Below are 243,793 nucleotides of genomic sequence, written 5' to 3' on the forward strand. Positions count from 1 at the left end.
CGAGCCGAGTTTAGACCAAAAAGTTCCATTTTGGTCTCATCCGACCACATGACCTTCTCCCATTGCTCCTCTGGATCATCCAGATGGTCAGTGGCAAACTTCAGACGTCTCTGGACATGCACTGGCTTCAGCAGCGGGACCTTGCGTGCGCTGTAGGATTTTAATCCATGACGGCGTAATGTGTCTCCGATGGTTTTCTTCGAGACTGTGGTTCCAGCTCTCTTCAGGTCATTGACCAGGTCCTGCCGTGTAGTTCTGGGCTGATCCCTCACCTTCCTCATGATCAGTGATGCCCCACGAGGTGAGATCTTGCATGGAGCCCCAGAACGAGGCAGATTGACCGTCAACTTGAACTTCTTCCATTTTCTAATAATCGCTCCAACAGTTGTTACCTTCTCGCGAAGCTGCTTGCTTATTTTTCTGTAGCCCATCCCAGCCTTGTGCAGGTCTATTATTTTATCCCTGATGTCCTTACACAGCTCTTTGGTCTTGGCCATTGTGGAGAGGTTGGAGTTTGTTTGTTTGAGCATGTGAACAGGTGTCTTTTTATACAGGTAACAAGTTCAAACAGGTGCAGTTACTTCCGGTAATGAGTGGAGAACAGGCGGGGTTCTTAAAAAAGAACTAAGAGCTGAAATATTTACTGGTTGGTAATGTATCGAATACTTATTTCATGCAGTTAAATACAAATGTATTATTTAAAAAATTATACAATGTGATTTTTTGGATTTTTGTATTAGACTCTGTCCCTCACAGTTGAAGAGAACTTATGATACAAATTACAGACCTCTACATGGCTTGCAAGTGGGAAAACCAGCAAAATCTCTCCCCACTGTATGTGCTTTATGTTAAAAGGACATAATCGCTAAATGCTGAAGGAATGCAATTAAATCAGGTGCAAATTCTTTCCATAATGTTTTTTATGCCAGTTCAACATCCTATTTTTTTAGTATAGTTATTGTGCTGAGCAAATTGAACTTGGATTCATTGGATGTAACAATAGTACTTTAGTGTAACATTAAGGTATCGCATACATTCAACGTTAAAATGTTTTGTCAATTGAACATGACTGCAGTTATTTACCGGTAGGTAGAAGAAAAAACTATATTAGCTTTAATCAATCAAAAATAACATGTGACCTCGGGGAACATGCTTTTTTATTTTTTTATTTTTTTTTGGGGGGGGGGGGGCGTAGTGCTGTAGAATAAAGTGTACTTGCACATCCCCTCAGTGGGTGGCAGTGGCGCTCTCATTTTAAGAGTGCTTGCAGTATTTTTTACCTAAGCAAGAGTCAGCACACAGAAAAGAGATACAGTGGGGAGAACAAGTATTTGATACACTGCCAACCCCAATGTATGACGAGCTGTGCGCCCTGCGCCGTTTTCCGGCCGGATTCACGCAGCTACCCACTGTTTTCTCCAGTTCTCACGTGTCCGCCAGAGAAGTGCCATTTTCGGCTTGGGATCGTCACGACGACTGCCCTCACCTAAAGTTCCTCCCTCGGCCGCCGAGAATGTGCTTTTTTTCCCGGGTCGTTTGTCTTTTGGTTTTGACTTTTGATACAGTGGGAGATGAGGAAAGACCACTGTTTACTGTGTCTAAAAATGACTATAGCGGACAGCCGGAAGCCAAATCAATTAAGACGCCACTTAAAGACATTCGACCTCAATCTAATTGATAAACCGCTTGATTGTTTTTCAGTGAAAGTGTGCCGAACATTGTCAACAATCGTCCCGCTTTGTCAGTGTTATTTCAGTAATCCAGTGAGCACTGTTGGCATGCTCGGTGAATATAACCCCACACCATTGAAAAGGAAGTGAAACTGGGCAACGAAAATAAAAACTGTCCTTCTGTCCAAAGACACTTTTTTTTTTTTTTCTTCTTCTTCTATTCAGTTTTGTTTTTTTCGGTCAAATATTTTCCTGCTGTTGTGATATTGATGCTAATGATGCTAACGGCGCGCACGCACGAGGTGCAGTGCATCGGAAAAATTCTACGCGTCTTCGTTATGGATTTAAAAAAACAAAAACAAAAAAAAACTTTGTCACGGATATAATTTAGGTTGCACTGAGATGTTCTTGAAAATTAAAACCACGGTGAAAAAAATTCCAGACTTACCACAGCTAATTTAATACTTTTAATACCTTTAATAATGGAAAACTAAATTCAATGCCTTTTTAATACTTTTAATAACCCGCAAGTACCCTGCACATAGTTTGGGGGGGCCAAACATTTACTTCTTCCTTGGGGGGGCGTATCAGAAAATGAGAAGCACTGCTTTAGTGTAGCATTAACGTATTGCATACATTCAACGTTAAAATGCTTTGTCAATTGTACATACCATATTTTTCGGGCTATAAGTCGCACCTGAGTATAAGTCGCACCAGCCATAAAATGCCCAACGAAGTGGAAAAAAAACATATAAAGGCGCACCGGAGTATAATTTTTCATTTTGGGGGGAAATTTACTTGATAAAATCCAACACATAGAAAAGATATGTCATCTTGAAAGGCAATTTAAAATTAAAATGCAATAGAGAACAGCATGCTGAATAAGCATGCAGTATGATAATGTTACATGATGAATGAACAACGAAATGCAAACGTGGCCGGCATAAAGAACATGCTAACAAGTTTATCAAACCATCAGTGTCACTCCAACTCATCAAAATAACATGTTAAATTTTATATTAATGTGTTAATAATTTCACACATAAGTCACTTCAGAGAATAAGTCGCACCCCCAGCCAAACGATGAAAAAAAACAAAAACTGCAACTTATAGTCCAGAAAACACAGTAACTGCAGTTAAGTAGGTACAATAAACTTTATTACTTAGCTTTAATCAATCACACATGACAATCATATGTCAGTGTAACATTAAGGTATTGCATACATTCAATGTTAAAATGTTTTGTCAATTGGATATAACTGCAGTTAATTATCGGTAGGTACAAAAACTATATTAGCTTTAATCAATCAAAAATAACAATAGTTTAACATTAAGGTATTGCATACATTCAACGTTAAAATGTTTTGTCAATTGAACATACCGTATTTTTGGGGCTATAAGTCGCACCTGAGTATAAGTCGCACCAGCCATAAAATGCCCAACGGAGTGGAAAAAAACATATATAGGCGCACCGGAGTTTAAGTCGCATTTTGGGGGGAAATTTACTTGATGAAATCCAACACAGAACAGTTATGTCATCTTGAAAGGCAATTGAAAATAAAATGCAATAGAGAACAACATGCTGAATAAGTGAACAGTATGATAATGTTACATGATGCATGAATAACTAAAAGCAAACGTGGCCGGTATGTTAACATAACCTAGCTATTAAGAGTTATTCAGATAACTATAGCATCAAATTTATGCTAACAAGTTTACCAAACCATCAGTGTCACTCCAAAACACCAAAAGAACATGTGAAATGATATAGTTCGTGTTAATAATTTCACACGTAAGTCGCTCTGCAGTTAATTAGGTACAAAAAACTATATTACTTAGCTTTAATCAATCAAACATAACAATTATACTTTAGTGTAACATTAACCCTTGAGAGTCGAAGGACGCGCCGGCGCGTCCTCAGCGCATGTCGTCTTTGAAGCGCCCTCACGTTTTAAATACGTCACCCACATGCCGTTGGTTGGTCTCGTTTTAAAGTGCGGAAGTTGCGGTTTACTCTCGTTATTATTTGAAGTCAATCGACCAATTAAAACGTGAGATATTGTCATTTTAGTTTTATAGTTTTATTGTCCTCTCAAAAAAACATTAAAACGCTGCATGGATCATTTGTTTGTGTCTATATTTCCATCATTTCTTGTCCTTTTTCAAAACGGAAGCTCCATGAAAAAACCACAAATCAAACGAACCCTTTCGAAGTCACAGTGGACGCACTAAATGCGTTTTTTAAATAAATATAACTGCCATGCGAGGTTCCACCGAACGAGAGGGAGGAGTGTTCTGAAGCAGCGAGGTGGCGAGCCGACGGCCGTTTGGATCGAGCAGCGACTTTGTGTGACTTTGAGAATGAACGGAAAACTAAATTTAGCGCAAGCAATTGTACTATTTGATCAACTTGAGGAAGAGGATGGTCCAAATTCGTCATCATCGTCTTCTTTGGAAGAGTCCTCGAGTGAAGATAGTGACGTATTTGAACACGTGGGTGACGCCATCGACGAGCAGAGGTAAGCAAACTTTTTTTTTTTTTTTTTTTTTAGGCTGGAAAAAGTTTCTTTTGAAAGTTTCTTTTGATATTGCAAGACAAAGTTAATTTTGATGCAATATAAGTGTGTGTTTGTGTATATAATAATAAACTGTGCATATCAGATCAAAGTCGTTCGTGAACTGTGTGTATCCAAGGCAGGAATTTATAATTGTGGTGATCTTCTTTCTATATGAAGATTAGGGATGTAGCACATATTCAGCTATGGTATTCTTTCTATTGTCATACATATAGATTTCCAATATTATTTATTGCTGTATATATTTTTATTTTATACTTTATTATTTTCATAAATACTGACTTTTTTTCATGTACATTTATAGTGACAATGAAAGTAAAGTGAAATGAAAATGGAAGGGTGGAAAGAGGACCAACACCCCATGGAAGTGTGGGCTGTGTGATGTCGCCCTGTTTCGAATTCCAGGACGAAACTGCTTTTCGGAGTGGCATGCCTGAAAAAAATTTAACTTGTTAATTGTAAATATTTTTGAAAATACTTTTCCCCCCCCCCAATGTTATATATATATATATATATATATATATATATATATATATATATATATATATATATATATATATATATATATATATACATTTTTTCCCACAATCAGTCTTCTCAATTTGTGTATATAAATGTGTGTTCAAGAAGCTTGATTGTGTGTACATAGTTTTCATCAGGTGATGGGCCGCAATACCTAAACTCATAAAGAGATGGCCTCTAAACACTTTTTGTGTTAGATGGTATATATTTTTTCACTGTTCTGTCTGCTGTATATAACCTGTTTTGACTAGAGCATGTATAAAGGCAAAAAACGCCTATGCTATACCTGTTGTTTATGTTGAATTGTCAAATATAAGACTATTTATTCTAAATTTTTTTGGTTGAATGTTCATCCTAACATGTTGAATAAATATTACAAAGTTTCAAAACGGTTCGTTACGCATGTTTGGTTGTCAATTGGACATCAAAATTAAAAATTTTGACAAAACGATTGTGGAATTTTTGGTCTTTTTGGTCCCAAAATGATGATTTATAATTGGTCAGTGACGGAAACAACAGTTTGGACATGAAGTTCAAGGTGTCACAAAAAAAGGGACCAAACCAGGCCATCGTAAACAATTCTTTCTTTGAAATATAAAGGCAACTTCAAAGGCATGCAAAATCAGACAAAATAGGCCCAGACCTTATAGGGTTAAGGTATTGCATACATTCAATGTTAACATGTTTTGTAAATTGAACATAACTGCAGTTAATTATGCACAAAAACAATATTAGCTTTAATCTATAAAAAGTAACAATAATACTTTAATGTAACATTAAGGTGATGCATACATTCAATGTTACAATGTTTAGTCAATTGAACATAACTGCAGTTAGTTAGGTACAAATAACTTCATTACATGGCTTTAATTTAAGAATATGACATAAGTACAAATTAATAAGAGTTTTGTGGAACGTTTTGACTTAAGTCAATTAGGGTCAATTAAAAACATGGCTGCAATCTAAGTATAGTGATATACCCCTGACAGAAGAAAATTTTTTATTTGGTGTTAATCTAAAGAATACAAATTTTGAATTTGTTTTAAATGTAATATTGCTTATGAGGATTTTTTTTGTTCATAAGTGCAGGTTTTTTAAAATCAAACAGTGTATGGCTCATTGGAGAAATGTTTTCTCTATATATTGCAAAGTCTTGAATGTGATCAATGGGAAGGCCTGTCATTTGTTTTCTTTATTCAAACAATTTAAGTTGGTTTAGTAAGTCCTCTCTCAAAAGAAAAAAGTTGATTTTTTTTTTTTTTTTTTTTTTTTTGGTTTACTTTTGTGTTTGTTGTGGTGGTTGTTGTTGTCGTTGCTATTGGTTGCTCGATTATGGTCCATTTGTATATTGTATTTAATGTAGATACTTGAGTTCTTTGTTTTGTGTGTATATTGTTCAATAAAAAAAAAGTAGACCAGCCAGCGGCATGTGGGTGACTTAATTACAGCGTGACGGTATGCGTAAACATGTCGGACACGTTCGGTGTTAAAGGGTTAACAGATTTATTGTAAGAAAAACGCTTTTATTTATTTATTTTTTTATATTAAATATACACTTTCAACTTTCATTTCAAGAACAGATATTGTTGAAAGCATTACTTGAAAGCATTTTTTTTCTTGGTTTAGGTGAAAAATTACCAACATTTACATGTATGGGCTTAATAAGAACTAGAGATGTCCCGAGCCGATATTTGGATCGGATCGGACGCCGATATGGGCAAAAAAAAGCGGATCGGATCGGCAGACACGGAAAAATTCCGATCCAGAATTCCATTCCAGTTTGTTTTTTTTCAAAGTCCGTTCCGGGTTTTTCAGCGCTCCGATTTACATAATCCATTCCAGTTTTTGCTTCGGGTTCCCTAAAATCCGGTCCGCATTTTACGGCACACCTTCAACACACTACATTACCGTCTCCCAATTTACCGAGAGACTTTATCGGTAAAAATGTCAGCTGTGTGGGATCATTTCACCTTAAAGGACGACAAAGACGAAGAGGCAGAGTGCAACATATGCCACAACAATAAAGTCAAGCGTGGTGGTAAAGCTGTAAGAAGTTTTGATCCAACCAACCTAATCGAGCACTTAGCGAAATACCACCACTAACAGTTGCCACGTTTACATGGAGCCAAATATTCCAATTACAATCGGAATATTTGTTCAAACCGAATAAATGTGTTCCATATAAACACCTCATTCGGAATGAACAGGCCCAAACCGAATGGAATTTCATTCCGATTCACAGGGGTGGAATATTCCTTTTCCCAAACCGATTAGAAGTAAAATTATATCATGTAAACACGGAAGCAGAATGGTGTCTGCTTGCATTCTTTCTGCACATGCTCCGTACTGACGTGGTGATGTCACTTGGTGACGTAAGTAACGTCACATGCAACATGGCTTCCAAGCACACGCACAGCGCACCCACACAACTTTTTAAATGAACGGTGTGTCATTCTGAAGTTTTGTTTCCACTCGAAAAGTTAAAACAGCAGCTGATCTGACGATCGATCTCCATGTTTTGCAACGTGGCGCTTTGTTTTGATTAATCTGCGCACGTCAGACGGCAGTTGTCAAACGTCCTTTCGGAATAAAGGCAGACACATGTAAACGCTGGATCGGAATAGATGAAGTGACATGTAAACAGCTGATGTGAAATTTCCATTCGGAATGATTTGAATCGGTATGAATAAAAGTCAGCATGTAAACGTGGCCAATGAAAGGAGTATGTGAAGAAAACCGAAGACAAAAAGAAAGGTCCTACGCAACTAACACTGGCAGAAACTTTTGCTATGCGGGACAAACTGGCACAAGACAGTCCCAAAGCCCAGGGAATAACAAGAGTCATTGCCGAAGAATTCATTCTGGATGACGAGCCATTATCTCTCGTGAGTAAAGACGCACCATCTAACACTTAGAACCACAGTACAACATGCCCAGCCGACATTACATCCTAGAGCTATTCGGCCGTGGAAGATTCGAGAACGATACACAAACATCCAAATTCCGGTTATTGAAATATGTCAAGTAAAGCGGAACTAATGCACAGCGCGGTCTTCGGGACGCAATAAGAAACGGACCGCATTGCGTCCCGAGAGTAAACATCATGCAGACCCGGGTAATGCCAATGCTCAACTCACGGCTTTAGTTCAACTCATGCCGCTAGATAAAAAAACACAAGAACTGCTGAGAACAAGACTGCTGCTGACAGCCGCTACAAACTACGTCAACATCGTTTTACTGTAGATAACAGATATCATATGTATATAGAACTAGATGCAAAATGACAGACTGGATGGTGTTAGCAACATTGAAGTATTGAAACTAGATGCGTTAGTAAACAGCCGCCATCTTAAAGCAGAAGGCTCTGTTGTAGTGAACCGTCCAAGCGAACCTAATTAACTTTTTATCTAAAATACTCCTTAATCGGCAAAATCTTGACTTGAATCTATCTTCAAAACAGTTTTAAAACTTTCACATATCGAAAGTAGACAGAAGGGAAATAATGGAATAACGGGAGCAATTTTAACAACTTTAACAGTTGATTCGAAATATTAAATGGATGTAGTTTAAAGCTGCTGATACAGAATGGGGACTTTAGTATTTTATTTACTGTTTTAAAATGTTAACTTGATACTGAAATAGTCGTTTATTTAAACCTGAGAGGCTTTTGATACAATTATTGTAACTAATGCACGAAACATTAAAAGCATCTAATAGCTTGGGGGGTTTGTGGGATTTTCCACTGAGGTTGTTTGTGTTTTTTGCTTTTTTAAGACAGTTTACAATATTTGCACGTTTTACTGACTGACTATGCCATTTCTGTTTGTTATTTATAATGGTTTGTGTTTGTCACTGAATAAACAGGTCAGTTTCTTGTTACCAACCGTTGTTATTCAAACCCACTTAATTCAGCTGGCTAGTTGTTATCAAGAGTACTAAAACCCTTTTCAAAATGTGTCTGACAACTAAGTAAGGAGGTTAAATAACTTTAAACTTTAATACATGCTCAGATAGGCCAGCATCTGTATCGGATCGGAAGTGCAAAAGAATATCGGTATCGGATCGGAAGTGCAAAAACCTGGATCGGGACATCCCTAATAAGAACAAATGCTTTGGTAATATTTACTTAAAGTAAGTGCAACAATCTGACGCATTAATCTGTTAACTAGCCTTTAAGACTCAAAACAAGATTGAGAAAATTATTCGACTAGAATTAGGAAAAATTATCAGATTAAGACAGTTAAGTTCTCACGTGTCTGCTCGAGAAGTGCCATTTTCGGCTTGGGATCGTCACGACGACCGCCCTCACCTACGCTTCTCCCTTGGCCGCCGAGAATACGCTTTGTTCGTGCCATTTGCTTTTTGGCTTTGATTTTTAATACAGTGGGAGATGAGGAAAGATCACTGTTTACTGTGTCTAAAAACAATTATAGTGGACAGCCGGAAGCCAAATCAATTAAGACACCACTTAGACATTAGACGGCAATCTCATTGATAAGCCGCTTGATTGTTTTTCAGCGAAAACGTGCCGAATATTGCCAATAATCGTCCCGCTTTGTCAGTGTTATTACAGTTACAAATTACTTCTCCCAAAATTGAGTTAGTAACTCAGTTACCTAAATGGAAGAGTAATAAGTTACTTGGAAAGGTAACTGGCTTTACTTTTCATGTTTTGTTTTTTTTTCATTCAAAAAAAAAAAAAAAAACATAGGTTACTCTATGTGAAGTTCAAAGGTTTACCCAAAAATTAACTCTTAAAAGTGAAAGGACGCGCCCGCGCGTCCACAGGGCATGTACTCTTTGAAGCCCCCTTACGTTTTAATTCACCCATGTGCTGCTCGTCAGTGTCATTTGAAAGTGCGGAAGTGGAGGTTTACTCTAGTTTTTATTTGAAGTCAATCGACCAAGTAAAACGAGAGTTAATGCCATTTAAGTTTATAGTTTTATTGTCCTCTCGAATAAACAATAAAACGCTGCATGGATCATTTGTTTATGTCCATATTTCCATCATTTTTTGTCCTTTTTCAAAACCAAAAGCGCCACTTCTGACGTCACAATGGAAGCAGACAATGCGACCATTACAAATGCAGTTCCTTCTCAAAAAATTAGCATATTGCGGTAAAATTCATTTTCTGTAATGTACTGATAAACATTTGACTTTCATATATTTTAGTTTCATTACACACAACTGAAGTAGTTCAAGCTTTTTATTGTTTAAATATTGATGGCAAAATTTTGGCAAAAACGTCAAGAAAAAACAATCCCTAGACCAACCAAATCCAACCTAACCAAATCCCTATCTCAAAAAATACTGTGCTCAATTGACCTGCCAAATCTCCTGACCTGAACCCTATAGAGAATCTGTGGGATATTGTGAAGAGGAAGTTGAGAAACATCAGACCCAACACTGTGGATGCGCTTAAGGCCGCTATCGAAGAATCCTGGGCCTCCATAACACCTCAGCGGTGCCACAGGCTGATTGCCTCCACGCCACACCGCATTGAAACCGTCATTTCTGCAAAAGGATTCCCGAGCAAGTATTGAGTGCATAGCTGATATAATTAAATGAAGGTCGACTCTCTTGTATTAAAAAACACTTTTTTGTATTGGTCGGATGAATTATGCTCATTTTTTTAGATAGGGATTTTTTGTTTTTCTTGACTTTTTTTGCCAAAATCATCAATATTAAAACAATAAAGCCTTGAACTACTTCAGTTGTGTGTAATGAATCTAAAATATATGAAAGTCTAATGTTTATCAGTACATTACAGAAAATACCGTATTGGCCAGACGGCCCTGATTATAAGACGACCCCTTCTTTTTCAAGACTCAAGTTTGGAAAAAAAACTTTTTGAACACAAAATATATTTTTATACTGAGAGTAATTTCAGTACATCTGAAACAAATGATTATAACAATATATTTGAAAGCAAAAGCATGTTATTTTTCCTCATTCAAATTTTAATATCATTTAAATATGTAAACTAAAGTGCAATCACATTCGTAAATGAATGGCTTCTGGTTTTTGAAATGTAAATAAACCAATCTATTGTGATAAAACAACACAATTGCAATAACTGCATTAACCATCAAAGTGAAGTCTAACTAGTCTTGAAACAAATCTGAATAAGGAAAAACATTGCAATAAAATAATGCAAACTGGTTAAACTTGAGAGTAGCTGAGCCATCTGTTATGACAGAACATCGCTTCAGTGATATCTGGCGCCATCTAGCGTCATGAATGGGTATAACGTCTAGACGGCAAATATAAGACGACCCCCACTTTTTCAATCTTATTTCAATGCAAAAAACAGTGTCTTATATTCGGGCCAATACGGTAATGAACTTTATGAAAATATGCTAATTTTTTGAGAAGGACCTGTATAATGCCGGGCCCGATTGAGGATCCACCGGATGAGAGGGAGGGAGGGAGATTAGCAAACGGCGATCGACTTTGTGACGGAGAGAGGAGATTAGCCAGGTTGGGAGCAGCAAACGACTTTGTGAATGAATGGAAAACTAAATTTAGTGCAAGCATTTGTGCTTTTCTATCAACTAGAGGAAGAGGATGGACCAAATTTGTCATCGTCTTCTTCGGATGAGCTGCGAGTGAAGAGTGTGACGGATTTGAACACGTGGGTGACGCCATCGAAGAGCAGCGGTAAAACCACTTGCTTTACTTTTAATGCTGTAAGAAAAAAAATCTTCTGAAGCTGTAAGACAGTTACCTTTGATGCTATATAACTATGCGTGTTTGTATAGGTAATGAAAAAATGTGCACATTAGATCAGTCATTTGTGTAGTATATTGTATGTGTATCTCAAGCAGGCATTTACAGTTACAGTACAGTTATTGTTCATCTTTCTATATGAAGATTAGGGATGTAGCAGATATTCAGTTACTTTTTTATATATAGAGATTTCCATTATTATTATTATATATATCTCCATATATTTTGTTACTTTACTGAACACTTACACATTTTTCTTTTCATGTACTGCACATGCATAGTGACAATAAGCGAGCTACACTCACTGCCCCACTGGAAAGAGGAGAAGGGGTCAGCATTGAAGAGGGATTGGTTTTCAACGCAGATGATGCTGAAGAAGTTAGTGCGGCACAAGTTGGTCACCACTGGCTCAGCCTACATATTTTAATCCCCCCCCCCCCCACACACACACACACACTCAGTCTCCTCAATAAGAGTGTGACAATATCTCGATACAGCGATATATCGCGATATTTTGCAACCCGATTGTTTATCGATATGCTCCCGCCAAGTATCGATACTTTTATTTAACATATTGGGCATACAATGGAGTATGGATGCTGTAAACTCCTCAGTGTTTGTTGAGCAATTCCTTGGCGGTCCACTAGGGGCGCTCGGGAGTGGCGGTGAAGGTAAAGTGCGCACAAGTCGTCTAGAGAAGAAGAGAGAAGGCTCCAAGTGGGTTGAAAAAATAAAAAAGGTTCGTGAGAATGGTGGAGGAAAAAATAAGAAAATATTGCTACAAATCATACATGGGGACACACTTCAGATTTTACACCAACCAGGAAGGAAGTAAGGTGAACAAGGACTTTGCTGTATGCAAGAACTGTCTAACAAAAATAAGGTCCACTGGGAGCTGGTGACGAGTTGCACACCCGGATTTCCCCAAGAGAGTCTGGCTGCAGCCTCTCGATTTCTTCACTGCTTTGCTTTCATCACTTGAGGTAAGAAAGTTTTGCAATGTAATTGATTTTTAATTTTCATGTATTATTTTGATGACATTTGGTGTTGAATGATATAAAATAAACCAGGACCCTAAACTGGATGAAAATGAATATTGAGCAAGCCCGCGTGAATTTACTGATTTATTTGATATTATTTGAGAACCACTTTCCATCTAGTTTACTACACAAACTCCTATTACTGCCATTTTGATACAATAAGTTACAAAAATGGTTAGAATAACTTCCAAAATATATAAAGTGATGTGCTTGATAATTAATGTAGCCTACATATTAAAAATAGGTCATTATTGCATTTTTTATTTCTATAGATTCAATTAATATTTTTTGTAATTCACTCAATATTTACAACGCAAAATATATATATATATATATATATATATATATATATATATATATATATATATGGATTCCAACTCAAAAGCTATTAAGTTGCTCATATTTTTTGTTTTATTTTGTCATTTTTAAGGTGAGGAAGAATGTGACTGACCAAGTCTGACATCTCAAATGCTGAAGCAGATAGTGGAAATGCTCAAACCAACGCTTTTGGCAACAAAGGTCATATACGAAGAAAAGACCCACCAATTTTATCATTGCCCCTCTCCAAGCTCAACTGCTGACTGACACCTACAACACTGATGTTTTTTTTTTAAGATTTAAAACTTAAAGGAAATTAAGGGTGCCATTCATCATAATCTCTCCAAGAGATATCAGTGGTTGTGGTTTGTTTCCTCTCTATGTGTAGGTGCACAATTTGCAGTAGATTGATACTTTACAGCAATGCTGCACAGAAAAGGTGTCACTGTTTAATAAATGACTTAAACAGTATTTTTTCTATTTTGAAATATCTTTTTTTCCGTTTCAACAGTTGTATCGGAGAATATGATGTATCCAATTTCTGACCAAAATATCGATAATCGCTGTATCGTGAGATAATCGTTATCGTGAGCCTCGTATCACGAATCGTATCGTATCGTGAGGTGCCCTGAGGTTCCCACTCCTACTCCTCAATTTGTGTATAGAAACGTGTGTTCAAGAAGCTTGATTGTGCGTACATCGTTTTCATTAGGGGATCGGTGCAATACCTAAACTCAGAGATGTCCTCCAAACCTTTTTGTGTTAGAAGGTATATTTTTTTTTCACTCTTTTGCACTGTAGTCTACTGTACATAACCTGTTTTGACCAGACCATGCATACACGCCAAAAACGCCTATGACTACACCTGCTGTCTATGTTGAATTGTCAAATATAAAACTATTTTTTCAAATTTTTTTTGCGTTGAACGTTCATCCTAACATGTTGAATAAATATTATCAAGGTTCAAAACGGTTCGTTGTGCATGTTTGGTTGTCAACAGGACATCAATATTAGAAATTTTGACAAAAATGTTGGGAATTTTTTGTCTTTTTGGTTCCAAAAAGTTGATTAATAATTGTTAAGTGAAGAAAACAACAGTTTGGACATGAAGTTGAAGGTGTCCTGAAAAAAGGAACCAAACCAGGCCATTGTGAATTCTTTCTTTGAAATATAAAGGCAACATCAAAGGCATGCAAAATCAGACAAAAAAGGCCCGACCTTAAAGGGTTAATTAGACACAGGGTATTGTGGATATTGCGATAACTAGATAGTAACCTTTGCTATGTTTGGAAGTCATTTAATGTTGTGAATCAACCGTTAAAGTTGTTAAAATTGCACCCGTTATGGCAGACATGTCCAAAGTCCGGCCCGGGGGCCAAATGCGGCCCGTGGTCAAATTTTATCCGGCCCCCAGCCTCTGTCCTAAAATCAATAACGTCTGGCCCGAACAGAAACTTAATAAGTTGGTCAGCAGTAATGCTACCAGCATATGAAGTAGCTTACACACTAAATGCTACTCATCATTTATCCACTAAAAGGCAGCAGCACTCTAAGCAACATTACCCCATGTGACCCTTTACTCCCAATTTTCTAAAATGACGACAATCAACAACAACAACAAAAAAAGTTGACTGTGACGGCCAACGCTTCAAGGATAGGTGGAAATTGGACTATTTCTTCACTAAAATACGCAACAACTGTGTCTGCCTCATTTGCAAAGAGACATTCACTGTTTTTAAAGAGTTCAATGTGAGGTGATATTACCAAACAAGACACGCTGACATGTACGACAAGATTACAGGGAAGATACGTTGTGAGAAATTGAAGCAACTTGAAGGTAGTTTATTTCACAGTAGTATTTCGCAAGAGCCCGGGAGTCGAAAGAGAACGCCACAAAGGCTAGTTGTAAGATTGTTGAAATTATTAGTTAAATAATTAAAAATAATAATAAAGCAAATGTGACGCACAGAATGGCTTGCTAAAATTTGCTTAAATATATTGTTCTTAGGGCTGTCAAACGATTAAAATTTTTAATTAAGTTAATCACAGCTAAAAAATGTAATTAATCACAATTCAAACCATCTATAAAATATGCCATATTTTTCTGTAATTATTGTTGGAATGGAAAGACAAGACAGAGGACGGATATATACATTCAACGTACTGCACATAAGTACTGTATTTGTTTACTACAACAATAAATCAACAAGATGGCATTAACATTATTAACATTCTGTTAAAGCGATCCATGGAAAGAAAGACTTGAAGTTCTTAAAAGATAAATGTTAGTACAAGTAAAAAAAAAATTATATTAAAACCCCTCTCAATGTTTTCGTTTTAATAAAGTTTGTAAAATTTTCAATCAAAAAATAAACTAGTAGCTCGCCATTGTTGATGTAAATAACAATTATGGTGCTGAAGCCTGAAAATGCTGAAACCCATATAATCAGTCGCACCCAAGCGCCAGCAGAGGGTGGAGAAACACCAAAAAACACAAATAACAAGTGAAAATGACACTTTGCTGTCATTTTAATCTGTTTGAGTGGAGCATGTGCGATAAATGCGTCAAACATATTAACGTGATTAATTTAAAAAATTAAAAATGAACGCCCGTTAACGCGATGATTTTGACAGCCCTACTTGTTCTACGTAAAAAATGTCAGCCAAGGTTGGCCCCCCAAATTTTTACAACACCAAATCTGGCCCCCTTTGCAAAAAGTTTGGACACCCCTGCGTTATGGCATTAGTTCCCTTCTGTCTATGGAGGACCAGGAGTGCAAAAATTCAATAAATAAATACACAATTAAATAAATAATTAAAAGTGTCATTAAAATGCTTTTATTTCAATATTTATTTATTTATTTCAATATTTATTTATTTCAATTTTTATTTATTTCGATTTATATTTATTTATGTAGATTTTTAATTATTTATTTCAATTTATATTTATTTCCATTTTTAATTATTTCAATTTTTAATTATTTCAATTTATATTTATTTATTTCAAAATTTATTTCGATTTTTATTTATTTCAATTTTTATTCTTTTATTTCAATTTTTATTTATTTATTTCATCATTTATTTATTTCAGCATTTATTTATTTCACTTTTTATTTATTTCATTCTTGCACTCTTGTTCCCCGTGTGGCCACATGAAATAATTTTATCTGTCACTGGCTCATCAAACTCGGTGGGCGGGCGTGAACTAGGCGGGGTTTGAGTTGGTCGAGTAATAAGCGATTGCTTCGTCCTATTTCTTCCCAACATGGCGGCATTATCTGAGATTTTGCATGAGCTCTCTTGGGACATGTTAGATTTCTCAGAACAAATTAAAGCAGGACATTTGGACCCTGAGCACGTGTCCTACAAAACAGAGCAATTAATTAACGTTATTGGCATCATCTCGGCTCTGTCAGATCAAGATGTTGATCAAAGAGTTTTTGATAGTTTAGAACTGCGGTCAAACCAGCCTCCACTCGTAAAAACGAAGTCAAACCAGCCGCCCCTCATTTGGATTATTGTTTGCATTATGTGCATTACGGTAATGCAATGCGCTGGCTTCAGAATGCAATGACGTGGCTTCAGAGCGCAATTCCCTTTGTTAAATATATGGAGGGAAAAACGGTGATCTATTCGATAACGGCTCCACTTTAGAGAGACACTGGAGCACCCCTAGACCCAAACTAAATCATTATCATGTAAAAATGATGTCGGAGTTCAGAGTAAAACTACTTAGAAAACTGCTAGTTATTTCTGTCATTTAGTCTTATTTCAAAACTTGATTAAAAAATAAATAAAATCTGGTAAATATCCAAGGACCGTTCCACTTCTGAGTTATACTAGAGTTTCCCGTATGCAGACATCAGCCCGTTTAAAGGCGTTGGCCCGCGCGATGTAGAAGCCACAGACTGGACTCCGCCATGGGCTGCTGGTGGAGTTCTCCTCAGAGTGTCCTCGATTAAATTTGCTGCTTCTCTGAGCAGCTCCGGGCACATTTTGGACATATATATGTTTTGCTTGGACAACACGCGAAATGCGTCAAAGCCTACTACCGCTACACTGACCACGCTCGTGACGCTACTAATCTTCGTCGTCTTTGTGATTTTGAGGGAGCAATTATTTTTCTGATTGTACGGATCTACACTGCCACCTTATGTATCGGTTGTTGTCACCTACGTCATCACGACCACCTGAGCCGCCATCTTTCGTGCATCTCAGTGACCTGGACTACATCCGCCCCGGTCACGTTTGTTTTGTTGACAATTTTGCGGGTAAGCAGCCACGCGAATGTCACATCAAAATGGGGAAAAGCCAGAAAAATGACAAGACTCCTTATGTGGAGAAGCTTGAAAAGGAAGCGAGAGATCGGTATTTGTCAGTTATGACGTCAGTTATGGTGCCTCTGCTGTGGTCTGGAGACCAAAGATGACATGGTTGCGTGTAATAATTTATGAGATCTGCCCCTTTATTATTTAACCTGTGTTGGTCTACACCGCATGAAACAGATAAAGATGTGTTGGTTCTGCTCTCTGTGCTCCACTTAAGTTAGTGGTGGTTGGTAGTTTGTGATTTGTTTTAACTGACAATTTGGCAACATGAAAAGTACCTGGCCAAAGTAGTTAACTGTCGTCCTTTGTTTAAACATTATTATGCGTGTGTATATATATATATATATATAATACAGTATTGACACATGCTGTACTTACAAAGAATAGGATTCAAGATGACTTAATATGTTTTATTAAATACAATCAAGTCACAACAAAATACAAAATATCAATAACAGCTAAGTTTGAAAGGCTGAAACGGTTAGCATAGTAAATGGTATAACAGTACAAACTACACAACAGTTGGGCAAAGGTTTGTAAGGGCACCGCATACATAAACAATCTTATCCAACAATGTGCAATCTTTGCCGTCACATGGCAGAACCAAGTTAATAGGTATGCAGGGGTCGCGTTAACTGAATATTTTCCGTCGTTGACCGGTTTTTGCACTTAAGTCCATCTGTCATTTTGACAGGTTGCAATTCAAACCCCAGACCACAGGGTGGCGAGTGAGCATGTTAATTAGCAATTGTCTCTCTTGATGCATGACGTCGTTGGCCTTACTCGGAAAAATGTCAAGGCAACTGAGTGTTTGCCTGGCACGGCCAGACTGTTCTCCCTGTATTTTTCAAACACAGAGAAAAGTCTGGGACACAGCCTCTCGAGTAGGTACAAAATCAATCGACAAATCAGATTTGTTTATTTGCGTGACGTGTTCTTCACGAGCAACGTCACTCTTGCGCGCCGAAAGTCGTCTCTACAACAACACGGATGGCGGGAGAGCCGAGAATATGTTCAAATCCGCGGTAAATTCAGTTTTAAATGAGCTAAAACACATCGACACGAGGGAGTGACAACAGTCTGTCCCGCGCTAGCCATGTTGAATAAACTCCGTTCTCCTCGTATGTTCACTTCCGCGCGCAAGTCCCTCGTCCTGTCCTCGTCTCTTTGCTAACGGCACGTCTGCTCGTCGCTGATTGGTGCACTCCGCTGTCTGTCTGCCTGTTGTTAAGCTTGTTCGGACAGAATATTAATTAAAAATGAATGAAAACTAAATACTATTGAATATGTCGTTATTATCATTTTAAAAATCTAAGTGACGGGTAAAAATAGATTATGAATGGATTTTTATGACACTGTCAGTCAAAATGACAGACAACGAAAAAGTCTAGCACAACCTCTGAGGTATAGTTCCTGTTGGATCTTATACTTCTGGCAAAGATTACCAATTACCCGTTCAACATGGATCCTCAAATGTGCTATCTTCCTAGTCTCCTCCACATCTCTACCAGCTAACTGACAGCAGCGACCTTTTGTGAGTTTGACCTCTGCACATAACATACCCACATGTTCTTGAATATCAAAGCCTCTGTCAGTCAAGACAATGTCGCCATGCAAAAGGTTATTAAAAAAAGCACTGTTCAAGGTGATATGTTTGTCAGTTGTGCGACCACCCCAACCTTTTGACATCAAACAAATTCCCCCCTTTGGTGTGTTTCCAGTTAGGTATTTCATGGTGTAGTTATGCTTGTAACTAGAAAACATTTGCGCACGTGCCTTAAGATTTGATGGTTTCTCTGTAAAAATTTCCAAAAACTCAATAATCACTGCAACTCTGCGTCTGAAGGACTCAACAAACTCGTGAGGCATTGTTTTATAGAGTGTTTCTCTGTTGGGCCAAACAATTGCTCGTCTCAAGTTAGCATGTAAAAAGGGCACCATGCCACTGAACACTCAATACACAGTCTTACGGGAAACATGCAATATGTGTGCAATGTGTAGTGTAGGCAGGTCCAAACGCAGGCGCATGAAGGTCAGAAGGAGCATCTAAAGGGCGCTGACGGCTCCTCCTGTAGCTCACCAAGGTCTTCCTCCATCCTCAATTTCTCACGCCTACTTCGCCTAGAAGAGCGGTCCACGTTGGTGGGCTGACCACATGTGTGTCCCAGGCGTAAGGATGGTGCCCAGTCAGGGTCTGCCTCATTTATTTCATATGCTGGTTTTCCTGAAATTATAAAAGTCGTATCAGTCATACAACAGGTTAACATTAGTAACTTAAAATGAATTTTAAAGCTTTGTAGTGTGTCTAAACTGGTGGGACCTGACCTCATATGGCACTGATTTGTATGCAACAGACTTAAATTTTTTTTTTTTTTTTTTAAGTTTAACTGCTCATTAGGCATAACAAACAAGCAGAAGATTCTTCTGGTAATTTAGTTGATCTGTAGTCTCCTCCACAGAGTGCTTGGTCAAGCATATCAGTAGCCTAAGCGGGAGGTAAATATCGCATTTTTTTCTAACACATCTCCCATACTTATAATCATTCATTGTGTGCTGTTACATCTTCATTACTACCCTTACTTTGTTACCTTTGAACTGTTTTTTGTGTACTAGAACCATACGGTGAACGCCTGTTGCTTATGTACAGCTAGCCAGTAGGGCTACAGTTAGCCTCTCTTAGACACTAGCGTGGTTAGCCAAAGTAAACATCACGACCACACGCCATAAGTGTTTAAATGCAGTCAGTATCAGCATCCAAAGAACATTAACACTTCCAGTTACTTACCTTTATGGAAATGTAGGGAACAGACCGACATGTTGTCAGTTGATGAATAAAAAGTGATGGCCTTTCCTCTCACCGCTGCAACCATTTGAAGCCTCTTGGTCAACTCATCTGAGTTCCATATCTTCTCTTCCAGGCGGGAATGCTAAGAAAAAACCTATCCCATCCATTTTGCATTCGTTTCTATCATGGGACCTAGAATGGCAGTCTTTTACACAACACGAGTGTACCATTTTCAACGATTACCACGCAGAATGGATGCCTAGCAAAGGATCACGTCGCGGGCTTGTTGTCGTTCTGCAATACACGAAAACCCACAATGCATTGCGCTAGAAACGTCACGAGACAAGAACCGATCGGGTGTACATAAAAATTAGCCAATGTCTCAGGCGTCAATCTATTATCTGAGATCGACTAGTTAAGACTTGCTTTGCTGAGCAACCAATCAGACGTTAGAAACTTTGACGAGCAAACGTGACAGATAAAATTATTTCATGGTTGCACCTCCAGAGGAACAAGAGTGCAAGAATGAAATAAATAAAAAGTGCAATAAATAAAAGTTGAAATAAATAAATAAATGATGAAATAAATAAATAAAAATTGAAATAAATAAAAATTGAAATAAATGAATAAAAATTGAAAGAAAGAAATAAAAATCGAAATAAATTTTGAAATAAATACATGTAAATTGAAATAAATAAATATAAATCAAAATAAATATAAATTGAAATAAATAAATATCGAAATAAATATAAATTGAAATAAATAAATATAAATTGAAATAAATATAAATTGAAATAAATAAATAAATATTGAAATAAAAGCATTTTAATGACACTTTTAATTATTTATTTAATTGTGTATTTATTTATTGAATTTTTGCACTCCTGGTCCTCCATATCTGTCTACTTTCTACATGTGAAAGTTTTAAAACGGTTTCATTATTTAAAAATAGATTCAAGTCAAGATTTTGCCGATTTAGGAGTACACTAAAAAATGCTGGGTTATTTTTTCTACCCAACCAATGGGTTATGAGATATTTGACTCATTTTGGGTTATTTTTTGGTGATTTGGGTTAAGTGGGTTATTTGTTGTGCAACCCATGTGCTGGGTTAAAAATCATACAACCCAATACCCATCGGTTTACTCAGCATCTGGGTTGTTCTGCCTCGTACGTCATCACGTCAAAGGACGTCGCCCTCCACACACTCAGGAAGGCGCGGGCAGGCGCCATTGTCCAGAGTTCAGCTCAAGCACTTCTCATCGTGAGCACCTGTCGGATATCTTCGAGGCAACTTGATAATGAAAGGTTTGTGCACACTAACGCCTAGCTACATATCAAATTCATGTCGTTTGTTGTGTGACCTAATACTATCTTTACGTCGACGTTACTCAGTTGATTTGCCAAAAACGTAAAGCTAACTCAATTACCTTTTGGCTAGAAGTAGCAAGTGCGTTTTTTTCTTTGGGTTTGCTGCAATGCAGCTTGATGAAATTTAAATTAAAACCAGTCAGACTCTCACAGATAAGTCTGTTTGCCAGCCAATTTTATGGCTGACACAGTCGGAGGAAGGCATGTGCCCGCCCGCACACGTCCCTGTCGCACACATTAACAGCAAGCTAGCTAGCTGCTTGGCTAACCCTTTAGCCAACAAGTAGTGCGCCGACCTTATATCAACACTCATACAGCTTCTTTCTTCATGTCTAGGCCATTTATCGAATAAATTAAAATAGTTTGTATGTAGTAAGGTCGTCAGCTGGCAGCCATGGCTGCATTTGTACTCTGTGCGTTTTCACCACTGTAGCCACGGCCACTTCTGCTGCTCTCGTCGGGCTGCGAGGCAGTGTCCATGACCGAGCGCAGTCATGGACACTGGTTAGGCCCTTGCAGCCCGACTAGTGTCCATGACTGTGCTCTCCTACACGCGTCTCTCACTCTCCGACAGCCTGATCTGTGGTCAGGTCAGTAAATGGAGCTCACATCTCAGTTGCGCCTATGAGCTAACACGTGACTTATCCTACTTTGGCTTGGCCTAGCTAGCGTCACTAGCAGCAACATCCGTGCAGCCTGCGGCTCCATTGAGAAGAGCAGCTCTTAGTGAACGCTAGGGGCAGGTAACTTTTGCAACTGGACAAGCAGGATTGTTAGCCAGGTGAGCAGTGGAGCCACAACGATAACAAGAGCGGTTGTTACCAGCAGGTTGATTTTTGGCAGGACAATAAGTCGTTGGTTTCCTTTTATCCCAGCGACGACTTGACTTTTTACAAATGACGAAATGTAAAGTGCAAGACACGTTGTAAAACTAAGGCGCGACTGTGACACTTTGGATTATGAAACGCTTTAGGCAGGAAAAAAATGTAGCTGTGCTTTGTTTTCTGCTACTTCTACTTTTTCCGGCCATGTAAACATAGCCACTGCGATAAATGCGGTTAGCACTCCCGGCGATATTGCCGTGATTGCGATATTGCCCTAGCAGGTTAATTTCCTAGAAAGTCAAGTCAGTCTCCAGTTGTATTTAATGTCCAATAAGATTATCTATTGTTAATGAGCTCATGAAATAAACGCAAGCAGTTGAGTTTTTTTTTTTTTTTAACCTTTTCCCTAGAAACAAAAAGTCAGAAATGTCAATAATTATTTAATTTGTTTGCGCGCTTGTGGTTTCTGTCAGGAGTAAACACTTTAGAGACACTCTACAAACTAAAGTTAGCTTTGCGCTTTAGCCCCTTAACATCTGCAGATTTGTCATTGTTAATGTAAGTACCCTTTTGAAAACGTTTTGAGGCTTTTTGTCCTCCCTATTTGTTGGATTTTTTTACTTTAGTGCCTGTTTTGGTTGCATTTTTAGGACTTTTCAAGCATTTGTTTTTTGACACTTTATTTTGAGTTTTTTTTTTTGTGTGTGTGTGTGTGTGTGATTTCTTCTCTAATTCTTTGACATGTTTTGTTACTCGATTTGGTTGTTTTACTTTATTCATTTGTTAATTTCTGTTTTGTTTTTCATACTTTTAGAAGCCGTATTCAAGAAAGTTGATTAGTTCGTAGTCGAGAGTATGAGTTTTATTGCCTTTAAATTTTATAAAATTAGTATTTAATGTTATCGCAAACTGACAAGACTCGTGTAAGTCATCCTAATAGCAGTATTTAATGGATTTAAAAGTCAAAATTGAAAAGGCTCAAATTAAATAGAAATCACAATGTGTCTCCGATAAATCACAATTAGGTTTCTTTCAAAAAATCATGCAGTCCTACCTGTGAGTGAACAAATATTGGATTACATTCTGCAGTTAGTTTCCTTTTCATTCGACAATGTTTTCCCTGAATAATTATACAACAGTTATTTTATTTTTGCTTAAGCCCTTTTTGTGTTTGTTTCAGATCAATGGATTGCTTTGTCCCTACACCGTTGACAGAGTGGCAGCTGGCAGATGTGGTAGAAAGATTTAAAGGTATGAAAACATTTTCATCTTTTTTGAGTAGCTTCCAGTGGTATGTTATGACTAATATGGCACATTTTATAGTCTTTCAGTACTCTTTTCACCTTTAATAAATGTTGGGAGATTGTGCTTCTTACTATTGCTTCCATATAATTTTGCTTTCTGCTGAACTGATGTAATGTCTCTGTCTTCTGTTTTGTTTTTCAGAGGAGGGGATTGATGAGGAAACAATTAAGCAGTTAATTCCAAGAGCAGGCCCTAGACTCCAGTTTCTCAAGAAATTTAGAGAACTTGTACGTAGTTAAGTGACTAGTTGGAGGGTTCTCTTCTTTGTGTTTTTGCTTATTTTGAATATATTTTTTAAAAGATGACATTCAAATGCTTTAAGTGCAAAAAGCAAATTTCAGGGGGCATCAAGGGTCTTTTTTATTCATTTGTGTGGGGTACACCATGTACACTCAGCATCAACCGACTTCCAGTGTTGTGAAAGCGGTTGTGGTCGGACATTTTCTTATCTATGGTCTTTTAGACGACACTTAGAAGAAGAAAAAAAAAGTCCTTCAAAATACTCTTGATGACCCATTAGAAGGTCCAGCCCCACCCAGCCACAATGTTCAAATGATGAAATTGAGCCAGCCCTGGAAGAATGTGTCATTTTAAGAACTTTTTTTGATGTTTTTGAGGTTTTGTCACACTTGTTTGATCTCTGAAGATGATTCTGTCATTCTCAAATTACTTGTTTTTCTTGGGTGCTTTATTCACAATTTCCTTATCATATTAATCTATTTTTGTGCTATTTAGGAGATTATTCAAGGTTTTTAGATTTGTGTAAAGCAGCAAAAATGAGTCAAGAACAACAACCAAACTGAACAACAAAAACACCACCAAAACCAATCAAAAGAGTGACATAAAATCACCAAAACATTCCCAAAATGCAAAAAAATGACCAGAAATAAGCTAAATTCACTAAAAAGTGCAAGAAAAGTGACAAAAATACTCAAGCATCATTAAAAAAATGCAAATAAAATGTGACAAAAACCAACAAAGAAATGAGAACATGATAACATGAAGTTGAAAAGACAATGGTGTTTTTGAGGATTGAGAGGAAGGCGGGAGTTAAAGGGTCAAGCTTAAATCTCGCATGGTCAGTCCTATAAATGTGTTGGTCCTAAACTTCAATCATGATTTTTTTCCCTATGTTTGTCTGTTTTGCACAGTATTTTGCCAAGTTTGCCTTGACTTTTTTAATGTGTGATTCACTCATTTGCACTGAATGTTTTACAAACAAATATCACGGCAGAGTATTATAAAGATTGCTGTAGTAGTATTTATTGGTACCTCCTATCCATTATCAAATCACTTGGATTGTTATAGGTTGTGGTTGTACATTTTGGTTAATTTAAACCAAGCATTTGTATGGATTACTGAACTTGTTTAAAACAACCCAACATTTTAATTCATTTTGCCCCACATTTACAACTGATTTTACTCAACATTTGGTAAAGTTGATAAACAATACAGGTAGTTAAAACAACCCACAGTAACTCTTAATTAAACCCAACATTAAGTACAATTAATAAACTATATATATAGTTAAAACAACCCAAAATTGTAATTAATTTGACCCAGTTTTTGGGTACAATATATAACACATACATGAAGTTGAATTTACCTTGGTTTGTAGTTAATTTGACCCTGAATTTGAGTATTTTTTTTTTTAACTCATCTGTTGGGTTATAGTGATGAAACCCATCTTGCTGGGTCAAATTGACTACTGCTGGGTTGGTGCAATATTTAACCAGCGGTTGGGTTATTTTATAACCCAAATTGGGTTATTTTTAACTCAGCAGTTATATCTACTTACAAGTGCACTTACATTGTGTATTCATGAATGTTTTTCTTGCTAAAATTTCAAGTTAAACGCCCTTTTAGTCATCGTGGGGAAAACATACATTCGTCTGAAGCGTAGTTACAGAATAAAAAATAAGACAAACAGAAAGCGATGGATTGAAATGCTTCTACTTAAAAACGTATAGTCTGAACTACACTTTTTTTTTAAATAAATAAAACAGAGTAAATAGATAGGTCATCTAAAAATAATTACACAAATTAAATACGCATACCTGAAAAATCTACTTATATATTGTAACAAAGTATTTATACTTAATTTCTTTCCATCACTGAAAATAAGCCATTTACACATTGCCCTCAGTCTTAATTATTTAGATAAAAAGTTACTTAGGTCCGCTAGGAAGGTTCAAGTTTATTGTCCCCTAAGAAGGGGAAACTTATCTTATAGCAGGTAAGCATACACAGAACACGACAACAGATAACTCATACACTTAAAATGACAACGCTCTACAACAGAGCCTTTTTGAGAGGTCAACTGCCGCCGAGTCTGTCATTTCGCATCTAGTCACTCTCCTGCTGTTCTCTCTTCGTGTCTCTCAGACTGTAATTCAACCAACGTAGTAGCGCAGAGTAACGGTAACGGCGTTGCAAAGATGAGAAAACTAATTCATTAAATTACGCACTACTGGAGAAAAAAAAAATAGCGCCGTTAGTAACGCCGTTATACTCTAACGCCATTATTCACAACACTGCCTTTCAGTACAGGCTAAATATAAAATTGCTATTTAAAAATGACTCAGCAAAATCCACTGCCTTCGACCAAGAGGTTTTAAGGAAGATGCAGATTTCAGTTTAAGTAAGTTCCCGTTACGAACAACACTGCCTTTCAGTACAGGGTAAATATAAAATTGTTATTTCAAAATGACTCACCAAAATCCAATTTCGGGCCGGGTCAGACCCAAAATGTCAGTTACCTACGTTCTGACTGGGTTGGATCGGGTCGGGTCGCGCTGGTGTCGGTGTAGGAGTACTATTTTATTCCACCCGTTCGCGGGGACTGCGCTTGTCGCTATATGATTGGCCGAGGAGTCGAAAGGCTCCCCCATAATATGCCTGTTTAAAAATGAAACGTCGCTCACAACAACGCATGCACGAATTGCTGGGTTGTTTTTTCTACAACCATGGACGATTTAAATGAGGAAATTTTCCATTACTTAAAGACAGGAGAATACAGCATCAGGGCTCTTTCCTCAAAATGTGCCGCGGGCCGAAAGGCCCATATTCGTGCATCAGCAAAAAAAAAAAAAAAAAAAAACTCAATCAAAAGTAAGTTTAACCAACTGTAAGAATTTTAAGTCATTTTTTAAGGCACCTGTGTTTTTGAGATGCATGTTTTAACACGTGCACTTTAAGTTAATGTTGTGTTTTCGTGCTACATAGACGATAGGTTGTTTTACAACCATTAAGGCAGGGAACGCTCGGTGGTGTTAAAGGGGAAGTTCTGATTTTTTGACATCAGGCTTAATCTTCGAGTTGGGGGGGGGGGGGGGGTGTTAATTAGTCAGTGGAGTAGATTTCAAAATATTACGTAACGTTTGTTAGTCTTTTATTATTTTTCAGGGCTCCTGAATGATGATGCTAGTGCAAATCAATATGGCCAATTAGCATGCTGATAAAAAGCGATATTCACAGATCTAACACAGTCTAATAAATTGAAAACGCAGCTCAATGTACAAAAATCCCCAGCAGCCAAAAAAATGTCGCACCAAACTCCGTAATGTATCTAATTCTGCGGGATGGGACCAAGTCGGCGTGATGTCACAATGACGTCGCCTCGCATAGCAACGAGTCGCCATTTTGAAAAGGGGCCAAGCGCAGGTAAACATCCATAGGAAACCATTGTGTGTAAGTCATATATTTCAGCTGTATTTTGCCTTTTTTTTTTCCAGAAAAACGTATAAAACATGACGTTTTGTTATCAAGAATCACTACCGACAGACGCCAGGAGGCGATACAATTTAAAATTTGCCTGTATTGGCTTTGAAATCTGCCCATACAAAGTCACAGCTGATAGCTGGATGAGCAATCCTAAGGAATGGCCTGCAGTGGAGTATGGAAACATATATAACTACCTCATAAAGTCACCCAGTAAGTTGACCTTTATCAATTAGGCGTTTGTTTTTAAACAAATGAAATTAATGGGAAGGATATTTCATTTAGATGCAATCTGTTTTTCTCAGGGTTATTTAGCAGAGAAGCCATGGAAAACTACAAGTCCTTGGAGGCTCATTCATTTTTTACATCTGGTTATGTTCAGACTGTAGAACACATAAAGTCAACGAATGACACATCTTTAGAGCTTCTGTGCGACATTCATGGCGGGTAACAGATGAGCCTCATCATACCTGGGTGGCTGTGAAAAAAAGTGGGACAGTAGTCATAGCTCATTGCACATGCATGGCAGGTAAGTATCAGTGAAAAAAAAATCCACATCAAACTGTTATTTATATATACTTATATATATGCTACATATGGTGACCTTATCTATTGGTCACCAAAGTTCTGTGTAGTGAAACGTGTACATCGTAAAGAGAATTTCATTGCCAGCATGATAGACAGGGTTGGGGCTTTTTGGAGGAAGCACATCCACAGCAGACTCTTGGCCCCAGAAGAAAAAGAGAACGTTACGCCTGATACTTCCCAAAATGACCACTTTATTGTGTGTGCAAAACTAACCCAGAAGAAGGGCCTATGGTGGGATGTGACTCATGCAATAACTGGTTTCACCTGCCATGTTTGAAACTTAAAATGCTGCTAAAAGCAAAGAAATGGTATTGCCAAGACTGCCGTAAAAAGAAATGAGCATGTTTACATTTTGTTTTTGTTTACATATCATCTAAATAGTTTTATGGTGTTTGCACTTTATTTTTTATGCACTTGTGTTCTACCTCATCTTTGTGCAATAAAATCTATACTTTATATCTTGTTTTATGTACCATTTCATTTTCAAATAAGTAATAATAAGAACGGAGCTGTCATATACTGTTCAGAACTTTATTAATGTAAATTTACCAAAAAAAAAATATATATTAAAAAAATACAGAGTAAATTTGCTGCAACAGTCAAAACAGACACCAAACTAAAAGAATACATTTGAACAGTCAAAAATCTAGAAATTAAATTAGATTTTGAGTAAGAAACTAATAAAAATATTAAGAAAAAAAAAAGGTCTCAGCTTAATGTTCATCATACACATTGCTGGGGCACATGTTGCTCAAAATGGCACACACTCGCACAATCGTATCGCAGTTCGATAAAGTGCAGCCCAACGCTTCATCTTTCACATTCTGAACACAACAAATTGGCAGTGTACCTTTCAGAACATTAAATCTATTTTTCATGAGGCCAATAACATGTTCGACTTGTATCCTCACGGAGGAAATTAGTCGTTTTGGGAAGTCCTTTCAAAAATGCAATTAATTCAAATGACAAATTGTGCCTCAGTTTCACCAAAGTTAAGAAGAGTTGCTCTTGCAGTGGTATACTTGATTTGTTTGTGCTGTTGTTGCCCACAAACTGGCATAAAAACATGGAAGATTTTCATGAATGTGGCCCACTTGATTCCTGTCATCATTTGGCATTTTTCATCATTTCCTTCCACAGACTCTGAACACATATTTGTTTCTTTCAGGAGTTTTTCTAGGTAAGCAACTCGCTGAAGAGCATTGTCCCGTTCTGTTCGCAAATTCTGGATTTCCTCATACAACTGGGCTCACTCAGTGGTCGACATTGGCGCATCAGCTACCATCTCCTTTTCTTTATCAAAACTGTCATTTGTCGTTTCTACAATCTTCTCGCTTTCTTGGCTCACAGTGCCACTTGCACACTCCTGAGACACAGACTTACTAGTACAATCAAGAGAATTTTCAAGATTTATGTTATGGCAACTCTGGCAGGTGATGAATCCGTTTGATCTTGAGGAGCGACACTGGGAGTCGATTCCGTTTCATTCAAAGTAAAGATACACGATAATATCGGCTACCGATAATTACCGGCCGATAATGGCAATTATGACGTCACACAGATAATACAGATAATAAAAAAATCAACCGATAATTATATACTTGATTTAGCCTCCAAATGTGCGCAACCAAGCAGTTTTCTCCACTTCACTGCCGCCTGCTCAACCCCTCCCCTCTCTGAAGCCCCTGTGGGAGGAGGGGTTTAGGAGTATGGCATCATAGAGGAGGCGGTATTACACATCAGTGTTGAGGCGCTCTCACTAGCGTGCGTTGCTTTTACCGTGTGTGAAATGAAATAAACGACGCTCTCGCCATCTACAAAACAGTTGCTCAAGGCGTAAAGAAAGCGTCCTCATTGAACACCACAAGCACTAACCGAGCAGCCATTTAAAACTGCATCACAATGATTTTTGGAATGAATATAGGCTGCTGCTAGCACGAATGCTAAAGCTATTGTTTACACAAATAAACTATAAAGGAAGCTACGGGGCTTGTGACAACACAGAGACGCTGCGGTCCTCCCGGAGTCGGGTTGTTTGGGAAAGTGGGCCCAAAGCGGGTGGTAAACTCCCATCTATGGCTAAACACATCATGAGACCGATAGTCGACAAGTAGCTGTCTTCCAACGGAGTCCGACGGAGCACGCCGGTCCGGCAGGCCGCCGCCGCCTCACCCCAGGCAGGCAAAGCATGAGAGCAGAGCCGGCCGGGGCGGGCAGATACGGTACGAACTTAGCTGCCGCCGCCACTCCGGTTCAAGACAGAGGCCTGGCTGAAGGAAATTCCCGAAATGACCTGATAGCCAAACCCCTGGATGAAAAAATAATGCAGTTTATACGACCACGATTCTTCGTGAAAGACATGCCGATCACATCAGTTTTACCACGGACATTTACACAGTTGATGTCAACAAACCATGTTTATCATGACGGCACAGTGGTAAGTTGATAATTGTAACGTGCACTAAACCACTCAAAGAAGTCATCCAGTCAGTAATGCATTCAGTACGCTTTAAATTTATGACGTCTTAATCAGATCATTCTTCTTAAATCTAGTCAAATAATTTTCCCCATCTTGTTTGAGTGTTGAAGACTAGTTAACGGATGAATGCGCCAGATTATTCCGCTTACTTGAACTAAATATTGCAATTTGTTCTTATTAAGCCCAAACATCTAAAAAAAAAAAAGTCATTTTTCACCTAAATCAAGAAAAAAATGCTTACAAATAATGTTTTGAACCATACATATTCTTGAATAAAGAACATTTCTGACATTTTTTTTTTTTTTTTTTTTAGGATTATGTATAATAATTTATTGCTTAAAATAAGGCTCTTAAGCTTATTTTCAGCTGGCCATTTTTCTTCAAGAAATGTGAGTGAAATATACTTGAAGTGCTGGCAGTTAATTTAACTTATTTCCAATAAATTTACACTGAAAACAAGGGACTAGTCTTAAGGAGCTGTGTTTTTGCTGTGTAGTAATGTTATACTTTAGGAATGGCAGACTTTTAAAGCCATTTTTGTGCAACTTATGTATTTACTCTGTAAGTAATTGTTGCCAAAAGTTGACCATTACACAATGTCAGACAATCTGTCTTTATATAGATGTTGGCATTTACTACTTGTTCACATTTGATGTTGGAAAAAAAAGAGCAATCTTATTTTTGCACAGCAATATTTTCTCTTGTGTATACTTTAAAATTTTACATAAATCTTTTAATAAAATTATCGGCTTGACATTATCGGTTATCGGTTGGAACGAGAAGGAAATTATCGGTTATCCGTATCGGCTGAAAAATGCATTATCGTGCATCACTAATTCAAAGTGGTAGATGGGCAGGCTTTGAATGATGCTCTTTGGCAGTGCATCAAGGGCTGACATCCGCCAGGAACTGTAATGCATTAAGAAATAAAATAAAATCACGATCCCGTATTAACTTTAATGCAAAGGCTTGCCACCTGCCCCTTAAAATAAGGAAGAGTTATGAATTGGGAATTAAAATTTGCGTTCCGTATTGAACCAAGATGGAATATTTTTAAATAGATGCATTTCTATGCATTTTAGGAGTTTTTGGGATGTCCCTTTTTTTTCATGCCTGCACGGGTTTGGGCGTGAGGAGGGGCGTCCCTTATTTCTATTTCTGAAAGTTGGCAAGCCTATATGCATGATATAGTAATCGTGTACCTGTTTGAGATCTCCGTGATGCTCTCTCAGGAAGTAATTATTTCTGCTGTGACCGCTAATTCGCTCCAAGCGTTATTTAGCCGTGAACCGTTGTAGTAGAACTAAACGGGGTTGTCACGAGGCAAGAACGCAGTGCATCACGGCAAAATAACCAATTCCCACCAGGCCAATAACATACCGATTGACGTGGGGCAAACAAAATCGATTTAATTTTACTCACTAGTAATAAAATGCAGGCTGCAAACGTAAACGTGCCTGGATTTAGGTTGCCACAGGCAAGAATGGTCCACCAACCATCTTCTCTTACTGTTCCTCAATTAATGGTTTTCAACCATTTAGTCCTCCTTTTCTTCTCGCGAGGAAGAATAAAGAACTTTAAATGCGGCTCCGAACTCTTCCTTGTGTGACAACCCGCAACACAGCAACTTCTTCCCATTCTGACAAACAAAAAAGACCGCAAAAAAGAAGAAAGGCCAGCACGTTTGTATTAGAATGCATTACAGAGCACTCGTCTTTTGGCCCCTTTTCAATATGGCGACGCTATCTTTTGGCTGGTGACGTCATAAATCCCCGGATGTCCGACTTGGTCCTTTCAAGTCAGTCTGCTTTTCTAAAGGTTTACGAAACAACGTCAGCATGGTGAAATGTGCTTTTAGAAGTTGTGGAAACATACAGAAGAAATGGACAAAAGAAAGTGTCCACCGCTTCCCTGCGAAGAACGGGGAACTATATAAACTTTGGTTACTATGCTGGATATGACATTCACACACCGGTGGAAAAAGGACTGAAATGGCTCCCATGGCCATCTCAGTCCCCAGACCTTGTTTTGTTGGCAATAGGGGGTTGTACAAAGTATTAACACTAGGGGTGCTAATAATTGTGACACACATTATTTGATGTCAAATAATTATTTCTTTATGTGGGATTTTTTCCCCACTGAACAAATGCACTTGTATTGAAGGTTGGATTTTCTATTTTTTCCATTAAGGTCCCATATTATTTGAAAAAAAAATAAATTAGAAGCTAAAAAACACATCTCAACCTGGGGTGCCAATAATTATGAAGGACAATGTATGTAAATTTGATGTTGGTAGATTGTTTTCTTCTTGGAGATGAAATGCATGTGTGGCAGCTTAGCATTTTTTTTTTAAATAGTGTTTTGACAGTTGCCATCATATTTTCGGAGTCAAAGCACCATGTACAGGAACAGCATTCAGGCCCTGAATGTTTTACCGGAACTGCATTCCGGCCCTGAATCTTATACCTGAACTGCGTTCTGGCCCTGAATCTTATACCGGAACTGCGTTCCTGACCGTTCTGGCTCACTTTCACCCCTGCATCTAACATATTGGAGAAAATGCAACAGTGACAAAAAATAAATAAATTATGCGATAGTTATGAGGTAGATATCCGGGACATTTTTACAGACGCAATTTTTTTCATTGTGAAATAATTTGTAAAAAATAAGTTTAAAATATGTGAGTGAATAATTTTTTTAAATTGTTTTTTTTTTTTTTTTTTTTTTTAAAACGAAATATGAGGCATCAATTAATGATTCTAAACTAAATACGACAGACATTTTGAATAATAAATATAATTAATTACCTCCTTTATATGGCTGGGTTGAAACAAAGCGGTTGCGCGACGTCTGTAAACGAGGGTTTCCAGGGTAAAACGGACAAATTAAAAATAGTTTGGGGGTTCATGTGCGATGAATCTGCTATGGCAGCATATAGACCAGGGGTGTCCAAATTTTTTTGCAAAGGGGGCCAGATTTGGTGTGGTAAAAATGTGGAGGGGCCGATCTTGGCTGACGTCCTTTACGTAGAACAATATATTTAAGCAAATTTTAGCGAGCCATTCTGTGCGTCACATTTGCTTTACTATTTTTTTAAATTAACAATTTCAACAATCTCGCAACTAGCCTTTGTGGCGTTCTCTTTTGACTCTCGGGCTCTTGCAAAATACAACTGTGAAATTAAACTAGCTTCAAGTTGCTTCAATTTCTCACGACGTATCTTCCCTGTAATCTTCTCTCATGTCAGCGTGTCTTGTTTGGTAATATTGCCTCACATTGAACTTTTTGAAAACAGTGACTGTCTCTTTGCAGGTTAGGCGGACACAGTTGTTGCGTATTTTAGTGAAGAAATAGTCTACTTTCCACCTATCCTTGAAGCGTCAGCCATCCCAGTCAACTTTCTTTTTTGTTGATTGTCGCTATTTTAGAAAATTGGGAGTAAAGGGTCACACGGGTTAAAGTTGCTCAGAGTGCTGCTGCCTTTTAGTGGGTAAATGAAGAGTAGCATTTTGTGTGTAAGCTACTTCATATGCTGGTAGCAGTACTGCTGACCGAATTATTACTGTAATTTTCGGACTATAAGCCGCTACTTTTTTCCCCTCATTTTGGATCCTGCGGCTTATAGTCCAGTGCGGCTTATTTGTTGATTTATTTGGGTTAATACGTAACACTTTATTTGACAGTTGCGCATAAGACAGTCATAAAACCATCATAATTATGACATGACACTAACATGGGCATTACTGAATGCTTATGACAGATGTCATTCAGTGTTATTCAGCAAATTATGTCACTAACTCTATGTCCAACTCAGATCTTTCACATCCATTCAAAAGTGAGATAATTGGCTGGATGACACTAAATGACATCTGTTATAAGCATTCATTCATGCTCATGACAGTGTCATGTCATAAATATGATTGTCTTACGGCACCACTGTCAAATAAAGTGTTACCAAATACCATGACTAGCAATTAATGAAACCAGCAGAACAGTAACCGAAGAAATAATTAGCACATAACATAAATTTGATTGTTTTTACATCTGTAGCGCTGCAATGCATGCTACGAGGCATGTTGGACGACAAGAGTGTTGACAGCAGGAGGTTGACTGTCTCCCCCAAGGGAGCAGTGATGACCAAATGAACCTTTGCAGCAAATTGGTTCAAAGCTTAATGGTGGTTCATTTGGTCTGATGACAGTTTTATGATGCCGCTGTCAAATAAAGTGTTACCGGTTAATATGTTTTGGTGTAAATATCCGCTAATACAGTAAGGACAAGTGGGCTTATAGTCCCAGTGGGGCTTATTTATGAACAAATGCAATTTTTGTGTCGAATTTGGTAGGTAGCGGCTTTAAGACAGGTGCTCCTTATAGACCCCACTCACCAACGTCACACAATGACGTGTTGCTCTATCCGGCCACCATATTGTCCGTCATTGTTTATCCGTATTCTCAATGATTTCAATTTGTCGTGCAATTTATTGTGCAATTCATGGAAGCCCCGGTGCTTTCAGACGCTGAACACTCATTGGATGCGTTGCATAAAAGGAGTTATGTGGAAAAGCTTCAATTGATCCATTCGCCAGATCCATATTTGATGCCTAAATCGATATTTTTCGACCCGCTGTCTTCGCCCTCTCTGCCTGACATCTGCTACCCTGATATCTACAACTATCTTGTCCATAGAAACTCAGCCTTTTCTCATGAAACTTTGAAAAACTTTAAGAGCAGCACTCTAAGCAACATTACCCCGTGTGACCCTTTCAATTTTCTAAAATGGCGACAATCAATTTAAAAAAAAAGCTGACTGCGATGGCCGACGCTTCAAGGATAGGTGGATATTGGACTATTTCTTCAATACAATACGCAACAACTGTGTCTGCCTCATTTGCAAAGAGACAGTCGCTGTTTTCAATGAGTTCGATGTGACGCGATTTTACCAAACAAGACGCGCTGACATGTACGACAACATTACAAGGAAGATACGCAGCGAGAAATTATAGCAACTTGAAGTTAGTTTAATTTCACAGCAGCAGTATTTCACAAGAGCCCGAGTGTCAAAAGAGAACGCCACAAAGGCGAGATTGTTGAAATTATGAATCTAAAAAAAATAATAATAAAGTAAATGTGACACACAGAAGGGCAAGGCCGGCCCAGCCTATACGCATACTATGCAGCTGCTTAGGGCCCCTGACCACGAGGGGGCCCCCAATCTGGCAACCTCATTTTATACGTTGTTAATAGAACATCGTGAATAATGTGGCGCGCATTGCCGTTTATCTATGCACACATCCATTTTCTTGTCATTACAATCTGGCAACCTGGGGAGTGACGTTGAACCTGCTTTGCGATGATTGGTGCTCAAACTTGCTTGGAAAATAGATGCACGAATATGTCGAAGAGAATTTATCATTGAATTTTTTAGTTTTGATACTTGATTACAAGCTTAAAAAATTAAAAATCTTCCTTAACTTCTTTCTTTTCCTCTTCTAGAAAAAGGTTTGGCGCCATCTACTGTAAGTACTGACAATCATTTGGCGTGTTAAGTTTGAAGTATGCAGTGCAACAAGATCTGGTTAATATACAAAATATGGACGTATGGGTTGGATTGCATGTATGGGTTTCACAGTACAATGTGACGAAATCGTGGGCCAATAATATGGGCCCCTTGGCATTATTTTGCTTAGGGCCCCCAAATGGCCTGGGCCGGCCCTGCAGAAGGGCTTGCTAAAAATTGTTTAAATATATTGTTCTACTTAAATCAGCCAAGGTAGCCCCCCACATTTTTACCACACCAAATCTGGCCCCCTTTGCAAAAAGTTTGGACACCCCTGCATAACTGATGAACCGTAGACGAGGCCAGCTTCTTTCACTTGGTACCAGCTAAATATTATTAAAAAAATAAGGATGGCAGAAGAAATAAACATCTTGAATTTGAAACTGTATGTTGTCGGCGATTAGCCTCGCAATGATCTTAATTGTGGTTGCCAGCCCAAAACCCTCTAAATAAATATTAAATGCACTTTACCAGGTATAAAAGGACTACTACATAGTATGTGGTGATTTTTGGTGCCCATTTTTCTCGTCGAATTGCAGCAGTCCATCTCGCTCTCCTCTCCGGGTCTCTCGGAATACGGTAGAACTTCAGGTCTCTCCGTCTATGTTCTCTGTTACTGCAACCAACCGCCACACACGCTTTCACCGTTTTGATTATTAATGTTAACGAGCAGAAAAACACGCCCTAATAGGAAGAATTTACGTAGCGGTAATGCGTAAACACGACGAGCTGACGGACAATATGGCACGGAGGCATGGTTGTGACGTCATGTGAGTGGGGTCTATAGTCCGAAAATTACGGTAAGTCTGTGTGCGGGCCAGACGTTATTGATTTTAGGACAGAGGCTGGGGGCCGGATGAAATTTGACCACGGGCCGCATTTGGCCCCCAGGCCGGACTTTGGACATGTCTGATATAGACATATTGTTCTATCAAACGCAACAGTTGTTTTGGCTTACAATACAGCAGTTTCTTTTAAAGGGGATGTTGCGGCAAAGGGGGTGTGAGACATCAATAGAACCGTTATGCGCCAAGATAACAAATATTGATAAAGTTAACAAAAAAATCAATCACATTAATGAGCAATTATCGAAAATAGATCGAAAATGACGAACATTACCGAAAGTGTTCCGGAAACAGTCGAATGGGGCGGCGACGTCACGACAAGTGATTGAAAGTCGAGGCGGAGCTAGGTGCCATTGTTTTTCAACGACGAGAGAGTAGCGTTGGGGTTTGTTTGACCAAAACATCACAACAATGGTTCAAAACTGCTGTGCTATGTGGTGTACAAATAGTTATTTATCGGAATATTGTATCCATGAGTTCCTGAACGCGAAAAAAAAAGCTGGACGACACAGAAAATGGGTAAAGTTCGTCCGTGCAAAGAGGGCTAATTTTCTAGACACAGCCTCCGGCACGCTTTTCTGTGGTGCGCATTTTCCACCTGAAAGCTTCTCGAACTATGGACAAGTGAAATCGGATTTTGCTAAAAGATTGCTGCTCAAAGGAGATGCGGTGCCGACCATACACGCGCAGCCACTTAAATGTCCCGAGATACCATGAAAGAGGACGAGTAGTGGCAAAGGAGGCTAAGGCTAAGCAAAGGAGGGAGCAGCCAAGCTCGAAATGGCCAGAGTGAGTACTCTTTTATAATTCAAAAAAAATGTCACGCATTGGATACAGGACTGGACACATGTATACATTATCGTTCGTAAAATATATAGAACAAATCCTCTGATCCCATTCATATTTGTGTCTGTTGGCAGAGCGAAAAGCTATGATAGCGCAATAAATGATAATTATTCTATGCATTCCTTTATTTTGCAGTCACGGTGTATCAGCTTCACAAAAAGAAATGCAAAACAAATCATTGGTGTTTCCCACACGATCTGCTGCCGATGTTTCATCAGTGTCATTGCTCCCCTCAATGACCGTTTAATTACGCTGCATTGGCGTTCGTTTGGGCTCAAATTATAACACCGATTAAAGCTTTGTAACTCTCCTCGTCACCATTAGATGAACATTCGTTACGTCCTTCTACGTCGGATTCGTCGCTGAAACTAGAAACGAAATTGTCTGCCATCATCGCCGCCATTCAGTATTAAAGCACTGAGCCTTTTTCTTGTTGAAGAAACAGCCCTCACTGTCAATTCTGAATTCTCTTTTATTGACAACGAGCGGTGTTTCTTCATGAGGGAACCTGGAATATGTGCAGGACGAACACAATGCATCAGCATAAACAGCTCAAAACACCCCTAATTCTCCCCACACTAGAAGGAATAATATTGATGCAGACTGGCCTGTGGCACTCTCTTCACTTGTCGTGACGTCACGCACACAATCTGCCAGATCGCGGGCGCCGGTCGTTTTAGCTTGACAATCGAGCCAAATTTCTCTCATTTTCTTGTGTGTAATTACACGTAGTGGCATGATATGAATTCAAAAGGCATGCGTTTATGGATAAATGATGGAATATCAAAATTTTCCCAGGGCACTACATCCCCTTAAACGGGCGCTAATTGTTTACAAATTAATCACGTGAAAATATTTATCGCAATTAACGCATTCGGGGTACGACTCATTCACGCATTGCCACGCACAGCCTACAATGGCGCGGTTTTACTTATACACAGATATAAGAGGCAGAGTGGAGTAGATACAAGCATTCATTGGGGCCGTGCTTTTAATTGGCAAAAGCTTTGTCATCACGCCCACAATAGCTATAAATATTGTGGGAAGTGACGTGGGGAAAAATGACAGGAGTTGATCTTTTTCTTAACACCCTGTAAGAAAAAGATCAACGCAAAGAAGATATAGCATTTGCAGCCACCACACACAGTCATGGTTGCACCACTTCCCAACATGCATTTGGGCAGAACAGTTACGTCGCTACAGTATCATTAGCTGAAAGCTCAACAAATACACTAGATGGCAAAATTTAGTCACAATATGGAAACTCACATTTATCCTTTAAGAATTACAAGCCTTTCTATCCGTGGATCCCTTTCACAGAAAGAATGTTAATAATGTTAATGCCATCTTGTGGATTTATTGTTATAATAAACAAATACAGTACTTATGTACAGTATGTTGAATGTATATATCTGTCTTGTCTTATATTTCCATTCCAACGATAATTTACTGAAAAATATGGCATATTTTAGCGATGGTTTGAATTGCGATTAATTACTATTAATTAATTTTCAAGCTGTGATTAACTCGATAAACATTTTAATCGTTTGACAGCCCTAGTTAAATGTACACCTTATGCCTAATATATACAGAACACAATAAAACAATTGTTGTGGAACTCAAAATGTTGACTGGACAATTATGGACTATGCACATTAAATCATTAGTAACATCAAATGTTACACAATACACCAAAGTATATCAGTAGCTGTGTCCTTAAGTCTTTCTGATAGTTTTCCCCCTGACCTTTTTACTGTAATAATATAATGAAAACCTGAAATTATGGCTTTTCATTTTGGCCACCCCAAGATTTTAAGTGGCCCCCATCTGGCCACCCCTATGAAAAATTTCTGGAGGCGCCACTGGGCCAAAATGGGGCACGTTGAGGCAGCATGACGAGCGTGAACCCATCTGGCCGTTGGCGCGACCCATAATCGTTGTTTTTGAGCATGTTTGGATAAAAGTACAGTGATAAACCGTAAATGAACATGCAGAATGAAATCATTTTAATGAGAGCACCACTAAAACTTCCACCATGGAGGCTCCAGGCACTATTTTTGGGCACAAAGATGGAGGATTGGGGTGAAATCCACGTTCTCAGCCAAAACATAAGTTGGGCATTTTAACCAAAACATTGCACTCTGAGGTGGACTGATGAGCGTGAACTACCCCTAAATACACAGGCGTCTGAACTGTATAAGTGCATTGGGAGACAGCCGTTTTGGTGAGTTCAATTATTCTTTCAATCAATCATTCAATCTTTCACATTTAATTGCGGTAATTTTATGTCATGAAAACACTCATAAGTAATGATATATTAATTTTGTATTTATTTAAACTATATACAGCACGCCCCCAAAATTTTGAATATCAAGTAAAAGTTGTTTTATTTTGGTAGATTAAACCAACAAAATTGAGTATGTCAATTTGCATGTACCATAAACCCCCCAAAAAATGAATATGATGAAAAGCTTCAGTTTTGTACACACTTGCCACATGTGTAATTCAAAACACCTGCAAAAGGTTCCTCATTCTCTAAAAAGTCGGTCTAATAGAAGATAAAATTATAGCCCGTACCCCAAAAATAAAATGGTAACTTCACACAGAACCTGCGCTTGAGCCCTTGATCTCAGAACTGTCAGTAGACATGCTTTTTCTCTGTGCCTCCCTTTTTACAAGTTATTTGGGGAAAATTCATATTTGATTCATCTTTACAAGTGTAAAGGAAAACTCTTTTCTTGTTTCTAATGAGGCTTAAATTTGATGAACTCCTGTGCTAATAGGTGTATTTAGAAATTGAAATATATAATTTATGCATTTTAAAAAATCGCAAGTTTACTATTGACAGCATGCGATAAGTCGCGATTTTAAAAAAATCGCTAGACAGCACGATTATTATTACAATATTTTAATAAGGTAGGTCATGACCTAAAGAGGGCCGTTCTGTGGCACAAAACTTTTTGTTTTAATTGTATCTTCAATAAATGTGCATTCTTTTGTCAAACACACTTAGTAATTGAGGTTAAATTTGATGTTCAGTGCTTTATGTTTTTTAATATGATTAAATGTTATCTAAATAACGGGTGCGAGAAAAGTATAAATTTTCAGTTGAAATGGTATTAAAAAAGGTCTTAAAAGTCTTCAATTTAGATTTATCAATCCTGGGGGGACCCTGAAATAGTCCAATTTCCACCTATCCTTGAAGCGTTGGCCGTCACAGTCAACCAGGGCCGGCCCAGGCCATTTGGGGGCCCTAAGCAAAATAATGCAAAGGGGCCCATATTTTTGGCCCACCATTTCGTCACAGTGTACTGTGAAACACATACTTGCAATCCAACCCATACATCCATATTTGTATATTAATCAGATTTTGTTGCACTGAATACTTCAAATTTCTCACCCCAAATGATTGTCAGTGCTTACAGTAGATAGCGCCAAACCTTTTTCTAAAAGAGGAAAGAAAGAAGTTAAGGAAGAACTTTTATTTTTTTAAGCTTGTAATCAAGTCTCAAAACTCACAAAAGTCAAATAAAGCAAACTGTAGTAAAAAAAATAGAACACAAATTAAACAATTGCCAGATTGGGGGCCCCCTGGTGGTCAGGGGCCCTAAGCAGCTGCATAGTCTGCGTATAGGCTGGGCCGGCCCTGCAGTCAACTTACTTTTTGTTGTTGATTGTAAGTAGTGGGTCACACGGGTAATGTTGCTTCGCCCTTAAATACCTGCAACATGAAGCAATTATCAGAGAATCCCAAAATTGGAAAAAAAATTTTGACATCAAATTTTTTCAAATTTGTTAAAAGAAAAGTCAAAATGAGTATGTGTAATAAGCGCTCTAATATCTATAACCCATGCTAAATCATGTTTTTTTTTTTTTTTTTTCATGGAACCTGCAGATGCATATGTTGAATTGCATCATTTTTTTTTCAAGAAGAAATATCACAATTCTAAATTAGTCTCAAAATCATGAAATTTCAGGTATATCAAATGTGATATATTTGGCAATAAAGGGTTTTTGTGATTAAATGTGATTTTTACGTATAATTTTATTTCCGATTTTGATTGTCTTAGTTTTTACGTTGTATTGATTTAAATGTGATTTTTATCATCTTCATGTGATGTAAAGCACTTTGAATTGCCTTGTGTTGAATTGTGCAATATAAATAAATTTGCCTTGCCTTGCCTTTTGTGCGAGACCAAGATTGAGCTTTTTGGCAAAAAACACTAAGTGGGTCTGGCATGCCACGAAAGATGCGCATGCTGAAAATCACCTCATACCCACTGTGAAGTATGGGGGTGGGTCAGTGATGCTGTGGGGCTGTTTCGCTTCCAAAGGCCCTGGGAACCTTGTTAGGGTGCATGGCATCATGAATGCTTTGAATTACCAGGATATTTTAAATCAAAACCTGTTGCCCTCTGCCCGAAAGTTCAAGATGTGTCATCACTGGGTCCTTCAGCAAGACAATGACCCTAAACATATGGCCAAATCTACATACAGTGCCTTGCAAAAGTATTCGGCCCCCTTGAATCTTGCAACCTTTCGCCACATTTCAGGCTTCAAACATAAAGATGTGAAATTTAATTTTTTTGTCAAGAATCAACAACAAGTGGGACACAATCGTGAAGTGGAACAACATTTATTGGATAATTTAAACTTTTTTAACAAATAAAAAACTGAAAGGAGAATTTTTCAAAATTAAAAAAAAAATCAAAAAAAGAGAAAAATTTGCCATGTTTTTTCTTATTGATATAACCAGTAAATGATTATTGCTTGCTACACTAGGTTCTAGTATAATGTTTAAGTGTTATAAAGTGTTAAAGAGGGTCGGGGTGACAACTGCCTTGCTTCATGGCCGCAACATTGCGTAACTAGACCTTCTGGGACATCTTCAGCATCTTACGTCTAGACTTTCGAGGACATCTTCCATGGCCGCAGCGTTGCATAACTGAAGTGTCTGGGTCATTCTGACCACTTTACCTAAGTGCCTTTGCTTACACACGTGTATCTAGTTAGTTCCGCCTACATGCTCACACATAGCCAATCAAACTCACATGGGTGTCTCCAGCTTGCTTTCCCCCTCCCTTTAGGGTGGCACCTTTCTGTGTTAGGGCAAGCCCCTAATAAAAGAAAGAGCAAGGAGTTTAGTTTTAGATAAATTTTGGTGACTAAACAGCGTAATCCAGCATTTCACTGTCTAGTCCCTCCTTGCTCTCCTTGGCCAAGAAAACTGTCTTCTCTCCTTATTTTTGGGTAATTTTACAAATGTTTACCTAAGCATCTATTTTTGAACTTGACAGTCCAGTTCTATGCGACTTGTCTGTTCAGACCGCCAAGTTAATGGCTCACTCAAGTCAGAAAAACACGAAAAAATCGGATTCGTGCATTAAGACCTGTAGTATGAACGTAGCCCTAATATCCAAGTGAATTAACGTTCAACTTTCTTCTCATTTGACAGCATGTTTTTAAACAGGTCAAAATTTGAGTCCACGCTGCCCATAAGTCAGTTATACTCTACTATAGTTATCTGAATAACTCTTAATAGCTAAGTTGCGTTAACATATCGGCCACGTTCGCATTTTGTTGTTCATGCATCACATAACATTATCATACTGTAGACTTATTACCTGGTCTTTCCTTTGGAAAGATCAGGTAGTGAGATTCTCCAGCCTCCCCCTATATGTTATTCTGTTTTTTTTTTTTTTGAATGGGAATCCTTCGTCCCGCCGCGCAGCCCGAACCGCTTGACCGATCGGCACCATTGAAGTATCGACACGTCCGGAATTTTCGCGCGACACAGGGACTTTTTCAAAAGTCCCCGAAAAATTTTCCGTTTGCCCGTAAACGGCAATTTTCTGAAAAAAAAAAAGTAATTTTCAAAATGTATCCCTACAATTTTTTACCAAATTACATAATTCAGGTATCAAAAATTCCGGGACGGTGAGGGGCATAAAAGTTGTATACAGAATTTGGAAAAAAATTACGGTTCCCCAGAAATTTGACAAAAACTTGCCCATTCATTTTTAATGAGAAAAAAAAAGTTTCAAAATGTATCTAGTCCTACAATTTTTCACCAAATCACACAATTTGGGCATCAAAAATTCCAGGAGGGGGAGGGGAATAAAGGTTATTAACACAATTTGGAAAAAATATACGGTTCCCCGGAATTTTGCCAAAAACCTGCCCATTCATTTTTAATGGGAAAAAAAGACAAGTTTCAAACTGTTACTAGTCCGTCAATTTTTGACGAAAACACACAAGATGGGCGTCAAAAATTCCGGGATGTCGAGGGGCATAAAAAAAGACCGAAAATTTTTTTTTTGATAAAATGTACGGTTTCCTGGCAATTTGCCAAAAACTGGCCCATTCATTTTTGATGGGAAACGAAGAGTTTAAAAATGTATCTAGTCCTTCAATTTTTGACCAAATCACATAATTTGGGCATCAAAAATTCTGTGACAGTGATAGGCATAAAAGTTCTATACAGAATTTTGATAAAAATTACAGTCGCCCGGAAATTTTTCAAATACTGTCCCATTCAGTTCTAATGAGAACATTTCCCATTCACTTACAATGGGATTTCCAATTGAATTTTTTACATTGCATTGATGCCATTGACGGCCATGCATGTCGAATCTATTGATGCCAATGTACTTGGATTCAACTGACTTTTTGGATGTCGATGCCATTGACGGCCATGGACGTCCAAAATGTTTCCCATTCATTTTCAATGGGGAAAAAACAAAATTTCCCCAAATCAACAGATAATGACCAGATATCAATAGGACCTGTCCCCAAACATCCCTGACTCCATTGACGCTTATAGGGGGTGCTGCCATTGATGGCCATGGACGTCCAAATTTCCCATTCATTTTCTAATGGCATTTCAGCATGTTTTTACATTTTATTGATGCCAGTGTACTTGGATTCCATTGAAGCCGATGTAAGTTGATACCATTGACGTCCATGGACGTCCAAATTTTTTCCCATTCATTTTCAATGGGAATTTTTTTTCCCCCGAAAATCAACAGATAATGACCAGATATCAACAGGACTCGTCCCCCAAACTTCCCCAATTCCATTGACGCTTATTAAGGGTGCCGCCATTGGCGGCCATGGACGTCCAAATTTCCCATTCATTTCTAAAGGGATTGAATTCGTTTAATGCCATTGATAGGCATGTCTGTCCATTCTATTGATAGCCTTGGGCGGGGCTATGATCTGTATAGCCACACAGGAAAGACCAGGTGTAATTTCTCCAGAAATTGCAGTTTCTAGTTCAGCATGTTTTGCTTCCCATCAGGCAAAGTTTCAGCAAATGCACTCATATAATCTTTGACAATCGGTGCTTCGCTCACTTTTTGTTTTGACCCAATATCCACACTATTCTGAGGGAGCATTCATTTGCACGTTGCTGTGCAGTTAATACATCAACCATGAGCCTTAAGGTGCGATCATATTGAGCCCTTAATTCCGCAATTTTTTGAGAACGGATGGCAGAGTGCGCAACGCAGAGTGGAAACTTTGCAAAAAAGCTGCATGCTTCGTCTCAGTGTCTTTTCAAATTGTTGCTTTTTACAAGCGCTACCGTCTCTGAACAGATGAGGCATAGCGGTCTTGTGCTGCCGCCAGGTAAAATAAACAAAAATGCGTTGGTCCACTTCTCCTTAAACACTGTTTTCTGCATCAATCTTGCGTAGTTTGACAACGCCATTTGCCGTACCTTCTCGCCTTTTCCTCCAACTTCATCCGGCTCAGTTTTTGGCTGTCACTCCGCGTAGTCTGGAAAACGAGTTTGAGACATTCTGTTCTAAAAATAACTTTCAAGTGCTTCACTCCCATTGGGTGGCTCATGCGCGTCACGGCTAAGGTTTTTGTTTGTTGCTGTGACGTGGCTCTTGCTCTCAATGAATGGCAACCGTAGCAGTTTGACAGTTTTTCAGTGTTTTTGACGTTCCCAACAACTAGACAAGCAGTGTTCTGTGACCAGTGTTGGGAGTAACGCCGTTATAAATAACGTCGTTACGTAACGGCGTTATTTTTTCAGGAAGGGGGTAATCTAACTAATTACTTTTCCCGCCGTTACCGTTACTGACGGTCAAAAGCGGTGCGTTACTTGCTCTGAATAAATTGAAGAAACTACCAGCCGTGTCGAGTCGACTCTCTGCTCTGTTGATTTGTCATCCAAGACTTGGGGTGAGTTCAGGTTCGACAATAGCGCACGTACTTCTGACTCCAAGCTGTTTGTCCCTGCTCATTCAATTAGACAATGCTTTCCAAAGTTTGGTAACGTTTCTGTGTTTGCTACACCAGACGCTAGCCTCGTTCCTATGGGGTTATATTGCTGACACTATTCTGAGCGAGCAGTAATGGAAATTGAGCAAAAAGCTTCCATCTTGAGGACGGCAGACGCTTTGAAGGTGACGTGAATTGTCGGGAAACCAGCCTACCTGAATGCAGCCCCTCGAGAGATGCGATGGAAGTGATTTTGATTGGCTGAGGGTTATACCCCTTTCCCACTGGCCAAAAAACCCGTGTCAACCCACTAACAATCGGCTTTTGGCGGCAGTGGGAAAGGTGCAGCGAGCTGCCTCGACCCGTGTCAATCAACCCGCCAAGCAACCCGCGTTAAAATCATCTTGGCTCTCATCGTCATGCAGTGTGAAAGCAAAACCCCGGGTCAACAGCCAACACGCTAATCTTACGTGATGCGTCATAACAACATGCCAGTCGCCTCCCATTTAACACGCCCCACAACCGTAGTTACGTCGATGCAAACAACAAGGCTAGTAGAAGAAGAATTCACGTCGCCTACGTTGCCCCAGCACAAGCAGGGTTGATCCTTTGCCGCATTTTGACCATTTTGAGGGCAGCAAAAAGCATGAAAACAGAGAACACAAACGGAAAGGAGGCTTTCATAATGCTCTGCATTGTTTACTTCCTTGAACTGAATGAATTCGGTCGCACTTGTCGACATTGATCTTAGTGTGGTGACGACACGTAACCTTACGCACGGCTGAGGAGGGGTGGGGGATTAGACGGGTGAAAAAAAAAAAAAAGACACGGCTTTTTTTTTTGTCAATGGGAAAGGTGCCAAATGCCAATTGCTAGTGGGTTGCATCGGCTTGGAAAAAACGCGCGTTGACCCACTAGTTTCAGTGGGAAAGGGGCATTAGAGTCATGTGTCGTGGTAAGCCAATCAGAGTCGGTGATTTCACAAGCAAACCGGAACAGCGCGTGCGGCAAACACACGCACGCAAAACAGATGCACAGGGTCGGGATGGCAGAGCATTCAGAAGAAAAGTAGTCCTTTAAGAGGTGGAGATATAGACACTATTTCAAGTTTCTCGAAATTAAAGGAAAGAACCTGCATGTAATGTGTAATTTATGCAAAGCTTTTGTCGACATCTGTGGTAAGAAATTCAAATCTGCTGAAGCACCTAACAAGTTAACTAGCTGTCTGTTCTTCTCTATTCCACTGATTCGAATACTGCTCAGAAAATTTCAAATTCTTTGACATACAACAAGTTCTTTTTAAAGTAACGGAAATAGTTACTTTCCCTGGTAACTAGTTACTTTTACTATAGAGTAATTCAGTTACTAACTCAGTTACTTTTTGGAAGAAGTAGTGAGTAATGTCACTAATTACTTTTTTAAAGTAACGTGCCCAACACTGTCTGTGACAAAGTGCAAAAGTGATTATTTACAAAAGTTAAACCAAAACTCATATTTACAAAAATATTCATTGCATAACAAATAAAGTTACAAGGTCTGTTACCTGATCTGCACCACTGCATGACTCCCAATGACAGGTAGGTTAGGTAGGTCCTTATATTTCTCCTGGCCCCTCCCCTCAAACCAATTAACTCAAAAAGTTCAGTTATCTGTTTAACAACTCCAGTTTGTTCAATATTAGCTTCATAGTAAATTGAAGAAAAATACAATAAACAAAATACTGGTACTACTCCACCAAAATAACCTTTGGAAAGAAAAAATAACTTAGTTGGCCAAAAACTCAACCTGTACACAGACGTCACACGCTGATGTCCCGCTTGCGACGTCATAAAACCAGGAAGTAAATGCGCGCTCGGTTTTGACAGACTAGCATGTGAATGGAGGATGAATCCTAGTTAAAATGTTTGTTAAGCGCATTAATGGCATCACGATGTTGCAGAAGCAGCCTAGTGTGCACCCCAGACCCCCGCGATGCCCCACAAGTGGAACCGGCAAATAATTAACAGGTACGGTGTGAATGTACGCGCGTGTGTCAAATGAAAAGAATTGAAGACGCAGAGTTTCCCGTGTCTCATGCATTATATAGACCCTACCCACGTGACGTAACAACTCCTTCCTCCTGACTGGTGCCGCCCGATTGTCCGTCAACACATCATGTTTACCTGTTGCGGCTACGTACATTCCTCCTATTTACGACGTGTTTTTCTGCTCGTTAACATTAATAATCAAAATGGTGAAGGCGTGTGTGGCGGTCGGTTGCAATGACAAAGAAGATAAACCGAGAAGACGGAGAGACTTGAAGTTCCACCGGATTCCGAGAGACCCGGAGAGAAGAGAGCGAGATGGGCTGCTGCAATTCGACGAGAAAACTGGGCTCCAAACGATTACCACAGATTATGTATTAGTCATTTTATATCTGGTAAGATGCATTTAATATATATTTAGAGGGTTTTGGGCTGACAACCACAATTAAGATCATTGCTAGGCTAATCGCCGACAACATACACGTATGTATGTAGTTAGTGCTATCGCTAAACCATATAAACATTAAAAGCCCTAACTCCATTGACAAACGACATGAAATACATTAGACTTGACAGTGGATGTTAGCAATAACAAAAGATTTTGAATTGAAAATTTCGTAACTCACCTTTCCAAGCACAAGATAGATTCCTGCCGAATTTTCGTGGACGAGGACCTGTTTCACCCAACCAGCAACGAAGTATTTATAAGCCTCCAAGCTCTTACAAACTTTCGTGAGAATAGGCTGATTTTGTGTGGACAAGATAGTTGTACATATCAGGGTAGCTAGCAGATGTCAGGCAAATACGGCGGAGACAGCGGGTCGAAAAACATCGATTTAGGCATCAAATATGGATCTGGCGAATGGATAAACTGAAGCTTTTCCACATAACGCCTTTTATGCAACGCATCAAGTGAGTTTACGGCATCCGAAAGCACCGGGTCTTCCATGAAATGCATTATAAATTGCTCGATCAATTGAGACCATTGATAATACAGACACAAAATGACGGACAAGGGGGCGGAACCATACAGCGAGCACGTGATTTTGTGACGTCGGTGGGTAGGGTCTATTGAGGACGCAGTTTCCCCTGCGGGATCTGACGGGACTACTCCGTCACAGTTGCTCACCTCCACTCTGCAAACCCGCAGAAAAAAAAAAAAATTGTGTTTGCAACGGTATATTTACAAGTCTTGATAAAAAATCAGTCAGGAAGTTGGAGCTGGTACAGAATGCTGCAGCCAGAGTCCTCACAAATACAAGGAAGCTGGATCACATTACACCGGTTTTGAAATCGCTACACTGGCTTCCAGTAAGTCAAAGGATAGACTATAAAATACTACTGCTCGTCTACAAAACACTTAATGGCCTTGGACCAAAATACTTGCTTGACTTGTTAGAGTCCTATGAGACATCTAGACCCCTAAGGTCGTCTGGAACCGGTCTTCTGCATGTTCCAAGAACAAGAACCAAGCAGGGTGAGGCAGCATTTAGTTATTATGCTCCTCACCTCTGGAACAAGTTACCCGAACGTCTGAAGTATGCTCAAACTGTTAGCTCTTTTAAATCAGGGCTAAAAACGCTTTTGTTTAGCACTGCATATCTATAACTGTCTATACTGTATATTTCAATCTACCTGCTTTCTATTCCTCTTGTGCTTATCTCCATTGCTGATTTCAATTATTGTTAGTAGTAGTAGCTTTTGTTTTATTTTTCTTCATTCATTTTTATTCTGTGATTCAATGCAATCTTTTGTCTTCGTTTCTACGTTGTGTTGATTTAAATGTGATTTTTATAATCTTCATGTGATGTAAAGCACTTTGAATTGCCTTGTGTTGAATTGTGCTATATAAATAAATTTGCCTTGCCTTGCCTTGCAACATGTATTAGTCCGGACAGCTTGAGATCCGGTCCAGACAGCTTGGGGGTCCGGAACCGGACCGAGGTCAGCGGTTCCGTGACCTCTGATATAGATGTTAAATAAGAGTGGTCCAAGAATTGACCCTTGAGGGACTCCACATGTGAATTTGGTTCGTTCTGAATGATGGTTTCCGATTGACACAAAGAAATCCCTATCATGTAAAAAAGATATGAACCACTGAAGAACAGTGTCAGTAAGCCCTACCCACTGTTACAATCTGCTGAGTGCTGAGTAGTATGTTGTGATCAACCGTGTCGAATGTGGCGCTGAGATCCAATAGTAGCAGAACAGATGATAAGCACGGTCTCAGTGCTGTGTTGTGGCCGGAGTCTGGACAGAAATTAGTTAAAAAGATTGTTTTGCATCATAAAAACCCGAATCTGTTCTAACACAAACCCTTTCGATAATTTTCACCAGGAATGTCAGATTTGATATGAGCCTTTAATTACTAATGGTTGAGGCATCCAGATTAGGTTTTCTTTTTAGAAGGTTTAATTACGACCGTTTTTAAAGTCTATGGAGAAACTGCTGTTTGGAGAGAAGTATTTATAATAGAGATTTCCCGATCCAGGTTTTTGCACTTCCGATCCGATACCGATATTGTTTTGCACTTCCGATCCGATACCGATACTGGCCGATACCGATACCGGCCTCTCTGAGCATGTATTAAAGTTTAAAGTTATTTAACCTCCTTACTTAGTTGTCAGACTCATGCTGAAAAGGGTTTTAGTAGTCTTAATAACAACTTGCCAGCTGAATTAGGTGAGTTGGAATAACACATAATGGTTGGTAACAAGAAACTGACCTGTTTATTAAATGATAAACACAAAACATTATAAATAACAAACAGAAATTACATATTCAGACGGTAAAACATGCTAATAATATTGTAAACTGTCTTAAAAAAGCAAAACACACAAACAACCTCAAACTATTAACGATTAAACATTCCCTTTGATTTGCTTGCCCAGCCCGAAATAACCTAAAATTTTATGTTTTATTTGTAGGCACGAACCCGAAAAAAAACAACATTTTATGCTTTATTTGTGAGGACTCGGAAGCGATGCCTGGTTACGTTTTGTGTGATCACGTTTGGTGACGCCAGTGCATATATGCATAATGATAACAAATTATAGCCTGTCTTTTGTAACAAATTCTCCCAGTTAAACAAGACTGTAAGATGGATATTCAACAAACATTTATATATTTTATATTTGCATGTGTGTTCTAACGGGTGGATAGTGGATTTGACATTTTGTAACAAATTCTCCCAGTTAAACAAGACTGTAAGATGGATATTCAATAAACATTTATATATTTTATATTCGCATGTGTGTTCTTAACGGGTGGATAGTGGATTTGACATTTATTTTAATCTCCTTGAGTTGGCAGAAAAAAACCCGCAAGTTTTCTCAATGTTTAAATACTCTACATATTTTTATCATTCTAAATGCATTTACACAGCAAAATAACGCTGGAAAAGTACATACATACATACATTGTTTTAGTATAAATATATAAATATATATTTTTTGAAAAAAGTCTGCCCGATGCGTCTAAATCCCACTTTACTCACGAGAGATAATGGCTCGTCATCCAGAATGATTCCTTCAGCAATGACTCTTCCCTGGGCTTTGGGACTGTCAAGTACCAGTTTGTCACGCATAACAAGTTTCTGCCAGTGTTCGTTGCGCATGACCTTTCTTTCTGTCTTCGGTTTTCTCCTTTTACTCCTCATACTCCTTGTATTGTTTGTGGTTGTATTTCAATAAATGCTTGATTAGTTTGATTGTATTAACACTTCTTACAGCTTTACCACCACGCTTCACTTAATTGTGGCATATGTTGCACTTTACCTCTTCATCTTTGTCGTCCTTTAAAGTGAAATAATCCCACACAGCTGACATTTTTACCGATAGTCACTCAGTCATTTGAGAGACGGTAATGTAGAGTGTTGAAGGTGTGCGTAAAATGCGGACCGGATTTTAGGGAAACCGAAGCAAAAACTGAAATGGATTATGTAAGTCGGTGCACTGGAAAACCCGGACCGGACTTTAAAAAAACTGGACCGGAAGTCTGGATCGGAATTTTTCCGTGTCAGCCGATCCGATACCGATACGCATTTTTTTGCCCATATCGGCCTCCGATCTGATCCAGATATCGGATCGGGACATCTCTAATTTATAATCTGAAGTATGTCTGGGGCTATGCAATAAACAGTTTTGAAAAAGTCTGAAGGAAGGATGTCAAGGCAGCATGTTGTGGGCTTTAATTTTGACACACATTGAAACTTAAACGGAAAAGAACAAGACTGCAATGGGCATGCAATAAGGAGAGGTAATCGTGGACTGTGAATGACTGGATGAAGGTTAGTTTCAGTAGCGAGTCAAGAATCTGCATTGGACATGGTGGTGATGCTGGAACTTTTGTTTGGTGCCATTGCAGTGAGATTTACAAAGATCCTGAAGAAAACCTCAAAATTCCCTCAGTCCTTGATGATACGGGGCTGCATGTCAGGCAAATGCACCGGGGTTAAATCTTCAATAAATGCACAAGTTGACATTGAAATTTTAGACAGTTTTCTTATCCCTTCAATTGAAAATATGTTTGTCATTTTCCAAGATGACCATCATGCCACAGAGCTAAAACTGTTAAACGCAAAGAATGACGAACTGTCATGTCAGTAGGTAATGAAGTCTATGATACGCCGTAAATAAATGCTTCAGATGGATTAGCAACATGGAAAACGAATGAATGCATTAAATTGTTTGATTGCTGGCTATTTGTATTATTTTCTGCCCAAGAGATGATAATGACACCTTACTTTGCACACTGAGTTATAAGAGGACTGCCACGCACATTATTTGTACAAAAAAACGAGTGATCGTATGTGTATTGTTCATCGATCTGTTAGCTGCAATCACGAACAAGTCCTCAGACGGACACCAAAAAATCGGAACGTTTGACCAACTCATGAATTGCTCCATGCTTGACATGCATAATAAATAGAATGTCAACATGCCTTGTGTAGGAACTGGCATTAAATGCAACATATTGAAAGTCGAAGCTGTCAGTCATTTGGATTAAAATTGATTTTATTGATTGATTTTATTTTCGTCAATTACTCTAATCCCCATCTCCTGCCTCCAGGTGACGACGCGCACCAGGCGGAAAGTAGTTCCCCCTCCCCGGGGGCCGATTAATATCTCCCGCAGTCTGAAGAGGCTCACGAGCCTGGGCCAGGGCCCTGCACCGCCAGTTACACTCCTCTGTGGGGCACCGGGTCGTTGGTAACAACATGGCCGGGTGCCGGGTCGTTGTCGGGTCTGTTTTCAGAGGGAAAAGTGTTAGATTTCATCCCTACAAAAGTCTAGAATTGTTTTGAACAAGATAATTTCTTGTTTTTGAGATGAACACTGCAAAATCTTTAACCTAAACCCATAAAAATGGACAAAACACAAAATCGCATTGTGATAAATGGAATCAATTGATAACCCTGACACCAAGTGTGCCGGATCTGGCGAGCATAGCAATCACGCCTGCTGAATGTCTGGGTAGCTACCTGCACCGTAATTCTCACCAGAGAGCAGAAGTAGTTCTGGTGAGAAGAACGGCAGAGGAAGAAGCAGAGGAAGTAGCTTACATATATATGGCGGAAAACACTCAGGTGAATTTAAGTTCCGCTCTAAAACCCCCAATTTGTCCAAATTTCAAAATTGTCCGATTTGCACATGTGATATATCATTGGAAAGCTTAAAATCTCAAATTTCTGGGGGAAGACAAATTTTGAACAGGAGGGCTTTTTAAAAATATGTATGGGGAAAACAGACGAGTGAAAAAGCAGTTTCTGCTCTTGCAACCCTCTATGAAATAAACTGCTGCTTTTTAAGCCAAAAGAAGTTTTGTGTTTGATAGAACAATATTTCTGTATGCTGCCATAGCAGATTCATGGCCCATTAAGCCCCCGAACTATTTTTAATTTGACCGTTTTACCCTAGAAACCCCCCGTTTACAGACGTCACGCAACTGCTTTTGTTTCAACCCAGCCATAAAAAGAAGTAATTATATTTATTATTCAAAATGTCTGTAATTTTTAGCTTAGAATCATTATTCAATGTCCAATATTTTGTTTAATAAAAAAAAAAAAATCCATCCATCCATTATCTTCCGCTTGTTCCGGGGTCGGGTCGCGGGGGCAGCAGCTTTAACAGGGAAGCCCAGACTTCCCTCTCCCCAGCCACTTCAACCAGCTCCTCCGGCGGGATCCCAAGGCGTTCCCAGGCCAGCCGAGAGACATAGTCTCTCCAGCGTGTCCTGGGTCGTCCCCGGGGCCTCCCGCCGGTGGGACGTGCCCAGAACACCTCTCCAGGGAGGCGTCCAGGAGGCATCCAAACCAGATGCCCGAGCCACCTCAACTGGCTCCTCTCTCAAGGAGGAGTAGCGGCTCGACGCAGAGTCCCTCCCGGATGACCGAGCTTCTCACCCTATTTCTAAGGGAGAGCTCGGACACCCTGCGGAGGAAACTCATTTCGACTGCTTGTATCCGGGATCTTGTTCTTTCGGTCACGACCCAAAGCTCGTGACCATAGGTGAGGGTAGGAACGTAGATCGACTGGTAAATTGAGAGCTTTGCCTTTCGGCTCAGTTCTTCACCACTACGGACCGGTGCAGAGTCCGCATTACTGCAGATGCTGCACCGATTCGCCTGTCGATCTCCCGCTCCCTCCTACCGTCACTCGTGAACAAGACCCCGAGATACTTGAACTCCTCCACTTGGGGCAGGATCTCATCCCCGACCCGGCGAGGGCACTCCACCCTTTTCCGACTGACGACCATGGTCTCGGATTTGGAGGTGCTGATCTTCAGCCCAACCGCTTCACACTCAGCTGCAAACCGCTCCAGTGAGAGTTGGAGGTCACGGCTTGATGAAGCCAACAGCACTACATCATCTGCAAAAAGCAGAGATTCAATGCTGAGGTCACCAAACCGGACCCCCTCAACGCTTCGGCTGCGCCTAAAAAGTCTGTCCATAAATATTATGAACAAAATCGGTGACAAAGGGCAGCCTTGGCGGAGTCCAACCCTCACTGGGAACGAATTCGACTTACTGCCGGCAATGTGGACCGAACTCTGACACCGATCGTACAGGGACCGAACAGCCTTTACCAAGGGGCTCGGCACCCCGTACTCCCGGAGCAACCCCCACAGGACTCCCCGAGGCACACGGTCGAACGCCTTCTCCAGATCCACAAAACACATGTAGACTGGTTGGGCGAACTCCCATGCACCTTCGAGGACACTGTAGAGGGTGTAGAGCTGGTCCACTGTTCCACGGCCGGGACGAAAACCACACTGCTCTTCCTGAATCCGAGATTCGACTCTCCGACGGACCCTTCTCTCCAGCACTCCTGAATAGACTTTAACAGGTAGGCTGAGGAGTGTGATCCCTCTATAATTGGAACACACCCTCCGGTCCCCCTTCTTAAAAAGGGCAGCCACCACCCCGGTCTGCCAATCCAGAGGTACTGTCCCCGATGTCCACGCAATGTTGTAGAGACGTGTCAATCACGACACCCCCACAAAATCCAGAGCCTTTAGGAACTCCGGGCGGATCTCATCTACCCCCGGGGCCTTGCCACCGAGGAGCTTTCCAACCGCCTCAGTGACTTCTACCCCAGAGATCAAAGAGCCCACCCCGGAGTCCCCAGACTCTGCTGCCTCAAAGGAAGGCGTGTTGGTGGAATTGAGGAGGGTTTCAAAGTATTCTCCCCACCGGCTCACAACGTCCACAGTCGAGGTCAGCAGTACACCATCTTCACTATACACAGTGTTAATGATGCACTGCTTTCCTCTCCTCAGGCGCCGGATGGTGGACCAGAATTTCCTCGAAGCCGTCTAGAAGTCGTTTTCCATGGCCTTGCCGAACTCCTCCCATGTCTGAGTTTTTGCTTCGGCGACTGCCGAAGCTGCAGTCCGCTTGGCCAGCCGGTACCTGTCAGCTGCCCCCGGAGTCCCACAGGCCAAAAAGGCCCGATAGGCCTCCTTCTTCAGCTTGACGACATCCCTTACCGCTGTTGTCCACCAGCGGGTTCAGCGATTGCCGCCACTACAGGCACCAACCACCTTACGGCCACAGCTCTGATCGGCTGCCTCAACAATGGAGGTGCGGAACATGACCCACTCGGACTCAATGTCCCCCACCTCCCCCGGAACAAGGGAGAAGTTCTGCCGGAGGTGGGTGTTGAAACTCTTTTCTGACAGGGGATTCTGCCAGACGCTCCCAGCAGACCCTCACAATACGATTGGGCCTGCCAGGTCTGGCCAGCATCTTTCCCCGCCATCGGAGCCAACACACCACCAGGTGGTGATCAGTTGACAGTTCCACCCCTCTCTTTACCCAAGTGTCCAAAACATGCGGCCGCAAGTCTGATGACACGATTACGAAGTCGATCATCGAACTGCGGCCTAGGGTGTCCTGGTGCCAAGTGCACATATGGACACCCCTATGTTTGGACATGGTGTTCGTTATAGACAAACCGCGACGAGCACAGAAGTTCAATCACAGAACACCACTCGGGTTCTGATCGGGGGGGGGCCGTTCCTCCCAATCACGCCCCTCCAGGTCTCACTGTCATTGCCCACGTGAGCGTTGAAGTCCCCCAGGAGAACGAGGGAGTCCCCAGAGGGGGCTCTAGCACACCCTCCAAGGACTCTAAAAAGGGTGGGCATTCTGAGCTGCTGTTCGGTGCATAAGCGCAAACAACAGTTAGTTAGTTAGCCTCGTAACTATCGGTTAATTGTATTTTTTTTGTTACTTTCGGATTTTCCCCGATATGTTAGATGATAAATTATCGATCCAAACAAAGAAAGATTGAAAAAAAAAAAAGTTTAATAGGGTAAAATATGAAAAAGAACATCTCGACCACTCCTTGATGTCTGCGATTTCTGCATCGCGACCCTTGTTATATTAGCATGTTTCACCCATAAAATAAAAAAAAAATCCAGCCGTGGCCATTCACAGCTGTGCTACATGGAGTTTTTGGATCGAAACAAGGTAAGTACGCGATAATAATTCGTTAAATTCGTGGCGTCTGTAATTCTGCTCTCGCGTGCTCTCACCTCCAGATAGGGTTTTGCTGTTTGAAAAACATTTAAAAAAAAAAAAAAAAAAAAAGAAGCCCTCCTGCTCAAAATTTTTCTTCTCCCAGAAAATTGAGATTTTAAACTTTCCAATGATGTATCAGACATGCATATCGGACAATTTTTGAAAGTTGGCCAAATTAGGGGATTCAGAGTAGAACTTCACAAGTTACCAGAGTGTTTTCCGCCATATATTTTTTAAACCGCAAAACCTTAACTGGAGGTGAGAGCACGCGAGAGCAGAATTACAGACGCCACGAATTTAACCAATTATTATCGCGTACTTAACTTGTTTCGATCCAAAAACTCCGTATAGCATGTATCATCGAGTGTCAAGACACAGATGTGAATGGTCACAGATGGATTTTTTCGGGATTTTATGGGTGAAACATGGTAATATAACAAGGGTCGCGATGCAGAAATCGCAGACATCAAGGAGTGGTCGAGATTTTCATTTTCATATATTTACCCTCTTAAACATTTTTTTCAACTTTTCTTTGCTTGGATCGATTATTTATCATCTAAAATATTTGGGAAAATGCGACAGTAACGAAAAAAATACAACTAAGCCATAGTTATGAGGTAGATAGCCGTGACTTTTTTACAGACGCCAATTTTTTCATTGTGACGTAATTTGTTTAAAACTTTAAAATATGCGAGTAAATAATTTTTTTTAAGTAGTTTTTTTTAAACAAAATATTAAACATCAATTAATGAGTCTAAGCTATAAATTAGAGACATTTTGAATTATAAATATAACTAGGCCTGCAAGCAGGACTGAACGGGCCCTCGCAATCTAGCGCAACTCGGACGTCACTCAACTCGGACAGTGTGCAGGTCAGGGTGGTGGCAGATCCTCCTCTCTAATCATCTCATAAGAACCGACCATGCTCAAAAGTCGCCTCTTTACATTCACACACCTAGAGATAAGAACCCCTATTGGAGAGAGTACTACAAAAAAGGAGCCTCTACTGAGCTGTGCAGCCAAGCCCTTATTCAAAACCAAAATGAATCTTCTAACTGGGCCAATTCAACCAAGTGTGCCAAATTCTGTGGCTCTATAAGCTGCCTGAGTCTCTGAAAAAAAAAAAGCCTTTTAATGGCGAACAAAGGGTCGTCACGGCAACAGACAGAGACATGTGGACATGGGCCGAAAAATAAGTATTTCAAAAAGGTCTTGAAACTACAATGACCAACCTGAAAAGAACTGGACATGTATTGGAAAAACGAGTGATTTTCTATTGCCACTAGTTGGCGCTGTAGGGTTGATGCAAATGACCCCTACAGGACTGTTCAGAGTATGACTCAACAAGCACGAGATGTTTGGCGCAGATATGTTGTAGATCTTCCGAGTTATGACTGTTCAAAAATTATGGTGAGACGAAATGGCTTCAGTCATGTTCACTTCTCCTGTTGGACCCTTCTGCTTCAACCAAACCTCAGTATTTTTCATCAGTCACCTGAAAACATGTCTTATGGCTCCCCTGATGCAGGTTTGAGGTGAATAGATTTTTTTTTCCTTGGAGGAGAAGGCATTTCCTGTTCCCACTAGCGCTAGGCCTAATGGGTAATATTTCAATGCACTCGTGTTAAGGGTGGGATCCCGCACATACATACTCGATATGAAAAAGATTGAACGTTGCGTCAAGGACCTATTAGTCATTTACTGAATTTGTCATTTTGCCGAAAAAATGGCTGACTTTGGCACCACGCCCAGGTCAGACCCATGAATGAAAACGCACCATTTTAAAACCTTAAGATCTCATATGTCTCCTGAACAGTCTTACCAATTTTGAAGATGATCCAATTAACTCCTTCGGCGAAAAGGCCTCAAATGTGCACCCTGTAAATCGATAAAAAATTCATATTCGATCCAAAATAACCGATTTCCTGTTGGGTTTGGAATATGGGTGCCTATGCTTTTTTGGAGCGGTTTTGGACAAGATATAGACTCCCCAAATTTCATCGCTCTACGCTGACAGACCCTAATGTTATAGGCCAATTTAAAATTTCAAGGGGGTGCCACTGAGCCATTTTGTTACATTTTTTTTTCAACGTTGCAAAATTATCGAAATTTACAATTTTACGCACGTATGCGCAAATTTTGGTGACTTCGTGCATGTTCAGGCCTCCAAATTGGCCGTTTTCATTTGCCCTTAAAAAAAAAAAATAATAATAATAATCCTTTGCAAAACAATAGGGCCTTCGCACGCTTAGTGCTCGGGCCCTAATAATAATCCTTTGCAAAACAATAGGGTCTTCGCACGCCTAGTGCTCGGGCCCTAATTACTTACCTTCTTTTTATGGCTGGGTTGAAACAAAAGCGGTTGCGCGACGTCTGTAAACGGGGGTTTTCAAGGTAAAACAAACTTATTAAAAATAGTTGGGGGACCTAATACGCCATGAATCTGCTATGGCATTATATAGACATATTGTTCTTTCAGACACAACAGGTCTTTTGGCTTAAAATACAGCATTTTCTTTTATAGAGGGGTGCGAGATCAGAAACTGCTTTTTCAGCCTTGTCTGTGTTTTCTGCCACATATACAGTGGGGAGAACAAGTATTTGATACACAGTGTATCAAATACTTGTTCTCCCCACTGTCTATACACTCACCGGCCACTTTATTAGGTACACCTGTCCAACTGCTCGTTAAACCTTAATTTCTAATCAGCCAATCACATGGCGGCAACTCAGTGCATTTAGGCATGTAGACATGGTTTAAGACAATCTCCTGCAGTTCAAACCGAGCACCAGTATGGGGAAGAAAGGTGATTTGAGTGACTTTGAACGTGGCATGGTTGTTGGTGCCAGAAGGGCTGGTCTGAGTATTTCAGAAAATACCGATCTACTGGGATTTTCACACACAACCATCTTTAGGGTTTACAGAGAATGGTCCGAAAAAGAAAAAATATCCAGTGTGTGGCAGTTCTGTGGGCGGAAATGCCTTGTTGATGCCAGAGGTCAGAGAAGAATGGCCAGACTTGTTCGTGCTGATAGAAAGGCAACCGTGACTCAAATAACCACCCGTTACAACCAAGGTACGCAGAAGAGCATCTCTGAACGCACAGTACGTCGAACTTTGAGGCAGATGGGCTACAGCAGCGGAAGACCACGCCGGGTGCCACTCCTTTCAGCTAAGAACAGGAAACTGAGGCTACAATTTGCACGAGCTCATCGAAATTGGACAATAGAAGATAGAGTCTCGATTTCTGCAGCGACATTCGCATGGTATGGTCAGAATTTGGCGTCAACAACATGAAAGCATGGATCCATCCTGCCTTGTATCAACGGTTCAGTCTGGTGGTGGTGGTGTAATGGTGTGGGGAATATTTTCTTGGCACTCTTGGTACCAACTGAGCATCGTTGGAGCGCCATAGCCTACCCGAGTATTGTTGCTAACCATGTCCATCCCTTTATGACCACAATGTACCCAACTTCTGATGGCTACTTTCAGCAGGATAATGTGCCATGTCATAAAGCTGGAATCAACTCAGACTGGTTTCTTGAACAAGACAATGAGTTCACTGAACTCAAATGGCCTCCACAGTCACCAGATCTTAATCCAATAAAGCATCTTTGGGATGTGTTGGAACGCCGGTGAGTATATATATATATATATATACACATATATATACATTAGGGCTGTCAAAATTATTGCGTTAACGGGCGTTAATTTTATAATCACGTTAAAATATTTGACGCAATTAACGCAGATGTCCCGCTCCGACAGATTTAAATGACAGTACAGTGAAACGCTCACTTGTGTTTTATGGAGTTTTGCTGCCCTCTGCTGGCGCTTGGGTGCGACTGATTTTATAGGCTTCAGCACCCATGAGCATTGTGTAAGTAATTATTGACATCAACAAGGGCGGGCTACTAGTTTATTTTTTGATTGAAAATTTTACAAATATTATTAAAACGAAAACATTAAGAGGGGTTTTAATATAAAATTTCTATAACTTGTACTAACATTTTTCTTTTAACCCTTTAACCCTTTAACACCGAACGTATCGGCAGCGACGCGTTTACGCATATCGTCTTTGAAGCTTCGTCACGCTGTAATTACATCACCCACATGCTGCTGGTTGGTCTCGCTTGAAAGTGCGGAAGTTGATGTCCACGCCAGTTTTTATTTGAAGTCAATCGGCCATGAAAAACGGGAGATAATGTCATTTGAATTTTATAGTTTTATTGCACTCATAAATATACATTAAAACGCTGCATGGACCATGTATCCATCTTCATATTGTCATCATTTCTTGTCCTTTTTCAAAAGCGAAAGCTGCACAAAATGATACTTATCCCAAGAGTCGTTGTGATGTCAGGAAGGACGAACCGAATGTGATCATTTTTAATACATTTCCGAGCGAGGCGCCAACTATTGAAAGGGAGGCATGCGAAGCAAGCAGCGGCCGGTGTCGTGCCGAAAAATGCACAACACCGGTTGGTTTGAGCGAGCGACTTTGAAACGTGCAGAATGAATCTAAAACTACATTTAGCACAAGCAAATGCATTATTTCATTAACTCAAGGAAGAAGATGAGTCGTATTTGTTGTTGTTTTCCTCTGATGAATCGGCGTCTCGGCGAGTAGAAGTGACAGTAGAGCGCAAACGGCGAAAGAGTAGGCTGTGTGACGTTGTGTGTGACGCAGCTCCGTGACCTGTTCAAGAAGAAGCTTTATTGAGTGCGCAAAAAAAAAAAAAAAAAAGATTGGGTCGCATGCCTGAAAAATCCAAGAAATTGAACTACTTGTCAAGATTTTTTTAAAGACTTTTTTTCTATGTTATATATATTTTTTCTTCACTATAATCTTTTCAATTTTTATGTAGATGTGTGTGCGAGAAGCTTGATTGCATGTACGTATATACTTTTGATAAGGTGATGGGTACAACACCTAACTTCCCAAAGAGATATCTTCCTAAACCTTTTTGTGTTAGATGATATATACATTTTTTTCTCACTATTTTGCACACTATATAGCCTGTTTTGACCATAGTATGTGTAAAGGCCAAAAACGCCTATGACCATACCTGCTGTTTGTGTTGAATTGTCAAACATAAAACTATTCAATCTTATTTTTTCTATTGAATGTTTACCCTAACAAGTTGAATAAATATTATCAAGCTTCAAAACGGTTGGTCGAGCTTTTTGGTTGTCAATGGGACGTCAACTTTACAAATTTTGAAAAAAGATTTTGGGATTGATAAGATTGAATAGTTTTATGTTTGACAATTCAACACTAACAGCAAGTATGGTCATAGGCGTTTTTGGCCTTTACACATACTAAGGTCAAAACGGGTTATACACAGTGCAAAACAGTGAGAAAAAAAAAAAAAATCATCTAACACAAAAAGGGTTTGGAGGATATCTCTTTGTGAAGTTAGGTATTATACCCACCACCTTATCTAAAGTATATAGTACATGCAACCAAGCTTCTCGAACACTCATCTTTATAAAATTTGAAAAGATTATAGTGAAGAAAAAATATATATATCATTGAAAAAAAGTTTTTTCAAAAATATTGACAAATAGTTCAGTTCAATTCAAAACTTTTTGGCATACAACCCAATAAAGTTTTTTTTTCTTTTTTTTTGCAAACTCAATAAAGCTTCTGCATGAACCGGTCACGGAGCTGTGTCACACACAACGTCACACAGCCTACTCTTTCGCCGTTTGCGCGCTGCTGTCAGCCTGTCGCTTCTACTGGCCGAGACGCCGACTCATTCCAGGAAAACAACGACAAATACGGCTCATCTTCTTCCTTGAGTTAATGAAATAATGCATTAGCTTGCGCTAAATTTAGTTTTAGTTTCATTCTGCACGTTTCAAAGTCGCTCGCTCAAACTGGCCATTGCTTGCTTCAGCATGCCTCCTTTTCCTTAGTTGGCGCCTCGCTCGGAAATTTATTAAAAATGTCCACATTCGGTTCGCCCTTCTTGACATCACAACGGGTGTTGGTATATATGTAGTCTTTTGTGCTGCTTTCGGTTGTGAAAAAGGACAAGAAATGATGGAAATATGGAGATAGATACATGGTCCATGCAGCGTTTTAATGCATATTTATGAGTGCAATAAAACTATAAAACTCAAATGACATTATCTCCAGTTTTTCTTGGTCGATTGACTTCAAATAAAAACTGGTGTGGACATCTACTTCCGTACTTTCAAACGAGACCAACCAGCAGCACGTGGGTGACGTAATTACAGCGTGACGAAGCTTCAAAGACGACATGCGTAAACGCGTCGCTGTCGACACGTTCGGTGTTAAAGGGTTAAGAACTACAAGTCCCTCTATCCATGGATCGCTTTAACAGAATGTTAATAATGTTAATGCAATCTTGTTAATTTATTGTTATAATGAACAAATACAGTCCTTGTGTACCGTATGTTGAATGTATATATCCATCTTGTGCAGACCCGGGCATTTTACGGCCCGCGGGCCGCGAAAGGTTGCTTGGACTTAAGAAAATAAAACCTACTTTCAAAATTATGTGTAATGCGTGGACTAAAACAGCAGGGCTTTTACTTTGAAACCTGTTTACGGCATGCGTATGTCATTTACGTCCAGGTACTGAAACAAGTCTGAGTGCACGTGACTCGCAGCAACTCAATGGTAACCCTAAAATGTCTGCACACGCCAAAAAAAGAAAGGTGGACGCTGAATAGGGATGGGAATTGATAGGATTTTTACGATTCCGATTCCATTATCGATATTGCTTAACGATTCGATTCTTTATCGATTCTCTTATCGATTCTAATTTGGGGGGGGGGGGGGGGACACAAACATTTAGATTGGCATTGAGTTTGTTTAATCAGAAGTCACAACCTTAAAAACTCACAACAAGGTCAAAAGAGGCCCAAAGCCTCAATATTAACTGTGGCAAAAAGTGGCAAATGCACAAGAATGTTTAACATTTTACTGAAACATTTTTCTAATAGAAATAAAAAATATTGGTATATATTAGCATATAGGTAGTTGGTCTGCCGTCAGCAATATGTGTTAAACTTGCAGGGGTCCCCAAACTTTTTCCAGTGAGGGCTGCATAACTTTTCCCTTTTCTGAGGGGCCGGGGTCAGTTTGTAACAGAAAAAGTGTGACGATTGGAGGAGTGCCTGAATGTAAAACAATTATTGTTTTTCAGAAAGCCACAATCAAATAACCCTTTCTGGATATTTCACAGAACAAAAGTAAATAAAATAAAAATAATAATATAATAATAATTAATAATAATAGCACTATTAATCAAATAGATAATAACTAAATAACCCTCTCTGAGTTCTTCACAGAAAAAGGCCAGAAAATAAATAACACTATTGAGAAAAAAAAAAAAAAAAATGCTCTCTGGTATTGTTCAGGGGGCCGGACGGAATGTTGGGGCGGGCCGTATTCGGCCCGCGGGCCGTAGTTTGGGGACCCCTGTTAAAGTATTATTTACCAGTATATTGAAGTGCATGCCTTTTAGTTTTTATGGTGCTTTCACTCTCAAGTGGGGGCGGCCTTGCGCTTCCTCACGTGAAGAAGAACGCGAGAGAAAGCGTGAGAGAGTTAGTGAGAGAAGGAAGCACTGCTACGACCCTATGTTCTTTGTTAATGCTTGTAAAATATCTACAGAGGCAACGCCTGTATGTATCATCTTTTGTGTTATTGTTGTTGTGTGTTTCCACTCACGATCGGACACTTAAATCCAGTTGTGTAGTGGTTTGAACAATGTGCTAATGCTAGCGAACGCATGCTAACTGTTTTGTTATTACAGCTAATCAGCGCTGATTTACGTTGATGCAAACCTGTTTGTTACTGGGGACGAAATTATTTGTTTCATTTCTATTTTTAGTTTCACTCTTCAAGTGATGGTTGAATAAAGTCAGCAAATTATACCAACGTCTTCTGTATCGTCATTTCAGAGTTTAGCTAGCTGTATAGGTGTCTCGCTGAGGACAGTGCTGTCTATTCCCTCCCGATAAAGTTATCTCTACCTTCCCTCCCGATGTAGTTATCTCCACCATGCAATGATTGCAAGTCGTTTTGTTGTAATTTTTCCTCGTGAAGTGAAGACACACTTTCGATCGTTTGAATCTATGTGCTGTCATTGTTATGTTTACGGCTGCAATGCTCGTGCTAAACCATCGTAACCTTTCATTTTCACCCTCTTTCCTGGTGAAGTGTAGCCAAACTTTGGAGCGGGTGGTTCGTGGTGCCATGCTAGTTTGATGTGTTTGGACAACAAGACAGTCACGACGCAATATGCGTCTTCAGGACTCGTTAAAGGGATCGTTAAGGCTATTTCATTATGATGTCGAGGCCTCGAAACACTCGGAACCGGTTCCGAATTGGAATCGGATTTCGATTCCCATCCCTAACGCTGAAGGTCGTGGTTTCAAAAAAATATGGACAACTAAATATTTATTTACAGACGTCAGCGGTAAACCCGTGTGTTTACTTTGTGGTGAGCAGGTCGCCGTGTTTAAGGAATTCAACGTGACTCGGCATTACGAGACGAAGCATGCAGAAAAATACGGACATCTGACTGAGGCTGGAAGCGCGCGGTTATCTGAAGATTTGCTTGTGAAGCTAGAAAAACAACAAGGCTAATTTACCAAGCTATATGCAGTCCGGGATGCAGCAACCAAGACCAGCTTTGTGATATCTCATAAAGTCGCTAAAAACTGTAAGCCGTTTTCGGAGGGAGAGTCTGTGAAAGAGTGCTTGGTGGACTCTGCAGCGCTAATATGTCCGGAGAAAGAAAGAAGCATTCGAGAAAGTCCCGCTGTCCAGGCGAACGGTGACCAGAAGGGTGGAGGACATCGCGGAGAATCTCCGACTTCAGCTAAAAAGAGGAGTAGCAGGTTTTGACTTTTTCTCCTTGGCTTTGGACGAGAGCTGTGACGTCCGCGACACGGCGCAGTTACTCGTGTTTCTACGAGGAAGAACACAGGATTTCACGATTACGGAGGAGCTGGCAGCAGTGAGATCAATGAAAGGAACAACCGCGGGGAGTGATTTGTTCAAGGAGGTAAACGCATGCATGGACAAGCTTGAACTGAAATGGGAGAAACTGGTTGGAGTCACTACTGATGGTTGTCCCAATCTGACCTGTACAGTGAGTTTTCAAGACGATTTGAAGATTTTAAAAACACTGAGGATGAAATGCACCTGATTTCCTCTCCCTTTGCATGCAATGTGGATAATGCACCCACTGATGTCCAGCTGGAGCTCATAGACTTGCAGGGCAGAGCACTTTAAGTCAGCCTCACTGCTGGAGTTCTATTCATCTCTCAGGAAGGAGAATTTTCCAAACATGAGGAAACATGCTCAGACGATGTTGATTCTTTTTGGTTCTACCTATAGATGTTAGCAAACATTCTCAGTAATGAAGTTGACCAAATCCAGGTACAGGTCCTCTCTGACTGATGACCATCTGTCAGATGTGCTTCACATCTCCACCTCAAACATTCAACCTGACCTTGATGCTCTTGTTAAAGATCAACAGAGGCTAGATTTCTCTCACTGAAGAAAAAAATACTGAAACATGTTTGTTCTGCACTGTTTGGCAGTTTGATAAAAATGTTGAGTTATGTTACATTATTGTGGTATCTTTCAGACCTGTTAAGTTTCACGATTTGGTCGGGAGACTCCCGATTTTGACCCCAATGCTCACGCCTCACGATTAGAAAGCCAAATCTCCCGATTTTCCAAAAATGTCAATTTTTTATTTTTTTTTTAACGTTTTTGTTTGTCACCGTTTTGTAACGATACCATTCGGCCCGATTCGGAAAGTGACCAACAACGAATAGCCTGGCCGTCTCCGACTTCCCTGCCCTCCCTCCCCTTCAGAGCTGGAAAAGCCAAAAACAAACATCTGACAGGGAGGGAAGAGGCGACGCACCACCGACTTCCCAAGATGCTGGCACTAATAAACCGGCTTTTAGACTGGTTCAAGTCTTTATTTTGGAAGGAAGAGATGGAGCTGACCCTGGTCGGCCTCCAGTATTCGGAAAAAACGACGTTCGTCAACGTAATTGCCGTAAGTCTTACCTGCCAGCGATAGCTAACTAGCCTAATGCTGATAGCATTAGAGCTAATGATGGGAGAACGATGACGAGGAAGAAGTCGCTGCTTTACTCTGTGTTTTCGTGGATCAAACATCATGGAATATTAAACCACTGCGGTCCTACCCCCACAATATATGAATTTAAGTGAGAAAGCGTATCGTTACTTACTTGAAGTTTAATCATTTTGATTCGCTATTATGCTAAAGCTAAAGTGTATACTATACACTTTATTACATTATATCATTATTACTGTGCTGAAACAAAAAATATAAAGTTTCAATTCTAGGTTACAATTCAATTAAAAAACTGCCATGACAAAGATACTTTTAAAAACAAATATGATTAATTTTCTAAATGATGTAATTAATGTTTTTAATCTTGCTGATTTAGTCTGACGAAACCCTAATTGGAGTGATGGTTGATGAGATGAAGAGGCTGCTGAGGAAGCTGATGTCCAAATTTGTGCAAATGGATGTGATCAGGAAAGCTGAGGATATCCTAGATGTTGATTACAGGAACAAGGAGAACTGGCATGACACAGGCAATATAGCAGTATCACATGATGCCAGACAATACATGGAGCAAGTTGAAGACTATCTCTGATGCCACCAAAAAGAGGTTCTTTGACAGTGTAGTTAATTTTTACACAAGTGTTGTGACCAAAATGAACTTGAAAAAAAAATGGTTGCATTTTGTCTTAGCGATTGTCGCGCGCGCGCGCGTCATCAGGGTTGGCAAACAGAAATCTCCCTATTTGCAATTTCTACAACTTAACAGGTATGATCTTTATAGAAAGTTAAGTTAAAAATAAAGCATTGTGGTAATGTGACTGAAAAACAGTCAAAAATGTAGCAAACTTACCTCTGTTTTCACTGAATTAATTCAGTTTTTTTGTAAAACAACCTCACTCTCTCACTATTTAACAATAACACATACTCTTACCAGCTTCTGTAAACAATAAAATTTACTTATTTCAATGTAGAAATTAAATTAACAACGAGTAGATTTCAAACTTTTGGTCCGGCCCTCCACAATATTTTCTGCTTCTCATTTGGCCCCTGGGGAAAAATAATTGCCCACCCCTGATCTTGTGTCTTATCTTTCCATTCCAACAATAATTTACAGAAAAATATGGCATATTTTATAGAGGGTTTGAATTGCGATTAATTGCGATTAATTACGATTAATTTTTAAGATGTAATTAACTCGATTAAAAATTTTAATCGTTTGACAGCCCCAAAATATATATATATACATTTTTTTAAATAAATAGAGACAAAAGATGACTCAAAATCTCCAGGAAGTGATCCGAATTCGACAGGAAATGAACCGAAATGCTGCAAAGTTTATTTCTAAGCTGTCATTGACGTGCTATAGACGTCCAGTCCGTTTGAACTCGGATGGATGGCAGCAAATATTCATTCATTCGCTGCCACCCTCCCACTTCAAATGGATTGGATGTCTACTCGTGATTAACTTATTGAAATTCACTGGAGGAGAATGAAAAGAGCTTGTTTTTTTATTGTTGTAGAAATTCGTTAAATGATTTTCTGACCCATGTATTGGATGTGGCACACATTTTAATTTTTTATTTTTATTTTGATCAACTTTAAACTGGTGTATGTTCTCACCTCAAGTCTCGCTGCAGCATTTCGGTTTTGCACCTCAGGTTAGATATAACCACACCAGCGGACAAAACCACTGCTCCCAGGATCACGTCGATACTAGTCCCCAGGCGACGTTCCAGAAAACTGATGGCTCTCTGGACATAACTGCCTGACGGCACTGCTGCAACGAGAGCACAAACTTAGGCGGTGTTTGCACATTGTACTGATCATAAATCAAATGCGAATTAAAGTGAGCCGTCATTGATCAAGGACTCCCAAAAAATAAGCCGGTCTGTAGGTAATGATCTTCATCCCAACTGCTTCACACTCGACTGCGAACCGCTCCAGTGAGAGTTGGAAGTCACAGCTTGATGAAGTCAACAGCACCACATCATCTGAGGCCACCAAACCGGACCCCCTCAACGCTTCGGCTGCGGCTAGAAATTCTGTCCATAAAAATTAGGACCAGAATCAGTGACAAAGGGCAGCCTTGGCGGAGTCCAACCCTCACTGGGAATGAATTCGACTTACTGTCGGCAATGCGGACTAAAGTCTGGCACCGATGTCCAGCCAAAATGTCCTACATCGGCGAAACGTGCTACACGAGGCGAATTTGACACCCAAAGTACTACAGTGCGTTTTCAACTTGTTTCGTTTAGATGCATCCAGGCATAATGCACAAAAAAAATGAGGGTGTAGTACTGGTCCACGGTTCCACGGCCGGGACGAAAACTCCACTGCTCCTCCTGAATCCGAGATTCGACTTCCCAACGGACCAGTGTTGTCAGTAAAACGTTACTGTAATCTGATTACTTTCTTCAGTAACCAGTAATCTAACTTTCATTTTTCTACACCAGTAATCTAATTAAAGTTAGTTTCCTTAGTGTCTCTGTGTTACTATTTTTTCATTGCCTCATAACGTATGTAGAATGAAGAATATTGTAGTCATGTAAGAGGAGCATTTTGAATAGAAAATGCTAAAATAATCATGTAAATAAAAACAATCACAAATAAACAATGAGGTTAAATGCTGATAGCATTTACTAGTGCAAAAGAATGGAAAGTAAACAGATTCAGAACACTGACTTTGCCTTTCCAACATTATTCAAAACAATTCTTAAAAAAAAATTCTAGCATTATTATTGTAGTATGCTACTATGTACAGTTGTGGTCAAAAGTTTACATACACTTGTGAAAAACAATGTCATGGCTCTCTTGAGTTTCTAGTTATTTCTACTACTCTGACTTTTCTCTGACAGAGTGATTGGAACAGATACTTCTTTGTCACAAAAAAACATTCATGAAGTTTGGTTCTTTTATGACTTTATTATGGGTGAACAGAAAAAAGTGATCAAATCTGCTGGGTCAAAAATATACATACAGCAGCGCTAATATTTGGTAACATGTCCCTTGGCCATTTTCACTTCAATTAGGCGCTTTTGGTAGCCATCCACAAGCTTCTGGTTGAATCTTTGACCACTCCTCTTGACAGAATTGGTGCAGTTCAGTTAAATTTGATGGCTTTCTGACATGGACTTGTTTCTTCAGCATTGTCCACAAGTTCTCAATGGGATTTTGGGAAGGCCATTCGAAAACCTTAATTCTAGCCTGATTTAGCCATTCCATTACCACTTTTGATGTGTGTTTGGGGTCATTGTCCTGTTGGAACACCCAACTGTGCCCAAGATCCAATCTTCGGGCTGATGGCGTTAGGTTATCTTGAAGAATTTGAAGGTAATCCTCCTTCTTCATTATCCCATTTACTCTCTGTAAAGCACCAGTTCCATTGGCAGCAAAACAGCCCCACAGCATAATACTACCACCACCGTGCTTGACGGTAGGCATAGTGTACTTGGGGTTTAAGGCCTCACCTTTTCTCCTCCAAACATATTGCTGGGCATTGTGGCCAAACAGCTCGATTTTTGTTTTGTCTGACCACAGAACTTTCCTCCAGAAGGTCTTATCTTTGTCCATGTGATCAGCAGCAAACTTCAGTCGAGCCTTAAGATGCCGCTTTTTGGAGCAAGGGCTTCCTTCTTGCACGGCAGCCTCTCAGTCCATGGAGATGCAAAACACGCTTGACTGTGGACACTGACACCTGTGTTCCAGCAGCTTCTAATTCTTGGCAGATCTGCTTTTCGGTGATTCTCGGTTGAATCTTTACCCTCCTGACCAATTTTCTCTCAGCAGCAGGTGATAGCTTGCGTTTTCTTCCTGATCGTGGCAGTGACAAAACAGTGCCATGCACTTTATACTTGCACACAATTGTTTGCACTGTTGCTCTTGGGACCTGCAGCTGCTTTGAAATGGCTCCAAGTGACTTTCCTGACTTGTTCAAGTCAATGATTTGCTTTTTCAGATCCATGTATGTATATTTTTGACACAGCAGATTTGATCACTTCTTCTGTTAACCCATAATAAAGTCATAAAAGAACCAAACTTCATGAATATTTTTTGTGACATAGAAGTATCTGTTCCAATCACTCTATCAGAGAAAAATCAAGAGTTGTAGAAATAACTGGAAACTCAAGAGAGCCATGACATTATGTCCTTCACAAGTGTATGTAAACTTTTGACCACAGCTGTATAATAGTAGTATACTAATTATAATAATTATTCATTGCCAATCAACCACAACTGTATAATAGTAGTATACTAATTATAATAATTATTCATTGCCAATCATATTTGTCATAAAGAGTGTCATTTGAAAACTATTCTTAGTGTAGAATCTGTTTTCTGTAGTATTTACTCACCATATCATAATATTAATTCTGAAGTATGTGGGATTAACTCCAGAAATCGTTATTTATATGACGAACATGACATGCTTTTATTTTGAAATGTTCACCGGAGGTACATTCGCTAAACCGCTAACCGAAAGCTTCACACTCCGGAAAAAAACATTCTTCGTCATTGCTTGTGGTGTCACGAATAGATTTAAAAAATTTTTCGTTAGCAAATGCTGTTAACCAGCTGTTGAGTGTTATTGTATGACTGATTGGAACTGTACTGCATTGTTTCGCCACAGGGTGTGCTGTCATGTATTTTATGTTCGATGTGATGAAAAAGAAAGTTAAAATAGGCATTAGCGGCCTGTTTTCAACTTCTCCCTCACTGCACTTTGGCTCTCATGGAGAGCACGTTCGCTCATGTGTTCGAAATAAACGATAGCCGACGTGCAATGTAGCAAGTGAGCTGTAAAAATAGCGAGCTTAGTGGCGTGAAAAACGCGGGAGAGCTAAGTGAAGCTAATGAACAGCAAAGCGGAGCTAAGCGATGCTAAACGGAGCTAAGCGAAGCTAAACGGCGCTAAATGAAGCTAAGTGACTGATACTCAGTCCGTCGTCGTGGAACAGTCCATTGTAGTGCGTGTGTGTGTGGGGGAGAGACAATATAAATGCAGCATTCAAATGGCTGTCTTTTTTGTTTTGTTATTTGTTTGTTTGGTATGCTGACATAATTATACATGACAAATAGTTGGGGGTGCTGCTGGTTCCGGTGGCCCAAGCCCTTGCCCCAACGAGCAAGGGCTTGGGCCACCGGAACCAGCAGCAGTTGTTTGGGGCCTAAGGCGATCACCTACTTAGCCTGAATAGTAGATCCGCCTATGCTTTCCAGCACCCCTGAATAGACTTTACTAGGGAGGCTGAGGAGTGTGATCCCTCTATAATTAGAGCACACCCTCCGGTCTGCCAATCTAGAGGCACTGTCCTCGATGTCCACGTAATGTTGTACAGGCGTCAGCCATGACATCCCCACGACATTCAGAGCCTTTCGGAACTCCGTGTGAATCTCATCCACCCACCACCCCCGGGCGACTTGCCACCGAGGAGCTTTCCAAACACCTCAATGACTTCGACCCCAGAGATAGGACAGCCCACCTCGTAGCCCCCAGACTATGCTTCCTCAAAGGAAGGCGTGTCGGTGGAATTGAGGAGGTCTTCGAAGTATTCTCCCCACCGACTCACAACGTCCCGAGTCGAGGTCAGCAGCACCCCACTGCTTTCCTCTCCTGAGACGGCGGACGGTGGACCAGAATTTCCTCGAAGCTGTCCGGAGGTCTTTTTTTTTCTTTTCTTTAATATATTTGAATAAAAGAATAATACTGGGGACTCTGTCTTGTTAAAAAAAAGCCCAAGTCAATTTTTTATTGCAAAAGAGAAAAAGATCACTTACTTTTCATCTGCGATTTAGGATCAATGTTTTCTGGACATGTGGAAACGTTAGCATTTTCCACGATGGATGCTTGGTACACTGAAAAAAGAAAAACCTAGTGTGATTTACTTGACCAAATCTTTGTAACATTTTTCACAATCAATTAAATTTGACTTCGAACTGACCCTTCTCATGTACCAATGTACCGGCATATTGCATTAGACTCATGCATTACAAATCTTTCATCACAAAGACCCTTTAATATGTCACAAAGAACAACTGAGAACAGTATATAAGGCACGAACACAGCACCACCTCTCTGGTGGACGGGGGTCCTGTCTACACAGTTCGCCGCTTGCTCAAGTCACGCCGCCGGGGCAGGGGCCTCCAATACCTGGTGGACTGGGAAGGATATGGTCCTGAGGAGAGGATGTGGGTCCCAGCTGGGCGGATTGTTGATCGGACCCTCATATCAGACTTTCACCACCTCCATCCGGACCAACCGTCCGTCCGGCGGGATCTGCTTTGAGCGGCTTGCTCTCAGCCCGTGCCTGCATCTGACTCTGAACCCGACCCTGTGCCATCGGGAGTTGATTCCTCCACTGTCAAGGAGGAGATTGAGCCGAAGCCCCAGTGGATGAGGCCGTGGACTCTGGCGGGTCGTGGATTAGTAGCCTTTCGTGGGCTCAATTCTTGGACTTCTGGAGCCGTCCCTTGAGAGGGGGGTTCTGTCATGAACCAATGTAACAGCATATTGCACCACACTCATGCATAACAAAGACTGTGTACTAGGGATGTCCCGATCCAGGTTTTTGCACTTCCGATCCCATACCGATATTGTTTTGCACTTCCGATCCGATACCGATACCGGCCTATCTGAGCATGTATTAAAGTTTAAAGTTATTTATAGTGATGCACGATAATGCATTTTTCAGCCGATACCGATAACCGATAATTTCCTCCTCGTTCCAACCGATAACCGATAATGTCAAGCCAATAATTTTATTAAAGATTTATGTAAAATTTTAAAGTATACACAAGAGAAAATATTGCTGTGCAAAAATAATATTGCTCTTTTTTTTTCAACATCAAATGTGAACAAGTAGTAGTAGTAAATTCCAACATCTAAATAAAGACATTGTCTGACATTGTGTAATGGTAAAGTTTTGGCAACAATTACTTACAGAGTAAATACATAAATTGCACAAAAATGGCTTTAAAAGTATGCCATTCCTCAAGTATAACATTACTACACAGCAAAAACACAGCTCCTTAAGACTAGTTAAAGTCCCTTGTTTTCAGTGTAAACCTATTGGAAATAAGTTAAATTAACTGCCAGCACTTCAAGTATATTTCACTCAGATTTCTTGAAGAAAAATGGCCAGCTGAAAATAAGATTAACAGCCTTATTTTAAGCAATACATTATTATACATAATCCTAAAAAAAAAAAAAAAAAAATGTCAGAAATGTTCTCTATTCAAGAATATGTATGGTTCAAAACATTATTTGAAAGCAATTTTTTCTTGATTTAGGTGAAAAATGACCTTATTTTTTTTAGCTGTTTGGGCTTAATAAAAACAAATTGCAATATTTAGTTCAAGTAAGTGGAATAATCTGGCGCATTCAACTAGTCTTCAACACTCAAACAAGATGGGGAAAATTATTTGACTAGATTTAAGAAGAATGATCTGATTAAGACGTCATAAATTTAAAGCGTACTGAATGCATTACTGACTGGATGACTTCTTTGTGTCGTTTGGTGCATGTTACAATTATCAACTAACCACTGTGCCGTCATGATAAACATGGTTTGTTGACATCACCTGTGTAAATGTCCGTGGTAAAACTGATGTGATCGACATGTCTTTCACGAAGAATCGTAGTCGTATAAACTGCATTATTTTTTCATCCAGGGGTTTGGCTATCGGGTCATTTCGGGAATTTCCTCCCGCCTGTGCCCTTCAGTCCGCCCGGCTGCCAAATTAGCACCCGCGCCAGGCCTCTGTCTTGAACCGAAGTGGCGGCGGCAGCTAAGTTCGTACCGGATATCCGCCCGCCCCGGCCGGCTCGCTGCGGTGTCTCTACCCGCCTAGGGCGATGCGGCGGCCTGCCGGACCGGCGGGCTCCGTCGGAAGAGAGCTACTTGTCAACTATCGATCTCGTGAGGTGTTTAGCCATCGATGGGAGTTTACCACTCGCTTTGGGCTGCATTCCCAAACACCCCGACTCCGGGAGGACCGCAGCGTCTCTGTATCGTCACAAGCCCCGTAGCTTCCTTTATAGTTTATTTGTTAACAATAGCTTTCAGTGTTTCCCACAGGATTTTAGGAGACTGTGGTGGGAGGGTCTCTGACCATAGGATTTTTTGAAACTGTGGTGGTGGGCTGCATCGGAGTCGGACAGCCACACCATGTCATGCCACGGCGAATTTTTTTTTTTTTTTCATTATTTTTTTCCCCCCAAGAAGAACCATAACAACGATATATTTGAAATATTCCATTAGCTAGGCTAATGTTATAGCTCTCAGCTACGGTACATGTATGTAAAATGCGTTGCTGAGTACAGCTACGTTACCCTATGTAATAATGCGACTTTTTTTCTCGTAGCAATAGTACGACTTACATCTCGTAGTGACTCAGGGTTGGCAACCCAATCTGTTGAAAGAGCCATATTTGACCCCCCCCCCCCCCCCCCCCCCCCCAAAAAAAAAACCTGATACAGTATGTCTGGAGCAGCAAAAAATTAAAAGCCTTGTACAAGCCTTATAATTATCAATACTAGCTATATTAGCCTACTATAAAAATGACTAAGTTGGCTAGAAATACATAATTAGCCTTCATGATTAAATGTTTATTTTCCCTGCAGTGGATCCTATAGCGCACCACGTGACTACTCTGTTGTACGATGACACCACAAGTTTAACTTCATTACAATATTAATGAATTGAAAGAATGTTTGTATCATGTTTGTCCTCCTAGAAATCCTATTAAAACAAAAAATATACCCCCCCCCTCATCTTTTTCCATTTAAAAAAAAAAAAAAAAGCTCCGAAGCAGCACTAAAGAGCCGCGGGTTTCAGACCGCCGTCGTAGCCCTCCTTTTTTCTTTTTATTTGACCCTCATAAGTACTACATTACCACAACAATAACAGTCCTTCTGTCAACTGACCCATTTATAGGACAGGGGGAATTCTAATGGCCGTGTAAAGAGTTTTTCTTGATTCGGTGAGAAGGTGAAATAGTTTTTTCCCCGTTGTTCGTGAACTAAATTTCCACACAAACGCACATCGAGGTACCATTAACTTAGCAAGGAGAGGTAAGAGAGTCATTTTTCGAGTGTCCCAGAGCTCGCGAAATTGTGTGGGGGGGGCGCATTTATCCAACTTTCGTCAGCCATAATTGTCTGAAGTTGGCGCGTCGGTATTGTGCCGAAAAATAGCCACTCCACGCGAAATGTCCCCCCGACGGGAGCGCCCACACGTCACTCGTACAGCCTTTTCTTACCAATCGATGGACACGGAAACGACGTTCTTGTACCGTGAATATGTATCATTTTACTCTGCTTGAACTAATAAATACTTTACTGTGACCAACGCTCTGAAAATAGAGCAAGGCTTTATTTTGGGCCCCGCCTCTCCGCGCAAGTTCAATCAAAGTTTGCTTTCCGTTCAAGACGGCCGTCCACCGCTCACTTTCGCCGAAAAGTCCGATCCAAACTATTGTAATGCACCGGATATGGGGAAGAAGGAGAGAAGTCTGTATTTGCTTACCCACTCGATTGTGGTAACAATAATAAAGAAAAACAATAACAAAATAACAGCGGGCTGCTACGACATGCGACCCCTATCTCTCGCTATCTCGCTCGTTCTCCCATTCTTCCTACTCGTTCCCCTTGCGTCTCTTACATAAATAAATAAAACACTACTCTAAAATGCTGCTCTCGCTCGCGCGGGTAGTAGAGTGGAGTGGGCTACAGCTGTGTAATCGGCTGACTGACGCATCTGAGTATCTTTTTTTTTTCTTCGGAAGGGTGGTGGTGGGGGGGGGGGGGGCGCAAACGAGACTGTGGCGGGCCCAAACCATCCATCCATCCGTCCATTAGTGGGAAACACTGGCTTTAGCATTCGTGCTAGCAGCAGCATATTCGTTCCAAAAATCATTGTGATGCAGTTTTAAATGGCTGCTGGGTTAGTGCTAGTGGTGTTCAATGAGGACGCTTTCTTTAGGCCTTGAGGAACTGTTTTGTAGATGGCGAGAGCGTCGTTTATTTCATTTCACACACGGGAAAAGCAACGCACGCTAGTGAGAGCGCCTCAACACTGATGTGTAACACCGCCTCCTCTATGACGCTGTACTCCTAAACCCCTCCTCCCACAGGGGCTTCAGAGAGGGGAGGGGTTGAGCAGGCGGCAGTGAAGAAGTGGAGAAAACTGCTTGGTTGCGCACATTTGGAGGCTAAATCAAGTATATAATTATCGGATTGCATTATCGGTTGATTTTTTTAATATCTGTATTATCTGTGTGACGTCATAATTGCCATTATCGGCCGATAATTATCGGCAGCCGATATTATCATGTATCTTTAGTTATTTAGCCTCCTTACTTAGTTGTCAGACTCATATTGAAAAGGGTTTTAGTACTCTTGATAACAACTCGCCAGATGAATTAGGTGAGTTTGAATAACACAACGGTTGGCAACAAGAAACTGACCTGTTTATTTAGTGACAAACACAAAACATTATAAATGACAAACAGAAATGGCATAGTCAGTCAGTAAACCGTGCAAATAACATTGTAAACTATCAGTGGAAAATCCCACAAACCCCCCAAGCTATTAGATGCTTTTAATGTTTCGTGCATTAGTTACAAAAATTGTATATAAAGCCTCTCAGGTTTAAATAAACTACTATTTCAGTATCAAGTTAACATTTTAAAACAGTAAATAAAATATTCAAGTCCCCATTCTGTATCAGCAGCTTTTAACTACATTCAATTCATTTAATTTTGCGAATCAACTGTTTAAGTTGTTTGCCCCCTCCCTTTGGAACTCACTCCCAAAACCCATCCGTACCTGTTCAGACCTTCCCACATTCAAAAAATTGTTAAAAACTCACCTTTTTAAACTTGCTTTTAACTTAAAATTATTTTCTTTGTTTTGCTCTGTTCACGTTGTTTCCTGTTTTTGTTCCTACTGTAAAGCGTCTTTGAGCATTGGTAAAAGCGCTCTACAAATAAAATGTATTATTATTATTATTAAAATTGCTCCCGTTATTCTATAATTTCCCTTCTGTCTACTATTGACATGTGAAAGTTTTAAAACTGTTTTGAAGATAGATTCAAGTCGAGGTTTTGCCGATTTAGGAGTATTTTGGATAAAAAGTTAATTAGGTTTGCTTGGAAGGTTCACTACAACAGCCTACAAGGGAAGTCTCCTGCTTTAAGATAGCGGCTGTTTACTAACGCACCTAGTTTTCAATGCATGTGTATGTCGCTAAATGCTCGATTAGGTTGGTTGTATTAAAACTTCTTACAGCTTTACCACCACGCTTAACTTTATTGTGGCATATGTTGCGCTCTGCCTCGTCTTTGTCGTCCTTTAAGGTGAAATGATCCCACACAGCTGACATTTTTACAGATAAAGTCTCTCGGTAAATTGGGAGACGGTAATGTAGTGTGTTGAAGCTGTGCCGTAAAATGCGGACCGGATTTTAGGGAAACCAAAGCAAAAACTGGAATGGATTATGTATATCGGTGCGCTGGAAAACACGCACCGGATTAAAAAAAAAAAAACGATCGGAAGTCTGGATCGGAATTTTTCCGTGTCGGCCGATCCGACACCGATCCGCATTTTTTTGCCCATATCGGCGTCCGATCCAAATATCGGATCGGGACATCTCTACTGTGTACCCTTTAATATATCACAAAGAACAACTGAGAACAGTATATAAGGCACTAGACATGTGCCGGTTACCGGTTTCACGGTTTACCGTGGTGTGAAAACGTCGCTGTTTCTAAACCAAAATTTTCCTTAGTACTGTATTCGCTATTTTTCATGTGCCAACATGCAGCCGAAGTGGCTTGGCGCGGCAGCGCTCACCCTTCCCGTTTGTTGCCGTGAGTGTCAGTGACGCTATTCTGCTAAACAGCCAGCAAACCCAAAAACAAACCCTCCAAACACAAGGCGTACTTCTCATCAATTTATTGAGCTCTCAAATCGTGCTGAAATTTACAAATGAATATATTTAAAACGTTGTACAATTGTATTTTTCCACGTGTGATTAGGTTCAACAGGATAGCAGTAGCACCATTAAAAAGTTCGCCAACAACAAAACACACATTTTCCTTTCAAATTCAATATACAAACTAACTAAAACTTACAAAGACGAATGTTAGCCTAGGCTAAGCTGGGAGAGCAGCTTCGTCGAGGTTTTATGTCTCACAGCCGCTGAGTGAGAAACAAGTTTGAATGAAGGGGGGAAGAAAAAGGATCGCGTCAAAGATAGCTAATTGAGAAAGGAGGTCTCACTCCTCACTTTTTTTTTTTTTAGATGAAACCTTTCCTCAACAATATTCATTTTAACTAATTTATAAAACTAACGTATACATTTTTAACTAACTTATTAACTTATGAATTCTTTTTCATTTTAACACAAAGGCATGGCATCATGTAGACTAAAGTTGACACAGTGGCTGAAAATGGCAAAACTTCACTTGAGCCCCCCCCCCTCAAAAAAAGTCATACAGTATATATTTTGAATTTTATTTAGAAGTGTTTTTACTTTTTTTTTTATAGCAATTATTTTGTTCTTGCTCTAATATTGAGCAACTTGAGCTGTGGCTGTGGGTATAGTCTAGGTTCTATTTATTTGAATTTTATATAAAATATTTGTTATTTTTTGTTAATTTATTTATTTTCACATTATATTCATGTTCCAATTTGCAAATATGTTTTGAAAAAAAATCTTGTTCAATGGAAAAAAAAAATTATTTTCCTTTTTCTTTTAAAAAAACCCCCATACATCTCAAAATTTTGGAGCTATAATTGCAATACCGTGAAACCGCGGTATTTTTGCTCACGGTTATCGTACCGTCAAAATCTCATACCGGTACATGCCTAAAAGGCACGAACACACAGCATTCAGTATCAGGTCGTCAGCGTTCCAGCTAGACATGTGCCGGTTACCGGTTTCACGGTTTACCGTGGTGTGAAAACGTCGCGGTTTCAAAACCACTAAAATTTTCCGTCAGACCGTAGTACGGTATTCGCCATTTTTCATGTGTCAAAAATCCAGCCAGAAGTGGCCTGGCGCGGCAGCGCTCACCCCCTCCCGTTTGTTGCTGCGTGTGAAAGTGATTATCGGCTAAACAGCCAGAGAACCCTAAACAAATACTCCAAATATAAGGCGTTCTTTTCTTCAATTTATTGAGCTCTCAAATCGTGGTAAGTGAAATATACAGAATGAATACATTTAAAACGTTGTACAATTGTATTTTTCCATGTGTGAGTAGCTAAACAGATTAGCACTATGAGTTCGCCAAAAACAAAACACATATTTTCCTTTGAAATTCGATATACAAACTAACTAAAAGCTTATAAAAGACGAATGTTAGCCTTGGCTTAGCTGGGAGAGCAACTTCGTCGAGTGTTACAGCCGCAGAGTGAGAAAACAAGCATGATTCTCTTGAATGAAGGGGAAAAAAGGCATATCATCAAAGATCGTTAATTGAGGAAAGATGATCTTGCCCTAAGCACAAATCCACGTTCGCTGGATCAAGAAGAGGTCTCACTCCCAATTATTATTATTTTTTTTTTTAAAGATGAAACCTTTCCACAACAATATTTACATTTTAACTAACTTATACATTTTTAACTAACTTATTAACTTTTGAATTCTTTGTTCTTTCTAACACAAAGGCATGAGATCATGTAGACTAGAGTTGACACAGTGGCTGAAAATGGCGAAACTTCACTTGAGCTTTTCAATCCTCAAAAGAAATTATGCAAAAGAGTTTTTACTTTTTTTATAGAAATTATTTTGTTCTTGCTCTAAACTTGAGCAACTTGAGCTGTGGCTGTGGGTATAGTCTACGTTATATTTTAATTTTATTTAAAATGTTTTTTTTTAATTGATAGTTTATATATTTTAACAATACATTCATATTCCAATTTGCAACTATGTTCTAAAAAAAAAAAAAAAATCCTGTTCAATGGAAAGAAGCTTTTTTTTTTTTTTTAAACCCATACATCTCAAAATAACACATTTTGGAGCTATAATTGCAATACCGTGATACCGTGAAACCGCGGTATTTTTGCTCACGGTTATCGTACCGTCAAAATCTCATACCGGCACATGCCTAGTTCCAGCATACGCTAGCGTGTCAACTGTCCATTACTGCTTGACCTGATTGTTTCCTTTTCCTGCCTCCTTTTTGCGCCCGGGCCACTCTTTGCACCTGCAGGCTACACCCCGCCGCGCCAGCATACTCCACCGATTGAATGATCAACGATCATCCAATCTCATCTACGTCGTGCTGAATCCATATGTGGAGATTCAGTGGGTTCCTCTGGCTTGATTTCAGAGTTTTAACTTAGTCAACGCACTACTAACTTCAACCGCACCTCATGAGGTTTTTTTCCTAAACCAGAAGTTCGAGGCAGACATTGTCCAAGATAGAGCCGCGCATATTTCAAGCCAAAACTATGTGTTCACAATTGACTGAAAGACGGAAACTCCTTAACTCATTTGCTCCCAAAAACGTATAAATACATTCTGTTTTTTAATTGTTTCAGTGTCCCAAAGACGTATATATACGTCTTTTACGTTTTTGTTTTTTTTTTCCTCAAAAAGACATTTCTGGGTTCTGATTCAATTTAGCACAAAGCACAAAGCTGAAAATCCATTTTAAAGCAATAAAACTGGCCACTGGAGGGCAGCAGCGCATTTGGTAAGACCCGCAACCCAATTCAATGGTAAGGCAACAAATGGCCAGGCGGGAGACAACCGAGCAGATCACCGGTAGGACGCCCGGAATGCCAGGTGCTGGACGACCGAGCAGAACGACCGGGACCACTTGTGCAGCGGACGATGCCTTTGAGTCCGTGCTGCTCGCGAGCAGAGCCCGCAGAGACTCAAAAACATTCATCTTTATGAGACGGACGGCGATGAGGGAAAAGCTTAACCGGCTGTTGCGGCCAGAACGGCATCTTTCAGTTAGTTATGTGTAAATAAATTGTTACTTTCCTATCAAAAGCTCTATTTGTCTCGTTGTTTATCTTATTTTGTAAAAGGAAAACATTATTCAGATGTAACTAAAGCAAAAAATTGCTGTGTATAAGTCAAAGTTATATTTGAAATGTATGCTTTCACAAAAAGCTCAATTTCTCAGTTTTTTTTTTTTTTTAAATCAGAAATTGGAAAACTGCTCAAACTAAGCAATTTTCTAATGCTGATTTATAAAGAATGGAAAAAGATATGAACTACCTTTTTTTTCTGCTGAAAGAAGAGAGTCTTTGGTGGGTTCCATGTTCATATACAGTGGGGTAAATAAGTATTTAGTCAACCACTAATTGTGCAAGTTCTCCCACTTGAAAATTTGGAGAGGCCTGTAACTGTCAACATGTGTAAACCTCAACCATAAGAGATAGAATTTGGAAAAAAAAAAACAGAAAATCACAGTTTGATTTTTAAAGAATTTATTTGCAAATCATGGTGGAAAATAAGTATTTGGTCAAAACCTAAAGTTCATTTCAATACTTTGTTGTGTACCCTTTGTTGGCATTAACGGAGGCCAAACGTTTTCTGTAACTCTTCACAAGCTTTGCACACACTCTTGCTGGTATTTTGGCCCATTCCTCCGTGCAGATCTCCTCTAGAGCAGTGATGTTTTGGGGCTGTCGCTGGGCAACACCAACTCTCAACTCCCTCCACAGATTTTCTATGGGGTTGAGATCTGGAGACGGTCTAGGCCCCTCCAGGACCTTGAAATGCTTCTTACGAAGCCACTCCTTTGTTGCCCTGGCTGTGTGTTTGAGATCATTGTCATGCTGAAAGACCCAGCCACGTCACATCTTCAATGCCCTTGCTGATAGAAGGAGATTTTCACTCAAAATCTCTCAATATATGGCCCCTTTAAATCTTTCCTCCACAGATCAGTCGTCCTGGTCCCTTTGCAGAAAAACAGCCCCAAAGCATGATGTTTCCACTCCCATGCTTCACAGTGGGTATGGTGCAATTTAGTATTCTTTCTCCTCACAAACACGAGAACCTGTGTTTCTACCAAAAAGTTCAATTTTGGTTTCATCTGACATTAACACATTCTCCCAGTCCTCTTCTGGATCATCCAAATGCTGTCTAGCGAACCGCGGACGGGCCTGGACATGTACTGGCTTCAGCAGGGGGACACACCTGGCAGTGCAGGATTCGAGTCCCTAGCGGCGCATTGTGTTACTGATAGTAGCCTTTGTTACTGTGGTCCCAGCTCTCTTTAGGTCATTCACTAGGTCCCCCCATGTGGTTCTGGGATTTTTGCTCACCGTTCTTGTTATCATTTTGACGCCACGGGGTAAGGAGGGAGTTGAAAGTCCGTGTTGCTCAACGACACCTACGAAACATCACTGCTCTAGAGGAGATCTGCATGGAGGAATGGGCCAAAATACCAGCAAGAGTGTGTGAAAAGCTTGTGAAGAGTTACAGAAAACGTTTGGCCTCCGTTATTGCCAACAAAGGGTACATAACAAAGTATTGAGATGAACTTTTGGTATTGACCAAATACTTATTTTCCACCATGATTTTCAAATAAATTCTTTAATAGTCAAGCAATGTGATTTTCTGTTTTTTTCCACATTCTGTCCCTCATGGTTGAGGTTTACCCATGTTGACAATTACAGGCCTCTGTAATATTTTCAAGTGGGAGAATGTAGCAAAATAAGAGAATTTTCTGTGGGCCTTGCAAAATCAGTCAAAATCCAGTAATACGGCCGGGAGCAAAGGGCCTTGCTCCGGTGAAAATGGCTGGGAGTGAATGAGTTAAGTAAAATATGAAAAAGCGTATTTAATTCTAGGGGGAGATTATAATGACGCTTCAAATGATCTTATAGATCGAATAGCAGTAAGCAGTAAGAACTACTCAACAATCTAAATTTAGGAGTTCAGCATTTATCATTGAAAGACTTTCAGTTGTTGATGCATGACGGTTTTTGAACCCTGACAAAAGGGAATTCACATGGAGTAATGCTTAAAGGTCTTTGCAGTCAAGGATTGATTTATGTCTCATTTCACCATGAGGTTTACTGTACATTTCTGAGCCTTCTCACGTTCTAGCTCCTTTATCCGACCACAAATTGATTTCAATTCATTTAATTGGATCAACACTATAGAAAAGCAGTTCAAGAGGGTTTTGGAAATGAAATAATGACTTGTTACAAGACAAGTGATTTTGTGATATGCAGGGGAGAAAGTGAGCCGGAACAAGGCAGAACGGCGTACCGGGACGAATCTTTCAGGCGGATGGCAGTTACGGCATTTGCTGCTTTGATCCCGAAAATATGACAGCAATTGTCAAAACCCCATGTTTGAAAAAAAAACTGCCACGCTGCCACACAGGCATCTCTAATGAGAACAATCTACTAGAGCTGAAATGAATACTCGAGCAACTTGAGTAACTTGAGTTAAAAATCTGAACCGAGTAATTTTATTCAGCTCGAGGAATCGAATTTCCCACTCGTCCAGGTCAGAACTGTACAGTGCCTTGCAAAAGTATTCGGCCCCCTTGAACCTTGCAACCTCTCGCCACATTTCAGGCTTCAAACATAAAGATATGAAATTTAATTTTTTTGTCAAGAATCAAAAACAAGTGGGACACAATCGTCAAGTGGAACAACATTTATTGGATAATTTAAACTTTTTTAACAAATAAAAAACTGAAAAGTGGGGCGTGCAATATTATTCGGCCCCTTTACTTTCAGTGCAGCAAACTCACTCCAGAAGTTCAGTGAGGATCTCTGAATGATCCAATGTTGTCCTAAATGACCGATGATGATAAATAGAATCCACCTGTGTGTGATCAAGTCTCCGTATAAATGCACCTGCTCTGTAATAGTCTCAGGGTTCTGTTTAAAGTGCAGAGAGCATTATGAAAACCAAGGAACACACCAGGCAGGTCCGAGATACTGTTGTGGAGAAGTTTAAAGCCGGATTTGGATACAAAAAGATTTCCCCAGCTTTAAACATCTCAAGGAGCACTGTGCAAGCCATCATATTGAAATGGAAGGAGCATCAGACCACTGCAAATCCACCAAGACCCGGCCGTCCTTCCAAACTCTCTTCTCAAACAAGGAGAAAACTGATCAGAGATGCAGCCAAGAGGCCCATGATCACTCTGGATGAACTGCAGAGATCTACAGCTGAGGTGGGAGAGTCTGTCCATAGGACAACAATCAGTCGTACACTGCACAAATCTGGCCTTTATGGAAGAGTGGCAAGAAGAAAGCCATTTCTCAAAGATATCCATAAAAAGTCTTGTTTAAAGTTTGCCACAAGCCACCTGGGAGACACACCAAACATGTGGAAGAAGGTGCTCTGGTCAGATGAAACCAAAATGGAATTTTTTGGCCACAATGCAAAACGATATGTTTGGCGTAAAAGCAACACAGCTCATCACCCTGAACACACCATCCCCACTGTCAAACATGGTGGTGGCAGCATCATGGTTTGGGCCTGCTTTTCTTCAGCAGGGACAGGGAAGATGGTTAAAATTGATGGGAAGATGGATGCAACCAAATACAGGAACATTCTGGAAGAAAACCTGTTGGTATCTGCACAAGACCTGAGACTGGGACGGAGATTTATCTTCCAACAGGATAATGATCCAAAACAAAGCCAAATCTACAATGGAATGGTTAAAAAATAAACGTATCCTGGTGTTAGAATGGCCAAGTCAAAGTCCAGACCTGAATCCAATCGAGAATCTGTGGAAAGAGCTGAAGACTGCTGTTCACAAACACTCTCCATCCAACCTCACTGAGCTCGAGCTGTTTTGCAAGGTAGAATGGGCAAGAATGTCAGTCTCTCGATGTGCAAAACTGATAGAAACATACCCCAAGCGACTTGCAGCTGTAATTGGAGCAAAAGGTGGCGCTACAAAGTATTAAGGCAAGGGGGCCGAATAATATTGCACGCCCCACTTTTCAGTTTTTTATATGTTAAAAAAGTTTAAATTATCCAAGGAATTTTGTTCCACTTCATGATTGTGTCCCACTTGTTGTTGATGCTTGACAAAAAATTAAAATTTTATATCTTTATGTTTGAAGCCTGAAATGTGGCGAAAGGTTGCAAGGTTCAAGGGGGCCGAATGCTTTTGCAAGGCACTGTATATAAGTGCGAGTATATACAGTGGGGCAAATAAGTATTTAGTCAACCACTAATTGTGCAAGTTCTCCCACTTGAAAATATTAGGCCTGTAATTGTCAACATGGGTAAACCTCACCCATGAGAGACAGAATGTGGAGAAAAAAAAACAGAAAATCACAGTTTGATTTTTAAAGAATTTATCTGGAAATAATAGTGGAAAATAAGTATTTGGTCAATACCAAAAGTTCATCTCAGTACTTTGTTATGTCCCCTTTGTTGGCAATAACGGAGGCTAAATGTTTTCTGTAACTCTTCATGAACTTTTCACACACTGTTGCTGGTATTTTGGCCATGCAGATCTCTAGAGCAGTGAAGTTTTGGGGCTGTTGTTGGGCAACACAGACTTTCAACTCCCTCCTCACCCCGTGACGTCAAAATGATAACAAGGACGGTGAGCAAAAATCCCAGAACCACACGGGGGGACCTAGTGAATGACCTACAGAGAGCTGGAAGCACAGTAACAAAGGCTACTATCAGGAACACAATGCGCCGCCAGGGACTCAAATCCTGCACTGCCAGACGTGTCCCCCTGCTGAAGAAAGTACACGTCCAGGCCCGTCTGCTGTTCGCTAGAGAGCATTTGGATGATCCAGAAGAGGACTGGGAGAATGTGTTATGGTCAGATGAAACCAAAATAGAACTTTTTGGTAGAAACACAGGTTCTCGTGTTTGGAGGAAAAAGAATACTGAATTGCACCATACCCACTGTGAAGCATGGGAGTGGAAACATCATGCTTTGGGGCTGTTTTTCTGCAAAGGGACCAGGACGACTGATCTGTGTAAAGGAAAGAATGAATGGGGCCATGTATCGAGACATTTTGAGTGAAAATCTCCTTCCATCAGCAAGGGCATTGAAGATGAGACGTGGCTGGGTCTTTCAGCACGACAATGATCCCAAACACACAGTCAGGGCAACAAAGGAGTGGCTTCGTAGGAAGCATTTCAAGGTCCTGGAGTGGCCTAGCCAGTCTCCAGATCTCAACCCCATAGAAAATCTGTGGAGGGAGTTGAAAGTCCGTGTTAGCCAACAACAGCCCCAAAACATCACTGCTCTAGAGGAGACCTGCACGGAGGAATGGGCCAAAATACCAGCAACAGTGTGTGAAAAGCTTATGAAGAGTCACAGAAAACGTTTGGCCTCCGTTATTGCCAACAAAGGCAACATAACATAGTATTGAGATGAAATTTTGGTATTGCCCAAATACCTATTTTCCACCTTGATTTGCCAATAAATTCTTTAAAAATCAAACAATGTGATTTTCTGTTTTGTTTTTTTTCCACATTCCGTCTCTCATGGTTGAGGTTTACCCATGTTGACAATTACAGGCCTCTCTAATATTTTCAAGTGGGAGAACTTGCACAATTAGTGGTTGACTAAATACTTATTTGACCCACTGTACCTTGTTCAGGGAATAATTAAAAGTGTGTTCCTAATCATGTCTGTGTATTCCTGGTACACCAATAGCTTATAGCAGGGGTGTCCAAACTTTTTGCAAAGGGGGCCAGATATGGTGTGGTAAAAATGTGGGGGGCCGACATTGGCTGACGTCATTTACGCAGAACAATGTATTTAAGCAAATTTTAGCAAGCCATTCTGTGTGTCACATTTGCTTTATTATTCTTTTTTAAATCAATAATTTCAACAATCTCGCAACTAGCGTTCTCTTTCAACTCTCTGGCTCTTGTGAAATACTGCTGCTGTGAAATTAAACTAGCTTCAAAAGTTGCTTCAATTTCTCGCTGCGTATCTTCCCCATAATCTTGACGTACATGTCAGCGTATCTTGTTTGGTAATATCGCCTCACATTGAATTTTTTAAAAACAGCGACTCTCTCTTTGCAAATGAGGAAGACACAGTTGTTGCGTATTTTATTAAAGAATTAGTCCAATTTCCACCTATCCTTGAAGCGTCAGCCGTCTCAGTCAACTTTTTTAGTTGTTGTCGCCATTTAAGAAAATTGGAAGTCAAGGATCACATGGGGTAATGTTGCTCAGCGTGCTGCTGCCTTTTAGTGGGTATATGAGGAGCAGCATTTAGTGTGTAAGCTACTTCATATGCTGGTAGCAGTACTGCTTACCAATCTATTAAGTCTGTGTGCGGGCCAGACGTTATTGATCATATGACAGAGGCTGGGGGCCGGATGAAATTTGACCACGGGCCGCATTTGGCCCCCGGGCCGCACTTTGGACATGTCTGGCTTATAGTAATCACTACATGCTAAGCTGAACATCACTCCTGTCGTCTCAGCACAATATGAAGTACTTTGGCGGTATATTTTTGTGTTACTTTTGCATAGTGTAAATTAGGCCTGAACGATATTGGAAAAAACTATTGTTGCGATTTTTTTGAGGTGTGCAATATATTGCGATATTATATTGCAATAGTAATAAATTAAAAAAAAATATATATATATGTATATATGTATTTATTTTTTTTAAAGAAATGTTCACTAGATGACTTGAATAGCTGTTTGGAAATACTTTGCATGACACACCGTGACCACAGTGTATTCATATAATACCGTTTCATTAGTGAATGATTAAGATTGCTGTATGAAGGGATCCAGGAAGCCATGTCTGCTCAAAATAGATAATTTATTGAACACAATATTTGACACTTCAACAGCAGCAAATATATTACATGACAAATAAAAGAGCAGGTGCATTCGTCCCCCAAGTTTTTGACAAAATATAACAATAAATAAAAACGTCTGTAAAATAACAACAAAGTTGTAAACATATTTGAACAAAAATATTAAATATGACAAATAAGAGTTGTTCAAACTATAACATTAAATAAAAACCTTAGGAAAACAACAATAAAGTTGTCAACATATTTGAACTTAAATATTAAATCTGTCAAATAAAAGTGCAAGTGCATTAATCCCCTGAGTTGTTTGCAGAAAATATAACAATATAAAACTGTAAAACTGCAACAAAGTTGTAAAAATATTTAAACAAAAATATTCAGTATCAAAACTTTATGTGCAGCTGTCCTATATTTATTTGAAAAATACAATTTACAATTAATTTAAATATAAAAGAAACAGAAACTCAATTGAACTTGTAAATAATTGAACTGAATAACTGCAAATAACTGTGATGAATAACAGAACCATTTTAACTCCCAAATTTCCTGCCTTCCTGATAGCTGTCACATGAATAAAAAGAAGAAAAGACATTCCTGCAGCTGTGTTATGTATTTGTCTGCATATCGTCCACCTTCCTTGCTCAGCAATTCTCAACTGGGTCTCATAGGTTTTTGGCCAAGACTACTAGTTTATCCACCATTGCAGGCTTGAGACAAGAACGTTGGCACGTAACAATGTTCCCACCTGTACTAAAAAGCCTCTGATGGGAAGCTCGTAGCAGGAATGCATAGATACCTGCGTTTTAAATGGTCCCACATGTTCGACGGATTACTTCTTGTTGAGGCAACCACGGCGAGGCACTGTCGACAGGGCTGTTTTTTGTTCCTTATATTCTTGTCGATAGCCAAAATACTTCCAAAACTCCTTTTGGAGACAGTCTTCTAGAGCTGTCCCGACTAGTCGACATTGTCGACGTCATCGATGACGTAAATCCGTCGACGAGCGCAACATCCCGTCGACGGTTAATAAAGGGTTAAAAAAATATATGCGTGGAAAGTTCAGAATGTCGGACGCGCTCTGTATGCAAGCGGGGAAAGCGGCACAAAGCGAAAAAAAGCGCACCAGAGTGTCCAAAACATTGACTTATGTCAAAGAAACAAAGGAAGGTACAGTACACTCTTTCTGTCGTCTCTTCAATGCCAAGCTTGGCTGCACGTCGGCCGTGAATTAACACCTCAAGCGCCGTCGCCCAGTTTGTAAGTCCATCTAACTAACTAACGACATGTTTTATTGAAGATGCTAAGCCTGTCGCGATATGCAATGAGTCCATTTATCGCAAGGCAAATAAAAATGAGGGCGGTAATTTTCACGGCTGCTTTTTATCGCTGCGCGCGTGCGTGCGTGCGTGCGTGCATACATTGGTGTGTGCGTGCTGGTGGCATGTGAGACTCCTTTCTCTTATCAACACGCTGTAGAATTAAAGTTCAGACATATAAAATAAGAAAACACATCTATATTAAACACTGTAACGTTAGCATTGCTACACTGAGGTGAATGGGGGGAAAAAGGCAACCTACCGGTACTTTAGCCTGCTATGAAAAATTGGCAGTCGTCTCGTGAAAGCAAACTTGCGGTTAAAAGGTGACATTTCAAACATGAAAAATCGCTGGTTAACAGCATTTGCAAATGAAAAAAATGGCAAAAAAAATCTATTATTGACACATGCAATGACAAAAAGTGCTTTTTTTGCGGAGTGTAAAGCTGAAGTTAGCGGTTTAGCGAACGTACTTCCGGTGAACATTTCAAAATAAAAGCATCTCATGTTCGTCATATAAATAACGATTTCAGGAGTTAATCCCGCATACTTCAGAATTTAGATTCTACACTAAGAATACCTTTAAAATGACACCTTTATGAAAAACCTGATTGGCAATGAATAATTATTATAATTATTATAAAACTATTATATATAGTACTATATTATAATATTAAGGCTAAGTGTTTTTTTAAGAATTGTTTTGAATCATGTTGGAAAGGCGAAGTCAGTGTTCTGAATCTGTTTACATTCCATTGTTTAGCACTAGTTAATTCTACCAGCATTTGAACTCATTGTTTATTTGTGATTTATTATTGTTATTTACGTGTTTATTTGTACTTTAATAAATAATTTAAGTGTTCCAATATGTTTTTGTGAATTGATAAGCGTCCCCAAAAAATTTAATTGCTAAACTAGTAAAAAAAAAAAAAAAAACAATTTTTTTTAAATTTATTTTTTAAAAATAGATTAGTCGACTAATCGTAAAAATAGTCGGCTGACTAATCGGGAGAAAATTAGTCGTTTGGGACAGCCCTACAGTCTTCCCTAGCTTGCTTCAACGTGTTGCTTGCTTGCTTTCACTTTGAAAACGGCCCCTCCTCCCTCCGCTCTGCTGTTCGGCCCCTCCTCCCTCCACTCCGCTGTAGAAGGAGAGGGGGAGGAGCCGATGACTGCGAGCTGGAGGGAATGAGAGGCTGTGCGCTCTCCTTCCCGCTCCTTCCTCAAAACAAACGTTAGTGGATTAAAAAAAGTGAAATGAAAAAACTATCGCACCTCCTTGCGATGGGACTATTGCGCATGCGCACATCGCGATGGCGATGTTTAAACGATATATCGTTCAGCCCTAGTGTAAATGGTGTTATACTTATATAGCGCTTTTCCACCTTTTAAGCCGCTCAAAGCGCTTTACACTATTTCGCCAATCTTTGTTACTTGCAGGAATCAGAAAAAGTTCAACTCACCACGGTCAAGGTCCTCCGTCTGTCGAAACTCCCAAAACAAGTGTTGCATTCTTTCGACCTTGAATGAGAAGTGAATGATTTTTCAAAATATGTGCTGAACGCTTTTGAAGGGTTTTGGCCATTGGCCATTACAAGTCGCACCTGAGTAGAAGTCGCACCAGCCATAAAATGCCCAACGAAGAGAAAAAAAAAACATATACAAGTCGCACCGGAGTATAACCATAAGCGGAGTTTGCAGGGGGGCCGAGGGGGCCAGGCCCCCCTGGTGGCCGAAAAGTGTCAATGCATGTAATTGACATTCCAATATATGATTTTAGAATTTGAGTTTAAGTAAAAATTGTATATAAAAGTTGTAAAGCAATAAAAACAACAAAAATGAATTAAATGAACAAAAAAAGAATAATTAGTCAAAATTTGTATAAGCCATATACAGTGATACCTCAGCTCACGAACGCTTAAGCTCACGAACTTTTCGCCTCAAGAACATTAAAATCGTGAGCATATAGTCTCTGCTGACGAACTAGTTTTCGGCGGACGAACCAAACCACGCGGTCAAACAGCGCCACGAGAAGCTGACGCACGCTCACGGCGTCCCAGTTCGTCCCCTCCATTTCGTTGAGTGCGGACGTGGTTTGTGTTTGATAGACATTTTGGACCACATTGAGTGTACTTTTGCTATTATGGGACCGAAAAAGACCCCACCACAGGCTAGTGTTAAGCCCAAGAAGACATTAATTAAAGAAAATTACGATCGAGCAGAAGAAGATCATTGAAAAACACGAACGAGGTGTGCGTTCATGTGACTTAGCGTCCCAGTACCAGTACGCTAAGTCTACCATTGCTACCATCCACTACCATCACAAAGGTAAATAAAACGACTTTATTATACAGTACAGTTTATTTCTTTACTTACAATAGCACATTTATTATACATAAAATAAGGTATATTTTTGTGTAGTTTTAAGGCTTATTTAGTAGAAAATTATGTTTTATGGGGACCTGGGAACGGATTATTCTCATTTTAATGGTTTCTTATGGGAAATAAATGTTCAGAAGACGAACTTTTCGCCTTACACACACTTTCTGGGAACCAATTATGTTCGTGAGCTGAGGTATCACTGTACCTGATTTGTGTTGTTATTGTAATTTCACTCCTTGCCACAAGAGGCTGCCAAACGTTTCTTTCCACTGACCTGGGGTCAGCCCCGGTACAGTTAAAATGACAGCTAATGGGAAATGGTAAACAGTGTTATACTTGTATAGCGCTTTTCCACCTTTCATGACACAAGGTTTGGCAGTTAGGACGGCAAAACAGTTTTTGACCGTGGCTTAGTGCATTGTGCTCGAAAGCAGTGTACTCATTTTGTTTGTTCCGTTGTGATTACATTTTTGAGTCTTTTGGTTCGTTTTTATTCGGATAAAGAGCATTTGAGTTAAGTTACAAGACGCCGCCAAAATAAACTATTGGATAAGAGAAATGGACTCGCTGTGTATGCATCGCTTCTTCAGCTGCACTGGGCGCACATTTCACGAAATTATTTTTCGAACTGATAATGTAACTAGCACCTTAGACCAGAGGTTGCGCTAGACATTTTCGTTGTCTGTCATTTTGACTGACAGGGTCATAGAAATCCGGTCATAATCTATTTTTACCCGTCACTTAAATTTTTAAAATGATAATGATGACATATTCAATAGTATTTAGTTTTCATTCATTTTTAATTAATATTGTAACGCTTGCTTGGCGGCGAAAAATTAGACACGGAAGTCCCTCTTTTTACTCTGCTTACTGCCAACAACACCAACAAAACAAAAACTCCGCTCCCAAAGAAAAAGAGGCAACTATATAGACCCCAATCACCAACGTCACACAATGATCTTAATTGTGGTTGTCAGCCCAAAATCTTCTAAATATATATTAAATGCATCTTACCAGATATAAAATGACTACTACATAGTCTGTGGTGATCGTTTGGTGCCCAGATTTCTTGTCGAATTACAGCAGTCCATCTCGCTCTCATCTTCGTGTCTCTCAGAATACGGTAGAACTTCAAGTCTCTCCGTCTATCTTCTCTGTTACTGCAACCAACCGCCACACACGCCTTCACCATTTTGATTATTAATGTTAACGAGCAGAAAAACACGCTGTAATAGGAGGCATGTACGTAGCGGTAATGTGTAAACATGACTAGCTGACACACAATATGGCGGCTCCAGTCAGGGGGGCGGAGTTGTGACGTCATGTGATTGGGGTCTATACACAGGCGGCAATCTTGTCCACCAATTGGATGACGCGCTGGCACACCGGGTGCACCAATAAGAACCTCGCGTTGATGTGTCAATCACGGTGCCGCCGCCAGACCCCGGTGATGCTACAATATTCTGACAGAATAGCCAACGACGTCATGCATTAAGAGAGACAATAGCTAATTAATATGCTCACTCGTCACCCTGTGGTCTGGGGTGTGAATTGCAACCTGTCAAAATGATGGACGGACTTCAGTTTTTTCCGTCACCGTTTTAAAAAACCGGTTAACGACGGAAATTATCCGGTTAACGCGACTCCTGCCTTAGACGGTCATTTGCTTTGCCTAGCAAAAACCACACGAGGACCGAAGAGGCAACACGTTTTTTTTTTTTTTCAAACCTAAGCTTTCAAAAGCGACAACAACTATTGAGCAAGAACCAAGGATTGAAAATGTGGACCACAAACCGCCAGAGAGCACCGCCAAAACGGTGAGCGGAGTTTCAATTTGCCCCACTAAAGATTTTAATTGTACAACAGAGCAACCACCAGTTTCTTGGCACACACACACACACATTAGTTATGAGTTATGTCCACTTATAATTCAAGCCAGAAAAGAACCACAGTTATTGATTTTGGACATTGAAGTTTATTAAACTGGAGAAACTCCATACAGGACTTGAATTACAGTAGTAAAAGTTACAGTTCATCCTACGAGTAAAACAGTAAAACCTTGCCTTTTCTTTTTTACCTTTAGTGCTTATGTTATGTTATACAACAGAAGAAATTTTTTTTTTTTTCTTTGATGGCTGGGCCATGTTTTAAAACCTTGTAGATACAGTTGTGGTCAAAAGTTTACATACACTGGTGAAGAACATAATGTCATGGCTCTCTTGAGTTTCCAGTTATTTCTACAACAGATTTTTCTCTGATAGAGTGATTGGACAGATACTTCTTTGACACAAAAAACATTCATGAAGTTTGGTTCTTTTATGACTTTATTATGGGTTAACAGAAAAAGTTCTTCCAATTTTCTAAAATGGCGACAATCAATTAAAAAAAAAGTTGACTGCAATGGCCGACGCTTCAAGGATAGGTGAATATTGGACTATTTCTTCAATAAAACACGCAACAACTGTGTCTAACTTATTTGGAAAGAGACAGTCGCTGTTTTCAAAGAGTTCGATGTGACGCGATAATGATATTACCGAACAAGACACGCTGACATGTACGACATTACAGGGAAGATACGCAGCGAGAAATTTAAGCAACTTAAAGCTAATTTAATTTCACAGCAGCAGTATTTCGCAAGAGCCTGAGTGTCGAAAGAGAACGCCACAAAGACAAGACTGTTGAAATTAAGAATTAAAAAACAATAATAAAGCTAATGTGACACATAGAAGGGCTTGCTAAAATTTGTTTAAATATTGTGCTACGTAAATCAGCCACGGTAGCTGTTGAGATAATTATCGGGGTTTGATTTATTAAATGTTTGCCTGATTGGTTGATTGAATATTTGCTTATGTTCATATATACCATAAATAGTACATACTGCCATATTCTTACTTCTAATTACTTTATCTAATTACTAATTACTGTAAATAATATATTGCCATATTCTTCTTACTTCTGATTACTTTATCTAATTACTAATTACTGTAAATAATATATTGCCATATTTTTCATATTATTCATATATAACCAGTAAATGATTATTGCTTGCTATACCAGATTGTAGTACAAAGTGTAGAGGGTCGGAGTGGCTTCATGGCCGCGCCGTTGCATAACTAGACCTTCCAGGCATCCTAGCACCTGGGGTTTTGGACTTTCGCCTAGCCCCTCGAGGACGACTTTTCCATCCGAGGACATCTTCCAGGGCCACAGCGGTGCGCAACTGGAAGTGTTTGGACTATTCTGCTGATTGTTTAACGTTGCATAACTAAAAGTGTCTGCATTATTTTGACTGCTTATATATTATTTTGACTGTTTATATGATTGTTTTGATTGTTTGCATAAGCTCTTGCTCCACACACGTGTATCACTTAAGTTCCACCTACATGCACACACATAGCCAATAAAAAACCACATGGGTGTCGCTAGCTTGCTCTCCCCTCCCTCAGGGCGGCGCCCCTTTGTTCAGGGAAAACCCCTAAATAAAATACCAAGGAGGGTTTTTTTCCTTTAGATCAATCTTGGTGACGTACGAGTCACATGTTTGACCTCCTTGGCCAAGAAAACTGAGTGTCTTCTCTCCTTATTTTTGGGTAATTTTACAATGTCTACCTAAGGATCTAATTTTGAACTTGACATTTTTTGGTCAATCGAGCCGGATTGCGACATACCTGACGTTTCCTGGAGCGGAGAGGATATCCATTCAAAGCGTGCACGTACTCGGTTTGCGAGGGGACTGGGCTCAACTCCGCTTCTGGAGGCGAAGGGTTGAAGCAAAACCGAAAGGATTGAAGACATCTCACGGTAGGATCAGCCAAATTGGATGATTGTATGGGTGTAACAATTTTTGCGGCTGGTAAATTTTAAGGGCGACGGTGTCCTGTACGTACTTAAACTCCGTGAAAAGTAGACGCACCTAGAAAGGAGGCGATACAATATTTCGCGTCCTTTTTGGGTGCACGTTCCGTGTCTGCTTTGAGTGGACGCACCCAGAAGAGGTGCGATACGAGATTTCGCATCTTTTCTGGGTGCACGTTCCGTGTCCACGTTGATAGACGCACCTAGGAAGGAAGTAATTTCATTATTTTGCATTGAACTTTGAAGCTAAATCTGGTGCTTGAGGCTTTTCCGTGTGAGGGAAGGGTCTCGTATCGCGTAGTCGTGATATACTGTGTAACGCAGCGTGCTATTGGTTGAAGGGTTAAATGTTTCATTCGCGTCTTTTTTGAATGCACGTTCCGTGTCTATTGTAGTAAAAGTAGACGCATTCAAAAAGGAGGTGACACGATATCTTACGTCTTTCCTGGGTGCACGTTCCGTGTCTATCTTGGTAAAATCTTGAGAATACTAGTCCCCCTCAAGTCAGGCAGGTGTCTGTAAATCGGTAACAGGACAACGGGTCCTACGCGCGTCTATTAGGGCAACGGGTCCTAATAATAGTGATATGAATAATAATAATGATATTAATGATACAGATAATATAGAGAAGTAAATAATATTGCGATCAAACTTGGTTATTTGTTGCAAATAAGACGAATAATTCAGGAAAACGCTGAAATCTAAATACGTTCATAATTAGTGTGAAACGCTACTAAAAGGGATTTTTGGAGGTTTAACAACTTCTAGGAGACGAATAGAACACTCTAGCTTGAGTAATAAAAATATCTGAATTTTGAAGTGCATGTGACACAAAAAATTGGAACTTGAGAAAACGCGAAAAAACAATCTAAATGTTTACTAGAAACCCGTGCACGGCAAATAAGATTCAATAAAGCACGGAAAAGAGTAAAATTTAGTGGGAAACTCAATTCTTGGGGAGGAAAAATTAAAATACCATCAAAAAACTGCTGAGAAAATAATTTTTTAGCGAAGTTTAGATCGTATTAAGGAGGATCTTGTGGGAATTTAAGGCGAAAAACAACGTTTTGAATTTTGAAGGGACCCTCGGTCTGAAAGATTTTTTATTATCAGAAAAAACTCAAAGGTGTCTACTAAGCCTGTGCACGGCAGTTAAACGAACGGATAAGAATAACACATAGGATAAAGCCAGTACTGGTGTGTGAATGAGGTTTGTGTGAATGTGTGCTTTTTACTAACATAATACAAGTGGGGACTGCAAGTGGCAACTCACTTTGGATGGATAGCAAGAGTGGTCCGCCTATCAGTAATACTGAGAGATAGAAGCCTGACCACTACCACTGTGAGAAATTAATTGTCACCCCACTTTCAACTGACAATCGGCCCATAGGAACACCAGGTTCAGGGCCTGATCCAAATTTACATCCAAATGGGGAAAACTAACAGCAAACTCGATGTGGGGAAAGATCCTAAATTAGATCTCGCGTGTAAAGACTGGAAATTCATCGAGAGTCGATGTCCAACTAAAATAAGATTTTTAAATCTTTGGATCACCAAGTACGGATTTAATGGCCAACTTGATACCCAAAAAATCGTACACCTGCAGGACCAAATTAAAGTGAAACGGGAAAAACAATGCGGAAAAAATGGCTAAAGACGGATATGAAGATACCAAATTTTGGATGGTAATGGCTCAATGTCGTCGGAGAGACGCGGGAAAGATTAAACAGAAGATAAAGAGTGGAAAAGAACCAGAAGTCTTATTCCATAGGAAGGAAGACGATGAGACAGGTCCGGTAGGGACAATAAAAGAGATAAAAGAGGAAGTGAAAGAATCATCTAAAGAATTAACTTCTACTATGCCAACCATAGTGATAATTGTTGAATTGCGCTGCTGAAAGTTTGAGTAAGTTGTAATGAGGGCAGAGGTAACCATAAGCCTAGGTAAATGGGTTGCGAATGTGTTCGGTTGTTTGGTGGACGTCTGAAGTGGGAAAAAAGGGAGCTGAGAAAGTTCTGGGAGTGGGAGAGGAGCGTTGATAAGCGAGGGAATTGTTTGTAAATAGCTGACCGTCTATTGCGTAAATAGCCGACCGTTTAATGAGCAAAATCAGGAAAAAGGAGGAGTTCTTCAACATGAGGAGTGCGGCCCTTCGGTGGCCCCTATTTGCAACATGGGGTCCTCGACGGCATCCGCTGGGTTTTTGCCCAAACTAATTATGAGGGAAGGTTGTGATTCCAGCTGGGAATATTCCAGCCTTTCCCTTGTACTATTTAGGATATGAATTTTTGAAATGGAATCTCATTAGAGATAAAAATAGACTATTGAGCTCAATTGGAACTTATAGAATACTCTTAAAAGAAAATAAGAGAATGGCTAAAAGAGAAAGAAAATAGTTAATGTTTTGAAAAAGGGAAAGATCAACTGTTGATAAATAGCTATTTGAGACGTAAATTTAACAGATTCATTTTAAGCAATTTTATTTAAGCAAAGAGCTAGTATGTTTGATAAAAGAAAATTAGTTTGTTAGAAATGTTCTTTATTCATGAATAGATATTGTTCATAATATTATTTGAAAGTAAATTATTCTGAATTCAGGTGAAAAATGACCAACTTTTAGCTGTATCGGGCTAATAAGAACAAATAGTATTTACTCCAAGTAAGTAGAGTAATCTGACGTATTAATCGTCATTAATGGCCTTTAATCTTTGAATTAGTCTTTGACATTCAAATTAAGGTTGAGAAAATTATTCGGCTAGATTCCAGAGAGATGATGTTAGTGAGACGTTATAAAATTTACAATGAAGAAGGTGACTTAGAAATAGAAAAACGTACTCATTACTGGCAGATTTAAAGAGAAAAGGAATCACACATAATGACATAGTAAATAGATTGACTAAATTAGATTTTGAAGTACATGGCAAAATATACTCTTATAAAGGAGAGGTCCAAATGCTGATTAGCGAACTCCTGTTGAGGAGCAGTTTGGTATATGTCACAAGATAAATAACTACTAACAGCTGGTGGAAAAACCAGTTTTAGCAGACTTTAGAGCAATTTTAAACTTGCCACTTTCTGTGTGTGAATCTGTTCGTGAATAAATTATCAAATAAATGATTGTGCTGACAAATTATTTTAAAGGGGACAGTGAAAGTGATTAATCTTAGATACATTTTTGAGTGTATGGAAGTGGCGAATTAATAATATAGAATCACTGTCATGAGTTACTCTTAACATCATGAAAATTTGATTTAGATTTTTGGGGAATTGATAATGCTAAATATTGCTCAAGATAACTGGCTCACATGCTGATGGAATTTGGCTATCTTTGTTCAGCTGTGACCCAAATAGTTAAGACATTTTCATCAAATTCGGATTCTGGGATGAAAAGATAATTCTGAATTTTGTTGCTACGAAATTATAGTGGGAATAAGTGGCCGATTTTGTAGTGATAGGCCAAGGCAAAATTAGTTGATAAATTCCAAAAGACGGAACTGAAGAAGTTGGGGAGCGGAAGCATATATTGGCTTTTTGCCAAGTGGAGATAATTATGCTGGGAGAATTGTAATTTTAAAACCTTGGGTTAATTGCAAAGCATAACACTCTTTGATGCAATAATAATAATATGGGGTTTTGGGCATGGGTTGTTTACTTTTCATAACGCTCATTACAATTTTAATTTACAATGTATGATTACAATCCTCCCAATATAAGTCTAATTCTTTGTTTTGATTTGGAACTTTGAATGCATTACTTTTATGTTTGATATTTTTATTTTTAGCACTTTAATTGACCTGACCTTTGGTTTCTTTTGTGGTTATAATCGGGTAGGAGTTCATGTAAGTTTATTTAATTTAATTTGCTTCTATATATATATATTGTTTTGGGGAAAAGGGTGATGGTTCAGGCTGTTACATCGGATAATCTTATTTTAATTATGCAGCTTGAGATAAATTTAAAGACTAGGAACTCTGATTATAAACATACATTTGATGCATATGTTTTATAAATTTAATTAAAAGTTAAAACTGTGGGCGGAGAAAGTAAAATTCTTGGGGCATGATTTGAGCAAGGGTGGCAGGACGATCCTAAAAGACAGGGATACTGCCGTGTTGCAAGCCCCAAAACCGCTTACTAAGCGACAGATGATGTCCTTTATGGGCCTCACAAATTACTGTAGACCATGGATTCCTAATTACGCTGAAATTACAAACCCCCTTGCTAAAATCATGTATGACCCAGCATTAAAAATGTCTTCACCTTTGACATGGACAACAGAGGCAGAAAATGCTTTCTCTCAATTTAAACAAACTTTGTTATCTAGTACCGCTTTGGCTCTGCCTGATTATTCTAAACCTTTGGTCCAAATATTTGATTGCAAGGGTGAATACATGACCTTATGTCCGTTCGCGAATAAACTGCCAAAGGACACTTTCCTTATTGATATGTGACTGTAATGTCCAGTACAGGAACACACTTTATGGGTCAATCATGGAGCGACATTGCGCGGTGGGTCTATGTGTGCACGGAGGGGGGGGTCTCATGTCTTACCAGTGGGAATGGTTAGATTAGAAATGTGGTTTTCAAATGCATGGTCTGTGCTCAACCTAGTCCTCACGGCAATGTTCGCCCTAAACGGCACACACATTTAAATGGATTTTTCTTTCGTTTTAAATCGTTTTTTCTTGGAAAATGGGCACGCTGATATTTGGGATACTGTTATTTTTTGTTAATCAAATGGTAATTGGGCAGAAATATTTTAAAGTAAACAACGCATAACAATGTCGAGTATGTATTAATGGTAGCAAAAGGCATTGTGTAAAGACATCCCTAAGTGTGGCATACCTGAAACCATTTATAGCGATAATGGAACGCATTTTGTAAACAGAGTAATCGATAAGATTGGGAAATTGTTTTGCATTTCCTTAAAAAAAATCACTGTGAATGGCATCCTCAAAGCGCGGGTTTGGTTGAAAGAATGAACGGTACTATTAAAAATAGATTAAAGAAATGCATTGAGGAAACGAAAAGACCATGGACACAGTGTTTGGGTCTTGTAAAGTTACATATTAATATTAGTACGTCGGGATTAACACTTTTTGGGAGACTATATCGTTTACCGATTTTCTCCATTAAGTGGGAAATAGATGAAGAAGCTAATTTAGCCGATTATATGCGAAAGACATTGGAAGTGAGACAGGATTTGTGTTTGCCACAAGTTGTTTCTGACTCTTCCCAGCAGAATGACCTGGTGTTTACTGGAGAATGGCTCTTGATCCACAGCATCAAAAGGAAACACTGGCATTCGCCCAAGTGGGAAGGCCCATACCAGGTGCTCCTCACGACTCCTACAGCCGTGGAGGTCGCGGAGGGGAACCTGGATTCACCTTGCCCACTGCAAAAAGGTAATCTCAACCGAGTCCCAAGGTCGAGCAGCTATTTAACTGAAAGTCTGACTGAACGGTGGGGGTGGGCTTATAGTGCTCATAAATACTGCAGGTCAGTGAAGCCCAGGGCGCTCTTCCTGTTTAGGGGAACTCGGTCGACATGACACTGCCGAGGTGGGCAAGAAATCTCTTGATCACCTATGTAGTCATCTTTTCACGCTCGCGATGCACAAAGTTATGGTCAGAAATCTACTTGGTACATAACGGCTAGAAGGGGGGGCCTGGAGGGCGCTGGTGGCGGAGGACGGTCACAAATGGGCTGATTGGACCTCCGACACCTGTGCCACTTCCATTCGCCCTCAAATCAATTTAACTCGTTTAGAGCCGGAAATTCAAATACAAATTAGGTCCGGAAAATGGAATTGTGGTAATAAACCTTGTCTTTATTTTTTCCTCTCCCCATACGAAGGATGGACTGACCCAAGAGGAGATCCTTTTCATCTCCTAATCGTCTGTGTATCCTCCTTATTGGGAGACCCAGTGGAGGCCAGGCCCGTGAGTAAAAATGTAGAGACTAAGCCGTCTGGGTTGATAGTAAAGGCAACGAATAAAGTTACTGTCGATGATAGAATGGTAGCGGTTACTGGGGTTACACAACAAGCTAATAACTGGCTTTTGTTAGCGGAAGCTGCTGGAAGAATGGTTAATTCTAGCTGTGTTGTATGTATGGGTCCCAGACCCCTGTTGCGCGTAGTGCCAGCTCTCCTTCCGCCACATTGCCTTCTGGAAGTTATGACTAGAACCATATTGAGTAAGGCTTGCAAGAAATGGGATGGGGTGTATCCACTAACCAAAGCTGTGAAGGAAAAACCTATATTCCGACGAAGTTGCACTGGCTAACTTTTCCTGTATGGTGGTGGTGCGGTGGCAGCAGGCTCTACGACACCCTAAGGAACTCAGTGGGGGTATGTGCACTTGTGTCATTACTCTTACCGGTGTCTATTTATCCTGTTTCGGCTACAGATATCCTGGACGCAACATCAAAGTTTGACCCCTCTAAGTTGCATGTTAATAAACGTAGTGCCCAGTGGGCAGTTGAACCAACTTACATAGATGCGATCGGAGTTCCCCGTGGTGTGCCGAGTGAGTATAGGTTGGCTAACCCAATTGCCTCGGGTTTCAAATCTGTACTCCCTTGGATCACTGTTAATAAGAATGTTGAGAGGATCAACTACATCCATTTTAATCTCCAGAGACTTAATAACAATTCAGAGATTGCCTTTACAGCTTTAAAACACCAGCTGGATGCCACCTCTCTCATGGCGTTCCAAACCAGGGTGGCCGTGGACATGTTGCTAGCCGAAAAAGGCGGCGTTTGTGGTCACATCGGTGACGCTACCTCCTCTAATGAGGAGAACTTCCACAAGGCCCTCAGAGCAGTCAGCTCCCCTGGTAGAACGATGTAGGGTCACTCTGGGGAGTGGACCCCCGATGTGTCCAGTTGGTGGGAAGCAACGTTCGGTAAGTATAGGTCAAAGCTGTATACTATTCTAGTCTCTGTGACAGTGTTCCTGATGGCTCTGGGATTATGTGGTTGTTGTTGCATTCCCTGCATTCGTGTTGTACTTCACCGGTTTGTTTCCGCGGCTATAGATCCTCGTTTACAGGAATTATACCACCTTTTGGCCCTGGGAGAGGAGTATGACACAGGTGCCCATACGGAGTTTGTAGTTTGCGAAGTGGCTCTCAATGGTGACGATCTCCCTGACGACGGCGATGGCAATGATGGTTTCCCCATTCCGGAAACTTTCTTTCAGACCCCGCCACCGCCTCCAACTCCGGCTGGCGACAATATGCGTCGACATGTCTAATGATTCGATTGAATAAAGCCTTTTTTAGGAGGTTCTTTTTGATGATGTTTTTGTCGCAAATATTGAATAAACAGGCAGGAAATGTTGAGATAATTATCGGGGTTTGATTTATTAAATGTTTGCCTGATTGGTTGATTGAATATTTGCTTATGTTCATATATACCATAAATAGTACATACTGCCATATTCTTACTTCTAATTACTTTATCTAATTACTAATTACTGTAAATAATATATTGCCATATTCTTCTTACTTCTGATTACTTTATCTAATTACTAATTACTGTAAATAATATATTGCCATATTTTTCATATTATTCATATATAACCAGTAAATGATTATCTCTTGCTATACCAGATTGTAGTACAAAGTGTAGAGGGTCGGAGTGGCTTCATGGCCGCGCCGTTGCATAACTAGACCTTCCAGGCATCCTAGCACCTGGGGTTTTGGACTTTCGCCTAGCCCCTCGAGGACGACTTTTCCATCCGAGGACATCTTCCAGGGCCACAGCGGTGCGCAACTGGAAGTGTTTGGACTATTCTGCTGATTGTTTAACGTTGCATAACTAAAAGTGTCTGCATTATTTTGACTGCTTATATATTATTTTGACTGCTTATATATTATTTTGACTGTTTATATGATTGTTTTGATTGTTTGCATAAGCTCTTGCTCCACACACGTGTATCACTTAAGTTCCACCTACACGCACACACATAGCCAATAAAAAACCACATGGGTGTCGCTAGCTTGCTCTCCCCTCCCTCAGGGCGGCGCCCCTTTGTTCAGGGAAAACCCCTAAATAAAATACCAAGGAGGGTTTTTTTCCTTTAGATCAATCTTGGTGACGTACGAGTCACATGTTTGACCTCCTTGGCCAAGAAAACTGAGTGTCTTCTCTCCTTATTTTTGGGTAATTTTACAATGTCTACCTAAGGATCTAATTTTGAACTTGACAGTAGCCCCCCGCATTTTTACCACACCAAATCTGGCCCCCTTTGCAAAAAGTTTGGACACCCCTGTTTGACTGATGATCCGTAGATGAGGCTAGCTTCTTTCACTTGGTACCAGCTAAATATTATTCAAAATGTAATGATGGTGGGACAAATAAGCATCTTGAATTTGAAACTGTATGTTGTCGGCGATTAGCCTCGCAATGATCTTAATTGTGGTTGTCAGCCCAAAACCCTCTAAATATATACCCCTGTGGCATGCAGGTACATATTATGTACATTTTCATGTGTTTTGTATTTTCAATCAAAGAGAAAGCATTGAAAAGTAAACACTTGGAAGCTCAAATTTCCCCCAGGTTGTGAAAACATGTGAATCTTCGAAATGGCATTGTGCGGTGATTTATATGTTATTGCATTTGGGAGCCACCCACGTACTTGACACAAAGCATGCAATGTACATTATTTGGACGCATAGTCATCCATTATAATTCATAATCTTTTATATATCATAAACCTGGTGTATTTCAATGCATTTGCCGGGATTTTGGTATCTGTCTCTTCAGTGCCGTGCAGTCTATTGTATGTGAAGTAAAAATTTTTGTTGAGTGCTTAGACCACTACAACAGCAGGTGGCACCAAAGCCCAAATAATAATTTTGCCTGTCAACGTGCACCGTACACTGGATGCGCATGCACGCGCGCGTAGACGCGCATGCACGTGTGCTACAATTGTTTTGCATTGCTTTGCAGAAACTTCTGCAATGAAAAACAATTGTCGCGCACGTACCTTGCTGTTGCAAAATCGAGTGTCGTGAACTTGCTTGTGTGCCTCTTGGCAAGGCCAAAGCACTTGTGGGCGTGTTCACCCGGGCGCTGCTTCAAAGGTAACGAACTGAATGAACGCCGTGGGAAAAGTAGGTGACTGACCACTGTCGGAAAGGCGGATAATTCAAATAAAAACTTGTTCGACTCTCAACTATTATTGGTCGGCTGTTTGAATTGTAAAATCCGATTGGATCTGATCGTGACCTCTTAGGCTAAATGAATATAAAGGGCCAACTACCCAGCAACCATTTCCTACCAACCCTGACCTGTGCACGATGGAAAGGAAATTCTCAGCCGATGAAGCACGGCGTTTAGTTATGGAGGAAATATCCGAACCGGAGGATTTTTTTTCCTCCGACACCTCGGAGTATTCCGATGACGATTTTGTCCCTGATTGCTCGGCAGAAGTGGGACAAACAGAAGAGGATTCTGACGACGATGAACCGGGTGACGATGTAGAGGAAGAGGAAATGGAGGTGGAAGTGGGTGACGAGAATGTGGAATACGTGGGTGGACAAAACATCTGGCGATCTAAAAATAAAAAAATCACGTGGTCTAGATCACATGAAGTGGGCGGCCACTTTGTGCCTCCGGCACTACCCAACATCGGGCCAACTTCATAGCCATTGCCCGTATCAGTAGCCCCGTCGCCGCATTCAATTTATTTCTGACCGACGAAATTATTGACCACATAGTCGCAATGACTAATTTACAAGGGCAGAGAACAATTATGTGCTGGAATACGATCACCGCACAGCAACTGCGTGCATACTTAGGGCTTCTAATTTTAGCTGGAATGTTCAAATCCAAAGAAGAGTCTACAAAGAGCCTGTGGGACAAGGAACTGGGTCGTCCGATGTTCGCTGCAACGATGTCCGCCTTCAAGTTTGGCCTCATCAATAGAGCCCTGCGCTTTGATGACAAGTTGCACCGGCCACAACGTCATCATCGGAGCAAGCTCGCACCGATCGAGGATGTGTGGAGCAAGTGAAAAGCCGTTTGCCGATTATGTTTTACCCCGGCAGGGACATATGCGTGGATGAGCAGCTGGTCTTGTTCCGGGGCCGCTGCTCGTTCAAACAATACATCCCGAGCAAGCCTGCCAAGTACGGGCTGAAAGTGTGGGCAGCGTGTGATGTCGCTCCGACGCGCTGAACTTGGAGGTTTTTGAATTTGGGGTAAATAAATTAAAATCTACATATGTATGGATAGACCTGTTGCCACTGGACATTTTGAGTCACTGAAAGTAAAAAAAAATATTCATAAATGAATGAGTTATCACATTTCAAGTTCATGTCCAAATAATGTACACTTAACATGAATTATGTGAGGTTTTTGGGGAAAATGCTACCGTCAAAAAAATTGGCATGTATTTAAAAAAAAATTGTTACCACTTTTTGACTAATTCAAAGCTCTAATTAGGCCATATGAAATATTCACCTAGAAATTTTATGTATATGTATATACAGTTCAGTTAGTTTTCTTTATAGTCACTTTTAGGAACTGTACTGTCCTAAATGCCATGCGGAATAAATAAATAAATTTAAAACTATATATGTATGGATAGATCTAATGCCACCGAACATTTTGAATGCTTGGAAGTCAAAAAATATTAATAAATGGCTGAGTTATTACACTTCAAGTTCACGTCTAAATAATGTACACTGACATGAAATGTGCGAGGTTTTTGGGGAAACTGCTATTGTCAAAAAAAATGGCATGTATTAAAAAAAAAAATTGTAACCACTTTTTGACTAATTCAAAGCTCTGATTAGGCCATATGAAATATTCACCTAGAAATTCTATGTATATGTATATTCAGTTCGGTTAGTTTTCTTTATAGTCACTTTTAGGACTTCTACTGTCCTAAGGGGTGGGGAAAATAAATAAATTAATTAAAAACTATATATGTACGGATGGGTTGAATGCCACTGAACATTTTGAATGATTGGAAGTCAAAAAATATTCATAAATGGCTGAGTTATTACACTTCAAGTTCACGTCCAAATAATGTACATTGACATGAATTGTGCGAGGTTTTTGGGGAAACTGCTATTGTCAAAAAAATTGGCATGTATTGAAAAAAAAATTGTCATCACTTTTTGACTAATTCAAAGCTCTAATTAGGCCATATGAAATATTCACCTAGAAATTTTATGTATATGTATATACAGTTCAGTTAGTTTTCTTTATAGTCACTTTTAGGACTTGTACAGTCCTAATGGGTGGGAGGAATAAATAAATAAATTAAAAACTATATATGTATGGATAGGTCTAATGCCACTGAACATTTTGAATGCTTGGAAGTCAAAAAATATTCATAAATGGCTGAGTTATCACACTTTAAGTTCATGTCCAAATAATGTACACTGACATGCATTGTGTCACTTAAAAAAACGCATGCCACGAGGTTAATTAAATGCATCTTTCCAGATATAAAATGACTACTACATAATCTGTGGTAATCGTTTGGAGCCCAATTTTCTCGTCGAATTGCAGCAGTCCATCACACTCTCCTCTCCGGGTCTCTTGGAATACGGTAGAACTTCAAGTCTCTCCGTCTATCTTCCCTGTTATTGCAACCAACCGCCACACACGCCTTCACTATTTTGATGATTAATGTTAACGAGCAGAAAAACACGCCATAATAGGAGGAATTTACGTAGTGGTTATGCGTCAACACGACGAGCTGACGGACAATATGGCGCGGAGGCGTGATTGTGATGTCATGTGAGTAGGGTCTATAAAGACCTTCTAACTTCGACTCCACCGCCATTGACTTCAATGGTAAACAGGTGGAAACGGAAGTGGTAGGAAGACATAAGGAAGTAAACTGGAAGTGCCTCGGAAACTTGTCTATAAGTCGCATTTTTGGGGGAAATTTACCTGATAAAATCCAACACATAGAACAGACATGTCATCTTGAAAGGCAATTTAATATAAAAATATACAATAGAGAACAACATGCTGAATAAGTGTACTGTATGATGTTACATGATACATGAACAACGAAATAGGAATATACTGTCCTCACCAGGACGCTACGGCTCGGTCCTGGCTATTCAGCGGGCTAAACTCCCAAATGACGATGCTGGACGTCCGTATAATTTGCTGGATCAATTTCGTCCTCGATACCAAACAGGTTCGTATAGATGTAAATAAATGATAATTAGGTGCTTTTACAGCAATGACATGACAAAACGGTTAGCATGCGTTCGCTAGCATTAGCGCATCGTTCAAACAACCACACAACTGGCTCTAAGTGCCCGATCGCTGGTGGAAAACACACAACAACAACAGAAAAGATGCTCATACAGCCATTGCCTCTGTAGCGTTATTTTACAAGGATAAAAAATTACGTAGGTTCGCAGTCAAAGTACTTTTATTTTGAAATGACACATCAGAATTTTATCAGAGTACTTTAGTTCGAGTCTTGGGGTCGTCTAGTATACCTCAGAAGTGGAACCGTCCCGGGATATTTACTAGATTTTTTAAAATTAATATTTGAAATTAGGGTAATAGACAGAAATAACTAGAAATTTTCTAAGTAGTATTACTCTGAAATCCTAAATTATTTTCATATCATAATCAGGGTTTCCCCTAGGATTTTTTTAAGCTGCGGGGGTGGGCTGCATCGGAGTCGGACCGCCTCATTATGTCGTGCCACGGCAAAATTGCGTCATATCCAGAGGTTGCGCTAGACTTTTTCGTTGTCTGTCATTTTGACTGACAGGGTCATAAAAATCCGGTCATAATCTATTTTTACCTGTCACTTAAATTTTTAAAATGATAATAATGACATATTCACTAGTATTTAGTTTTCATTCATTTTTGAATAATATTCTGTCCGAACAAGCTTAACAGAGAATCCACACCGTGCCATCACACATCAAGCAGATGAATATGTAACTTTTTCTCCGCAGTGACAAAAACAGCTGACTGTGGCCCCAGTAGGTAGGCTAGGAGCCGACCTAAGCATAGCTTTAGCTTTTTTATCGACGCGACTGACAATGACATTCTCCTGTTTCAACAAGCTATCCTTTACCACCAGCCCTGTCTTTCTTATATATCCTCTGGTTGTGCTCTTACCGTTCTTCGGGGTAATTTAGTTAGCTTTGTGTAGCGATCGCAAATGCTACTCAGTGACAGCCAACGAACACTTGTAATTTTTTCATTGATAACATATATTAATCCTATAATTTTTTTACAATTCCCCCTTACTAAAGTTGTTTATATATATATTATATACATATATATATATATAACAGAAACGGTAACAGTGGCAGTCAAATACCATTGTAATCATTTTCAGAAGCAGTACGGCAAAACGTTACGCTAAAAAAATAAAGTAAAAATATAAAAATGGCTTACCTCTTTGTCCTCTGAAAGACCATGCCAACCCAACATAATGTTTACTGCATATGAAACGTGAATGGATTCGCCGAGCTGGTGTTAAAGTCCGCGCAAGTTGATTCGGTCTTCACATTTTTTCCTCCTTAGTTTTTGGTTCCAGAAACGTATGAAGAAAACATCCTTCATGTGTCGTAATGTCTAGAGTCGTTTCTACAAGTTCCAAAAAAGCAATGCGTGATCGGCATGTTCGTTTTTGAAAGATTACCGGAGAAAAGTAGCAATTTTTACGTTGGGTCTATGCGAGGGCGGGTCTATAATGTCCCACTCCGGCTTTACTTCCGCTTTACGATGCGATGTCACGGTCTAAAAATAGCCTGCGTGCGGTACGCCATTGCGTGCCTGCTTGTGCATAATTAAATGTCTCAAGTGGGATTGCTGCAGAGGCTGTCCTTCATCCTCCACTGCATCAGTCCCTCTTTTTTCACCTCTTTTATCAACACCATCGTCGTTTTGGGGCTTTTTGAAGAAACTTCGGACACTCGGTTGCCTTGACATTTTTCCGAGTAAGGACAACGACGTCATGCATCAAGAGAGACAATAGCTAATCAATATGCTCACTCGCCGCCCTGTGGTCTGGGGTGTGAATTGCAACCTGTCAAAATGACGGATGGACATCAGTTTTTTCCGTCACAGTTTTAAAAAACCGGTCAATGACGGAAAATATTCGGTTAACGCGACCCCTGGTCATATCATAACTTTTTTTTTTTTTTCCTACATTTTGTTACCCAAGCAGAGCCATACCAAAGATCTATTTGAAATATTGCATTAGCCAGGCTAATGTCGTAGCTCACAGCTAGGGTACTTGTACGTAAAATGCGTAGCTGATTACAGCTACATTACCCTATGTTGTAATGACTTTTTTTTTATTATTCTCGTAGCAATACTACTACTTACATCTCGTTTAACACAACAATACTAGTTCTGTTAATGGACCAATGGCGGAAGTTTGCATTGGGGACGTTAGGAACATAACACTAGGAACTTTTCAGGATGCTCAAATTGTCCACACCAACTTAATGCAACCTTATTTGCATTATATAGTGAATTCACTTCTTTAAAGTGGTAATGTTTAAAACATTTGAAATCATTTTCCCCCTTGATTTTGGTGAAAAATGACCAACCTTTAGATGTATGGGCTTAATAAGAACAAATGGTAATATTTACCTAAAGTAAATTTATTAATCTGAACCATTAATCTGTTAAATAGTCCTTAACACAAGATGGAAAAAAAATATTTGAATACATTTAAGAAAAATCCTCAGATTGAAACGTTCTAAATTTGCAGTGTGAAAGTTAGTACAAGTCAATACAGATTTATTTTTGCATTGATCATTTAGCCTATCAATTAATTTGGTTCATATTGGTGAGAAATTAAGCCCTGACCCCAGTTCACCTAATCAGTTTGGTTTTATTAATGTCGTGTTCCCAGTAAAAAGTGTACATGCAGGTTATGCTGTTATAGCGTCCCCACCTATATTGAGACCAAACCTACGTCCATGTAATAGAGCCATTTCAAGGTGTAGGGGGAAATTCTAACTGCCGTGTAAAGAGTTTTACTAGTTTCGGTGAGAAGTTTTTGTTGTTGTTGTTCGTGAACTACTTTTCCACACAAACGCACATCGAGGTACCATTTAGCTTAGCAAGAAGAGGTATGAGAGACATTTTTCGAGTGTCCCGGAGCTCGTGAAACGGGGGGAAAAAAGCTCATTTATCAATGTTTCGTCAGCCGTGATCGCATATATCCGTCCGCTGTAACAGCCATGCATTTTCTGCTATTGAATGCGTTGTTGACACATTAGCGCGGCGGCACTCTGACCTACCGCTCGGCGCAAATTCATTCAAACTTGCCTTTCCGTCCAAGACGGCCGTCGACCGCTCACTTTCGCCGAAAAGTCGGATCCAAAATACAGTCATGCCCAGGATGGGGGAAAGAAGGACAGGAGTCTGTATTAGCTTAGCCACTTTATTGTGGCAACAATAATAAAGGAAAAGAATAACAAAATAACGGCGTGCTTCCACAACATGCGACAGCTATCTCCTTCTCGCTTCCCTCTACGTCACAGCTTCCCGTCCAATCGTCACTTTTTAAGGTGGCTCCGTATAGTTACGGCCATTACAATACACAATGAATAGGTTGCCGCTGAACCCTTCACATTAGGCTGCCGTTAGTTTGAAACTGCCTTAAAAAAAATAAAAAAATAAAACAATTTTTTTTGCACGGCGTGGCGGCTTTTATTTTGTTGTGGCGGTGCGCCACAATACTTAATATGTAGGGGAAACCCTGATAATACTTTAGTTTGGGTCTAGGGGTGCTTGAGTGCCTCTCTCAAGTGGACCTGTTCTTGGACGGCTTCCCGTTTTTTATTTATTCATATTATTTTTTTCAATAAAGGGACTTGCGCTGTGAAGCCATCGCGTTCCATTATGAATCCAGCAAGTTGCACCATTAGGAAGCCAGCGCGTTGCGTTACCATAATGCACACAATGCAAACTATGATCCAAATGAGGGGCGGCAAGCTTGACTTCGTTTTAATGAGTGGAGGGTGGCTTGACCGCAGTACCAATACAATGTTGAGACCAAACCTACACCTTTGGTATCACGTAATCCAAATTTACATCCAAGTTAGTATAAACCCTACTCACATGACGTCACAACAACGCCTCTGCGCCATGTTGTCCGTCTACTTGTCGTGTATACGCATTACCGCTACGTGAATTCCTCCTATTATGGCGTGTTTTTCTGCTCGTTAACATTAATAATCATAATGGTGAAGGCGTGTGTGGCGGTTGGTTGCAGTAACAGAGAAGATAGGCGGAGAGACTTGAAGTTTTACCGTATTCCGAGAGACCAGGAGAGGAGAGTGAGATGGACTGCTGCAATTCGACGAGAAAACTGGGCTCCAAACGATCACCACGGATTATGTAGTGGTCATGTTATATCTGGTAAGATGCATTTAATATATATTTAGAGGGTTTTGGGCTGACAACCACAATTAAGATCATTGCGAGGCTAATCGCTGACAACATAGTTTCAAATTCAAGATGCTTATTTCTTCCACCATCATTACATTTTGAATAATATTTAGCTGGTACCAAGTGAAAGAAGTCGTCGTCGTCTACGGATCATCAGTTAAACAGGGGTGTCCAAACCTTTTGCAAAGGGGGCCAGATTTGGTGTGGTAAAAATGAGGGGGGCTACCTTGGCTGACTTACATAGAACAATACATTTAAACAAATTTTAGCAAGCCCCTCTGTGTGTCACATTTACTTTATTTTTTTTTTCATTAATTCATCATTTCAACAATCTCGCCTTTGTGGCGTTCTCTTTCGACACTTGGGCTCTTGCGAAATACTGCTGCTGTGAAATTAAACTAGCTTCTAGTTGCTATAATTTCTCACTGCGTATCTTCCCTGTAATGTTGTACATGTCAGTGTGTCTTGTTCGGTAATATTATCGCGTCACATCAAACTCTTTGAAAATAGCGACTGTCTCTTTGCAAATGAGGCAGACACAGTTGTTGCATGTTTTATTGAAGAAATAGTCCAATATCCACCTATCCTTGAAGCGTCGGCCATCGCAGTCAACTTTTTTTTGTTATTGATTGTCGCCATTTTAGAAAATTGGAAGTAAAGAGTCACACGAGGTAATGTTGCTTAGAGTGCTGCTCTTAAAGTTTTTCAAACTTTTGTGAGACTAGGCTGATTTTGTGTGGACAACATAGTTGTAGATATCAGGGTAGCAGATGTCAGGCAGAGACGGCTAAGAGAGCGGGTCGAAAAGCAAGGAATTAGTCTTTTTTTTTTTTTATTCTAGTTACATCTGAGATGCAATTGTTGGCTTTTTTCAACAATATACATCAAAAATAAAGACATTGAATGACTGAAAATGATGAAATGTCTTGTTTTCTCATGTACAGGACTGTCTCAGATCATTAGAATATTGTGATAAAGTTCTTTACTTTCTGTAATGCAATTAAAAAAACAAAAATGTCATACATTCTGGATTCATGACACATCAACTGAACTATTTCAAGCCTTTTATTATTTTAATATTGCTGAATTTGGCTTACAGCTTAAGAAACCTCAAAAATCCTATATCAAAAAATTAGAATACTTCCTCAGACCAAGTAAAAAAATAATTTTATAACAGCAAAACTAAATCAAACATTTGAAAATGTCCATTGATGCACTCAGTACTTGGTTGGGAATCCTTTTGCACGGATTACTGCATCAATCCGGCGTGGCATGGAGGCAATCAGCCTGTGGCATTGCTGAGGTGTTATTGATGCCCAGGATGCTTCGATAGCGGCCTTCAGCTCATTTGCATTTGTAGGTCTGGTGTCTTTCATCTTCTTCTTAACTATACCCCACAAATTCTCGATGGGGTTCAGGTCAGGGGAATTAGCAGGCCAATCAAGGACAGTGATGCCATGGTCAGTGCACCAGTTACTGGTGGTTTTGGCACTGTGGGCAGGTGCCAGATCATGCTGGAAAATGAAATCCTCATCTCCATAGAGCTTTTCAGCAGATGGAAGCATGTAGTGCTCTAAAATCTCTTGGTACACAGTTGCATTTACTCTGGACTTGATGAAACACAGTGGACCAACACCAGCAGCTGACATGGCTCCCCAAACCATTGCTGACTGTGGGAACTTCACACTGGATTTCAAGCAACTTGGATTTTGCTCCTCTCCAGCCTTTCTCCAGACTCTGGCGCCTTGACTTCCAAATGAAATGCAAAACTTGCTTTCGTCTGAAAAGAGGACTTTGGACCACTCTGCAACTGTCCAGTGCTTCTTCTCCATAGCCCAAGTCAGACGCTTCTTCCGTTGTCTTGAGTTCAGAAGTGGCTTGACCATGGGAATACGGCTACAGGTATGGAGATGAGGATTTCATTTTCCAGCATGATCTGGCACCTGCCCACAGTGCCAAAACCACCAGTAACTGGTGCACTGACCATGGCATCACTGTCCTTGATTGGCCTGCTAATTCCCCTGACCTGAACCCCATCGAGAATTTGTGGGGTATAGTTAAGAAGAAGATGAAAGACACCAGACCTACAAATGCAAATGAGCTGAAGGCCGCTATCGAAGCATCCTGGGCATCAATAACACCTCAGCAATGCCACAGGCTGATTGCCTCCATGCCACGCCGGATTGATGCAGTAATCCGTGCAAAAGGATTCCCAACCAAGTACTGAGTGCATCAATGGACATTTTCAAATGTTTGATTTAGTTTTGCTGTTATAAAATTATTTTTTTACTTGGTCTGAGGAAGTATTCTAATTTTTTGATATAGGATTTTTGAGGTTTCTTAAGCTGTAAGCCAAATTCAGCAATATTAAAATAATAAAAGGCTTGAAATAGTTCAGTTGATGTGTAATGAATCCAGAATGTATGACATTTTTGTTTTTTTAATTGCATTACAGAAAGTAAAGAACTTTATCACAATATTCTAATTATCTGAGACAGTCCTGTATATTTATAATTGCTCTTCACCTAAAAATATATTTGTTTTATCCGATTACTCGATAGAATTTTCAGTCGAGTACTCGATTACCAAAATATTCGATAGCTGCAGCCCTATTTATGTATATATATATATATATATATATATATATATATATATATATATATGTATGTAGTGAGAGTGCTATCGCTAAACCATATAAACATTAAAAGCCCTAGCTCCATTGACCAATGACATGAAATACATTAGACTTGACAGTGGATGTTAGCAAGAACAAAAGATTTTGAATTGAATATTTCGTAACTCACCTTCCCGAGCACAATATAGATTCCTGCCGAATTTTCGTGGACGAGGACCTGTTTCACCCAACCAGCAACAAAGTATTTATAAGCCTCCAAGCTCTTAAAGGTTTTCAAACTTTCGTGTTACTTAGGCTGATTTTGTGTGGACAAGATAGTTGTAAATATCAGGGTAGCAGATGTCAGGCGGAGACGGCGAAGACAGCAGGTCGAAAAATATCGATTTAGGCATCAAATATGGATCTGGCGAATGGCTAGACTGAAGCTTTTCCACATAACGCCTTTTATGCAACACATCCAATGAGTTTACAGCGTCTGAAAGCACTGGGGCTTCCATGAATTGCTCTATAAACTGAACGACTAATTGAAACCATTGAGAATAGGGCTAAACAGAGACGGACAATATGGCAGCCGGATACAGCGACACGTCATTCTGTGATGTCGGTGAGTAAGGTCTATAAGTCAATACAGATTCATTGTGCTTTGATCATTTCGCCTATCAATTAATTAGGTTCAAAAACTGCACATGCTGGTTATGTTGATATATCGTCCCAACCAATGCCGAGACCAAACCTACGCCCTTGGTGTTGGTAAAAGGTGTTATACTTCTATAGCGCTTTTCCACTTTTCAAGGCGCTCAAAGCGCTTTACACTATCACGCCATCCACCTACTGGTGACACAGCACCAGGAGCAACATGAGGTTCAGTATCTTGCTCAAGGACACTTAGGCAAGTTCATCAGGGCGGAGAATTGAACCCACAACCTCTGGGTTGGAGGACAACTACTCTACCACTGAGCCACGCCACCCTTGATAGATATGGACGTAAAACAGTCTCGAGTCTTGGTTAAAAGAAAAAAAAAACGTGCAGGTTAGCTTTTATTCACGTAAATATGTCGAATGCGCGGCTCGTCTTTTAAGTTTACTGTGACACCGCCTTACCACAACAAAGAGCTTTTTACGTCAAAATTCTCGTGAATAAATGCTTAAATCCCTGAATTCTTTATAGATATGGATGTAAAACAGTCTCGATTCTTAGTTAAAAGCATAAAAACGTGCAGGTAGCATTTATTTTACGTCAATATTGCCCACCATGATGCCAATGCCTTAGCGGCTGATTTCTCCATTTTTTCCCACAATGTTTGAAAGTGCATGCATTGTACGGAAAAACAATAATTACCTTAAATCCTCGAACTAATGACACCTGAGACAATCCTTCCTGTTTTCATGTGGAACAGAAATTCGCCGTTAGTTCACTGCGGTCAAGCCAGCCTCCACTCGTAGTAGTTCGTTCGCTGCGTGCGTGTTTGTATCAGAGACAGTCGGACATCCGGAATAAATGACGTCACCAGCCACACAAAGGCTCCCCGTATTGAAATGGGGCAGCAAGAAATGTACAAATAAACATATAAGGGAATCATTCTATAGTAAAAGGAGAATTGTACCTCGTGGGAAATTCTTTTGAAATGCATAGTTTGATAATATAAAATGGAGGGAGGCGTGGCTTGTTCCTTTTAAATTGTTTGTTTCCAACAAAGTACGGGAATTGCACTTGAAAATTTTACATAATATATTGCACTTGAAAATTTTACATAATATATACCCGACTAACGTGTACTTGTCTCGTTTTAAGGATATGACAACAAATGTACATTTTGTATGACTGAACCTGAAAGCGTGACTCATTTGTTTTATGGTTGCCCCATTAGTAGAGTTTTGGACGGATCTTCAGAAATATATTTTATGTCATACTAAACAAAACATTGACTTGACAGGAAAAGCGATCATTACTGTATTTGAATCCAAAGATAAAAAAATATTTACTATATTAAATCTTTATATATTGCTAGGGGAATTTCATATTCATAAATCTAAATTTCAAAAAGTAAATCCGAAATTTAAGATTTTTTTGGGTTGAATTTGAATCATATTTCACATCACTTAATATGATACAATATAATAAATGCAAGTCTACTATAGAAGCTCATGCAAAATGGTTTAGTACTTAATTTCCTCTTGAGTTATTATTTTTAATTATTTACTCTTTTTTTTTGTATGTTTTATGATGTAAATATATTGAGATGGTTATATTCTATGTGAACTAGTTGTTTTGTATTATTTGTTATTTGTATGTTTTGTAGTGTTCAATAAAATAAAAAAATAAATAAAAATATTGAAATGGGGCATAAGACGAGTCACAAGCAGCTGCTCTGTCGTGCATTGTAATACAAACGCGTTGAACTTTCGTCTTATTTGCGGTCTTTTTTCCGTCAGAATGACAAATAGTTGCTGTGTTGCGGGTTGTCAAACAAGGACGAGTTCGGAGCCGCATTTGAAGTTCTCCATTCTTCCTCGTGAGAAGAAAAGGAGAAACAAATGGCTGAAAGCAATTAATCGAGGAACAGGAAAAGAAGACGGTTCCGTGGACTATGCTCGCCTGTGGGAACCAAAATCCAAGCACATTTACGTTTGCAGCCGACATTTTATTACTGGTGAGTAAACTTTAATCGAATTTTTTTATTTTATTTCCCCAATTAGCTGCTAGGATTCAATAGACTAGGCAGTGGCTATTATTACAGAGCTGCCAACTTTTAGAAAAACCTTGGAGTGAGATTTTGTTGCGGGTGACCAAAATTTTGCCCCGTGAGAAATTGGATGTGTGTGCATGAGAAAACAGGCAATTGCGTGTGTCTCACGCTCATTTTGATAAAATGCTAATGATGGACTACGTTAGCCGATTTGGTTGACCAACGTTACTAACCGTTATGCACCTGACAAATTGGTGACTAATCTTACAACTTTCTATATAGCGTGCAATATGAAACAAAAATAAACTCAATTTTTCAAATAATATGAATTTATTTATAATATTCTAACTAGGGTTGTTCCGATCATGTAATTTTTTGCTCCCGATCCGATCCCGATCGTTTTAGTTTGAGTATCTGCCGATCCTGATATTTCCCGATCCGATTGCTTTTTTTTGGTCCCGATTCAATTCCAATCATTCCCAAAAAAATTTCCCGATCATATACATTTTGGCAATCCATTAAGAAAAAAAAATGAATAAAACTCAATTCAATTGCTCCAAGTATCTTTTTTTATTGTCCAACATGACAATGCTGACAATGTTCCAAGTTTTTTTCGGTGCCACACTTTGTGAGTGCGACAATAAATGGCAGGGGAGGATGTTTGTTGTTATTATGAACCAATCTTTAAACCAAAACTAAAGACTCTGGATGAGTGTAAGACATTTTGTCTGTAACATTAAATACAATTAGAAAACGATTTAATTAAAAAAATATTTGGGGGGTCAAACGATTAAAACTTTTAATCGAGTTAATTACAGCTTGAAAATTAATTAATCGTAATTAATCCCAATTCAAAACACCTATAAATATGCCATATTTTTCTGTAAATATCGATTTAGGCATCAAATATGGATCTGGCAAATGGATAGACTGAAGCTTTTCCACATAACGCCTTTTATGCAACGCAGCCAATGAGTTTACAGCGTCTGAAAGCACCGGGGCTTCCATGAATTGCACTATAAATTGCACGACAAATTGAAACTATTGAGAATACGGATAAACAATGACGGACAATATGGGGCACTTACAGCGACACTTCATTCTGTGAAGTTGGTGAGTAGGGTCTATAGGCTTCAGCGCCCATGAGCATTGTGTAAGTAATTATTGACATCAACATCAACAATGGCGGGCTACTAGTTTATTTTTTGATTTTACAAATTTTATTAAAACGAAAACATTAAGAGGGGTTTTAATATAAAATTTCTATAACTTGTACTGACGTTTATCTTTTAAGAACTACAAGTCTTTCTATCCAGGGATCGCTTTAACAGAATGTTAATAATGTTAATGCCATCTTGTTGATTTATTGTTATAATAAACAAATACAGTACTTATGTACCGTATGTTGAATGTGTATATCCATCTTGTGTCTTATCTTTCCAACTGGATTAAAAGTTTTAATCGTTTGACACCCCTAATATATATCCTACTGTGAAGTAAACTGCAAGACTGGTTACAATCTGCGTTGAGTCTGCCGGACCGAAAGTATATTGCCTACATGGCGGTGTATCCAAACAATGACGTAGTACGTTCCATTCCCTATACCAGTATTTTTCAACCTTTTCTGAGTCACAGCACTGTTTTACTTTGGAAAAAATCTCACGGCACATCACATACAAAAAAACATTCCAAAATTACCTTCTGTACAGTATATTTAATTGTAAAATAATTTCTTAATAGTTATACTTACTCAGTGTGAAACCCGAGCCTGTTTAGATGAACACAAAGCCGATATCCTGGCAGGAATCCTCGTCAACAGCGCTCAATTCTCTTTTTATTTTCATATAGCAGTTAGGCTTGAGAAGCTCAAAATTATCAGACAGGAGGACTTTAGCAATGTCTTTTACCTCATCATGGTCGAGCATCTTGCTGACAATGGGTTTGCGGGCAGCATAGGCGGGGTTTGACTTTTGGGGCAGGGGGGCACAACATCTTGATGAACCCGAAACGCAGTTTCAGCAATAAAATTAACTTCCAAGAATAAGTATAATAATAAGTTGAAAATAAGCGTTTTTTTGTTTTCCATCATTTTTGAGTGGAATTCTTAATCAGGCTACTTAGGACAGCTATGCTTTTTGCCAAGATCGCCATCCATTGAATATGGTACGCCCGCCGGTGTTAACAGGTGTTCTGTCAAATATCGCACACCATCAGAAATTGCAACTTTATGTTAAAAATGGACGCGAGTACAGCGGTTGCAAAGTAAACACTACAAAACTTCTTTAAACAAAAAACAAATATTTAGGTTTGATCATGGACGGACATGTAGAAAAGTTCTCCTCAGACACATATTGCCATGTTAGCTGCACACAACAACTGCACGCCGTTCTCTCACTGTTTACGTCTTCGCCGTGTCGTTAAGCATGAATTTACGCCATATTCGTGTGGAACATGTATGTTTTACGATGTTACTTGTTTATTTAACACCTGTGGATAACATTGAGAATCCAGTTGAATGTAAAAGAGGGCTTATTCACCGCCACAACAGCTTTGGGAACAAGATATTGTCAGGGTGCAAAATTTGTTGTACAATTAGCGTCTTTAGTGGTGCAAATTTTAAACTCCGCTCACCATTTAGGCAGTTCTCTCTGGCTTTTCATGGTCCACATTTTCAATCCTTGGTTCTTGCTCAGTAGTTGTTGTCGCTTTTGAAAGCCTAGGTTTGAAAAAATTACGAATAGCTATCCATCTTGCCTTTTCGTTCCTCAGGTGGTTTTGGCCAAGCAAAGTAAATGTCCGTCTAAGGTGCTAGTTGTGTTTCTTTGCATTTGTGGGTTTCTTCAATAAGACAACTTACTGAAAGGTTGATGTTTTTTACTGACAGATCTTTAGTTACAGAACAGAAGAGAGGCATCATCAACATTAACTGTCCACTGGCGGGCTTTTTATCAGCTGTCTTGAGCTCGCTGTGTATCTTTAACTTCCGTGTGCTGTGACGATCAGACATTACTAATCGAACATGCAGATATGATTTGCTCATATAATTACAATAGTCGCATGATCTGTTCGAAAAATGATTTTGACCCATTATAAAAAAAAAAAAAGTTAATTGTATTAATTTTTTTTGTTTGTTTTATTGCTATACAACTTTTATAGACAATATTTTACCAGAAAATTCTTTATTTTAAAATCATATACAGTGGTACCTCTACATACGATCACTTCGACACACGATCTTTTCGACATCCGACGTAAACTTTGAGCCGCCATTTGTTTCTACATCCGACGAGTTGCTCGAAATACGACGACATGACAGCACTGCAAACGAACGCACGGTGGATTTTCTTGTGTGAGAAATCAACACAGTTTTCAAAAAAAGTTGATACAGTTGGAGAAACAAGGAAAAAAGTGATGCTTACCTTTGAAATGAAGATGCAAGTTATAGAAAAATATGAGCTTGGGGTGCGCGTCCCTGAACTGGCTCAACAATACAGCTCCATGGTCCTCTTCCGACCACCGTTCGCCACTATTTATAAGTTAAGGTGACAATTATTATTGTGGTAACATTGCCAAGGAAATCGCCAGCTTCGTCACGTTTTTATCATTTATTTAAGAACTTATCCAACACAAAACGCCCATTGTCTTAAGCAGTTGACTGCTCTCAAGAAAACGAAAGTATTATCTCTACCGCACCGACCTATCTCACTGAGACGTCAGCTTCGCGGTGCGTTCAGGGACAGTAAAAAGTGTCCGCCATATTAGAATCCGATTCGTTACATTATTTTCAGGAATAATTATTAATTCTTCTTCTTCTTCTTATATTATTCTGAATTATTTATTTATAACTTATTTGTTTTTCTATGTTTAATTGCCATTTGTAACAGTGCCAGCAGTATTTATTAAGAATTTAGTGTATGTTTTTAGGCTTTGGAACGAATTAATGGAATTATAATGTATTCCTATGGGAAAATCCTGCTCGACATACGACCATTTCGACTTACAAACAAGGTCCTGGAACGAATTAAATTCGTATGTAGAGGTACCACTGTATAGGAAAGTCAATTACATGCAATGACTCTTTTCGCCCCCCCTTAAAATCCGCTTATGGCGGGCAGTTAGTATTAAGGTCTCTGCCACAGTGTGGGACTTTTTGGGTTTAGCAACAAGTTCAGTAACTGGTAACTTTGAGGGCTTTCTCATTTACCTTTCTAGTTTTTCTCTAAAAAGTTCCCCATTTCTCTCTGTTTACGCAAAGGCGAACAAAATAGTCCATTGAAACTTGTTTTGTTTTGAAGCGACGGGTGTTTCGTTCGGAGATAACGTTTAGCATAGCTGCTCGTCACGCGTTCAAGAACTGCTACGATTTCTAACTATCAGCCACCTTGCTGTCCTTGACAATGTGTTGGAATAAAACACGGGGGGATTGACGGTCATCATAAGGGGCACTGCCAGGGATTTTGGGCCCCATGAAAAGATATCACTTTGGGCCCCACCAAAAGTGCCGGGACACACACACACACATTTAGAGTATCAACTCCGTAATTTCCTGCATTCTGGTGAATCTTTACACACTAATTTGTGCATTTTCTGCATTAATTTAAGATGAAAATATATTTACCGTATTATTCGGACTATTAGTCGCAGTTTTTTTTCATAGTTTGGCTGGGGGTGCGACTTACAGTTGTGGTCAAAAGTTTACATACACTTGTGAAGAACATAATGTCATGGCTCTCTTGAGTTTCCAGTTATTTCTACAGCTCAGATTTTTCTCTGATAAAGTGATTGGAACAGATACTTCTTTGTCACAAAAAACATTCATGAAGTTTGGTTATTTTATGACTTTATTGTGGGTGAACAGAAAAAGTGATTAAATCTGCTGGGTCAAAAATATACATACAACAGCGCTAATATTTGGTAACATGTCCCTTGGCCATTTTCACTTCAATTAAGCGCTTTTGGTAGCCATCGACAAGCTTCTGGCAAGCTTCTGGTTGAATCTTTGACCACTCCTCTTGACAGAATTGGTGCAGTTCAGTTAAATTTGATGGCTTTCTGACATGAACTTGTCTCTTCAGCATTGTCCACAAGGGTTTGAGTCAGGAATTTGGGAGGGCCATTCAAAAACCTTAATTCTAGCCTGATTTAGCCATTCCACTACCACTTTGGATGTGTGTTTGGGGTCATTGTCCTGTTGGAACACCCAACTGCGCCCAAGACCCAATCTTCGGGCTGATGACGTTAGGTTATCTTGAAGAATTTGAAGGTAATCCTCCTTCTTCATTATCCCATTTACTCTCTGTAAAGCACCAGTTCCATTGGTAGCAAAACAGCCCCACAGCATAATACTACCACCACTGTGCTTGAAGTTAGGCATGGTGTACTTGGGGTTAAAGGCCTCACCTTTTCTCCTCCAAACATATTGCTGGGCATTGTGGCCAAACAGCTCGATTTTTGTTTCGTCTGACCACAGAACTTTCCTCCAGAAGGTCTTATCTTTGTCCATGTGATCAGCAGTAAACTTCAGTCGAGCCTTAAGGTGCCGCTTTTGGAGCAAGGGCTTCCTTCTTGCACGGCAGCCTCTCAGTCCATGGAGATGCAAAACACGCTTGACTTTGGACACTGACACCTGTGTTCCAGCAGCTTCTAATTCTTGGCAGATCTGCTTTTTGGTGATTCTCGGTTGAATCTTCACCCTCCTGACCAATTTTCTCTCAGCAGCAGGTGATAGCTTGCGTTTTCTTCCTGATCGTGGCAGTGGCAAAACAGTGCCATGCACTTTATACTTACAAACAATTGTTTGCACTGTTGCTCTTGGGACCTGCAGCTGCTTTGAAATGGCTCCAAGTGACTTTCCTGACTTTTTCAAGTCAATGATAGTTCAAGTCAATAATCACTCACAAGAAATTGCTAATTCGTGTTGCTGTATGTATATTTTTGACCCAGCAGATTTGATCACTTTTTCTGTTAACCCATAATAAAATCATAAAAGAACCAAACTTCATGAATGTTTTTTGTGACAAAGTATCTGTTCCAGTCACTATCGGAGAAAAATCAGAGTTGTAGAAATAACTGGAAACTCAAGAGAGCCATGACATTATGTTCTTCACAAGTGTATGTAAACTTTTGACCACAACTGTATACTCAGGAGCGACTTATTTGTGAAATTATTAACACCTTATGATATCATCTCGCCCTGCGATTGGATGGCAACCAGTTCAGGGTGTCCCCTGCCTACTGCCCGTAGTTAGCTGGGATGGGCTCCAGCACCTCCGCGACCCTCGTGAGGAAAAGCGGCATGGAAAATGAATGAATGAATGATATCATTTCACATGTTATTTTGGTGTTTTGGAGTGACATTGATGGTTTGGTAAACTTGTTAGCATGTTCTTTATGCTATAGTTATCGGAATAACTCTTAATAGCTATGGCCATGTTCGCGTTCTGTCTTTGGCAGTGTGTGTTCAATTGTATTTTTGACGTTTTTATATTGAAATGCATGCTTTGAGTTTGTGGCGCTTTCACGCCCACGTGGGGCGCACTCGCACGTGTTTACATGAAGAAGAGCGCTCACACGCCAGAAGAAGACTGACAGCTACGTAGCTCTGACTGAGTGAGTGGGCGAGTTAGCGAGAGAGAAAAACGGCTGCGAACCTACGTTCATTGTTTATGCTTTAAAATATCTCTACAGAGGCAACGCCTGTGTGTATCATCTTTTCAGTTGTTGTGTGTTTTCCACCCGCGATCAGACACTTAGAGCCAGTTGTGTGGTTGTTTGAACGATGTGCTAATGCTAGCGAACGCATGCTAACCGTATGTGTCATTGTTGTAAAAGCACCTAATTATCATTTATTTACATTGACGCGAACCTGTTTGGTATCGAGGACGGAATTGATTCAGCAAATTATACGGACGTCCAGCATCGTCATTTGGGAGTTTAGCCCGCTGAATTGCCAGAATCGAGCAGTAGCCGGACAGTATATTCGCATTTCGTTGTTCATGCACTGTACACTTATTCAGCATGTTGTTCTCTATTGTATTTTTATATTAAATTGCCTTTCAAGATGACATGTCTGTTCTATGTGTTGGATTTTATCAAGTAAATTTCCCTCAAAAATGCAACTTATACTCCGATGCGACTTATATGTTTTTTTTCTCTTCGTTGGGCATTTTATGGCTGGTGAGACTTATACTCAGGAGCGACTTGTAGTCCGAAAAATACGGTATGTAAACATACAGCGTATAGAGCAATAATGAATAGAGTGATATCAGAGTGATATAAGAAATGTACTGAAGGCCATCTTTTACAATCTAAATATATTTTTATTCGAAATATTCTCAAAGCAAATACCATAATGAATGACTTAGAATAAATGTTTTGTTTGAACTTAACTACTACAGTCAAGGGCGTAGGTTTGCTTAGGGACGGTTGGGACAAAACACTACCAACTTTTCAGGATGCTTAAATTGTCCCCACCAACTTTCAAGCAACCTTATTTGCATTATGTAATGACTTGAGCTATATAGGTTATTTATATTGTCTTCCCATATGTTTTAATTGTTGTAACTGACCCCACCATTATTAAGTGAATTATTTTTATTATGTTTGGATGTACACGTACATCTTTTCACTTGCTGAATGTGCCGGTCCATTTTTCCCCTCCTAAACGCACATTTGGTTGGCTGATGATTTAACCCTCACACACACCCACAATAGATATTAGAGCTATGAGAAGTTTTTTTTTTTCAGCCAGCAGCAGCCACTGTTAGAAATTAAAAAAGACATCATTGTTTTGGAAGTGGGGAACACACCATTAATTTTGCTACTGTAGGTCCAACCTGCATCAGTGTCAGCATAACATTAAACTGTGTGAACTTGCTAACCTGCAAAACTCAAGTAGGAAGCTGCTTTGAGAGAAGGGTCCTGAACTGGGAAAAAACACTTGTACCTTTTTTATGACCTTTCTTGTGATCTTGTGACCTTTTTGTTTGTGACCCGAATTGATCCATATACACATATAAACATAACTGTTTTTAACTGCGTCACAACTGTCTTTGAGAAGAGTAACTAACTGTGTGCTCTAGGTGCACACATTCTTTTGGACTGATAATGCAACTTCTTATCAGGTTATGCTCGCCACTCTGACTCGAGTTTTAGCTCATTGCTATAGTAACCAAGATATATGATGCTGCTCAAAAGTGCAACGAGTGGACCAATCATATTTGGAGACGAGACTCATCTCCTTAAGAGGTTGAGCAAAACATGTTAAATTTACCATGTTTGGGCAGGCAATATGTCTCCTGAGGGCAGGGGTCAGCCCCCTCTGTTCTCACGTGGCATATGCCTATAAAGAGCGGACTTTTTCCGGGCCAAACCTAGGGTCGGTCAGAGGATTTTACGCGTCAGTCGCTCGGCCGGAGTTCCTTGATTGCTCAAACCAGGAACGTTGTGTGGCCCTCCGTTCATTGTCGACAGGTAAGAGCTTGATTCATTGTCATCAGGGAACTCATTGCACTTTGGTGTGGGGATATTTTAGCTTCGACAACTAATTATCTAGCGCCATTGTTATGTGTGTTTGTGTGTTTTTAACTGCATCGTGGGGTTTTTTGACAATTCAGACCTAGCGTTGTAGTTATTCTGAGTTATGTTTGTTATTCTGAGTTATGCTTGATTTTTGCTTGCTTTTGTGGGATTGTAATCAATTAAACTTCATTTATTCATTTATTTGCAATTTCTAATCAATAAACATTGTCTATTAAGCAAAAGTGTGCCTGTTGCTTACTCACTGCGAACCTTGAAAATTTCGTAAAACAGGTCCTTCTCTTTGTGTTTTCTACTGTTAACATTAAATAAACTGAGAAATGTAGTAACCTCTGCTAGTAACTATGGAACTAGAAAAACGTTAGCAAAAAGCTGCTTAGAGAGAGAGAGGGGTGCTGCATAACCTCGTACGTAGCTCACACAACATCCACACAACAATCATAATTGATTATGTACATTAAAAAAAAAAGGATTTTGGGGGGGGTGCCACGAGCTACCCACACTAGCTTTGTGACTGACTGGTCGATCGTGATCAACGTCATGAGCACCCCTGATTTAGTATATCAATTGATGAGGTTGATATTGTTGAGAAATATAGCCCTGACCTCCGTTCACCCAATCTGTTTGGTATTACTAATGTCCCATCCTGAGCAAAAAGTGTACATGCAGGTTATGCTGAAATATCATCCCTACCAATGTTGAGACCAAACCTACGCCCTTGACTACAGTATACATTACAGTATACAACTGTTTTAATATGAAGAAATTGCTAAGGATTTTCTCCAGTTAAATGTGGAGAAGACAGAGGTGATCATTTTTGGGCCAAAAAAGGAAAGGTCAAAGATAAGCAGCCAACTTAGTACAATGTCACTTACAGCTACAAATCAAGTCAGAAACCTTGGTGTAATTATTGACTCAGACCTAAAATTTGATAGCCATCTAAAGTCTGACACTAAATCCGCTTATTACCACCTAAAAAATATAACCAGAATTAAGGGGCTTCTGACTCAACAAGACATGGAAAAACTTATGCATGCATTCATTTTCAGCAGATTGGACTATTGCAATGGTATATTTACAGGTCTTGATAAAAAATCAGTCAGGAAGCTGCAGTTAGTACAGAATGCTGCAGCCAGAGTCCTCACAAATACAAGGAAGCTGGACCACATCACACCTGTTTTGAAATCGCTACACTGGCTTCCAGTGAGTCAAAGGATAGACTATGAAATACTACTGCTCGTCTACAAAACACTTAATGGCCTTGGACCAAAATACATGCTTGACTTGTTAGATTCCTATGAGACATCTAGACCCCTAAGGTCGTCTGGAACCGGTCTTCTGCATGTTCCAAGAACAAGAACCAAGCAGGGTGAGGCAGCATTTAGTTATTATGCTCCTCACCTCTGGAACAAGTTACCCGAACGTCTGAAGTATGCTCAAACTGTTAGCTCTTTTAAATCAGGGCTAAAAACGCTTTTGTTTAGCACTGCATATCCATAACTGTCTATAAATTTCAATCTACTTGCTTTCTATTCCTCTTGTGCTAATCTCCATTGCTGATTTCAATTATTATTATTAATAGTAGTTTTTGTTTTATTTTTATTTTTGTTTTATATTTATTTATTTATTTTTATTCTGTGATTAAATGCGATCTTTTGTCTTGGTTTTTACGTTGTGTTGATTTAAATGGGATTTTTATGATCTTCATGTGATGTAAATCACTTTGAATTGCCTTGTGTTGAATTGTGCTATATAAACAGGGGTGCACATAATTTTTTTGCCCAGGTTCTCAGAGGAGGACCTGGAGATGTGACTTGGTCCTCATTGAGCTTGAGAGCCGACCCGCCTGATGTGATAAATTTATGACAAGCTTTACTTAGAGCCAATTAACTTTAATTAATTATATTAACAATTAATGCTTGATTAACATCAACTGGCACAACAAAATTGCCATTACTTTGAAGTGAAATGTAAAGAAATAAACATAAAAGCACCAATTCAAAATAAAGGGCATTAAGCGGCTCCCACATTAACTCCAAGCCTTTTTAAAAGTGGGATGTCCTCCTCATAAGACCTCATTGAACGTGCATGTTTAGCTTTGTAAAATGCGAGCAAAAACACGTTTGTCAGTGCATGTCGCTGTTCATTACCTTTATTCCGTCACATGTCCATAGGGCGAGTGGGGTCCTGTTTGACATCGATAATTTGCTTAATTGCCACATGCTCTGTTTTTTTTCGTGCTTTTCAAAGTTTGGATGGCTGAAATTCTTTGACCCTACATAAAATGCGCTGCTCTTATCGGCGACATTGGGATTCTCACGGCACATTTTGTACCGCATTTCCGTGCGAGCATCATTTGCTTCTAGCCATGGTACCTCTGGAAGCCACTTTTCAGCAAAAGTCCTTTTTTTCGGTAGCTCCGGTGACGTCTCTGTCGTCTGTCTGTCTTTTGACGGGGGTGGGGGAACACGGAAGTAATTACTCAGTGTGGCCTGCCTCTTCGACATTTTTAGAAGTTATTTTCCCGTGTCCGCCGCAAATACAGTGGTCAGCCATCGGTACGCAAAAGCATATGGAAGCCGTTGAGGGCCAGCGCGTTTGTCTACGTCCAGTATGCATGCGGACCACTTATGTGCACCCCTGTATATAAATAAATTTGCCTTGCCTTGCCTTGCTGTACTGATTAAAAGTAAGCTCAAAGTGGAGCAAACACTAGCTTGCAAACAATTACAGTATTTCATTATGGAGTAGACTTAGCCTCATCTGGAAACTCGCGATCTCCACTATAGAGTACACACCAATTTTCAACATCTGTAGGATACCAAAAAATGTCGTCATGATTTGGAATTCATGTTTTTGAATAGGTGCATTGGCCCGGGAAAATCCCGTATTACTTACGGAGTGAGCTGGCACCTCACTTCGGAGCTAAGATAACAGGTTAATTTTCAGCACTACACTGACACAAGACACCAACCTTCCTTTGTGAAGTACTTTGTCACATCCTGTTGGCCTTTTCCACCCATCTCCTGTTTTGCTTTCTTTCCTCTTTTGAAAACACGATTTTTGTTTTGAAAACATTTCTGCACTAACGCGCTCTGCGCGCTTCGAGTCATTGACTGGTGTAAGTGCGCAGCGCACCGCTGCTCGCGTTCTAATTGAAGGAAGGGCGGACGAAACAATTTAATGAAAATACAGGGGTGGCTGGCAATACATATGCTCTCTGGGTGTTTACTTTTTGCCAAAAACAAAACAAGAAAACAAAACCCTTCGTTTATTACTATTAAAATTATAATGATGAATATTTAAATTTGCAAACGATTAACCAGTGTTCTAATTTTCTTTTTGGGCCCCCATCAGGGCATGGGCTCTTAGAATCGTCTCACTTTTCCCCCCTATACGGTGCCCTTGATCATCATATATGGATAAAATGGAAAGGACACTTTCGTGTATATTGACACTTGACGAGTGTGATCAAATGATATACAGTAGACGTGCTGGGGTCCACATTGTCGCGGACAGCAAGGTGGCTGACGGCTACAAATCCGAGCAGTTCTTGAAAGCGACGTGCAATACCACTACCTACTCCTTCTTTCCTACAGAAACTCCACCCGACAAAGTAAAAACAAAACCAAAAAAATGCGATCTTGGATATTTTCTCACGGCACACTAGTGTACCTCGGCACCAGAGGTTGCGCTAGACTTTTTCGTTGTCTGTCATTTTGACTGACAGTGTCATAAAAATCCGGTCATAATCTATTTTTACCCGTCACTTACATTTTTAAAATGATAATAATGACATATTCAATAGTATTTACTTTTCATTCATTTTTAATTGTGCACCAATCAGCGACAGGCAGAAGTGCCGTTAGCAAAGCGACGAGGGCAGGACGAGGGACTTGCGCGCAGAAGTAAACATACGAGGAGAACGGAGTTTATTCAACATGGCTAGCGCGAGACAGACTGTTGTCAATGCCTCGTGTCGATGTGTTTTAGCTCATTTAAAACTGAATTTACCGCGGATTGGAACATATTCTCGGCTCTCCCGCCATCCGTGTTGTTGTAGAGACGACTTTCGGCGCGCAAGAGTGACGTTGCCCGGGAAGAACACGTCACGCAAATAAACAAATCTGATTTGTCGATTGATTTTGAACCTACTCGAGAGGCTGTGTCCCAGACTTTTCTCTCAGTGTTTGAAAAATACAGGGAGAACAGTCTGGCCGTGCCAGGCAAACACTCAGTTGCCTTGACATTTTTCCGAGTAAGGCCAACGACGTCATGCATCAAGAGAGACAATAGCTAATTAATATGCTCACTCGCCACCCTGTGGTCTGGGGTGTGAATTGCAACCTGTCAAAATGACGGATGGACTTCAGTTTTTTCCGTCACCGTTTTAAAAAACCGGTCAACGACGGAAAATATTCGGTTGACGCGACCCCTACTCGGCACACCGGTTGAAAAACACTGCCCTATACGAACGTGGCAAACATGTAGGAATTTGTTTATTAAAATATAATGTAGGGTTATTTGTGGTTTTCTTTTTAGAATGTTGCAAATGTGTAAGCCCATTTTTGTTTGTAAAATTGTATAAATGTGTTAATAAAAATAATAAAAAAATATATATATTCGTAGTCGTCCAAAAGAGAGTTGTATTTACATACCCACAAAAAAATCTGACGTCAGAATTTTGTGTTTACAGATACAAAGGCCTAATTATGAACACGAATCCGTAAATATGAATACGAATGTTTAAATAAGAACACAAATATTTTATACACGAACACGAATATGTAAATACGACAACAAATCTTTTTGTCCCATATCTCCCTCCATCATCTCATATCCCAGAGTTCCGCACAGCGTACGCTGCGCACACGATAAAGAAGACGACTGGCCCAGTGCTGCTGACTAGCTAGCCACACCACGGTTGCTCATCATGTCTGCCTCCAAGCCAATCGACCCGCAATCAGGCACCGGCGTCCCCCGTTGGCAGCTCGCTCTGCTGTTCGGCGCGCCCATAGTGCTCGGGGTGAGAGCCGTGTATCTATGGAACAGCATGGTAGGACTAAATGCTACACGTTTTGGCTGATTTTGAATGCCTTTGATGTTGCCTTTATATTTCAAAGAAAGAATTGTTCGCATTGGCCTGGTTTGGTTCCTTTTTTCAGGACACCTTGAACTTCATGTCCAAACTGTTGTTTTCTTCACTGACCAATTATAAATCAACATTTTGGGACCAAAAAGACGACAACAAAAAAAAATCCTAAATTTTTTTGTCAAAATTTGTAATATGATGTCCTATTGACAACCAAACATGGTCAACGAACTGTTTTGAACCTTTTTATTCAAATCAGATCTGCCAACTCTCACGCTTTGAGCGTGAGACACGCAATGGCGTACCGCAGGCAACACGTCACTTCCACTCATTAATATTCATGGCATTAGCTACGGTTGCTAAGCTGGGACAAAGCTAGGACAAGCCACCGTTTGTCCCTAATAGGAAATGAATGGAAATCGTGTACGAAGGAGATGTTTACAGCGCTAAACCTACCAATTCTCTCTGAAAATGATGTGCCTGGTGCCAAATTGACTGGCATAGATGTGGAAGAACATAAAAATGTTCAGTTAACGAGATGGTTTTAGTGTCGAAGGCTGAATAAGACGAAAAAAAACGAGCCGACCTAAGCATAGCTTTACCTTTTTTATCGACGCGACTGACAATGACATTCTCCTGTTTCAACAAGCTATCCTTTACCATCAGCCCTGTCTTTCTTATATATCCTCTGGTTGTCCTACGTCTCTTACCATTCTTGGGGGTAATTTAGTTAGCTTTGTGTAGCGGTCGCAAATGCTACTCAGTGACAGCCAACGAACACTTTTAATTTTTTCATTGATAACACATCTTAATCCTATAATTTATTTACACTTCCCCCTTTCTAAAGTTGTTTTTTTTTATATATATATACATATATATATAACAGAAACGGTAACAGTGGCAGTCAGATACCATTGTAATTCTTTTGAGGTCATTCATTGTCAGACAGAAGCAGTACGGCACAACGTTACTCTAAAAAAAGAAGTTAAAAATATAAAAATGGCTTACCTCTTTGTCCTCTGAAAGACCATGTCAACCCAACATAATGTTTACTGCATATGAAACGTGAATGGATTCGCTGAGCTGGTGTTAAAGTCCGCGCAAGTTGATTCGGTCTTCACATTTTTTCCTCCTGAGTTTTTGGTTTCCGGGAACGTATGAAGAAAACATTCTTCATGGTCGTAATGTCTAGAGTCGTTTCTACAAGTTCCCAAAAAGCAATGCGTGATCGGCATGTTTGTTTTTGAAAGATTACCGGAGAAAAGTAGCACTTTTTACGTTGAGTCTATACGAGGGCGGGTCTATAATGTCCCACTTCGGCTTTACCTCCGCTGTACGATGCGGCCGCACGGTCTAAAAATAGCCTTCGTGCGGTATGCCATTGCCTGTTTTGTCAAGCACACACGCCACACATCCAATTTCTCACCCAAAAAAACCAAAACAATCTGATTTTGTGCCGAGACTTGTTCGTTTCTTTTTCATACTCTCTGACAGTAGATGGCACTACTCGCCACTAGGGGTGTAACGGTACATAAAAATCTCGGTTCGGTACGTACCTCGGTTTTCACGTCACGGTTCGGTTCATTTTCTGTACACTAAGAAAACAAAATGCAAAATATAAATGTGCTAGTTGTTTATGACTTTTGTGCTTTCAACAATAGGAACATTAGCTTATACAAAGCGAGAATTCTGCTCAAAAATAGAAAATACAATATTCTGAAATGTTGATATTTTGAAAAACGAAATAAAAATAAATAACTTTAGCTAAGACTTTTTCTTTCAAAAAATATCTGATGTGCAAAATCGAACAGTTGCAACACTGAACAGTTTCAAGTTTCTCATATTAACTTTATGACCACAGCCTTGAAAAGTAAGGGTTATTTAGGGCTGTCAAACGATTACAATTTTTAATTGAGTTAATCACAGCTTAAAGATTAATTAATCGTAACTGATCGCAATTCAAACCATTTCTAAAATATGCCATATTTTTCTGTAAATTATTTTTGGAATGGAAAGAGACACAAGACGGCTATGTACATACTGTACATAAGTACTGTATTTGTTGATTATAACAATAAATCCACAAGATGGCATTAACATTAACATTCTTTCTGTTGAAGACATTTTTTTTTCTCTGCAAAAACAAACACACTACAGAGCCTTAGAACAGTTACTGAGACAGTATTTTTTATAATGTGTGCAAAGTGTGTGTAGTGTACACATAAATGTGGCCCTCTTTCCTACTCATCCTCTAGCCAATCGCTGAGGCAGACAAACTTATTTACATTTTCTGAGAGTTGTTCCATCTATATTCTTTTTTCATTTGAATTCCCCACCCAGAGGGCCAACCTGCTTCCATGTTTACATTTAACCGTTACCCACGCTGCTCACTGCACTTCTGAGTGGTGCGACGGCCCTGGCCGTTTAATTGTTATCTTTTTTGAGACTGTCAGTCATCTGATCGCCGCGTCCGCCAACTGGCTGCCTCCCCTCCCAAGGTGGCGTGCTCTGATTGACGCCGGACGGGCAGACGTCACAGCCGCTGATGGGCCACCCGAACTAGCCGCTGTCTGACAAGTATCCATTATGCAGCGCTTTGTTTACATTTACGGCAATAACGACACTTGATTTACAGCAGCTAATCCGAAACGCGGTTTTACTATTGGGCTGTTGTTTGTGCTTGCATACCCGCGTGTGTGTTGTATCGTGCCTGAGTCTTGTTAACCAAATAAAGGCAGCGTTAACAAAAGTCATTTGACCGCTCGTCATTTTAGAGTCAACATCCTGAGAGTTCGCAACTTCGCATTTGACAGCGTCCCTCGTTTTTCACGGTTAAAGGGGATGTTGCGGCAAAGGGGGTGTGAGACATCAATAGAACCGTTATGTGCAAAGATAACAAATATTGATAAAGTTAACAAAAAAATCAATCACATTAATGAGCAATTATCGAAAATAGATCGAAAATGACGAACATTACCGAAAGTGGTCCGGAAACAGCCGAATGGGGCGGCGACGTCACGACAAGTGATTGACAGTCGAGGCGGAGCCAGGTGCCATTGTTTTTTAACGACGAGAGAGTAGCGTTGGGGTTTGTTTGACGAAAACATCTCAAAAATGGTTAAAAACTGCTGTGCTATGTGGTGTACAAATAGTTATTTATCGGAATATAGTATCCATGAGTTCCCGAACGCGAAAAAAAAAAGCTGGACTACGCAGACGATGGGTAAAGTTCGTCCTGCAAAGAGGGCTAATTTTCTAGACACAGCCTCCGGCACGCTTTTCTGTGGTGCGCATTTTCCACCTGAAAGCTTCTCGAACTATGGACAAGTGAAATCGGATTTTGCTAAAAGATTGCTGCTCAAAGGAGATGCTGTGCCGACCATACACGCGCAGCGACCTAAATGTCCCGAGATATCAAGAAAAAGGATGATGACTAGCAAAGGAGGCTAAGGCTAAGGAAAGGAGGGGAGCAGCCAAGCTCGAAATGGCCAGAGTGAGTACTCTTTTATAATTAAAAAAATGTCACGCATTGAATACAGGACTGGACACATGTACACATTATCGTTCGTAAAATATATAGAACAAATCCTCTGATCCCATTCATATTCGTGTCTTTTGGCAGAGCGAAAAGCTATGATAGCGCAATAAATGATGATTATTCTATGCATTCCTTTATTTTGCAGTCACGGTGTATCAGCTTCACAAAAAGAAATGCAATAAAAATCATTGGTGTTTCCCACACGATCTGCTGCCGATGTTTCATCAGTGTCATTGCTCCCCTGAATGACCGTTTCATTAGCTGCATTGGCGTTGGTTTGGGCTCAAATTGGTCACCTAAAACATCGATTAAAGCTTCGTAACTCTCCTCGTCACTATTAGATGAACATTCGTTAAGTCCTTCTACGTCGGATTCGTCGCTGAAACTAGAAACGAAATTGTCTGCCATCATCGCCGCCATTCAGTATTAAAGCACTGAGCCTTTTTCTTGTTGAAGAAACAATTCTGAATTCTCTTTTATTGACAACGTGGGGTGTTTCTTCATGAGGGAACCTGGAATATGTGCAGGACGAACACAATGCATAAGCATAAACAGCTCAAAACACCCCTAATTCTCCCCTCACTAGAAGGAATTCTATTGATGCAGACAGGCGCTGCCCCCCTAGTGGTCGTGGGACTCTCTTCACTTGTCGTGACGTCACGCACACAATCTGCCAGATCTCGGGCGCCGGTCGTTTTAGCTTGACAATCGAGCTCATTTTCTTGTGTGTAATTACACGAAGTGGCATGATATGAATACAAAAGGCATGCGTTTATGGATAAATGATGGAATATTAAAATTTTCCCAGGGCACTACATCCCCTTTAATGGGGACCAGAACCCGCAGCGTTAAGTGAAAAACCACAAAGTTGCGCACCCCGCGCCCCAAATTTTATTTTTTTTGTGTGTGTGCTCAATGTATTTATTCAGATTTAGCATTGGAAAGAGATACATATAAGACATGTTTTTTTCTCACTTTTTACCCAAAGTATGATTTTAAAAAATGTGTATATACAGTGGGGAGAACAAGTATTTGATACACAGTCAATGGGAAAACCCATTGGCAGTGTATCAAATACTTGTTCTCCCCACTGTATATATATATATATATATATACATATATATACACATACGTATATATGTATATATATAATATATCAATGGATATAAATGGTTTTAAGCACTTCAGATATAATAATTATGATCAATTTTAAACATAACTGTCCAACCAAATCATTTTTGAACAAGAATAAAGTACTGTAGTAGAAAAATGCTTTGCTTTATTAAAGGGCAACTGAAGACCTTTCCGGATTTTGGTGTAATTTTATGAATATAAACTTTGGACGGGTTTGTCAAAACAACCATGACATTATCAGCACGTAATTGTAAGGATAATTTGCGTTTTTTTAGGGTTTTTTTCACTCCGTAAATGGTCCCTTCGCAAACCCGGAAGTGTGACATAGATTTCCCGACGCAACAGAGAAGACTATCCACAGCTAGCATAGCAGCAACAACGATGTCAGTGATATTTCCACCAAAGGTATCCATTCAGGATCGCTCTTTCGTGACGCTACCGATGGCAAAGGCTCCCAGGAAAGATGAACTACAATTAATCCCTACATGTTTGAACCTGAGGCATCAGATGATGGCGATTTACTTGACACAGCAGATGGCGTCATGACGCCATTTGACAGCTCGACACTTCACGAACGGGAGAGTGAGTGGTAAGCCTAAATCCAGCATCGTTATTTTTTTATTTGCGAGAATGCGATTACATGGTTGTATATTTTCCCATGCTCTCCACATAGCTAAAACTGGATATTAGGTAATGGGACAGCTCCTACTGATCTAAATATGGTAAAGCTAGCCCAAATGTGGCTAACTGAATGATAGGTTATTGATTTTTCAAAATAAATGACAAAACAATTTTATTTTCCAGGTGTTGCTGTAAACCGTCAAGTAATTACCCTTCCAAGAGTATGCCTGTGTCGTCAGGAGATCCCAGACGTGAGAGCCAAACTTGAGGAGGCTGAAGCACTGACAGGGGCATGAATTACATTAAAAAAATAAAACCATAAATTGTAAACAACATTGACACATTTTGTTGACTGTTTAATGCATTCTATTGGTATATAATATATTGTAATTATATTACATTCTGAAAAAATATTCAATAGGCCACAATAATAAATGATACCAGATTTAGTTGAATCAGCATCAGCTTTCGCTGTCAGATTGTGACACAACATTCATTCATTCATTCATTTTCCAACATATGAGCTAAGTTATACCAAGCACACAATGGCACACATCAAAGAACATAAATTTAGTAAGCAAAACAAAGTTAGGATAGCAACAGACTAGCGCAACATTGAAAAATGATAATGGCAGTGGGAAATATGTATTTATATGATAAATATGTATTATATATGAAGGTAACTAGATTTTTCTTTTAAAAAATGTGTACTGTATATATGACTGTGATTTCATGTCATCAAAATTTGCTACATTTATTTCTCCTAAGTAATCGTCATCTGATGTCGCAGACAGAAGAAATTCAGCATCTGGCAGGCCTCATAGGATCTCTTCAGTTGTCATCGCCGGACACCGCATCACTTGGGTCATTATATGACTCGACCCACTCTCTCTTGATTTTGGGAAACTGGGTGGCGACTTACTTGCAATGCTATTTTTCATCGTGTTGAGGGTTTCCGCCACTTAATTTTTTATGTTTGACTTCCTGGAGAAAAAAAAAATCACAGCAGCATGAAAATATTAGGTGAATCCTAATTTTAATTTAATAATTTCTTGGTGATCAAATAATAATGCCCCAGTCAAAGCAGCAACTATTTGATGCTATTGTTCCCTCTTCAAATAGGCAGACCTTGATGTTGAAGTATAACAAGTTATTGTTATATTGAGATGTATTTGATACATTAGGGCCTGACAGGTGGATTGTTTTGTTGTTATAGGCTTTATATCTACCCTGTGACAGGCCAAAAAACAACAAGCCAAGGACCTATTTAGTGCTGGGGACATTTGAATTTACATAATACCTATTGATATAGTAATAAAATCACATGAGTAGACGACATGTCAGCCAACCTATCTACTTATGACAGGCCAACAGCAACAACAACAAAATGTCGCACTTCAACAAACAGACAGTAGGAGTCCCCCTCGTTTATCAAAAAAGCCATTAATGTTCTACTTTCGTCTTTGTAAAACCAAGGTTGCATTGTTGTAGGTTTTCAAAGCTGTCGTGGCTGAAATGATGAAAACAATGAGCCGATTGTGGACCGGTATGCATGCAAACAAAAACGGTCCAAACCTTTGCAGGAGATGTTTTTTTTTGGACCACTCCTAGAGTCTCGAGTCTTCCTGTGAGTAATTTATCGATACACATCGAGGTGGCATGACGAATCCTGCGAGTAAAACCCAGAAAATGTTTTCAATATACGGCGAGGATAGAGTGGCTTCCTGGAAGTTACGTCATGAGGAAGCGGTCGGCAGGACGGCGCGTCCCTCGTTGCTATGGCCATAACTCAAAAACTACGCGGTCACTTATTATTATTTTTTTAAGTGACTTTTTGAGAGAGTGAATGATGCATTTAATACAATTCAACTGAGTAAAACACTTAAGAGCGAAATCTGAAAAGCTCTTCAGTTGCCCTTTAAATACCTCTGTTTATCTACCTTAGCTGTGGTGGACATGTAGAAAATACAAATTCCTCATGATCACTTCTGGCATTTAATTTATATGTCTCAAACGTCTACACACACACACACACACACACACACACGCCTACACACACACACACGTACACACACACACACACATTGATTTCAAAGTGGCTTCCTTGCAGAAACTGTTTAACAAGTTAAACGATGATTGACAGTTGCTGCGCTTTGATGTCCCCTTCTTTGACAAGATCAAAGATACCAGCATCGTTGACTTTAATAAGCAAGTGCGGCAGTGACTGTGAGGTTCAAAAAGCTTGGAGAGGGAGGGTGTGAGGATGTGCGCAGAGCAGAAAGCAGGGCGTATGTGGATTAAAAAAAAAAAACCTTCAAAACACTCCATGGCCTGGCCCCTCCCTACCTTTTCAATCTACTCCGTTTAAACAATCCAACCCGTCCACTTCGCCCTACCACTATTCTCCCCCTCTCCATCCCCCGTGTCCGCCTCTCCATCTTTGGTTCCAGAGCTTTTAGTCAGTTTGCCCCCCAGCTCTGGAACTCCCTACCCCCTGATCTCCGCAGCATATCTACCCTATCACTTTTCAAATCCAGACTGAAAACACACCTGTTCACTCTTTCTTATCCACCATAACCCCTAGCTCTGTTATATCTTTACTTCTCTTTATTGTGCTTTTAATCTTTTATCCTTTTAATACCTGTATATCGTACTGTGATTCCATGTCTTTTGTGAAGTGTCTTTGTGTGGTCTGAAAAGCGCTCTAGAAATAAAATGTATTATTATTATTAATATCTTATTAAAATCGTGGCGTCTTTAATTCTGCTCTCGCGTGCTCTCGCATCCAGTTAGGGTTTTGCTGTTAAAAAAATGTTTTTTTTTGTTTTGTTTTGCCCTCCTGTTCAAATTGTTTTCTTCCTCCAGAAAATTGATATTTCAAGCTTTCCAATGATGTATCACACATGCATAACGGACAATTTTGAAAGTTGGCCAAATTGGGGGTCTCAGAGCGGAACTTCAAGTCACCTGAGTGTTTTCCGCCATATTTATAATTGTCGCATTGTCTGCTTCCACTGTGACGTCAGAAGAGCTCCTTGGATATGTTTCGGTTTTGGAAAAGGACAAGAAATGATGGAAATATGGACATAAACAAACGATCAATGCAGCGTTTTAATGTTGATTTGAGTGGACAATAAAACTTAAATGGCATTATCTCACCTTTTACTTGGTCGATTGACTTCAAGTAAAAATAAGGGTGTCCAAAATTAGCGTGTTAACGGGCGGTCATTTTTTAAATTAATCACGTTAAAATATTTGACGCAATTAACGCATGTGCCCAGATTAAAATGACAGAACACTGTCATGGCCACTTGTTACTTGTGTTTTTTGTCTCCCTCTGCTGGCGCTTTGGTGCGACTGCTTTTATGGTGAGAATTGTGTAATTATTGACATCAACAATGGCAAGCTACTAGTTTCTTTTTTGATTGAAAATTTTACAAATTTTATTAAAACGAAAACATTAAGAGGGGTTTTAAAATAAAATTTCTATAATTTGTACTAACATTTATCTTTCAAGAACTACAAGTCTTTCTATCCATGGATCGCTTTAACATAATGTTAATGCCATTTTGTTGATTTATTGTTATAATAAACAAATACAGTACTTATGTACAGTATGTTGAATGTATATGTCCGTCTTGTGTCTTATATTTCCATTCCAACAATAATTTACAGAAAAATATGGCATATTTTACAGATGGTTTGAATTGCGATTAAATACGATTAATTAATTTTTAAGCTGTGATTAACTCGACTAAAAATTTTAATCGTTTGACAGCCCTAGTAAAAACGAGCGTAAACCTCAACTTCCCCACTTTCAAACGAGACGACCAGAGCCGTATAAAATGTGCTGCAGCTGTTGCAAGCGTTACATCACCTGACAAAGACCGATTGGATAATTTCTCACGGCACACTTGACGATCTCTCACGGCACTGCCGCGGCACACAGGTTGAAAAACACTGGCCTAATAGACATCTTTCTCCCCTTTTAGAGTCGTTTGGATCGTGCCCGAGAGGCAAATAAAAAAGGCAACAGATACTTTAAGGCGGCCAAGTACGAGAGCGCCATCCAGTGTTACACAGAGGCCATTGAACTCTGCCCCACTGTACAGAAGAGCTACCTGTCGGTGTTCTATAACAACCGAGCGAATGCGTATAAGAAGCAGGTTGGCACTTACTCTCCTAAATTAGCAAAGAGCGCTTTCTTGTGACTCTGCTGCATATGGGAGACTTTTCTGTTACCAACGGTTGCCTTTTACCATAGATGAAATGGACTGAGGTGTCGCAAGACAGCTCACAGGTACTAATGCTCTACCCAGTGAACTTCACAGCTTTCAGCAATAAGTGGCAAGCTCATGGGAAACTGGACAATAAGAAAGAATGCCTGGAAGGTGAGTAAAACTAGTCAAACATTGATCGGGCCTGACACTAAATTAATGGCTTCAAAATGTCTCCCCTTTCGGCGAAATTCGCTGTTTTGAGGTCAAAAAGGGTGACCTACGTGAATTGTGTGTGTGTGTGTGGGGGGGTTAAATTATTATATTCTTATTATTATCATGTGATTCTCGGTGCGTAAACGGACCACTTCAGAAATCGGTCCTTTGAAAAAAGTTTCACTTGGACAGTCAGCAAATCCTTCTGGCTATTTTTCTGATCAGAACCAATCATCGGCCCATACCTGTCAAGTTGTATGGTTTCGGCGTAATTTGTACTAGTGAGCACTGATTTTTAAATGTGTACGCCGTACGTTCAAAATCTGGACGTTTTTCGTGCATTATGTTTTTTTCTCCGTTCGGATTTTGTCACCGTTTCTGCAACGAGACAATGAGCCTTACTATGCATTACTACGTTGGTTGGATGACGTGAGAAAAGTCAGAGACACTGAGAGAGAAGAGTGTTTGTTGTGACGCTGTAGCAAATGCGATGCTAGGCTAGATGACTCTAATATTTCCTGACTGTAGCCGACAGCCTACAAGCTACGCCTACATATCACATGCATATAGCACTACATGCGAAATGACAGACTCTGCGGCGTTAGTAAACAGCCAACATCTTAAAGCAGTAGACTTCTCAGAAAGGCTCTGTTGCAGTGAACTTTCCTAGCGAACCTAAGTAACTTTTTATCTCTCAGCTCCGGTTCTGTCCCAGCTGCCTTCAAACAGGCTGTAGTCAGACTCCTTCTTACGGAAAAAAAATGTTGACTCCTCTGTGCCGTCCAATTTTAGACCCGTCTCCCACTTGTGTTTCCTTTCTAAAGTTTTAGAAAAAGTTGTTTTAATTCAATTGCAAACATTTTTAGAGGCAAACTCCACCCTTGACAAGTTCCAATCAGGCTTCAGGTCCAGACATAGCACTGTTAAAAGTGCGCAACGACATTGCCCTTTCTGTAGATAATGGAAATCCAGCAATCCTTGTTTGACTAGACCTCACAGCAGCATTTGATACAGTTGACCACACAGTCCTTGTATCTCGTTTAGAACAATTTATAGGTATCTGTGGTAACGCACTACAGTGGTTTAAATTGTACTTGGAACATAGGACCTTCTCGGTAATGATTGGGAAATGTTCCTCCTCACAAACTTCTGTCTTGTGGGGTGCCACAAGGCTCTATTTTAGGGCCTGTTCTCTTTGCACTTTATCTCCTACCTTTAGGATCAGTTATAAAAAAAATTATATAATAAAAATTATCGCGTTAACGGTCGTTAATTAATTTTTTAAATTAATCATGTTAAAATATTTGACGCAATTAACGCAGATGCCGCTCAGACAGATTTAAATGATAGTACAGTGAAACGCTCACTTGTTAATTGTGTTTTATGGAGTTTTGCCGCCCTCTGCTGGCGCTTGGGTGCGACTAATTTTATAGGCTTCAGCGCCCATGAGCCTAAAGTAATTATTGACATCAACAATGGCGGGCTACTAGTTTATTTTTTGATTGAAAATTTTACAAATTTAATTAAAACGAAAACATGAAGAGGGGTTTTAATACAAAATTTCTATAAATCGTACTAACATTTTTCTTTTAAGAACGACAAGTCTTTCTATCCATGGATCGCTTTAACAGAATCTTAATAATGTTAATGCCATCTTGTTGATTTATTGTTATAATAAACAAATACAGTCCTTATGTACCATATGTTGAATGTATATATAGATATAGATCGGCGTTCGATCCGATCCAAATATCGGATCGGAGCAACTCTAATTCCAAACTTTTACTGTTTGTTTTTAAAGTGCTTGTGACACGAAAAAGCGTGTTTATTTCATTATACACGCGGTATTTTATGCTCCGGAATGAAATGGACTAGAGCTGTCCCGACTAGTCGACGTCATCGATGACGTAAATGCGTCGACGGGCAAAACATACCATCGACGGGTAATGACGGGTTAAAAAAAATTACATGCGGATAAAGTTTAGAATGGCAGGCGCTCGCGATACAAGCGGTTGTTACTGGCACCCCCAAGGGGCCCGCTGTTATTTTAACGTGACCGGCGTTGTCAGATTGAGCAAAGAGGAAGAAAGTGGGCGAGCGAGCGAGAGAGAGTGAGCGAGATCGGCGAGTTGAGTTGAGTGGCTTCATGCCCCATGTTTTTGTTTTGGTCAATAAAAGTATCCATAAAGAGCCATCCGACGCCTCTCGGCGTTTTTATGCACGCCGCCGCCTTCCTGTGGAGGAAATCGGACGAACCCAGACGAACTGACGACAACGAGCCAAGTGAATCGCCGGTGAGGAGTTGAAAACACCGCCAATTTCCAAAAAGGGCAGAGATGGTAACACGTGAAAGCGGCATAAAGCCAAAAAAGTGGACCAGAATAACCAGAGCATGGAATAATTTCAAGGAAAATATGGAGGGTGCCACTTTGTGTACTCTTTGCTAAGCTGAACTCGCATACCACAGTAGCACGTCGGCTATGAACGAACACTTGAAGCGCCGTCACACAAGTGTAATTTTCGAAGACAACAAGAAACAACAAGCTAGCGGATTGTAAGTCCATACAACTTTCTAACGATTTTTTAAAATGGAAGTTGCCTTTATGTGCGTCGTATCAACGTGCATTTTTATTTAATAAAATAATTAATATAATTATATATATTTTTAAATCATTATTAAATTTATTAGGATCATGGACGCTCCCATTTGGGCAAAATATATACATATATCCTAATACATAATATAATAAAAATATAAACTCACCGGCCACTTTATTAGGTACACCGTGCTAGTAATGGGTTGGACCCCCTTTTGCCTTCAGAACTACCTCAATTCTTTGTGGCATAGATTCAACAAGGTGCTGGAAGCATTCCTCAGACAGTTTGGTCCATATTGACATAATGGCATCACACAGTTGGTGCAGATTTGTCGGCTGCACATCCATGATGCGAATCTCCCGTTCCAACACATCCCAAAGATGCTCTATTGGATTGAGATCTGGTGACTTTGGAGGCCATTTGAGTACAGTGAACTCATTGTCATGTTCAAGAAACCAGTCTGAGATGATTCCAGCTTTATGGCATGGCGCATTATCCTGCTGAAAGTAGCCATCAGAAGTTGGGAACATTGTGGTCATAAAGGGATGGACATGGTCAGCAACAATATTCAGATAGGCTGTGGCGTTTCAACGATGCTCAATTGGTACCAATGGGTACATGATCAATGAACAATGGTACAATGATACAAACCAGGATGGATCCATGCTTTCATGTTGTTGACGCCAAATTCTGACCCTACCATCCGAATGTCACAGCAGAATTCAAGACTCATCAGACCAGGCGACATTTTTCCAATCTTCTATTGTCCCATTTCGATGAGCTTGTGCAAATTGTAGCCTCAGTTTCCTGTTCCTAGCTGAAAGGAGTGGCACCCGGCGTGGTCTTCTGCTGCTGTAGCCCATCTGCCTCAAAGTTCGACGTACTGTGCGTTCAGAGATGCTCTTCTGCCTACCTTGGTTGTAACGGGTGGTTATTTGAGTCACTGTTGCCTTTCTATCAGCTCGAACCATACTGGCCATTCTCCTCTGACCTCTGGCATCAACAAGGCATTTCCGCCCACAGAACTGCTGCTCCTGGATATTTTTTCTTTTTCGGACCATTCTCTGTTGGGCAACAAAAGGGCAAAATCAGGGTACCTGGGGGTTATTAAAAGTATTAAAAAAGCATTGAATTTAGTTTTCCATTATTAAAGGTATGAAAAGTATTAAATTAGCTGTTGTAAGTCTGGAATTTTTTCATCGTGGTTTTAATTTTCAAGAACATCTCAGTGCAACCTAAATTATATCCGTGACGAAGTTTTTTTTTTTTTTTTTTTTAATCCATAACGAAGATGACGCGTACAATTTTTACGATGCACTGCACCTCGTGCGTGCGCGCCGTTAGCATCATTAGCAGGGGTCGTGTTAACCGAATATTTTCCGTCGTTGACCGTTTTTTTAAAACGGTGATGGAAAAAACTGAAGTCCAGGTGTAGCAAACACGGAAACGTTAGGAAGCTTTGGAGAGCATCGTGTAAGGCTATGTTCATTCTACAGGTCTTTATGCACGAATCCAATTTTTTCGTGTTTTTCCGACTCGAGTCAGGCATTAACTTGACGGTCTGAACGGGACAAGTCGCATAGAAGTTGACCATTTCAAATCCGATCTGGGTCATTTTTGTATGTGGTTCAAATCCGATCTGGGCCACATTTTTCCAGACTGTCACGGCGGTCTGTACCGTCCAGTGTCCCAAATCCGATTTCAGCTGTGCGTTATTAGCGCCTAGCTTGCAGTGAACACGGCTTTTGGGGAAGGGCCGGGCTTGACAACAGTCATAAAAAAATAAAAATGGGTTGAGGATAAGCATGAGAATGATCGGTTTTCTCTCTGCTCTATGTGAGCTATATTTCAACATTTCCTACACGGCCGAGAGTCGGGAGAGGGGTCTGGCTGCAGCCCGTCTTGGAGAGTCGGGGCAAACTGCCCGTATGCGAATGTGACATGCACGGACAGTGCGTGCATGCTATCGATCCATATAAACTGTGAATATAAGCCTAAAGGGGATTATTTATGTCTGTTATTTGTCTCCTCCTTTTGAAAAGCAAAATATGATATCCCTGGAATGACGGATGACTTGTCATTTGTTATGATGCTTCTGCGCACCGGCGCGTGTCGGACTGCGAATTAGAGAGCATGCGTAATACTTGAATGGTCTCAATGGACAAAAGCAGTCTGAACGGGCACGCCAAAAAAACGGATATGACAAAAAAATCGGATTTGTGCATTAAGACCTGTAGTATGAACGTAGCCTAATTGAATGAGCAGGGACAAACAGCTTGGAGTCAGAAGTACGTGCGCTATTCTCAAACCTGAACGCACCCCGAGTCTTGGATGACAAATCAACAGAGCAGAGAGTAGACACAACATGGCTGGTAGTTTCTTCAATTTATTCAGAGTTGAGTAAGTAACGCACCGCTTTTGACCAACACTGCAATTGAATATGTCATTATTATCATTTAAAAAATTTAAGTGATGGGTAAAAATAGATTATGACCGGATTTTTATGACCCTGTCAGTCAAAATGACAGACAACGAAAAAGTCTAGCGCAACCTCTGATTATTAGCATCAACATCACAACAGCAGGCAATCGCACAGTACTGTGTGATAATGCAAGGAACTGCTCAGATGCCTGAGTTGTTATGTTCGACGAAAGCCTCAACAAGACAACCAAGTCCAAACAGTTGGACCAGCATGTGAGGTATTGGATCGGCGACCAAGTCGCATCCAGACACTTTGGGTCGCAGTATATGGGTCATGCAAAGGCAGTGAACCTGCTTAACATTTCAAAGTAAGTTGCCAATTTCTCCAATTAAAATGTGTTAGATGCAATAATGTATTTCTGCACGGTTTGCCTTTCGAATGAAAGTGAATTTCGCAGTTTTAACTCAAGAGTTAGCCATGTTCAATGGGGTATTGGCAGGTGCACTAGCCTTAGCATGGATAAACCGGAGTCGTAGATCCACCATCACCCTCAGATATACAAGCACGGTTGAAACTATTATTGGAAAGAATGCAGGGTAACGTTGATCTGAATAACATGGCATGGTGATAGGCAAATTATAATGTAGGTGATATTAAAACACCTCCTGGTATATTTAAATGTTTTTCTTGATTGAATAAGAGTATGGATTTTCTTTATCTGATTAAAAGAAATGTCTTCAATTGCTAACAAAGGATAAACATGTGTTTTGTATACTTCTTGTAATGTGATTAGAAAAAAACGATTAATGGTCATGTGTAGCTTTTTTGTTTTGTGGTAATTAATGGTAAACTACTGCCATTTAGTGGCTGTTTTTTCAACTTTCACTGCCAATTGCAATCACTTTACAGTTAAGGTGACCAACTTGACAATCCCTTACCTACCACCTTGACTAGGTCCTCTTAAAAGGGAAACCTGTTGTATTGCAAATGTAATTTCTGAAGTTGCTTTACAATAATAGTGTAAAATCCATTTTATCCTGGGGGGAAAAAATTCTGAAAGATCTTATATTTAAATGTGTTTTAATTGTACCTTCAATAAATGTGCATTCTTTTGTCAAACACACTTAGTAATAGAGGTTAAATTTGATGTTCAGTGCTTTATTTTTTTAATATGATTCAATATTATCCAAATAATGGGTGCAAGAAAAGTATTAATTTTCAGTTGAAATGGCATTATAAAAGATCTTAAGTCTTGAATTTAGATTTATCAATCCTGGGGGGACCCTGAAAACAAAATCTCCGCTTTCGTCACTTTTCATTTTGCAGACTTCATCTATATGACCAATGTTGTTAATCTTACTTTTCAAAAGTAATTAATTACAGTTACAAATGACTTCTCCCAAAAAGTAATTGTTAGTAACTCAGTTACCTGAATGTAAGAGTAATTAGTTACTTGGCAAAGTAACTGGTGTTACGTTTCTTTTTTTTTTTTTTCTCATTTTTTCAAAAAACAAAAAACACAGTAACCTTTCCTATAGTTGGAAGTCTTTAATGTTGTGAATCAACTGTAAAAGTTGTTAAAATTGCTCCCGTTTTTGCATTAGTTCCCTTCTGTCTACTTTCGACATGTGAAAGTTTTAAAACTGTTTCATCATTTAAAGATAGATTCTAGTCAAGATTTTGCCGATTTAGGGGTATTTTAGATAAGAAGTTACTTAGGTTCGCTAGGAAGGTTCACTACAACAAAGCCTTCCTGAGAACTAACACCGCCGAGTCTGTCATTTCGCATGTAGGTCTATATGCATGTGATTTGTAGGCTGTTGGCTACAGTCAGGAACTATTGGAGCCATCTAGACTAGCATCGCGTTTGCTACAGTGTCACATCAAACACTCTACTCTCTCCGTGTCTCTGACTTTTCTCACGTCTTTCAACCAATGTAGTAACGCATAGTAACGCACATTGTCTCGCTGCCGAAACGGTGACAAAATCCGGAGGGAAAAAAAAACACGTAATGCAAGAAAAATGTACAGATTTTGAACGTACGGTGTACACATTTAAAAATCAGTGCTCACTTGTACAAATTACGCCGAAACCGTACAACTTGACAGGTATGTTAACGGTTGTTGCGTTACTTCTGTCAGATAGCATCGCTCAGTCTATCCCGGAGGACGAGCTGAACGAGGAGCGCATGAAGTTCCCTATGGGAAATAAGGTGTGTACTTTAGATATTAACGTCCACGTTGTTCTACAAAAACAAATAGTAAAACCTTTCTTTGGGTTCTAGAAACGAGGGTGGATGATGCCTTCTCCTCAGTACATCAAATCCTACTTTGGTTCTTTCACCGATGACATCATCTCGCAGCCGCTGCAGATGGGCAAGAAGAAAGATGAAGACAAGGACAATGAGGGCGAGGCCTCCGAGGTCACAGCTAGGTACTAGAGAACATTTTGCCACCATGGTGAATAGAGGTGGGAATCTTGGGGCACCTAACGATTCAATTATGATTCAGAGGCAAGAATTTGATTATAAATTGATTAATGATGCCCCCCCCCCCGCAGCTATTTGATGCTTTTAATGTTTCGTACATTAGTTCCAAAATTGTACAAAAATTCTCTCAGGCTTATCAAACAAATTACTATTTAAGTATCATGTTAACAGTTCAAAACATTAATAAAAAAAATCTCAAGTACCCAGTCTGTATTGGCAGCTTTAAACTATTTAATGATGTGAATCAACTGTTAGTTTTTAAAATTGCTCCCGTTATTCCATAATTTCCCTATTGTCTACTTTCGACATGTGAAAGTTTTAAAACTGCTTTATCATTTAAGGATAGATTCAAGTCAAGATTTTGCCAATTTAGGAGTATTTTAGACAGAGCCTTCCAGAGAAGTTTATGAACGCCGGCAAATCTGTCATTTCGCATCTAGTTCTCTATACAGTGCCTTGCAAAAGTATTCGGCCCCCTTGAACCTTGCAACCTTTCGCCTCATTTCAGGCTTCAAACATAAAGATATAAGATTTTAATTTTTTTGTCAAGAATCAACAACAAGTGGGATACAATCGTGAAGTGGAACAAAATTTATTGCCTAATTTAAACTTTTTTAACAAATAAAAAACTGAAAAGTGGGGCGTGCAATATTATTCGGCCCCCTTGCATTAATACTTTGCAGCGCCACCTTTTGCTCCAGTTACAGCTGCAAGTCGCTTGGGGTATGTTTCTATCAGTTTTGCACATCGAGAGACTGACATTCTTGCCCATTCTTCCTTGCAAAACAGCTCGAGCTCAGTGAGGTTGGATGGAGAGTGTTTGTGAACAGCAGTCTTCAGCTCTTTCCACAGATTCTCGATTGGATTCAGGTCTGGACTTTGACTTGGCCATTCTAACACCTGGATACGTTTATTTTTGAACCATTCCATTGTAGATTTGGCTTTATGTTTTGGATCATTGTCCTGTCGGAAGATAAATCTCCGTCCCAGTCTCAGGTCTTGTGCAGATATCAACAGGTTTTCTTCCAGAATGTTCCTGTATTTGGCTGCATCCATCTTCCCGTCAATTTTAACCATCTTCCCTGTCCTTGCTGAAGAAAAGCAGGCCCAAACCATGATGCTGCCACCACCATGTTTGACAGTGGGGATGGTGTGTTCAGGGTGATGAGCTGTGTTGCTTTTACGCCAAACATATCGTTTTGCATTGTGGCCAAAAAGTTCAATTTTGGTTTCATCTGACCAGAGCACCTTCTTCCACATGTTTGGTGTGTCTCCCAGGTGGCTTGTGGCAAACTTTAAACGAAACTTTTTATGGATATCTTTGAGAAATGGCTTTCTTCTTGCCACTCTTCCATAAAGGCCAGATTTGTGCAGTGTACGACTGATTGTTGTCCTATGGACACACTCTCCCACCTCAGCTGTAGATCTCTGCAGTTCATCCAGAGTGATCATGGGCCTCTTGGCTGCATCTCTGATCAGTTTTCTCCTTGTTTGAGAAGAAAGTTTGGAAGGACGGCCGGGTCTTGGTAGATTTGCAGTGATCTGATGCTCCTTCCATTTCAATATGATGGCTTGCACAGTGCTCCTTGAGATGTTTAAAGCTTGGGAAATCTTTTTGTATCCAAATCCGGCTTTAAACTTCTCCACAACAGTATCTCGGACCTGCCTGGTGTGTTCCTTGGTTTTCATAATGCTCTCTGCACTTTAAACAGAACCCTGAGACTATCACAGAGCAGGTGCATTTATACGGAGACTTGATTACACACAGGTGGATTCTATTTATCATCATCGGTCATTTAGGACAACATTGGATCATTCAGAGATCGTCACTGAACTTCTGGAGTGAGTTTGCTGCACTGAAAGTAAAGGGGCCGAATAATATTGCACGCCCCACTTTTCAGTTTTTTATTTGTTAAAAAAGTTTGAATTATCCAATAAATGTTGTTCCACTTCACAATTGTGTCCTACTTGTTGTTGATTCTTGACAAAAAAATTAAATTTCATATCTTTATGTTTGAAGCCTGAAATGTGGCGAAAGGTTGCAAGATTCAAGGGGGCCGAATACTTTTGCAAGGCACTGTAAATATGCTAATGCCGCCGAGTCTGTCATTTCGCATCTAGTTTTATATACAGTGGGGCAAATAAGTATTTAGTCAACCACCAATTGTGCAAGTTCTCCTACTTGAAAAGATTAGAGGCCTGTAATTGTCAACATGGGTAAACCTCAACCATGAGAGACAGAATATGGAAAAAATAAACAAGTAAATCACAATGTTTGATTTTTAAAGAATTTATTTGCAAATTAGAGTGGAAAATAAGTATATGGTCACCTACAAACAAGCAAGATTTCTGGCTGCCAAAGAGGTCTTTTTTCTAGTCTAACCTCAGTCAGTCACACTCCAAACTCCACTGTGGCCAAGACCAAAGAGCTGTCGAAGGACACCAGAAACAAAATTGTAGACCTGCAGCAAGCTGGGAAGACTGAATCTGCAATAGGTAAAACGCTTGGTGTTAAGAAATCAACTGTGGGAGCAGTTATTAGAAAATGGAAGACATACAAGACCACTGATAATCTCCCTCCATCTGGGGCTCCATGCAAGATCTCACCCCGTGGCGTCAAAATGATAACAAGAACTGTGAGCAAAAATCCCAGAACCACACGGGGGAACCTAGCGAATGACATACAGAGAGCTGGGACAACAGTAACAAAGGCTACTATCAGTAACACAATGCGCCGCCAGGGACTAAAATCCTGCACTGCCAGATGTGTCCCCCTGCTGAAGCCAGTAGACGTCCAGGCCCGTCTGCGGTTCGCTAGAGAGCATTTAGATGATCCAGAAGAGGACTGGTAGAATGTGTTATGGTCAGATGAAACCAAAATAGAACTTTTTGGTAGAAACACGGGTTCTCGTGTTTGGAGGAGAAAGAATACTGAATTGCATCCGAAGAACACCATACCCACTGTGAAGCATGGGGGTGGAAACATCATGCTTTGAGGCTGTTTTTCTGCAAAGGGACCAGGACGACTGATCTGTGTAAAGGAAGAATGAATGGGGCCATGTATCGCGAGATTTTGAGTGAAAATCTCCTTCCATCAGCAAGTGCATTGAAGATGAGACGTGGCTGGGTCTTTCAGCATGACAAATGATCCCAAACACACAGCCAGGATAACAAAGGAGTGGCTTCGTAAGAATTATTTCAAGGTCCTGGAGTGGCCTAGCCAGTCTCCAGATCTCAACCCGATAGAAAATCTGTGGAGGGAGTTGAAAGTCCGTGTTGCCCAACGACAGCCCCAAAACATCACTACTCTAGAAGAGATCTGCATGGAGGAATGGGCCAAAATACTAGCAACAGTGTGTGAAAAGCTTTTGAAGAGTTACAGAAAACGTTTGGCCTCTGTTATTGCCAACAAAGGGTAAATAACAAAGTATTGAGATGAACTTTTGGTATTGACCAAATATTTATTGTCCACCATGATTTGCAAATAAATTATTTTAAAAAATCAAACAATGTGATTTTCTGTTTTTTTTTCCCCACATTCTGTCCCTCGTGGTTGAGGTTTACCCATGTTGACAATTACAGGCCTGTCTAATATTTTCAAGTAGGAGAACTTGCACAATTGGTGGTTGACTAAATACTTATTTGCCCCACTGTATGTATTCCATCGGTGATCCTGAATATCTGAGTAAGAACACTGCACGTATGCCGTGCGATTCCGAGTGGGGTATGGAAAGGCTTGAAGTTGATTGTTGAAAATGCTATTCAGAAACCTGTCTGCTTCGCTGAATGTAAACGAATGTGGAGCTTCGCTCTCATACAGGAAATATATTTTAGGGCTGTCAAAGTTATCACGTTAACGGGCAGTAATTCATTTTTTCAATTAATCACGGTAAAATATTTGACGCATTTGACGCACATGCCCCGCTCAGACAGATTCAAATGACAGCACAGTGTCATGTCCATTTGTTACTTGTGTTTAGGGTTAGGGTTAGGTGTTGAAACCCTTAAAATCAGTCGCCCTCTGTTGGCGCTTGGGTGCGACTGATTTTAAGGGTTTCAGCACCATGAGCATTGTGTAATTATTGACATCAACAATGGCGAGTTACTAGTTTATTTTTTTGTTTGAGAATTTTACAAATTTTATTAAAACGAAAACATTAAGAGGGGTTTTAATATAACATTTCTATAAATTGTACTCACATTTTTCTTTTCAGAACTACAAGTCTTTCTATCCATGGATCGCTTTAACAGAATGTTAATACTGTTAATGCCATCTTGTTGATTTATTGTTATAATAAACAAATACAGTCCTTATGTACCGTATGGTGAATGTATATATACTGGACTGTCTCAGAAAATTAGAATATTGTGTATTCTAATTTTATGAGACAGTCCTGTATATATATATATATATTAGGGTGACCAAATGTCCTCTTTTGCCCGGTCAAGTCCTACTTTCCCGTAGTATCCTCGTGGTCCGGGCGGCTTTTATAAATTCATAAAAATGTCCGTTTTTTATGATTTTTCACAGGACCAATTTGAAGAGAATCCCTCCGGCCGCTGGGTAGCAGCAGCTGTTGACATGGCTCCTACTAGAAGGGAGGGAAGGAGTAGTTCTTGTTTTTGTTGGCAGTTTACCTCTATCATGAGGCATTACCGCCATCTACTGGGTTGACGATTTGGCCACAACGGCTGCCCAGTTGTTAAGTTTTTTTTACGATAAATACGTATTTAATGGCAACTGTTGACTTCTGTTGGAGCTTAGACTGTAAAATCCCGTTTGGTGTCGCATCGTTGCACTGACGATGATTTTAAACTTTTATAGCAAAGTTTGATTTTTGCCTCAGCTAACTATGAGTAAGCTAAACCACGCTAGGCATTATGGGAAATGTAGTTTTGAACTGCTACGTTTGGGTAAATGCTGGTTGAATAGTTTGTCAGTTTTTTTGGGTTATTGTTTGAGTGCAATCTAGAACATTGAATGGGAATATCAATTGAATGGGAATAACAATTTGTCAAGGACAATTGTCGCTATAGTAATTTATAAAATGTTTAGTTGGCACATAGCCTACTGTGTGTATGTTCTTTGACTGGACTACATTTCCATGGGTCTGAATTTTATTTTACATATGGCGTAAAACACAGACAAGACTAAAAAAGCAGTGTCTGCTCTTGCACTCCTCTTTAAAAGAAACTGTTGTATTTTAAGCTAAAACAACTGTTGTGCTTGATAGAACAATATGTCTATATGCCGCCATAGCAGATTCATGGGACATTAAGCCCCCAAACTATTTTTATTTGTCCGTTTTACCCTGAAAACCCCCATTTACAGACGTCGCGCAACCGCTTTTGTTTCAACCCAGCCATAAAACAAAGGTGATTATATTTATTATTCAAAATGTCTGTCGTTTTTAGCTTTGAATCATTCATTGATGTCTCATATTTCGTTTAAAAAAAGAAAACGAGTTTAAAAAATTATTCACTCACATATTTTAACTTTTAAACAAATTGTCACAATGAAAAAAATGGCGTCTGTAAAAAAGTCATGGATATCTACCTCATAACTATCGCTTAATTGTATTTTTTTTGTTATTGTCGCATTTTCTCCGATATGTTAGATGATAAATAATTGATCCAAACATTAAAAAGTTGAAAAAAAACGTTTAAAAGGGTAAATATATGAAAATGAAAATCTCGACCACTCCTTGATGTCTGCGATTTCTGCATCGCGACCCTTGTTATATCACCATGTTTCACCCATAAAATCCCTCAAAAATCCAGCTTTGGCCATTCACAGCTGTGTCTTGACACTCAGTGATACATGCTACATGCAGTTTTTGGATCGAAACAAAGTAGGTACGCAATAATATCTTGTCAAAGTCATGGCGTCTGTAATCCTGTTCTCGCGTGCTCTCACCTCCAGATAGGGTTTTGCTGTTTAAAAAATATATTTTTTAAAAAAATGCCCTCCTGCTCAATTTTTTTTTCTCTCAGAAAATTGAGATTTTAAGCTTTCCAATGATGTATTACACATGCATATCGGACAATTTTGAAAGTTGGCTAAATTGGGGGTCTCAGAGCGGAACTTCAAGTCACCTGAGTGTTTTCCGCCATATATACTGGACTGTCTCAGGAAATTAGAATATTGTGTATTCCAATTTTATGAGCCAGTCCTGTATGTTGGTGCTATCGTCAACTGGATGTACAGTATATATATATGTATATAAATATATATATATATATATATATATATATATATATATATATATATATATATATATATATATATATATATATATATATATATATATATATATTAAGAGTGTGACAATATCTCGATACAGCGATATATCGCGATATTTTGCAACCCGATGGGTTATCGATATGCTCCCGCCAAGAATCGATACTTTTATTTAACATATTGGCCATACAATGGAGTATGGATGCTGTAAACTGCTCAATGCTTGTTGAGCAATTCCTTGGCGGTCCACTAGGGGCGCTCGGGAGTGGCGGTGAGGGTAAAGTGCGCACAAGTTGTCTAGAGAAGAAGCTCCAAGTGGGTTGAAAAAATAAAAAAAGCTCCGTGAGAACGGTGGAGGAAAAAATGAGAAAAATATTGCTACAAATCACACATGGGGACACACTTTAGATTTTACACCAACAAGAAAGGAAGTAAGGTGAACAAGGACTTTGCTGTATGCAAGAATTGTCTAAGAAAAATAAGTTTCACTGGGAGCTGGTGACGTGGTAGACACCGGAGTTTGTGAGCTTCGCTTTCATCACTTGAGGTGAGAAAGTTTTGCAATGTAATTGACTTTTTAATTTACATGTATTATTTTGATGACATTTGGTGTTGAATGATATAAAATAAACCAGGACCCTAAACTGGATGAAAATGAATATCAAACAAGCCCACATGAATTTACCGATTTATTTGAGAACCAATTTCCATCTAGTTTACTACACTGTTATTACTGTCATTTTGATACAATAAGCTATAAAAATGGTTTGAATAGGTTCCAAGATATATAAAGTGATGTGCATGATAATTAATGTAGCCTACATATTAAAAATAGGTAATTATTGATGTAGCCTACATATTAAAAATAGGTAATTATTTAATTTTTCATTTCTATACATTCAATTCATATTTTTTTAAATTCAATACTTCCAACACAAAAAAAATCAGGATTTCAACTCAAACACTATGAAGTAGCTAATATTTAATATTTTGTTGTTTTTAAGGTGAGGAAGACTGACTGAGCAAGTCTGACATCTTAAATGCTGAAGCAGATAGCGGAAGTGCTCAAACCAAGCAACCAAGGTCATATACGAAGAAAAGACCCAACAATTTTATCATTGCCCCACTCCAAGCTCAACTGCTGACACCTACGGCACTTTTAATTTATTTATTTATTTATTTAAAGATTTAAAACTTTAAAGAAATTAAGGGTGCCATTCTTCATGATCTTTCCAAGCGATATCAGTGGTCGTGGTTGGTTTCCTCTATATGTGCAGGGGCACAATTTGCAGTAGATTTATATTTTACAGCAATGTTACACAGAAAAGGTGTCACTGTTTAATAAATGACTTAAACAGTATTTTTTCTATTTTTAAATACTTTTTTTTTTCTTTTTTCGTTTCAACAGTTGTATCGTAGAATGTCATGTATCCAATTTCTGACCAATATATAGATAATCGCTGTATCGTGATATAATCGTTATCGTGAGCCTTGTATCGCGAATCGTATCGTATCGTGAGGTGCCCTGAGGTTCCCACTCCTAATATATATATATACTGGACTGTCTCAGAAAATTAGAATACACAATATTCTAATTTTCTGAGACAGTCCTGTACATTAATCCACCATTTAAAGCAGGGGTGTCCAAACTTTTTGCAAAGGGGACCAGATTTGGCGTGGTAAAAATGTGGGGGGCCGACCTTGGCTGACGTCCTTTACATAGAACAATATACAGGACTGTCTCAGAAAATTAGAATATTGTGTATTCTAATTTTCTGAGACAGTCCAGTATATATATATATATATATATATATATATATATATATATATATATATATATATATATATATATATATATATATATATATATATATACTGTACATCCAGTTGACGATAGCACCAACATACAGGACTGGCTCATAAAATTGGAATACACAATATTCTAATTTCCTGAGACAGTCCATATATATATATATATATATATATATTTGTCATTATTTATTTATTTTTTTTCAAAATGCATTTTTCCATCCAGAGTGAGGGGGCACACTTTAAATATATTAAAGTGATATAGGCGTCTTTGAGTGAACTTCGAGTACAATTCAAGTATCTTGAGGCCGGGCTGAGTGTCCTCTTTTTGGAAATCAAAATATGGTCACCCTAATACATATATATATTATATAGTCACTCATTCACTTTTATGAATTATTAGACGGCATTCTTGGGGACAAGAGCAGCATCCTCCCACTATTTGCGTTTGACAACGCAGCACCTCAGCGCGGTCTTCGGGACGCAACGAGGAATGGACCGAGAGTAAATATCATGTGCAGCTAATGCCGCTAGGTAAAAAAACCTAGTGATGGGACGAAATGGGCCGAGGTTCCGAGGCTTGTGTCGAGTAATGGGAGGGGCGTTTCCACGAAGCTTGCAGCGAGGCGCGCGTCATTTCGGCAAAACCTGGAAATGATGACGTGGGAAGCCTCCCCGGCCGGCTGAATCTTGTGAGCGCTTCGGAAGTGATCCGACGTTTGGCGCGCATTGCAAAAACGGTACAGACTAAGTAAAAATTGGTCGCAAAATGCAATGGCGACCGCCTGTTATTTCACATTTTGTGGATTTCGGGCTCCTGTACTTGTTCCATCTATGCGCAACAGCGCAACCAGTGCAAGCTTTTTTCGAGCCTTGTCCTTTGCTTGCGATGGAACCTGCACGTAAAAAAGCGATCATCCCCTGTATGGGAACATTTTGATTTGATTGCTTTCAATAAGGAAAACTACTTTAATATAAATGTGAGTGTGTGTGTGTACCAATCTGAACCAAACATCAACAGAATGAAAAATCCATTAGTGTACTGGGAGGCATAAAGAATACCCACCCAAATTTATATAAACTGGCACTCACATTTCTCTGCACCCCAGCTTCATCTGTGCCTTGTGAAAGAATATTTTCTAAAGCTGGTGAAATATTGTCCAAAAAAAGAAACCGTTGAAAGCCTGTGGAAAAGCTATTATTTCTCAACGAAAATGAATAACAAATTAGCCTTACCACTTGTTGTATTTTGTTCACACACTGAATTACTAACATAAGCACATTCATATCTTTGTCATAATCAAATAACCATTGAATTCTTAACAATGTTGACCTCTTGGGCTTCTAGACCACTTGATGGCGCCATAGAGTAAATGAAGCACCATGAAGCTTTGCTACATGTGCAAACCAATTGGCTGCAAAGCTCCATTGCTTCATGAGGCTTCATTTGGCCATCACTAAAAAAAACAATAATACCTGGCTGCGGCCGTCAGCCGCTACAAACAGTGTCAAGTTGCTAGTTGCTGCAAACATACGGCTATGGTAGAGATCACATATATTTAGACTAGATTTGAAATGACAGACTTTCCCACACTAGTAAACAGGCGCCATCTTAAAGCAGACTTCACTAGAAGGCTCTGTTGTAGAGAACCTAATTACTTTTTATTTAAAATACCCCTAAATCGGCAAAATCTTGACTTGAATCTATCTTTAAATGATGAAACGGTTTTAAAACTTTCACATGTCGAAAGTAGACATGAGGGAAATTATGGAATAACGGGCGCAATTTTAACAACTTTAACAGTTGATTCACAAAATTAAATTACCGTAATTGAATGTAGTTTAAAGCATTAATGTGAAGTAATTTCTTCACATGCCAAATAGGGTCACAAGTAAAGTAATTAAACATTGTCCAACAAATTAAGCATGAAAAAATAATTTATATGTTGTATATTTGACAAAATAATCGCGTTTCCGAAGTTCGAACCTGAAAGGGGACGAACCCGGAAGTGATACGTCACACCGGGAACGCGATGGCACCTCCATAGATACGGCCGCCATACAAAGCCCTTCAAACAATGATTCAAACAGCGATATAAGCGATAGATCAAGGGCAAGGGAGGAGATCCAAGTTTTTGAAGAGTTGGAGGAAGAAGAGGAGATTGGAATTTCATGTTATTAGCCAGACGCTAATCATGATACAAACAATGTGCCTAGACTTCCTGACATGGAATGGATACAAGACCCATCGAGATTACAACATTGGTAAGATATAGGCTGCTATTATTTTCCTTATTTGAAGATGCAGATATTTGCTCATAATTTTATGTTTTTGTCTATCTGATGACATTGTTAAAAAAATAATAATCAGACTTCAAGTTCATTTTGGCAGATCCGGCAGCTCTCGTGCATATAAAATAATAATATAAAAACGTTGGGGGGAAAGAATACAAAAACACATCTAAATGACATGCGTACACTCTACTGGTGAACTCCCATATTACAACTAAATAAAATCCACTATATCACAGTCGCCACTTTATTGTGGGAACAATAAGAAAACAAAGTGGCGTCTAATGGCGTGCGGAAACGTAGTTTTTTCACACAAGCGAACAGATTACATAGCACCACTTCAGTGTTGTCCCGAGACTACATTTCCCATGATTCACTGCGTGGCCTGGGCGCTCGCTGATTCGCTGCCAGACATTAAAAGCAACACTTGTCACCTGTCAGCGGCTCTCGCGAAGCATGCCATAAACTAGAAGGCTTCAAAACGATCACCGTGAAAGAAACGGCGGAACCGTACAAATGTAATGCAATGCTTGAAGCATGAAGGTGGATATACATAATACAAATACAGATATATAAAAAAATAAACAAACTCACCAGCGGTGTATGTCTCTTACTGCAACGTGACCGTGAATTACCGCGACACCGACCCGCTTGAGTGCACATCCACACCCCTTTCCCGATTGACAGTGGATTAACCCTTTTTGGACAAGATCGTAGATGACGCACAATTTAAACACGCTTAACCTAGCGAACGCAACAACAGCTATGATCGGGGATAGCCTCGGCTAACGTCGCTAGCTTATACTGTTCATTCCACAACAGTTGGCAGCTCTGCTTTGACAAAGTCATCAGTCATCTATCCAAAAATCACACTTTTTGGCAAATCCTTGATCAAAGGGAGACCGGTTAAGGAAGCAGGCATCTTCCAAGTGTTTGCAGCAGAGAACACTACTCGATGATGGCATGAAATTCATTCGCTTCGTGCGAACGAAAGATGTCCATTTACGTGCCCTGCTATCCTTTGGCCACTCATACAACTTTTCGTTTGAGTGAAAACAAAACATCACCACACACCGCCGTGGCATCTTACCGAGAAGCAATGCAACAAACAATACTTTTCTATGGTGGACTTCCCTGGCATGTCTAGGTGTGACGTAATTTCCGAAGATTGCCGAAGAAAAGCATTTTCGTTGTCAAGGGCGTTGCTATGGGTTAAACAAAGAATCTGGAAGGGTTGCGTTAAAAAAAATAATGAAAATATGCTTATGATTGTTTAGCCATTGATATTATTCAAAAACATGGTTGGCCAACCTTAGTTCACATTTGGCCTTTAAAGCTGCTGACACAGAATGGGGACTTGAGTATTTTATTTACTGTTTTGAACTGTTAACTTGATACTGAAATAGTCCTTTTTTTATTCAAGCCTGAGAGGATTTTTGTTCAATTTTTGAAATAAATACACAAAACATTTTTAAAAAAAGAATGTGGGGAGGGGCATCAATAATCGATTTAAATCGGAGTCCCGTAATCGTAATCAAATCGTTAGTTGCCCAAAGATTCCCACCTCTAGTGATCACACAAATCGCAACCACGCATCGCATTACAGCATTTCCTTCTTCTCATAAGACCTCGCAAATATAACATGAAATTGCGGGAGGGTTTAGGGCTTGGGCCTGCAAATCAAGTTAATTGACCGGCACGGATCGGGTCGGGCTGGATTTTTTTAAGTCCGATCTAACCTCTGCTCTGAAGATGTTCAAAGGACATACATATTCATACAGTCAATGGGACTAAACATACAATCATCCTCCTTCATGTGGTAATGCACAATAAATTATTTCTTACAGTTAACGTACCAAATCTTATTTTACTGTCCTGACAGCAGGCTTTATTTCTTTTCATGGACATGAGTAAACTGGCATATTGACGCATTCACAAATCACGCGATCTGTAATTCGCTGTCAACAGACCATGAGTCGCGCTCTACTCGCTGAAGCGGTGTCGGATTTCGCAGTGAGGGTGGATTTTAATCCCTCATAACTCCGCATGATTATCGCGCATTCCTCCTCCGTGACGTAAGGTGCCAGTGCCATCGTCACAAGTAGTGTTTGACTCTGGTCTCCGCCCCCTTTTATGTGAACGCGAAGTAACTCTGACTGGGTTGACATAGGTTCGACTAATCAACCTCATAATCGGCGTCGTAGCACCGATTGACCACAAACTAGATAACCAGATTTTGTCAACTCCGGTTACCCGCTGGTAAGCAGGATTACTTCTGGGCAGGTTGAACTCCGTTCGCAGTATAGGCCACAGACCTTTTTAATTGTTTTGGAGACCTGTGGCCTATACTACGAAGCCGGTTTTCTGGCTTAGCAGGGTAACTTTGAGAGTAACTTTATCACGTGCGACGTAAGTTCGCGGCTATGCGAGACTACGAAAGGTGGATATGTTGGAACGGAGAAGTGTTGCCATGGCAACACAAGCCACACGCCAAACCTGGTCGTGTCAGAGTTAGATCTTGCTTAACATCAGGATTCCAATTAACCACGCTCTATTTAAACAGCACTCTTCCGCGGACGTGTCCTCCTGACAATGACAGTGTACTTGGACGACCCATACGACATTGGCGCGCGGATTGTGAGGGGCTCTCTCCGGAGGGCACGGGTATTTCGGGACCGCCAGAATCCGCTGGCGTACCCGGACGATGTACTCCACGAAAGATATAGATTTTCAGCTGAGGGACTACGTTACCTGTGCCAGCTGATCGAGTCGGACATAACTAATGTAACCCGCCGAAGTCAGGCCCTCACAACCGCGCAGATTGTGTGCCTGTCCGTGCGCTCTTTCGCCAGGGACAATATATGCATTCCATCGGTGATGCTGAATATCTATGTAAGAACACTGTATGCGGTGCGATTTGGAGTGGGGTATGGAAACGGTTCAAATTGATTGTTGAAATCGCTGAATGTAAACGAATGCGGAGCTTTGCTCTCATACAAGAAATATATTTCACGAATTTTTCCAGTGTTATTTCGTTGTGTAAATGCATTTATAATAATCATAGAAATATGTAGACTATTTAAACATTGAGAAAACTTGCGTTTTTTCTGCCAACTCGAAGAGATTAAAATGTCAAATCCACTGACAGGACAGACGCACAAATATAACAGATGTAAATGTTTATTGTATACAGGACTGTCTCAGATAATTAGAATATTGTGATAAAGTTCTTTACTTTCTGTAATGCAATTAAAAAAACAAAAATGTCATACATTCTGGATTCATTACACATCAACTGAACTATTTCAAGCCTTTTATTATTTTAATATTGCTGATTTTGGCTTACAGCTTAAGAAAACTAAAAAATCCTATCTCAAAATATTAGAATATCATGAAAAAGTATACAAGTAGGCTATTCAACTAATCACCTGAATCATCTAATTAACTCGAAACACCTGCGAGGGTTTCTTGAGCCTTAAAAACACTCAGCTTGGTTCAGTAAACTAAATCACAAGTATGGGGAAGACTGCTGATCTGACTGCTGTCCAGAGGACCATCATTGATACCCTCCATCAGGAGGGTAAGACACAAAAAGAAATTTCTCAAAGAGCAGGCTGTTCACAGAGTGCAGTTTCAAAGCATATCCACAAAAAGTCTGTTGGAAGGGAAAAATGTGGCCGGAAACGCTGCACAACCAAGAGAGATGACCGCAGCCTTAACAAAGTTGTGAAGAAGAGCCGCTTCCAGAATTTGGGGGAGCTTCAAAGACAGTGGGCTGAAGCTGGAGTCCAGGTATCAAAAGCCACAGTTCACAGACGTGTCCGGGAAATGGGCTACAATAGCCGTATTCCCATGGTCAAGCCACTTCTGAACTCAAGACAACGGAAGAAGCGTCTGACTTGGGCTATGGAGAAGAAGCACTGGACAGTTGCAGAGTGGTCCAAAGTCCTCTTTTCAGACGAAAGCAAGTTTTGCATTTCATTTGGAAGTCAAGGCGCCAGAGTCTGGAGAAAGGCTGGAGAGGAGCAAAATCCAAGTTGCTTGAAATCCAGTGTGAAGTTCCCACAGTCAGCAATGGTTTGGGGAGCCATGTCAGCTGCTGGTGTTGGTCCACTGTGTTTCATCAAGTCCAGAGTAAATGCAACTGTGTACCAAGAGATTTTAGAGCACTACATGCTTCCATCTGCTGAAAAGCTCTATGGAGATGAGGATTTCATTTTCCAGCATGATCTGGCACCTGCCCACAGTGCCAAAACCACCAGTAACTGGTGCACTGACCATGGCATCACTGTCCTTGATTGGCCTGCTAATTCCCCTGACCTGAACCCCATCGAGAATTTGTGGGGTATAGTTAAGAAGAAGATGAAAGACAGCATACCTACAAATACAAATGAGCTGAAGGCCGCTATCGAAGCATCCTGGGCATCAATAACACCTCAGCAATGCCACAGGCTGATTGCCTCCATGCCACGCCGGATTGATGCAGTAATCCGTGCAAAAGGATTCCCAACCAAGTACTGAGTGCATCAATGGACATTTTCAAATGTTTGATTTAGTTTTGCTGTTATAAAATTATTTTTTTACTTGGTCTGAGGAAGTATTCTAATTTTTTGATATAAGATTTTTGAGGTTTCTTAAGCTGTAAGCCAAATTCAGCAATATTAAAATAATAAAAGGCTTGAAATAGTTCAGTTGATGTGTAATGAATCCAGAATGTATGACATTTTTGTTTTTTTAATTGCATTACAGAAAGTAAAGAACTTTATCACAATATTCTAATTATCTGAGACAGTCCTGTATGCATCTTACAGTCTTGTTTAACTGTGAAAATTCGTTACAAAAGACAGGCTTTAGTTTACGCAACAACGCATGGCATCCCCGCAGGCTCGGGCTTGCAAATCAAATTAATTGATCGGGCCGGGTCGGGCTGCATTTTTCTAGACCCAAACTAAAATAAAAAGGACATACATATTCATACAGTCAATGGGACTAAACATACTATCATCCTGCTTCATGTGGTGATGCGCGATAAATTATTTCTTACAGTTTACGTACCAAATCTTATTTTATTGTCCTGACTGCAGGCTTTATTTCTTTTCATGGACATAAGTAAACTGGCATATTGACGCATTCACAAATCACACGATCTGTAAATTCGTTGCCAACAGACCCGTTGCGCTCTACTCGCCGAAGCGGTGTTGGATTTCGCGGTGAGGGTGGATTTTAATTCCTCATAACTCCGCATGATTATCGCGCATTCCTCCTCCGTGAAGTAAGGTGCCCGTGCCATCGTTACTAGTAGTCTTTGACTCTGGTCTCCGCCCCCTTTTATGTGAACGCGCAGTAACTCTGACTGGGTTGACACAGGTTCGACTAATCAACCTCATAATCAGCGTCGTAGCACCGATTGACCACAAACTGGACAACCAGGTTTTGTCAACTCCGGTTACCCGCTGGTAAAGGCTGGATTACTTCTGGGGATGTTGAACTCCGTTCGTAGTATAGGCCACTGTTTAGTGTGCGTGTGCTCAACTACATCCAAGTGAACTGGTGAGTCTGAATTTTTTCCATCCGTTGTTAGCGGATTAGCCACCATGCTAACTTACACTACCTTATGGGTTCATGCGATTTTTGTCTGTTGGTGCTTTATTATTGTATTTTGTTATGTTAGCATGCTAATGCTAACAAGTGAATACTATTGCATTTTCATGTCTTGGTGCTTTGTTATTGTGTATTTCAATGTTAGCATGATAATGCTAAAATGCTAATGCTAACATGCTAATGCTAATATGTGAATAGTATTGCTTTTTTGTAACTGGGTTGGTTGGTTCATGCAGGCCAGGTGGTCCTACCCTGCCTTGGGACCACTGCAACATACGGATGGCGAGCTAGAACTTGAGCCAGGAGCCTGACGATCCTTTTTCCTTGTCTTCAACACAAGACAGGGTCTCGTAGGAGGCTCTGCAGCCCGTTTTTCTCTCCCCACGACTCAAGTCAAGCACTTCAAATACCCATTCAACTTGTGATGATTCAAGCAGCGCTAATGGACACCCACCTTGTATCTCCATAAAACTGAAGGCATTCGTTCATGCTGTTTGTCACTTACGAACGTCGGGGTGGGGAAAGCAAAGTTTTTTTTCCCTCTCTCTCCGTTGATCAACTTTAAATTGTGTACACAGTCAGATTTCGGAAATATGTCTCTGTATCACATTTCTTTAATAAACTTTTCATTCAATCAAAAAAAAATTGTGATTATTCATTGCCGCTGCCATCCAGTAGCCGAACAGGATCTTCCTGATATGCCCACTATTTTGTCACCTCAGTGGTGCTCTTAACAACACGGCTCATACTTGTTACAAAAACATTTCTCCCAACAGTCACCACCTGAGTTCGGGCTACCTGAAAGCCAAGCACTATATGGATGAGGAGAACTACGATAAAATCATCAGCGAATGCACTAAGGAGGTGGACTCAGAGGGCCGCTACATGGCTGAGGCGCTGCTCCTGCGCGCCACCTTTCACCTGTTGACTCGCGACAACGAGGCCGCTGAGGGCGACTTGAACCGCATCATCAATATGCAGGAAGCCAACGTCAAGGTACACTTGCTAATAGCACCGGATCCCATGGATGGATGAATGGTTGTAATATCAGGAAACTTAAGGATGTTGGCATGTACAGGGTTGGGAGTGAGCTGGGTTGCCGTCAGCTTTCACTATCGATGCCCTGATTACCGTAAATTCGGCACTACAGAGCGCACCTAGAGCTTCACTATCCAAAATTTGAGAAAAAAAAATTGCACTAAGTTATAAGCCGCAGGTCTCCGTGTTTTAATATGAGGTTTTCTGTGTAGAAATACTGTTCACTGAAAGATTTCAATGACCAAAAATCTCTAATTCAAATTAAATCATGTCAAGTGGCATCCTTCTCCTTAATATGCTATGTTCTTGTCATTCATATGCAGCCAATTGGTGTCGTACTGTTTTTGTCCATACTGTTTTTTTTTTGTTTTTTTTTTATAGCCAGCCTGAAACCATGCAAGGCAAATTTTATTTATATAGCACAATTCAACACAAGGCAATTCAAAGTGCTTTACATCACATGAAGATCATAAAAATCACATTTACAGTGCCTGTGACACAAAAAAAGCATGTTTATTTCATAATACACGCGGTTATTTTATGCTCCTGAATAGGGATGTCCCGATCCAGATTTTTGCACTTCCGATCCGATACTGATACTGGCTGATACCAATACCGGCCAATCTGAGCACATATTAAAGTTATTTAGCCTCCTTAAGTAGTTGTCAGACTCATGTTGAAAACTGTTTTAGTACTCTTGATAACAACTACCCAGCTGAATTAGGCGAGTTTGAATAACACACAATGGTTGGTAACAAGAAGCTGACCTTTTTATTCAGTGATAAACACAAAACATTATAAATAACAAACAGAAATGGCATATTCAGTCAGTAAAACGTGCAAATAATATTGTAAACTGTCTCAAAAACGCAAAACACAGAAACAACCTCAGTGGAAAATAAACTGTTAACTCAGCATCAGTTCTCTGCTCTTGAACAACTGTACCAAGGCTTTTAAAAAATCAGTGCAAATAATACCATTTTAAACCAAAAATGGCTTCTACTCTCCAATCTTCTCCACACTTTGTTGCTCCATCTCCATCTATTCTTCACAGTCCCTTCAGCTGTTTGCCCTGGATGCAGTCCCAGCATGATGGGGAGATTTTTTTTTTGGACAAAGACAAGCATTTCAAGATGCTCAGGTGACAGCTGACATTTTTACCGGTTAACTTTAAATTTGCATTGCAGTCATAATGTAGGAGATGCCACGGAGGTAAATTGGGAGATGGTAATGCCTGTGTGCTGAAGGTGTGCCGTAAAATGCGGACCGGATTTTAGGGAAACCAAAGCAAAAAACTGGAATGGATTATGTAAATCGGTGCGCTGGGAAACCCGGACTGGAATTCACAAAAAAAACTGGATCAGGGGTCTGGATCGGAATATTTCCGTGTCGGCCGACCCGATACCGATGCGCATTTTTTTGCGCATATCGGCAGTCCATCCGAGCCAAATAACGGATCGAGACAACCCTAGTCCTGAATGAAATGGACCGCTTGGATGTGTGTGGAAGCGATCGCTATATTTATTTAGTTTTTTGAACCCCGCGCCACGAAAATGAGTGACTTCCGGCAACAGTCTCAAGTTGAGAAAGAGGGCGCTGTGACGTGTACGGTAGAAGGAGTCCTCTTCACTATACAGCCGTACTGTTGTATGAGAAGGACTAAGGATTCGGCTGATTTTGCGGATTAATACGTTTATTTTTCGCATCACGCCAGCCAAACGGCTGCAGAAAACTCTTGGTGTACGAGGGAGAAACGTGTGCGCCTTTTTGGGGTTTCAAAAGGTTCCCATTCATCGGTGGATATTGGCCAAAACAAGCCCTACTACTGTTGGACCATGGGACTTACAAGGAAGTGAGTAAAGATCGTTTTCTGTATTATGTCAAATACTGGGATCATTTTAATATGTAGGTGGCTTGCATTTTATCGGTTAGGCTATAGGCTACTCGGATTACTGCCCTCTTTATGTGCCCGGTGTTCTGTCAAATTTTCTGACCGATCAGAAATTGCAACTTTGTGTTAAAAATAGCCGCGAATACAAAGTAAACACTACAAACTTTCTTTAAATAAAGGACTACTTATGTTTGATCATTGCTAGGCATGTAAAAAGCTCTCCTCATGCACATTAGCTGCACGTTAGCCGCACAACAACTGCAGCCGCCCTCCTCCGGGGAACGAGCTTTAAATTGCTCTCCGCCGGGCGGTTGGCCGATCAGCGTTGACAATCGACATGCCAGTCGTCATGTCAAATGTTCCGGGCTAGTTATGTGTGATTTTCCACTTTGAAGACTTTGAAACATCACTCGGTTCGGGTTAGCATGTCGGCTAGCTGTCACGCCTGCCATTGTTTACATTCTCCGAAGCCGGGGAAGGGAAATGACAGAAGCACGATTTAGGTGTCATAAAATATCGTTCGGGAGGTGCGACAGTAAAGATGAAGTCGACAGTTTTGACCATTATGGAGTAATTTTGCCGTGTCGTCCTGAATAAGTGCATTTTTATTATTTCATATTCCATTTAGCACAAGACTGTTATTTGTCATGACCATGCCATTTATTTAGCAATTGGGGAAAAATACTTGGATAAAAAGAATATCCTGTAAAAATATTGAAGTAAAGAGACAGAAACAATGACATTTTGCAGCTCTCTTCGTCGAGTTTTCCTCATTGTGAATAATTCCCCCTCAACGGGCTGACTGGTCCTTCTCAAGCCATTTATTTAGCTATTGGGGAAAAATAATTGGATAAAAAGAATATCCTGTAAAAATATTGAAGTAGAGTGACTGAAGCAATGACATTTTGCGGCTCTTCGTCGCGTTTTCCTCGTTCTGAATAATTGCCCCTCAATGGGCTTAATAGTAAAACCCATGAGCCCTTTCTCCCGCTGACGTCATCCACCTGTTGTGGACGTTAGAGCCCTATAATGGTAGGCGTGGCTAACCGGCAGATTAAAAGACTAATTTCTTGTCATCTGCGCTTTGCCAAATTGTTGTATATAGTCAAATCGTCTCAAAATACGATTCAAATTAACATAATAATCCTATTTAAGACTTTTTTTCTCGTGTCGTATGCACTTTAAATCAATAGAATGTAAAAACAAAGACAATTAAAATTATAAAAATTATACATAAAAATCGCATTTAATCACAAATAGAATAAAAATAAAACAAAAACTACTACTATTTTTCGGACTACGAGTCACACCTGTGTATAAGTCGCACCAGCCATAAAATGCCCAATGAAGAGGAAAAAAATGTATAATTCGACCCGGAGTACAAGTCGCATTTTTGTAGGAAATTTACTCGATAAAATCCAACACAAAGAACAGATATGTCATCTTGAAAGGCAATTTAGTATAAAAATACAATAGAGAACAACATGCTGAATAAATGAACAGTGTACAGTGCATAAACAACGAAATGCGAATATACTGTCCTCACCAGGAAGCTACGGCTCGGTCCTGGCTATACAGCGAACTCCCAAATGACGATGCTGGACGTCCGTATAATTTGCTGAATCAATGTGGTGCTCGATACCAAATAGGTTTGCGTCAACGTAAATAAATGATAATTAGGTGCTCTTACAGCAACCGTTAGCATGCGTTCGCTAGCACTAGCACATCGTTCAAACAACCACACCACTGGCTCTAAGTGTGCGGGTGGAAAACACAACAACAACAACAGAAAAGATGATACACACAGGCGTTGCCTCTGTAGAGATATTTTAAAAGCATAAATGATGAACGTAGGTTCGCAGCAGTGTTTCTCTCTCGCTAACTCGCCCACTCACTCAAAGCTACGTAGCTGTCAGTCTTCTTCTGGCGTGTGAGCGCTCTTCTTCACGTGAACAAGTGCGAGTGCGCCCCCACGTGGGCGTGAAAGTGCCACAAACTAAAAACATGCATTTCAATATAAAATAGTCAATAATAAAATTGAACACACATTGCCAAAGGCAGAACGCGAACGCGGCCATAGCTATTAAGAGTTATTCAGATAACTATAGCATAAAAAACTTACATGTGACATGTGAAATGATATCATAATGTGTTAATAATTTCACACATAAGTCGCTCCTGAGTATAAGTTGCACCCCCAGCCAAAATATGAAAAAAAACAAAAAAACTTATAGTCCGAAGAATACGGTACTAATAATTTAAATCAGTAATGGAGATAAGCACAAGAGGAATAGAAAGCAAGTAGATGGAAATATGTAGACAGTTATGGATATGCAGTGCTAAACAAAGCATTTTTAGCCCTGATTTAAAGGAGCTAACAGTTTGAGCATACTTCAGACCTTCAGGTAACTTTTTCCAGAGGTAAGAAGCATAATAACTAAATGCTTTCTCACTCTGCTTGGTTCTTGTTCTTGGAACATGCAGGAGACCGGTTCCAGACGACCTTAGAGTGTAACGATTTCAAAACCGGTGTAATGTGGTCCATTTTCCTTGTATTTGTGAGCATTCTATACTAGCTGCAGCTTCCTGACTGATTTTTTAAATTTCTTTTATCAAGACCGATAAGTATACCGTTGCAATAGTCCAATCTGCTACAAAAGCACTTTTAAAAAAAACAACAACAAAAAAAACGGTTGCTACAAATATGAAGAAGACAAACTTTACCTTAACTCATTTGATTATAGCCATCAGTTGTCTGAAAGTGCGTATGACACCAAAAAGCATGTTTATTTCATACTTCACGTGGTGTTTTATGATTATGAATGAAATGGACTGCTAGGATGTGTGTGAAAGCGATCGAATATGTTCAATTTTTGAATCCCGCGCCATGAAAATGAGTTACTTCCGGCTCCAGTCTCGGGTTTAGGACGAATGCGAATGTGACGTCACTCGGGTCAGCATCTCACAATACAGCATTGCTTTACAGCATGCAGATGGACTGTGGATTCAGCTGATTTTGCAGTTTTTTTTATTTTTCGCATCACGCCAGCCAAATGGCTGCAGGCTTTTGTAACTACACCAGGGAGAGGTGTGTGAGCCTTTTTGGGTTTCAGAAAGTTCCCATACACCCCGAGATCAGCCAAAACAAATGTGCGACAACTGTGGGACCATTGGACTTACGAAGAAGTGAGTAAACATCGTGTTTTGTATTATGTCAAATACTGGGATCATGGCACACGTTTTAATACGGAGGTGGCTTGCATTTTGTGGCTGACATGCTCCTTGTCAACCGAGAATGGCACTCGGCCGACGACTGGTGGCTTGTCGCACCTCCCCCCGCCGGGAGAGCGCTACACTCGGCTTATTGCCCTCTTCGTGCGCCCTGTGTTTTGTCAAAATTTCCACCCGATCAGAAACTTTGTATGAATACAGCGATTACAAAGTAAACACTACAAACTTTCTTTAAATAAACTAATTACTTACGTTTGATCATGGATGGACATGTAGAAAGTTCTCCTCACAAACATCCTGCCATGTTAGCTGCACAACAACTGCTCTCTCACTGTTTACGTCTTCACCGTGTAGTTAAGCATTATTTTACGCCATATTCGTGTTGACAATATTGCAGCGACGCACTCCTCCGACATCGGCCGGTTTGTCCGGCAGAAATTGTCCAGCTGCTTCCCCGGCAAACATGCTCTCCTGCCCGCAGCAGGGGACAAGCTTTAACTTGCTCGCTGCCGGGCAGGTTGCCGATCGGCGAAGACAATCGACAACTCCGCCGCCGTGTAATATGATGCCGGGTAGTTTTGAGTGATTTTTTTTGCTTCGAAAGCCGAGAATAGACTTTGAAACATCACTCGGTTCGTGTTAGCATGTCGGCTAGCTGTCACGCCTCCTGGTTTGTATACGCTGTCCTAAGTCGGGGCAGGGAAATGACAAAAGCCGGACTACTTCCGGTGGCATAAAATATCGTTCGGGAGGTGCAACAGTAAAGGTGAAGTCGACAGTTTTGACCATGAATAATTTTGCCATGTCGTACTGAATAAATGCATTTTTAATATTTCATATTCCGTTTAGCACAAGACTGTTATTTGTCATGTCCATACCATTTATTTAGCCATTGGGGAAAAAATACTTGGATAAAAAGAATATCCTGTATAAATATTGAGGTAGAGAGACAGAAACAATGACGTTTCGCGACTCTCTTCGTCGCATTTTCCTCTTACTGAATAATTCCTCTTCTATGGGCTGAATTCTAAATCAGATGAAACCATGACCCCGCCGACGTCATTCTCTTGTTGTGGAAGCTAGAGCCCTTTAATGGTAGGCGTGGCTAAACGGCGGATTAAAAGACTTAATTCCTCGTCATTTGCGCTTTGCCAAGTTGTTGTATACAGTCGAATCGTCTCAAAATGATTCTAATTCACATAATAATGCTATTTAAAATTACTCCTGTTGTAGGCACTTTAAAATCTCCATACTAACTCGGAGTTAAAGGCTGTAAGTGCTAGCGCTACCATGGCAGCTTCGTTGTAACATAATGTGGATGTCCTTTCTTTTTAAATCTCTCAAACTACTCATGGCTAGCTTTAACTTGTTCTTCTGTCGTGGTAGAAATCATTAGTCTTCTTTAGCAATAAAATCCCGATAGTGCCTCACGAACACAGCAAGCAACTCGCTAGCATAGCAACTTCGTCAAAGCAAAATGTGGCTGTTTATTCATAACAAAAAAATGCTTGGCCTCAAAATTTTCTTCTGTATTATCATAAAACATCTTGTCAGCCTTTACTGGTGATTAGCTCGCCTTCTCACAAATGATGCCGTGGCAATGCTAGCACGATAATGGCAATCCATGATAAACGCGGACTGCTACACTTTATTCAAGAGTGTTGTTATATAGTAGCACACTTCTCCTAGTAGGCAGAGACACTAAATCTACCCAAAGCCAGAGGCGTAGCGTCCCATTAGGCATACGCAGGCAATTGCCTAGGGCCCCCAGTCAGGAGAGGCCCCCAGAGGATCAACAGATTTGGCACACAAAGATTTAGCACACTCAGCTTCACCACACTGTCGTAGCGACAAGTATTGGGAGTGATTCAATGCTATGGAATCATTTGGCAGATAACTAACAATTCTCTTATCAGTTCCAATGAGCATACATGTTTAACCCTTTAACACCTAAGCCTATTTTGGCCGAATTTGCATGAATTTGATGTTGCCTTTATATTTCAAAGAAACAATTGTTTACAATGGCCAAATTTGTGTCTTTTTTCAAGACACCTTGAACTTCATGTCTAAACTGTTGTTTTCTTCACTGACCAATTATAATCCACATTTTGGACCCAAAAAGACAAAAAAAATCCCAAAATCTTTTTTCAACATTTGTAATGTTGACGTCCCATTGACAACCAAACGTGCTCGACCAAACGTTTTGAAGTTTGATAATATTTATTCAACTTGTTAGGATAAACATTCAATAGAAAAACATAAGATTGAATTGTTTTATGTTTGACAATTCAACACAAACAGCAGGTATGGTAATAGGCGTTTTTGGCCTTTACACATACTATGGTCAAAACAGGTTATGTATTGTGCAAAATAGTGAGAAAAAAATGTATATATATCATTTAACACAAAAAGGGTTTGGAAGACATCTCTTTGTGAAGTTAGGTGTTGTACCCATCACCTCATCAAAAGTATATATGCAATCAAGCTTCTCGAACACACATCTACATTAAAATTGAAGATTATAGTGAAGAAAAAAAATATATAACATTGAAAAAAGGTTTTTCAAAAATATTGACAAGTAGTTCAATCCAAATTTTTCAGGCATGCCACCCAATAAATTTTTTTTTTTTTTTTTTTTTGCGCACTCAATAAAGCTTCTTGAACAGGTCACGGAGCTGCGTCACACACCTCACACAGCCTACTCTTTCGCCGTTTGCGCACTGCTGTCACTTCTACTCACCGAGACGCCGACTCATCCAAAGAAAACAACGACAAATACGGCTCATCTTCTTCCTTGAGTTAATGAAATAATGCATTAGCTCGTGCTAAATGTAGTTTTAGATTCATTCTGCACATTTCAAAGTCGCTCGCAACCCGCCGTTGCTTGCTTCGCATGCCTCCCTTTCAATAGTTGGCGCCTCGCTCGAAAATTTATTAAAAATGATCACATTCGGTTCGTCCTTCTTGACATCACGACTCTTGGGATAAGTAGTCTTTTGTGCTGCTTTCGGTTTTGAAAAAGGACAAGAAATGTTGGAGATGGATACATGGTCCATGCAGCATTTTAATGCATATTTATGAGTACAATAAAAGTATAAAACTCAAATGACATTATCTCCCGTTTTTCTTGGCCGATTGACTTCAAATAAAAACTGGTTTGGACATCAACTTCCGCACTTTCAAACGAGACCAACCAGCGGCACGTGAGTATTGTATTTACAGCGTAACAAAGCTTCACGGACGATATGCGTAAATGCGTCGCTGACGACTCGTTCAGTGTTCAAGGATTAAGCAAGCCCAAATAGTTTAGCACTGCATGTACATGCTAGGAGTGATTCATTAAAAACATAAAGAAAAGTCCTTGCGATTGTATTATATGTTGGTTTTCACAGGCCACCTCATTATTCATGTGACTACTTAAAGAAATGGTGATTTTTCCGAGAAAGTCTATTAATGGGTCTATCGTATTCCTCGTTGAATACTAAATAAGAAAAATATAACATATATGCATCTAAAATAATCCTAAACGATTTTATTAGCAATTTTAATGCTCCTTTTAGCAAGGTTCCATGGGTATGCGGTATGCCACTGCGTACGTTCCCATAGCAACTAGTCCTGTTATTGTACTACGTCACAAGCGCTGCATATTCTGAGAACGAGAATAGGCGTAAGGTGCGCATTACGAGCAGAGGACGGCCACCCCACCTGGTAGAGGATTAATCTGTGCATCCATGAACGAATGTAAGTATTTCCTCTTCATGCCATAAAGTTCTTATGATAAGTTAGAGCCGTTATCAGCGCAACCGTTTTGTGTTTTTCCTGTTACGTCGGCTGGTTGATCCCACTCATTCTCGCTGCGTAGAGGAGAGCGTTCTTTATATTATACTCGCATTGCACATTTGCTTTAAGAGGGAAGGTGTTAGTTTAGCATCTTAAAATGATGTTGTACATCCATATGAGTGTAAAGTGCTTAGTTTTCGCCACTGTTATGGCCAAGATGACCTCACGCAGCGCGCACTCAACCACTACCACCTTCGTGTTCATTTTACTGCGCAAATATGTACGTACAGTGCTGCTCAAAAGTTTGTGAACCCCCTCAACATTTTGGAATTTTCTATTATTTCAACCTGATTTCCTAATTTAATCAGAACTGTTATTTTTTATATGAAATAACAGGTATAGCTTAATCAATTCAGTAGTTTTTTTTTGTTTTTTTCCAAAATTGTCCAAAATTGAACTGTTTGGTCACAACCAAAACCGCCATGTCTGGCGAAAAGTCAACACTGCATACCACCAAAAGAACCTTCTCCCAACAGTGAAGCATGGAGGTGGGAATGTCAAGATCTGGGCTTGCTTTTCATCCTCAGGACCTGGACAACTCCACATAGTCCAGGGAATCATGAATTCTGAGGGATATTGTCAAATCCTAGAACATAACCTGACGCCATCTGTTTTGAAGTTAAAGCTTGGCAGAAGGTGGATCATGCAACATGATAATGATCCAAAGCATTCCAGCAATACAACCAAGGAATGGCTGAAAAAGAAGAAGATTCGTGTTCTGGACTGGCCCAATCAAAGTCCTCACCTAAATTCCATTGAAATGCTGTGGCGGGACCTGAAGCGAGCAGTTCATGCCAGACGCCCATCAAACCTCTCTCAACTGACTGCGTTCTGCAAGGAAGAATGGGCAAAAATCCCCCAAAGTAGATGTGAGAGGCTGATTAGTCACTACAGAAACCGTTTGGTTGAGGTAATCTCTGCAAAAGGAGGCGCAATATCCTATTAACTGAAGGGGTTCACATACTTTTGCACACATGATATCTGAGTTTTTCTTAAATCAACCACTTTTGTTAAATAAAGAATGACAATATAACTATTTCTTTTGTTTCAGTCCATTATTTGGAATGTCAGTATTGTGGATTTGGGTATAACTTAACATTTAATAAGGTTATTTTAGTTTTTTTTACAAAAAATCTGACCATCGCTGTGGGGTTCACAAACTTTCGAGCAGCACTGTATGTGTGTCATGTGACTCAGAGTGAGAGTGGGCGGCGATCGGGCCTTTTTTTAATTGGCAAAATCAAGAGAAGTTATCCGTCTGGGAATCGAAAAAAAGAAAAACTTTATATATACATTTTCATCTGGGAATTTTTTCAGAAAGTGTCAGTCTCCCTCAGGGCAGCTGTGGTTACAATAGAACGCTTACATCCACTGAGTGTGGAGTGAATGAATAATGCAATTGGGGGGGGGGGCACTTTGAGTGTCCTAAAAAGCGCTCTATGAGAGCGAGGCGTTATTAGACTTTTATTAAATATGCTATTGCTCCAGATCGATCGGGTCCGATCACGTCATTTTCAAAGTATCGGAATCGGCAAAAAAATATCGGCCATGCCTTTTTTTAATATATATATATATATATTTTAATTAGATCGTTTTCTAATTGTATTTAAAGTTACAGACAAAATATGCTACACTCATACAGAGTCTTTAGATAAGGCTTAACGTAGGGTTATCATAAATATCCTGATGGCGGTGGTAAGTAATGAATTGATAAATGTGTCATGTTTCAATATTTAAAAGCTATTAATATTTGAGTTGCATGCCCCTTTCACTCATTGTCATACTCAATCTGTTGTGACGCCGTTTTACCTACATAGAGAGCCAAAGGCAGTGCTAAATGAGTAGAGTGAATTTTGGCAGCCTTTCATACCGTCCTTCATTTGACTATAACCTTACAAATCCTCTCCCTCTAAGTAGGATTGTCATGGGAAGCAATGTGGTAATAGATTTTGTCTAAACACTAGGGCTGTCAAAATTATCGCGTTAACGCGCGGTAATTAATTTTTTAGATTAATCACGTTAAAATATTTGACGCAATTAACGCACATGTCCCGCTCAGACAGTATTCTGCCTTTTGGTAAGTTTTACAGCAAGGCTTTTTGTGCTGCAGCACAACAGCGAACTCTTGTGGTCGCTTTGCGACATGGTATATTTTTTTCTTGCCAGTTCATATGGCTGCACGACGTCTCGGGCTGAAGCCTACGTTGTAATGTTGTGCTTATATGATCCTTGGACAAGATTTGACTGTAAGTATGGTTGTTGTAAAGAATGTACATATTATGTTAGTAACCGAAATGTTCTGTTTTTTGTATGAGATGTTTTTTGTTTATGTTTAGTGAACCTGGATAGCGTGCTAAGCTAACGTTGTTGCTAATGCAATGCTTGTGTACTTTTTTTTTTTTTTTGTAGTTTTATGACGGTCTAAAGAGGACAATGGTTTGAGGCTATTTTATTAATAAATCAGATGAAAAAGGAAGAAGTCTGATTATTAAGGCGTCGTTCACTAGCTGTCTAGCTTTGGAAAAAGTAGACGCTTCGGAGTGAGGACAGCATAGACAGATTTAAATGACAGTAGAGTGAAATGCCCACTACAGTCCTTATGTACCGTATGTTGAATGTACAGTGGGGAGAACAAGTATTTGATATGCTGCCAATGGATTAAGTGTATCAAATACTTGTTCTCCCCACTTTATATATCGTTCTTGTGTCTTATTTTTCCATTCCAACAATTTATTTTACAGAATATATATAATTTACAGAAAAATATGGCATATTTTATAGATGGTTTGGATTGCGATTAGTTGCGACTAAATACGATTAATTAATTTTTAAGTTGTAATTAACTCGTTTCAAAATTTTAATCGTTTGACAGCCCTACTAAACACCTTAATTTTTTTCTCAACGCAGAGATGATATATGCATTGTCAGCACGACTCACAGTCATGGTTTTACTTCCCATCATGGTTCCACTTTCCCATCATGCCTTGGGGCATGCTGCAGTATAATTTACTGAAAGCTCAACAAATACACTAGATGTCAGTATTTAGTCACAATACACAAAGTCCCAAGTCTTTCTATCCGTGGAGCCCTCTCACAGAAAGAATGATAATAATGTAAATGCCATCTTGAGGATTTATTGCCATAATAAACAAATACAGTACTTATGTACTGTATGTTGAATGTATATATTCGTCCGAGTTTTATTCATTTTTTTCTTAATGCATTGCCAAAATGTATATGATCGGGAAAAATTATCGGGAATGATTGGAATTGAATCGGGAGCCAAAAAAAGCAATCGGATCGGGAAATATCGGGATCGTCAGATACCCAAACTAAAACGATCGGGATCGGATCGGGAGCAAAAAAACATGATCGGAACAACCCTAGCTCCAAGTCCAACTGTCCCCCTTACTTGCACATGCTCAAAGGGCCCCATGTTGCCTGGGGCCCCCGGGGACCCTTGCTACGCCTCTGCCCAAAGCCCCAACATCTAAGCATGGTGGCCTGCCAGCCTTATAAAGCACTGGGTCAAATCCTATTTGAAATGCTTCCTCATACACCTGCTGATTAATTTTCTTGTCCATGGTTGCCCGCAGCTGCGTGCCAACGCTCTCATCAAGCGTGGGATCCTGTACAGACAGGATATCCGACACTTGGCTGCCAAAAAGCACTTCAACATCGCAGCAAAGATCGACGCATGCAATCCCGATGTGTACCATCACAGCGGGCAGGTAGGAGTTACCATAGGGTGTCCATATTTTGATTTCCAAAAAAGAGGACACTCGGCCCGGCCTTGAAATACTTGAATTTTACTCGAAGATCACTCAAAGATGCCTATATCGCTTTATTGTATTTAAAGTGTGCCATAAAAAATACTGTATATGGCAGAAAACACAGACAAGGCTGAAAAAAAGCAGTTTCTGCTCTTGCACTCCTCTTTAAAAGAAACTGCTGTATTTTAAGCCAAAACAACTGTTGTTTGATAGAGCAATATGTCTATATGCTGCCATAGCAGATTCATGGCGCGAACTATTTTTAATTTGCCCGTTTTACCCTGGAAACCCCCGTTTAGACGTCGCGCAACCGTTTTTGTTTCAACCCAGCCATGACAACAAGGAAAGTATATTATTCAAAATGTCTGTCATTTTTAGCTTTGAATCATTCATTCATGTCTAATATTTTATTTACTCGCATATTTTAAACCTTTAAAGAAATTACAACACAGTGAAAAAAATGACGTCTGTATAAAAGTCAGGGATATCGACATCATAACTTTCGCTAAATTGTATTTTTTGTTTTTGTTTCGCATTTTCCCCGATATGTTAGATGATAAATAATCGATACAAATAAAGAACAATTGAGGGGGAAAAAAAGGTTTAAAAGGGTAAATATATGAAAATGAAAATCTCGATGTCTGCGATTTCTGCATCAAGACCCTTGTTATATTACCGTGTTTCACCCATAAGATCCAGCTGTGGCCATTCACAGCTGTGTCTTGACACTTAGTGATGTATGCGACATGGAGTTTTTGGATCGAAACAAGGTAAGTACACGATTATATCGCATTAAAGTCATAGGGTCTGTAATTCTGCTCTGGCGTGCTCTCACGTTCAGATAGGGTTTTGCTGTTTTAAAAAAAAAAAAAAGCCCTCCTGTCCAAAGTTTTTCTTCCTTTCCAATGATGCATCACACATGCATATCGGACAATTTTGAAATTTGGCCAAATTGGGGGTCTTGGAGAGAAACTTCAAGTCACCTGAGTCTTTTCCGCCTTAGTATATACAGTTGTGGTCAAAGGTTTACACACACTTGTGAAGAACATAATGTCATGGCTCTCTTGAGTTTCCAGTTATTTCTACAACTCTGATTTTTCTCCGATAGAGTGATTGGAACAGATACTACTTCTCACAAAAAACATTCATGAAGTTTGGTTCTTTTATGACTTTATTATGGGTTAACAGAAAAAGTGATCAAATCTGCTGGGTCAAAAATATACATACATGGATGTGAAAAAAAGAATCATTGACTTGAACAAGTCAGGAAAGTCACTTGGAGCCATTGCAAAGCAGCTGCAGGTCCCAAGAGCAACAGTGCAAACAGTTGTTTGTAAGTATAAAGTGCATGGCACTGTTTTGTCACTCCCACGATCAGGAAGAAAACGTGAGCTGTCACATGCTGCTGAGAGAAAATTGGTCAGGAGGGTGAAGATTCAACCGAGAATCGACAAAAAGCAGATCTGCCAAGAATTAGAAGCTGCTGGAACACAGGTGTCAATGTCCACAGTCAAGCGTGTTTTGCATCTCCATGGACTGAGAGGCTGCCGTGCAAGAAGGAAGCCCTTGCTCTAAAAGCCGCACCTTAAGGCTCGACTGAAGTTTGCTGCTGATCACATAAACAAAGATAAGACCTTCTGGAGGAAAGTTCTGTGGTCAGACGAAACAAAAATCGAGCTGTTTGGCCACAATGCCCAGCAATATGTTTGGAGGAGAAAAGGTGAGGCCTTTAACCCCAAGTACACCATGCCTACCGTCAAGCACGGTGGTGGTAGTATTATGCTGTGGGGCTGTTTTGCTTCCAATGGAACTGGTGCTTTACAGAGAGTAAATGGGCTAATGAAGAAGGAGGATTACTTTCAAATTCTTCAAGATAACCTAACGTCATCAGCCCGAAGATTGGGTCTTGGGCGCAGTTGGGTGTTCCAACAGGACACTGACCCCAAACACACATCAAAAGTGGTAATGGAATGGCTAAATCAGGCTAGAATGAAGGTTTTCGAATGGCCTTCCCAAAATCCCATTGAGAACTTGTGGACAATGCTGAAGAAACAAGTCCATGTCAGAAAGCCATCAAATTTAAGTGAACTGCACCAATTCTGTCAAGAGGAGTGGTCAAAGATTCAACCAGAAGCTTGTGGATGGCTACCAAAAGCGCCTAATTGAAGTGAAAATGGCCAAGGGACATGTTACCAAATATTAGCGCTGCTGTATGTATATTTTTGACCCAGCAGATTCGATCACTTTTTTCTGTTCACCCATAATAAAGTCATAAAAGAACCAAACGTTTTTTGTGACAAAGAAATATCTGTTCCAATCACTCTATCAGGGAAAAATCAGAGTTGTAGAAATAACTGGAAACTCAAGAGAGCCATGACATTATGTTCTTCACAAGTGTATGTAAACTTTTGACCACAACTGTATTGCCACATAGTATATATTATATACAGTGGGGCAAATAAGTATTTAGTCAACCACTAATTGTGCAAGTTCTCCTATTTGAAAAGGTTAGAGAGGCCTGTAATTGTCAACATGGGTAAACCTCAACCATGAGAGACAGAATGTGGAAAAAAAAAACAATGTCACATTGTTGGATTTTTAAAGAATTTATTTCCTAATTGGAGTGGAAAATAAGTATTCGGTCACCTACAAACAAGCAAGATTTCTGGCTGTCAAATAGGTCTAACTTCTTCTAACGAGGCTCCACTCGTTTCCTGTATTAATGGCACCTGTTTTAACTCATAAATAAAAAAATAAAAAAAAATACACTCACCGGCCACTTTATTAGGTACACCTGTCCAACTGCTCGTTAACACTTAATTTCTAATCAGCCCATCACATGGCAGCAACTCAGTGCAGTGCAGTGCATTTAGGCATGTAGACATGGTTTAAGACAATCTCCTGCAGTTCAAACCAAGCACCAGTATAGGGAAGAACGGTGATTTGAGTGACTTTGAACGTGGCATGGTTGTTGGCGCCAGAAGGGCTGGTCTGAGTATTTCAGAAACTGCTGATCTACTGGGATTTTCACGCACAACCATCTCTAGGGTTTACTGAGAATGGTCCGAAAAAGAAAAAATATCCTGTGAGCGGCAGTTCTGTGGGCGGAAATGCCTTGTTGATGCCAGAGGTCAGAGGAGAATAGCCAGACTGGTTCGAGCTGATAGAAAGGCAACAGTGACTCAAATAAACACTGTTTAAATTCGAAAACAGGTTGACAATTTATTTTGACAATTTATTCGTCGACAAAGGTAAAAACAAGGCAAAAACAGACGACAGAGGGACAATTCTGGATCCAAAACAAGGCTACATGTTTCCGAGCTGAAGAAATCTGTCTTATCTCAGTGTCCAGTCTTTTTAAAGGGGATGTTGCGGCAAAGGGGGTGTGAGACATCAATAGAACCATTATGCGCCAAGATAACAAATATTGATAAAGTTAACAAAAAAATCAATCACATTAATGAGCAATTATCGAAAATAGATCGAAAATGACAAACATTACCGAAAGTGTTACGGAAACAGCCGAATGGGGCGGCGACGTCACGACAAGTGATTGAAAGTCGAGGCGGAGCTAGGTGCCATTGTTTTTTTAACGACGAGAGAGTAGCGTTGGGGTTTGTTTGACCAAAACATCACAACAATGGTTCAAAACTGCTGTGCTATGTGGTGTACAAATAGTTATTTATCGGAATATAGTATCCATGAGTTCCTGAACGCGAAAAAAAAGCTGGACTACACAGAAAATGGGTAAAGTTCGTCCGTGCAAAGAGGGCTAATTTTCTAGACACAGCCTCCGGCACACTTTTCTGTGGTGCACATTTTCCAACTGAAAGCTTCTCGAACTATGGACAAGAGAAATCGGGTTTTGCTAAAAGATTGCTGCTCAAAGGAGATGCGGTGCCGACCATACAGGCACAGCCGCCTAAATGTCCCCAGATATCAAGAGAGAGACGATGACTGCTAAATGAGGCTAAAGCTAAGCAAAGGAGGGAGCAGGCAAGCTCGAAATGGCCAGAGTGAGTACTCTTTTATAATAATAATAAATAAAAAAATGTCACGCATTGGATACAGGACTCGACACATGTAAAAATTATCGTTCGTAAAATATATAGAACAAATCCTCTGATCCCGTTCATATGTGTGTCTGTTGGCAGAGCGAAAAGCTATGATAGCGCAATAAATGATAATTATTCTATGCATTCCTTTATTTTGCAGTCACGGTGTATCAGCTTCACAAAAAGAAATGCTAAACAAATCATTGGTGTTTCCCACACGATCTGCTGCCGATGTTTCATCAGTGTCATTGCTCCCCTCAATGACCGTTTCATTACGCTGCATTGGCGTTCGTTTGGGCTCAAATTGGTCACCTATAACACCGATTAAAGTTTTGTAACTCTCCTCGTCACCATTAGATGAACATTCGTTACATCCTTCTACGTCGGATTCGTCGCTGAAACTAGAAACGAAATTGTCTGCCATCATCGCCGCCATTCAGTATTAAAGCACTGAGCCTTTTTCTTGTTGAAGAAACACCCCTCACTGTCAATTCTGAATTCTTTTTTATTGACAACGAGGGGTGTTTCTTCATGAGGGAACCTGGAATATGTGCAGGACTAACACAATACATCAGCATAAACAGCTCAAAACACCCCTAATTCTCCCCACACTAGAAGGAATTATATTGATGCAGACAGGCGCTGCCCCTCTAGTGGACGGTGGCACTCTCTTCACTTGTCACTCGTGACGTCACGCACACAATCTGCCAGATCTCGGGCGCCGGTCGTTTTAGCTTGACAATCGAGCCAAATTTCTCTCATTTTCTTGTGTGTAATTACACGAAGTGGCATGATATGAATATAAAAGGCATGCGTTTATGGATAAATGATGGAATATCAAAATTTTCCCAGGGCACTACATCCCCTTTAAAGTCTTTGCTGACGCGGGTCATGTCGAAGGTGTGTCTGAAGGTGGGTCTGGGCGTTGCTTTTTGGTCTTCCCCTTGTTGGCCGGTTTGAGGCGGCTTAGGTTCGTGCGCGGATTGGGACGCCCGCTATCACTTTGCTGTCCGGGCTGGTTGTACTTGTTTTAGGACAAAGCGCTTTGTCCTTGGAGTTTGCTGGGAGAGCAGATTGCCAGAGTTGGTGCGTCACTCTTGTGATAAGACGGCATTGTGTATCTCTTCTATTTCTTCTCATTAAACTATGGTGTTCTATTTATTTTATATTAGTAGCGTAGTCCTACGGTAAATATGAAAATGATACTATTTCCTGATTAATTATATTACGTGTGTTAGAGTAATGCAAACAGTTAGATGGTGCCAACCTGTACCATATGTATGTGTTAGACTATATATGTGTTAGACTAATGCAGACAATTATATGGTGTGTACGATGATGATATCGTTTCTCCTTCAACACCCGTTACAACCAAGGTAGGCAGAAGAGCATCTCTGAACGCACAGTACGTCGAACTTTGAGGCAGATGGGCTACAGCAGCAGAAGACCACGCCGGGTGCCACTCCTTTCAGCTAAGAACAGGAAACTGAGGCTACAATTTGCACAAGCTCATCGAAATTGGACAATAGAAGATTGGAAAAACGTTGCCTGGTCTGATGAGTCTCGATTTCTGCTGCGATATTCGGATGGTAGGGTCAGAATTTGGTGTCAACAACATGAAAGCATGGATCCATCCTTTCTTGTATCAACGGTTCAGGTGTAATGATGTGTGGAATATTTTCTTGGCACTCTTTGGGCCCCTTGGTACCAATTGAGCATCATTGGAACACCACAGCCTACCTGAGTATTGTTGCTGACCATGTCCATCCCTTTATGACCACAATGTACCCAACTTCTGATGGCTACTTTCAGCAGGATAATGCGCCATGTCATAAAGCTGGAATCATTTCAGACCAGTTTCTTGAACATGACAATGTGATCACTGTACTCATATGGCCTCCACAGTCACCAGATCTCAATCCAATAGAGCATCTTTGGGATGTGGTGGAACGGGAGATTCGCATCATGGATGTGCAGCCGACAAAACTGCACCAACTGTGTGATGTCAATATGGACCAAACTCTGAGGAATGCTTCCAGCACCTTGTTGAATCTATGCCACGAAGAATTGAGGCAGTTCTGAAGGCAAAAGGGGGTCCAGCCCGTTGCTAGCATGGTGTACCTAATAAAGTGGCCGGTGAGTGTAATACATGTACCGTATTGGCCCGAATATAAGATGACCCTGATTATAAGACGACCCCCTCTTTTTCAAGACTCAAGTTTGAAAAAATACTTTTTGAACCCTAAATTATTTTTTATACAGAAAAAATAAAACGGTACATTCTAAACAAATTATTATAACAATATATTTGAGAGAAAAAGCATGTTATTTTGCTTCATTCAACTCTTAATATCTGAACATTTAAATATGTAAACTTAAGTGGAATCACATTTGTAAATGAATGACTTCGGGTTTTTGAAATGTAAATAAACAAATCTATTGTTATGAAACAACAAAATTGCAATAACTGCACTAACCATCATAGTGAAATATAACTGTAATGGTAGTCTTGAAACAAATCTGAATAAGGAAAAACATAGCAATAAAGTAATGCCAACTGGTTAAACTTGAGATATCTGAGATGTCATGACAGAAAATCACTTCAATGATATCTGGCGCCATCTAGCGTCGTGAATGGGTAAAATGTCTAGACCGCTGAGATCATGACAGAACATCGCTTTATTGATATCTGGCGCCATCTAGCATCGTGAATGGATATAACGTCTAGACCGAGATTATAAAACGACCCAGCTTCTTCAATCTGATTTCAATGCAAAAAAAACACCGTTTTATGTTCGGGCCAATACGGTATATATATGGTGGAAAACACTCAGGTGACTTGAAGTTCTGCTCTGAGACCCCCAATTAAGCCAACTTTCAAAATTGTCCGATTTGCATGTGTGATACATCATTGGAAAGCTTAAAATCTCCATTGGCAGTGTATCAAATACTTGTTCTCCCCACTGTATAAGCCAATATAGACCAGACACATGATCGACATTAAGAGATAAACTTGAAAGGGTTTATGGAGCACTATAAACTAAGCTTGAGAACGATAAACCGATATGACCGGATATCCGGTTTTACAGGTGAGAGATACAGCTGTATCGATTGTAAAGTTACCATTCGACAGTAATTTGCCATTAAATATTCAACGAACCGATAGTAGAGCTATAATTTGGCTATCGCGAGCACAAGAATCGGCTTCTAATGCCTAATTCAATGCATTGCTTAATGGAATGATAATTTAGCTTTTACTTCACTTGCTGCGCTAGTGTCAGTCACCACACAGCGCGCTTAGATTGAGACCGCACGCAAGCTATAATACGGACAAGCACAACTCATGGTATGGTTGCCTCTACTTCCCATGCATTTCGGCAGAACCGCTACTAGTCGCCGTCATTGCCCGATCGTCACGGGCGTGTCACAACGCGAGAGCTAACAAAACCACTGTAACGCACGCAGCGTAGCGTTTTCTTCACAGCCCAAAACGAAAACGAAACCGGTAGTGGCAACGAAGCAACATGCTAAAACAATGGGCAGTTTGAGCACTGACGCCAGCGACGTGCAGCGATTGATTTTCAACGCACCCAGGAAATACAAAAGTCGGACTTTGAAGTGAGGAAGGCAGCCAGATCTGTTCCCATGAGACAGAGCTAGTGTGAAGTGAGGAGCGGTACAGGGATCGTGAGTTTTTAACCCTGGAAAAATAACCCACTACAATGGTGGAAAGGGCAGCATGCTCCTTTGGAGAGTTTTTTCCCACGAAACGCAGTCTACTTAAACATTAACATGTGGATTAGTTGATCTTCCTCAAGAAAAAATCTACCCTTCAAAAAAGATATGGACAGTGATGAGGAATAAAAAAAAATGTGTAAGCACAGGCATAAGTGAAAGACTCTGCTGTGTATAAGGTAAAAGTAATGATTATTGACCTGTCTGTCTAAAATGCCATGTTTTTATTCCCCCAATTATACCAGTGGTAAAGCATAATTTATTTATGATAACATTGCGGGTTTAATTCTTTTTTTTTCTAGAGCTGCTGTATATAATTAATATTTTTTGTTGGTAAGATGTTTACGTTGAAAGTTGGCACTTAAATTGCTTACCTCTTGTGTTTGAAACACCAGGAAATACACTAATTGATTTACTGCACTTTATTGTTGTCTGTCACTGGAGTTTTATTTGATTATAAATCCCATCCAACAAAATGACGGTCATATAGTAAGCCTTATTTTTATTTTTTTCATAAAAAAATAAAACATAACATTGGTATGAAATTTTGTTGTTTAATTTTGCTATTAGAAATGTGGTCTTTTTTATATGTATTATATTATACAAATGTTTACTATCGTATTGTTTTCACTCTGTATCGAACCGTATCGTTCTTAAACCGTATCGAATCGGTCGGCCTTAAAAACGTATCGTTTTTTAATCGAATCGTAACCTGTGTATCTAGATACATATCGAATCGGCTTCATGCCAGAGATTCCCATCCCTACAATAAACTAGTGCTGTCAAAATTATCGAGTTAACAGGCGGTAATTAAAGTTTTTAATTAATCACGTTAAAATATTTGACGCATTTAACGCATGCGCAGAATGACCTGCTCATGCATTGCCTCAACCGCAATACAATGACGCTGTTTTTTGCGAGAGCTAAGAGGCAAAAAAAAAAAACCCAAAAGGCGAGTGGACACAGGCATTCATTGGACGGCGCCGTTTATTGGCATAAGCTTGGGCAACTCCTTCACAATAAACATAAGTATCATTTAGGGAAAGCACAACAAAAATAATATTCCCATCTCTCAAAAAAAATGTTCACAAAAAGAAAAGTGCTTCAATCTGTATTAATGAGGCCCTATTCTCACACAGTTAAACAAAAATGCAAAGAGAACTGGCATTCCCAATCAAAATAGCTATGCAAAATACTCATAAACCTTACTGGGACTTTGGTCAAACTCTATTCAAACATTTCGTTTAGCTCAACAAATACACTGGATGGCAATATTTTTTCACAATATACAAACTATCAGAGGTCTTGTTCGTTGTGAAGCCAGCACTCAAATGAATGTGAATCACAATAGACCCAGTCTAAAAAAAAAAAAAAAAAAACGGCTACAACGTCAGTCAAGGGACAAAACACACACATTGGCCTGCTTTCTTAGTAATTTAAAACTCACCATTGACACCTTGTGGTGTATTTCAGTCTTGCGTAGTTAAAGGCACTATGGAAGAACGGCTGTGACGTCACCGCTCGGCGACGTCAACAATGGCGAGCTACTAGATTATTTTTTTGATTGAAAATTTTACAAATTTTATTAAAACAAAAACAGAAGGGTTTTTATATAACATTACTGTAACTTGTACTAACATTTATCTTTTAAGAACTACAAATCTTTCTATCCATGGGTCCCTTTAACAGAAAGAATGTTAATAAAGTTAATGCCATCTTGTGGATTTATTGTTAGAATAAACAAATGCAGTACTTATGTACAGGGTGTTAAATGTATATATCCGTCTTGTGTCTTATCTTTCCATTCCAACAATGATTTACAAAAAATCTGGCATATTTCAGAGATTGTTTGAATTTTAATTGTTTGATAGCCCTACTATGAACGTCACAGAACTACTCCTTATTGTGGTCTCTAACTGCCTGATCTCTCGCCAAACCGTCAACCCAGTAGATGGCGGTAATCCCCCATGATGCAAGGCGTAAACTGGCAGCAAAAAACAAGTTGAAGACTTACTCCTTCTCCCGCTAATACTCGTAGGAGCCACGTCAACGCAGGCAAGTGCTGCCCCCCAGCGGCCAAAGGGATTCTCTTCAAATTGGTCCCGTGAAAAATCATAAAAAACAGATTTTTTCATGAATTTATAAAACCCGGCTGGACGGTTAAAATAGGGTATCAAAAGAGGACTTGTCCGAGCAAAAGAGGACGTTTGGTCACCCAAAGCAAGCAGCTTTTCATACAGCTGGAAATCTCTCCAAAAGGTGACATACTGCGGTTCTATTTACTCTCAGCTTAAAATGGACCTGCGCCTGGTGGATGAAGCTGTAGAAGACTTTGACAAAAGCATCCTGCTCAGACCTGACTTTGCTCTCACCCAGGCGCAGAGGTCCTTCGCTCTGGTGAGTTTTCATGACCATCCATCACGTTTGTTGAATATTTTGGGTTAAAAGCGACAATTGTGGTCTTCAGTACAAACAAGCATACACCGAGCTCTGCCCATCCAAGACACACGTTCAGAAAGCCATGGATGGATTCGAGGACGTTATCAAAAGGTTTCCCACTTGTGCAGAGGGCTACGCACTATACGCTCAGGTAGCAATGTGTATTCATTCTTACTGTGACATCTAAACTTTAACATTCTTTCGTTGTCTTTCCCAGGCTTTAACCAAGGAGGGACGCTTCAGAAAGGCAGACAAGATGTACGACAAGTGTATTGAAGTGGAACCAGACAACGCCAACTATTATGTTCACAAAGGGTAAGGGCGACGCTCTTAAGCAGTTGCCCCCTGGTGGCTTAAAAGTGTCGTTGCATGTAATTGACTTTCCTATAGAGCCTACCCACGTACGGTATGGTGTATGGTTCCGCCCACTAGTCCGTCATTTTGACTCTGTATTAGCATTGTTTTCAATTGATGGCGGAATTTAAAATGCATTTCATGGAAGACCCGGTGCTTTCTGATGCCGCAAACTCACTGGATCTGTTGCATAAAAGGCGTTATGAGGAAAAGCTTCGTTCTATACAGTCGCCAGATCCATATTTGATGCCTAAATCGATGATTTTTGACCGGCTGCCTTCGCCGTCTCTGCCTGACCCTGATATTTACAACTATCTTGTCCACACAAAATCAGCCTATTCTCTCGAAAGTTTGAAAAACTTTAAGAGCTTGGAGGCTTATAAATGCTACGTTGCTGGGTGAAACAGGTCCTCGTACACGAAAATTCGGCAGGAATCTTGTGCTCGGAAGGTGAGTTACGAAATTTTCAATTCAAAATCTTTTGTTCTTGCTAACATCCACTGTCAAGTCTAATGTATTTCATGTCGTTTGTCAATGGAGTTAAGGCTTTTAATGTTTATATGGTTTAGCGATAGAGCTCTCACTACATACATACGTGTATGTTGTCGGCGATTAGCCTAGCAATGATCTTAATTGTGGTTATTTGTCAGCCCCGTAGACGAGGTCAGTTTCTGTCACTTGGTACCAGCTAAATATTATTCAAAAAATAACGATGGTGGAAGAAAGGGAAGTCACAAACATCTTGAATTTGAAACTATGTCGTACTACGTCGTATGTTGTCGGCGATTAGCCTAGCAATGATCTTAATTGTGGTTGTCAGGCCAAAACTCTAAATATATATTAAATGCATCTTGCCGGATATAAAATGACTACTACATAGTCTGTGGTGATTTTTTTGGTGTCCAGTTTTCACGTCGAATTGCAGCCGTCCATTTCGCTCTGCTCTTTGGATCCCTCGGAATACGGTAAAACTTCAAGTCTCTCCTTCCATCTTCTCTGTTAGTGCAACCAACAGCTACACACGCCTTCACCATTTTGATTATTAATGTTAGGGAGCAGAAAAACACGCCGTAAATAGGAGAAATGTACGTAGCCGTAACAGGTTAACACTATGTTTTGACGGACAAGTGGGCGGTACCACGTGAGTTGTGACGTCACGTGGGTAGGCTCTATATATGTGTACCGGTATATGAAAATGGCGGACAGCACAGACAAGACTAAAAAAGCAGTTTCTGCTCTTGCACTCCTCTTTAAAAGAAATTGCAGTATTTTAAGACTAAACAACTGTTGTGTTTGATAGAACAATATGTGTATATGCTGCCATAGCAGATTCATGGCGCTTTAAGCCCGCAAACTATTTTAAATTGGTCCATTTTACCCTGAAAACCCCCATTCACAGACATCACGCAACCGCTTTTGTTTCAACCTAGCCACAAAAAGGTAAGTAATTATTGTTATTATTCAAAATGTCTGTCAGTTTTAGCTCAGAATTATTAATTGATGTTTAATATTTAGTTCCAAAAAGAAAAATGATTTTTAAAAAATGAAAAAACAAACAAAAAAAACATAAAAAAAAAAAAAAACTCGCAAATTTTAAATTTTTAAACAAATTACATCACAATGAAAAATTTGGCGTCTGTAAAAAAGTCACGGATATCTACCTCATCACTATCACTAAATTATATTTTTTTGTTACTGTCACATTTTTCCCGATATGTTAGATGAAAAATAATTGATCCAAACAAAGAAAAATGGAAAAATAACGTTTAAAAGGGTAACTATATGAAAAAGGAAAATCTCGACCACTCCTTGTTGTCTGCAATTTCTGCATCGCGACCCATGTTATATCACCATGTTTCACCCATAAAATGTCCAAAAAATCCGGCTGTGGGCATTCACAGCTGTGTCTTGACACTTGGTGATACATGCTACATGGAGTTTTTGGATCGAAACAAGGTAGATACGCGATAATATCTCTAAATAATAATATCTTAAAATCGTGGCGTCTTTAATTCTGCTCTCGCCTCCAGATAGGGTTTCGCTGTTTAAAGAATATATTTTTTTTTAAAATGCCCTCCTGTTCAAAATTTTTCTTACCCCAGAAAATTGAGATTTTAAGCTTTCCAATGATGTATCCCACATGCAATTTTGAAAGTTGGCCAAATTGGGGGTCCCAGAGCGGAACTTCAAGTCACCTGAGTGTTTTCCGCCATATACTGTATAGAAATGTTGTAAAGCAAGAAAACAAAAAAAGATATTTTTCAAATGGGTCAAAATTATTTTTCGAACAGATCATGTGACTTGCACTTTAGACGGTCATTTCCTTTGCATATTATTAAAATAAATAAATAAATAGGGGAGGGCAATTTTATTTTTCAAATGATTTTTTTCTTTGATTGATTTTTTTTGGTGGGGCGGGGGGGGGGGGGGGGGGGGTTATTGACATGTCCTACCCATAATATGACCCAAACACAAAAGGGATTGCTCAAATCAGAACTTTTTTTAAATGAAAAATGAAGTGTTCAAATGCAAATTTTGGAGTCCCCAATATTTTTTTGCATTCAAAAACTTTTTCTTTTCTATGATTGAAATTTTTCTTATTTTGATTGAAGTGATTTTTCTTTCGAAAATACATATATTTTTTTGTAAGAAGCAACTAATTTTTAAATTCAATAATAAAGACACAAATGTCCAAGCCAAAATGTGGCCCAAACACAAAACATTACTTTCATTTAAAAAAATGCTCCGATCCCCCAAAATTTTTTTTGACTTAAATAAAAAAAATAAAAAAAACTTCAACTAAAAAATAGCTTTCAAATGCATTTTTTTGAGTTTCAAATTTATTTTTGCATTCAAACATTTTTTGACTTTTTTTTTTTTTATTGAAGATGTATATTTTGATTGATGATACTATTAAATTTTTTTTTTTTTGATCGAATAATGAAGACACAACTATACCTCCATATAGCTCCTTCCAGGAGATAACATTTTTGACTGAGGTAACAAGGCACCGTCTAACTGTTTGCATTACTCTAACACAGGGGTCCCCATCTGCCGGGCCGCGGACCGGTACCGGTCCGTGGCGCATTTGCGACCGGGCCGCAAAGAAAAAATAATTTAATAACGACCGCATTCTGGCCGAATTAACCCTGTGCCCCTGCTTAACACACCAATATCTCTGTCTACTCTAGATATAATACTACGGGATAGATTACAATGTTGTCATAGAAGTCCATTGATTGGACTGCTAGCAGTACATCTTGTTTGTGTATATAACATATCTATGTGCGCTTGTCCTCGATAATAGCGTATTACTAGGCCGCGGCGCAGCACATTTGTTCCCGGAAATAATTAGCCCCCACACGAGCGAAGATAACAGGAAAACAGACGTCTTTGGAAATATTTTTACGGGGAAAAGGATATTTTTACAGTGAAAAGGGCACCTGACGAGCCTACAACTCGAAGACCCACGAACTGCGAAGGAGTGGATTCGAGACCTGTTTGTGAATAAACAGAGAGATCGCAAATGACGGCGTCATTCTGGAATATCCTGACATCGCGACAAGAGCGTTGAAAACCTTGCTACTAGGGTTGTTCCGATCATGTTTTTTTGCTCCCGATCCGATCCCGATCGTTATAGTTTGAGTATCTACCGGTCCCGATATTTCCCGATCCGATTGCTTTTTTTGGCTCCCGATTCAATTCCGATCATTCCCGATAATTTTTCCCGATCATATACATTTTGGCAATGCATTAAGAAAAAAATGAATAAAACTTGGACAAATATATACATTCAACATACAGTACATAAGTACTGTATTTGTTTATTATGACAATAAATCCTCAAGATGGCATTTACATTATTAACATTCTTTCTGTGAGAGGGATCCACGGATAGAAAGACTTGGGACTCTGTGTACTGTGACTAAATACTGCCATCTAGTGTATTTGTTGAGCTTTCAGTTCAGATACTGCAGCATGCCCCAAGGCATGATGGGAAAGTGGAACCATGATGGGAAAACCATGATTGTAAGTCATGTTAAGAATGGATATACCATCTCTGCTTTGGGGAATAAGTTATGGAGTAAAGACAGTGAATATTGTCACTTTGCTTCTCTACATTATATCCCATGATTCTTCGAGTCATAGGGAGATCGATTTAGAGATTTCAGTTAAAAGTGAAAAATTTCAAAAATTTTCATAAATCACTCTACTCAAGTAATGCTGTTATTCATCTCTTGATATAGCTAAAATAGCGTCGCAATCAATTGAGTGCGGCATCGAGTGAAAGGGCTATGCAGCGCAAGTATTAATAACTTAAATACTTCAACGTGACTCGTGTACCAGTCAAGTAAATGCCGCCGTTTTCGGGATATTTATGATAACCCTACGCTAAGCCCAAACTAAAGACACTGGATGAGTGTAACATATTATGTCTGTAACGTTAAATACAATTAGAAAACGATTTATTAAAATATATATATATTTAAAAAAGAAAGGCATGGCCGATCAATTTTCAGCCTATTCCGATACTTTGAAAATCACGTGATCGGCTCCCGATCGATCGGGACATCTCTGCTTGCTACAATTTCCAACATCGTATCTTTGTGAAGCGGGCTTCTTAATTAATGTTTAACGATAAGGTGAAGTCGTTAATGGTGAGTGCGGTGTGCAGCTGTTGTGTGAAGCTTACATGGCAGGATGAATCTGAGGAGAACTTTTCTACAAGTCCTTCCATGATCAAATGTAAGTTAATATTCCTTCGTCCTCCATCGTTGCAACTTTTGATGGGTTGCAAAATTTGTCAGAACACCGATCCGTGAAAAAAAAGACCCAAATAACACCGGTCCGTGGTGCAAAAAAGGTTGGGGACCCCTGCTCTAACACAGGTAATACAATCAATCAGGAAATAGTATCATTTCTCATAGGTACTGTAGGATTGTTTGTACTATTCTAAAACTCCTAACACATTCATTATAGTAAAGCATCTAACTATAGTTTAGGCAGACTTCACTCCATGCCCTTGGACACAGTAAAGTGAATCACCTTATCAGCCCTGAGGGCTCATGAGGGGGAAATGAAAAAGATGGTGCCGTTTCTCGTAGGCACAGTCTAACCGTTTGCAGTACTCTAACACACGTAATACAAACAATCAGGGAATAATATCATTTCTCATATGTACTGTAGGATTGTTTGTACTACTCTAAAACATCGAATAGATAATAAATAGCACACCATAGTTTAATGAAAAGAAGCAAAATAGATACAGTGCCTTGCAAAAGTATTCGGCCCCCTTGAACCTTGCAACCTTTCGCCTCATTTCAGGCTTCAAACATAAAGATATAAAATTTTAATTTTTTATCAAGAATCAACAACAAGTGGGATACAATCGTGAAGTGGAACAAAATTTATTGGCTAATTTAAACTTTTTTAACAAATAAAAAACTGAAAAGGGGCGTGCAATATTATTCGGCCCCCTTGCGTTAATACTTTGCAGCGCCACCTTTTGCTCCAATTACAGCTGCAAGTCGCTTGGGGTATGTTTCTATCAGTTTTGCACATCGAGAGACTGACATTCTTGCCCATTCTTCCTTGCAAAACAGCTCGAGCTCAGTGAGGTTGGATGGAGAGTGTTTGTGAACAGCAGTCTTCAGCTCTTTCCACAGATTCTCGATTGGATTCAGGTCTGGACTTGGACTTGGCCATTCTAACACCTGGATATGTTTATTTTTTAAGCATTCCATTGTAGATTTGGCTTTATGTTTTGGATCATTGTCCTGTCGGAAGATAAATCTCCGTCCCAGTCTCAGGTCTTGTGCAGATACCAACAGGTTTTCTTCCAGGATGTTCCTGTATTTGGCTGCATCCATCTTCCCGTCAATTTTAACCATCTTCCCTTTCCTTGCTGAAGAAAAGCAGGCCCAAACCATGATGCTGCCACCACCATGTTTGACAGTGGGGATGGTGTGTTCAGGGTGATGAGCTGTGTTGCTTTTACGCCAAACATATTGTTTTGCATTGTGGCCTAAAAGTTCAATTTTGGTTTCATCTGACCAGAGCACCTTCTTCCACATGTTTGGTGTGTCTCCCAGGTGGCTTGTGGCAAACTTTAAACGAGACTTTTTATGGATATCTTTGAGAAATTGCTTTCGTCTTGCCACTCTTCCATAAAGGCCAGATTTGTACAGTGTACGACTGATTGTTGTCCTATGGACAGACTCTCCCACCTCAGCTGTAGATCTCTGCAGTTCATCCAGAGTGATCATGGGCCTCTTGGCTGCATCTCTGATCAGTTTTCTCCTTGTTTGACAAGAAAGTTTGGAAGGACGGCCGGGTCTTGGTAGATTTGCAGTGGTCTGATGCTCCTTCAATTTCAATATGATGGCTTGCACAGTGCTCCTTGAGATGTTTAAAGCTTGGGAAATCTTTTTGTATCCAAATCCGGCTTTAAACTTCTCCACAACAGTATCTCGGACTTTCCTGGTGTGTTCCTTGGTTTTCATCATGCTCTCTGCACTTTAAACAGAACCCTGAGACTATCACAGAGCAGGTGCATTTATACGGAGACTTGATTACACACAAGTGGATTCTATTTATCATCATCGGTCATTTAGGACAACATTGGATCATTCAGAGATCCTCACTGAACTTCGGGAGTGAGTTTGCTGCACTGAAAGTAAAGGGGCCGAATAATATTGCACGCCCGTTTTCAGTTTTTTATTTGTTAAAAAAGTTTGAATTATCCAATAAATGTTGTTCCACTTCACGATTGTGTCCCACTTGTTGTTGATTCTTGACAAAAAAATTAAATTTCATATCTTTATGTTTGAAGCCTGAAATGTGGCGAGAGGTTGCAAGGTTCAAGGGGGCCGAATACTTTTGCAAGGCACTGTAGTTTAGGCAGACTTCACTCCATGCCCTTGGACACAGTAAAGTGAATCACCTTATCAGCCCTGTCGGGGCTCATGAGGGGGAAATGAAAAAGATGGTACCGTTTCTCGTAGGCACAGTCTAACCGTTTGCATTACTCTAACACACGTAATACAAACAATCAGGGAATAGTATCATTTCTTATATGTACTGTAGGATTGTTTGTACTACTCTAAAACATCGAATAGAAAAGAAATAGCACACCATAGTTTAATGAAGAGAAGCAGAATAGATACACAACGCCATCTTATCACAGAAGCCCAATGTGTGCGTCACGAGCAAGATTGACGCACCAACTATTGCAATCCGTTCTCCCGGCTACTCCAAGGACAAAGAGCAGGGCGCCCTGTCCTAAAATAAGTAGGGTCTCGCCCAGCCAGGATAACAAAGTTGATAGCGGGCGCTTGGGACGTCAAGACCAGCGTCGGTCGCTGTGGCAACCACGTCCCAGCCACGCACGAACCTAACCGGCCACAGAGGGATGATCCCAAGACAACACCCAGCCACACCTTCGGCCCGGCCCACTCCACAGCAGCTTTCAAAAAAGACTGGACACTGAGATAGCAAACGTTTCGGGATCATTGCTATGTAGCCGTTGTTTTGACGACCCTGGATCCAGAATTGTCCCTCTGTCGTCTGTTTTTGCCTTGTTTTTTGACCATCGTCGACGAATAAATTGTCAACTTGTTTTCGGTGAGCCTTCTTCAAACTTTTGGAACATGGAGTTAGTACAAAGGGTTAACATATTGGCCCCCACCGGTCTCTCTGGGGGCGGCGTCAGCAGAGCGCCACTTCGTTCGGCTGTCTCCGTTTCCGCGGCTTGGCGTTGGGGGCCGAATTCCTTCAGCACGACACCGGCGGGCGTACCATATTCAATGGATGATGGTCTTGGCTAAAAGTATAGCTGTTCTTCCAGCAGCCTGACTTAGAATTCCCCTTAAGAATGATGGGAAACACAAAAAACGCTCACTTTCAACTTACTATTATAACTATTCTTGTAAGTTAATTTTTTTTGCTGAATCAACCTGTTGTGCCCCCCTTTGCCCCAAAAGTCAAACTCCGCCTAGTCCACACATGGACATAAGGAGACCTTGTAATGCCAAGCAATATAACCTGAAAGGTGATTTTTTTTTTTGCCTTCTCTCTTACTTTGTAACTTGAATGTGTGAAGTGTCAGCTGAAAAGATGTTATGTGACTTTTAAAAGGGTGTTAAACGTATACGCTAATTCTCGATCCCTGTTTTACTGCAGATTATTACAGCTCCAGTGGAAACGAGGCATGGACTCAAGAAGCTTGTGTGGGTTGGCCCTGGACCTAATCAGAGAAGCCATCAAAATCGACAACAAATGTGCCTTTGCTCGCGAATCATTGAGATGTGTCAAACATCCATGGTGAGGACACAACTGACTTTCCTATATATATAAAAATTGTAAAGCAATAAAACAGGAACAAAAATGAATGAAATCAACCAAAAAAATGTTTATAATGGGTGAAAATTATGTTTTGAACAGATCATGTGACTAACACCTTAGACGGTTATATGCTTTGAATTTAATTGTCATTAAAAAAAAATATTAGGGGAGGGCAATTTTATTTTTCAAATGATTTTTTTTCTTTGATTGATTTTTTTTTTTTTTTTTTTTTACCGAAGCAACTTTAATTGCCTGGGTCAAATGATTGAGACACAAATGTCCTACCCTTAATATGGCCCAAATACAAAAAGGATTGCTTTAATCAAAACTTTTCCAATGAAAAATTAAGTGTTGAAATGCAAATTTTTCAATCTCAAATATCTTTCCGCATTCAAAAACTTTTTCTATGATTGAAAATTTTCTTTTTTGTATTGATTTTTCTTTTTAAACATATATTCTTTTTAAACAACTTACCTTATCGGCCCGAATATAAGACAGCCCTTATTATAACACGATCCCCTCTTTTTCAAGACTCAAGTTTAAAAAAAGACTTTTTGAACAGCAAATTCATTTTTATACAGAAAATAATTAACAGTACATCTGAAACTAACGATTATAACAATATATTTGAAAGAAAAAGCATGTTATTTTGCCTCATTCAAATCTTAATATCTGAATATTTAAATATGTAAACTATAAGTGCAATCACATTGGTAAATGAATGGCTTCTGGTTTTTGAAATGTAAATAAACCAATCTATTGTCAGGCATGAAAATCTCTCACCTTTCGGCGAAATTCGCCGTTTTGAAGTCAAAAAGGGCGACCTACGTGAATTGCGTAGATCCGAGGAGAAATTCTTTTTGGGGGGGGGGGGGTCGGGAGGTTTTATTTAATTATTATTATTATTATCATCATGTGATTAACTTAGTACGTAAACTGAGCACTTAAGAAATCGGTTCTTTAAAAAAGTGACACTTGGACAGTCAGCAAATCCTTCTAGATGCTTCGCTGACGAGAGCCAATCATCTGCCCAAGCTGCGTTCCATTATTCCAAACGCGCGCACACTCTTCACTAGGGATGGGAATTGATAGGATTTTTACGATTCCGATTCCATTATCGATATTGCTTAACGATTCGATTCTTTATCGATTCTCTTATCGATTCTAAATTGGGGGAAAAGAACAAACGTTTTGATTGGCATCGAGTTTGTTTAATCAGAAGTCACAACCCTACAAACTCACAATGAGATCAAAAGAGGCCCAAAGCCTCAATGTTAACTGTGGCAATAAGTGGCAAATACATAAGAATGTGTAACATTTTACTGAAACATTTATCTAATAGAAATAAAAAATATTGGTATATATAGGCAGATAGGTTTTTGTTCTGCCTTTGGCAATATGTGTTAAAGCAGGGGTCCCCAAACTTTTTCCTGTGAGGGCCACATAACTTTTCCCTTCTCTGATGAGGGGCCGGGGTCAGTTTGTTACAGAAAAAGGGTGACGATTGCAGAAGTGCATAAATGTAAAAAATTACTGTTTTTCAGAAAGCCACAATCAAATAACCCTTTCTGGATTCTTTATAATAATAATAATAATTAATAATAAAAACACTATTAATTGAATAGATAATAACCAAATAACCCTCTCTGAATTCTTCAAGGAAAAGGTCAGAAAATAAATAATACGATTGAGAAAAAAAAAAAAAAAAAATTCAAAATGGCCGGACCAAATGTGGAGGCGGGCCGTATTTGGGCCGCTATTCTTAGTTTCACTCTTCAAGTGATGGTTGAATAAAGTCAGCAAATTATACCAACGTCTTCTGCATCGTCATTTGGGAGTTTAGCTAGCTGTATAGCCGGGACTTTTTTTTTTTTTTATAGCCAGGAATGAGCCTCTCTGTGAGGACAGCGCAATCGTATTCCCTCCCGATGCAGTTATCTCCACCTTGCAATGACTGCAAGTCGCTTTGTTGTAATTTTTCCTCGTGAAGTGAAGACACACTTTCGAGCGTTTGAACCTACGTGCTGTCATTGTTATGCTTATGGCTGCAATGCTTGTGCTTACCCGTCGTAACCTTTCATTTTCACACTCTTTCCTGGTGAAGTGTAGTCAAACTTTGGAGCGAGTGGTTCTTGGCGCCATGCTAGTTTGATGCGTCTGGACAACAACACACGCCACGACGCAATACGCGTCTTTGGGAATCGTTAAAGGGATCGTTAAGGCTTTTTCATTGTGATGTCGAGGCCTGGAAACACTCGGAACCGGTTCCGAATTGGAATCGGATTTCGATTCCCATCCCTACTCTTTACGTGTACTGTACATGGAGTGCTTGGAGAAGCTTTGGTTGCATTGCAAAGCGCAAAAACAAAAAACAGGCCTTTTCCACTCCGGGGCAGACCAGAGCGCAGCACACACACTTGCCTGCATTTGCCAGCAGACTGAATTTGGTGAGTAACGGTTTCAATCGTTTTCATTTTTTGCGATGTTATAAAGTTACCGCCCTTCGTTGCAGCTTGCGTTGAACACTGCCAGAGCTAGCGGAAATTCCCGTGAAAAAAGAGCTCCCGTTAGGTTAGCGTCAAGTTTGTGTAATTAGCGGTAATATAAAAGAAGAAACGCACTGTTGAGTCAAATTAAGCGGCATGCTCGGATGGAGGGGGGCGCCTCGCATCGATCCCTTCATCCGCCTGAGGCGCGTTATTTTCGGCTGGGACTTGAGCTGATGGCCGGCCCGGCGAGTTGTGGGAATCATTCTTGCTAATTAAAACTTTTCAGAAATCCCTCATTTTTCGCTGTTTATGGGGACCAGAACCCACCGCGATAAGTGAAAACCGCGAAGTGGTGCACCGCCCCCCCATTTTTTTGGTGCGTGTTCAACTTATTCAGCTTAGCATTGAAAAAAAGATACACATACAGTGGGGAAATAAGTATTTAGTCAACCACCAATTGTGCAAGTTCTCCTACTTGAAAATATTAGAGAGGCCTGTTATTGTCAATATGGGTAAACATCAACCATGAGAGACAGAATGTGGAAAAAAAATCACATTGTTTGATTTTTAAAGAATTTATTTCCAAAGTAGAGTAGAAAATAGGTATTTGGTCACCTACTAACAAGCAAGATTTCTGGCTGTCAAAGAGGTCTAACTTCTTCTAACGAGGCTCCACTCGTTACCTGTATTAATGGCACCTTTTTTAACTCATTATCGTTATAAAAGACACCTGTCCACAATCTCAGTCAGTCACACTCCAAATTCCACTATGGCCAAGACCAAAGAGCTGTCGGACAACACCAGAAACAAAATTGTAGACCTGCACCAGGCTGGAAAGACTGAATCTGCAATAGGTAAAACGCTTGGTGTAAAGAAATCAACTTTAGGAGCAATTATTAGAAAATGGAGAACATACAAGACCACTGATAATCTCCCTCGATCTGGTTCTCCTTGCAAGATCACACCACGTGGCGTCAAAATGATAACAAGAACGGTAAGCAAAAATCCCAGAATTACACGGTGGGATCTAGTGAATGACCTACAGAGAGCTGGGACTACAGCAACAAAGGCTACAATCAGTAACACAATGCGCCGCCAGGGACTCAAATCCTGAAAGTACACGTCCAGGGCCGGCCCAGGTCATTTGGAGGCCCTAAGCAAAATAATGCAAAAGGGCCCATATTTTTGGCCCACCATTTCGTCACAGTGTACTGTGAAACCCATAAATGCAATCCAACCCATACGTCCGTCCATATTTTGTATATTAATCAGATTTTGTTGCACTGCATACTTCAAACTTCTCACCCCAAATGATTGTCAATACTTACAGTAGATAGCGCCAAACCTTTTTCTAAAAGAGGAAAGAAAGAAGTTAAGGAAGAACTTTTATTTTTTTAAGCTTGTAATCAAGTATCAAAACTCACTAAAGTCAAATAAAGCAAACTGCAGTAAACAAAATAGAATTTAAATTAAACAATTGCCAGATTAGGGGCCCCCTAGTGTTCAGGGGCCCTAAGCAGCTGCATAGTCTGCGTATAGGCTGGTCCAGGCCCGTCTGCGGTTCGCTAGAGAGCATTTGGATGATCCAGAAGAGGACTGGGAGAATGTGTGATAGATGAAAGCAAAATAGATATTTTTGGTAGAAAGACAGGTTCTCGGGTTTGGAGGAGAAAGAATACTGAATTGCATCCGAAGAACACCATACTCACTGTGAAGTAGTGAGGGGTGGAAACATCATGCTTTGGGGCTGCTTTAGGGCTGTTTTTCTAAAAAGGGACCTGGACGACTGATCTGTGTAAACCATGGGTCAGCAACCTTTTTGGTTTGGAGTGCCACTTTCAAATTTTCTTGTCAATCAGTGTGCCACACCAAGATTAATGACGCACATCCATTTTTTTTTTAATCTATCCAACATAGCTGTAATTTTACTCCGAAGAAAACAACATGGACATACACTGAAATAGTATAACTACCATTCCTCTTTTTCAATTAACTAAAAAATAAATGCATATTGGCGAAAAATATCAAAAATAAGTGCAACAGTAATTACAGCTGAACAGCATCATCAACTTATGTAAACATAACACACACGCACACACCCCCACTACTAGGGATGAGAATCGAAATCCGATTCCAATTCGGAACCGGTTCCTAGTGTTTGGAGGCCTCGACATCACAATCAAAAAGCCTTAACGATCCCTTTAACGATTCCTGAAGACGCATATTGCTCGTGACTTTCTTGTTGTCCAAACGCATCAAACTAGCATGGCGCTAAGAACCACCCGCTCCAAAGTTTGGCTACACTTCACCAGGAAAGAGGGTGAAAATGAAAGGTTACGATGGTTTAGCACGAGCATTGTAGCCGTAAACATAACAATGACAGCACGTAGGTTCAAACGCTCGAAAGTGTGTCTTCACTTCACGAGGAAAAATTACAACAAAACGTCTTGCAGTCATTGCAAGGTGGAGATAACTGCATCGGGAGGGAATAGACTGCACTGTCCTCACCGAGACCGCTATACAGCTAGCTAAACTCCGAAATGACGATACAGAAGACGTTGGTATAATTTGCTGACTTTATTCAACCATCACTTGAAGAGTGGAACTGAAAATAGAAATGAAACAAATCAATTTCGTCCCCAATAACAAACAGGTTTGCATCAACGTAAATAAGCGATGATTAGCTGCTAATTCAGTAATAACAAAACAGTTAGCATGCGTTCGCTAGCATTAGCACAACGTTCAAACCACTACACAACTGGATTTAAGTGTCCGATCGCGAGTGGAAACACACAACAACACAAAAGATGATGCATACAGGCGTTGCCTCTGTAGATATTTTACAAGCATTAACAAAGAACATAGGGTCGTCGCAGTGCTTCCCTCTCACTAACTCGCTCACTCGCTTGGATGCGGCATTTCTTCTTCTTCGTGTGTAAGCGCGCTCTTCTTCACGTGAGCGCGTTCTTCTTCGCGTGAGGACGCGCAAGGGCGCCCCCACTTGAGCGTGAAAGCACCATAAAAACTCAAAGGCATGCATTTCAATATACTGGTAAATAATACACTTTAACAGGGGTCCCCAAACTACGGCCCGCGGGCCGAATACGGCCCGTCCCGACATTTGGTCCGGCCCCCTGAACAATACCAGAGAGCTTTTTTTTTTTTTTTTTTTTTTTTCCTAATAGTGTTATTTATTTTCTGGCCTTTTTCTGTGAAGAACTCAGAGAGGGTTATTTGGTTATTTGATTAATAGTGTTATTATTATTAAGTATTATTATATTATTATTTTTTAATTTACTTTTGTTCCGTGAAATATCCAGAAAGGGTTATTTGATTGTGGCTTTCTGAAAAACAACAATTTTTTACATTTAGGCACTCCTGTAATCATCACACTTTTTCTGTTACATTTACTAGTTGGTTCATCTCAAGTGTGATCCTTGACTCACACGGAAACAAGCAAGTTTCTACAATATAGTTAAAATTAGATGCATAATACTTTTGGAAACATGATTTACTTTGAAAGACCGGATATCTATTTCCTGCTTGGTGCGTGCTAAACAGCAGAGCTTGATCCGGCTGCAGGTTGGCTGACAGGGTACCCGTGGGTTATTAAAAGTATTAAAAAGGCATTGAATTTAGTTTTTTCATTATTAAAGGTATTAAAAGTATTAAATTAGCTGTCGTAAGTCTGGAATTTTTCCACCGTGGTTTTAATTTTCAAGAACATCTCAGTGCAACTTAAATTATATCCGTGACGAAGTTTTTAAAATTTATTTATTTTAATCCATAACGAAGATGACGCATAGAATTTGTATGATGCACTGCACCTCGTGCGTGCGCGCCGTTATCATCATTAGCATCAACATCACAACAGCAGGCAATCGCGCAGTACCAGGCCCGAACTGGGACAGTTCCCGGTGGGCAGGCCTGACGTTTGGGCCGGTCGTAATATACATTTTTAACTAAGCTTTCAGTTAAACTATTTACTAACGGCATCACGCAACCCTGCTTTGCGCGATAAATTGTGGCCCTTCTAGCATTCCGTAGTTTGAAATTCGATACCCCGCAACAGGCTCCCTCTCATTCTCCAATGCCGCCAGCTCTGCCTCTGGGAAAGAGTATCATGATATCATCCTGTTGACTTGATTCTGGCAAAACCTAATTTTGGGTTTTAATGGCCGAAATGGGGCACGTTGAGGCAGCATGATGAGCGTGAACCCGTCTGGCTGTTGGCGCGACCCATTATCGTTGTTTTTGAGCATGTTTGGATAAAAGTATAGCGATAAACCGTAAATGAACACGCAGAATGAAATAATATTAATGAGAGCACCACTAAAACTTCCACCATGGAGGCTCCAGGCACTATTTTTGGGCACAAAGACAGAGGATTGGGGTGAAGTCCACGTTCTCGGGCAAAACATAAGTTGGGTATTTTAACCCAAAACACAAACCAAAAAAAAAAATGAATATGATGAAAAGCTGCAGTTTTGTACACACTTGCCACATGTGTAATTCAAAACACCTGCAAAAGGTTCCTCATTCTTTAAAAAGTCAGTCTAATATGAGATAAAATTATAGCCCGTACCCCAAAAATAAAATGGTAACTTCACACAGAACCTGCGCTTGAGCCCTTGATCTCAGAACTGTTAGTAGACATGCTCTTCCTCTGTACCTCCCTTTTTACAAGTTATTTGGGGGGAAATTCATATTTGATTCATCTTTTCAAGTGTAAAGGAAAACTCTTTTCTTGTTTCTAATGAGGCTTAAATTTGACGAACTCCTGTGCCAATAGGTGTATTTAAAAATTGAAATATATAATTTATGTATTTTAAAAAATTGCAAGTTTACTATTGACAGCATGCGATTAGTCACAATTTTAAAAAATTAATCGCTTGACAGCACGATTATTATTACAATATTTTAATAAGGTAGGTCTTGACATAAAGAGGGCCGTTCTTTGGCGCAAAACTTTTTGTTTTAATTGTATCTTCAATAAATGTGCATTCTTTTGTCAAACACACTTAGTAATTGAGGTTAAATTTGATGTTCAGTGCTTTATTTTTTTAATATGATTCAATATTATCTAAATAATGGGTGCGAGAAAAGTATTAATTTTCGATTGAAATGGCATTAAAAAAGGTCTTAAAAGTCTTGAATTTAGATTTATCAATCCTGGGGGGACCCTGGACTGACCAGAAAATAGAGCTTGTACGTATTAGTTTTGACGGACCGGAGAGGCGGAGCCGGACAGATCATGTGGACCGCCTCGTATTGACTATAATACAAACGTATTTGTTGCGTCATTCGGTACAGAACTTAAAGTGCCTGTGACACGAAAAAGCATGTTTATTTCATAATACACGCGGTATTTTATGCTCCTGAATGATATGGACCGCTTGGATGTGTGTGGAAGCGATCGCTATATTTATTTAGTTTTTTGAATCCCGCGCCAGGAAAATGAGTGACTTCCGGCTTCGGTCTTGCATTGAGGAGGAGGGCGCTGTGACGTGTACGGTAGAAGACGTCCTCTTCATTATACAGCTTACTGTTGTGTATGAGGACGAAGGATTCAGCTGATTTTGCGGGTGAATAGGTTTATTTTCCGCATCACGCCAGCCAAACGGCTGCAGAAAAATATTTTTGTATGAGGGAGAGGCGTATGCGCCTTTTTGGAGTTTCAAAAGGTTCCCAATCACCGTGGATATTTACTGTGGGACCATTGGACTTACGAGGAAGTGAGTAAACATCTTGTTTTGTATTATGTCAAATACGAATACAGCGATTACAAAGTAAACACTACAAACTTCCTTTAAATGAAGGACTACTTACGTTTGATCATTGATAGGCATGTAAAAAGCTCTCCTAATGCATTAGCAGCAGCACGTTAGCTGCGTTAGCTCCAGCCACCCTCCTCCGGGGAACGAACTGTAAATTGCTCTCCGCCGGGTGGTTTGCCAATCCGCAACGACAATAGACAACCGGGTCGTCATGTCAAATAATCCAGGATAGCTATGTGTGATTTTCCGCTTTGAAGACTTTGAAACATCACTCGGTTCGGGTTAGCATGTCGGCTAGCTGTCATGCCTTCTGGTTCATTTACATTCTCCGAAGCCGGGGAAGGGAAATATGTCCGATTTAGGTGTCATAAAATATCGTTCGGGAGGTGCGACAGTAAAGGTGAAGTCGACAGTTTTGACCATTATGGAGTAATTTTGCCAGTAAATGCATTTTTATGATTTCATATTCCATTTAGCACAAGACTGTTATTTGTCATGACCATGCCATTTATTTAGCAATTGGGGAAAATACTTGGATAAAAAGAATATCCTGTAAAAATATTGAAGTAAAGAGACAGAAACAATGACATTTTGCAGCTCTCTTCCTCGCGTTTTCCTCGTTGTGAATAGTTCCCCCTCGACGGGCTGACTGGTCCTTCTCAAGCCATTTATATAGCTATTGGGGAAAAATACTTGGATAAAAAGAATATCCTGTAAAAATATTGTAGTAGAGAGACTGAAACACTGACATTTTGTGGCTCTCTTCGTCGCGTTTTCTTCGTTCTGAATAATTCCCCCTCAATGGGCTGAATAGTAAAACCGATGAGCATAGTCTACCGCTGACGTCATCCACCTGTTGGGGACGCTAAAGCCCAATAATGGTAGGCGTGGCTAACCAGCAGATTAAAAGACTAATTTCTCGTCATCTGTGCTTTGCTAAATTGTTGTATATAGTCGAATCGTCTCAAAATATGATTCTAATTCACATAATAATGCCATTTAAGACTTTTTTTCTCGAGTCATATGCTCTTTAACGTAGCGCGGCGGACTCTGTGTTTCGGGGTTAAATTTCAGGTGAATGGGCAAATTTTTATTTTATTTTATTTTTTAAATTTTGCCATGCGCTTGCGTGTCACTAGTTAACCCTTCGTGTGCCAGTGCTGACACGTGTGTCATAGGTTGTCGACCCCTGGTGTAAAGGGAAGAATGAGTGGGGCCATGTATCGAGAGATTTTGAGTGAAAATCTCCTTCCGTCAGCATGGGCGTTGAAGATGAGACGGGGCTGGGTCTTTCAGCATGACAATGATCCAAGGGCGTAGGTTTGCATAGGGACAGTAGGGACATATCACGACCAACTTTTCAGGATACTTAAATTGTACCCACCAACTTTTACGCAACCTTATTTGCATTATATAGTGACTTCAATTACATAGGTAATTTAAATTGTCTTCCCATGTTGTAAGGACAGAATTAACCCTACCATTATTACGTGAATTACTATACTTTCAATATGTTCAGACTTACATTGACCCCTCTTCACTTACTGAATGTGCTAGTCCAGTTTTCCCCCCTCAAATGCAAATTTGATTGGCTGATGACTTGACACCCCCCCCTACTTTCACACACGTGTTCACAGCCGGTGTTCTGTCAAATTTTTCACCCTGATACTATTTTGCTCCAGAAGCTTTTGTGGTGGTGAATAAGCACTCTTTTACATCAAAAGGTGCTAAAGAAACAACAGATTATTAATTAGATTATTGTTTTTTCCAGCGATGCCGAGAAGCTGTAATAGCTGTAGTAGTAGCAAGTACCTCTACCGATTTCACCAATGAGACGTCGCAAAAATAATCACATGACTCCATTATACTAATCAGACGCAAGCTTGCCGTTCTAGCTTCACGCCAGCCTGCTCAATCATGTGGTCTTTTGATATTGAGCGCTGCTCTCAACATGACTCGAAAGTGCGGATTTCAACCTCTATCTCAGTTTTTATTTGGCACTGATTGACCAAGGAAAACCAGATATATGCTCATTTCGATTTCCAAATAGTAATAATGAAGGAACGCTTCACTATGAAAACTAGAAAGTTTTCTCCACTAGAGAGCACTCATACTCTTTGGACGAATAATGCCTCATTTATGTTTTTTCTCTCATTGGAATTCAATGATTTTTTGATTTTTTTTTTTTTTTTTTTTTTCTTCTTTGGCTTAATGTGGTTATGTAATGTGTTATTATCCAGTATCATTATAACAACAATTCATATACCATTGTTTGAAAAAAAAAAAAAAAATCTAACAAAAATAAGCAGTTACTCAAAGTGTTAAGCTTACTTGAGTATTCTTTTCACTGTATACTTTTTTTTTTTTTTTTTACTTCAGTACGTTTTTTGGATGATTACGTTTACTCTTACTTAAGTAATATTATTTTGAGGTAACGGTACTCTTGAGTAAAAGTTTTGGCTACTCTACCCACCACTGCGTGTAGACATTGCAATTTAAATTTGCTTATAAAATCCAGACACTTATTCTGGAAGTTAAAAAAATTTGTATTGCTTTATTTTGCATTAATAATTTAGCCTATCAATTAATTTGGTTCACATTGGTGAGAAGTGTAGCCCTGATCACCGTTCACCCAATCTGCTTGGTCTTATTCATCTCCCGTCTCAAGCAAAAAGTGTACATGGAGGTTATGCTGTTATATCGTCCCTACCAATATTGTGACCAAACCTACGCCCTTGCAATGATCCCAAACATGCAAGAAAGGAGTGGCTTCGTAAGAAGCATTTCAAGGTCCTGGATCGAATTGTGACTTGTAAATCGTAACATGAATCGTATTGTCAAACTTGAGGCAATACACCCCGCAAATATAAGCAATAGAAATAAATGGTTTCGCAAAGGACACGCAACCAAAAAATTATAATTTTTTCAGATAGCTAGCTATATGTTAGTCTGCATTTTAACTCTTGACTGCTATTGACAGAATTAATTTGAACTGGGAGGATAGCGGTAAATGATCATGTTTCAGTGCCATTGAGTTGATAGATACCGATTTTTTTTTTTTTTTTTAAATAAAAAAAAATGTATTGAAGGTTATGATTAAAAAATAAAATAATATATATATATATTTTTAATTGAACTTCGTTTTTCATTGAAAAAAACCTATTATTCACAGGCCTCCAAGTCCAAATGGATTGGATTTGTATTTATACTAGTCCTTCTCAAACAATTAGCATATTGTGATAAAGTTCATTATTTTCTGTAATGTACGGATAAACATTAGACTTTCATATATTTTAGATTCATTACACACAACTGAAGTAGTTCAAGCCTTTTATTGTTTTAATATTGATGATTCTGGCAAAAAAGTGATCTTGCATCACCCCGTGGCAGTTGCTCGGCATTCTCCTGCCTCCGCCTTCCCCTCTCTTCTCTGACTGGATATCCGCCCTGTGCTCTGTCGCGGTTCGCTGGCTGGGCGCCGGTGTATCAGCGGGGTGTTGCCTGCACCGGCGGGGGACCCTGCCCTGCCCTGGTGGACTGCTGGGGGGTCCCGTGGCGTGCTGTGCCGGTTGGGGGGCTGTGGCTGTGGCTTGTAGCCCGAGCGGGCGGGGGTGGAGGTAGGCGTGGGGTTGGTGCTGCATCCCCTCCTGCCATCTCTGAAGGCCGGTTGTTGGGTGCGCGGGTGGCCCAGGGGACAACCCTGAATCCCGGGGGGGACGATGGCTCCTTTGCTGGGCTGCGGGAGGAGGGATTGGCTGCGCTTGACCCCCCCGTCCGCCCTCCTTCCCTGGGCTTGCTGGGTGGGGGCCGTGGCCCTGGGTTGGCGCCCGCGTGGTGTCTCCGCTCGTCTGCGTGGCTGTCATGTGCCCGGTGTGGCTCGTATGCGGTTGGATGTGAAAGGGCACGCTCGGGTGGGGGGTCCCGGTGCCGGGATTGGCGATGGGGTGACGTAGGGCTGGTCACCAACGGGCTTACACTCACAAGGGATTCACACGATTACTGGGTTTTAGTTCATAGAGCTGATTTGTGTGCTGACACTCTATCCCTATAGCTTATAGACTCCCCCACCCTTGTCCCCCTCTTTCCCTGGTCAACAGGCCCCCCACATGGTGTCAACCGGAAATACATCTAGCTGACAATAGCACCAACGTATTAGTAATTGGTCTAGATGTTCAATGTATTTCTTGTTGTAGTTTGTGTTTTTCTTTCTTTTCTCGTGTTTCTTTTCTTCTGTTCCCCCATGACCCCTTCCTGTTCGCTGCTTTGTCATAATAAACGAGGTATGTATTGTTGAATGATCAGGACGGGAGCATGTCAGACTCTCAATGTGAAACATTAAAACTGTTCAGACTATCCGGGCACTTAGACTTCTATTCTCCGTGTCAAACAGCTGAACAGGACAGGTTCAAAAAAATAAAAATAAAATAAAATAAAAGCTTCAGGAATCTTTCGCAGGGGTTTTGAGTTAATTCGTTGATTCAGATGATTAGGTTAGTAGCTTCTTTATAGAGTACCTTTTCATGATATGCAAATATTTTGAGATGGGGATTTTTGTTTTTTCTCGACTTTTTTTCCAAAATCATCAATATTGAAACAATAAAAGGCTTGAACTACTTCAGTTGTGTGTAATGAATCTAAAATATATGAAAGCCTAATGTTTATCAGTACATTGCAGAAAATAATGAACTTTATCACAATATGCTAATTTTTTGTGAAAGACTAGTATATGAAATAACATGAAAGCAATTAGAACAGTAGAAAGGTTGGTGATCTGTTTCCTTTTGAGCTTTGGAACTGGTAATATGTCAAAGTTACAATGTGGTCAATGTAAAAAGTAAATTTTGAGAGCAGATCTATTGTTGGGGATAGCCACTAGTGCACATTCATTTTCAAATGTTAACAGAATACAAATATAACAGCCATAACAGGCATGTTCATCCATAAACTGCCCGAACAGGTTGACTGTCTGGTCCTAGCGCTTATAAAATACAAGATGTCTTATGACCCACGTTATGTTGACATGAAATAACTAAGCATAAGTTCCTTTTCAGGAGTAACAAAATCAGAATGTCCACCGAGGATGAAACGGCGAATGACGTGTGCACTTATTACTTCCCGTTCAACCGTCACACAGAGCGCCACGAAGCGTACACCCACAGAGAGGTATTCAGGAAAGTACCGCATCAGGTAACTCCTCCGCCATACTGAGGGATGGTTATTCTCCAACCGTCACTGTGTTAAGCTTTGCATCCATTTGTTCAAGCAAGGAAAAAGAAATTCAGAGTTGTAATTTTTAAAAAAAATAAGAGCCCTTCTGGAAATATATGGCGGAAAACGAAGCTTGCTCCCAAAAATGGATTATATTAAAGTCTTAATTCACCAAACCCCACCAGATATCCTCATTCACTTGAATTGATATCATTAAAATTTTGAGTAAAGGGAAGGCTTCCAAAAATGCTGGTGCAGACCATCTAGATCCATATCTTCTTCAATTAAGTGCTCATTTTATCAGTCCATATTTAGCTCATATTTTTAACCAAACCCTTCTTTCTGGCATCATACCAACCTCTTGGAAAACTGCTACTGTTCTCCTGCTACATAAAAATGGTGACATCTCTGACCTCAATAATTACCGTCCAATATCCAAGCTTTCGTTTTTATATAAAATTCTTGAATCTTTGATCAATTCTCAACTACGTTCTTTTATTGACTCATCTAACATACTTCAGCCGCAACAGTCTATTTTTCGCCCAGGTCACAGTTACACAATTACAGCTACAGTTTCTGTCTTAAATAACATTGTCTCCTTTCTTGATAATAACCTGTTCTGTGCTGCTCTTTTCATTGATCTTTCAAAAGCATTTGATACCGTTGATCATAAAATTCTTCTCCATAAACTGCAGGCCATTGGTTTAGATGTTAATGCTCTCAAGTGGTTTAAGTCCTACCTTACGGACAGAATACAAACTGTTGCTGCTGACTGTGTTCAATCAAGTCCACTTACTATTAAAAATGGGGTGCCGCAGGGGTCTGTCCTTGGACCACTCCTTTTTACGTTATACATTATTAATATTATTCTTCCTAATCAATGTTGTAATGTCCACTTTTTTGATGATTGCCGATGTTCCTCCTGTTTCTTCCACAGCTCTAGCTCTGACTCATTTATAGACTGCTTTTGATTAATGTTTTCAAATATCTCTTCATAACCACAGATTAGTTTTAAATGCTGAAAAAAACAAATACATGGTTTTCTCCACTTCCACCATTACCGACAATGACCTACCCGGAATCCCTAAATGGTACCCAAATTTCTCTCACTGATTCATACAAATACTTAGGAATTTGGATTGACAGTAACTTATCATTCAAAACTCATTTTCATCATCCAATCCGTAAACTTAAATTCAAACTTAGCTTCCTGTATAGAATCAAAGGCTGTCTGTCAAATTCGAACCGTGTGTTATCCAGAGGTTGCGCTAGACTTTTTCGTTGTCTGTCATTTTGACTGACAGGGTCATAAAAATCCGGTCATAATCTATTTTTACCCGTCACTTAAATTTTTTAAATGATAATAATGACATATTCAATAATATTTAGTTTTCATTCATCTTTAATTAATATTCTGTCCGAACAAGCTTAACAGAGAATCCACACCGCGCCATCACACATCAAGCAGTTGTGCGTTATTAGCACCTAGCTTGCCTTGAACACGGCTTTATAGGAAGGGTCGGACTTGACAAGTCATTAAAAAAAAAAAAAAAAAAAAAAGGGTTTGAGGATAAGCCTGAGAATGATCGGTTTTCTCTCTGCTCCATATAAGCAATATTTCACCATTGCTTACACGGCCGAGAGTCGGGGCAAACTGCTCGTATGTATGTGTGACATGCACGAACAGTGCGTGCATGCTATCGATCCATATACTTTGAATATAAGCCTATACAGGGATTATTTATGCCTGTTATTTGTGTCCTCTTTTTAATAAGCAAAATATGATATCCCTGGAATGACGGATGACAGCCAGCATGTGTGATTGTATGGTCATTTGTTTTGATGTTTCTACAGGCATATATAATCCCCGTTTAGGCTTATATTCAAAGTATATGGATCAATAGCATGCACGCACTGTTCGTGCATGTCACACACACATAAGGGCAGTTTGCCCTGACTCTCGGCCGTGTAAGCAATGTTGAAATATGGCTTATATGGAGCAGAGAGAAAACCGATCATTCTCAGGCTTATCCTCAAACCTATTTTAATTTTTTTATGACTGTTGTCATGTCTGACCCTTCCTAAAAAGCCGTGTTCAAGGCAAGCTAGGCACTAATAATGTACAGCTGCATTGCTACCATAGCTACCGTACCGTCTCTCGCTTTTTGATGACATAATTGCTGCATTAAATCCGATTTGCGGGACTGGACAGTACAGACCGCCGCGACAGTCTGGAAAAATGTGGCCCAGATCGGATTTAGTTCGGACACTCAGTTGCCTTGACATTTTTCCGAGTAAGGCCAACGACGTCATGCATCAAGAGAGACAATAGCTAATTAATATGCTCACTCGCCACCCTGTGGTCTGGGGTGTGAATTGCAACCTGTCAAAATGACAGATGGACTTGTTTTTTCCGTCACCGTTTTAAAAAACCGGTCATCGACGGAAAATATTCGGTTAACGCGACCCCTGGTGTTATCTTCTTTTGTTTCTGTTCTTGATTACGGGGACATCCTGTACTGTTGTGCAGCTCCATCAACTCTTCATCAGTTAAAGCCGGTCTATCACAGTGCACTACCTTTCATCACCAATGACAATTTCTGCACTCATCATTGTACCCTTTATCAAAACGTTAGTTGGTCTTCACTACAGTCAAGAAGAGATATCCACATCATGTTATTCATCTATAAGGCTTTTCTATGCAAACGTCCTTACTACCTCACATCTCTCCTGTCATTCAAATCCAGTAAATACAAAACACGATCAACTAACTACTTAACCCTAAGCATTCCACTCACACGCACTAATGTTGGCAGAACTGGCTTTAGCTATTATGCTACTCTTAAGTGGAACGAATTGCAATCTACTCTTAAACTACAGTCAATCATTCATCTTGGCGATTTGGAATCTCTTTTGTCCGATGTTTTTACTGATTATTGCAACTGTTTTCGTTAGTGTATTTTGTGAATGTTTCTTTGTGCTCAGGCCTCTCTTGTAAAAGAGATATTAATCTCAATGAGACTGCCTGATAAAATAAAGGTTAACTTAAATAGAAAATAAAAAAACACAGACAAGACTGAAAAAGCAGTTTCTGCTTTTGACCCCTCTTTAAAATAAAGTAGGGTTGCCAAACGATTAAATTTTTTAATCGAGTTAATTACAGCTTAAAAATGAATTAATTGTAATTAATCGCAATTCAAACCATCTATAAAATATGCCATATTTTTCTGTAAATTATTTTTGGAATGGAAAGATAAGACACAAGATGGATATATACATTCAACATACGGTACATAAGGACTGTATTTGTTTATTATAACAATAAATCAACAAGATGGCATTAACATTATTAACATTCTGTTAAAGCGATCCATGGATAGAATGACTTGTAGTTCTTTAAAAAAAAAAAATGTTAGTCCTAGTTGTAGAAATTTTATATTAAAACCCCTCATAATGTTTTCGTTTTTGAAATTTGTAAAATTTTCAATTAAAAAATAAACTAGTAGCCCGCCATTGTTGATGTCAATAATTACTTACACAATGCTTAGGGTGCAGAAGCCTATAAAATCTGTCGCACCCAACCGCCAGCAGAGGGCGGCAAAACTCCATAAAACAATTAACAAGTGTGCGTTTCACTGTACCGTTATTTAAATCTGTCAGAGCGGGGCATCTGCGTTAATTGCGTCAAGTATTTCAACGTGATTAATTTTTTAAAAAATTAATGCCCGTTAACGTGATAATTTTGACAGCCCTAAAATAAACTGCTGTATTTTAAGCCAAAAGAACTGTTTTGTTTGATAGAACAATATGTCTATATGCTGCAATAGCAGATTCGTGGCGCATTAAGCCCCAAACTATTTTTAATGTGCTTGCTTTATTTTCCTTGGAAACCCCCGTTTACTGATGTCGCGCAACCTCTTTTTTTTCAACCCAGCTATAAAAAGGTAAGTCATATCTTATTCAAAATGTCATTTTTAGCTGTGAATCATTAATTGATGTCTAATATTTTGTTTAAAAAAAATAAACAAGACTTTAAAAAAATGATTCGCATATTTTAAACATTAAAACATATTACGTCACAATGAAAAAACTGGTGTCTGTAAATAAGTCACGGATATCTACCTCATAACTATGGCTTAATTTTAGTTTTTTGTTACTGTCACATTTTCCCCAATATGTTAAATGATAATCGATCCAAACAAAGAAAATGTGAAAAAAAATAAAGAAAAAATTCTAAAAGGGGCAATATATGAAAAAGAACATCTCGACCACTCCTTGATGTCTGCGATTTCTGCATCGCGACCCTAGTAATAGTACCATGTTTCACCCCTGAAATCCCCCCCAAAATCCGGCTGTGGCCATTCGAATCTGTGTCTTGACACTCGATGACACATGCTACATGAAATTTTTGGATCGAAACAAGGTAAGTACACGATAATATCTCGTTAAAATCATGGCGTCTATAATTATGGTTTTGCTGTTTTTTGCTGTTTAATTTTTTTTTTTTTTTTAAATGCCCTCCTGTTCAAAAATGTTCTCATTAAAGTTAACGATGGCTTTGATCTGGCCAAAGAAGCCGGGCAGCAATCTGTCAATCATCGTTTAACTTGTTAAACAGTTTCTGCAAGGAAGCGCGGGTTGGAATGAATGTGTGTGTCTGTGGGGGGAGAATGTGGAGACTTCGAGACATTTAAATAAACGCCAGTAGTGATTATGAGGAGTTTGTAATTTCTACATGTCACTCCAAGAGTCACAGCCATGTTAGGTAAAAAGAAGCATTTAATCAAGCCAAACCTTTTTCTACTACAGTACTTTGTTCTTGTTTGAAAATGATTCAGTGGGACAGTTTAAAACGGATTATAATTATTAAATTTGAAGTGCTTAGAAAGCATTTATTAAAAAATATATATATACATTTTTCAAAATCATACTTTGGGGGAAAAAAGTGAGGAAAAAAATGTCTTATATGTATTAGGGTTGTTCCGATCATGTTTTTTGCTCCCGATCCGATCCCGATCGTTTTAGTTTGAGTATCTGCCGATCCCAATATTTCCCGATCAGATTGCTTTTTTTGCTCCTGATTCAATTCCAAACATTCCCGATAATTGTTCCCGATCATATACGTTTTGGCAATGCATTAAGAAAAAAAATGATTTAAACTTAATTCAATTGCTCCAAGTATCTTTTTTTTATTGTCCAACATGACAATGCTGACAATGTTCCTAGTTTTTTTTTTGGTGCCACACTTAGTGAGTGCGACAATAAATGGCAGGGGAGGATGTTTGTTGTTATTATGAACCAATCTGTAAACCAAAACTAAAGACTCTGGATGAGTGTAAGACATTTTGTCTGTAACATTAAATACAATTAGAAAACGATTTAATTAAAAAATATTAGGGGTGTCAAACGATTAAAATTTTTATCGAGTTAATTACAGCTTAAAAATGAATCATAATTAATCGCAATTCAAACCATCTATAAAATATGCCATATTTTTCTGTAAATTATTGTTGGAATGGAAAGATGAAGACTGATTTATACATTCAACATACTGTACATAAGTACCGTATTTGTTTATCATAACAATAAATCCACAAGATGGCATTAACATTATTAACATTCTTTCTGTGAAAGGGATCCACTGATAGAAAGACTTGTAATTCTTAAAGGATAAATGTGAGTTTGTATATTGTGACTAAATATTGGTATCTAGTGTATTTGTTGAACTAAACGAAGTGTTTGAATAGAATTTGCCCAAATGCATGATGGGAAGTGGCCATGACTGTGTGGAAGTGGTGCAACGATGACAGTGTGTGGTTGCAGCAAATGCTATATCTTCTCTGCGTTGGGTATATTGCATGGGTTAAGAAAATGATCAATCCTTGTCCAACTGCTCCAAAGTGACTCCCACAAAATACAGGATTGTCTCAGATAATTAGAATATTGTGATAAAGTTCTTTACTTTCTGTAATGCAATTAAAAAAACAAAAATGTCATACATTCTGGATTCATTACACATCAACTGAACTATTTCAAGCCTTTTATTATTTTAATATTGCTGAATTTGGCTTACAGCTTAAGAAACCTCAAAAATCCTATATCAAAAAATTAGAATACTTCCTCAGACCAAGTAAAAAAATAATTTTATAACAGCAAAACTAAATCAAACATTTGAAAATGTCCATTGATGCACTCAGTACTTGGTTGGGAATCCTTTTGCGCGGATTACTGCATCAATCCGGCGTGGCATGGAGGCAATCAGCCTGTGGCATTGCTGAGGTGTTATTGATGCCCAGGATGCTTCGATAGCGGCCTTCAGCTCATTTGCATTTGTAGGTCTGGTGTCTTTCATCTTCTTCTTAACTATACCCCACAAATTCTCGATGGGGTTCAGGTCAGGGGAATTAGCAGGCCAATCAAGGACAGTGATGCCATGGTCAGTGCACCAGTTACTGGTGGTTTTGGCACTGTGGGCAGGTGCCAGATCATGCTGGAAAATGAAATCCTCATCTCCATAGAGCTTTTCAGCAGATGGAAGCATGTAGTGCTCTAAAATTTCTTGGTACACAGTTGCATTTACTCTGGACTTGATGAAACACAGTGGACCAACACCAGCAGCTGACATGGCTCCCCAAACCATTGCTGACTGTGGGAACTTCACACTGGATTTCAAGCAACTTGGATTTTGCTCCTCTCCAGCCTTTCTCCAGACTCTGGCGCCTTGACTTCCAAATGAAATGCAAAACTTGCTTTCGTCTGAAAAGAGGACTTTGGACCACTCTGCAACTGTCCAGTGCTTCTTCTCCATAGCCCAAGTCAGACGCTTCTTCCGTTGTCTTGAGTTCAGAAGTGGCTTGACCATGGGAATACGGCTACAGGTATGGAGATGAGGATTTCATTTTCCAGCATGATCTGGCACCTGCCCACAGTGCCAAAACCACCAGTAACTGGTGCACTGACCATGGCATCACTGTCCTTGATTGGCCTGCTAATTCCCCTGACCTGAACCCCATCGAGAATTTGTGGGGTATAGTTAAGAAGAAGATGAAAGACACCAGACCTACAAATGCAAATGAGCTGAAGGCCGCTATCGAAGCATCCTGGGCATCAATAACACCTCAGCAATGCCACAGGCTGATTGCCTCCATGCCACGCCGGATTGATGCAGTAATCCGTGCAAAAGGATTCCCAACCAAGTACTGAGTGCATCAATGGACATTTTCAAATGTTTGATTTAGTTTTGCTGTTATAAAATTATTTTTTTACTTGGTCTGAGGAAGTATTCTAATTTTTTGATATAGGATTTTTGAGGTTTCTTAAGCTGTAAGCCAAATTCAGCAATATTAAAATAATAAAAGGCTTGAAATAGTTCAGTTGATGTGTAATGAATCCAGAATGTATGACATTTTTGTTTTTTTTAATTGCATTACAGAAAGTAAAGAACTTTATCACAATATTCTAATTATCTGAGACAGTCCTGTACATAGTCACTTTGGGAGTGTTGTAAAGCTTCTGCTCATTAATTGCACGGCTTTAGTGAATACTTGCACGTACTTCACTTGCTTGGCGTTGGCTTTTATCACTGTATCTAAGCAAAACAGCGATATTATAGGCTGTAACGGCAATGCGTGAATGGGTCGTGCTGCGCATGCGTTAATTGCGTTAAACTCCGATATTTTTTTTGCCGATTCCGATACTTTGAAAATGACGTGATCGATCGGGGCATCTTTAAAATGTATCTCTTTCCAGTGCCAGAGCTGAATAAATACATTGAGCACACACACACACACACACACACCAAAAAAAAAAGGGGGGGTATGCGCTACTACGCGGTTTTTCACTTATCGCGGCGGGTTCTGGTCCTTATTAACCGCGAAAAACGATGGAATACTGTACGATGATGAGTCATCCAAAGTCTTTCCAAACAGCTATTCAAGTCATCTAGTAAAAATTTCTTTAAAAAAAAAATATATATAATATATAACTATATTTTTTAATATCGCAATATAATATCGCAATATATTGCAAACCCCCCAAAAAATCGCAGCAATAGTTTTTCCAATATCGTTCAGGCCTACTTTCAAGTCCGTGTCCATATAGAGCATCGTATTTACGTTGTATTTCAAAAAGTGTTTGGAATGCTTAGTTCTTTTCACAATGTGTTACATGCACAGGAATGACACTGTAAGCTTGTTCAAATGACAATTACTATGATGAAAAGAGGACTTGTGGCTGTTTGTTGACGTTGACTGACAAAACTGTAAGAGCAAGTTCATGCATCAAGTACAGTTTCAATATTAGGGTTTGGCACTGAGCATCGATGGGAACCGGTTCTAACACTCCGATGCTCCCGGAGCCGTTCGAATTTTCAAATTTCGATTCCATGTTTCGATGCCCCGACCGAGCGGAAAAACATTGCTGCCGAAAACCACGAAGACGCCACATGAAGCGTGTTTGTGCATTGCACCTTGATCACAACAATGTACACGGTGCGGCGGCGGTGCTCAAAAGTTTGGGTCAACTTTCCAAAAAAAAAAAAAAATAGACCAGTCAGCTCAGTGCAACTACAGTGAGGCAAAAAAGACATGACGGAGGCCTGTAATTTTCTTCATCGGTGCACCTCAATGATGGGAGACAGAATGAGAAAAAAAATTCCAGAAAATAACGTCTTATTTTTAAAGAATTTATTTGCAAATTATGATGGAAAATAAGTATTTGGTCAAGAACAAAAGTTCATCTCAATGCTTTGTGATATTCCCTTAACTGATAATGACAGAGGTTTTCTGTAGGTCTTCAAAGGCTTTCACACACTGTTGCAGTTATTTTGGCTCATGCCTCCATGCTCCATCCTTTCAACTCCTCCCAAAGATTTTATGGGTGAGCTCTGGAGACCCGCTAGGCCACTCCAGGACCTTGAAATGCTTCTTACGAAGCTACTCTTTGTTTCCCGGGCAATAGGTTTGGGATCATTGTCATGCTGAAAGACTCAGACACGTTTCATCCTCAATGCCCTTGCTGACGGAAGGAGGTTTTCACTCAAAATCTCACAATACATGGCCCCATTTATCCTTTCCTTTACACGAATCAGGTGTCCTGGTCCCTTTGTAGGAAAAATGTGGTAAAGCATGATGTTTCCACTCCCATGCTTCACAGTAGGTATGGATACAATTCAGCATTCTTTCACCTTCAAACATGAGAAGTTGTGTTTCTACCAAAATTTTTTGTTTCATCTGACTAAATGACATTCTCCCAGTCCTCTTCTGGATCATCCAAATGCTCTCTAGCAATCTTCAGATGGGCCTGGACGTGTACTGGCTTAAGCAGGGGGACACATCTGGCACTACAGGATTTGAGTTCCTGGTGCCAGAGTGTGGTATTGATAGTAGCATTTATTACTTTGGTCCCAGCTCTCCCCAGGTCATTCACGAGCTCCCCCCGTGTGATTCTGTGATTTTTGCTCACTGTTCTTGGGATCCTTTTGAGCCCACAGGGTGACCAGATCAAGGCAGATGATCAGTGGTCTTGCATGTTTTCCATTTTCTAATAATTGCTCCGACAGTTGATTTCTTCACACCAAATTGCTTACCTATTGCAGATGAAGTCTTCCCAGCAAGATTCAGGTCTAGAATTTTGTTTCTTTTATGTCCTTTGACAGCTCTTTGGTCTTGGCCATAGAGGAGTTTGGAGTGGAGGTTGTGGACAGTTGTCTTTTGTACTGAGAATGAGTTCAAACACGTGCTATTAATAGAGGTAACGAGTGAAGGACAGAGGAGCCTCTTAAAGAAGTTACAGGTAACACTTTATAATAACTATCCGTTTTACTAGTTAACAAATTATTAGTAAACGTTTGATAAATGATTTATTGTTGATTTTGAAGTATTTGTTAACAGTTTTTTAAGCATTTACAGGGTGTTCCAATATGGTTGACCCCATTCTAAATGCCCATGCTAGTAGATGGATCTTAATAAAACTATATACACTTTATGTTGAAGGTCTTAAAGGGCAACTGAAGACCTTTCCGGATTTTGGTGTAATTTTATGAATATAGACTTTGGACGAGTTCGTCAAAACAACCATGACATTATCAACACGTAATTGTAAGGATAATTTGCGATTTTTTAGTTTTTTTGCACTCCGTTAATGGTCCCTTCGCAAACCCGGAAGTGTGACGTAGGCACCAGAAGACTACCCACAGCGAGCATAGCAGCAACAACGATGTCAGTGATATTTCCACCATGGGTAACCATTCAGGATTGCTCTTTCGTGACGCTACCGATGGCAAAGGCTCCCAGGAAAGATGAACTACAATTAATCCCTACATGTTTTAACCTGAGGCGTCAGATGACGGCGATTTATTGACACAGCAGATGGCGTCATGACGCCAATTGACAGCTCGACACTTCACGAACGGGAGAGTAAGTGGTAGGTCCAGCATCGGGATTTTTTTATTAGAATGCGATTACATGGTTGTATATTTTTCCATGCTCTACACATAGCTAAAACTGGATATTAGGTAATGGGACAGCTCCTACCGATCTAAATATGATAAAGCTAGCCCAAATGTGGCTAAATGAATGATGTGTTATTGATATTTCAAAATAAATGACAAAACCGTTTTATTTTCCAGGTGTTGCTGTAAACCGTCAAGTAATTACCCTTCCAAGAGTATGCCTGTGTCATCAGGAGATCCCAGACGTGAGAGCCAAACTTGAGGAGGCTGAAGCACTGACAGGGGCATGAATTACATTTAAAAAAAAAAAAAACATAAATTGTAAACAACATTGACACATTTTGTTGACTGTTTAATGTATTCTATTGGTATATAATATATTGTAATTATATTACATTCTGAAAAAATATTCAATAGGCCACAATAATAAATGATAGATTTATGTTGAATCAGCATTAGCTTTCGTTGTCAGATTGTGACACAACATGTTATACCAAGCACACAATGGCACACATCAAAGAGCATAATTTTAGTAAGGAACACAAAGTTAGGATAGCAACGGACTAGCGCAACATTTAAAAATGATAATGGCAGTGGGAAATATGTATTTACTCTTTTCTGTAGCATGAAGTGTTCTCTATACAAAGATAATGCATTATCATTAAAATATAAAGGTAACTAGATTTTTCTTTTAAAAAATGTGTACTGTATATATGACTAGTTTATGATTTCATGTCATCAAAATTTGCTACATTTATTTCTCCTAAATCATCGTCATCTGATGTCGCAGACGGAAGAAATTCAGCATCTGGCAGGCCTCATAGGATCTCTTCAGTCGTCATCGCTGGACACCGCATCACTTGGGTCATCATATGACTCGACCCACTCTCTCTTGATTTTGGGAAACTGGGTGGCAACTGACGTGCAACGCTTTTTTCATTGTGTTGAGGGTTTCCGCCACTTCATTTTTTATGTTTGGCTTCCTGGAGAAAAAAAAAAATCACAGCAGCATGAAAATATTGGATAAATCCAAATTTTAATTTAATAATAATTTCTTGGTGTTCAAATAATAATGCCCCAGTCATAGCAGCATCTATTTGATGCTATTGTTCCCTCTTCAAATAGGCAGACCACAGTTGAAGTATAAAAAACAACGAGCCAAGGACCTATTTGGTGCTGGGGACATTTGAATTTACATAACACCTATTGATATAGTAATAAAATCACATGAGTAGATGACATGTCAGCCAACCTATCTACTTATGACAGGGCAACAGCAAAAAAAAAAATTAAAATGTCACACTTCAACAAACAGGCAGTAGGAGTCCCCCTTCGTTTATATATAAAAAAAAAAAAAGCCATTAATGTTCTACTTACGTCTTTGTAAAACCAAGGTTGTATTGTAGGTTTTCAAAGCTGTCGTGGCTGAAATGATGAAAACAATGAGCCAATTGGGGACCTGTATGCATGCTAACAAAAACGGTCCAAACCTTTGCAGGAGACGTTTTTTTGGGACCACTCCTAGAGTCTCGAATCTTCCTGTGAGTAATTCATCGCTACACATCGAGATGGCATGACGAATCCCGAGTAAAACCCAGAAAATGTTTGCAATATTTGGCGAGGATAGCATGGTGCTATATTTCCGCATTCAGAGTGGTGGCGAGGCTTCCTGGAAGTTACGTCATGAGGTAGGAGTCGGCAGGACGGCGCGTCCCTCGTTGCTATGGTGTTGCTATGGCCATAACTAAAAAACTACGCGGTCAATTATTATTATTTTTTTTTTTATGTGACTTTTTGAGAGAGCGAATGACGCATTTAATACAATTCAACTGAGTAAAACACTTAAGAGCGAAATCTGAAAAGCTCTTCAGTTCCCCTTTAAGTTTTATTGGTTAAATATACAAAGAAAAGTACAAATATTTGTTGGTTCTATGGCAGATTTTCATAAATGTGCAACATGAGCGCTGCCTGCAAAATGCCTTATCAAAATGTCTTTTCTTTTGAAGTGAACGCCATTTCTTAACCTGAAAAGATAGAAATGCCAAACGTTACACACGAAAACTTGAAACGTTTCTACACAAACTGTGTTTCAGGTTAAGGACACCCTGTAAATGCTTAACAAACTGTTAACAAATACTTCACAAATCAACAATAAATCATTTATCAATAGTTTACTAATGATCTATTAACTAGTAAAACGGATAGTTATTATAAAGTGTTACCAAGTTACAGCTCTGTATGAGCCAGAAATCTTGCTTGTTTGTAAGTGACCGAATAATTCTTTCCACTATAATTTGCAAATAAATTCTTTAAAAATCAGACAAAGTGATTTCCTGGATTTTTTTTCCTCATTTTGTCTCTCATCGTTGAGGTACACCTATGATGAAAATTACAGGCCTCTGTCATCTTTTGAAGTGGGAGAACTGACACAATTGGTGGCTGACTAAATACTTTTTTTGCCCCACTGTATATCATGCAAAGGTTGCTGCACAACCAATAGGATTAAACACCTCTGGCTTCATGGAATATAAGTGCCAAGTGCATAGCTGAGTACCGCGCATTTGACACACTGCACCGGTCCTCGTCCTCTAACCAGTAAGAACCAAGTAAGTAAAACTATAAATGCTAATGTAGCTATATAAGCAGCTACTGTACGTAGTACGTTGCCGCCTTCGTTAAAATCAACAGTATTAAAAGCATCTTTTATTTTAGAATCTGTCGTGTTGCTTGTTTAGAAAGAAGCATTCCAATACTTTTTTTAATGTAAGCACATAGCAGAAACCACATAGCATCACATCACATAGCATCCTAGCCGGATGCTCTCATCGCTTTGTCTCTGCATTATACGTACACACGCCTACAGTGCCATTCACTGGCCTAACTAGTGTTGTTACAACATAAACATTGCATTTGTCTGTAAACACAACAGTATTGGTTTTACAAATAAGGAAACCTTATTATTTTGCCTCATTTACATCAAATTATAATCAATAGACAAACTTACAATGGGGCAATTAAGTATTTAGTCAACCACTAATTGTGCAAGTTCTCCCACTTGAAAATATAGGAGAGGCCTGTAATTGTCAACATGGGTAAACCTCAACCATGAGAGACAGAATGTGTGTGTTTGTGTGTGTGTGGGGGGGGGGGCAGAAAAACACATTGTTTGATTTTTAAAGAATTTATTTGCTATCATTGTGGAAAATAAGTATTTGGTCAACACCAAAAGTTCATCTCAATACTTTGTTATATACCCTTTGTTGGCAATAACGGAGGGCAAATGTTTTCTGTAACCCTTCACAAGCCTTTCACACACTGTTGCTGGTATTTTGGTCCATTCCTCCACGCAGATCTGATCTAGAGCAGTGATGTTTTGGGGCTGTCTTTGGGCAACACGGACTTTCAACTCCCTCTACAGATTTTCTACGGGGTTGAGATCTGGAGACTGGCTAGGCCACTCCAGGACCTTGAAATGCTTCTTACGAAGCCACTCCTTTGTTGCCCTAGCTGTGTGTTTGGGATCATTGTCATGCTGAAAGACCCAGCGATGTCTCATCTTCAATGCCCTTGCTGACGGAAAGAGATTTTCACTCAAAATCTCTCGATACATGGCCCCATTCATTATTTCCTTTACACAGATTAGTCATCCTGGTCCCTTTGCAGAAAAACAGCCCCAAAGCATGATGTTTCCACCCCCATGCTTCACATGATGTTTTCACCCCCATGCTTCACAGTGGGTATGGTGTTCTTCAGATGCTGTGTTTCGACCAAAAAATTCTATTTTGTTTTCATCTGACCATAACACTTTCTCCCAGTCCTCTTCTGGATCATCCAAATGCTCTCTCGCGAACCGCAGACAGGCCTGGACGTGTACTTTCTTCAGCAGAGAGACACATCTGGCAGTGCAGGATTTGAGTTCCTGGCGGCACATTGTGTTACTGACAGTAGCCTTTGTTACTGTGGTCCCAGCTCACTGTAGGTCATTCACTAGGTGCCCCCGTGTGGTTCTGGGATTTTTGCTCACCGTTCTTGTTATCATTTTGACGCCACGGGGTGAGATCTTTCATGGAGCCCCAGATCGAGGGAGACGATAAGTGGTCTTGTATGGCTTCCATTTTCTAATAATTGCTCCCCCAGTTGATTTCTTTACACCAAGCGTTTTACCTATTGCAGATTGTCTTCCCAGCCTGGTGCAGGTCTACAATTTTGTCTCTGGTGTCCTTCGACAGCTCATTGGTCTTGGCCATAGTGGAGTTTGGAGTGTGACTGACTGACATTGTGGACAGGTTTCTTTTATACCGATAATGACTTTAAACAGGTGTCATTAATGCAGGTAACGAGTGGAGCCTCGTTAGACCTCGTTAGAAGAAGTTCGACCTCTTTGACAGCCAGAAATCTTGCTTGTTTGTAGGTGACTAAATACTTATTTTCCACCCTAATTTGGAAATAAATTCTTTAAAAATCTAACAATGGGATTTTCTGGGGTTTTTTTCTACATTCTGTCTCTCATGGTTGAGGTTTACCCATCTTGACAATTACAGGCCTCTCTAATCTTTTCAAGTAGGAGAACTTGCACAATTGGTGGTTGACTAAATACTTATTTGCCCCACTGTATACTAATGCTTGGTCATAGCTCCCAGCTAAGGTGCATGTATGGCAAAAGAATATGTGTAAATGTTTTCTCTGAAAAATGAACACCTTTGTGAAAGTGCACTGTTGTGGAAAGAATCCTCATCACATTTAAGTTCACAGACTGATATTTATATACAAAAATAGCCCTATGAGAAGTTCATATAATTTAAAAAATCATCGAGAAGTAGAAGAACTTTAATATAAACTGTGCAATGTTTTTGACACTGCCTTTTTTTTTTGTTTTTTTTTTTTTGACTCCGCCTCTTAAAAGAATCGGAATCGTTCGGAACCGGAATCGAAAAGTGGAATCAGAATCGGAACCGTTCAATTCCAAAGGATGCACAACCCTATTCAATACGTACAGATATCTGTTCCAAATTGAAAATTAAAACCACAAAATGAAATGTGTAATGTCCGTGTTTGTAATAAGGGGGCTTGATTGATGGATAATAGGCCTGTATGTGAGAAGCAGCTAACTTTAAAAAAGAAAAAAAAAATTGTAAATATTGAACTACCCTTTTTTTCCCCATTTTTTTTGTGCAGCATGTACACTTTGTCATGTAAATCCAACGCCTGCGCTGTTTGAATAAGAGAAAAACCTTTGCTATCAGGTTGACCCAAACGCCTCCTTTTTAATGCTCATACATGACTAAAATCTCTAGCACAGTTCTATTTTCGTTTTTTTTGTTTCTAATTTTAAAATCATTCCCTGAGCCTGTCTTTTTTTCTCTCTCTCATTTGACAGACTGGCAGATAGGGTGTCATTTTAAGAATGGAAACGTTTCAAGACAGCCACTTCGATTTTGACTGGCAAATTCCTCTGATATTCTTCATCGATATATATGGTGATCAAAGTAAAATAGAACTTAAATCTGAATAAAGTTATGATTCCTGGAAAGAGATGTGGTGCTTTTTCTTTACTGTATCGGGGTTTTTTTTTCAGTGGAATGTACTTGATATAAAATGTTTTTTAAATACTGTGTGAAACAACTAGTGTGATGGTTGAAATTACTAAATAGTGTACTTTACCACTTCCAATTTAGTTCAGTTAAAAAGCACCTGTGGCTAAAGATTTAGTAAATAGATAAAAAATAGCTAACTTTTTGTCGTATTTAAATAGGAAACATGTTGGAATTCAAGGCAACAAAGGACATTTTGGTATATATAAAACAATTCCAAATGTATTTTGATACTTCTATGTTATAAATCTTTGGATTGCAATCGACTGGTGTTTAGTTCTCGCTGACCGAATCAAACACCCGCTCAGAGGTTGCGCTAGACTTTTTCGTTGTCTGTCATTTTGACTGACAGGGTCATAAAAATCCGGTCATAATCTATTTTTACCAGTCACTTAAATTTTTAAAATGATGATAATTACATTGTGGTGACCCTTTGTTTGGCATAATTCACCTTCCGTACTTGTGTGTCTATTTGGCCGAGCGCGTTACCGGCTACGACACAGTCACGTGATAGAGACATTTAAGAGCCGCGCGCGCTCCGGCGTGAATAGAGAGTTCACAGAGAGCAGCAGAGCTACAGCGGTTGGACACAGCAATTGGAGCTAACAAGACTCTTAACATTGCATACCGCTTCAACAGTATTTAGTAGTGATGGCCAAATGAAGCAATGAAGCTTTGCAGCCAATTGGTTTGCACATGTAGCAAAGCTTCATTGTGCTTCATTTACTCTAGGGCGCCATCAAGTGGTCTACAATGACACAGATGAAATTAAACTAGCTTCAAGTTTATTCAATTTCTCGCTGCGTATCTTCCCTGTAATCATGTCGTACATGTCAGCATGTCTTGTTTGGTAATATCGCCTCACATTGAACCCTTTAAAAACAGCGACTATTTCTTTGCAAATGAGGCGGACACAATTGTTGCGTATTTTAGTGAAGAAATAGTCCAATGTCCACCTATCCTTGAAGCGTCGGCCGTCGCAGTCAACTTTTTGTTGTTGTTGTTGTTGTTGTTGATTGTTGCCATTTTAGAAAATTAGAAGTCAAGGGTCACATGGGGAAATGTTGCTTAAAGGGCTGCTGCCTTTTAGTGGGTAAATGAGGAGCAGCATTTAATGTGTAAGCTACTTCATATGCTGGTAGCAGTACTGCTGACCAATTTATTAAGTCTGGGTGCATGCCAGACGTTATTGATCTTATGACAGAGGCTGGGGGCCGGATAAAATTTGACCCCGGGCCACACTTTGGATATGTCTGCTTTACGATGTCGCCTTTCTACTCTCATTAGTCTGTTAAGAAAAATGTAGACATATTGCGACATCTCCCGTGTCCACGTGCGTTATTTTTGGGCGCTTGAGTAGCACATGATGGACGGATTGACATAATTTGTCAAACCAACACCCGACACGCTCTGACACGAAAAAAAAAACACTGGGAAAAAATTGGCATGTATTTAGTTTCATTGCAAATCAGTATTATGGTGATCATACTAAATATTTTTTTTCTGTGCACCTATGAGGTAATTATCGCTGCCATGAAGCCTCCATATAGTGAGTTTTCTGCCCCCTTCACTGCCGTCACGCGACCGCAGCTCAGCTTTTGCTTGCCTCATAGCTACCCGTGATTTAAATTACTGTAAATTTGATAGTATGTCGTCATAGGTCGTCCCGAGTCTGTTGAGAAAAGTAGTACACTAAACCATGCTCGCTAGATTTGCGTGGTGTTTTTGTCTGTTTGAGCAGCATTTGATAGACTCCACGTTGTGGACATATGAGGTAAACATCGCTGCCATGAAGCCTCCATATAGTGACAGTTCTCTGCCCCCTTCACTGCCGTCACGCGACCGCAGCTCAGTTTTTTTCTTGCCTCGTAGCTACCCGTGTTTTAAATTACTGTAAATTTGATAGTGTGTCGTCATGGGTAGTCCCGAGTCTGTTGAGAAAAGTAGTACACTAAACCATGCTCGCTAGATTTGTGTGGTGTTTTTGTCTGTTTGAGCAGCATTTGATAGGCTCCATGTTAACAAATATATGACAAAGTCATGTCCTTTCATTTTATGATTCGTTCACCGCATAGTCATTACTGGAAAGTCAAGTTAGCAGCAAGCTAGGTCAGGAACCGGAGGACCGAATCACTGAACGGGAAGTGACAAAACTCAGTCTTTCCCCCCTGCCTGCACGCTGGCTGCTAATTGGCCACACGTGGAAGTGAGTGACAGATGCCCTGATTCTGTTTCCGCTCGCTCCCCTGCCCGCGATGAGGCTGGCGTCTGATTGGTCGTGTGCGATGTCAGACGACGCTGCCGCTTGCTCAACGCCCTCCCACGCAGCGAACAAGCACAAACTTTATTGAACGAATCAGTGCAGATGGTGATTAGTTCGGTCTCGTTCGCCCAAACAATTCGTTCAAAAAGAACGAATCGTTCGCGACCGATACAACACTACAACATAGCACGTAAAATACAAATTGTTCCTTTACACGCTTTTTTTTGAAAAGCGCATCAGTTCTATGGAAAGCTTGCGGCTGGTAAGTCAGCTCAGCGCAGAGATAGAAGTCGGGAGACAAAAGCACAGAAAGGCATTTTTAGTTAAAGGGTTCATTCCGACTTACGCAGAAATTCGGGTTCCGTCGCCAACGTAGGAACGGAACTCATTCGTAATGTAAGACTCCCTGTATTTGAAACATAAATTTCCAACCCTGCCTACATACTGTGCTTCGAAGTTATACTCACAGTAAAGCCATTAGACAATACGGTGTATCACAAAAGTGAGTACACCCCTCGCATTTCTGCTGATATTTAAGATATCTTTTCATGGGACAACACTGACAAAATGACACTCTGACACAATGAAAAGCAGCTTATATAATAGAGTTAATTTATTTTCCCCTCAAAATAACTCAAAATATAGCCATTAATATTTAAAACCCCTGACAACAAAAGTGAGTAGACCCCTTAGAAACTACATCCCTAAATGTCCAAAATGAGTACTGCTTGTCAGTTTCACTTCAAAATGTCACGTGACTCGTTAGTGTTACTTGGTCCAGGTTTGCATAGGGAGCAGGTGTGTTCAAATTTGTAGTGCAGCTCTCACACTCTCTCTCTCATACTGGTCACTGAAAGTTCCAACATAGGCACCACATGGCAAAGAACTCTCTGAGGATCTTAAAAGACGTATTGTTGCGCTACATGAAGATGGCCAAGGCTACAAGAACATTGCCAACACGCTGAAACTGAGCTTCAGCACTGTGGCTAAGATCATCCTGCGTTTTAAAAGAGCAGGGTCCACTCAGAACAGGTCTGGGGTTGGTCAACCAAAGAAGCTGAGCGTCACATCCAAACGCTTTCTTTGAAAGATCGTCGCAGGAGGGCTGTCAGCATTGCTGCAGAGATTGAAGAGGTGGGGGGTTAGCCTGTTAGTGCCCAGACCATATGCCGCACTCTACATCAAATTGGTGTGCATGGCTGTCACCCCAGGAGGAAGCCTCTTCTGAAGATGGTACACAAGAAAGTCGCAAACAGTTTGCTGAAGACATATGAACAAAGCACAAGGATTACTGGAACCATGTCCTCTGGTCTGATGAGACAAAGATTAATTTGTTTGGTTGCTTCGGATAGTCTCAAGCATGTGTGGCAGCGACCAGGTGAGGAGTACAAAGATAAGTGTGTCATGCCTACGGTCAAGCATGGTGGTATGAATGTCATGGTTGGGGCTGCATAAGTGCTGCAGGTGTTGGAGAGTTACATTCCATTGAGGTAAACATGAACTCCCAACATGTACTGTGAAATACTGCAGCAGAGCATGACCCTCTTCCTCCACAAACTGAGTCGCAGGGCAGTGTTCCAGCATGACAATGACCCCAAACACACCTCCAAGATGACCATTGCTTTCCCAAAGAGGCTGAGGGTAAAGGTGATGGACTGGCCAAGCATGTCTCCAGACTTGAACCCAATAGAACATCTTTGGCGGATCCTCAAGCGGAAGGTGGAGGTGCGCAAAGTCTCAAATATCCGGCAGCCGCAACGTCGTCATGGAGAAGTGGAAGAGCATTCCAGTGGCAACCTGTAAAGCTCTGATCAACTCCATGCCCAGGAGAGTAAAGGCAGTTCTGGCTAATAGTGGTGGCCACACAAAATATTGACAGTTGACATGTTGTACTGTATGTTAATATTGACAACTTTCACTAAGGGGTGTACTCACTTTTGTTGCCAGGGATTTAGATATTAATGGCTATATTTTGAGTTATTTTGAGGGGAAAATACATTACCTCTATTATATAAGCTGCAAACATTACTTTTCATTGTGTTGTCCCATGAAAAGACATACTTAAATATCTGCAGAAATGCGAGGGGTGTACTAGTGACGGGATCTGTCGTTCACTTGAGTAAACGAATCCATTCCGGTTCGTTCAGTAAAACGATTCGTTCAAACGAATCGTTCAACGAATCGTTCGCCCCCCTCATCTCCCTCCCCACCCAAATGAATCGTTCGGTTAGTGAACGGGAAGTGACGTTGCCGAACGAATCACCAAAGACCGCTTCGCAGTATAACTGAACGGGAAGTGACATTGCTTGGTCCCTCCCTCTCTTGCACATTGACCACTCGTCGTAGTTTCAGAAATGAGTGACAGGCGATATCATTCTGCTCTCAGAGACAGCCTCGTCTCCCTCCCGCTGCTGCAAAAGCGAGGGAGGACTTCCGCGTCGTCTGTCCTAGTTCTATGGGCTCAAAGTCATGGCTCGTGCTTGCATTTCGAATTAGGACACGGTTAAACATTTTCCTTTTGAGGGGGAAGTCGGGGTTTGGGGTCGGGGGCGCACGGACTTTCTTTAGCATGATCTTGCTCACATATACAATGCTGCTGCTAACAGCCAACGCGGCATGCTTGCTGTCACGAAAATAAAAATAAATCGAAAGTTTAATTTCTAATTATGGAACGGCCAACACATCATATTAACCTCTCGCTCTGTTGTATTTTTGTTTTTTATTATTAAGATGATCGTTTTGAATTTTTGCACTGGTATTAATAAATAAAATAATCCGGTCAGCTCCCCTGTCGTCCCCGCATCTCAGATCGTCAAATGCTGACGAGAAATAATTGTTTGCTTTATGATTTCGCCTTTCTACTCTTATTAGTCTGTTAAGAAAAATGTAGACATATTGCGACATCTCCCGTGTCCGCGCGCTTTGTTTTTGGGGCGCTTGAGTAGCACATGATGGACGGATTGACATAATTTGTCAAACCAACCGACACCCTCTGACACGGAAAAAAAAAAAAACACTCGGAAAAAATTGACATGTATATACAGTTTCATTGCAAATCAGTATTATGGTGATCATACTAAATATTATTTTTTTTTCTGTGCACATATGAGGTACATATCGCTGCCATGAAGCCTCCATATAGTGACAGTTCTCTGCCCGCTTCACTGCCGTCACGCGACCGCAGCTCAGGTTTTGCTTGCCTCGTAGCTACGTGTGTTTTAAATTACTGTAAATTTGATAGTATATCGTCATAGGCACAGTCCCGAGTCTGTTGAGAAAAGTAGAACACTAAACCATGCTCGCTAGATTTGTGTGGTGTTTTTGTCTTTTTGAGCAGCATTTGATAGGCTCCACGTTAACAAATATGTGACAAAGTCGTTTCCTTTCATTTTATGACTCGTTCACCGCATAGTCATTACTGGAAAGTCAAGTTAGCAGCAAGCTAGGTCAGGAACCGGAGGACCGAATCACTGAACGGGAAGTGACAAAACTCAGTCTTTCCCCCCTGCCTGCACGCTGGCTGCTTATTGGCCACACGTGGAAATGAGTGACATACGCCATGATTCTGTTTCCGCTCCCTCCCCTGCCCGCGATGAGGCTGGCGTCTGATTGGTCGTGTGCGATGTCAGAAGACGCTGCCGCTTGCTCAACGCCCTCCCACGCAGCGAACAAGCGCCACCAACTTCATAGAACGAATCAGTGCAGATGGTGATTAGTTCGGTCTCGTTCACCCAAACAATTCGTTCAAAAAGAACGAATCGTTCGCGACCGATACAACACTAGGGTGTACACACTTTTGTGATACAATAGGCGCTTTCGCACTGTAGGAATTTGAGTACTTGGCTCCTTTAACTATCGCGCCCTCCTGTAGTTAGAGGAGCTATCCTTCGCGAAGCAGTCGTGTTCGCACATGGGGTACTACGCCCAATTCGACATGCTGTGACGTTATAGTCTGCGCCAGTGATGCATTATTTACTCGCCAGTCGCCACACCAAGCAGCGGCGCATGAGCTAAACGGAAGACAACGAAATGGAGACCACTGAAGACACCGCAGCAATTCTTGCATGTTTGAAGGGAATCGTTTCCATCAGCGAGCAATCCCAGCGTCTAACGACGAGACTGGTGGCACACATTAAAAGACAACAGAGCCAAAGGCAAGCGATGTTTCTTCGTTTCATGGAGACTGAAAGGGTATAGCCGACGACCATAGAAGACAAAGGAGGCTACGGGTAAGTGTAAAACAATGTATTTGACGTGTTTACTAAGGATGTAAGTGTTCACGTGATGCGTGAAAAGTAAGGGGCGTATTTGCCGCTGATTTCAGCGAATCACCAAAGAGCTACGTAATATCGTTCCTGGGGCCCGTGGAAAGTACTCACTTCAGAGCCGGAGCTAAAATGTAGCTCGGAAGACGAGGTCCGCGTCCTAGGTTCCTACATATCTGAACACACAAAATGACGTCATCCACCCCCAAAAGGGTCGAGGAACTGCGTATAGTTACAACAGTGCGAAAGCGCCTAATGTAGATGACAATGTGCTGTTGAAGCTTGTCACTGAGGCTCCCAATGGCATCAAACTCAACATGAGCGCCACCTACTCTAAAATCTCCCATGAAATGATGGCTGGATGCCCACATCTTCACGTGGGAGGAGGCCCGGTCGCTGAAGTCGGAGCTCGGAGCGTGCAACTGTAGACTGTGGACGAGCGTAGACGGCGCGCGGCCGTTGGCCGAAACGTAGACCGCGGCCCGCCTCCTCCTTTTGCTGTAGAAAATCCCACGTCGCCGTTGGCCGAAATGTCGACCGCGGTTCGCCCCCTTTTTTCGGCAGCGGCCAATCGGCTCTCCTCGCCTACGACCATGGACGCCTGTGATTGGCTCCGCGAACGTAGACCGCGGCGGCCCGCCTCCTCCTTACGACGCGCTTGTGATTGGCTCAAAAGACCCAATCGGCGAAAAGACCACGCACTCAGTCGACAAGCTGAAAAGGTAAATATTGTGTATGAAATTCGCCAAAAATGATGCAAACCGAGTGTTGTTTTTCAATTACCAATTCGAGCTAACGCTAGCTAGGCTAGTTGGTGTGTAGATAAGTTGTGTTGTGCGCGTTGCGCCGCGCTAATAATAATTAGCCATGTGCAGGCACGCACGTAACCTTAACGTTCAATAACCCCGTGTGCTATACGTCTTGTATTACTTGTAACTAATCACAAATTCAACCAGTAACTCATTCATTTCACTTGTGTTCAATGCATTTTTGTTGTGACGTGATCCTCCCTATAGAGCCTACCCACGTACCACGTGTTCGCTGTAGGGTTCCGCCCACTTGTCCGTCAAAACGACTCTGTATTAGCATTGTTTTCAATTGATGGCGCAATTTAAAATGCATAGCATGATGCCCACACTGTAAATGCTCCCTATTTGGATTACAAAAAAACTTAAACAAAACAGAAATACTGTACTAAAGAGACGTCATCATTTTGTAAGTGGGCCAATTTTGCATTTCCCCCAATAACTTCGTTTTTATTTGGAATTTGGGAATTAGATGAACTCAAGACACCCCTCTCAACATTTTAACATCCCTGAACATCGTCATTTTTCTTTTTCTAATTGCCAGCTAGGATTCAAGGCATCCTCTTCACAACCAACAAAAACGCAATTTTATTATTACCATCGTCTAGAATTTTTCCTCCGTGTCATGTCCTGCTTTTGTGTTGACACTTGCCTTGGTGTTTCTCAGTGTACTTCAGAAGCGATGACCGGCCACCATGCTTTGCTGCCTAAACCACGCCTGAGAAGTACATGTACAAACAAGGTATTGTTCCTGATGCATACCTGTTAAGTTGTAGAAATTGCAAATAGGGAGATTTCTGTTTGCCAACCCCAATGACGCGCGCGCGCGCGCGACAATCGCTAAGACAAAATGCAACCATTTTTTTTCAAGTTCATTTTGGTCACAACACTTGTGTAAAAATTAACTACACTGTCAAAGAACCTCTTTTTTTGGTGGCATCAGAGATAGTCTTCAACTTGCTCCATGTATTGTCTGGCATCATGTGATACTGCTATGTTGCCTGTGTCATGCCAGTTCTCCTTGTTCCTGTAATCAACATCTAGGATATCCTCAGCTTTCCTGATCACATCCATTTGCACAAATTTGGACATCAGCTTCCTCAGCAGCCTCTTCATCTCATCAACCATCACTCCAATTAGGGTTTCATCAGACTAAATCAGCAACATTAAAAACATTAATTACATCATTTAGAAAATTAATCATATTTGTTTTTAAAAGTATCTTTGTCATGGCAGTTTTTTAATTGAATTGTAACCTAGAATTGAAACTGTATATTTTTTGTTTCAGCACAGTAATAATGATATAATGTAATAAAGTGTATAGTATACACTTTAGCTTTAGCATAATAGCGAATCTAAATGATTAAACTTCAAGTAAGTAACGATACCCTTTCTCACTTAAATTCATATATTGTGGGGGTAGGACCGCAGTGGTTTAATATTCCATGATGTTTGATCCACGAAAACACAGAGTAAAGCAGCGACTTCTTCCTCGTCATCGTTCTCCCATCATTAGCTCTAATGCTATTAGCATTAGGCTAGTTAGCTATCGCTGGCAGGTAAGACTTACGGCAATTACGTTGACGAACGTCGTTTTTCCCGAATACTGGAGGCCGACCAGGGTCAGCTCCATCTCTTCCTTCCAAAATAAAGACTTGAACCAGTCTAAAAGCCGGTTTATTAGTGCCAGCATCTTGGGAAGTGGGTGGTGCTTCGCCTCTTCCCTCCCTGTCAGATGTTTGTTTTTGGCTTTTCCAGCTCTGAAGGGGAGGGAGGGCAGGGAAGTCGGAGACGGCCAGGCTATTCGTTGTTGGTCACTTTCCGAATCGGGCCGAATGGTATCGTTACAAAACGGTGACAAACAAAAACGTAAAAAAAAAAAAAAATTGACATTTTTGGAAAATCGGGAGATTTGCCTTTCTAATCGTGAGGCGTGAGCATTGGGGTCAAAATCGGGAGTCTCCTGACCAAATCGTGAAACTTCACAGGTCTGCTGATGCCTTTTAAAAAAAAAAACATCTCCTTCATTTAAAAAACGAATTGAGCTATATTATTACTTCTTGTCCTATGGTTTTTCTAACGCCTAACAGCTAGGAAAAACTGCCTTGCCGTACTTCTTGTCTGATGTTTTTTTTTTTACGCTTAACAGCTAGGAAAAACTGCCTTGCCGTCACCGCAGCTCCAACAAACCAGCAGATTCTCGGCCAGCTCACGGTAACCTTTGGGAAATACAAAGGCAAGACCTTCATGTGGCTTATGGAGGAAGATGTCGGCTATATAAAGTAGTGAGTATAAATAAGAAATTGATAATAGGCAGTGGATTGTGTGTCTTTGTCCCCCCCCAAAAAATCGGTTTAAACCAACTGTGCATGCTCTTTTAAAAGGTCTCCTCGATGGCCACGTAAAGGAGAGGCGACGACAGAAGGGAAGGTGCGACACCAAAACTGGGGAGTGGTGCCTGAAGGAGCAGCTTCTACGCTACGTGGATATATTCCCTCCGGTGTCATGCCACTTGGAGCAGAACATCGACCGGGCCATCTGCGGGCATGGCAGCTTCCGGTCCTTCACGTTCGAGGAGATGTGGCAGTTTTATGACCTCTCCAAACTCTTCCGTAACGATCTCCAGGCCGAAAGCGCAGAAGAATGGCAGATGGCCCAGGAAGCCTTCTGCTTTGTGCGTCAGTGGCTACTGATGGCAGAGTAGGACATCAATGTCACGTTAAGCCATTTCGACTGTACATCCTCACAAAGGAGTAGGAGGTCAGTAGGTCGATAAAAAAATAACATAATTTCCTTTGCAAGTGTTATAATCAGGGGTGCACATAAGTGGTCCGCATGCGCGCATGCGCACCGGACATAGACAAACGCGCTGGCCCTCAACGGCTTCCATACGCTTTTGCGTACCAATGGCTGACCATAAGCCTGTCGCAATATGCAATAATTCCATTTATCGCGTGATATATAAAAATGAAGGCGGTAATTTTTCCGCTGCGACTTATCGCCTCGCGTGCACGTGCGTGCGCACGTGCGGCACACGTGCTGTTAAAAGTTCGGATTCCTCGTTACCAACTGCGCAAAATGCATCTTCGTTCCAAGTCCGGCAAAAACTAGCGCCGGAGCCAATCGTTCCCATTATATCCTGTTGTTCAATGTATACCGGCCGCATAAGTGCTCCGGAGTGACTGTGGACCATCTACAGCGCGCCGGTGCCGGAGAACGTCACTGAAACCTGCCACAGTGGACGCAATTTTATTTCTCCACGACGACGACCAAAAAATATAACCAGTATAAGTTTAAGCCATAATATCCTGCTGTTCAAATCGCCATTTTTTGTCAGAGCCGGTCTAATTATTTCCCTTATTTCACAGTAATAAAGAGCAAGACATGAGGCGGGGGCCGCAAGTTGCCGACTGCAGTCAAGGCCCGCCCGCAATTTAAAGCTTTTATTTCATTTTTACTTTTTATTTTGGTATTGTTGTCGTTACAATAAAGAATGTTATTTCAAAGCATTTGTAGTTTGTTTTTTTTTTTTTTTGCTGCTGTTCCCTCTCCTTGTCAGAGAGGCGCGTCCATGTGAGAACAATATCCTACACACTCAGAAATATGTTTAACAAACTTTCCCAGCGTTATTTCGTTGTGTGAATGCTTTGATAATTCTCAAAAAAATATGTAGATTATTTAAACATTAAGAAAACTTGCGTTTTTTTCTGCCAACTCGAAGAAATGAAAATAAATTGCTGCTGCTGCGCTTTTTCCGCGTCACTCCAAAAAAAAAAAAAAAAAATCGGGTTTTTCGGGCTCGGGCCTGCAAATCTAGTTAAGTGATCGAGCTCGGGCCGGGTCGGGCCTCAATACCAGCGGGCCGTGTCGGGTCGGGCTGGATTTTTTAGGCTCGAACTAGGCTCTAATCCAGTGTGCCATTTCATGATATCTAGTGTGTGCGCGCATTAAAAAAGTTAACAAGCGCCGCTTAGGTCACGTCTGCTCATTACTTCAAAACACCAGCATATGACACAGCGCTCTTAATTTCATTCAGCTGTTTATTGTCAAAGCGAGGTTGTTCGTAGCAGCCTAGTCGGTAACAATGTTTTGGCGGACTTCGTTGTAAATATCCGGCGTTGTGCCGAAAAACAGCCACCCGCGTGAAATGTCACTCCTGACGGGAGCGCCTACACGTCGTACGTATCAATGTGTTTTATTTTACAAGGTCATTGACCGCCTCCTTAAAATTTACAAAGTTTTTCAAAAGATCTGCCAGAAAGTCCATTGGACATGGATGCCTTGACCGTGTAGGTCTATTTAAAAAAAAAAAAATTTTTTTAATATTTTTTGTGACCCTGTGCGGATTGGCCACAAAGCGCACAGGCGCGTAGTATTTGACATTGCCAGTCTTCATCATCACCTTGTGGTGGTGGTTATTGTTGTGCTGCTGCTGCATGCTGCTACTGCTGCTGATGATGGTGTATTTGCTACAGCAGGTCATGTTGATAATGCTGCTAATGCTGATGCACAAGCTGACGTGAAGGGCGTAGCTGGTGCAACTTTGCCTTAAACTTGCTACAGAACAAAAAATAAATACCATGGGTAAGCCCTGAAATGCATTATAACCAGGGGTGCACATATTTTTTTTGCCCAGGTTCTCAGAGGAGGACCTGGAGATGTGACTTGGTCCTCATTGAGCTTGAGAGCCGACCCGCCTGATGCGATAAAATTATGACAAGCTTTACTTAGAGCCAATTACCTTTAATTAATCATATAAACAATTAACGCTTGATGAACATCAACTGGCACAACAAAATTGCCATTACTTTGAAGTGAAATGTAAAGTAATAAACATAAAAGCACTAATTCAAAATAAAGGGCATTCATATGCGGCTCTCACATTAACTCCAAGCCTTTGTAAAAGTGGGATGTCCTCCTCATAAGAGCTCATTGAACGTGCATGTTTAGCTTTGTGACAGAGTAGCCTTCATTGGTTCCTTGTGGAAGCAAAATAGCGACGAGCGTCAATATGGATGGTGGTGGCAAAAAAAGAAAAGAGAAGGGTGGCGCTGAGAAGGTTAGGGAGAAAAACTTAAAGAAACTGGAGAGCGAAGCATTAAAATGTCTCAAGTTGACAAATATTTTCGCAAGCTGCAACGGCCACGTCGGGTAACAAGTCAACAGCCCAGCCCCCGGCGATGGTGAGTGTGGGAGCGGCAGCCGCTCTGGCGCTGACGTGCAACCGGTGCAGGGAGAGAGAAAAGAAGAGGGAGGTGGGCAATGATATGGAAGTTCCCCAGACAAACGCAGGGAAAGTAAGTAGGGATGAAGAGGGTTATTCGCTCGGTATACTGGCAGTTGTTATCCACCAGGTAGCTACATTTAAAATTAAATAAATGACAATTAAAGGGTTAGTGCCAGCTAGCCCATGTACCCGTTTGCAATTGTGTTCAAGTTACAGTATGCTAGTCCTACTATCACTCTCCTAAGAAAAATATTTTAGCTGTAAAACAACGTATGCACACGCAGTAGCAATATTAATTCAGAAGAAATATAACAAAATATTAATAAAATGAATGGCTTTACTTTAAAGTTTAGGTAGTATAATTAATCATTTATATATCGTTTTGTTTTCTGGTTAATACTTTCCAATGAAGGTTATGTACAGTGCCTTGCAAAAGTATTCGGCCCCCTTGAACCTTGCAACCTTTCGCCACATTTCAGGCTTCAAACATAAAGATATAAAATTTTAATTTTTTGTCAAGAATCAACAACAAGTGGGACACAATCGTGAAGTGGAACAAAATTTATTGGATAATTTAAACTTTTTCAACAAACAAAAATCTGAAAAGTGGGGCGTGCAATATTATTCGGCCCCCTTGCGTTAATACTTTGTAGCGCCACCTTTTGCTCCAATTACAGCTGCAAGTCGCTTGGGGTATGTTTCTATCAGTTTTGCACATCGAGAGACTGACATTCTTGCCCATTCTTCCTTGCAAAACAGCTCGAGCTCAGTGAGGTTGGATGGAGAGTGTTTGTGAACAGCAGTCTTCAGCTCTTTCCACAGATTCTCGATTGGATTCAGGTCTGGACTTTGACTTGGCCATTCTAACACCTGGATACGTTTATTTTTTAACCATTCCATTGTAGATTTGGCTTTATGTTTTGGATCATTGTCCTGTTGGAAGATAAATCTCCGTCCCAGTCTCAGGTCTTATGCAGATACCAACAGGTTTTCTTCCAGAATGTTCCTGTATTTGGCTGCATCCATCTTCCCGTCAATTTTAACCATCTTCCCTGTCCCTGCTGAAGAAAAGCAGGCCCAAACCATGATGCTGCCACCACCATGTTTGACAGTGGGGATGGTGTGTTCAGGGTGATGAGCTGTGTTGCTTTTACGCCAAACATATCGTTTTGTATTGTGGCCAAAAAGTTCAATTTTGGTTTCATCTGACCAGAGCACCTTCTTCCACATGTTTGGTGTGTCTCCCAGGTGGCTTGTGGCAAACTTTAAACGAGACTTTTTATGGATATCTTTGAGAAATGGCTTACTTCTTGCCACTCTTCCATAAAGGCCAGATTTGTGCAGTGTACGACTGATTGTTGTCCTATGGACAGACTCTCCCACCTCAGCTGTAGATCTCTGCAGTTCATCCAGAGTGATCATGGGCCTCTTGGCTGCATCTCTGATCAGTTTTCTCCTTGTCTGAGAAGAAAGTTTGGTGGGACGGCCGGGTCTTGGTAGATTTGCAGTGGTCTGATGCTCCTTCCATTTCAATATGATGGCTTGCACAGTGCTCCTTGAGATGTTTAAAGCTTGGGAAATGTTTTTGTATCCAAATCCGGCTTTAAACTTCTCCACAACAGTATCTCGGACCTGCCTGGTGTGTTCCTTGGTTTTCATAATGCTCTCTGCACTTTAAACAGAACCCTGAGACTATCACAGAGCAGGTGCATTTATACGGAGACTTGATTACACACAGGTGGATTCTATTTATCATCATCGGTCATTTGGGACAACATTGGATCATTCAGAGATCCTCACTGAACTTCTGGAGTGAGTTTGCTGCACTGAAAGTAAAGGGGCCGAATAATATTGCACGCCCCACTTTTCAGTTTTTTATTTGTTAAAAAAGTTTAAATTATCCAATAAATGTTGTTCCACTTCACGATTGTGTCCCACTTGTTGTTGATTCTTGACAAAAAAAATAAATTTCACATCTTTATGTTTGAAGCCTGAAATGTGGCGAAAGGTTGCAAGATTCAAGGGGGCCGAATACTTTTGCAAGGCACTGTATACAGGATTTGTATTGAAATGTTTATTGTAGTTTCATTGAAATGTATTATTTGTATGGCAAGATTAATTATGGCAGGGGTCTCTAAACCGGTCCTCAAGGGCCGCTGTGGGGCCTGGTTTTTGTTTCAACCGATCGAGTACCGACAGTTTAACCAAAGAAGTTTCTGCTAAAACAAACAGCACCTGACTGCAATCAAAAGATTACTCTTGTAAGACACCAGATTGGTGGATAGGTGTTGTCTTGTTTTGTTGGAATGAAATCCTTCGCCCGCTGCGGCCTTATGTGTAATAGTTTGGAGACCACTGAATTATGGCATAAACAATGAAGTCATTTTATATATAGAGATATATTATAATCAACTGGATACATAAAACTTGCTTTGAAAAATAAATTCTTTCATTTGTTTATTCAGGTTGATCATAGAGCTAGTACAGAAAATGAATCCAACTCCAGTTCAGCCTTGCAGTACTTTGAGCGCCCCAAGTCAGACAGTCACAGTCTAGACACATTTTCTTCATTTTCTCTCAAAGTGCACGAAATTGATGCATTTTACAATAAAATGTAAAAAAAAAAAAAAAAAAATTATCCCCGGGACGGCATGCCCCCGGACCCCCCCTAGGGGGTCTGTGTTTCCCTTCATATAGCAATTCTTGTGGGCTGGGCTGAGTCAAAGTCCAGGGCTGCTTTTTAGTCCCAGTCTGCCCCTGCAAACAGCCGTATTCAACCGCCTGCAACTACCATAGAAAAGACAACACAGACAAATTGACCTAAAATATGAATGAATCAGCTCATCTGTGTATACGTATTTTATATATTCTGCGGGGAAAAGTTCACCGAACAAAGGCATTTAGGATTCTTTTACATTGGCCAAAAACACACCTCCTTAAAATAAATTCCTATATTTAATCTTTAAAAAGCTTTGAAATGTCATAAATATTCTTAATTCCAGAATAAATATGGTTCAAAACATTATCTGAAAGCAGGTTTTTCTTGATTTAGGTAAAAAATGACCAACTTTTAGATGCATGTGCTTGATAAGAACAAATGGCAATATTTACTGAAGTGGAATAATCTCACATTCATCTGTTAAATAGTCTTTAACGTGCAAAACAAGGTGGAGAAAATGATTTGACTAGACTATGTGGGCCTAAAGTGCAGTAAGCAACCGGAATTAGTGCTCATTGTTTAAATACACTTTCAACTCATTCATAAACTTGTTTTACAAAAAACTCAGAGCTGCCACCCTGGAGGGGATGTTCAATCGGAGTGGGTTCGGTCACAGATTGCAGACCGGAAAAACTGGCCAATCGGGCCAGGGTTGGGGTACCACCCCACAGTCTGGACTGATGATCCGACTGGACTGAATCAGAGAGAGCGTCTTTAACTGTAGGACAGAATGCTACAAATCAGTCAACTTTTCGCAATTTGAAGACAGAGGCCGCATCGCTCCTGACCTTTGACCCTTGACCCTAAAGTTTGCCCCACGGGGCCTCCTCCCATGTGAAGTGCAATCCAACTCTGGCGACACCTGCACGCAACGTTGACGTCCGGGGTCAAACTTTTTCAATTTTTGAAATCAGGCGAAATGACAGCAAAAATGGGCAATTTTCAAAGTACTTTTTATTTTGAAATGATACATCAAAATTTTATCACAGTACTTTACTTCGGTTAGGGCAGGGGTGTCCAAACTTTTTGCAAATGGGGCCAGATTTGGCGTGGTAAAAATGTGGGGGGCCGACCTTGGCTGACGTCCTTTACGTGGAACAATATATTTAAGCAAAATTTAGCTAGCCATTCAGTGTGTCACATTTGCTTTATTATTTTTTTAATGAATAACTTCAACAATCTCGCCACTAGCCTTTGTGGCGTTCTCTTTCGCCTCTCGGGCTCTTGCAAAATACTACTGCTGTGAAATCAAACTAGCTTCAAGTTGCTTCGATTTCTCGCTGCGGATCTTCCCTGTAATCTTGTTGTACATGTCGGCGTGTCTTGTTTGGTAATATCGCCTCACACTGAAATCTTTAAAAACAGCGACTGTCTCTTTACAAATGAGGCAAGACACAGTTGTTGCGTATTTTAGTGAAGAAATAGTCCAATTTCCACCTATCCTTGAAGCGTAGGCCGTCAAAGTCAACTTTCTTTTTTTTGTTGATTGTTTTTTGTTGATTGTCGCCATTTTAGAAAATGGAAGTAATGGGTCACACAGAGTAATGTTGCTTAGCC

At 40.0% G+C, this 243,793-nt stretch overlaps 1 protein-coding gene and 2 long non-coding RNA genes across 8 annotated transcripts; 2 read left to right on the forward strand and 1 right to left on the reverse strand.

Moving 5' to 3' along the window:
- Window positions 1-117,697: 117,697 nt before the first annotated feature.
- On the forward strand, window positions 117,698-229,811 carry LOC130912987 (mitochondrial import receptor subunit TOM70-like). Of its 5 annotated transcripts, none has more exons than XM_057831206.1 (15): window positions 117,776-117,898; window positions 131,318-131,528; window positions 140,850-141,023; window positions 141,122-141,248; window positions 148,453-148,523; window positions 148,596-148,744; window positions 159,067-159,114; window positions 165,519-165,738; window positions 178,339-178,473; window positions 188,595-188,702; window positions 188,773-188,895; window positions 188,962-189,059; window positions 197,280-197,420; window positions 210,759-210,894; window positions 226,743-228,378. In XM_057831206.1, the coding sequence occupies exons 2-15, from the start codon at window positions 131,406-131,408 to the stop codon at window positions 226,752-226,754; spliced, it is 1,665 nt and encodes a 554-aa protein (XP_057687189.1). In that variant the 5' UTR covers window positions 117,776-117,898; window positions 131,318-131,405; the 3' UTR covers window positions 226,755-228,378. The 5 variants fall into 5 exon arrangements, with proteins under 5 accessions (XP_057687192.1, XP_057687189.1, XP_057687191.1 ...); XM_057831207.1 differs by lacking the exon at window positions 117,776-117,898 and adding an exon at window positions 126,316-126,406; XM_057831209.1 differs by lacking the exon at window positions 131,318-131,528 and having other exon boundaries at window positions 117,698-117,898; window positions 226,743-229,811.
- On the reverse strand, window positions 221,709-223,019 carry LOC130912989 (uncharacterized). The gene is made up of 3 exons (XR_009062686.1): window positions 222,856-223,019; window positions 222,743-222,790; window positions 221,709-222,348 (listed from the first exon to the last, which is right to left on the reverse strand). It is a non-coding gene; the product is annotated as an uncharacterized LOC130912989 (long non-coding RNA).
- Window positions 229,812-231,781: 1,970 nt separating the features above from the next.
- Window positions 231,782-238,723, forward strand: LOC130913271 (uncharacterized). Of its 2 annotated transcripts, XR_009062745.1 has the most exons (4): window positions 231,782-235,032; window positions 236,440-236,575; window positions 236,675-237,050; window positions 237,659-238,723. It is a non-coding gene; the product is annotated as an uncharacterized LOC130913271 (long non-coding RNA). The 2 variants fall into 2 exon arrangements; XR_009062744.1 differs by having other exon boundaries at window positions 236,675-238,723.
- Window positions 238,724-243,793: the final 5,070 nt, after the last annotated feature.

This window comes from Corythoichthys intestinalis, chromosome 3, assembly GCF_030265065.1.
Source record: "Corythoichthys intestinalis isolate RoL2023-P3 chromosome 3, ASM3026506v1, whole genome shotgun sequence".
Taxonomy (NCBI): Eukaryota; Metazoa; Chordata; class Actinopteri; order Syngnathiformes; family Syngnathidae; genus Corythoichthys; species Corythoichthys intestinalis.

What these genes read in the sequence shown, in the direction of transcription:
- LOC130912987 (XM_057831206.1), top strand. Translation starts at nt 131,406, where the DNA reads ATGTCTGCCTCCAAGCCAATCGACCCGCAATCAGGCACCGGCGTCCCC. An exon ending in CGAATGCGTATAAGAAGCAG is followed by an intron (nt 141,024 to 141,121) that starts GTTGGCACTTAC and finishes CTTTTACCATAG; the next exon opens with ATGAAATGGACTGAGGTGTC. An exon ending in TGTACCATCACAGCGGGCAG is followed by an intron (nt 178,474 to 188,594) that starts GTAGGAGTTACC and finishes ATTTACTCTCAG; the next exon opens with CTTAAAATGGACCTGCGCCT.